The sequence below is a fragment of the Dendrobates tinctorius genome, unplaced genomic scaffold (assembly GCF_039654945.1).
Source record: "Dendrobates tinctorius isolate UK_male_01 unplaced genomic scaffold, ASM3965494v1 ptg000199l, whole genome shotgun sequence".
NCBI classification, from domain to species: domain Eukaryota; kingdom Metazoa; phylum Chordata; class Amphibia; order Anura; family Dendrobatidae; genus Dendrobates; species Dendrobates tinctorius.
The window spans coordinates 14,061,177-14,349,534 of NW_027361866.1; the positions used below are offsets into that span (position 1 = coordinate 14,061,177).

The 288,358-nt window shown below is 43.0% G+C and overlaps 1 protein-coding gene across 1 annotated transcript; it reads left to right on the forward strand.

The window, feature by feature from the left end:
- Nucleotides 1-23,658: 23,658 nt before the first annotated feature.
- On the forward strand, nucleotides 23,659-194,066 carry COL6A3 (collagen type VI alpha 3 chain). Its single transcript, XM_073553278.1, has 46 exons — nucleotides 23,659-23,855; nucleotides 74,239-74,364; nucleotides 79,722-80,321; nucleotides 82,503-83,105; nucleotides 90,695-91,288; nucleotides 96,888-97,487; nucleotides 100,082-100,663; nucleotides 102,207-102,821; nucleotides 103,098-103,697; nucleotides 118,395-119,000; nucleotides 122,184-122,789; nucleotides 124,392-124,738; nucleotides 129,948-130,026; nucleotides 131,938-132,083; nucleotides 132,195-132,287; nucleotides 134,944-134,997; nucleotides 135,141-135,212; nucleotides 135,310-135,336; nucleotides 136,150-136,194; nucleotides 136,605-136,658; nucleotides 137,680-137,742; nucleotides 140,040-140,105; nucleotides 141,733-141,786; nucleotides 142,903-142,938; nucleotides 148,809-148,871; nucleotides 148,953-149,015; nucleotides 149,431-149,493; nucleotides 149,926-149,988; nucleotides 150,163-150,213; nucleotides 150,638-150,673; nucleotides 151,484-151,546; nucleotides 155,146-155,208; nucleotides 155,312-155,344; nucleotides 155,538-155,574; nucleotides 155,826-155,837; nucleotides 157,629-158,122; nucleotides 163,302-163,398; nucleotides 164,053-164,751; nucleotides 165,185-165,287; nucleotides 166,366-166,454; nucleotides 167,775-168,065; nucleotides 168,897-168,977; nucleotides 173,718-173,888; nucleotides 179,713-179,763; nucleotides 192,826-192,999; nucleotides 193,101-194,066. Exons 2-46 carry the CDS (start codon nucleotides 74,277-74,279, stop codon nucleotides 193,139-193,141), a joined length of 9,468 nt encoding a protein of 3,155 aa, XP_073409379.1. The 5' UTR covers nucleotides 23,659-23,855; nucleotides 74,239-74,276; the 3' UTR covers nucleotides 193,142-194,066.
- Nucleotides 194,067-288,358: the final 94,292 nt, after the last annotated feature.

Here is a 288,358-nt window from a genome sequence, read left to right on the forward strand (position 1 = left end):
TGCATGTAGTATATATGTGTTATGTATGTAGCATGTAGCATGCATGTAGCATGCATGTAGTATGTATGTAGTATGTATGTAGTATGTATGTGGTATGTATGTAGCATGCATGTAGTATGTATGTAGTATATATGTGGTATGTATGTAGCATGTAGTATGTATGTAGCATGCATGTAGTATGTATGTAGTATATATGTAGTATGTATGTTGCATGTAGTATTTATGTAGTATGAATGTAGCATGTATGTAGTATGTAGTATGAATGTAGCATGTATGTAGTATGCATGTTGTATGTATGTAGCATGTATGTAGCATGTAATTATTTTTTTTTTTTTTTTTACATTCAACACATTAGCCGGATGATGGGACTACTACTGTCCCATCATTGGCTAATGTGTCAATCACTGTCATGGTAGCAGGCATCGCCCGATGGGACTTGTAGTCCCATCGGACGATGCCTGCACAGACCCCCGAAGCCTGCACAGCCCCCCGGCAGGCCGGCACAGCCCCCCGGAGCCTGCACAGACCACCGGCAGGCCGGCACAGCCCCCCGGCAGGCCGGCACAGCCCCCCGGAGCCTGCACAGCCCCCCGGCAGGCCGGCACAGCCCCCCGGAGCCTGCACAGACCACCGGCAGGCCGGCACAGCCCCCCGGCAGGCCGGCACAGACCACCGGAGCCTGCACAGACCCCCTGGCAGGCCGGCACAGCCCCCCGAAAGGCCCGTAAAGACCCCAGAGAGGCTGTACAAGGCAAAAACAGGGTTTTTCTTATTCCGATACCGGAAGTCCCATAGACTTGAATGGGACTTCCGGTATCGGAATCGGCGATACCGATACTTTTTTTAAAGATCGGCCGATCCATTCCGATCCGATACTTTGAAGTATCGGACGGTATCGCTCAACTCTATATGGGACCAATGATTCTGTATGGAGAAATAGATGGGCCTCTTCATGAGATGTAAAAAGTGAGGTATTTTTCATTGTACTATACCGCTATTTCTCTGCCGTATCGGAGCATGATGAGTTGTGGTATGTGTTCAAGGGGCGCTCTTTCGCCCAGGGCACATGAAAACCTGCAGCCAGCCCTCCCCCCCACAACTTTAGCCAAATAACCCCCATTTTTCAGTGCGTAACTTGTATTATGAAGTTAATTAAGGTTGACAAGCTTAAGTAAGAAGAATTGATGCTTTTGGCATTCAAATGGGCACTGTAGGTGTGTTTCCTGTCCTCCTCTCACTGCCGACTTTTATTCCCCATTGACTTACATTGGGTTTCGTGTTTCGGGACGACCCCGACTTTTCCCTATAATCGGACGATCTTGCTCGACCCGACTTTTGGAAAAGTCGGGTTTCACGAAACGAAACGCGACCCTAAAAAACCAAAAGTCGCTCAACTCTACTCCCATACACATTAGATAACTTTCAGCCAGCAGATAGCTCTCCCAAGTCCCCAACATATGAACAATCAGCTTGGCCAAGCATTGTTGTGTTCTGTATAAGGAAGCCATTGCCAAACTCCTTTGAAGGTTTTACCTCCTCTCTGAACAAAAGGATTGGTCGATGAAATTCAATTGGCCAGATGCAGGCCAGATCCTTCTCACCCTGGAGATCATCTGTTGAGGAAGAATCAGGATGCACCATACACATTAGATAACAGTCGACCATACATTCAGAAAGGATTTGTTAACCATTTAATGTTTTTGGATGCTTTAAGTTCAAGCATGCATACCTTAAAGGAAGTCTGTCACCAGACTTTACTACCTAATCTGAGAGCAGCGTAATGCAGGGACAGATGCCTTGATTCCAGTGATGTGTCACTTACTGGGCTACTTTCTATAGTTTTTGTGAAATCAGTGTTTTATCAGCAGGAGATTACCAATAGATGACTATGTAAGGGTTATACCGAGATCGGGTGATGCTCCACTCCTTTGATATGTAAATGTATTATATTATGTGGTACTTGTATAAATGTATATATACCTGTTCTGCTATGCATTATAATATTGTCATAGGGAAAGTGCAATACCCAAATTTAGCCACAAGATGGGGTACATTGTAGTTTGAGGTATAGCAGTGGATATAGTAGGGTAGGAGCCAATATAGTAAATAGTTAATTTAGGAGGGGTCACTGCAGTTAAGATAGGGAGGACTTTCTGTTGAAAGCCAGACGAGCCACGGTGCCCAAACCGCCTACACGGGCTTCAGTGCCTTGGACTATAGCATGGACTTAAGTGTCCAGAATCGTAGCAGTGATCGTGCAATGTTATGATAAGTGAGGAGCCCAGCCATCTGCAGTAACAGGCCAAGAAAGCAGCAAGACAGAACTAGAGTTGAACGAAATGGGTCGGTCAAATTCAAAAGTCGCCGACTTTCGCTAAAGTCGGGTTTCGCTGATCGAAACCAAACCACAGTGTGAGGTCGGCCATGCGTTCGCCGACTCGAGCGCCAAAGTCGCATTTCCCATAATGCTTCCAGCGCCTTTTCTCAGTCAATGATCAAGGACGCACACTGTGGGCAACGTAATGACATGGGCAGCGGCCACCACCATCTTAGAGAAGGGCATTGCAGTGATTGGCTGGCTTTGTGTGGCATCACAGTGGCAATAAAGGCCCTGAACGCCAACCGCCATCTTACTTCTGCCGATCTTAGCATAGGGAGAGGTTGCTGCTGCTCGCTCTCAATAGGGAGACTGTTTAGGCAGGAAAGAAAAAAATCTGTGCTTCTGCTGATAGCGATTTTCACTGTACACTACAGTTAGTGTGCAGTGACAGGGGAGGATTTTTTTGTGTGCAGCTGCGATGGTGGTTATTAGGCTGCCTTATAAGGCTACCTGATAGCTGCATTGCTGTGTGCACACTGCTGTGCAGACTGCTTTTTTCAAAGCAAAAATACTTTTATTCCTTTTTTCTGCACAGTTACTGAGCGTTCATTTTTTCACACACCGTATAGAGGTGTACGCTCCTCACACACTACCATGTACCGGCTGGTATCACGGACAAATACATGCTATATGTGTGTGACTCTGCAAAAATATACACAGAGATTTACATTTTTCCATACATACACTGTATAGAGGTGTCCGCTTCTCAAACAGTATTGTATATCTGCTGTTTGGAATACAGTCACATCTATAGAGAGACAGCGTGTGTGTGTGACTCCGGAAAAAAATAGACGGAGATTTAACATTTTCCATACATACACCATATAGAGCTGTCCGCTTCTCAAACAGTATCATATATCTGCTGTTTGGATTTCGGTCAGATCTATACAGAGACAACGTGTGTGTGTGACTCCGGAAAAAAATAGACGGAGATTTAAAATTTTCCATACATACACCGTATAGAGCTGTCCGCTTCTCAAACAGTATCGTATATTTGCTGTTTGGATTACGGTCAAATCTATACAGAGACAGCGTATGTGTGTGACTCCGGAAAAAAATAGACGGAGATTTAAAATTTTCCATACATACACCGTATAGAGCTGTCCGCTTCTCAAACAGTATCGTATATCTGCTGTTTGGATTACGGTCACATCTATACAGACACAGCATGTGTGTGAGACTCCGGAAAGACATATACGGACATCTCCATTTCTCCATACACCGTATAGAGCTGTCCGCTTCTCAAACAGTATCATATATCTGCTGTTCACATTACGGTCACATCTATATAGAGACAGCGTGTGTGTGTGAGACTCCGGAAATACATATATGGACATTTCCATTTTTCCATACACCATATAGAGCTGTCCGCTTCTCATACAGTACCGTATATCTGCTGGTTGTATTACGGTCAAATACATACTGGCAGGACGTCTGTGTGTGACTCCGGAAACAAATATACGGAGATTGACATTTTCGCCAAAAACGTATACAGCTGTATACTTCTGATACAGTACCATATATCTGCTGGTTGGATTACGGTCAAATACATACTGTGGAGAGCGTCTGTGACTAAGGAAATATATACAGAGATTTAAATTTTTCCATACACCTTATACAGCTGTACGCTCCTCATACAGTACCATATCTCTGCTGGTATTTTTGGTACATTTTCCCAAACATGAGGAAGTATGGTGGAAGAGGCTACGTACATGGGCAGGGGGGCGCAGCTGGTACTGATGGTGGTTGTAGTGCATCTGCTGGTTATGGCAAAAGCACAATAGCAGCTAAGGCAGGAGGTGTTGAGCCTGCGTCATCGTCTGGCACAAGAAGGCCTTTAAGGTTCCCTTTTCCGGGAGTAGGTAAACCGCTTTTAAAGCCAGAGCATCAGGAACAGGTTTTGGCTTACATTGCCGAAACAGCCTCCAGCTCTATTACCTCCTGTTCTGAAGTTTCAAAAACTGCAAGCACTGAGTCGTCAGTGCAGGCTTCTGGTCAGGAACAACACCTTTCCTTGTGTCCTTCACTCACACCAAAAGTGAAGGATGCGGCAGGCCACACTTCAGATTACTCCATGGAGCTCTTTTCACATACCATGCCTGGGTTATCAAGTCAAATCCTGAATCCCCCAGTCCAAGATGAATCTGACATGGAGTGCACTGATGCACAGCCACTGCTAGATGATTCTGCTGGTACATTGACCCAGAGCAATACATTTCCCTTGCAATCTACTGAGCCAGAATCAGACCCTGATGAAACTCAGGTGCCCCTTCCCGCATGCTATATCACCTTACACGGTGACACAGAGGAAGGTGCAGATGAAATTGAAGAGGAGGTGATGGATGACCCAGTTGTTGACCCAGATTGGCATCCATTGGGGAAGAGGGTGCCGCTGGCAATAGCTCAGAAGAGGAGAAGGATCCACAGCAGGCATCGACATCGCAGCAGCGGTTATCTGGCAGGCCCATAGCTGTACCCAACCTTGTTAAAAAAAAAAGAGTTGCAGGACAGCTTGGCCAGATGGTCAAATTAGCACAGCGTGCAAGCCCTGAAAATTTATACCATAGTAGGAAGAGTGCAGTGTGGCACTTTTTTGACCAAAATCCTATTGATGAGGCAAAGGTTATCTGTTAGAAGTGCGGAAGGACCTTTAGCAGAGGTAAAAATCTCCGTAATTTGAACACCAGTTGCATGCTTAGACATTTAACCACCATGCACTTGCAAGCGTGGACGGACTACAAAACCTCAGGTAGCACATGTTCACCTGCTCCAACTGAAGGTAGCCAGCAATGCTCCATCGCTTCCCCCACTGAAAGCCCACCGGTAAGCACACCACCAGCAAGAAATGTTGAGGTGTCGCCGCAAGACCAAAGCAGTCAGGGAATCACAATGTTTTTGCAACGAAAGACTGAATCTAGGCCATCACCACCACTACCATCACCAACCCCCTCTCAGTCCATCAGGTCCACCGCTAGTTCCCCCATATGCAGCTCTCAAGTCTAGCTCACCCTACCAGACACTCTGAGTAGGACAAGAAAGTACTCATCCTCTCATCCACGTACACTGGCTTTGAATGCCTACATTGCCAGACTGATCTCATTAGAGACGATGTCCTTCTGTTTGGTTGAAAGCGAAGCGTTCCAAGAGCCTACGCTGTCCCACGCTATGACCTACCCAGTAGTCACTTCTTTTCTCGAAAAGCCATCCCTGCCCTCCACCTGCATGTGAAAGACCACATTGTCCATGCACTCAAACAATCAGTGAGTGGAAAGGTGCACCTCACAACAGATGCATGGGCCAGTAGGCATGGCCAGGGCCATTACGTGTCCATCACTGCGCACTGGGTTAATGTGGTTGATGCAGGCTCCACAGGGGACAGAGGTGGTGGAACAGTGCTGCCTAGCCCACGGAATAGGAAACAGTTGGCTGTAGGTGTTCGACCCTCCTCCTCCAGAAGTGAAAGCTCATCGACAGAGCGCAGTCGCACGAGCACTCCATCCGCAGCTGCCAGTGTTGCTCACGAGGTGTCCTACTATCGAACAGCTAGTGGTAAGCGTCAGCAGGCTGTTTTAAAGATGATGTCTTTGGGCGACAACAGACGCACCACAGAGGTACTGGCCGACTACTTGCAGTAACAAACTGAGTTATGGCTGGGCAGTCAACATCTTGAGCCAGGCAAGGTAGTCAGTGATAACGGATGCAATTTTGTGGCAGCCATAGCTGTTATGAATGAGTCACCGAGGAGGAAAAACAAAAACAAGCTAAGCCCCAGAAAACCAGAGAGGTTGGTAACTAAGCAGATTGCAGACCCCTGATCCTATCCACACAACTAGCAGTAGCCGTGGAGCGTACCTATGATGATCCTAAACGCCTCGTCACAGCCGGAGAACTAAATAAGCCTAAAGCAAGAAAAGGGGAAATCTAAACTGCCCCAGAGCAGACCCCAAAGCAATAGACAGCCCCCAAACATGTGTTGTCGGTGAGACAAGATGAAAACACAAACACAGATAGAAAAATAAGCTGAGCAAACGATGGGGCTGACACGAACTAGAAAGGACAGGAAAGGAAAGATGCAGTCTGCAATCACGCACAAAACCCTGCCAAAAAATATCCAACACTTTCTGATAACAAAAACCCTGAAGTCGCTAGACTTCAATTCCCTATATCAGCACTCTGGTATATTCTGAAGACAGAGCAAAAAGAGACCAATCTGATCAGGGACAAAAAGCAAACTGGCATAAACAGAGACATAGGAATGGAAATTCAGCACAGCCCCAGCAGGGGCTGGCTGACCACAAAAACTGAGTAAACCAGATCAAATCTCATGTGAAAAAATAGCAGAGCATACTTAGCTTGAGAAGGCAGGAACAGAACTGGAAACCAGAACCTCAGGGCAGGAAAAAATCACCAGCACAAAATTAGGGAGTCGGACGTCTTAAATCCAGTCAGAGACTCCTGATGTCCAATCACAGTCCTCCTCCTCAGGTGGCAGGTCTCTGCCATTTAGATCAGCTTCATTACCTGCTGTCACCACCAGAGGGAGCCCGGATGGGGAACTCAGGACTCCTCTGTCAACACAGCCAGCTTCACCACCCTCACCAGAAGCCAGAGGTAAATCAGAAAATGAGTTCACACCACATAGCCCTTGCAAAACTCAGACACATACCTTGCCTGGCACACACCTTGAACCTGGTGGTGCAGTGCTTCCTAAATAATTATCTGGAGTTAACAGCCCTGCTCCATAAGGTGCGAAGACTGTGCTCGCACATCCGTCACTCGCCCGTACACTCCTGTCGTATGCAGAAGCAGCAGCGATCACTCCACCTCCCCATGCACCGCCTAATCATAGACGTTGCAACAAGGTAGAACTCCACCATGCACATGGTTGAGAGGCTGTGCGAACAGAGGCAGGCTGTAATGCATTTGTGGGAGGATACACGGGCAGGCAGTTTGAGAGCAGACATGGAGTTGTCGGGTGTGCAGTGGTCAAAGCTGAAAGACCTCTGTTATGATTGGGTCACCGAGGAAGAAAGCAAGACCAAGACAAGCCACAGAAAACCAGAGAGGTTGTAACTAAGTCGATTGCAGACCCCTGATCCCATCCACACAGCTAAGCAGTAGCCGTGGAGCGTACCTACGATGATTCTAGACGCCTCGACACAGCCGGAGAACTAAATAAGCCTAAAGCAAGAAAGGGGAAATCTAAACTTCCCCAGAGCAGACCCCAAAGGAATAGATAGCCCCCAAACATATATTGTCGGTGAGACAAGATGAAAACACAAACGCAGGTAGGAAAATAGGCTGAGCAAACGATGCGGCCTACACTAACTAGACAGGACAGGAAAGGAAAGACACTGTCTGAAATCACGCAAAAAACCCTGCAAAAAATGTCCAACACATCTGATAGAAAAATACTGAAGTCACTAGACTTCGCCCACTATATCAGCACTCTGGCATATTCTGAATGCAGAGCAAAAAGAGGCCAATCTAATAAGGGACAAAAACAAACTGGCATAAGCAGTAACATAAGGATGGAAATTCAGCACTGCCCCAGCCAGGGCTGGATGACCACACAAAACTGAATAGTCAAAACCAAATCAAATGTGAACAATAGCAAAAGAACACTTAGCTTGAGCATGCAGGGACTGAGCTGGAAACTAAGACCTCAGGAGGCAGGAAAAAATCACCAGCAAGGATAGAGGGATTCGGCTGTCTTAAATCCAGTCAGAAACGCCAAATGTCCAATCGTCCTCCTCATTATCAGGTGGCAGGCCTCTGTTAATTAGATCAGCTCCATTACCTCCTGTAACCACCAGAGGGAGCCCGGAAAGAGAACTCGCGACCCCTCTGTCAATATAACCAGCTTCACTACCTTCACTAGTAACCAGAGGCAGGCCAGAAAGTGAATTCACAACAGACCACTGTAAAGTTTTTCAGTGTTTTGAGGAATGCACGGCTGGTAAGCATAGACGACGCCATCATAAGCATGAGCATCCCACTTATGCGTCTGCTCATGCAAACTTTGACAGCACATTAAGGATCAGGCATCTGCAGCAGAGGAGGAGGAAGAGGAGGAGGGAAGCCTTGATGACAGTCAGACATTGTCAGCGAGAGAAACTGACCTGGATGAGGTGGAGAAAGAAGAAGAGGAGGGGGGATGAGGGGGATGATTATTTTGGGGAGGAGGATGCTTCTCAGGGGGCAAGAGAAAATGTTCACGTGCCAAGGTCAGGTACAGGGTTTGTGCATGACTGGAGGGATGTGGATTTGCCAGAAAGTGCTCCTCCACCCACCACTGGCAGTGCATCATTGACACCTGGAACATTGGCCCACATGTGTGATTATGCCTTGCGGATCCTAAAAAGGGATCCCCGCATTGCCAAAATAATGAAGAATGACGACTACTGGTTGGCCAGCATCCTCGATCCACGCTATAAAGGCAAATTACAGAACATCATGCCACAGGAGAACCTAGAGATAATATTGGCTAACAAACAAGCAACTCTGGTAAACCGTTTGTTGGAGGCATTCCCAGCACACAGAAGCGGTGCTGGTTCTCCCATGAGCCATAGAGGGCAAAATGGAAGAGGTGTTCGTGGTGCACACAGCCAATGTGGCATTGGAGACAGGGGTTTCATGACCATGTTGTGGACTGATTTCTCAAGTACCACTCACACGACTGGTAACACTGAATCGATTGCAAGTGACAGGAGACAGCAGTTGTCAACTATGGTTACAAACTACTTCTCCTCCCATATCGATGTTCTCCCTTACAGGTCATTCCCCTTTGACTATTGGGCCTGTAAACTGGACACCTGGCCTGAATTGGCACAATATGCCTTACAGGAGCTCGCTTGCCCTGCTGGTAGTGTGCTATCTGAAAGAGTGTTCAGTGCTGCTGGATCAATCCTGACAGAAAAAAGGACCCGTCTGTCGACCCAAAATGTTGATGATCTAACCTTCATTAAAATGAACCATGCATGGGTTTCAAAGGATTTTGTCCCTCCTTCCCCTGATGGCTCGCTTTTGTCCTCCTCTTCCTCGGACTTCTCCACTTCCTCCATTTGCAGCTGCTGAAAGTCCAGCCTACACATCAACATATGCCATTTTTTCAACCTCCCTAACTGGGCTGCCCCCCCCAGGGCCGGGGTCACCACCTGGCGCACCCGGGCAAGTGCCGTTGCCCTGAACAGGTGGGTGGGCCCACTCTTGGGCGACGGCACTGGCACAGGACCCCTCATAGTACAATAAAGTGTCTCTGACGGTGGGGGGGCCCACTCTCCGTCAGACACACCGGCATACTATGAGAGGCCCTGTGCCAGTTACGCCAACCACGAGTGGGCCCCCCTGCTGCTCAGGGCCCCAGCACTTGCAATACTTACCTCTCCCTGCTCCATTGCTGTGTAGTCTGGCCAGTTAAATCCTTCACAGGGACGGGCGCTACAACTTTGCTGAACTGATCGATGATGGTTAAGATGTAGCTATGGCCTGTCCGGCTGGGCTCTACCTTCAGATGATCAATGGCTACCATTTGTAAAGGACGTCGACTCACAATTGGATGCAGTGGTGCTTTATGATCAGCTTTCACAGTTTTCCTAGTCACAGACGTGTGACATTCCTGCCACCATTTTTCAATGTCTCCTCTCATGCCAATCCATTAGAATCACCTACAGCCTGTGGCTTCTGTCTTTTGCACTCCAAAATGACCAGACATATCATGATAGGCAGTGAGGACCATGTCTACACCTCCCTGTGATCACAATTTGATGGAGACGAGTGACGGTGATGGGATCCACGCTACTGTGATACAGCAACCCTTTCTTCACAAAGAACCGTTTTCGCAGTCTCCACAGACAAAGTAATTGAGGGTCAGCATCGCCTCTGCGAATTCTCCCGGGAGGTTTTCCCGTGATTAGTAATTTCAAAAATTTCTGCAATCACTCCACTTTCCATCTGTACTTGTATACATCTAGTTTCTTGTAGCGGAGAGTCTGGACTGGCTTACTGACACTGAAATATATACGAAGATTTAAAAGCACCCCAACACTGTATACTGGTGTATGCTTCGAATACATTTCCCTTTTTCTACTTTTTATATTCTGGTGTAATCCATACTGAGCCTGTGAGAGTTTGTGTCTGACTCTGGTAAACTATAAGGAGATTTAAAATGACACCAACACTGTATGCAGCTGTACGCTTGTATTATATTACCCTTTTTGGACTTTTTATATTCTTGTCTAATCCATACTGAGCCTGTGAGTGTCTTTGTCTGACTTCGGAAATTTAGACAGAGATTTACAATTGCCCCTGGACTGGATACACCTGGTATCTGCTGATACAGTACCTTTTTTCAACATTTTTGAGTACGGTTAAATCCATACTGACTGAGTGAGCGTGTGAGGGTGACTCCTAAAATCCGGTGGTTGTAAAAATTAATGGAAACACCTGGAAACATCAACAAAAGTTAGGTTAATATAGTGTAGGTCCACCTTTTGCGGAGATTACAGCCTCGATTATCCAAGGTATGAATTCATGCAAAGTGTGAATTGTTTCCAAAGAAATTGTAGCACATTCTTCAGTTAAAACACCCTCCAGTTCTTTGAGCGACGATGGCGGCGGAAATCGACGTCTAACTTGAATCTCTAAAATCGGCCATAAATGCTCAATAATGTTGAGGTCTGGGGATTGTGGGGGCCAGATGAGATGCTCAACTTCATTACAATGTTCCTCGTGCCATGCTTTAACGACTCTAGCTGTCTGAATTGGTGCGTTATCATCCTGAAAGATGGCGTTCCTCTCCGGGAACAGTGCTTGAACCATAGGATGCACTTGGTTGCCCAAAATGCCTAAATAATCGCGGCTGTTAATTCTTCCATGAAGGGATATCAATGGCCCGGCCCATCTCCACAAAATAACACCCCAGATCATCACAGAACATCCGCCATGTTTTACGGTTGGGAGAAGGCAGTCTGGATGAAATGCTTCTTTCGGCTGTCTCCAAACGTACACTCGGCCGGAGGTCGGAAATAGGGTAAACGATGAATCATCTGAGAATATCACATGTTTCCACTGCTCGAGGGACCTATTCTGGAGGTTTCTACACCACTCTAAACGCTTGGAAACATTTGTCATTGAGAGCAGCGTTTTTAAAATTGCAGCTCTTCCGTGGAATCCAGATTTGTGCAGCTCCCGACCAACATTTTTCGTGGAAACTGTGTTCTGTAGGTGTTCATTGAGCTCTGCATTGATTTTCCAAGCAGTGGCCTTGCGATCCTCTCTCACAATTTGCTTTACAGTCTGACAGTCTCTCGCAGTCAACTTCGACTTTCGGCCAGACCTGTGCTTTGCTGCAGATGTTTTTCCTTCTCTTTCAAACGCAGTCATTACTTTGGAGACAGTACCTCTTGACACCCCAAGCATACGGGCACTTTCTGTTACCATACGAGCGTCAACAATTTGGCCTCTTTGAAAATCAGAGAGGTCTGCCATTGGTATCAGGTTTTCCTCAATGTTTTTACAATTATGCAAAACAAACAGTTAATTTACATACACATATCACATGACACAAATAATCAACTCCAAAACATTACCATATGTCACTGTTTGCATGTTTATAACATCTTTGAAGATTATGATGCCAAAACGTTAGGTGTTTGCATTATTTTGTCCAAACCCTGTATATACGGAGTGTGTATAAAAGCCCTCACCGACGACCGCCATTTTTCTTCTGCCCATCTTTACTGTACAGTAGGGAGAGGTTGCTGACGCTGTTTATCATTTGGGAGACACATAGGCCTGTAAACAGAAGTTCTTATGTGCTTGTGCTGAACGCAATTGTTGTGTTCTGTTAGTGTGCAGTGACAGGGGAGGATTTTCTTGTATGCAGCAGCGCTAGTTATTAGGCTGCCTGCCAGTGACAGGGACGATATTCTTGTGTGCAGCAGCGCTGATTATTAGCCTGCATTATTGCAGTATTGCTGTGTGGACACTGCTGTGCAGACTGCTTTTTACACAGCACTCCTACTTTTATTCTGTTTTTCTGCACAGTGAATGAATGTTCATTATTTCACTCACCGTATAGAGCTATACGCTCCTCACACACTACCGTGTACCGGCTGGTATCGCGGAGAAATACATGCTGACTATCTGTATGAGACTCTGGAAATATATAGGCAGATTTACATTTTCACTTATACTATATACATCTGGTATCTGCTGATACAGTACCTTAGTTCTAAATTTTTTAGTATGGTATAATCCATACTGAGTGATCGTGTGTGGTTTACTCATTCAATATATACGGAGATAAAAATTTTACCCTATACTCTATACACCTCCTATCTTGTGATACAGTACCTTTGTTAGATATTTTGTATTACTGTCAAATTCATACTGGGTGAGCGTCTGAGGGTGACTACGGAAATATATACAGAGATTTAAATTGTACCCTACAATATACATACTTGCTATCTTGTTATCCAGTACCTTTTTTAAGCATTTTGTATTATGGTCAAATCCAGACTGAGTGAGCGTCTGAGGATGACTCCGGAAATATATACTGAGATCTAAATTTAGCCCAACACTGCATACAGCTGTACACTTCTGATACAGTACCCTTTTTTGCGATTTAGATTCTAGTGTAATCCATACTCAGCCAACACTGTATACAGCTGTATGCTTGTGATACATTACCCATTTACTGCTTTTTATATTCTGGTCTAATGCATACAGAGCCAGTGTGAGTCTGTTTCTGACTATGGAAATATATACGGAGATTTACAATGACCCCTTCACTGTATACAGCTGTACGCTTCTAATCCTTTACCCTTTTACTGCTTTTTATATTGTGGTGTAATCCATACTGAGCCTGAGAGCATCTGTGTCTGCTGACTGAAATATATACGGAGATTTAGAATGTTTAAACTATACTATATATACCTGGTATCTGGTCTTACTGTACCCTTTCTCAACTTTCTATATTCTTGTCGAATCCATACTGGGCCTGAAAGCGTCTGTGTCTGCCTCCTGAAATACATGCGGATATTTTTTATATTTTCACTAGACTACTGTATATATACCTGGTATCTGTTGATACAGTACCCTTTGTGCCAGAAAGTCCTCCTCCACCCACCACTGTAAGTGCATCATTGACACCTTGAACATTGGCCCACATGTGAGATTATTTCTTGCGGATCTTCTTTTTATATTATGGTGTGATCCATACTGAGCCTGTGAGAGTCTGTGTGTTACTCCTGAAATATATGTAGATTTAAAAATTACCCGAACACTGTATACAGCTGTATGCTTGTGATACATTACCCATTTACTGCTTTTTATATTCCGGTCTAATGCATACAGAGCCAGTGAGAGTCTGTTTCTGACTACGGAAATATATACGTAGATTTACAATGACCCCTACACTGTATACAGCTGTACGCTTCCAATCCATTACCCTTTTACTGCTTTTTATATTGTGGTGTAATCCATACTAAGCCTAAGAGCGTTTGTGTCTGCTTACTGAAATATATATGGAGATTTAGAATGTTTAAACTATACTATATATACCTGGTATCTGGTGATACTGTACCCTTTTTCAACTTTTTATATTATTGTTTAATCCATACTGAGCCTGTGAGCGTCTGTGTCTGACTCATGAAATATATATACGGAGATTTACAATTATCCCTAAACTGTATACAGCTGTACGCTTCTGATACAGTACCATATATCTGCTGGCATTTTGTTTTTTTTCACAAAAATTAGGAACTATGGTGGAAGTGGCTGCGGATGTGGGCGTGGGGGGCCAGCTGGTACTGATGATGGTGGTGGTGCATCTGCTGGTAGTGCCAAAAGCACAATAACAGCTAAGGCAGGAGGTGTTGAGACTGCGGCATGGTCTGGCTCAGGAAGGCCTGGAAGGCTACCTTTTCTGGGAGTAGGTAAACCACTTTTATTTCCAATAATTTTTATTAAATTTTAAAATTTAAGAGGAAAGGAAAGGAAGGGAAGGGTTAGGAATGAAAACCCCCTGTGAAGACAGGGAGACCCCCAGATGGGGGATAGACAGGTAGACATACAAAGGAATGACATAATTGCATAAACGATAATGTTACACTTTTTAACTTCAGTATATAAAGTTCCCTAAGCATGTAATTTTCCACTGCTTATTACCATCTTCTATAAATAAACAAACTGTCTCATGAGCTTATCTGACATCAGAATACAAAGATACCTAAGCATAACATTTCCGCTGCTTAATACCATCAGCTATAAATAAACAAACTGTCCCATAAGCTTTATATTGTATATAGGACCTTAGAAAGCTTTGTAATAGAAAAAATTCTTACATAGCGCATGTACTTATTATCTATCCCTAAACTAAAAAACAAAATAGTCGCTATAAATGTATGATTACCCATCCCGTCCGTGACCACCGTAGGTGGTTCTAGGACAGATTTGGAGGCAAAAGAAAAAATGTTTCATTCAAACACTATAAAAGCGAAATATTCTTCTTTAACTCTACATAAATATAATACTAATCAAGTGAATTATATAGTTTAGATACAAATAGTTTACTCCTGAAGAAAGAAAAAGAAATAAAGCCGCCATTAATGTCCGAATCCTTACAATCTTCAAGTGCTTTCAATTAGGGTGAAGATCCAATTTAGATAGTCTAGAGAGTCCAGGAGAAGCCATAGAAGATAATATTCCAGTGTTTTCCAAGAACTCAGCACCCTCCTCTGGTGAAGATATAACAGTCATTTTTTATGCAAATTTGACCAGAAGAATAGAGTGTTGAATGAGTACAATTGTACGGAATGCCAGCACGACGGAGTTCTCTTGTTGTAGTGTGAAATGATTTCCTGATTTGGCTTGTATCCTAAGTCATACTACAAGACTCGTTAAAGGGTTGATTGTGACTTGTAGGATCGCTACTACCAATAGGTGGCGCTGTAGAGTAAAAGTCCTCTTTCTTTCTGAAGAGGCAATTTGCATATTATTTTCCCAGAGGAGCATTGCACGGCGAATAAGTCTCCTTACCTTGACAAGCCACAGCTGGCATGTCACTCTCCGCAAGGAGAAACTTTACTTCTTAGACCCTAGTCCAGAGCCTCTCACCTTGCCAAATCAGATCTCATACTTTGCACTGACGAGAGCCAACAGCTCGAAACACCGTGTCTGCAAATTGAGATTCTGATTTGGCTTGTATCCTAAGTCATACTACAAGACTCGTTAAAGGGTTGATTGTGACTTGTAGGATCGCTACTACCAATAGGTGGCGCTGTAGAGTAAAAGTCCTCTTTCTTTCTGAAGAGGCAATTTGCATATTCCTTTTTATCCAAGTGTCTTTAGAAAGGTATTTGTAAAAGGATAAGTGGCTATATGGAGATGAAAGAAATGTTGGCTCCTTGGAGATATTTAGAAGCGCGTTCCTGACCAAGTTGGGGTAGAATGAGACGATAACATCCCTGGCTACGTCAGATGGAAGAGAAGGGGGTCTACGAATTCTAAAAGCTTTCTCGATTAAATTTCTCTCTTCAATGTTTGGAATAATGTGGTGAATCTTTGAAGAAATGTAGCTTTTCAATTGGAAGGACGGGAAGGACGGGATCCACCTAATCTTGATATTGTTTCTCCTTTTAAAATTTTCATATGCGGCCAAACTGTTTATAAAGGAATCTATGTCCTTTTGAATTTTCCCCATGGATTCTGTAACTGTAGCTAAACTCTTAATTCCCCCAGCACATAGAGACGCATATTCAGAATAAGGAGATTTAACCCTTTTGGAGTCATGAGAAGGACTGGCTGAAATTTCAATAGAATTAAAATGAGAATCTTCTACAAATAGTAATAGTGTCTTTTGGAATAGCTTTTTTATGAAATCTTTGAAGGCCTTAGCTTGCTTAGCCTGTTGTTTTGGCTTTTAAATCAATCAGTATTTCTGAAACATTATCTGTAATGGAATTTTTCCTCAATAAATCCATGGATTTTAACAAAGCTTTGAGCATTCTAGCCATAAACCACTCTGTAGGGCAGGGGTCCCCAACCACCGGTCCGCGGCCCAGCACCGGGCCGCTGCAGTGCCCTTGCCAGTCCGCGGACACAAGGGGAGCCAGGGGCGGCGCGCAGCACTTCCTAGATTGCCCTCGTGTAGCGGCGGCCAGGGAGCGATCCAAGCAGCTCCGCTGCCTGCAAGAGGAAATAGCAGGAGCGGAGCTGCAAGGACCCATCCAGCTTCCTGCCCATCGCCCGCGCTTCCTGTCTCTGACTGACACAGAGAGGAGCGCGCCGCTGCTGTGTCAGAGCGAGGAAGCGCGGGCGATGCTGCGGACAGGTGAGAGGTGGTGTCTGTGTCTGTGTGTGTGTTTGTGTGTGTGTATATATATATATATATATATCTGTGTGTGTGTATGTATGTGCGTGTGTGTGTGTGTATGTATGTCTGTGTATGTATGTGTGTTTGTCTGTGTATGTGTAGGTTAGCCTGGGCCTGGAGGAGATGGGGACATGAGGAGAAGACCGTGATGGGGAGAGAAGGCCATAATGCCTGGGGTGATGGGAGAAGGCCATGAGGGGGTAATGGGATAAGGCCATGATGGTGTGATGGAGAGAAGGCAGTGATGGGGTGATGGAGAGAAGGCATTGATGGGATCATAGGAGTGATGGGGAGAAGGCAATGATGGGAGTGATGGAGAGATGGCAGTGATGGGGTGATGGAGAAGGCAATGATGGGGAGAAGGGAGTGATGGGGTGAAGGCAATGATGGGGTGATGGAGCAGGCAAGGATGGGGGTGATGGAGCACTCATTTAAAACCTATGGTGAGTTGAGTCACATTTTAAATGTTATAATTAAATGATAAGTATGCACTGCTAAACTACAACCGTGTCCATAGCCCCGCCCCCTTATGACCAAAGCCCCACCCCTGCCACACCTCCATCCCCGCCCTGCTGGGCCATGGAAGAATGGTCTTGCTTGAAGCCGGTCCCTGGTGCAATAAAGGTTGGGGACCACTGCTGTAGGGTATTCATCTGAAGCAGGTATTTAATCAATTAATGATGTACTAGAAGTATTATGCCTTCCATTGTTGTATGGCTTCTCATGATCCCAATTATCTATATGTATTTGGGTGGTATAATTTTCTCCAGACTCAGAATCAGAGTTAGAGTTGTCATCTTTGACAATATCATCTGAGTTTGAGCCTGAGGAATTAGACTCCTCATAATCCGTGTCAGCAGATGTCACTTCCCCCAGATTCTGGTGACCCCCATACCCTCCATAAATTCCTCCGAATGTACACTATGCAAATCTTCAAATGAATTGTAGGAGTTATATGAGTGGTCTGATAAATTATCTGTGCTATTTCGGGCTTTTAGAAGTTCAAGTTTACAGCCTTCTTCTTTCTCCCCTTCCCATATCCTATTATCATTCTCCCCATTCCTCCCCGGGACAAACACCGGCGCATTGTACCTGAGCCTGCCATCAGCAATCAATTTGGGTGAAAGGGATCTGCCAGGGTTTTGCCATACAGAAATTGCGTTACGATCATACTGATTTTCCTCTTTAAGCACTGCTAAGTCCAATATGTGAGAATTCTCCCCTAAGCCACCAAATCTTGCCCAGTATGGAGGATGCAGCTTCTCCCTCCTCTGATCCACAGAGTCTCACCCACCTTGTCTCCTCTGCTGTGAAGCACTGCCTTCACTCCCCATCTCCACCGCAAACCTCCAGCCTCTCCCTGCAGCTGTCACCGATGATGCATGCACCCCTGATGAATTTACCGCCGCTTCTCCTGGATTCCCAGCCGCTCCTTTAGCCACTGATGAAACCACCGCCGCTTCTCTCTGGCTCCCGGCCGCTCCTGCAGCCACTGATGAGTAAACTGCCACTTCTCCTGATCTCCTGGCTGCTCCTGCAGCCGCTGATGAAACCACCACCACTTCTCTCTGGCTCCCGGCCGCTCCTGCAGCCGCTGATGAGTTTACAGCCACTTCTGACCTCCTGGCTGCTCCTGCAGCCGCTGAAGTAACCACCGCCACTTCTCTTGGGTTCCTGGCTGCTCCTGCAGCCATGGATAGTTTTACCGCTGCTTCTCCCAGACACCTAGTCGCCTCTGCAGCCGCTGATGAGTCCACCGCCGCCTCTCCTGGGCTCCTGGCTGCTCCTGCAGCCTCTGAAGAGTTCACCGCTGCGTCTCCCAGGTTCCCGCCTGCACTCACTGTCACTGGCTTGGGCTTTGAAGTGGATACCGCCGCCTTCCCCGGGCCCCCGCCTGCTTCCTTCCCCGCCGCTGCAGATACCACCGCTCCTCCCGACCTCCGGCTCCCTGTGTCCTGCCCAGCAGCAGGCTTACCGCCGCTCCAGACCAGCACCGACACCGAGGACGTCACTGCTTTAACCGGCGGTCTTCCTGAGTCGCACCTTCCCACGGTCTCCCGACACTGCTGCCAGCATGTCTCCTCTGGCACAGGGGCTGTGGCCTGCAGACTCCTCTTCGCACCTGCAGCCCGGGGATTTCCCAGAGCCTCCTGAGCCGTCGACTTCCCTCTCGCTCTGCAGCTCTAGATGGCTGGTTAAGTTGTTTTGCTGTGGGGGAGAGGAGGCCTACATCAGATCTTCTCAGGGAGCTTCTTTGCACATAAATAAAGTTTTTCTTCATCGGATCCGGAATCTCTTCCTTCTTTCTTACTCCAGGCATGTTCCAACAAGATTTTAAGTACAAAATTCTGCTTTTAGTATGCTTTTGCAGGCTTAAATAGGGGAATAGCAGGAGCTCCTGATAAACAGGTCTGCTCCCTTCCCCTGCAAACCATGCCCCGTAAACTGTTTTTAAAGCCGGAGCATCAGGAACTGGTTTTGGCTTACATTGCCGAAACAGCCTTCAGCTCTATCGCCTCCTCTTCTGAAGTTTAAAAAAATGCAAGCACTGAGTCGTCAGTGCAGGCTTCTTTTCAGGAACAACCCCTTTCCTTGTGTCCTTCACCCCCACCAAAAGTGAAGGATGCGGCAGCCCACACTTCAGATGACTCCATGGAGCTCTTTTCACATACCATGCCTGGGTTATCTAGTCAAATCCTGAATTCCCCAGTCCAACATGAATCAGAGATGGAGTGCACTGATGCACAGCCACTGCTAGATGATTCTGCTGGTACATTCACCCACAGCACTACATTCCCCTTACACTCTACAGAGCCATAATCTGACCCTGATGAAACTCAGGTGTCCCTTCCTGCATACTATACCACCTTACACAGTGACACATAGGAAGGTGCTGATGTAAGTGCCGGTTCCCTGAGCTGGTGGGGGGGTATACTCATGGGCGACGGCACTGGCACAGGGCCCCACATGGTACGCAAAAGTGTCTCTGCCGGTGGGAGGGCCCACTCTCCGTCACACACCGGCGTACTATGAGGGGCCCTGTGCCAGTGCCATCGCCCACAAGTGGGCCCCCCTGCTTGCTCACGGCCACAGAACTTGCAATACTTACCTCTCCCTGCTCCACCACCGTGACGTCTTCCGCGTTTCCTGACAGCGACATTCAGGTCAGAGAGCGTGATGACATCACGTCTGTATGACCTCTGCCTAAACAGTCCAAGAGCAGAGAGCTGGAAGATGGCGACGCTGAAGAGTCCAGAATAGAGCAGTGCACAGCGAGGAGAGGTATTTAATTTTTTTAAAGGTTGGTAGAAATTTGTGGTGAGCACTATACACTGGAGAATGATATATATGGGGCCCATGATACACTGAAGCATCATCCATGAGGCCCATCATATACTGGAGCATTCCAAATGGGCGATAACAGACACTGGAGAAGCATTTACGGGGCCCATTATACACTTGAGCATTAGAAATAGGGCCTATGGAGCATTATTTGGGCCCATAATACACTGGAGCATCATCCCTGAGGCCCATCATATACTGGAACATTCCAAATGGGGGGCATCAGACACTTGAGCAGCATTTACGGGGCCCATTATACACTGGAGAATTAGAAATGGGGCCCATTATATATGGAGCATTATTTGGGCCCATAAGACCTTGGAGCATCATCCATGGGGCCCACCCATCATATACTGGAGCAGTCTAAATGGCGCAGATTATATATGGAGCATTATTTGGGCCCATCATACACTGGAGAATCATCCATGAGGCCCATCATATACTGGAGCATTCCAAATGGGGGACATCAGACAATGGAGAAGCATTTACGGGGCCCATTATACAATGGAGCATTAGAAATGGGGCCTATTATATATGGAGCCTCATTTGGGCTCATAAGACACTGGATCATCATCCATGGGGACCGACATATACTGTAGCATTATGTAGCGCTCATCATATACTGTATGGAACATTATATGGGACCAATTATTCTATATGGAGAAATATATGGGGCTCATTATTCTGTATGGCGCACTATGTGGTGGCCATAATACTGTATAGAGTAATATACTGTCTGCTTTGTGAGCTATTGTAAAATTTAAAATAGATATCAGTCATGTCATGTAAGAAGTGAAGTATTTTTCATTGCACTATACCAATATTTTTCTGCCGTATCGGAGCATCATGAATTGTGGTATGTGTTAAAGGGGCCCACTGACACTCTTTGGCCCGGGGCACCTGAAACCTGGAGCCAGCCCTACCTCCCCCACAACTTTAGCCAAATAACCCCCAGTTTTCAATGCGTAACTATTATTGTTAAGTAAATTAAGGTTGACAAGCTTAAGTAATAAGAATTGATGTTGTTGGCGTTGAAATGGGCACTGTAGGTATGTTTACTGTCCTCCACTCCCTGTCAACTTTGCTTCCCCATTGACTTGCATTGGGTTTGGTGTTTCAGTCGGACCCCTGACTTTTCCCGATAGTCGGCCAATTTCGTTCGACTCGACTTTTGAGAAAGTCGGGTTTCATGAAACCCGACTTGACCCTAAAAAAGGCAAAGTTGCTCATCTCTAGACAGAACTACAGTGGGCTACAGCAGTGTGGTGCAGAAGCAGAAGGAAAGGCCAGGAGAGTACAGGGACGCAGGAGACTCCATGATGTGGCAACTTATCACATGGGCTGTGTTACGAATCTGCAACTCAGGACTAGGCTAGAAGGGGGAGAAGTTGACACTGCACTAGGACTAGGCTGAAGCACTACGATGGAGTGGGCGACCTATTCCTTGTGAATAGACCTACCGACCTTTCCTAGGCTAAACTCAAACGAAGAACTAAAGGTAGGAGGAAGGGTATCCCTGAAATGATCTAGGGACTGGAAACATAAAACAGGTAACCTCCTAGTAGAAAAATAGAGGAAGCTGCAGAAACGAAAGGAAAACCAAAAAAACAAAGCAGGCCGAACTAGAGATCCCAGAATTGCACGACATCAAACACAGAATGCCATCAAAGCTCCTAGCCAGAACTCTAGTGGATTAACACTGTTGTCCAGCAAGGACTGGGAGGCAGGTGCTGGGTAATAAAGGGTGATACAATCACCTGACCTCAAACAAACCCAGCACCAGGGGAAAAAGACCAGCAGCAAGAAAACCACAACAAGATGGCGGATGGTCAAAACGAAATAGATTCTAACAGGCTGATGCCTTCAGATCCGGGGTGAAACGGCTGAGGGAATCCCCAACCACAGTGAGTGTAAGCAGAGAGGTTGCTGCATTACCATTAAAGGCAGTAGGTCCCCGTAATGTACAGGAGGCCATAGGAAGTACCACAGGAGAAGCTATGACAGTACAGAAGGGCAGGTAACTCGCCATGTGACAACTGACTTCGGGAACAGATGATCTGATGTCTGGGGTGAAACAGACAGAGGGGTGTCTAACCGTGGCAGAGCCAATCAGGGAGGACTCTGAGGAACTGTATGGTACAGTCCGACCCGGGAACGTGCTGTGTGACAGTGAGAGAAGTACAAGAGAAGAGGAAGAAATGCGTAACGTTGAACATGTGATTAATGCTGTGAAATACTTGGATGTGCTGAGAAATGAAAACAGTAAAGTTGTTCAGTTTCAAGTAGAAATGGACTGTGTCTCAATTCATGTGAAATCGTTTGCAGACATTCTTCAGTGGCGCAAAAGAGATCCTGATGATGTTGGACCTGAAGTCACAGGAATGCTGACTAATGGACATTATTTTCATGTGATTGGTGGCCAGGGCCTAGAAGCCCCGGTGTCCTTGGCCATGACTACAGCCCTGGCCCTCTCTCACAACTAGTATATCTGCTGACATGCAGTCCTCCATTTTCAAGAGCACTGTACAACCCCACTCCCAACACTGATCGGCAGGTTTCTGCCTATGCACAGTGTACACAGAAAACTGCCAATCAGTGGTGGGGACGAGGTTACACATTCATCAGCATTCAGTGAATTGGTAAACAGTTTTTAATCAACAATGCAGCAAGCAGCCAAGTAAGTGGCACATCGCAGGAATCGAGGTCTCAACGTCTACATTATGCTGCTCTCAGGTGTGGTAGCAAAAACCTGCTGACAGTTTCCCTTTTATGCACCTTAAGGAATGTAGCAGTAAAACAATGAAAACCAGAAATTAAGGATATGCCATAATTGTTTATTGTAGGAGTACCCCTTTAACTAAAGATGTGTCTCTTTTCTGAACATGTGCTTTTTGAAGTTCCTAAAAGTTTATATATTACTCTTTTGCGAATTCATACAACTTTTTTCTTTTTTTTACTAGCCTGTAGCCACGATGTGCAAAGAAACATTGCGGTTGCCAAGTTCTATGTGCTTCCGGAATTCTGGACAATATCGTCTCATTCACACTGAAAGAAGACGGTGACAGTAAAGTGAGAGAATAGGGGGCTCGAGATGCACTTTAGGCTCAGATAGCTGCTTATCTCGCTCCGACATTGGAGTGTCCATTGTTGAGCAGTAAAAATACTTTAATGCGACATGGCCTGGAATTTTTTTTTCCTGTAGGACCTCGGTTCTTATTTGTCATAGACATTTGACATAGTGTCTCTTTGTTTCATTCGCAGACCCTGTTTGCAGTATGATGCTACATATTCTCCAGTCTGTGCTGTTTATTTCCACTCTGCCCATGAATAATTTTATCCAGAACAGACCACCTGGGTTTTGCTTCAGTTCAGGGGATTTGGAGGTGGTTATGATACATAAGTTCCAGAGCGGTTTTTAGGGTTAAGCGTAAAGCAATGACATCAGTCCGTGATAGGAGCCAGATGGGATCAGTTTGAAGAAGGGGATAGGTTTGGAGGGAAGGGGGGAGAGGGAGGGTATTCTGAACTGCTTCTCATTTGGGCAGGGATTGTGGGGGACTGGATTTCCCTCTTTCAGTCCTTTGCTGCTTCCTTCATTCTCTGCAGCTGGACGCCTCACTACTATCCTTTCCATTACCCCATAGGAGAAAAGGAACTACTCTGCCCCACAGATCATCAGAGGGGTCCTGCCTGAAGAACATGACTGGCACACGCGTGTGAAGCTGACAAGTTATCTTCTATCGCTTCAGCTCAGGGGTATGGAAGAAAGGACGCGTCTAACTTAAATAATACAGCCTATACCTATGTGAGATCATATGCATATTCCCAGCATTGGATGCAGGCAGGCTTAGCATAGATAAAGAAAATGCATGTAGCAGAGCTGGGTTTGGCAAGTCACAGTATATGTGTAATTAGATGGGACTTGCACTAATGCATTGGTGCAGCTGTCCGTGAGTCACTACTGGATGCTGCTACTGTACTTACCCTGTGGGAGAGATAATCAGTGCAGCGCAAGGAACAGCAGGCGGTTGGGTGCAGAATTGCAGACTAATAATAGGGAACAACAACACAAAATTCTGTAAAGAAGAGAAATAGTATTATAAATGGAAGGATAGATCTGATATGGAATACAGTGAGAAACAACATAGTGGAACTTTCCATCTCATCCATTGTTACATTGGGACAAAAGAAACTAGTTTTTTGTTCTCCCAGATGCAATGAGTTAACAGTGAGAAGATGCAGAGCCCTGGAGAAGGGAGAAAGTCTGGAGACAGATGTGCGCTGCTCCTCATCACCATGTGGGTGTGACCGGTCTTCTAGGAATCACTTTTGTAGGATTTCAAATCCAACATAAATTAGTATTTTCTCATTATTCTTTGTGTTTATGGTTTTCTAATGTGGCTAAGCGAATGGCTGAATACTTGATTATCTTATTTGTTGGCAGTTAAATGTTTCTCGTTCTATTCCTCAATTATTTGGAGATGTTTTATGTCTTTCGTGTTGGTGTTTTACTTGATGTGTTTTGTGTTCTACTTTTTGTCTCTGACCGTTGTGTTATTGTAGTGTTTTTATTGTTTTTCAGTCTTTACATTTTGCACCTTTTTTTCTTGTGGTCGTGTTTGTGTTACATATTTATATGGTTACTTACAGTCACTTTTACCTCTATTTTGATATATCACATAACAAACCACTTTTGGGCAGTTTATGGTTCACCATATTACTGGACTGCAATTTTCACCAGTGCCTAAGTGACAGATATATGTAGCATTTGCTGAAACTTATAGTTTGGCAGTAGTTGGTAAGCCACAAACTGCCTACCTCAAGCCCACATAATTATATCCATCAGCAAACTGTTAGGTATGAGACCCATGACTAAACCTTTATAGATGTACATTCTGTTTTTCTACATTGGGGGTCCCCAAACTTTTGTTGAATATATAGATATGTATTCTGATTTTATACATCAGGGGGGGTCCCCAACCTTTTGTTGAATATATAGATGTATATTCTGATTTTCTACATCAGGGGGGTCCCCAAACTTTTGTTGTTGACTATATAGATGTTTATTCTGATTTTCTACATCGGGGGGTCCCCAAACTTTTGTTGTTGACTATATAGATGTTTATTCTGATTTTCTACATCGGGGGGTCCCCAAACTTTTGTTGTTGAATATATAGATGTATATTCTGTTTTTTTTACATCTGGGAGTCCCAACCTTCTGTTGTTGACTATATAGATGTATATTCTGTTTTTCTACATCAGAGGGTCCCCAACCTTTTGTGGTTGAATATATAGATGTATATTCTGTTTTTCTACATGGGGGGGGTCCACTCCCAACCTTTTGTGGTTAAATATATAGATGTATATTTTGTTTTTCTACATTGAGGGTCCCAACCTTTTATTGCTCTTGAACCAATTTCCCTTAACAGGTGTTGAATCACCCTGAATATTAAGTAGTAGAAGCATATTTAACGTATAAGCAAGTCATATGTATGCTATCTGGGTATAATTGCTTTAACTTTGTGCCAACTCATAGAAATGCCACAACATGCCTGGTGCCACTAGTGCCCAATATTATCTGCAGCACCCACCATTTCGGGAGCCACGTGCAGGGATCTGAGAGCTACATGTGGCTCATACTCAAATAATTGGGGAACATTGGTCCGGACGGATATCTATACGATATCTATAAAGGTTCTTTACTATGACTTGGTTTATCACTTTACAGCTGCTGCAATTTCTCCGTTTCTTTGAGTTCTGGTATGGCACACTATGACAGTACTATTTCTTATGATCTAGTTTTATTTATGTAAGTTCACGTTAACTGACTTTAGCATCAATGGAAGTAACCCACCTCCTCATAGCCATATTATATGGTGATCACTAGTAATAAAAGATTTTATAGCCCCATGATACACACCCTTACATTACCATTCATACATTCTGGACCGGGGTGTGTCTAACTAACTAGTCTGCTACCTCATATGGCAACCAACTTTAGCTCCCTGTCTGGCTGAGAACCTATCAGGGTAGTTCCCATTGTAAGATCCATGTATCAGCATTGTATGCATTTTATTGTGCTAATTTCCATTAGAAGAACTAGGAGATGTCTTCTACCTCATAGAGTTACCCTCATCTGCCCAATGCCTGATGCCACTGTGTTAGTGATCCCAATTGTCTACAAGAGTTGATTTGTATTGGTGGGATCAGATTTTGGTATCACTGGATGTGGATTGCACTTGGCATATAATATCCAAAAGATTCATGATTTTATAAACTATCGGTGGAATTGGTCATATAAGAAAGTTTGTTCATGTTTGCGAATTATGTCTTCTGCAGTGTAGCAGTAGAAACTTTTGCAATGTATCTGAAATTTTGTTTATATGCACATAGTGTTTTTTTCAGGCAGATTTTGCCTGGAATCTGCTCGAAAAAATGCTAAAAAATGCCAAAAAGAATGAACATATGCACAGCAATGTCAAAGCGACTTGCTGTGCATATCCTTTTAACCACTTCAAGCTTCAAAAGCTGTGAAGCTGCTAAAAGAAATGACGGATCCATTCTTGTGGGGGCTTTGTCTTCTTGGAAGTTCTCTCTATTATATATGTAACATAAGAAAAGAAATGCTGGAGGCGAAGCTGCCGTAGAAGACATAAAAGAAAACAACAGAAAAGACGCTTCCGGTAACACCACAAGTGTTACCTTGAAGCATCTTCCTATAACAAAAATGATGCAGGTGCGCCGCCTGGGTCTATAAGACGCCATGTGCTAATTCTATGATATTCATGGATTATTTTCTAGGGCCTTAGAATTTACTATGAACATCAGATCTGATCAGCTCTTTAAAAAGCAGCCTGGTTAATGCTGCAATACCAAGAAGGATCAATGTAACTATTAAAGGGAATCTGTCACCCCATTTTAGCCCTACCAGCTGCCGGCACCGCCATCAGGGGCTTATCTACAGCATTCTGTAATGCTGTAGATAATCCCCAGATGTAACCTGAAAGATAAGAAAAAAGAGTTAGATTATACTCAGCCCGGCGTTCGGTGCGGTCAGATGGGTGTCGCCGTCCTGTCCGGCGCCTCCCATCTTCATACGATGATGTCCTCCTCCTTGCTTCTCCCTCGGCTCCTGTGCAGGCGTACTTTATCTGCCCTGTTGAGGGCAGGAGGAAAGTACTGCAGTGTGCAGGTGCCAGACCTCTCTGACCTTTCCCCGCACCTGCACACTGCAGTACTTTACTCTGCCCTTAACAGGGCAGATAAAGTACACTTGCGCAGGAGCCAAGGGAGAAGTAAGAAGGAGGACATCATCGTATGAAGATGGGAGGCGTCAGACCGGACTGCGACACCCACCGCACCCGATTCCGCCCCCCGGTGAGTATAATCTAACGTGTTTTTATTATCTTTCAGGTAACATCGGGGGCTTATCTACAGCATTACATCGTGTCTTCTTTTATATACCTGGTACAGGTTGTTATTTACTAATATACTTACTGTATATTGTGAGTTTGCAGATTGGACAAGTTGACTTACGAGTTGACTTACGAGTTGACTACTGACCCTTAAATTCAATTTATACTGATTATATTTTAAAATTTCCCGCCTTGCAAATTGGCTTTTTCGCTCAGCCATGTAAACCAGGTGTCTCTGCCAACAGGACCGCACCCATGCTAGCGTAACGTTCCTCTGCTTATGTCATCACATGGATCTGGCAAGGCACAGGCTTAGCAATGTGAACAGCTAAAGTACAAATTAAGTAAATAACCGGAGCCACTGAAGGAGGCGGTGATAGGTGATAGAAATATTACTCATGTGTGAAATGTGCTAAGTAACTACTGGGGTGGATATGTACACTAGCAAGACATTACTGAATTTTGTGAAATTATGCGTAAATTATACACAATATAATAATTTATTTTTACCTACTATGTAGTTGTCTGAGCTGCAGTAGAATTTGCTTTTTTCATTTTCTCCATGATGAAAACTACAATCTCTAAATATATAGTGGATAAATCTGATAATTTCTGGATGAACACAACTGAGCCAAATCCTCAAAATCTCAAGTAGACCGTGGCCATTGTTAAACATTATGAGCAAACAGAAGGTGATTATTAAAGAGGTTGTCCAGTAATGACATATTGTTCCCCTATCCTTAGGTTAAGGCATCGATATCAGATTGCTGGTCAGGCTTACCAATCAGTTCTTGGCAGGTCCAGTGGCAGAACTGGAACATCATGGCTTCATACACTGTGCCTTTCCCAGATACTGAAGCTGAGCTCCTGTTCCCTTCAATAGGAGCTGAGCTGCGGCACTTCAGAATTGTGCACTGGCTTGCCTACCCCAAAGTGGAAGCCCACTTCTCTGTTATACTTCTATATAGTTTGACAGTCAGGAGAGCTAGAGTAGAGGAACAGTGACTTACACAATCTGTGAGCCATCTCTGGTTATCCTTATTTATTATGCGTTACTTTATATAGCGCCAATAATTCCACAGCACTTTACAGATATTATTGGCACTGTCCCCATTGGGGCTCACAATCTAGATTCCCTATCAGTATGTCTTTAGAGTGTGGGTGGAGACCGGAGAACCCAGAGGAAACCCACGCAAACACGGGGAGAGCATACAAACTCCCTGCAGATGTTGTCCTTGGTGGGATTTGAACTCAGTGCTGCAAAGTAACAGTGCTAACCACTGAGCCACTGGGCCGCCCAATATATATATATAAGGGAGGAAAAGTATGGCTGATTAGGGCACTCAGACCAAGACAGACACTTGTTTTAGATGGAAAAGAAACTTCTTTACTTGGTCATTATGTCCTCACAAAGCTTTTCAGCGGTGAATCTGCCTTCATCAGGTGATATATATATATATATATGTATATATATATATATATATATATATATATATATTATGAATGGATAAATACAGAATAGGTGATTGTTTACATACACAGGGTTAGGTATATACAGAATAGAGTATTGGGCATTTACAGAATGCAGGATTGGATTTACACAGAACATAACATTAGGTATGTGCAAGTACACAACTCCACGCTAGGTATACACAGAACTCCATACGGAGTATACACAGAACTCCACACGGAGTATATACAGAACTCCACACGGAGTATACACAGAACTCCACATCGAGTATATAAAGAACTCCACATGGAGTATATACAGAACTCCACACGGAGTATATACAGAACTCCACACGGAGTATATACAGAACTCCACATCGAGTATATAAAGAACTCCACATGGAGTATATACAGAACTCCACATGGAGTATATACAGAACTCCACACGGAGTATACACAGAACTCCACACGGGGTATGCACAGAACTCCACACAGAGTATATGCAGAACTCCACACGGAGTATATACAGAACTCCACACGGAGTATATACAGAACTCCACACTGGGTACATGCAGAACTCCACACGGAGTATGTACAGAACTCCACACTGGGTATACACAGAACTCCACACGGAGCATATACAGAAATCCACACTGGGTACATACAGATCTCCACACAGAGTATATACAGAACTCCACACTGGGTACATGCAGAACTCCACACAGAGTATATACAGAAATCCACACTGGGTACATACAGATCTCCACACAGAGTATACACAGAAGTCCACACTGGGTACATGCAGAACTCCACACGGAGTATATACAGAACTCCACACGGAGTATACACAGAACTCCACATCGAGTATACACAGAACTCCACATCGAGTATACACAGAACTCCACATCGAGTATACACAGAACTCCACATCGAGTATACACAGAACTCCATACGGAGTATACACAGAACTCCACACGGAGTATATACAGAACTCCACACGGAGTATACACAGAACTCCACATCGAGTATATAAAGAACTCCACATGGAGTATATACAGAACTCCACATGGAGTATATACAGAACTCCACACGGGGTATGCACAGAACTCCACACAGAGTATATACAGAACTCCACACAGAGTATATACAGAACTCCACACGGAGTATATACAGAACTCCACACGGAGTATATACAGAACTCCACACTGGGTACATGCAGAACTCCACACGGAGTATATACAGAAATCCACACTGGGTACATACAGATCTCCACACAGAGTATATACAGAACTCCACACTGGGTACATGCAGAACTCCACACGGAGTATATACAGAAATCCACACTGGGTACATACAGATCTCCACACAGAGTATACACAGAAGTCCACACTGGGTACATGCAGAACTCCACACGGAGTATATACAGAACTCCACACGGAGTATACACAGAACTCCACATCGAGTATACACAGAACTCCACATCGAGTATACACAGAACTCCACATCGAGTATACACAGAACTCCACACGGGGTATGCACAGAACTCCACACGGAGTATATATAGAACTCCACACGGAGTATATACAGAACTCCACACGGAGTATATACAGAACTCCACACTGGGTACATGCAGAACTCCACACGGAGTATGTACAGAACTCCACACTGGGTATACACAGAACTCCACACGGAGCATATACAGAACTCCACACTGGGTACATACAGATCTCCACACAGAGTATATACAGAACTCCACACTGGGTACATGCAGAACTCCACACGGAGTATATACAGAACTCCACACTGGGTACATGCAGAACTCCACACGGAGTATATACAGAAATCCACACTGGGTACATACAGATCTCCACACAGAGTATACACAGAAGTCCACACTGGGTACATGCAGAACTCCACACGTAGTATATACAGAACTCCACACGGAGTATACACAGAACTCCACACGGAGTATACACAGAACTCCACACTGGGTACATACAGATCACAGGATTATCAGTTTCCACCATATGAATGCATATGACAAATACAGGAATGAATTTTCTGTTTGGATTTGTAATATAAATATAAACCTTACGTCACAGCTGTCACATTTTCCCTGGCCTGACTGATGTCTGTGTCTCTCTAAGGCCTGGCCACCACACCCTGATCCACAAACCAGCGTCATCCTACCTGACTCCCACTCTGATGACTGCACCATTTATTTCACACAAAAACCACCGTTAGGAAGGTTTTGGAATCTCAAACTCCAGTATGATTCATCCAATAAAAATAGATCCTTATTTCTAGCATATTCTCCCTTACAGGACAGAAGAGTCATCACCACGGGATGACCACTATCCAAGCGTTAATTATGCAAAGAATGGAAAGTCTAATCTGTTACAGTAATAGTTTAGTTTTATGGATTTTAATTCAGGTTTGTCTTGTTGGTTATGGGGCATTGAAATCATCCAGTTGGCCAGTGACAGACATTCGTCTATCGTAGAAACATATCACGGACTATCATCGTCATTCATTCCAACCACTTCCTAAAAGAGGTTCACAGCCGTGTTATTGGCATTAGTGAAAAGAATAGCTGCTGCCCAGGATTTACTACATTAAAGCGTGAAATCCTTAAACACTTGGGCATATTGGCCTTTCTATCATCACATTAGTTCCCACTAGGACCAGACTGGGATAGAAATTCAGCCCTGGCATTTGAAAGCACACAGATCCATGCTGTCCCTACCCCATTCCCACATGGTCTGTATTACTAATATTATCCTGTCTGGAGGAAATCAAGACTAATGCAAGGAATACGCCGGAGTCTCGCATGTTAATACCTGGCACTGCCGCCAGCACTCAGGAGCGGAGCGTGCGGCCGCATAACAATACATGGAGCTGAACACTCCGCTCCTGGGTGCCGACGGCAGTGCCGGTTATTAACATGCGAGACTCGGCCGTGTTCCTCGCATGTGTGATCCCGGCCTAATATTTAAAATTATGCCACCTTATAAGATTTATTAATAATATCGCAATAATAATATTGCAGTTTAACAGTCAAACACCACCTGACTTAAAAGACATTTCAAAAGCATATACATTAAATTTAAAGCCGCCACACTGATCATTAACCAAAACCACTGTACTAGGACTGATATTATCCCCTAACAGTGACCATATAATAATAGTATCAGTTTTATCAGTTTTACATCAGTGCTATGCAGAACATATATGTGTATAATATACAGATACTCTCCAGTGGTGTGTTCACTGATTGTGGTAATTCATTTTAACATTTCTTTTCCATTCGGCCCAGACCACCATGACCACTTCTTCCATCCATAACACCTCCCCGCAAAATGTGTCAGAGTCACCCTTCTTACATTCCCCCACTTCTATACAAATCATATAGCGCTATAATTTTTATGATATCGGTAAAGCACTGTGGAATTATTGGCGTTACAATAACAGTGCCCCCTTTGTTCTCCAACACAGTAATATTATTCCCTCTGTAAGTTCCTCGTAGTTATAAGGCACCTCTATGTCTCCTTATAGTTATACAGCACCATATAGAAATAAAAAAAAACTGTGCCTCCTTTAATAATATTCCTCCTTGACCCCCTATCGTGGAGAGGGATACACATTGTGGCACTTGCATAGTTATTTTGCCCCTATTGAAGCTGCAAAGTGTTCTCACTCTCTACGATATCCCTTCCATGACCCCCATAGAGTATTATGCTCCAAAAAATGCACCATAAAGTATGATGTTCCCAAATTCTTCCACCTACAAAATATGATGGCCCTACAACACCCCACACAGTAAAATGGTCACCACAGCCCCCCACACAGTATGGTGACCCCACAGCCTCCACACACACAGTATGATGGCCCCCATAGATCCCACATAAAAAGATACGCACTACAGCCCATCATACAATATGATGTCCACTGCAGCCTCCCATACAATTTGTCCACCACAGCTCACCATACAGTATAATGTCTACCTCAGTTCCCCATACAGAAAGGTCACCGCCGCCCTCACATAGTCTGATGTCCATCACAGCCCCCATATAGTATAATGGTCACCACAACCCTCGCTCAGTATGATGTTTACCTCAAACCCCATTCAGTATGATGCCCAACAAATCCCCTCATACAGTATTATAATCACAACAGCCCCCCACAGAGTATGATGGTCACCAAAGTTCCTCATACTGTATGATGGTCAACACGACTCCCCAGACATTATGATGTCCCCCACAACTCCCCTACAGCATGATGTCCCTAACAGCTGTCACCACAGATCTCCAAATAGTATGATGGACACAATAGCCCCCACACAATAGGATGTCCACCACAGCTCTCAAAATGGTGTGATATCCACCACCGCTCCCAAAACGGTATGATGCGCTCACCATCTGACTCCCATGCCCAATAATTTAAGAAAGAAAACCTTTTACTCACTTAATGCTATCGCAGAATCCATCTCTTCTTCTATCTCATCTTGCAATGGTCCGGCTCGCACGGCACGATGCAGTGATTTCCTTGTGTTGCCCAATGTCCCTTGTGTGGTGCCGGTCAGAAGTAGTTGGATTCAGCTGGAGTGAGTGGCGGGGTAGAGAGCCAATGGTTCTGTGCTTTGTTACAGCTAATAACAGTACCAGCATCCTGAGGTCACCGATACTGTTGACACTGTCGCAATCAATGCATTTGCCAGATTTTGCCAATAGCCAATCTGGCCCTGGTTCCCACGCATTTTTCTCAAATCCCATTTTTTTATCCCTATAAAACCATGTTTCATGACTTCCACCATATTTATCATATGTTTTAGATACTTTATGCATCCTGTCAAGGTTGTGACCTTGTTGATATGGGGCGCATGTTGCTGGAAACGGGGCATGGTTTATTATGCAACAACTTGCACCAAAATTTAGCTACAAATTTCTGGCACAAAGTAAGCTAACTAATATGTAGTATAAACGTAGGCCTTGATTAATGATTCTTTCTGCACTTTTTTTGTCCTTTAGGCAATTCAATGATTTTGGCACTGCTGTTCCTATAGAATAACATGACATTATTGTGTCCTATGCCGGTTGCAGCCAATGATCAGCTGTTCTTTGGCTGCAGCTCATCAATATCACATCGGGACAGGCATCCACTCTGATGAAATTGTAAAGGTTACAGCTGACGATTAGAAGCTCATTTGCTGTGGCCTCCATGTAACACAGGAATGTCATGTCACTCTCCAGGAACAGCGGCGACAGCATTGCTGTAACATCACTACTGCAGGAGCCCAGTGTACACTGTTTTTTTTTTTATTCCAGTCCTGAAATGATTGAAGGGGTATTCTCAAGTTCTTAAATTGCTTTCATTAGTTAAACAGCATGAAAATAAGCAAGTTTGCAATTGACTTACTTTTTCTATCTGCTGTCGTTCTCTTGCAATGACAGCTTTTATCTTTTATAGTGTAGAGCTAGTTTCCATGGTGCTCAGCAATCAGACCCTGGACAAGAGTGCACAATAGTGACATTCCAGGAGAGGGGTTAACTCTTAACATTCCAGTCAGCTCTTTCCAGCCCATTGATGTCTACACAGCAGTTAACTGCTCACCTCCCTCTCATCTTCTGAAGCAATTCAGTTATAACTCACCAGCCCGGCAGCTTTAACAGCCGGTCTACTAATCTAGGCTCGCTGCTCTCGCTGTCTGCACCGGTTTGGTCGTCCAATGCCCTGTTATCTCTCAGTGTAAATAGATAGTAGTGTAGACTCAGAACAAACCAGTGATAGTGTGGGGAAGGTGACCTGACGGACGGACTTGTCAGCAAGAAGAAAGGATGGTTTGTGCACTGTAGGCGTATATTTGTAATTACACTAGGGAAACAGCTAGGAAAAGTGTAAATTGAGTGCATTATCTTGGGTTGACCACAAGATGGCAGGGGAGAGTGTGAGTTCAGGACTTGACAGCAGCTTATGGCTAGAGAAACCGTTGGTCATGGGGGGCGGAGTTATAGGGAATCGGGAAAGTTATAAATAGGACAGGAGGGTTCCAGAAAGTTCCAGTCCCGGGAGGAGCTCAAGAGGAGAGGAGTCTGTGACGGAGTGTGTGCTGTGTGGAGAGCTTAACTAGGGGGACCGAGGAGAAGGGAAGTCAGGGGGGAGGCCCCAGCACGAAGAATCGCAGAACAGAACAGACGAGGCCCCGGGGGTACCAAATTGACGACGATCTCTGACCGGTGAAGTGCTGGCGGTGGAAAGGCCTAGGGCAGCCCCAGTAGTTAAGCCGTAAAGAAATGTCACTACGACTGAAGAAAAGTGCAGGTACCCGGGCCTGAATACGGAGAGCTGTGGAAGTGTTGCGGTGGATTGCTGAGGTTGTCAGGGAGACAGCCAATAAACTTGAACCTGTTGCACCTAAAATCTGCCTCCGTCTCGTGTCTATCGTCTGTTCGCGGTGAGCAGGGGACCACCCCCCAGTCCGGCCCACCCTACTACAATAGCTGAATGTGTTATAGCAGAACTTGTGCTGAGCTTTTTAGTTCTGTTAATACTATAGCTTTGCTGCTAAACAGAACTGTCACTCAAGGAGAAGAGCCCGCCCTGCCAGAAACCAGAACTGCTCAGTACACAACTTGAAATTACCCCTTTAAGTTTGGGTTGTCCTTTAATGGACAACCCTTCAATGAAGAGTAATTGCGCTGCCATGGTCAGCTATCATTCAAACCCAAAACTACCTCATTCTTAAGATTAGTGGGGATCATCCCAACAGTTAGATAAGAGAAGTAGTAAAGCTCAATTTTCTGGGAAATTCACTTTTTTCCTGATTAGCTCTGATAGATGTGGTATATTATACATTGATAGTAGTTATTTTTGATTTCCATGGATTTATGTACAATGCTGATCAATTTTTCATAAAATGGAGATGAAAACATCATTATACAATGACAAATATCTATGTGAACAAGATGCCAATTTGGAAAGCTCTTCCCAACTCATTAAGGGACTTTAGAAAAGCTAATATAAAGGAAAACATGCAGGATGGACAAGAGTCAAAGAGCAGTTATGGCATTATTCACACTTTGAAGATCTGGTCAATATTTTGCATTAGTATTTAAAAGTTTAAATCAGGAATGGGTTGTAAAAGCGAATATGTATTAAGAATTTTTCAAGTAAACACTGAAGGTTCCTTTTGAATGATAGAATGCAGAGATAGAAAAACTGCAAGGATTTGATACAGAAAGTGTCTAATAAAAAGTTGTTGCAGAAATTCTAATATCCCTTTAAAGATGATTCTCTATGACATGTACTTTATGTTTTATTAATATTATTGTATTGCTCTGACAAAGTAAAAGAGGGAAATGATCCTATATATCTGTAGGGGGTTAATCATTTTCCCTTTGGAGTCTTTTGTGTGGGTAAGTCAGTAGCTTTCCATAAATGGAGACTTTTCAGAGACAGAGAAGTGTTGGCATCAGAGGCAGACACAGCGATCCTGCATCCCAGACTTCATGATAACTCTTTATTTGCCAGAAATGTATAAATGTGAAGACGCCACTACTAATAAGAGTTGAGTAAACCCTCACTGTTAGGCCGGGATCACACTTGCGAGTGCAATGCGAGAAACTCGTGCAAGTCTCTCGCATCAATACCGGCACTCGGGACCGGAGCGTTCAGCTGCATACAAATACATGCAGCTGCACATTCTGGTCCCGAGTGCCGGCGGCAGTGTCGGGTATTGAGGCGAGAGACTCGCGCAAGTTTCTCGCATTGCAATCGCAAGTGTGACCCTGGCCTACCACTTCAATACCCTCGAATTTACGCTATGCCTGTATTGGGACTTTTTCGAGGCGATGAAAATATAGCTGTCCATAAATTACCGAAAGAACCTTGTTGCCTTCAGATTCCCGTTTTTGCAATTACTTGTGGCTGTAAATGGATTATGTTCAGGTTTCTTGTATGATGATGTAATGGATGTAATTGTGAAGCTTGAGGGACCTATGTGCCGCTTGCTGCAAACCACCTGGTTCCTCTCAGGAACCGTCCATCCGCCGTGTGTGTAGTTACAATATCGGTTCAGTAGAGGGCAGACTTTCATTTCACGGTCTCCCTGCCAAATGTACTACTGATGAGTGAATGGAGAAGTCTCTGCTTTTTATTATTACACATCTGTTTTACTAACGTCACGAATAGAGGTGGTGGAATCCACTGATGCGAAACTTACAGGCAGGATCTCACAGGGACGGTTCGTGCACAACTATATACTTTGCTCATTTCAGTAATAAGTGAGATTCCTACTTAAGATCTGAAGGTTTCTCAAATTCTCTAATATATTATCAATTTTGGCGACTTCATCAAGACACTCCGACATGCTCCATAGCTGCTCCATAGTCAGTGCAAAATATGTCATGTGTATGAAAATATACAGAGTTTGGAGGGACAAACCTTTCCCATTCTCGGTTTCATGATCTGCATTTTTTTTCGTGCAAAATTCTGCATTTTTTTAATGTTTTTGCCATGTTTTATTTTTCTGTGGCAAAAAATGCTGTGGCCAGACGATGGCTATAATTAAAATAGACAAATTGTTTTTAAGGCTTTTTTATACACTTTTTGGCTAATTTTTTGAACCACTGACTTTTTTTTCTAGGTGTAACATTTATTTTTCTATTCCAGTTATTTCCAGTTATTTCTATAGAGAAATTCATGAAACGCATGTAAAAATGAAAGCCACGTCCAGTGTGCTGTTTAAAGAAAGATGCATGTGTATGAAACGAGCCACAAATAGACCGTGAAGGAATGCAAAAAAAAAGACGGAACTAAATTCAGAAAAAACTTTGAATAAATAAGTCTTGACCTATTGAGTAGAGACAATTATAGACATCCGACATTCATCAAGTATGGACCACAGTATCCATACTGGTCGTGGGTGTCCTGACTCAAAATTAGCAGCCTCATAAACTCTAATGAGACTGATGCGTTTGGGCCAGGAGACCTGAGACCAGCCTGGACTTTTTGGTCTGTACTCGAACCATGAATATTGGACACGTGAACCCCGACTGTTGACTATTACTCTGCTGTTTGTTTTGCATGTTGTACAATACAGGAGAATAGGCCGATTAAAACTAAAATTAGAGATGCACAAAAGCTTTTTGGTTTTACGAAGACAACCATTATATTAACCATGGACTGGGGTAATCTGACTATTCATTTATTCAGCCTGTCCAGAATCACTGAGTCGGACAAAGTGTAAGTGTCTTATACTGAGCAATTCTCTATTAAGGCTTTATGGAGGGCTGTCCAAAGCTGATGGTCCCTCCTCTATCACAGCCATATATCCAGGTTATGTGCACAAAACATTTTTTTTTTGGAAAATTCAAAAACAACAAGTTTTTCTATGAGGAAACCTCTTCAGGAAGCTCCAGTAATGTAGGTTACAGTAGCTTCACCTGTAAAAATGCGCAACCGATCCATAACTCAGCTCTGCAATGGCTCCGTCACACTGCAGACTGCATGAGACTGAAGCACAGTAGAGATGGACTGCCAAGTCAATTATCACGGTATAAACCGTCACTACAGATAAGAGCAGCATTCCGTTCCTTTGCTTTCCAGTACGATATGTCACTTTCTGTCGTATCACAATTAGCTATAGATGTGCAGGCTGACTGCTGATGTATTGGAAGATGGGACTTAGCACAAGAATTCTGCAATGCTCTGCACTTTAGTTGATGCCAGATGTCTCAAAGAAAAATTTGCCAATAAGTCGAATGATATTCATGAAATGCTCATCCTGTTCTTCATCAGTTGGCTGACTGATTTCTTCCTGTGCCCAGTAATTGAAAGAAATCGGTGACTTTAAAGTGTGTGTGGGGGGGGGGGAGTGACTATTAGGAGTCATAGGAGTCTTCTGAAGTGAAAGATTTAAGATCTGCAAAAGCCTTCAAACTGAATACTCATAGATTGCAGGTGTGCGCTATATGGGGTAGTTTGGGGCCCTGATTCATCATTTTGGGGCGGGGTCACTTTTCCTTTTTTTGTCTTGTTGTATCCATTGGTGTTTTTTGAGCCAAATTCTTCATATTGACACATGCGGTTCATGAATATCGTGCAAAATCAAAAACTTTCTTTATTCTTCTCTTTAAGATTTTTTGGAGCCTTTTACAGCAAAAGTTGAATGAGCCATCAAAATGTCGCAAAAAGTTGCGCCAAGAAAAAAATCAGGTGTACAAAAAAAATTACAGAGGGAAGGGCTGGAGCACATTTGTGCAGAAATTTAGAATGGTGAATTAGCAGCAAACATCTTTAAACTAAAAATTACGCCCACAATGGTGAACACAAAAATAAGAAACATAAAACAGACTAAAGAAAAGCACAAAGTAATAAAAATTTGGTGCAAATTAAAAACCAGGCTTACAACAGCAAAAATACTAAAAAGGCGTACATGCAATAAAGAATTGGGCCCTTAGACTAGACATTCTCAAAATACAGGAGACATCATAGTGGTTCATGATGAATGATACCTTTTGATGCATCTGTAGACAATTTTATCTAACTTTACAACACATTTGTCTCACTTTGTCTCACAGAAATGAGGTAACTACAAGCTTAGGAAGCTGACTGTCCATCGAGGCACATGACCGGAGGATCAAAACTGGATTCTCAGAACACTTCTATGAGGCCTGGTGACCGAAGTGTCCCAACCTGGCTTCTTTGAATGTATCCATGGGGCCTTTTGACCCGTGGGTCTCCAATCTTGGCTTCTACAAACATATTTATGGGGTCAGGTGACCTGAGCGTCCGAATCCTGGCTTCCCCAAACATATCCATGGTTCAGTGATGGTTAATGGAGCAGATCTGTATTCCTACAGCTAGGACCAAGGTCCTTAAGCTGGCATCCTGTAGAAAGTAAAATCAGTGTTCCCCTTGATGGTGCCATGGTGCTGTGGCTGTTATTCTGTTGAGAATCTTTTTCTTTCTGCAGAAGGCTAGAAATCCCTTTTAATACACACATTGTTAGAGTATTTAATCCAGCTGCAGAGTTCATCCTTCACTGTTTTGCAGGTCAACAAACTACAGTGTGGGCCATTTATATGGATACACCTAAATAAAATGGGAATGGTTGGTGATATCAACTTTCTCTTTGTGGCACATTAGTATATGAGAGGGGGGAAACTTTTCAAAATGGGTGGTGACCATGGCAGCCATTTTGAAGTTGGCAATTTTGGATCCAACTTTATTTTTTTCAATGTGAAGAGGGTCATGTGACACATCAAACTTATTGAGAATTTCACAAGAAAAACAATGGTGTGCTTGGTTTTAATGTAACTTTATTATTTCATGAGTTATTTACAAGTTTATATTCCTTATAAAATGTGTTCAAAGTGCTGCCCATTGTGTTGGATTGTCAATGCAACCCTCTTCTTCCATTCTTGACACACTGATAGCAACACCACAGAAGAAATGCTAGCACAGGCTTCCAGTATCCATCGTTTCAGATGCTGCACATCTCATATCTCCACAGCATAGACAATTGCCTTCAGATGACCCCAAAGATAAAAATCTAAGGGAGTCAGATTGGGAGACCTTGGTGGCCATTCTACTGGCCCATGACGACCAATCCACTTTCCAGGAAACTGTTCATGTAGGAATGCCCGGACCTGACACCCATAATTGATGGTATGGTGTGGTATATGGGGTACAAAGATAGTGGGGCCATTCTTCATCAATGGAAACCTCAATGCCACTGGATATCTGAAATTGCTACATGATGATGTGTTGCCCTATTTATGGACTGAAGATGGCACGTTCCCAGAGATTTTCTAGCAAGATGGTGCACCACCACATTATGGATGTCAGGTCCAAGCATTCCTACAAGGAATCTGAACCCCTTAGACTAGCATTTCTCCCGCGGTGTTGCTATCAGTGTGTCAAGAGTGGGAGAAGAGGGTTGCAATGACAATCCAACACAATGGGCAGCACTGTGAATACATTTTATAAGGGGTCGTAAACTTGTAAATAACTCCTGAAAGAATAAAGTTACGTTAAAACCAAGCACACCATTTTATTTGTGAAATTCTCAATAAGCTTGATGTTTCACATGACCCTCTTCCCATTGGAAAAAATAAAGTTGGATCCAAAATGGCTGACTTCAAAATGGCCACCATGGTCACCACCCAGCTTGAAAAGTTTTCCCCCCTCCCATATACTAATGTGCCACAAACAGGAAGTTGATATCACCAACCATTCCCATTTTATTTAGGTGTATCCCTATAAATGGCCCACCCTGTACATGGCCTCGTGCAATGAGTAGTTAACATATTAGTAAAACAAAGATTGATCAATGATCATGTGTCCCTGTCCTCCAAAGATAGCAATACAATAAACTGTTGGAGCTGATATGAGAGGTAAACAGCAGCCATTCATCTATTTCAATAGTCAACTTTAAGACTCAAATGACAAGGCTATTGTTTTTGACCCACCAAAGAAAAGCACATAAATTCAATATTCAACATTCAGACAATAGCCTATGTCTCTTGGCCTACTGAAAATAGATGTCTGGCATAATCAAGATTAAATGCTGTGTCTTCACAGGGATCCATGAGCTTCCAATTATGCGTAGGCTCCTAGGACTCTCCAAGAGGCTTTCATAAATCACTGTGGAGCATAATCCAACACCATTACCACTGTCATTTATCAGTTACTTGTATGTGAACTGGGGACCAGCATACTGTACATTGACTTCTACATAAATGTTCTGGAAGTGAAGGAGTTACCTATTCAGCTGGAGAGGCCCCATTAAGTTTGTGAATTTCCTCTGACAGATGTCTTTAATGTTCAACTAATCCCACCAGTCCTCAAAATTAAATGTTTATTACAAATATTTTAACAAGTAAAATCCATTGAGTTCTGTAGCTCTACCCCTACTTGTGGGAATAATAAACCCACTCGCATAGCAATAGTAATCGAGAAAGTAATAACATATGTATTACATTCATCGTTCCCACGCGGTAACAAGCATTCATTTTATAACTGCACCTCTGCTGTGCAAACAAAAAAAAAGGTGAAGCAAAATTCTTGTGAATGCGATTATTACAAAAGTTGTGCATGATTTTATTGAAACAGTTCTAAGTGAACTTTTTCATGCAGTTTTCACAATTACAGTACATAATTTCCCCATTAAGTACATAAAGAAACTCTTCTCTCAGACCACTCTTGTCCTAAGACTGTGAAGCTTCAGCTGCTGCAGGGGCAGAAACCACAGCTGGTTGAGATGGCCGGTGCCTGCAACATTTTAAAGATACTACCTTCATTTACTCATAAAATCATGCAGCCGCAGAGTTAAAACCCAGCCTAATCCTGTCTAATAACTGCAGCAATAAACTCTAGAGATAAGTGAACTGTGTCAATGCAAATTCAATTTGGGTTGAATTTTTAGGAATTCACTGAATCTGGCAAATTCAAACAATTTGTGACTTGCTTCATGCAATGGTGAAGATTGCTTCAGCCTGACAAGTGTAATGATATGGACATACTGGACATACTGCCCATATACCCCCTTAAAGAGCAAGTGTATTTTTGTATTGTATAATGTGAATTTTGACATTTTGGGAGAGTTAGAAATAATGATTGGGACTAACCCAGTGTGGGAGAGGCTAAGGTGAAGGGACAGAGACAGTCTCCTGTCAGAACATCAGATAGGGCCCAGTGTGCATCTAAAGCAGAACTAAGGTCTAGACACTAAGCCGTGCTACATGACATGGGTGTACTGAAGTGAGAGGAGACCAACATGGTGGCTAGCATGAACCAAATCAAAGAGGAGAGGAAAACCAATGGAAGGAGAAGGGTTAATCAGACACGGGTTCAAGAAGAGGATGCCTAGCAGTACGGCCTAGAATTTATAATTCAGTGAGGTTACAGGTGAAGACTTGACAGAGTGAGACAAAGAGTGCCCCGGGCGGAAGTTCCAAAGCATCAGTGACAGAGAAGTTAACTACCAGCCATATTGGCAACATAGTTCCCTTGAGGAGAAAGAAGATGTGAAACTGCGGGTTGAGAATGGGATTTTTTCTAGCTGGACTGGACTGTAGTACTGAGCTAGGTTATAGATGGGTCGCCCACTCAGGGCTGTGGGGTACTCGGTACCGGGCCTGATGAGCTTCAATAGGAGATGTCACGGCAGCTGTGACCCAGCCCGTGGCCCTGGGCGCCCATTGTAAAAGGGGTTATTTCAGTGTGCTTGTGGTGATGAAAGTTTATAAGTGATTCGTGACGCCACCTGTGGTGTTCGGCAATGAAGATATAAGCCGACGCTGCAGACAGATCCTCTGGGACAGATGGTGTGGTGCAGCAGTGATGGTATAGCCCTCCACAGGCAGGGCTGTAGTCCCAGGGCAGAGTAAATGGAGTGACACTTAGATGGTGCAGTGTCAGATGCAAGGGATGTAGCTGTGCTGGGCAGGTTGGCGCAGGAATAAGTGCAGTACACCAGGGCATGTAGTTCCAAAGCTTTACTCACAGTCTGTTGTACAAACAGGTGCCTGCCTCCGTGCCGTGTCCTCCGGGTCAGGGACTCAGTCAACCTCCAGGCCAGATGGAATACTCCTTTCCAACACTCCGACAACATGTACCTTTCTGAACGTCTCCTCTTATAGCGCCTTTAGGTGAAGTACTCCTAGTACTGAGTTACACTGGAATTCCTCCTGTCCAATGTTCTTATGAACTCTACTTGTACGGCAGACAGCTGTAGCCTGCTTCAGGGACTCCTTGCTACTAAGTCCCGGCTCACTATTATATTGCTGTTGTGGCCCCAAGTCTTGTGTGGGAATAAAGTGGTCACTACTTCTATTCCTCTGGTGTCTGCGGCAGAACCATTAGTATCCATACAACCTCGGGGACCGGGCCCCGACCTTACGCTTAGAACTTCTAGGAAGGGTTCTCTTCTAACCCACGTCCTATGTTCTCTTTTACTCCTCACGTTCTGCACTGATCTTCCTCTCTATGGAGAGTCAGGCTTCCAGTCTACGTTGCTCTCTCTTCCTTTCCCGTGCCAGCAGACCCAGGTCACTGGGATCTGCTGCAGCACTTCCATCCATCTATCCCTCTCTCCGGGGATCTTCTTCTCTCCAACTCTCTAACCAACTGACTGACTCACTAATCCTAAACTCTTCCCGCTCTTTGTAATGTCATCTAACTCCACCCACCTCCCAGCACGTTTCGTGTTCCAAGCAGGGAGCCACCAATGGGTGCGTTGCTATACTCCAAGCAGGGAGCCACCGAAGGTGCTTTGCTACACTACTTTGTGGTGTGGGGTGCAGGTGTTGGAGCGTGGTCAGGAGTCTCCACCTTACCTGGATGGTGGGATACCACACCTCAGGAGGAGGTGCAGTACCTCTGTGGCGACTGAGCCTCAGGGGCGCCACATAATTGTGAAGGAAAGTGAAACAGTAGAGAACGAATGAGTAGTGAGAAAGGAAATGGAAATGTGTGTAGAATTCGCTATGTATTGTGAAAGAAATGTTCATAAAGTTGTGTACACGCTATCTACTGTATATAATCCTCACCAAGTTATCATTCTGTAAAAAGTTTATTTTTGACTGGTGGGCTCCCTCATTGAACAGTTCAACATCTGGTTCTGGCCAACCCAAGTCATCAGCAACATGTGACCTGCAAGGGCGTAGTGCCCCATAGCACAGGTCCACACACCTAGCCAGGACCCCCACTTTCTTGTATCATGCCAGGTTGTAAGAAAGGAGCACCTCACCCACGGCTACCGCCCCATGCCACCTAACACAAGGATCACATGGCAGGCTTTCCTATAATTCCTTGCAGCTGTCATATCACATATTATAGCACAAACAATCAGGAGGGACTGTCATAGCCTGTATAAAAGCAAAGGCCAAGAATGCAGCAGAATTTTGTGATGAATCTGGATAATGAGACAACGTCACATCTTTGCAAAAAATATAGCCAGAGAACACCAAATACTGTTCAGATACCGTGTGTGACAGCACAGCAGTGAAGAAGACTAGCGCTTGAGGAGTAAATAGAGAATAGTGTCAAATACATTTTAAGGGTAATTGAAAGCTTTACAGTAATTTCGATTGGTTGAAAAAAAAATTTTTAATTCAGTAAATCCAGCTAATCCGAATTGTAAAAGTCTCATTCGTCTCTAGGATCAAGTATTTAAAAATATCTATTCCACTAACTTTTATATGGAAAATAAATATCACTTCCAATTGTGAAATATGTGATGAATATATTTTTTTTCAAAACGATGAACAGCAATTTCATATTGATCTCCCCTGTTGCCTCCATGAAAGTTCAGGCTCCGTACACACTTGCGTCTTACAGTATTTACCATATGCCGTATCGGAACCAATATCATTTGACTTTGGGTCAGTTGAGTTCCATGGTAGTTCCTGTTGTATTATTGGGAAGAACACACAGCGCCATTCTTCCCACAAAATCTCTACAGAATTTTTAAATGCGACTTTGAATGGAGCCTCCGATGCAAATATGATCACACCCTGTTCAAACTGTTCAGAGAACAATTTTTCTTAGATTTTGGACCATGATGGAAGGATTAATTTTTATTCATAGCTGGATCCATTTATTCACAAGAGTATTAGTTAAGTTGGACGCTGATATGAAGTCCTGAGGCCAGTCTTCCAGCTGTGCTCCACTCTGTTAGTATTTTTGATGGATCCTTATTACAGTCACAGCATTTAAGGAAAGATCCTTCTCTAAATTGTTTCAGGAAAATCACAAGTCTCTAGAATATCACTGTAGTGTAACTGTTACAACAAAAGTTACACAAAAAACCTATGAAAAACTGTCCCAAACCATTTTATCCTACATCATTCAGCTTAATTATCCCGCTCTTGGATTAACAGTCACTAACTGCTTTTATTCTAAATCTCCAAGTGCTTTTTACATCTATCTGGTTCCTAGCTGCATGTGAGTTCTTGTACCAGCAACTTTTTTTGCATTTAAATTGGCTGTCCGGTCTTAAGCTTCGAGTCTGCAGTGACTCTATGCAACTGCAGACTTGTGCACACTGCGCGCTATGAGGATTCTTCGGTGCCGGTGCGCATTGTGCACACTGCGCGCTGTGAGGATTCTTCGGTGCCGGTGCGGGGAACAGGGGTTCAAGTGACCGCAATTATACAATATGCATAATCCCGGTCACATGCCGACTAGACTGTATCCGACCTCACTCAATACACTTGCAGTGAGTGAGACTGCACCCTTCTAGCAGGCATGTGACCGCATGTATGCAAATCACATACTTGCCAGCATCAGAGAATCCTCACAGAGCGCAGTGCGCACAATGTGAGGGTTTACAAGTCTGTGGTCAAATAGAGTGACTGCAGACTTGTAGCTTAAGACCAGACAACCCCATTAAAAAGCTTGCCCACCACTAGGACAACCCCTTCTCACTCTGAATGTTGGCCCTCATTAAAATAAAAACACTTATACTCACCTACTGTGCCAACACCATTCCAGAGTTATCGGCATTCTTGTTCCCGTGGCTCCTGTGTGGTAGTTATGACATGTGAGCCCTGCGCCCAAACAGTGCAGATATCATTATCCGCTCCTTCGGACATATACTGTACATAGTCAAGAGGAAGAGGGAACTGTTGTTGCTTTCTCACTGATTGGGTGCAGGGCTTATGTATCATAACAACAGAACATGAGCTCCGGGAACGTGAGAGCCGATACCTCTGAAATGGCACCAGTGTAATAACGTGCAGGAGGAATATATGTCACCACGGAGCAGGCAGATCAACAGTAAAAGGGGAGGTTTATTTACAGGGAGTAATACTGGCAAACATACAATATAACAGAGAAAATGCTGTAAAAGGTTATATCAGAAACTGGAGAAATAACAGAGGTGCAAAACAACAGAAAGTTATTCTCTTATGGGGAAGAAACTTATCAGTTCCTGGAGGTCTTGATTGCAGAGATCACTCTTCTCCCATGTAGGCACCGAGGCACAAATGGTGCTTGATGGCCTCTGTCTCTGGGTCCTAGGTATAGTCCAACTGGCGTATGGGAGGTTAACGTGGGAGCCCAAGGGGTATGTGGATGGTGGTATCCCCCTGTACTCAAGGTCCTTCCCTCTGCTGCGGCAGCGGCATTCTCTCACCAGGATCAGGGACTTTGCCTGGGTCAGTCTCTCTTGGCAGGTCAGTGTAACGTTACGGTACGTCCCTTGGGCACAGGGAAGCATCTCAGGGTAAGGCAGAGTCTCACTGCAGGGGAGCGTCTTGTCAAGGCACGCGGTCTGTCGGTGTGACAAAGTCTCTACCAGGAGGGGAGTGTCCAGCCCTCCAAGCGGTGCAGTGACAGGCTTCTCGTACTCAGTTTTATGCTCAGTGCTCACCGCCTGTGTCTGCGGTCCCTCAGTGTTCAGTCGTTGCACCCGTCTCCTCTCCTGTGTCAGCATCCTCTCTGCTCCCATCCCTGCGCTCCTCTGCTGAAAGCGTGCGCAATTCTCCCGCTCTCAGTCCTGCCCTCTTCCTGTTCCTGGTTCTAGTACAGTTCCCTAAAGCATCCCCCGGGTACCTAATGTCCTGCTCGATAGTTCCGGGCACGGAGCTAGGAAGGCAACTCCCCCTCGGCTCCTTCGGGGCTTCACCCCCTTACATTCCCCCTCTCTGTGAGCTCACCATTCCACGGGCGAGAGTTTCTGGAGTTTTTGCTGACAATCGTCCAGACCTCGTACAATTTGCTGCCAGATGAATTCGTCCTGATTGTAGCGTATGGGGGGCAAACCTGCCGTTGATCATTCAGAATGTCTCAGACAGTGGAGGTTGTTTAATCAGCCACAGGAAAAGTGGAAATTGGAGCCTCCTCAGTTACTTCCATCATTTCAGACACCAGCCCAGTTTCTGGGTCTCCCTGAAGGAGTAGAGAGTCTCCATCTCCTTCGTCCTCAGGAACGAACATGGGTTCAGCAACCAGGGGCACCGGGACAGATGGCACCACTGGAGGATCTTGAGACAAACAGGGATGCAGCATATTACGATGTAATGTACGAGTGGGGAGTTCTTCACCTGTTTCAGGCTGAACTTCGTAGACGGGTCCCCGCCGTCGCTTCACCCTATACGGGCTCTTCTCCCACCGACACTCCAATTTTCTGTTAGGGCCCTTCTCTCTGACTAAGACTCGATCCCCTGGTCATAGGGCTGTCCCCTTCTGGGGAGGGTCCTGCAGGTGTTTCAACCCTCGGAGCCGGTTCTGCACCAACCATTGAATGGTCCGTAGCCGGCGATGATGTTCTTGAACCCAGGAGTACACCCCCATCCGTGGATAGTCCTCCTCGGGCTCTGATGCCACTTCAGTCAGTCCCTTCCCGGGTCAGCCGAAGAACAGTGAATAGGGTGTGAACCCTGTGGTACTGTGTTGACGGTTATAGTATGCCCACACCAATTCGGGGACGGACTCAGTCCAGCATGCTTTCTGATCTTCCTCCAGTGTCCTCAGCATCTGGATCAGGGTGCGGTTGAATCTCTCACAAGCTCCGTTCCCCTGTGGATGGTAAGGGGTGGTCTGAGACTTATCGATTTTGTACAAGTGATGCAACTCCTCCATCACCTTTCCCAGGAAGCAGGCTCCTTGACCCAAATGGATTCGCTTGGGACACCCGTACACTTGACTGAAATGTTTACAGATAGCATAGGCCACAGATTCGGCTGTCTGGTCCTGAGTAGGTGTGACCACAGCAAATTTGGAATAGTGGTCGATCATCACCAGGCAATGTTCATAGCCCTGGTGTGCTGGGCCAATTGTCAATTAGTCTATGGCCAGTAGCTCCATGGGTGCAGAGGACCTCACCGTTTCTGTAGGGGCTCGCTGTTCCGGCGGCTTAGCTAGTTCACAATTTCGGCACTGCTGACATACTTTCTCCACGATGGTCCTCATGTGGGGATGATAGAATAACCGTTGCAGCCACTGAAATGTTTGTTCCGTCCCGAAGTGTGCTCCTATCTCGTCTGCTTCCTTAGCCACCTGTTCTACCAGGGACGAGGGGATAATCGTTTGCCAAACGAAGCTCAGTTCAGATTGTAGGTACACTTTCCTGTACAAGATTACATCCCGTAACTCTAGCCGCTCCCACTGGCGCAACATTTTCAACATCTCAGGGGGCTGGGCACCTGTTCGGTTACGAGCCACCGCCTCAGCTGGGCTGTCTCTTGATCTTCTTGCTGTATCCGGACCCACTCATCACGGCGTTGTTCCAACAAATTCTCGGATGAACTTCCTTGAGTTGTCTCCCGCATCGCTGCCACCGTCCTGGCAGTCCCTCCAAATTCTGGAACCTTTATCGCCTCCAACTCTTCATCCCGGCTGGGCGCTGGTGGTAATCTACTCGAGAAAGGGCATCCGCATGAGTATTCTCCACTCCTCTCCTGTAGGAGATCCTGTACCGGAATTTTGCCATTCGTGGTACCCAACGTTGCTCTAAGGCCCCTAGCTTTGCTGTTTCGATGTGGGCCAACGGATTGTTATCTGTACGCACATGGACTTCCGAGCCAGCCAAATACTCTGCAAACTTTTCAGTCATCGCCCACACCAGCGCGAACAACTCCAGCTTGAATGAGCTGTATTTTCCAGATTTCTTTCTGAATCATGTAAGGAGTGACTAGCGTATGCGATGACACTCTCCTTCCCGTTCTACATCTGTGAGAGTACTGCCCCGAGTCCTTGTAGACTTCCGTCAGTGTGCAAGACGAACGGCTGCGCAAAATCAGCGTAGGCCAACACCGGGGCCTCAGTCAGGGCCTTCTTCAGGGCCTGGAATGCCTTCTCCTGTTGCTCTCCCCAGTCTACGTTCCTGTTCTTCGCACATGAGGGTACTCCTTTCAACAATTCCAGGAGGGGGTTTGCGTTGCGGGTAAAATCCTTCACAAAGCGCCGGAAGTAGCCTGTGAGTCCCAGGAACGCTCGTACATCCTTCACGGTTTTTGGGGTCGGCCACTCCTGCACCGCAGCGATCTTCTCCTGCGAGGGCTTCACTTCCTCGGCGGAGAGCACATGCCCCAGATAGTCAATTTGTGTTCGGAAGAGGTGGCACTTCTGGGGTTTCACCTTCAAACCAAATTTTTGTAGCCGACTCAGAACTTGCTCCAGTCTCCGGAGATGTTCTTCAACGGTGGGAGCAAAGATGATCATATCGTCCAGGTAAATCAGGGTGGCTTCGAAGTTCAGGGTTCAGGTCCCCCAGACACCACTCCATGAGATGCTGAAATGTTCCCGGGGCGTTGGCCAGCCCGAAGGGCATGCGATCAAACTCAAATAGTCCCATCGGGAGAATGAAGGCCGTCTTGGCTCGGTCTTGTTCAGACATGGGTACTTACCAGTACCCGCTGGCCAGGTCCAGTGTGGAAAAATATCGGGCATTTCCCAGTGCTGACAGGGACTCCTCTATCCATGGTAGTGGATATGAATCTCGCACTGTGCAAGCATTGAGCCGGCGGTAATCCACACAGAAACGTAGAGTTCCATCTTTTTTCCCCACCAAGACGATGGGGGCAGCCCACGGGCTCTGGCTTTCACGGATCACTCCCTTCTTCAGCATCTGTGACAGCATTCCCTTAACCTCCTGATACATTTATGGGGGTGTCTGGCAATATCTCTCCCATATCGGTGCCGCGTCCCCAGTGGGTATCTCATGGGTAATGGCCGTTGTGTGCCCAAAATCATCGTCATCCTTTGCGAACACCTCCTGGTACTTCCCCAGCAAGGCCTCCACCTGGGGAACCTGAAGAGAGGGCATTTCTGAGAGTTCTGCCCGCATTTTCTCTAGTATCCATTGGCCTTCTTGTAACACCCGGGGATCTGGGGCGACCTCCGCTTTCACCATCACCAACCATGGGTCTTCCGCTTTGACAGTCAACTGCACTGTTTCGGAGGGCACCAGCTCGTCTGGTACACCTAGAATGTGGGCCAATTCTGCTCTGGGAGCCAGGGTCACATCAGTCTCTCCCAAGTTCACACAGCGCACGAGGACGGTGCCGTTTCGCACAGTGGCGAGGGTTCGTTCGACTAGGATCCCTGATGGCAATTGGTCGGCTGGGCTAGGCTCCACCTGCACCTCCGCTCCTTCTAGTGGGACTCCTGCTTGCACCAGCAAGGGAAGCATGGTCTGTCCAGGTGGTAGCACTCGGTTCACAGAAGCAGGGATGATGACTTTGCCTACTTCTTTTCCGCCGCTGCAGATTTCCCGGACCCGTGCTACCCGGATCAGTTGTTGAAAGACCTTCTGTGGGGTCTGGTCACTCCACTGTCATAAGAATTGATCTGGGGTCTCGTTGAGTAGTAGACTTCAGAGGTCTTTAAGCACGTTCATGCCCAGGGTTACAGTATGATCCTGAGCGGCTTCGCCATCTACCACCATCTACCAATACTACTCCTTTTCTCCCCACATCTTTTCCACAGACTTCTATGTTCAGCCACACCACCCCTGCGACCAGGATGGGTAGGTGATTGGCCGCCGTAAGTTTAATGACTGGGCCCCACTCAGGCCGCAGCGCCTCTGTGAAGTGTCTACGAAAAAAATTTTCGGGCATGGTGGTCACTTGTGAACCGGTGTCTACCAGGCATCGCACAGCTCTCCCGTTGATTTTGGCCCAGACCAAGGGGCACATGGAAACAAGGCTGGTGGGACTATTTTCACTCCTCCTCTGTTCTTCTCGCTCCGGGCGGTGTCCCTCGCGCTCGGAGCCCCCCAGTTTAACGGGAGCCGTGGGGATGGTCGGCTCCGCTGGGGACACCACCGGGCAATATGACCGGGCTCTCCACAAGTATAGCATCTGCAAGGGCATCTTCTCGGGGTAGCTGTAGCTTCTTTTCGGGGAACAGCTCCTCTTCCCCGCATCCGTGGTTCGGGACCCTCTGCCTGGGTACTCCTGGAAGTCGCCATTTCTTCTCGGAACTGACTGATCTCCATCCTCAGGTCTTCCACCCATTGGGGGACTTTGTCTTCAGTGCTAGTTGCCTCCCCGCACCGCACCTTTCCCACTGAGCCTGTCACATCCTGCTCTTGCTTGCACATGCGCGCCTCACTTCCTACTTCAGAAAAGGTCATGCCTGGCTTCACCCGCAGGCGCTCTCGCATAGCCTGCTTCATCATTCCGTCACGTAACCTTCCCGTACTCAGTCTCGTGCTCAGTGCTCACCGCCTGTGTCTGTGGTCCCTCAGTGTTCAGTCGCTGCACCGTCTCCTCTCCTCTCCTGTGTCAGCGTCCTCTCTGCTCCAGTCCCTGCGCTGCTCTGCTGAAAGCGCGTGCAATTCTCCCTCTCTCAGTCCTGCCCTCTTCCTGTTCCTGGTTCTAGTACAGTTCCCTAAAGCATCCCCCGGGGAACCTAATGCCCTGCTCGATGGTTCCGGGTACGGAGCTAGGAAGGCAACTCCCCCTCGGCTCCTTCAGTGCTTCACCCCCTTACACCAGCATTGGAGGTGATTGTAAGCTTTTTTATTTTAAAGAGGACAGACATTCAGATTGAGAAACTGTTGTCCTAGTAGTGGACTAAAGGGGTTGTCTGGTCTTAAGCTAGTAGGGTAAGGGCAGTATCTAAAGATCAGATCACATTAAAAGTCTTTAGTTGAACATAACAGCTTTTGATCAGAACAGTATTTTATACGAATGAATAACTCATGAGAAAAAAGTGTTGTTCATAGTGGGACATAATCATCCATAGCTCTAAAACTGCTCCAACATTTAAAAAAAGTCAAGAACAAGAAAAGAGGGAAATATATTGAGAGGAAATGTTTTAGTTGCAGTAGTGGCTGTTGAACTTGATGTCTTCTGTTTTATATACAGTTATTACTGGGGGCCAAGTTAACAAGTGTGAAAAAACACCAATTTATGTAACTGCCCAAAAAAGGAGCGAGGAATCTCCCAGACCACCACGAGTGTGTTTACGGGGTAATCTTCACAGCTCTTAGGAAAGATTATCAGGAATCAAAAATTATACAAATAAAGGTTTATCAAAGTCAACATGTATATAATGTGAGGGATTAGATATATACATTCTCACAATGGAAACATAATCAACAGTGACAAACAGTTATTAAATGTGTAAAGAGCACCCCATGGCGGATGAACTTTCAGTGTTTGGGCTATAGAGTAATAGATTGTAGTTATATAATTTCATATTTGTCTGCCAATTACATTTTACTCAAAAACTAGCTTGGCCCGTGTGAAATTTTCACACATTGGTTGTCGGGGGTGCAGGCAATTTCAGAAAAAGCAGGCTGCTCATGAGCTGATGAACACAGACAGGTATTTATATGTAGATTGGTAATACAAAAATTGTTTTGAAGTAGAGGCCAAAAAATGTCTTCCGGTTGTGGTGCCACCTGCAGGTCAGTGTGTCTTTCTGCAGGTTTATGAAAATGAATATTTAAACTGTATTTAGTGATAAAATTGTGAATGTGTGCTTTGTTTGGTTCTTTTCTTGCTGAAGGGAGCAAGTTTACCATTCAAATGGTGTATCATGTGTGTGGGGCGAAGTAATCAGCGAAAAGCAGTGCATGTTTACAAATGTGCTTGCATATGTATCTCACCTGCAGCAAAGTGTGCAATACTCCAATGTGCCTGAAATAGGCTGGGCAAGCACTTGAACAAGCTGGAAAGACCCCAAGGCAAATGTTTGGATTTGTTTGTGATGTCTGTAAGCAGCTTTGTGGTAGTGTGCTTTGGGGTAGTGTGCTGCCACTTGCATGTAATTTGACCTTTCTTTCAATGTTCTTTTTATTGACAAAAGTTAAATGTAACAAACAGTGTTTGAAAAAGAAGCTGTTTCATTAATAGGAGTATTAGAAAATATTTCCGGCAAAGTTTACAGAGGCAATTTTCGTGTACAAAATTCAATCACTGTAATCAAGAGAGTTATAGGAACTTTCAATATTTGTTGGAAAGCATGAGATAAGTAAATCAAAGAGAATCAGGGAGAAGAAAGGGAAGGGAGGAAACAGAAAGGAGAGGAGAAATTGAGAGGAGTGGGGGGGAATAGGAGTAGCACCCTGGGATATGTGTTTAGTTAGAGTTAGGGTGTGTGCACACGGTGTGGATTTTACTGCGGATCCGCAGCGGATTTGCAGGCATTGTAAGGGAACAATGCATTTCAATGGGTTTTCAAAACCGCAGTGCACATGCTGCGGATTTTTCCGTGTGGATTTGCTGCGGTTTTAAATCCGCAGCATGTCAGTTCTTTCTGTGGATTTCGCAGCAGTTTGACACCTGTTCCATTGTCCAGGTGTCAAACCGCAGGGGAAAACCGCTGGCAAATCCGCAGAAAAACAGCAGGTCACTTTACCTGCAGTTTTACCTGAATATCCGTGTGGAAAAATCCGCAAGTGAATCCGCACTGTGTGCACTCACCCTTACGATGCCATTGCAGAGTAGCAGGATGGATGAGTCCTAAAGAGGATCCAGTGTTTCCAAATGTTATTAAAGTTAACAGAGCCATGATTTACTCTTCTGCTAATTCTTCTATGTGAAAAATGTGTTCTATTTTAGAGCAAAGTTGCTGTGTAGTAGGTGGGGCTGAGGAGTTCCAGTTAATAGGGATCAAAGACTTCCCAGCTACTAGAATATATTGTACAAGTTTTGTAGCATCCTTATTGTTTTGCCATAGTGGAAGGTTTAATAAAATATTTTCTGGTTTCAAGGTGACAACTTTGCCCAGCACCTTGTTTATAAGTGTGGATACCTCCTCCCAAAAAGGCCAAAGGATCCAACAGGACCACCGCATGTGGATATAGCTGCCATCAATCTCCCCACACATCCAACAATTCGTCGCAGTAGCATGGTGCCATCCATGAATTTGTTTGGGAGTAGAATGAGAATTTGTTTCGGTCCCGAGAATGAGAAAGAAGAGGAGGAAGTTTTGTTTGTTTTGTTTATATATATAGTGTGTCCGTAAAGTCATGGTGCACTTTTGACCAGTCACAGGAAAGTATACAAGTATACCATGATCCCAGGACTTGACACCCTTAGACTTTTACTTTTATGTTTATGTGAAGCAACATGTGTACATTGAGCTTATCAACGACATTAATCACTTAAAACAGAGAATCACAGACGTTATTCACTCTGTTACACCAGACGTCCTTACCCGTGTGTGGCAAGAACTTCACTATCGTTTGGATGTGTGTAGGGCAACCAATGGAGCCCACGTTGAACTGCACTGAATAGGTGTGAAACTGGGAGAGTTTTTCTTTTATTTGGAGCAGATTAGACATCTCTATTGTTTTTTGTTGCTTTCCAGTGACTGGTGAAAAGTGCACCATGACGTTATGGACACTCTGTATATATGTACAGTATATATATGTTTTGTGTACTTTCACATAAGACTTTAGAGTTGGGTGGTCTTGAGATAATATTCTCTTAGTTTAGAGCCCTGACTTGCGTTTTTGTAGCCATCTTGCTCTCATCAGTTAATAGACTATAGATAGTTTATACAAGCAGCCATTTCAATAAACACAGTGGAGATCAGAAAAGTAATGGGACTTGGTATTTAAAGAGAATCACAAAGTAAAAAGCATTAAAAGGGATGTCTCAAGTTCTTAAACTGGTAAAATTACAAAGTGTTCGTAAAAACAACTTTGCAATTGACATCCTTTTAAAAAAGCTCTCTGTAATGTCACGTGTGACTGGATACACCGCCTCCAGCAGGGCGAATTTCTATAACACCCGTGAACCTGGATACACCGCCTCCAGCAGGGCGAATTTAAACAGAGTTAAGGGAAACACCGGGGAAACCGTTACAATGGATGGCCCTGCAATAGGCCCCGCAGGCCGGTGACTAAAACAACAAGACACGGGGGAAGGGGAAACAGTTACAATGGTGGACCCTGCAATAGGGAACGGGGACGTGGAGACCTCCTGCACTCCCCTGAGTCAGTGTCACTACACTCCTGACGATCCCTAGGCAGATTCCGCACCTGGCAACGAGCTGGATGCCTCAAATCTCTAGCTCACCCTGCACCTATTCCTTTCTAGTGAACTGGACGGTGCAGAAACTAATCCCACCACTGCACTAATACACACAAAAGGAAAGTAACAAACAGGGAAAAACACCACTTAGCTTAGCTCTGTTACTATTGCTCCCAGCAACAGAGTATGACACCAAAGTTCAGCTTCACCAATGAAGCTCGACACCTGAATTCAGCTTCCACCTGAAGCTATTACACCAGAGCTCTCCTGAGCTCCCAGGAACTCCTCTCTGTAGTTCCTTCGTTCACCAGACTTGGTTGGAAATGAGCAATATCACCAACAGTGAGTGAGACCACCTGCTATTCCTTTATAGGTAGCAGCCAGGGAATCACACCTGCTTCATTATCACGTGCAATAACACTAGCGGCCACCGGGGGCAGCTAAACTAAAGTAACCAAAGTGCTATGACCCTAATGGCCACCGGGGGCAAAACTAGAACTAAAACAACCACAGTGTAATGACCCTAATGGCCACCGGGGGCAAAACTAACTTTAAGCAAACAGCTTAAAGAAAAAAAAAAGGTTACTTGTGCAAAATCTGTCATAATCCAACCTGGATCATGACACTCTCTGTCCTAAAGAATGGAGGGATTTTTAAATGTTATAGCGTAGAGCTCATTGATCAGGTTACCGGTCCCTCTGCAGTCCAGGAGTGGTCAGTTACCTAAGAAAAGAATGTGCGCTGCTTCAGGGTCTGTGCTTCAGAACTTGTTCGTGCCACACTTCCACTGGCCAGATCGCTGCATCCCACCAGACTCAGTGCTAGGCAGCAGAGGCATAGCTATCACTCCTAGCACCATGGGAGAGAGCTGAGTTAAGACAACCACTGCGACCATGTCACTGGTCTGAGCTGTCAATCTTCAGGGGAGCACTGCCCCCTGGAAGATAGGAAGCCAGCTGGCAGAGGAGCAGTGCACTCCGAAACGGGAACATTAGAACAACAATTTACCTAAATTGTTTTATAGATTTCAGAATCATTGCTAATAAAAATTTGATCAAAGAGCTTTTCCCACAATAAACATTTATAGAGGATATGCCGTTATCCTTTCCAATAGGAAAAGTCTTCAGAATGGGGACAGCAACTTAAAGCCAAGGTGGGCAGCCAAACAATGAAAACATTTTAATACAGTGTGTATAATAACAAAATTATGAGCAGTCAATAGAGCAAAAATAACTTGTTTGTAATCATTATTTTTACTATATAACATCACAGGGTTATTCCCATCTCTTAACGTTGTATTATATCGCTAGGATATACCATCACCTATGAGACCTCTACTGATCTGAAGAATGAAGAGTTCACAGCATTGATTTAGAGCTGTAGCCCCTTCATAGTCTTTCCCTGCACTGCATCTCACCGGACAATCTACTGTGCAGGAAAACCGCAGTATGGTTGTATTTAAAGGGAACCTGTCATGTAAAACAAACGCTATTAACTTGCATTAATCAACTGGTTAATAGCATCCTGAAGATGCCTTGTACCCACATTGTGAGCCCCCTGCTGGGAGGAATTAATTTTAATCCTCCCAGCAGCCTTGGGCTTTCAGTCATAGAAGTGCAGCTTCAGTCACCTCACTGTGATGCTGAGCTGGCTATCAGTCAGTGCTGGGGGCGTGGTTACAGCTGCTGCGCACTATGTATTGAACAGTGACTGAAGACATGATGGCCCACCCCTATGACTGAAAGCCAGAGGCTGTCAGGAGGAATAAACTTAGTTTCCTCTCAGCATTAGTGCTCTCGGTAAGGGCGTAAGGAAGCTCCAGAGCGCTATTAACTTGCAGATTGACCCCATATATACAAGTTAATAGCATTTTTTTACATGATGGGTTCCCTTTAAGTTAATATATCAGGCTGCATTTCCATGTGGAGTCAAAGGACCAGAAATGCCATTGTGTAGGGGTCATATCACCTCATCCCTGTAATATGCCATCATTTTATGAGTTGGTAGTACCACTTTAAATATATTTACTAGAAAAAATATAGTAATACTACGCCATTCAAAATTTGCTAAAATAATTTGGATTTTATCTTTGAGAAGCTTAGGATCACAATGTGTCCTAATGGAGAGGAGACAGCTTGAAGCACTGAGATCTGAAGCTGGCAGAAGGGCAATCATCAAAAACATCTGTGATACAATAGCAGACCTTCTCCCAGCCCCTGGAGGAGAGAAGGTCCTGTAGCCCAGACCCACAAAGACACATGTGCGATGAATCAGCTGTCCTGGGGCACAGCTGTCTCTGGTTAGTTTGTCCCCTAGCCCTTTGAATCCGACATGCTTCTGATCTTCTCATCTGCCGAGCACATTGCAGCCTAATCCTTAGCTTGGTGGTGGACTATAATAAAAACTCCATAAGGCAGACAAAACGTGAACTTTGCTCATAAAGTCAAATCATAGGATTACGATGTTGGGATCAAAGAAAACTGTATTGCCAAGACAATGGTGGGACCCATTTGTTATTGTGTGAATGCCAAAGCTTTGTTGTGCTTGTCTTTTCCTGTGCATCAGACAACTAAAAATACCTATTGTTAATTCAGCTGTAATTTGTCTGTGTCTAGTAAGAGGCTTTTTTTCTACCAAATAAGTTTGGGAGAAATTCAGCATGGTAGCAAGTGTTGGATTTTCTAATGGAGAACATCAAAAACATCAAGGAAGCACCACAATATTCATGTGTGTGGCCCCCTCACACCAATTGTATGTTCACATGTGATCAGGCTTGGACTGGCCAACAGGAGAATCCTCTGATGGGCCACCACCCTCTTATATGAGCAGTACTTGGCACTATATGCTTGAATCACTATGTACAGACAATGGCGGCAACTTATTCATTAATCAATCTACCCAGATCATTGCTATATAAAATTGTGATTGAGGAGAAGGTCACATTTGCATGTAGCTGAAAAATGGGGCCCTGGAGTTGGTTACTGGTGGGCCCTTGGCACCCCTATCCGACACTGCACGTGATGGATATACCTATGGCAAATCTATCACATATTTACCAGCGAATCACTACAGATTGATTTTCTGCTATACTGTGTGGTTTGATGTACCAATCCATGTGGGAATAATCCGCTGTTTTTTGTGCAGAAATTGTGATTAGATCTTTTTTCCATGTCATGGGCTAAAACCAAAACAGAATTTTTTTCCCAGTGCACAAGAACAAAGTTCCAAAAAACCAATTTGCAGATAGTGAGTTAAGATAACAAATGTATAGATAATTTGATCATAATTTATTTTGTGCATTTGTTTTAAGTGTCATCCTAGGTAAAGATTCTGTCAGGTCGGATTCAAGTATTAACAGAGTAAGACTCATGACAAAAACCAGTGTACTAAACTAGAACATAACTGGTACCAATAATGATGGACATGTGAATTCTGCAGTCTCTTTTACATGAAATTGTGATTTTAGTTAATAAAGATGAAATTCTGATGTGAGACACAGGTTTAGTTCAGTTTTATTAAAGTGAATCTATCAGTAAGGTTTTACTGTGTAATCTGAGAACAGCACAATGTAGGGGATGAGATCCTGATTCCAGCCACATGTGTGTTAAGCCCCCGTTACACACTGCGATATCGCTAGCAATATCGCTGCAAAGTCACCGATTTTGTGACGTTGCAGCGATATCGCTGCATGTGATACTTACCTCCGACCGGCTCCCCCGCTGATTATCGCTGATCGCGCAAGAAGCTGCTGGACCATTCCTCGTCGTCAGCTTCCTGCGGCGCTTCCTGCTGTGACGACGAGTGGACGTGGGCGGGAGGACGCAGGATCGCCGCGTCTGACAGGTAAGTAGCAATCCCCGTCCCCTGCGATGTCGCTGGTGAGATCTGCCTGAGTGGCAGCTCACTAGCGACCACTTAGCGATGTACCAGCGTCATATCGCTGGTCGGGATCGCTGGTGAGTCGCTAGGTGTAACGGTACCCTTAGGCATGGGTTTCTCCCTCTGCACAGGAGGAATCCCGAGCCTTACATTCTGCAGTCTCCCATTCAGTCCCAGCCACAGAGGAGCCAGCTCAGCAAAGACATCGTTCCCAGCGTCTTGCTCAGGCTAGTGCTGTCAGGTTGGTTGCTGTTGCCATCCCTGGTTCAGCTATAGCAGACTGCACTAGCCAGCAGTGAACAGCTCCTGGGATTAAGTCCGTTTTTCGCTCCACTGAGCATGCCGGTGGCTCAACCTCCCATTGGAGTTCAGGGGTCACATACTCAGGTCCCGTGTCTGTTCCGATTGGACCATCAGAAAGGTCCCGGAAGGACGCTGCTATAAAAGGTTTGCATGGCCGCTCGGCCATGCGCTAGTATAGACAGTATTTTGTAGTTGTGTGTGTGAAGATGGATGTATGTGTTCTGGTGACTGACTCATTATATACTCCCTCCCTCTGGTTGTGCATATGTATAGGGTATTGGAGATAAGTCAGCGCCTATAGGTGGCATTGCCTATGTCAGTGATGGCGAACCTTGGCACTCCAGCTGTTGGAGAACTACAACTCCCAGCATGCCTCAACTGCTGCAGGTTGCAAGGGCATGCTGGGAGCTGTAGTTTTACAACAGCTGGAGTGCCAAGGTTAGCCATCACTGGCCTATGTGCCACGGTGCATCCAGTCCTCTGCACCACACTTAGCTTCTAACTGTGCCATCCAGCACAAGGCACTACTATATGCATCATGCAACAACCGCCAGTGCGGCGCCGTGCGCAATACGTGCTCTTTCCTAGCCCTAAGTTTGGGTGCTTAGTGGAGTCCGCCAGAGCGGTGCTGTGTGCACTAGGTGCGCTATATCTTCCTTTCAGTTTCTTCCTGGCACCGCAGGTGCGGCGCCGAGTGCTAATGGTCTAGAAGGACTGTAACCCAGCGCATTTGGGGCTGAGTCCTGAGACTGTACACTAGCGCTCACTCCGCCGAGTCCTGTGGAGTTAACAGGCTCCGGCATCTGTTACTGCGGCTCTGTGAAGCAACAGAGTTTGCTCCCGTACACACCGGGTCAGCGGTTACCCGCCGGTGTTTAATTAGTACTCCACCATTACCTAGCAGCAGTATACTATCTCTGCATGGTGGACCCCGGGTTGCAATCGCACTTTCTCATATTTTATATTTAGTGTGATCCGCCACCCTAACAATGTGTCACTTACTGGGCTGCTTGGTGCAGCTTTGATAGAATTCCTGGTTCTCTGCTGTAGAATGCTGAGCTCTGTATAACTCCGCCCACACCACTGATTGGCTGCTTCCTGTCTACGCTGTACATTGTCAGCAAGTTGCCGATCAATGGTGGGGGCGGGGTTACAAAGATTAGCTGGACTGGCTTGCATGTGACTTTTAGTCCAGCAGTAATAATCTACCAATCATAAAACACTCGTTGTATTGAAACTACAGCCGAGCAAGTGAGACATCCCTGGAATCAGGCTCTCTTTGCCTATATTATGCTGTAGATTAAATAGTAAAAACCTGCTGACAGATTCCCTTTAAAGAATTTTCTTAATTAAAAAAAAATGCCTTGATTGAGACAAGAGCTCAGTGACCTATTTTTATGTTTCTCCAGAATCCCAATTATTTTAGGCTAGTGAATACAATGAGAAAATTAATTTATGTCGTATTTTATAAAAATATCACCAAAAATGAATCATTAGTCATACATATGGTTTTGTCATTACAGCATAAAGGCCAAAATGCTGCAAAAATATTCCTATGTCTTGTTAGTGACAGATATTAGGACATAGTTATCAAAACTGCCTGTTCCTTAGATAATGGAAACTTAGACTAAACGCTCTTAAAATATGCCGATTCATCAAAGTGATTAATGCTGTTTGATAAATCTGTATGAACTGCCTATTATAGGTTTACACCAACTATTAGTTGGATTACTTTATGCCAAAAATATGCCCCACCAACTTGGCACTTTTTTTGGTGCATAGTGTCTTATGTTGAATTATGCCCATTTTCAGGAAAGCCAAGCCCTCAAGTTGGGTAAATCGTAAAGAGTGTCTAAAAACATCATAAATGAGACTTCAAGTAGCATAATCCTTTTTTTAACATTATTTTCTCCAGAATTCTGGTGCGTTTAACTGGATAAAAATTCCTTATTTTGTTCTGACTTGTCTTTTATCACAAGACATGGAAGGACATTTTACGGTAAGTAGTAACACAACCTTTATACCTATCACTTTCATACTTTACATAACAGAATGCAACATAAAAAGCCATATTGCTTCAGTCCAAAATATCAGTACGAATCCAATATATAGGCCAGTGGTCCCTAACATTTCTTAACCTAGGGGCCACATTCAGCTTTGAGAGATGATCATGGGCCACATCCAGTGTTTCTCACCTATCATAGTGATACCCAGAGCCCCCATTACTGATATAACAATAGCCAAAGATTCCCCCACAAACAGTGACATTGAGACCTTATAGACAACACCTTACTTCTATTTTAGCATCAAACACGCAAACCCAACAAATGAATCCAGCTTCAAGCTCCCCTTTATATTTGGCAGTATCATCCTATATCCGGCTCTTATTTATCTCTCCAAACCAATGGCCATTATATAAACATCCTGATCTACTCTTCTGTGTTGGGCTACTCACAAAAGTCACCATCTGGAGACCTGCTCTTCATAGCTACTTGCTAGATCTGGTGCTAATGCAAAAAGCTGACAAACAGCCATGAACCACCCATCGTGGGCTCATGAGACACATGTAGCTAATGAACCAAGGTTGGAGATCCCTGATATTGGCCATTAGGTCACTGTCACTAAGAAACACTAGGAGTACTTGTAGGCAAACGATTGAAAGAAAAAAATTATTCTCGTCCTTAATGTTTGCATAGTTTCATAGAATCATAGAATCGTAGAGTTGGAAGGGACCTCCTGGACCTTCAGGTCCAACCCCCTGCTCAAAGCAGGATTCGCTAAATCATCCCAGACAGATGTCCGTCCAGCCTCTGTTTGAAGACTTCTATTGAAGGAGAACTCACCACCTCTCATGGCAGCCTGTTCCACTCATTGATCACTCTAACTGTCAAAAAGTTTTTTCTAATATCAAATCTGTGTCTCCTCCCATTTAGTTTCATCCCATTGCTTCTAGTCTTTCCTTGTGCAAATGAGAATAAACATGATCCTTCTACAATGTGACAGCCCTTTAGATATTTGTAGACAGCTATTAAGTCTCCTCTCAGTCTTCTCTTTTGCAAGCTAAACATTCCCAAATCCTGCAACCTTTCCTCATAAGACAGGGTTTGCAGACCGGTCACCATTCTGGTCGCTCTTTTCTGAACTTGCTCCAGTTTGTTGATGTCTTTTTTAAAATGTGGCGCCCAAAACTGGACACAGTATTCCAGATGAGGTCTGACCAAAGAGGAGTAGAGGACAATAATGACTTCACGTGATCTAGACTGTATGCTTCTGTTAATATATCCTAGAATTGCATTTGCCTTTTTTGCTGCTGCATCACACTGTTGACTCATATTCAGTCTGTGATTTATTAGTATACCTAAGTCTTTTTCACATAAGCTGTTGCTTAGCCCTATTCCTCCCATTCTGTATATGCTTTTGTCATTTTTATTGCCCAGATGTAGTACTTTGCATTTTTCCCTGTTAAAAACCATTCTGCTAGTTGCTGCTCACTTCTCCAGTTTATTTATATCTTTTTGAATCCTCTCTCTCTCTTCTCTAGTATTAGCTATCCCTCCTAGCTTTGTGTCATCAGCAAATTTAATCAGTTTACCCTCAATTCCTTCATCTAAATTGTTGATAAAGATGTTGAACAATACAGGGCCCAGGACAGAGCCCTGTGGTACCCCACTTGAGACATTCTTCCAACTGGATGTGCAGCCATTTACGACCACTCTTTTGGTCCGATCACTAAACCAGTTTCATTCCATACAGTATGGGAAGCTGGTTGAAGAAGTTTGTATTGGGGCTATGAGATTTCAATGTTACTAGAGACCTCTATTTTGGCCAATGCAGTAGACTAAAGACGATCAGAAAGCACAGACCGGGTCACGGAGATATTGTGTTAGTAAACAGTTGTCATTTCCTCTTTGTAAATTTTTCTAATCCAGTCTAAATACAATAACAAAGTAGTAAAAATAAGTCTTTGTTTATCCGTTCAGAGATCCTGCAGTGTTGTGAGGCCAGGGCAAGAAATAAAGATTTATTTCTTCCTTTTTTATCTACAGATGGAAAGTTCTTAAAAAAAATGCAAGCAAATAGTGTAATAGTATAAAATGTAAATATCCTTATCATTTGGGTGAGTTCATCATCTGCTCCGATTGCCAAAAACCAAGTGCTATGAAACTTAACATTTTTGCTTAAAAAAAAAAAGATTGGCAGCAAATTAAACTTTTCCAAACTAGATTATCTCTTCATCTAGACCAAAGAGAGTTGATTTATGTTGGCTGTCATTAGTCTGACTCCTAGCCATGGTCTCCAGCCTATGGTGAGCCAGCTGTTGCAAATCTTCCACCTCTACCATGACATGACTGTTGAAGGCTATCAGGGCACAATCGGGAGTTCAGCGTTTTCAAGAGCTGGGTTTATGAAAACTATTCTTTAGTCTCCAGAATTAATTTCCCTGTCTACAGAGATCTCGCTAATGGACGTTCCTACAGTGGGGAAAAAAAGTATTTAGTCAGTCAGCAATAGTGCAAGTTCCACCACTTAAAAAGATGAGAGGCGTCTGTAATTTACATCATAGGTAGACCTCAACTATGGGAGACAAACTGAGAAAAAAAAAATCCAGAAAATCACATTGTCTGTTTTTTTTTTCATTTTATTTGCATATTATGGTGGAAAATAAGTATTTGGTCAGAAACAAGCAATCAAGATTTCAGGCTCTCACAGACCTGTAACTTCTTCTTTAAGAGTCTCCTCTTTCCTCCACTCATTACCTGTAGTAATGGCACCTGTTTAAACTTGTTATCAGTATAAAAAAAACACCTGTGCACACCCTCAAACAGTCTGACTCCAAACTCCACTATGGTGAAGACCAAAGAGCTGTCAAAGGACACCAGAAACAAAATTGTAGCCCTGCACCAGGCTGGGAAGACTGAATCTGCAATAGCCAACCAGCTTGGAGTGAAGAAATCAACTGTGGGAGCAATAATTAGAAAATGGAAGACATACAAGACCACTGATAATCTCCCTCGATCTGGTGCTCCACGCAAAATCCCACCCCGTGGGGTCAGAATGATCACAAGAACGGTGAGCAAAAATCCCAGAACCACGCGGGGGGACCTAGTGAATGAACTGCAGAGAGCTGGGACCAATGTAACAAGGTCTACCATAAGTAACACACTACGCCACCATGGACTCAGATCCTGCAGTGCCAGACGTGTCCCACTGCTTAAGCCTGTACATGTCCGGGCCCGTCTGAAGTTTGCTAGAGAGCATTTGGATGATCCAGAGGAGTTTTGGGAGAATGTCCTATGGTCTGATGAAACCAAACTGGAACTGTTTGGTAGAAACACAACTTGTCGTGTTTGGAGGAAAAAGAATACTGAGTTGCATCCATCAAACACCATACCTACTGTAAAGCATGGTGGTGGAAACATCATGCTTTGGGGCTGTTTCTCTGCAAAGGGGCCAGGACGACTGATCCGGGTACATGAAAGAATGAATGGGGCCATGTATCGTGAGATTTTGAGTGCAAACCTCCTTCCATCAGCAAGGGCATTGAAGATGAAACGTGGCTGGGTCTTTCAACATGACAATGATCCAAAGCACACTGCCAGGGCAACGAAGGAGTGGCTTCGTAAGAAGCATTTCAAGGTCCTGGAGTGGCCTAGCCAGTCTCCAGATCTCAACCCTATAGAAAACCTTTGGAGGGAGTTGAAAGTCCGTGTTGCCAAGCGAAAAGCAAAAAACATCACTGCTCTAGAGGAGATCTGCATGGAGGAATGGGCCAACATACCAACAACAGTGTGTGGCAACCTTGTGAAGACTTACAGAAAACGTTTGACCTCTGTCATTGCCAACAAAGGATATATCACAAAGTATTGAGATGAAATTTTGTTTCTGACCAAATACTTATTTTCCACCATAATATGCAAATAAAATGAAAAAAACAGACAATGTGATTTTCTGGATTTTTTTTTCTCAGTTTGTCTCCCATAGTTGAGGTCTACCTATGATGTAAATTACAGACGCCTCTCATCTTTTTAAGTGGTGGAACTTGCACTATTGCTGACTGACTAAATACTTTTTTCCCCACTGTATATTTTAGATGGTAAACTTGAAGAGATATTCTATGCAGGAAAAAAAGGGAATTAAAAGGAAACATTTCAAAATGAATTTTTTATTGAGGTCCTAGGTCAAAAAAATATAAATCTCTTGACTTTCTGTTCAAGGAGGTCTATGTAAGGTGGAGTGTTTTGGAGATGCATTTTGTGGCAAATACCATGCAATGATTCCATCTCTCTACAGGTAAATTCTACAAAATAATATATTTTACCCAATACTCAATATATAATACCCCCAAAACAATCGGGGAATTTTATATAAAGTTTTTACCAGTATTGGTAAAATGAAAACCTGCAATTTTAAATAACAAAGCCTGCAAAAATTGCAATTGTACTCTGCATGCAAAAAGTAAAAAAAATGCGAAGATGTCTTTGGAATGAATCTAACAAATTAACAATGCGGAAATAGAGAAAATACCATACATTTCTGGTGAAAATCTATGCTTGCTACTTTAAATACAGCCAAAGATGTATTAACTTGATTAAAAAGTACTCAGCACTTAACAAATTTGGTGTTTTTTAATCCAGTGAGGTATGGCTTAAGACTAGGAGGTGAAACTCTAGGCTTAGTAAAATTGGGCCAATGATTCAGTGAGGATCAAGTTCAAGTCGAATTTCCTGAAATTTGAGGTTTCAAAAAAAATGTAAACATTTTGAGTTGTGATTCTTAGTTTGCAAAAAGACCCAAACTTGCCCAGACCATATCCCACACTGCCGAAGCATTAGAGAGTGGTTTATTATAATTTTGCGTTGTCTCGTGGGCCTCTTCATAATATCCTGAAGTTATGACATCTTACAGATAACAGTTGTGGTCAGTACCTGGGCCATCACAGATCAGCAGTAATCAGTGGAGCACATTTTTATGGCAGTCATTTTCCATCTCCAAATTCACTGGGTAAATCTCTCCTATAGAGTGTAAACTCCTATGATCAGCAAGGTCCTCTCTCTTTCTCTTGTAGAGTGTAAGCTCCTATGGTCATTGGGGCTGTCTCTCTCTCATTTATAGTGTAAGCTCTATAGTCAGCAAGGTCCTTTCTTTTTTTCTCTTTCCCGTAGCGTGTACGTTCTTATGGTCAGCGGGGTCCTCTCTTCTGTTGAGCGTAAGCTCTTATAATTGGCAAGGTCCTCTCTCTCACCGGTAGAGTATATGTTCTTATGATCAGCTGGGTCCTCTCTTCTGTAGAGAATAAGCTATTATGGTCAGTGGTGTCCTTTCTTTCTCTTTCCTGTAGAATTTAAGCTCTTATGGTCAGCGGGGTTCTCGCTCTCTTTCTCCTGTAGGGTGTAATATCTTTTGGTGAGCGGGGTCTTCTCCCCTGTAGAGTGTAATACTTATTTTCAGCAGTGTCTTCTCTTTAGGCCCCGTCACACACAGCGAGATCGCTAGCGAGATCGCTAGCGAGATCGCTGATTTTGTGATGCAACAGTGATCTCGCCAGCGATATCGCTGTGTGTGACATGCATCAGCGACCGGCCCCCCCGCCGGGTATCGCTAATCGTGCAGGAGTGTCCTGGGCCATTTTTTGATCGTTCGTCTCCTGCTGGCCAGCGAGCATCGCGGCGTGTGGCAGCAGGAGACCAACGACCAGCGAGCTCCCAGCGCTGTAAGCAGATGCTGGGAACTGATATCCAAGGTAGACAGCAGGTAAGTAAGCGCGCATGTCACTTAGTTACCCGCTGTGTACCCTGGATGCCAGCGTGCTCACACTGGGAGCTAGTATCCAAGGTACACAGCAGGTAACTAAGTGATGCTCGCGCTTAGTTACCCGATATTTACCTTGGATACCAGCGTCCTTGCTGGTCCTGATCGCTGGTGAGTCTGCCTGTTTGACAGCTCACCAGCGATCCTGACAAGGTCGTATCATTGTCGGGATCACTGGTGCATCGTTCAGTGTGGCGGCACCCTTTCTCTCTCCTGTAGAGTGTAAGCTTTCAAGGTCAGCAGGGTCGTTTCTCCTGTAGAGTGTAATTCTTATGGTCAGAGGAGTCTTCTTTTTCTCTCTCCTGTAGAGTGTAAGCTCTTATGGTCAGCGGGGTCTTCTCTCCTGTAGAATGTAAGCTCTTAGGGTCAGCGGGGCTTTTTCTCCTGTAGAATTTAAGCTTTTATGGTCAATGGGTCCTCTGTTGATCTCTCTCTCTCGTCTTTGGAATGTAAGCTCTTATGATCAAACAGGGATCTATCTCTTCTTCATGTGTGTTTTTTGATCAATTACATGCTTTACAATTCTGAGATTCATGAAAATTTATCAGCTGCAAATTAAATTTTGGGGGTAAAATTGTTGAAATCGAATTTCTATACATCCGCTTATCTCTAGTTACGGAGCTCTCCTATTTAATGCCATGGACTACACCTGACTATGAAAATCTAGATTTTTCACTCATGGACCACACCCTAATTTACTAGGCAGTAGCCTGAACACATAAAAGCTTCTCAGCCAACAGGTTGTCTGAATAATTATTTATTGTGCAGACTGAAAAACGCCCAAATTAATAATTACAAAAAAAACCTGAGTTTCCCTTTAAAAGTTTAAAACTATGTATGAACATCTAAGATATTTATTTAATGCAACTCTCAAAAAATATTTTATATCGGCAATTAAACCTCTATTCATACAATGGGTCCTTTGCCATTCAATAAAAGGCAGGATGTAAGTCTGGAGTCAAAAATTCCATATGTAATGTATTACTGCATAATTTAGTTCATACTTGGCTCTTTGCAGTCACTTTACAGGGACATTCCTGGGCAGACAGTTAACGTATGCTTTTAATGACACATACCAGCCATTAATTGTATTTTCCAAAGGTTGTAAATTAGACTTCTATATGGAAAACAGTTCTACTGTCCCAACAATATGAAGATTTTTTTCTAATTTGAGACGTGTGAAAGGTTTGCGTTGGCAGATGAGTAGGCGGAGGTAATGTCACTTCCTGGCATGGAGGCAAGGAACAAAGCAAAGTGACCTGCCAGAGCCATGGCAGTCATGATAAAATAGATTTTCTATTGCATTTTTGTCACTGTGGCGCTGTCAAGTTCATGTCAGGATCACCTTCACTAATCAGCTGAACTGGACTTGCATGGAAATGAGAAGATGAGATCTTCATGTCACGTCTTCCATTTCTACTGGGTTTATATTATAGGATTCCAGTTTTCAAGTAATGGCAAAAAATACACTGTGAGTGGGTAAAGTGTAAGATTTGCAAGTAGTAAAGATGGCAACATGAAAGATGGGGGCTACAATGAAATGAGACAATATATTTCTTTATTTGGCAGCTTTTCCTTATCTTCTATAGATATCACAACTGTAACCAATTTGTCTACAAGGCTAGGCAGTGTGATCAATGATGAACGCCCTTTTAGTCCGGTCCTCCTATACTGGACAATAGGGTATATCGGCCTCTTAACCTGTGGCCTAAATTTAAATGGCTCCCTGGCCAGGACCTCACCATACAGCATGTCCACATTCCGATCCTCCCCGTGTCCTCCTTACACACAACCACCTCCTCCTATGTTACACTTGATGGGTCATAAACCGAACATGCAAACACAACTCTGATTGGTGGATGGCACAAGGCAGACACAACAAGGCAGAAGTACATAGGCATATACACTGAACACTATAGATGGGCTACTTTCTCGACAGGAAGAACACTTTCACACACAAGAAAGGTTTTCTGTAGTTAACCTGGAAAATAATTGGAATAACCATTGTTGTCTTGGTTGCGTTTCGTAAATGTTAGGTTCATAATTTTGTCTTAAGGAATAATGTTTCTCCTTGTGGAGAGTGACATGCCTGGCATACCAGTGTAAGGAGGCTTGTAAGACATGCAATGCTCCTCTGTGAAATTAAATATGCAAATTGCCTATTCAGCGAGGTGGTCTTAATTCAGATTGTTCTGTAGTGAATGTACAACATCCATGCCTGACCTTACTGGAACCTAATTATTTAGTGCAGATTTATGCAGATTTTCACTATAGAAGTCAAAACGGAAAATTTATGGGAATAGCAGGAGAGTATATATATATATATTTTTAATTTGAGTCCCTTCATCTCTTTGAACGGATTCCAATGACTGTAATTTGTAATTGCAAATTTTCAGGTTTCTAAGAAAAATGTAAAACTTTACAATAAACTAAACAAGAACAACTTGTATAGCTAAACACAGTCAATATAACACGTGAGTTCTCCAAATTCCCTTTAATGACTTCTGTAGTCTCATAATCATTCACCTCCTTCATAACAGACTTTAGATCTTCGTAAAGAATCTTTGGCTGTTTTGACCAGCTACAAAAGTGGTGCACAGCCAGACCCTTGCTCCTGGTAGCATTCTTGAGGAATCTTACCAATTCCTAATGGGCAGTGGGCTCCAGTTCACTAAAATTCTAGGGCTGTCAAGTGAGCATTGCAAAAGGTTTAAGAGAAGAGGTCACTGTCCTGCGCAAGCAAAGAAAAGGATGCAAAATGATAGGGAGGCATTAAATGGTCCTAGAAATTCAGCAGGAAGTAAATTTCTCAAATTCAGAGATAAAGAGACACTGACTACCAGTATGTGGCAAAAAGACAAAGTTAGCAGATTCCTGAAGAGGCCGGTGTTCAAAACACCCTTGAGGGACTACAAAAGACCTTGGATGACAACAGGTGCTGAGGATTCAGTCTGCACACTAAGGCGCATACTAAGGCTGTGTGCACACGCTGCGGATTTTGCTGCGGTTCCGCAGCGGTTTTGGCCGCTGCGGACCCGCAGCAGTTTTTGCTGCGGTGTACAGTACTATGATTCCCTATGGGAATCAAAAACCGCAGTGCAGACGGTGCGGAATTTTCCGCGCGGATTATCTGCGGTTTTCAATCCGCAGAAAGAATTGACATGTCAATTCTTTCTGCGGATTCTCCTGCGGTTTGCCATCTCCTCCATTGAGGAGATGAAAAAGCGCAGGGCAAAACCGCAGAGCAATCCGCAGGTAAAACCGCAGGTCTTTTGACCTGCGGTTTCACCTGCGGATTTTACAAAATCTGCGCGGATGAATCCGCACATAATCCGCAGCGTGTGCACACAGCCTAAGCGTTGAAAGTCTCCTTGCCCAAACTCCAAGACATACACCTCTACTGACCCAAAAATCTAAGAATAATCGTAGTGGTCGTTACATAAACCGCCCCCAAAAATGGTGAAGTGATGGCCATGGTCCATGAGGAATTGTCTAAGCTTAGAAACGAGGGACAGAAACTGGTTTGTGACAATTCATCACAATTTCTGCAGGTCATATCATCCAAAGTGGCTGTACTAAGCACTAAAGATGCTCGTCTTGAAGAGAGTGAATAATTCTGAGACTTCAGTATCATTAAAAGTGTCATTTTGTGATAAATTTGGATAAACCACCCGTTACATTAATTGTGTTGAGAGATTGGCATTGTTCTTGCTTGATTGGTTCATTGCAAACAGCAGAAAGTTTGTAAGTTTTGGTAATAAACCTAAATTGCAGGTTTAGTAATCCTCAGACCGCTATGAAATGCTTGTAATGAAAACCAGCAGTTTATGACTTTTTTATACATAGGAATACATTTTAGCATGTGTTAGGCATCAACAAAATTTTCAAAAATCTTCATCCTCTGTGTTTTCTGGAACCCTCCTGTGGTCACCCGCTGAGTGAGCATGTGGCAGAAACACAGCCGAAAGAAATGAGCAGCCTAAATAACTCATGTCAGCAATCAGACCTTTACCGGATGCTCTTACCTTTCAAAGTAGGATGGATAGAACAGTGTATGGATGAGTAATGTTTGTGTTACTGTTAGGTACAATAAATGCAAAGTTTTTTATGAGGTTAAGGAGGTTTAATACTGACATTAATGGCCTATCCGTAGGCTGATTAGCTGTAATCTGCTCCAGCAGCGACCAGAACTAAGAGATGTATGGGGTAGAACACAGCATCCCGATACATTTTTTAGTGGCCCCCCCTGCTGAGATCTGCTGCTGTTTATCTACCATTCAAGTCAAGTGATTGCACTGCATTACTCGGCAGGGGTTGCCGTGCTCCTTCCCGTACGTTGCTTCGTTTCGGACACTCCAAAGCAGTTCTCAGCTGATAATGGGCTACCACATGTTGTATTACCCCGATTACATATCGATGGCCAATCCTATTAATAAGCCATCATATCCGAATTTTATGGAGCAGTACAAGCCAACGAAGACTGTTCCGATAATGTTTTTGCACAATGTTTTACTGTATTCTGTATCGAAGTTTATTGTAAAAACATGTAAATCTATTCTTACATTTCATAAAGGGTTTGTCCAGTCTTATACCTGCCATATTCCCAAATAAGGCTCTAAATGTCTAACAGATGTAGTTCTTCTTGCTCAGACCTGCTTATTCCTTTAAAATCGGGTCTCATTGAACTCTTAACGGATGAATGGATGCAAAATATTAATAATAAATGAGTCCACCTGAAGCATCTGGAATGCTAAGTAATACAATTCTCATTTTAATATTAGGCAAAGAGACTTTAAAAAAATAATTCTAAAATGGATTTTTAAAATAAGTACACCAGCCTCATCAGGTCTAAGAGCGCAAATTAATAATGTATGTAGTGTGGATTGTCTAATCTGGCAATTACGTAGAGATAACCGGATTAGTTGGCTAAACTCTGTTCCACAGTCCAGGTTAGTGCCCTCAGTCCATGGACAGGAGCTGTGCAAATTTCCTGAGCTTCTGGTGGCTCCTTGGGGCTGCACCTAATGCTCCAGCAACAAATTCATAGTGGCGTGCTGTGCAAAGGTGGTTTTTCACCACGCTGGCTATTCAAAAGCCGAGACTTGGAGCCCAGGGTTTGGGGGCCAAGGAAATTTGCGCAGCTCCTGTCCACGTACAGAGAGCACTGACCTGGACGGTGGACTGGGGTGGCGCAAAGTGATCTGCTCATCTCTACAGTTAAGGCAATTAATGCAAGAGACCTAACCAGTAATGGCAAATTTAGGGTCTTGCGTAAATTACTGAATAAGTTTATATATTTCACCAGCCCAATTGGGATTTTATTGTTTCTTTCTATTGATTGCCACGTGTAACATAAAAAATAATATCATATCCCATTCGGAATCCATTTCCATTTATTACAGAAATTTCTGTGGTTTTCTTAACCATTGGAGTAAATACGGTAATTTCCTAAACATTCAATTTTCTTTCAGCTCCCGGCTTCTACTTTTTTTTTATATATTTTAGACACAAACCTCAATGTTGTTCTAACTTCAAACTATCATCTTAAAACAATTTTTAAAGGGAACCTGTCACCTGTTTTGGCCACTATAAGATGCGGCCACTGCCTTTCAGGGCTTATCTACAACATTCTATAATGCTGTAGATAAGCCCCCAGTCCAACCTGCAGGATAAGAAAAATACATTTTATTATTCTCACCTGGGGGGAGGGCGGTCCGATGCGGTTCAGTTCGTTAGGTGTCGCAGGTCCGGGTCCGGCACCTCCCATCTTCTTGCAACACTGCCCTCCTGCTTGCTTCTTTTGTCCCCGGCATCACACTCCTGCACAGGCGTACTTATCTGCCCTGCTGAGGGCTGAGCAAAGTACTGCAGTGCATAGGTGCTAGGAAAGGTCAGAGAGGCCCAGCGCCTGCGAAGTGTAGTACTTTGCTCAGCAGGGCAGATAAGTACACCTGTGCAGGAGCGCAATGCTGGGGAGGAATGAAGCAAGCAGGAGGGCAGCATTGCAAGAAGATGGGAGCCATCGAACCCAGACTGCGACACCCATTAGACCGGACCGCTCTCTCCCCGGGTGAGTATAATAAAACTTATTTTTCAGGTATGATCGGAGGCTTATCTACAGCATTTTAGAATGCTGTAGATAAGCCCTGAAAGGCAGCGGCCGTATCTTATAGCGACCAAAACAGGTGACAGGTGCACCTTAAAGTAAAGAGATTAGTACTAATAGCTATATGCAGTTCTTGTCGAAATGGGTTTTCAATTCATAGGGAAAATATATAGTTAATAAAACAAAATGATTGCAATTCTTTTCATGTATTTGTATTATTCTTCTTGTTTTTCATACAGTTTGATAATCTGGTGCTTACAGACCTTACATTGGCAAGATGAACGAGCATCGGGTTATGCCGTTGTTGGCTGCTTTGTGTCTCGTGCTCTCAGGGATCCACAAGCTGGATGCACAACAGCCAGAAGGTAGGTGGAAATCCGATTGGTCAAGTGGAAGAAAAGGCTGAGTTTACACTTAAGAAAACTGTGCACTGTATTAAATATATTATAGAAACACATATTAGAAAAGTATACAGATTATAATAAAAGAATCATGATATCATTGCCATCCAAGAAACGTTTCAACTATACCCTTTTACTCTATTTTGTAAAATAGTATAGTCTACAGGTAAGTGACAGATTTGGTTTTTTTTTACCTAAATGGTTCTAAAATTTTAGTTTATAGGGAAAACTTTGATTTGTGATCACCCATTAAATTTGCAGAGTTTACAATTCTAGAAGCCAATCAATCAAAGGTTTTTAATGGAACCCTATTACAAAAATGTATTTTAGGCCAAAATTCATGACTTTTCTTTAAAAAAAAGAACAAAAAGGCGTTCATATCTTTTAAATCTAAAATCTCCTCTCCACAATTAATGTTAATCATAGCATATTTTCTTGTGACAGATATTTCCCTTTAGAGTTAGTTCTATTAATCTTTCCAGGGGTTAAAACATTTTTTTAAATGACATCATCTCAGCTGCAGGGGGTAACACGGATTCATTAAGTGACATCTTCTAGGCTACATGGTTTCACAGATATTTCTCAGCCAGTTACCACCCACTTTAAATAATGTTCTTGGAACATACAATCTTGAAGGCCCCAAGATTAGATGACAAGTCTCAAGGTCGTGATTGATGCAGCTTGTACTCATTTGACCTCTTAATGAGTTTATATTTCCATGATGCTACACTTCTTTGTAAACTTTACACTCAATTGCCATGGAAATTATACAATTCATGAGGACACCTATTGAAGTATCACATAGTCAACATTGTGTTTCACTCACATAAGACGTGCTATCTGATCACATCAGAAGCATGCTCACCATGTAGAGCGCACTGACGTCTAATGATCATCGAAAGGCTGGACTTCCTACCATACCATATAGATTATACTCTGCTTTGTTATATATTATATATATTGAATATTTTGTACTATTTGGTTATTTTTCCTAATTTAAAAGAAAATAGAAGCGTTGAAAGTTCCATACTAAAAACTTCTTTATTTAGTCATCAAATAGCTGTAAAATCCATTGGAAATTTTGGTAAAAACACAACATCAATGCGTATCTTCTGCATAACATGTTCTTAATAATGACCTTAAATAAGCATGCATTGTGCATCGGAAATACATTGGAGTTTTGTTTAATCACTGTTTTCTGATAAATTTGACAGCTATTTAATAACTAAATAAAGCAGATTTTAATATTGGGCATTCTACAGTTCTCTTTTCACTTGGAGGCTTATCAGAGTATGGCTGGCGCACTTTTTCCTTGCACCCAGATAAATATTAAGGTCTCTGATAAAATCCCTTTTATATTTGCTAGTTTTCACAATGCATTAGAATAAGACCAAAGTGAAAGCCAGCCACTCGAAAGTGTTTACATGTTGCTGTCGATGTATTTTATACAGTGATGACTCTACATATCTTCTCCGAAGACCAACCCGAGGCACCTAACCTTCACCTAATCCTACAAAATTACTTACTACACACATTAATTACATTTTTATCTACCAAAACACAGTCAGGGATGAAAGCAGAAGTAGAGCCAAGATAAAGCTACAAGAGACTTCTGAAAGTCCCAAAAATTGCATTAAAACGTGAACCAAGGGTTAACAACGTCTTATCGGTAAGACTGTAAAGTCTGAGGTCAAGTAAAGAAAACATACACTGCTATCCTAGTACCAATCCCTACAGAACAAACATTTCCATTATTAACAGTACTAGTTATGTGTACATTGGCTACTTGAAAAAATGACCACAAAAAATGGCTGCATTAAGAAAAATATTTAGTGTTTGGTGTGTCACAGGGGAGGAGGGGCTTGGATCATGTCCAGTCATCACTGGTATTGTCATAAATGCCTTAACATGATTCTGCATTACTTGTTTGAATAATTGCTTTCCAGATCTACCTCTGACATTAATTGACTAATTTAAAGAGACCATAAAATATTGAAAATCCAATAGCAAGTTAAATTAAGCAGTAGGATATTACAATACCAATACTTCTAATTTGCAGAAACACTCAGGCTGTGATGTATGCAGCAAAAGATAGACTCTCTTTTGCTGCATGCATCTCTAATTTTCTAATCTTTACCCATAATGGGTAAATTGGGTGTGTTTCAGCAAAAGTCACCCACCTTTCATTTATTCAATATTGCAGTAATTAGTAATTACAATTAGATATATTTACAGTATATGTTGTTATGAAGTGTGAGACTTTGCAAAAATATCATAGGGATCTTATAAAAAGACAAGCATACCAGCTTTGCGATACTATAGTCTAACAGTCGGGTAGTTGCCATCAGATCCTTCATGATGTGTAATGTTGGAGAATAATGCCATCACTACTTAATAGCTTTAGGTCTCAGCTGGCATTGATCACCATCACTTTTCTAAAAAGAGCACTGAAGGACAACATTTAATTAGTCGGCTGACTAGAAGGTTGAGTCCATTTTTCACTAATGCAAATTCTATAATTTATGCCACTAAAAGGTGTGAGGGACCTTTCCTACAGATGGTGTGCATGCCATCTTTCCAGTGCAATTGAACCAAATAAGTAGAGTAAGAGTAACTACCTTGCTGCATGGGTATATTTTTTTCTAAATGGAGAAAAAAAAACTTCAATGATTATATTACGTAAAACCAAATTCTGTAGAAAGTACATAAATTACGGTAAATTGACAAGGTCTCTGTTATTTTAGATAACCAACGCTTTGTCAAACTCCAATATTATGGTTTGGCAGCTCCTATCCAAACGGAATGCAGAACGCTGATTTTAAATGTTGCGGTTGTGTAAAGAAATGTTATTTTGTGCAGTGGTTGTGAGGGATATGTTACAATTCATCTGGATGCATTTTACTTTTTGGTATTTCCTCATTTTCAATGCATGAGTTGTACCGGTTGTGTCTCCAGCACCATTTACCATTTTCATATACTATACATACCATCCACATATATTTATTGACATTTATTTATTTTTTTGTATTGATATATTTATATTTGTTCACATACATTTATATGTGACACGTCAATAGGTAATTTACTAATCCCAAAATATATAGAGTCACTGTCTCAAAGAATCTCAACTTTTACTGTTCTTGTGCAGTTGGGTTTTTACGATAATTCTTTATGCCAGTTCCTGATAGATAAAGCCCACTAAAACTAGATATTTTTACAATTCTGGCCACTGTAAGGTTTTTGCACTAGTCCTGAATGGTCCTGACTACATGAGCAAATTTTCGGTCCAAGTGCGATCCGACAAAGCATCAGATTGCACTTAGACCAATGTTAATCTATGGGGCCGTGCACATGTCCATTAATTGGATCACACTCGGCCATACAAGTCAATGAGTCCGTGGAAAACATCAGACTGCACTAGGATGACATATGAGTGCAGTCTGATTTCCACAGACTGAGAGAATGGAGAAGATGGAGAAATACTTTTTTCCATCTTCTCCTCATCCGAGAAAATTGGATCACGTTTTGCTCCTACTCTGATCAGAGTGTGATTGGCATTATCGGCAAGATTCTCTAGGATAAGAGAAAATACAGTTGTGTGACCCTAGCCTTAAACCGAGCTGTAAGACGGCACTGCTTTCATCTACATTCATCTGAATGTTTCTAAATTTGTGCCCAAAAGTTAAAAAAGCACCATCTTGTAAAAACACCATCTGAGTTTCTGCAGTAGCCAATATAATACAGAGAAACTCGCAGGACTTTTTAATAGAAGAGACTGCTGCAGTTTATCTCATAATCTATACGGATTTCCCAATTCAGAGTCTACCCATTATTATAAGATTTAGGCGGGATGACTCAGATAAACCTCTGCCTCCAAGCTTAAATTAAGAAAACATCTGCAGACTTTACCATTGTTTTATATCTTTGCGAGTAAATTCAGTCATCATAACCCACAATTTGGCATAAAAGACTTTGGAGTATATAAGTGAGCATGGAAGAAGTTGTATTGTGCCACTAAGGATGAGTGCTAAACCCTTTAGTCTGCATTTACAGTTTACTCTTTGAGCTCAACTACATATTCCAAAAATTCTCTACAAACCTACATATGATTATTATAGCATATCCCTGTGTATATATATATATATATATATATATATATATATATATATACACAATATATACAGTATATACTGTATTTATAGTATTATGAGACACACCTTTTTCCCCCAAATTTGGGGGGGAATGGGGGTGCATCTTATAATGCACATATACCTTACCAGCCGCTGTGGAGCAGGGTTGCAACTGTAGGAGGAAAGAGTGGAGCATTGCTGCAGACCGCAGGCTGGAATGAGGGGGTGTTGAGTGCTGCTGCGAGGGCTCTGCTGACATTTTGTGAAATGCCAGAGCTCCCGCAGTTCCATAGTTTCCTATGCGTGGACTCCAGGAAAATGGCTGCCGGGGCGGCGCATGCACAGATGAAGATCTTGGCACCATGATCTCGGGAGATGAGATCTCAGTGAGATCTTGGTGCCGAGATCTCCATCTGCACATGCACTGCCCCGGCAGCCATTTTCCTGGAGTCTACCGCATAGGAAACCATGGAACTGTGGGGGGGGTGCTCTGGCCTTTCACAAAATGTTGGCAAAGCCCCCGCAGCAGCACCAGACACCTGCAGCAGCACCGGACACCCACAGCGGCGCTCCGCACATCCGAACACCCCCCTCATCCCAGCCTGCGGCAACGTTCCACTCTTGCCTCCTCCAGCAGCGACCCTGGGACCCCACTTCACAGCCACCACCCCCGGTAAGCAATAAGACGCATGGATTATAAGAAGCACCACCATTTTATTAAAATAAAGTTTTTCCCTATTTTGGGTGCGTTTTATAATCCGGAGCGTCTTATAATCCGCAAAATACGGTATACACCATATATATTTATTTATATGCCCAATCTCGGTAAGTTTCCATTTTGGCAAATCACCCATATATGATCATATAAAAAATTAGAAATTCAGCAATTTATGTAAATGGTACAATGGTGTTGTTAAGATACCCATGAGAGGGGTCCAAAAGTTATGATACATCAGGTGAATATCCCTTGCTTCCATTGCATCATGTTTCTTAGTGCTGTTTCAAAGAAACATGTGTGTACACGATACTTCTGCATGTTACCACTTCACTTAAATTAACACTGTCACATTTTGCATTTCTTTTTCTTCTATCATCTTTCTATTTTTTTGTTTTTTTGTTTTTCTTTTGCATTTTCCACCTTTTGTCATCTAACAACTCATACAATTACCACTGTGCCATCAATAATACCAGACTCGGCTGATTTGGTTTTCCTCATTGATGGCTCAAACAATGTTGGACACTCGGGATTCAACAGCATTCGTGACTTCTTGGTGAATTATGTGGAAAGGCGGTTGGAGGTTGGAAGGAGCCGGATCCAAGTGGGAGTGGTACAATTTAGTGATGATGTCAAAATAGAATTCACTCTGGATGAGCATACTAGCAAACGTGAACTCATTAGTGCCATGAAGAGCCTACAGTTTGCTGGTGGAGAAGAGTCAAATCTGGGGGCTGCTGTCGAATATGTGGTGGAGCAGTTGTTTAGCTCTGCTGGTGGCAGCCGAAGGGAAGAAGGAGTTCCACAGTCACTGGTGGTGATCACTGGTGGTCCAGCAAGTGATGAGTTGAGAGATGCCGCCAATGCTTTGAAACTTAACAGTATCATCACCTTTTGCATTGGCGTGGCAAGGGCAGACACCAACGAATTGCAACAGATTGCAACTGATGACAGCTTTGTATTTACTACATCCCAGTTCCAGGCTATAGGTCAAATGGAGGCTCAAATTGTACCTTACATTGCTGGGGTGGCTCAAAGGACCATAGTCTTACAGCCCCCAACTATTATAACCGAAGGTATGTAGGACGTATGGTTGAATTTTGGTAGATTCTAATTGAGTCTTAGAATAAAGAAAAAACAATATCATAAGATGTGAGACTATTAGATAAAATATATCTATGAAAAAACAGTGTAAAGTTTTTACAAGTAAACAATATTAAAATTTTCTATAAATTTGTAGCACAGAGGAGAAAAGATCGTAAAGAGGAACAAATTTATATTAGAGCCAAAATCCTTGCTTTATTAGTCTGAACTATTCAAATATAAAATGGTATGTCCAAAGCTGATGTTTTTGGCAGACCTATTGGAAATCCTATAAATTTCTAATTGGCTGAACCAAAAAAGTGCAATTATTCAGTAAATGAACGTGTCCTATGGCCTATTCCAAGGGGGGCAGGGTCATGGATGCACATTCACTCTCCATTAAAATATCGGAGAAATACCCTCCCATCCAACTTCCTTCAGATCTTCTGTTGGACTGTTATGGAAAGTGATTACTTTTTTTGCTTCCCCTGAGAATGGGAAATTTCACCTGCCCATTCTTGAGATCCGAAAATGACCCTTCGTCTACAATGTTTACGATGTGGATAAACATGTGCTAAGTGTATGATGTGCAATAGGTTGATTGAAAAATAGGTTGTACAAATTGAACAAACCTCTAAAATTTTTCCATCCAAATCAGCCATGATGCTGGACCATAGAAGAAACAGCACCATATACTGTATAGGGGAAATATCTTACCCTGATATAATGATAGGAGTTATAAAGTTGCTCCTATTTATGACACTGTACAACGAATTATGGTCCCTTGTACTTTTGTGCTAATTAGAGATAAGCAAATTTTTTTGAGTGGAAATCGATTCTCTTCAAATTGTATAAAAATCTGTTTTCCGAATTCGATTCTCTTCAAATTGTATAAAAATCTGTTTTCCACCTAACATGGATTTTTTGCAATTCACTTTCCACAAAATCTACAAAATAGAGGCCAGCTGCGACTTTCATTTTGCTGAACAATAAAGGGCTAGTCAAACGGTTGAAAAAAAAAAGAATACTCACTTTATCACTCACCTGTTCCACCGACTCTGTGGCCCTCTGTCTGGTTCTCAGTGCTATGACGTGCAAGCGCAGTTACTTCAAAAGCTTAGTGGACCGGTAGCCATGCCCCAGGGTAACGGTTGCCAAAGAGAATACATGTGATAGGGGAAGGGAAAAAGAAGAGGCACCGAGGACCATACGGTGGGCTAACTTTGGCACAAATCGAATTTCCCTGTAAAATACAGACAATTTGGCAAATTTGAAAGGAGATACATTTTTGCCTACATACATATTTTTACTTGCAAACTTTTTACATCTAGGCTTGTTCTTATAAAACAATGTAGATCATACAGTAGATAATCCACAGGATAGATGTTAATGACTGTTGGCTTAGCATGGAAACTAGAGATGAGCGATTCTGACGAGATTCGAACCTGCTGTTTTGTGCCAATTTTACCGGAAAATTCGATTTACAGCAAATTTCTACTCTGCAAACTGAATGTCCCTTATGTTTTGAGGTATGGAGAGACCCTAGGGCATAATAGCCATAAAATGTTGAAAAAAACCCACAACTGATACCTCATCGCTGTCCCCCGTACGGTCCTCTATTTACCGCGGTGCGTTGCATCTTTATGTTAGGCCAGGACTCACGTCAAAAGGTCACTGCGTGCACCGTCACATGACAGCATTGCAGTAACTTTAGAACGAGCATGTACAGAGACATCCCAGGTGTGTTCACAGCCGGGAGTTCCAGTCTACAGAGTGTGACTAGGTAGGTCACCATTTTGCTGAATTTGCACAGAACGAATTGCAAAAAAAAGTGGATTCTGGAGAACTCAGATTTTTGTAAAACTTGATTCAAATTCAATTCCCCTTGAAAAATTCATCCAACGCTAATGGAAACCATATGGGATTCTTCTTATCTCCCATAGTATAACCTAAATATTTCTGCTTGTAAAAGGAGTTATTCCAAAAATAGTAACTCGCTAAATAAATGGTAGTCACTGATATATTAGTGAACATTGAATCTATATTTTTTTTGTATTTCTTTACAATTGTAATGGCATATATTTTATATTTATAAAGAACAACTCTACAATTTATATTAAGAGTAATGTCCTTTGGTTGTTGTAATTTTCACCCGCTTCTTTTTTTCTTTCCAGTTACGGAAGTCAACAAGAGGGATATAGTGTTCCTGATTGATAGTTCCAGTGATTTGGGAGGGCCAAGCTATTCTGCAATCCGTGAATTCATTGTAAAACTAGTTAACAGGTTGGAAATTGGTCTTGATCTTATTAGAGTGGGATTGGCCCAGTATGGCAGAGATGTGAAGCCTGAATTCTACCTGAACACTTTTGGTGCTAAGAAAGATGTCATTGCTCATTTGAAAAAAATGAGGATTTTGAACACCACCCCTCTAAATACCGGTGCTGCTTTGAGCAATGTCCAGAGAAATTTCTTTACTGCATCTGCAGGAAGTCGAGTGGATGAAGGAATCCCCCAGCTCCTAGTTGTCATCACTGGTGGGAGATCAAGAGATGACATTAGTCAGGCATCACAGAACCTTAAAAGAGCAGGAATACTGACGTTCTCAATAGGGGCCAAGAACGCGGAGGACAGTGAGCTCCAAGATATCGCCTTTGACTCCACTTTGGTTTTCAAACCAGCAGAATTCAAGCAGGTTCCTCTACAATCTTTACTGCCCCAGGTGCTTGCCCCTTTGAGAACCCTTACAGGAGTTGTGGTTACTGAAGGACCAACTGAAGGTAAGAATTCACAGAAATAATGTCATGGATTTGTTTTAGTACTTTTTATTGGATGTTCAATACTTAATTATTGTGCTCGCTAATTTTCTCATGTTTTTGCTTTAAGACTAGTAAACATCGGTAGTGCTAACTATGTGCAACCAATTTTACATTAAACTACCTTTAATTGTAATATTCAGTATCAACTGAAAGGGGAAGTCCAGTCAAAATAAGATATCAGAGGGGCATTTTTACTTATTGTTCCCTTTTAAAGTGAATGTTCATCTTTTAACACTACATTATGGGGGAGAATAATTACAGAAAAAGCATAAGACAAAAAAAATAGCTTTGTTTCCTATGGCAAGTAGTGCAGCGTTCATTTTTCCAGAGTATATGGAAGCTGAATTCTGCTTGATGTCTATTGGTAAAAAGCTATTTTTGCTGTTACTCTGTTTTTGATAAATGAGACTCCATATTGTTTTAGGTGTAACATTCTGTGCTTCTAATTTTCAGAATATATTAATAGAGGGTTTGAAAATCTGTATGTGACGGACTCAGCTCCTGCTGAGCCCATTTTTTGAGTGGACCCTCTGGGTCATGGCACCCACCCACCGAGGGCGAGCTTACCTTGTGAGAATCCACCCCCTATACAGGGAGTGTCAGGGGCAAGACCAAGGGGGTGAGCCACCACGACTGCTGGGACCAGACGGCCGGCTCAGGGGACACTAGACGAGTGTCTGACGACAAGGACGAGCAGGAAGCAAGACGAGACAAGACGTAGGTGCAAGGTAACTTCATTAGGATAACTCAGGATCACATACAGTGTAAACAAGCAAAACATGCAAGGTGCGCGCGTGGGCACGCCAAGGTCCATAGCATGGTACGTCCCAGGTGGCACGCCTAGGTACGGGTAATGGCACGATGGCATCAGACTTCGAACTGCTGGCAACGATCGACATCATCAAGGCATCAGGCTGCGGACATCAGCTCCGGACGTCAGGCCGCAGTCATCCAGCTCATGATCTCTGGCAGCGATCGGCAGGTTCCGGGCATCCGGCAGGCAAACCAGGTTCCAGGCAAGGAGGCACGACAGATATCCGGGCATGGTGCGTGATAGCGAACACGCCGAGGTCCAAGGCTAGGTGCAAGGCAAGGTGCGTGTGTAGGGGACACGCCAGGGTTCAAGGCTAGGTGCGTGTGTAGGGGACACGCCAGGGTTCAAGGCTAGGTGCGCGTGTGTGGAGACACGCCAAGGTACGAGACAGAGTGCGTGTGTAGAGACACGCCAAGGCACAAGGTACGAGACAGAGTGCGTGTGTAGAGACACGCCAAGGCACAAGGTATGAGACAGAGTGCGTGTGTAGAGACACGCCAAGGCACAAGGTACGAGGTACGAGACAGAGTGCGTGTGTAGAGACACGCCAAGGCACAAGGTACGAGACAGAGTCCTGGGTGTGCAAAGGGCACGCCAGGGTCAGGCGAGGCAGAGTCCTGCGCGTGCAGAGAGGCACGCCAGGAACAGGGTTCAAGGACCAGGCAAGACAGGAATCAGAGCAGAGCAAAGTTAACAAAGAGTTGTGCAAGAGTAGCACGAAAAGGCACAGTGCGAGAACCAGCGTGAGTGCAAGGGAGCATGAAGACCACGGCTGGGAGTGCCGGCAGGTGGTACTGACGATGGCAGTTGCAGGCGGGCACGACTAGAGGCGGCACCGCCGCGGGGCCACGCAGCCAGACCACTATAGCACTGGATGGGGCACGGCTGAGGCACACAGGCGAGCACGGCTAGAGGCGGCACGGCTGAGGCACACCAGGCAGGCACAGACGACCAGGCACGTGCAAGGAGGCACGGAGCCACAAGGCAGGGCTAGGCAAAGACACAGGACAGAGACACGTACAGACAGTACGGCAAAGCCTAGTGCGAAAAGTGCAAGGGTGCACGAAACATCAGGGACAATACAAAGAACAAGGCAGAGACCTGCGCATGCAAAGAGCATGCCAGGGACAGGGACAGTCTAGCAGCGGAGCGTAGGCCGAAGCCCAGAGACCTTGGGACTAGACAGAGCGAGGCCTGCACGTGTAGAGACACTCCAGGGACAGGGTACACAGGCGAGGCAGAGTCCTGCGTGTGCAGAGAGGCACGCCAGAGACAGGCGAGGCAGAGTCCTGCGCGTGCAGAGAGGCACGCCAGAGACAGGCGAGGCAGAGTCCTGCGCGTGCAGAGAGGCACGCCAGGGACAGAGACACGGAACAGAAGCAGACAAGGACTACAAGGCAAAGCAGAGCAGGGACAGAACATGGCACAAAGGACAACACAAGACATGGCACAAGACAAGAGACGGAATACGAGCACGGAGCGTGTGCAGAGATGCACGACAGAGCAGAGTGCAAGGGCACAGAATAGAGGGAGCGCCCCACAGACCAAGCAGCCATGCAGGGACACCACACAATACTCAGGCCCTGAGCAAAGGAAGGGGCAGCCTGATATAGGGCATAGCACCTCCTCTTCCAGGTCAGGACCAGGGGAGCACTTCCAGGTTCAGATCCACAGGATAACAGAGCACAGTCACATGATCAGAGTTCCAGACATGACGAGACGACTGCAGATCCAGTGCTGAAACCTAGACAGGTCACATGATCAGAGTTCCAGACATGACGAGATGATTACCGAACCAGACAGTGCAGGATCTTTAGGAAACGTCACATGATCAGCGTTCCAGACATGACGAGATGATTGCAGAACCAGACAGTGCAGGATCCAGGCAGGGACACATGATCAGGGACTCTAGACAAGACGAGAAGATCACAGAAGGCAGAGCAGAAACGCAGGCATCCTGCAGCTCAGACATGAGGTGAGTGTGCACACTGCTCTAGCGAACATGCAGGACAGCAGACAAGATATGCACATGCACATCGCTCCAGGAGTTCTTGAGACAAAACAGACATGGCAGACATGACAAACATGGCGGACATGACGGTGTATCTCTAATACAGGTAAATTATAAGGGCTCATTCAGACATCCTTGCAAATTGGGCTCTCCTGACCTGAGCATGTCATCTTCATAGAAATATATGAAGCTGCCATGCTTCGATCCCAAGACCTGTGGCTTGTCCAAGCTTTGTGGTCCAAGATTGGACCGATTTGCATTGATGTCCAGCAGTTGCCACTCGGAGGACCTTAAAAAGCTTGCTGCTTCTCGTTTTATTGTTGGGTTTAATGAGTTTGTCCATCCAGAAAAAAATGTGTTTAAATGCTAATTTATACAATTTAGTCATATACTTTTATTATTATATCAACCGTGGCGTTACAATTTTACAGTTCATTCAGCACAAAAAAAAACTTTCCCCCCATTAGTACATAACAATGGATGCAGTTGAACCAACTCCCTTCTCTGTCACAGTTGATGCAGAGCCAGAGCAATGGATGTGGCTTAGCTACTGAACCAAGCTTGACAGCCCGAGAAGTATATTACTAAGCATGTAAATGTAGAATGCCAAAGGAAGAAGGAAAAACAAATTGACTGCTGTACTGCTGGTAAATAAATATTCCAAAAGTGTGGTATGGCAAATCTTGCAGTTTAATAATCTACGTGTTTCGAGGTTGCAATGACTTTCTCAGGAGATCCACAATGCTACTGGCATTGTGGATCTCCTGGGGAAGAGGTCCATACAACTTCAAAATGTGTAAAGAATTAAACTGCAAGATTTACCATATCACACTTTTGGAATATTTATTTGGTATACTTTTGGTATACTGTGTTGGAATTCTTTTGACTTGCAGCAGCTGGACATTCTTATGAGCCATTTTCTCACAACCAAACAGGTTGAGTGAATATCGCAACACTAACACCATGTGTATTGGGTTAACGCCCTATAGTGCACTCTTTGTTATCCCACAGCCTATTTTAAGTATTTAAATAAGCATTTTAAACACATTAAACAAGTTTTTGTCTTAATCTGGAAGGACTCTCTTTAGTTTGTATGAAGTAAGCTTCTGGGTCTCCCCACAGTGGGCTGTAGGCTTCCAAAATGTTATCATTTAACTATTTGACTTTCCATGAAATTTGGAGATTAATTGCAGAATAATTGAGCTAAAATTCGACAAAGATGCATTATAAAATAAATCATCACACAATTTGCACAATTTGTTGGCGTTAATTAGTTGGACTGATTTGACGACCTGATGTTTCTGAACACCCAGCTGTTTTGGCTACTTATACTGTGTACTCTATTCCCACTTTTAACAAAGGGATCTGTTTTCCCAAGGAAAATTATATTTGCTTTTGTGTTTCTTTTTAGCAAAATATATGCCGATATTCAGAGAATATGTGAGATGACTGAAATGGATAGACTGGAATAGTCAGTACACACTGTTTGTCCATCTATTTCGTTAGGAGCGATAAGGTTTTTTTCACAGAGCCGTATCCAGCTTCCATGTGAACTGACCATATACAGTGGGACAAAAAAGTATTTAGTCAGTCAGCAATAGTGCAAGTTCCACCACTTAAAAAGATGAGAGGCGTCTGTAATTTACATCATAGGTAGACCTCAACTATGGGATACAAACTGAGAAAAAAAAATCCAGAAAATCACATTGTCTGTTTTTTTTTCATTTTATTTGCATATTATGGTGGAAAATAAGTATTTGGTCAGAAACAAAATTTCATCTCAATACTTTGTGATATATCCTTTGTTGGCAATGACAGTGGTCAAACGTTTTCTGTAAGTCTTCACAAGGTTGCCACACACTGTTGTTGGTATGTTGGCCCATTCCTCCATGCAGATCTCCTCTAGAGCAGTGATGTTTTTGGCTTTTCGCTTGGTAACGCGGACTTTCAACTCCCTCCAAAGGTTTTCTATAGGGTTGAGATCTGGAGACTGGCTAGGCCACTCCAGGACCTTGAAATGCTTCTTACGAAGCCACTCCTTCATTGCCCTGGCGGTGTGCTTTGGATCATTGTCATGTTGAAAGACCCAGCCACGTTTCATCTTCAATGCCCTTGCTGATGGAAGGAGGTTTGCACTCAAAATCTCACGATACATGGCCCCATTCATTCTTTCATGTACCCGGATCAGTCGTCCTGGCCCCTTTGCAGAGAAACAGCCCCAAAGCATGATGTTTCCACCACCATGCTTTACAGTAGGTATGGTGTTTGATGGATGCAACTCAGTATTCTTTTTCCTCCAAACACGACAAGTTGTGTTTCTACCAAACAGTTCCAGTTTGGTTTCATCAGACCATAGGACATTCTCCCAAAACTCCTCTGGATCATCCAAATGCTCTCTAGCAAACTTCAGACGGGCCCGGACATGTACAGGCTTAAGCAGTGGGACACGTCTGGCACTGCAGGATCTGAGTCCATGGTGGCGTAGTGTGTTACTTATGGTAGGCCTTGTTACATTGGTCCCAGCTCTCTGCAGTTCATTCACTAGGTCCCCCCGCGTGGTTCTGGGATTTTTGCTCACCGTTCTTGTGATCATTCTGACCCCACAGGGTGGGATTTTGCGTGGAGCACCAGATCGAGGGAGATTATCAGTGGTCTTGTATGTCTTCCATTTTCTAATTATTGCTTCCACAGTTGATTTCTTCACTCCAAGCTGGTTGGCTATTGCAGATTCAGTCTTCCCAGCCTGGTGCAGGGCTACAATTTTGTTTCTGGTGTCCTTTGACAGCTCTTTGGTCTTCACCATAGTGCCATAGTGGAGTTTGGAGTCAGACTGTTTGAGGGTGTGTACAGGTGTCTTTTTATACTGATAACAAGTTTAAACAGGGGCCATTACTACAGGTAATGAGTGGAGGAAAGAGGAGACTCTTAAAGAAGAAGTTACAGGTCTGTGAGAGCCAGAAATCTTGATTGCTTGTTTCTGACCAAATACTTATTTTCCACCATAATATGCAAATAAAATGAAAAAAAAACAGACAATGTGATTTTCTGGATTTTTTTTTCTCAGTTTGTCTCCCATAGTTGAGGTCTATCTATGACGTAAATTATAGACGCCTCTCATCTTTTTAAGTGGTGGAACTTGCACTATTGCTTACTGACTAAATACTTTTTTGCCCCACTGTATTGACAAAAATTGAGTCAGACCCTATCATGGGAAATCAGAAAATCCATAAATAAAAACTTTCGGAGAGGTTTTCCTGATTTCCTCTTGCAGCTGTATTAAAACTGTTATATCCATGCACTACTACCAATATCATGTAGCAGGGGACAAAATTACCATCATCAGGGTTGATTAAGAGACCCTTGGTAAGTATTTTTATAAACCAACCATCTACATAGCCGTGTTACGGATCTGTGCTGTATGGCTCTGTAACATGGTGCCCTATATTGTGCCTCAATGTGACAGAAAATGACAAAAAAAGTCTTACATAGATAACTCCCTTAATTTAAAGACATTTTTATCTTTTGGGAAAACTGCTCTTTAAAGAATAATCGTGGTTTTCATTTTTATATCGTAAATCAATAGTACACATGAAGATAGAAAATGTTGTAATATATCTTATCAGAGAAATCTACTTCTGTCTCTTCTTGGACTGACATTTATTCTCAATTCACAGGTAAAATCTGTATTCAATCAAGACTGTTACATCACTGAGATAGGAGATGACAGTTGGTGCTCAACACATTCTATGGAGAGAAGGGAGGAGCTAGAGGCAAAGACCCTCCCTGCCCTTCCCATTCCCATCTACATAGAATCTTATTAGCACCAACTGCCATCTCCTATCTCAATAATGTAACAATCTGTCTTCACTGAATACTGATTTTACCTGTGAATTGAGAATGAATGATCAGTCCAAGAAGATCTCAATAATGTAACAATCTGTCTTCACTGAATACTGATTTTACCTGTGAATTGAGAATGAATGATCAGTCCAAGAAGAGACAGAAGCAGATTTCTCTGATAAGATATATTACAAAGTTTCTTATTTTTATGAAATAAAAAATAAAACAACAGTTATTCTTTAAGTATTGAGAAACATGTCCACTGCTGGGTTGTCACATAATGGAATTATACCCTGTGAGAAGACAAGAAAACAAACTTGAAACATGCAGCATTAAACCTTCCTACCTGACACTACTCCTCCACTCTTTCCTTCCACTTTCATTTTTTTCACTAGCCTTTTTTTTGTTCTGTTCTTATTTCTCTTGACTTCTTCCATCTACTGAAACGTTTAAATGTAATTTAATTTGATTTTTAGTATATACGGTACACGGTTATGATGATATTTATTTCCATTATTCCCTCCATCTAATGTGTGGCATCAAGTTGTTGCCACATTGTGATGCTCTGCATATTACGAGAAGACAACATAGTAAATAAAGAAGTATATATAAGCTCTATGTAATGACCAGTATCACACAACATATTGCTAATAGTTATGCTAAGTATATGATATACTATACAGTTGTAGATGGAAGCATAATTAGAAACTAACTACGCTCAGTTGTTCTCTCTCTGTCTCCTCTTCCTTTTGCTTGGCCTGTAAGCATTATTAAGAGTTATGTGTCTACATCATGTAAACACATGCGTTTCATATTCAATCTTGCCTTGCTGATTTTGCTGTGATGTCATGTTTATTGTTTTCTGTATCCTCTAACCAACCACAGTGCTTAACCAAAGAGATATCGTCTTCCTTTTGGATGGTTCGGTCAACGTTGGAAGTTCCAACTTTCCATTAGTAAGAGACTTTCTCGTGAATGTGATTAACAACCTTGGTGTCAGCAGTGAAGGCACTAGAGTTGGCCTGGCCCAGTTTAGTGACACCCCAAGAACTGAATTCTATTTAAGCACGCTGACCTCAAAGCCTGACCTTATTGAGCGTTTGGGTCAGCTAAGAATCAAGGGGGGTAATCTTCTGAACATTGGTTCTGCAATTCAATTTGTTCTCCGCAACCATTTCACCAGAAGTGCGGGCAGCAGAATAGAGGACAAAATACCGCAGCTTCTCGTGGTCCTGGCGGCTGGAAAATCCACAGACAATATTCAGTCTGCTGCTGTTGACCTCACGAGATCAGGGGTTTTGACTTTTTGTATCGGGGTTGGAAATGCTGATAAGGAAGAGTTGGAAACAATTGCTTTTAATCCAAGCTTGGTTTATGAGATGGACGATTTCGAGGCCTTGCCTGGCTTCAGCCAGCAGCTAATAACCCCTATTACCACCTACGTTAGGGGAGAAGTTACAGAAGTGACAGTGACCACAGGTAATTTCCCATATTTTGACCTTTTATTCACTCAGTTGATTGAACATGAGACTCATTCTGTTACATTCTTTGGTTCTGTTCACATCTGCCCTTGTCAAGTTCTGTTCTGTTTAAGTAATAGAAAATCAAAACTGATGGAAATCTGGATCCATCGTGTGATGGACTCCAAGGTCTTCTGAATGACTCCCTATGACTTATAGAGGGGTTCTTTGGGTTCTGTCATGGAGTCTGGTACATTGTCAAAAAGTACAAAAAAAAAATGGTGAATTTTTAAATGATGTTGCCAACGCAGATGTCAACATAGCCTTATACATGTAATATTTATTTGTTTTCATTTCCAATGTCGACAATATTAAACTTAATATTTATAATTTAATTACTTTATTGCTTTTGATGTTTAACAATTCCCATTTAAATGTGAAAATGAAGATTTAACATTTATAGAAATTATATGCATACATTACGCCATAGAACAGTCAACACACAACCCTTCATAATTAATATATACTTTTTTATTGCATAGACAACTTCATTCATTACTGCCAATTACTTCAAATCATTTTGCTTTACTTATGTAAATTGGTCAAAATTAATTTTGCTTTTTTCTTATACAAAGATCAAAATCTTCATTATAATTCTAGAGTGGTAAATGAACCAACTCTGTCTGTCTAGAGCTGCCATTAAAGGGAGCTGAGGCTCCATCTCAGATCTGTGTTGGGGTGGACAAAGCAAAAAAAAAGGGTCAATTCACCACTTGACAGACATCCATGACACCTAAAGCGCCTCTTTAACGTATAATGTGGTCAGTCTTCCATTTTACAAGTTGGGATGAATAGTGCAGTATACAGCTCTATTCCTCACATCAAGCTGGTGGACACCACAAGGAGACCCATTATAAGCCAATGGAGTCCTTGATGTGCCATTGATGTCCATCATGTGATGGATTTGTCACTCATTTTTGGTCATTTGTTCCTAGAAAGGAAAAGACAATATACATGTCAACTAAGACTTGCACATTGAATTATCTTCTGATATTGAGCAAATTTCTAAACTTCACCTAATGGCAGCTACAAGCAGCTTCGGTTGTGCATACCAATCCAAGGCCATTCAGAAGATTTAGGGTTAGATTAGAAAAACAGACTTCCATCTTTTATACAAATATGGTATATTGTGGAATGTATGTTTTGCTTTAGTGTTTAGTGTTTGCTTAGTGCATTTCAATGGATTCTTCAACAACATACAAAACAATTATCATCATCATACTTCATTTCACATAAAGAAAAATACTTAAAGGGAACCTGTTGGCAGGTTTTTGCTATGCTATCTGGAAGCACCATAATGTGTGAACAGTGTCCCTGATTACAGGGATGTGTCACTTACCGGGCTGTGTTTTGCTGTTTCAATAAAATCAGTGTTTTATCTGTGGGAGATTGTCACTAAAGGACAACAGGCCTCGTGCCTCCTTTTCCAACCACGCCCCCAGCACTGATTGGCTGATTTCTGTCAATATACAGTGGGGAAAAAAAGTATTTAGTCAGTCAGCAATAGTGCAAGTTCCACCACTTAAAAAGATGAGAGGCGTCTGTAATTTACATCATAGGTAGACCTCAACTATGGGAGACAAACTGAGAAAAAAAATCCAGAAAATCACATTGTCTGTTTTTTTTTCATTTTATTTGCATATTATGGTGGAAAATAAGTATTTGGTCAGAAACAAAATTTCATCTCAATACTTTGTGATATATCCTTTGTTGGCAATGACAGAGGTCAAACGTTTTCTTTAAGTCTTCACAAGGTTGCCACACACTGTTGTTGGTATGTTGGCCCATTCCTCCATGCAGATCTCCTCTAGAGCAGTGATGTTTTTGGCTTTTCGCTTGGCAACACGGACTTTCAACTCCCTCCAAAGGTTTTCTATAGGGTTGAGATCTGGAGACTGGCTAGGCCACTCCAGGACCTTGAAATGCTTCTTACGAAGCCACTCCTTCGTTGCCCTGGTGGTGTGCTTTGGATCATTGTCATGTTGAAAGACCCAGCCACGTTTCATCTTCAATGCCCTTGCTGATGGAAGGAGGTTTGCACTCAAAATCTCACGATACATGGCCCCATTCATTCTTTCATGTACCCGGATCAGTCGTCCTGGCCCCTTTGCAGAGAAACAGCCCCAAAGCATGATGTTTCCACCACCATGCTTTACAGTAGGTATGGTGTTTGATGGATGCAACTCAGTATTCTTTTTCCTCCAAACACGACAAGTTGTGTTTCTACCAAACAGTTCCAGTTTGGTTTCATCAGACCATAGGACATTCTCCCAAAACTCCTCTGGATCATCCAAATGCTCTCTAGCAAACTTCAGACGGGCCCGGACATGTACAGGCTTAAGCAGTGGGACACGTCTGGCACTGCAGGATCTGAGTCCATGGTGGCGTAGTGTGTTACTTATGGTAGGCCTTGTTACATTGGTCCCAGCTCTCTGCAGTTCATTCACTAGGTCCCCCCGCGTGGTTCTGGGATTTTTGCTCACCGTTCTTGTGATCATTCTGACCCCACGGGGTGGGATTTTGCGTGGAGCACCAGATCGAGGGAGATTATCAGTGGTCTTGTATGTCTTCCATTTTCTAATTATTGCTCCCACAGTTGATTTCTTCACTCCAAGCTGGTTGGCTATTGCAGATTCAGTCTTCCCAGCCTGGTGCAGGGCTACAATTTTGTTTCTGGTGTCCTTTGACAGCTCTTTGGTCTTCACCATAGTGGAGTTTGGAGTCAGACTGTTTGAGGGTGTGCACAGGTGTCTTTTTATACTGATAACAAGTTTAAACAGGTGCCATTACTACAGGTAATGAGTGGAGGAAAGAGGAGACTCTTAAAGAAGAAGTTACAGGTCTGTGAGAGCCAGAAATCTTGATTGCTTGTTTCTGACCAAATACTTATTTTCCACCATAATATTCAAATAAAATGAAAAAAAAAACAGACAATGTGATTTTCTGGATTTTTTTTTCTCAGTTTGTCTCCCATAGTTGAGGTCTACCTATGATGTAAATTACAGACGCCTCTCATCTTTTTAAGTGGTGGAACTTGCACTATTGCTGACTGACTAAATACTTTTTTTCCCCACTGTAAATTGTCCACATAAATCAGCCAATCAGTGATGTGGGCGGAATTATACACAGCTTAACATCTGTGTTCTACTAGATCTGCAGCAGAGAAAACTGTGATTTAATCACAAATCCTGCAACCAGTAAACTAAGTGATACATCACTGGAATCAGTCAAATTACATAACAAAACCTGCTGACAGATTCCCTTTAATGATGGACATCTGATTAGTTCTCAAAAACATTTCCTAATGTCTTCTTTTTAATCAGCTTAAAGAGGTTGTCCACGTGCGTACTTCCAGCCGGCGGATGATCGGTGGTGGTGTCGGGTATCGGACCCTGGGCAATCAGACATTGATGATCTATCCCAAGGATAGGTCATCAATAAAAAAGTAGCGGACAACCTCTTTATCAAACTATATCACGATATGATACAACTTGCAATAAAGTGGTCTCATAGCCAAATATTATGTGATCCATTTCTTTCATCATTTTCCGAGAATATTCAGAGTTTCCTTTCATAATTTATTTACTGTGTATTTCTAATAATTTAATTACATATTTCATTATATAATGTGTGCATATTGTGTATATTTCGCAATGTGTTAAGGTGCTGAGATGAAATTCGGTAGGATTTTGGTGTAAGTTGTTGAATGTGAAGAATATAAACTAGATGAGATAAAGTCTCTATTATTAATATGCTAATATTAGCAGTCACCAAACAGTTCTGTGACGATGTAAAGTGACAATATTGATAATAATGTTCTGTATAATAGTATATTTTATTACTTATGATAAACATTTCAATTCCGCAAAACCTCTTTAGTAAAATAAAGGGGGCATCCTGTCCTCCATGAATTGATTTAATTCTTATCCATTCTATAGAGGAGGTTCGCACCAGCTGTTTTATAATGTTTGGAATAAAGAAAGAGAGCACACCATATTTTATTGGTTTAAACTTACAGCAAAACAGCATTTTAGCAATAAATAATGCATAAATTATACTATTGAGATACGCTGTGCACAGCAACTAGCAATTTAACATAAGGCCTTAAGTTACTGAGTCACAAAAGTAGAAAGTGTCAGATGGAACCAATTAATGTATAGTAATCCATAAGAAACTATAAGTATGCAAATAGTGTATTAACATCAAGGAAAGGTAAACTATAAAGATATGTAAAACTTATCTTTTAATAATATCATTAAAATAAATTATCTAGAGTTGAGGGACAATTGATATCGACCAAACTAGACATACTTTACTTATAAAGTGCAAGTGCTCAAATTAGCCAGTGCTCAAAATAAAGGTCTCACCCATATGTCTTGATGAGATGCATCTCTCCAAGGTAACATGTGGACAGGAGTCACAATGAACCGGAGCCTGGCACTAGATCACCCTGTCGTGCCCTATGTATAACTCCTGCCTTGATAAAGGCAGTACCCAAGTGTGGCATTGTCGGAAAAAGTACCCCAAGAAAGGTGAGACTCCCTAGGTGTTTACTCCTCAGTATTGAGGATTTTTCATGCAGGGTTCTGCAATACTGTGAATACCTGATTTTTGTCTCCTGCCACTGCAGGAACCCTTCCTTTCTTTTGTCTCCCCACCCCCTGATTTTGTTGCGTACTCCTCTGAAGAATGCTCAATAATGAAGAGGAAATACGCAGGGAGGGTCATCTTTCTTAGGGTACTTTTTCAGGTAGTGTCACACTTGGGTACTGCCCTTGTCAGGGCAGGAGCTATAAATGGGGAACGACAGGGTTATCTAGTGCCAGGTTTAAGTTCAGTGTTGCTCCTGTCCACATGTTACCTTGGAAAGGTACATCTCATTAAGACATATGTGTTAATTTGAAGATGTTGATTTCTTGGGGGGGAGGGTTACCGTATCAGCTTTCGCTATTCCTTGCCCCCTCCACATCCATTCTGCGTCTTGGTCTCCAATTCTTGAATGTGCATTTGGATGTTGGGGTTGGCTTAATGGTAGAGTATCCAGGCATCATGCACAAGAAACATCCTGGAAGTGCAGCTTTGAGGGAGGTTTTGGCATTTGGGAGATTTGCCAACTCTTCCAGGAATCTTGGAGCCTCCTGGACATTCCCTCAGAGTTGGCAAGTATACATAATGAAATTCATTTCAGACAGTCATTCTTCACAGGTGGTGGTATATTGCAATTTTAATGTGTAGACAATAGATAAAATATATGTAGCCATCTAATGTAGCCGCAATGACCTGTTGTCTTCCATGGTACATCTCTTCTTCTGTTCTTCCCTTTCTTTGCTTTGTCCTAATATTCAGTGAATATGGAGGATGAAAGGTGTCCAACCCTGAAGCAAACCTCTCTTCTGTTTTTATCTTGACAGCACTAAGGCACATTTCAGGTTAAGGAGGCTCCATGTCCACAAGTACTCTATAGTGTCAACCTATACATGTATTGCCTTACCTGAAAATAACATGTCAGTTAAAACATTCTCTTCTTCCTCCCTTTTCTTTACCATTTCTTTTAATAGATGAAGATATCAAGAAGGATGTAGTGTTCTTGATTGATGGTTCAGATGCTGCCATTTCTGGTTTCTCATCTCTCAGGAGCTTTATTCAGAGGGTGGTAGAATACCTTAACGTAGGAAGAGACAAAGTACGCATCGCCGTTGTCCAATACAGTAATACTGTTAGGCCTATGTTCCTTCTCAACACCCACTCAGACCAACAAGATGTGATAAGAGCTATACAAAGTATGACTCCAATAAGGGGCTCCCCACTGAACATAGGGGCAGCCATAAGCTATGCAGCAAGCAATGTTTTTACACAGTCGGCCGGGAGTCGAGCAGAAGAAGGAGTGCCACAATTTCTGGTCCTGTTGGCAACTGGAAAGTCTAGAGATGATGTACGAAGGCCTGCCATGTCTCTCAAGCGCACTGGTATTGTGCCATATGCCATTGGTACTGGCTCTGCAGATCGGACAGAACTTCTATCTATCGCTTTTACTCCTGACTTTGTTCTGTATTTTCCTGATGTATCTGAGCTGGAGAATGCCTACCAAACATTCTCCCAACGGGTCAGCACCATTACCACCAGTGAGATAAGCACTATAGCACAGACAGTGGCAACTGGTAAGAATGAAAAGAATTTAATTTAAGTTATTCTTAGCAATGAACAAGAAGTATTAAAAGATTCTGCATGATGATACAGGCAAGTCCCCACCGAAATAATCCACTGCAGTATTTTAGCGGCCAATCAATTGCTGCAAATTTATGCAGGTTTCATTAAGAAAATACACTGGATTTGCATTACCCTTTGCATAAAAAAAGATTAACTGTACTGTTGAAATCCATAGCATAAATTGACAGCAGATTTCAAATACTCACGCAGGTCAATTCCCAGTGCAGATTCTCGCCACAAGCTTGTGCTTGGTACCGTAGCACAAAGCAAATTTTTCATTCTGAAAATATGAGTTCAAAATTGGCCACGTAACATCTTTATGAGCATAAACCTGTTACCAGTCAGTTTGTAGACGGACATTGAAGTTATGTTCAGATGTTGATGTTTTCTTGGTTACGTATAGATGTGCACTACTCTGAATCTCGCACCGCAGTGCTTTACACTTATTGCGTAGTGCGGCCGCTCTCATACATACTACAGCAGATCTAATGTCTTAGAAAGGATCTGTCGACTCTACAAAAATTATTTTTGTTTAGTACATCATTGTATTACCCATAGAAAAATGGTTTTGCCGAATGCTTTCTGAGAACTTTTCTCTTGTTTGAGTAAATTGACCACTTAGTGTTGCCATTAACCTTGCGAATAAGGCAGTATTCATATCACTCTGACTCTGCTGCATGCGGGTGAGAGAGCAGACTGAGCAGGGAGGGACGCAACCTAGTTGTCAACTTATTCATACATTTCTAGGAGGAATGTCAGACGAGCAGCAAAATGCAGTTTTATGCAAAGATGCTCCAGAAATGTTACTGTATTTTAAGAGGAATTTATGTAGCAAAACTACTACCCAATGCATCACCTTAAATTCCAAATACATGGATTACGCGGCTTTCTACATTGATAGTGCTCAGTTTTCAAAAGAAATCTAACTATTTATTCCACGAAGAATAAATATGTGGCACTCACTACATAGTAGTCAAATCCATGAAGATGATCATAGGGGTTGTCCGAAGGCCAAAGTAATTTTCATTCTAAATCCCTATCTAATTAATTCCATAATCTAAGCTATTTTGTAATATACTTGAATTAAAAATTCCCTACCGTTCCCTAACTACACTAACTACTTTTCTATACATTTTTTTCATTTTCTTTTTATGATGCTTCATTTGAGAATCCCAATGAGTATGAAAATGAAGCATCATAAAAAAAATACTCAAACATTGTGTCATCAGGGGGCAAGGGCTGCGGTCACAGTTACAGACCCTGACCCCTGCCTAAAAAGGAAAAGTCATACGTGACACTTGTATCAAGGGCTGGGCACAATCACACTGCACGCTCAGCTCAGTGGTAACAAGCCGGCAACAGAGCGTGATATCAGAATGCCTGGTGAACAGAGAACAGTGAAGTCCCATGCGGGGGTGGCGCTGGTCTTTGTAAACAGGGTATTCTGATACCGCTGCATTGCCGTCTCGATATTGCTGATCTGAGCCAACAACAGAGAGCGCGTTGTGATTGTGCACATCACACAGTGTGTAGGGACAGAGCAGGGACAGAGCAGGGACGAGCCCAGACCCTGAAACAAGCATCACTGATGATGCTTCCTTCACAAAGCTGGCAGAGGCTGCCTCTGCCCCAAGCCCTCAGACCGCAGCCTTTGCCCCCTGATGACGCTTCGCTTGAGTATTCCAACATGCACTATCATTCTCAAACCGAGTCATCAAAAAGGAAGAAGGGAACAAAATACAATAGCTATTAGATAGTGTAGTTAGGGAAGGATAGGGAATTTTTAATGTCAGTATATTAGAAAATAGTTTAGATGTAGGCACTAAATAGATAGGGATTTAGCAGGAAAATTACTTTGCCTTTGAACCAGCCCTTTAATCATTCCATAGGAAAAATTGTTGGGGGATTTACAGCAATAATGGTCAGCAGGTTGGCTACATATGTTTCGCACACAATGTGCTTTCTCAAGTCATCAAAGCCTTAAGAAAGCACATAATGTGCAAAGCAGCCATACGCAGTCTGCTGATCATTATTGCTGTATATCCCCCAACTATTTTTTTTAATGGAATAAATACATATATTCATGGATTTTACTGCTACGTGATGAATGTCACATATTTATTTTTTGTAGAATACATTTTATGGGGAATACTTAATACAGCAGGCATGGCAGGAATTCCGACATGTCATCTTTAAGCTAACTTCAAGAAACACTGCGTGATACCCATAGTGGGACCGTCACTAAGACAAACCTCACCTGTAAAGCTCTAAGTGACCGGCCCACAATAGGTCCCATGTGGTATCTTCCATTATAGTTGGAGACTCGTAGTGGTCATGAGTTGAACTATATTCTAAAATGTGTTTTGTTCGTTGGGTAGTAATTACTTTTCTTATCTTTTATTATTACTTATGGGTATTTCAATTATTAAAGTATTTTCTGCATCTGGTTTATAAAGTAGATGATTGTGGTGAGTTAGGTCACAATTTGCCAATTTATTAAGAGGGTTTTTTAACTTTTAAACCATTTTGGTGCCTTTTTGTACAGAAACAGAAAGCAAAAGAGACATCTTATTCCTGATTGATGGTTCCAACAATATTGCTGGGAGTTTTCCACTTGTTCGAAACTTTGTGGCAAACGTCATTGATGGTCTCAACGTTAGCCCAGATGAAACTCGTATCTCTTTGGGTTTAGTCGGTGAAAATGTGAAAGTGGAATTTAAGTTTGACTCATTTCAAACAAAACCCGAGGTAGTCAGTACAGTACGAAGGATGAGATTCAAACCAAGCAAGGAGTTCAATATTGGAGGTGCTCTGGATTATGCCCATGACAATCTTTTCACACCAGAGTCTGGAAGTAGAATTCAAGAGGGGGTACAACAATACCTAGTCTTGCTGGCTGCAGGCAAATCTGGAGACAGCGTAGATCAGGCAGCAAATAAATTGAAGAGAGCTGGTGTGGTGACATTTGCAATCAAGGCACAAAGGGCTGAATCTCAGGAACTTGAGAAGATTGTTTTGGCACCACAATTTATTGTGTCCTCAGAGTCTCTGGGAGAGCTCTCCTCTTTACAGTCACAATTTATTAATCTCATACAAACCATCTCAGTGGAGGTGCCAACAGAAACTTGTAAGTACTTTTATTTTTGTTTTTCCCAGATTTCCACATTTGCTGTTGTTCAGGCTTTTCTTGGGGCACAATGCCTTACTTTTCTGGTGGAGGTGTATCACAATGCCCCTACCTTAACTGACAATAGCTCTCACACAGCAATCAAAAGACATCTGCATCTTTCTGACCTTCAAAAGAAAGTTTTGTTCTTTCTTTTATTTATTTCTTTCCAGCAATGATCTTAGAGATCCATGCTGGAACAGTAGGTCACACATGAGCCCTGAGCTCCTTATATGTGACCTTCTGCATTTCAGAGACTGGACATGACTTGGATTCAGGTGAGTATGCTGAGGCATGGCTTTCACAGCGACACTGGAGTTAGCATTCTTTGGTTGTTCTCAATGGGGACAATATGGTTTGGAAACATTTAACTGGACAAATGCTCAATAGGTTGCATTATGGCTTGCATTAATGTGGCACTGTGGCTGGATTTCATGTGAAGGTCATTGCTGCAGTGGCACAATGGCTGGCTTCTCCTTAGATGTGCTGCGGCAGCTGTGCTTTCTAGAGGGCACTGTGATGGCTACTTTTACGAGGCACTTTGTCTGTCACTGCTATAGCAAAGCTGAAGCTCTCACTAGAATGAGAGCGCTGTGGCTGTCACTGGCATAGGAGTACTGTGGCTGTCACTGGTATAGGAGCACTGTGGCTGTCACTGGTATAGAAGCGCTGTGGCTGCCACTGGTATGGGATTACTGTATCTGTCTTTGGTATAGGAACGCTGTGGCTGCCAGTGGTATAAGTTATTAATGATACTCACAAATACACTTCTATTCCTTCATCATTTAGTTTTGCCATGTTTTAACAGCTACAGATTTTGCACCTCACTTTTGACATAACTATCATTCCTAACTGTAGGAAAGTTGTCAAAGCACATGTAGAATTTTGTTTTGTATGACCCACCAGAATGTAAAAATATATTTTTGCACTCTAAACACACTTGTACAGTCTAACAGTCTATATGAAGGATTATTGTCCTCTTTAGGTTCTACATCTACATTATTACACATTTCCACTGGATGCATTACCCAAAGGCCAATCCACCAGGCTGGATGAGTGGCTAAGGGAACCTGCTTCTTCATATTGATGCAGATTGCAGAGGTTTGACCCACACCTGTCACACACAAGGTCTTCTAATGCAAAGAGGTCCAAAACTAATTAGACCTATTCATTAAGAGTTAAAACTTCAACATAAAGACACAGTATTTTCTAACTCATGACATTGAAGGCCATTGTAAGTCTACATGTATGAAGTGCTTTCAGTTGTCAGCAGATTAGTACCTGACCTGATAAAGCAAAGTATTATTTTAGACTTGTAAAAGCTTATATTATTTTGATTATCTTCTTCTACAACTTTGCCATGTGTATGTGCAGCTTCTATAATCCGAATGAAACTTCTGAAGATTATCGAAAGCTCGTTTATTCTCCATGTTTATGAAAAAATGTTGGCTTTTAGATATGCTACAGGTATGGCTGTGTAACTTTTGTTTTCTTGTAATTTTAGATGATATCAGCAAAAGGAAAGATATTGTGTTCTTGATTGATGGATCTAACGATGGCAGATCCAGCTTTCCATCTCTTCGTTCCTTTATTCAAAGGGTGGTGGAAAACCTTGATGTGGGTCAAGATCGTATTCGTATTGGAGTTGTTCAGTACAGTGATTCCACACGACCCAGCTTTCTACTGAATGCTCATCCAGATGGTCAAGGAGTTCTAAGAGCTATCCAGCAATTATCACCGATTGGTGGATCAACACTAAACACAGGGGCAGCGTTGGACTATGTCACCTCCAATGTCTTTACTAGTGCAGCAGGCAGTCGGTCAGCTGAGGGTGTGCCCCAGTTCTTGGTTCTACTAACCACTGCCAGGTCAAGAGATGATGTCAGGAGGCCTGCCACAGATCTAAAGAATTCTGGTGTTATTCCATTTTCTATCGGAGTCCGAAATGCTGACGCCGGAGAGATGAGAACAATCTCCTTTATTCCTGACTTTGCCATTACTGTTCCTGATGTTAGCCAACTAGGTACTGTTTATCAGACCTTCACAAGAAGAGTGTCTGAACTTCAAGCCGGTGATATTGAAATTTTAATGCAGTCACGTCCTACTGTAACAGTACAAGGTTGGTAAATTTGCAATGATATAATTTTAACAGTAACTCCTACCTACTAAGATAACATCGAACAGTATTGCTCTAATATACATAATTGTATAACAAGCCTTTAGTCTTATAACTTTGTTTCCGTCCAACTGTGGGTGGTCTAGATGTTATATCAAATGGTTAAACATGGGTACAAAATGCCCATCTGAATGAAGCGTTAGACAGAAAATGATGTAATTGCACATTATTGTTAGTAATGTAATAAGACTTCACTTTGTGCAATGTAATCTTTAATAGGTGCAAAGAGAGACGTGGTGTTCCTTGTTGATGGGTCAAGGGGTGCAGCCTCAGAGTTCAACAATGTGAAATCGCTGATAGAGCGGGTTGTAGCTACAATGGATGTCAGTCCAGACACCACACGTGTAGCTGTCGTCCAGTACAGTGAAGATCCAAAAGTGGAATTCCTGTTAAATGCACACTCCACCAAAGAAGAGGTTCAAAGTGCTGTGAGGAGAATTCGACCAAAAGGTGGATCATCAGTAAACACCGGTAATGCCCTGGAGTATGTGTCCAAGAATATATTTACCAGACCATCTGGAAGTCGTATAGAAGAACAAGTTCCACAGTTTCTTATTGTAGCTTCTTCTGGACCTTCATCTGATGATGTCAGCGAAGGCGCAAGAGCAATTAAAGAGTCTTCCGTGTTTCCTTTTGTGATTGGAAAGAACATTGACAATGACGAGGCCAGGAAAATTACTTTTGGGCAAGATTATACATATTCTGTTTCTAGTTTCCAAGAATTGCCATCATTGGAACAAAGATTGCTTTCAAGTGTCACTCGCCTGGATCAAAATCAAATAACTGAGATCATTTTAAGACAATCAGGAACGACTGCAGGTAATAATTTTATAAAATTGTGAGTTCCCAAAATGAGTATTTTCCTCTTTACTTATTAGTAGTTCTCCTATAAATTGAAGAACTTTTACAAACAATGAAAATAAAACTTTACTTTTAGCACATACTGTAGCTTCCAATAAAACCATTTTTTCTTCATGAAAAACATGCTCAAAGGCTACGGCCACACTATCAGTATTTGTTCAGTATTTTTTCTCGGCATTTGAAAGCCAAAATCAAGTGAGGAACAATCAGAGGACAAGGTATAATACTCAATACTGAAAGTGTGGCTGTAGCCAAACAAGGTTTGCATGCATAAGCAGAAAAATAATTTGTTGTTCTTTTATAACAAGGGCTCTTGCGTTCTCTATGAGCAAGATGCTGTCAGACATTTCTGGAGGCTTATCGCTTAGAGAACAAAAAGATTGCCAGTTCGAAATCATCTTGCTGGATTCTTATCTCCCCTAACTTTATCTCTTGTGGGCTAATCGGAGCCCCAATACACATTAAAATGATGCTGGGGTTTGGCTGATGTTAGTCATATGTATACCTTAGATCAAAGATTTCAAACATTACATTCCAATGCATAGACACAGCCCAATTTTGCATGTACGTACATAAAACATAATGGGATAGATTAATATTGACCTAAATATTGGCAGCTTAGAAATAGACCAGTCAGGCAGGAGATGAACCAAACGTATCACAGTGGCTCATGCTGTTTCTTGCTAAATGTTAGACATTTTCCTTCTCGTCTCTTGGTTGACTCACTTTAGGATTCTATTTTTTACCTAAATTTTGGTGCATCATAACACATGTTAATTACGTAAGTAACACATTTTTTCTAGACAATGTCTACTAAGGCATAAAGTGTCTCAAACACAGTGCAAATCTAATGGAAGTTTTAAATGCCAGTTTATTGCAAATTAAACCAGAATTTTGATTCTTATTTTTTATTACATTTCCTTTAATGATAGTGATTAACCAAAGTGAGGGTTGAAGGGACAAAAATAGGTTTAGCAATGGCTTAACTAAAAGATGTAAAGATGGTAAATGAATAAAAATAATTACCGTAGTATTATCGCATATTAGTACTTAGTACTAGAGTTGAGCGACTTTTGGTTTTTTAGGGTCGCGTTTCGTTTCGTGAAACCCGACTTTTCCAAAAGCCGGGTCGAGCAAGATCGTCCGATTATAGGGAAAAGTCGGGGTCGTCCCGAAACACAAAACCCAATGTAAGTCAATGGGGAATAAAAGTCGGCAGTGAGAGGAGGACAGGAAACACACCTACAGTGCCCATTTGAATGCCAAAAGCATCAATTCTTCTTACTTAAGCTTGTCAACCTTAATTAACTTCATAATACAAGTTACGCACTTAAAAATGGGGGTTATTTGGCTAAAGTTGTGGGGGGGGGGGGGCTGGCTGCAGGTTTTCATGTGCCCTGGGCGAAAGAGCGCCCCTTTAACACATACCACAACTCATCATGCTCCGATACGGCAGAGAAATAGCGGTATAGTACAATGAAAAATACCTCACTTTTTACATCTCATGACAAGGCCCATCTATTTCTCCATACAGAATCATTGGTCCCATATAATGTTTGAAACAGTATATGATGAGCTCCACATAATGCTACAGTATATGTTGGTCCCCATGGATGAAGCTCCACTGTCTTATGGGCCCAAATAATGCTCCAAACATAATGGGCCCCATTTCTAATGCTCTAGTGTATAATGGGCCCTGTAAATGCTGCTCCAGTGTCTGATGTCCACCTTTGGAATGTTCCAGTGTATGGTGGGCCCCATCTATCATTCTCCAGAGTATAGTGCTCCCCAAAAATTGCTGTCCCAACATTGAAAACAATCAAATAAGTCTCCTCGCTAGGGAATCCCTGTACTAGTCTAGACTCCTCGTCGTCCCCATCTTCCATCTCACTGCACAGTATTTCAACTTTGCAAGTGCTGTGATACTGGGCAAGCAGGGGGGGCCCACTCATTGGCGACGGCACTGGCACAGGGCCCCTGATAGTACGGTGGTGTGTCTGATGGCGGGTGGGCCGAACCTGCACTTTCATCTGCAGCTTCCTCTTTGTCACCGTGTAAGATGGAACTGTATATGGGAAGGGTAACCTGAGTTTCATCAGGGTCAGATTCAGGCCGGGTAGCGTGCGAGGGGAATGTAGTGGTCTGGGTCAATGTACCAGCAGATTCATCGAGCAGTGGCTGGGCATCAGTGCACTTGTGTCGCCCCCAGGAGTACGGTCGCCACAGTGGCATTACCTTCTTCCTAGGGAGTGTGATGTCATGCTTGGGAGCAACGAAGGATCTCTCTAGCAGGTTAACTGATTGGGCGGCGTTATTCCCACGAGTCATGACCCTCCAAACAGCGTTCATGAAGGCAAAGTGTTTGTTTTACGTGGGCAGTATGGTGGCAAAGCTGAACCTTAAAGGAATGTCCAGAAGGGCACCACCAGGAGTGGAGCCTACAGTTAAATTCGACTCCACCTGGGAAACCTCAACCATGCCAGCTACAGAACAGATGTACACATTGCAAGCTTAATTCCGTTAACGAACGAGACTCCGTCATGCCCCGCGGTCCGAGTTCGGCTTACTAGAGGGACATGTGAGGCTCTGGCACATGAGATTTGCCAATAACTGGTGTGTCATGCTCTTACATGTCCGTGGCTGCATGTGCGCTACACTGAAAAGGCCAGCATTTGTCGCTTACAGGTGCAGATAACCCGCTGAACAACGTTAGTGATGGGGATCACTGATTACAATTATTACCCGCGAACAATGATTGCCCAGTAAGTGCAGGTCAATCGCAGTTCCGGAATTAGGCCTAACCGTCATTCCTGAAAAAATGAAAAACTTACGTGTGCAAACCACAGGTGCTGTAGCTTGCTTAACAGCTCGCCAGCCGTTCTCATGCCCAGTATGGATTACACGTGATTGCACAAAGGTGAGAAAGGGTACCGTATCCCCGGATAACATGTATGGATAGCGTACACATTCAAAATATATGTCTCAGGAGGCAGGCTCAGACGGTGTTAGGCCCAGTATGGATTGCACGTGATTGCACAAAGGTTAGAAAGGGTACCGTATCCCCGGATAACATGTATGGATAGCGTACACATTCAAAATATATGTCTATACATCAGGAGGCAGGCTCAGACGGTGTTAGGCCCAGTATGGATTGCACGTGATTGCACAAAGGTTAGAAAGGGTACCGTATCCCCGGATAACATGTATGGATAGCGTACACATTCAAAATATATGTCTCAGGAGGCAGGCTCAGACGGTGTTAGGCCCAGTATGGATTGCACGTGATTGCACAAAGGTTAGAAAGGGTACCGTATCCCCAGATAACATGTATGGATAGCGTACACATTCAAAATATATGTCTATACATCAGGAGGCAGGCTCAGATGGTGTCAGGCACAGTATGGATTTGACGGCCCAGATTACACAGCGGAGGAGCAGGGAGAGGTAAAGATTGCAAATGCTGGGGCCCTGCCCAAGCAAGGGGGGCCCACTCGTGGGCGTCGGTACTGGCACTGGGCCCCTCATAGTACAGCGGTGTGTCTGACGGCGGGTGTGCACCACCACCGTCAGAGACACTTGATTGCACTATGAGGGACCCTGTGCCAGTGCCCGCGCCCAAGAGTCGGCCTACCCACCTGTCCAGGGCAACGGCACTCGCACGGTGTCGTGCGCTAGGTGGTGACCCCGGCCATGGGGGGGAGGCAGCACAGTTAGGGAGTTTTAGAAAGTGGCATATGTTGATGTTGGACATTCAGCTGATGCAAAAGGCGAAATAGGTGAAGTCCCAGGAAGAGGTGGACCAAAGCAAGCCATTTTTCTGTCACCCTATGTGTCATCAGGGGAAGGTGGGACAAAATCCTTGGAAACCCATGCATGGTTCATTTTAATGAAGGTTAGATCATCCACATTTTGGGTTGACAGACGGGTCCTTTTTTCTGTCAGGATTGATCCAGCTGCACTGAAGACTCTTTCCGATAGCACACTTGCAGCTGGGCAAGCGAGATCCTGTAAGGCATATTGGGCCAATTCAGGCCAGGTGTCCAGTTTAGCGGCCCAATAGTCAAAGGGGAATGACCTGTGTGGGAGAACATCGATATGGGAGGAAAAGTAGTTTGTAACCATAGTTGACAACTGCTGTCTCCTGTCACTTTCCATCGATGCAGTATTACCAGTTGTGTGAGCGGTATTTGAAAAATCAGTCCACAACATTGTCATGAAACCCCTGTCTCCAACGCCACTTCTGCTGTGTGCACCACGAACACCTCTGTCAAGCTGCCCCGGCCCGTACAGCTCGTGTGAGAACCATCACCGCTGCTGTGTGCTGGGAATGCCTCAAGCAACCGATTTACCAGAGTTGCTTGTTTATTAGCCAATATTAGGTCAAGGTTCTCCTGTGGCATGATGTTTTGTAATTTGCCTTTATAGCGTGGATCCAGGATGCTGGCTAACCAGTAGTCGTCATCGTTCATCATTTTGGCAATGCGGGGGTCCCTTTTTAGGATCTGCAAGGCATAATCTGACATGTGGGACAATGTTCCCGGTGTCAATGATGCACTGCGAGTGCTGGTTGGAGGAGCACTTTCTGGCAAATCCACATCCCTCCAGTCACGCACAAACCCTGTACCAGACCTTGCCACGCCAACATTTTCACTTGCCCCACGAGATGCATCCTCCTCCCCTAAGTAATCATCCCCATCATCATCCTCCTCCTCCTCTTCTTCCTCCACCTCGTCCAGGAGAGGTCCCTGAGCAGACAATGGCTGAATGTCATCAAGGATTCCCTCCTCCTCTTCCTCCTCATCAATATTGGCTGCAGACGCCTGCTCCTTAAGGTGCGTCAAAGTTTGCATGAGCAGACGCATAAGTGGGATGCTCATGCTTAGGATGGCGTCGTCTGCGCTTACCAGCTGTGTGCATTCCTCAAAACACTGAAGGACTTTACAGAGGTCTTTCAGCTTCGACCACTGCACACCTGTCAACTCCATGTCTGCTCTCAAAGTGCCTGGCCGTGTATCCTCCCACAAATGCATTATGGCCTGCCTCTGCTCGCACAGCTGCTCCACCATGTGCAGGGTGGAGTTCCACCTTGTTGCAATGTCGATAATGAGGCGGTGGTTGGGAAGGTGGAGCAATCGCTGCAGCTTCTGCATACGAACGGAGTGTACAGGCGACCGGCGGATGTGCGCGCACAGTCTTCGCACCTTCTGGAGCAGGGCTGTTAACTCCAGATAATTTTTGAGGAAGCACTGCACCACCAGGTTCAAGGTGTGAGCCAAGCAAGGTATGTGGCTGAGTTTTGAAAGGGCTATGGCTGCCACAAAATTACGGCCGTTATCACTAACTACCTTGCCTGCCTCAAGATGTACACTGCCCAGCCATGACTCAGTTTGTCGCTTCAAGTACTCGGCCAGCACCTCGGCGGTGTGTCTGTTGCCCAAACACATCATCTGCAACACAGCCTGCTGACGCTTTCCACTAGCTGCTCGATAGGGGGACACATCGTGTGTAACAGTGGCAGCTGCAGATGGAGTGCTCGTACGACTGCGCTCTGTGGACGAGCTTTCGCTTCTGGAGGAGGAGGAGGAGGAGGAGGAGGAGGGTCGAACGCCTACAGCCAACTGTTTCCTATACCGTGGGCTAGGCAGCACTGTCCCACCACCGCTGTCCCCTGTGGACCCTGCATCCACCACATTAACCCAGTGCGCAGTGATGGACACGTAACGGCCCTGGCCATGCCGACTGGACCATGCATCAGTTGTGAGGTGCACCTTTCCGCTCACTGACTGCTTAAGTGCATGGACAATGCGGTCTTTCACATGATGGTGGAGGGCTGGGATGGCTTTGCGAGAGAAGAAGTGGCGACTGGGTAGGTCATAGCGTGGTACTGCATAGGCCATGAGTTCGCGGAAAGCTGTGCTTTCCACCAACCGAAAGGGCATCATCTCAAACAAGATTAGTTTGGCAATGTGGGCGTTCAAACCCAGTGTACGCGGATGAGAGACTGAGTACTTTCTTGACCTACTCATAGTGTCTGGGAGGGTGAGCTGGACTTGAGAGCTGCATATGGTGGAAGTAGCGGTGGACAGGGCGGACTGAGAGAGGGTTGATGATGGTGATGGAGTTGGTGTTCTTTCTGATGGCCTAGAATCAGTCTTTCGTTGATATAACAGTGGGATTCCCTGACTGCTGTGGCCTTGCAACGACACCTCAACATTTGCTGCTGTGCTAACCGGTGGGCTTACAGTGGGGGAAACAATGTAGCGTTGCTGACTACCTTCGTTGTGATCAGTTGCACATGTGGCACTTGAGGTTTGGTGTTGTGTCCACGCTTGCAAGTGCATGCTGGTTAAATGTCTAAGCATGCAACTGGTATTCAAATTTTTCAGATTTTTCCCTCGGCTAAAGGTCTTTGCGCACTTCTTACAGATAACCTTGGCCTGATCATGAGGATTTTGTTCAAAAAAGTGCCACACTGCACTCTTCCTACTTTGGCAGACATTTTGCGGCCTAGCACGCTGTGATCTTTTGACCCTCTGGACAAGCTGTCCAGCAACTCTTTTGATGTTTGGAACCTGTCTTTGGAGTGCTACGGGCCTGCCAGATAACAGCTGTTGCGATGTCGATGTCTGCTGTGGATGCTCCTCATCTGAGCTATTGGAAGCAGCACCCTCTTCCCCCAATGGATGCCAATCTGGGTCAACAACTGGGTCATCCATCACCTCCTCTTCTATGTCATGTGCACCTTCCTCTGTGTCACCGTGTATGGTGGTATAGTGTGCGGGAAGGGGCACCTGAGTCTCATCAGGGTCAGAATCTGGCTCTGTACACTGCGAGGACAATATAGTGCTCTGAGTGAATGTACCAGCAGAATCATCCATCAGCGGCTGTGCATCAGTGCACTCCATGTCAGATTCATCTTGGCCTGGGTAATTCACCATTTGACTTGATAATCCAGGCATGGTATGTGAAAACAGCTCCATGGAGTAATCAGTAGTATGGCCTGCGTCATCCTTCAATCTTGGTTGGGGTGAAGGACACAAGGAAAGGTGTGGTTCATGAACATGAGCCTCCAATGACGACTCAGTGCTTTTACTTTTTACAACTGAAGAAGAGGAGGCGATAGAGCTGGAGGCTGAGTCAGCAATGTAAGACAAAACTTTTTCCTGATGCTCTGGCTTTAAAAGCGGTTTGCCAACTCCTAGAAAACTAAGCGTTCGAGGCCTTATGTAGCCAGACGATGACGCAGGCTCAACACCTGCATTCGGTCCTATTTTGCTCTTGCCACTACCATCAGATCCACCACCAACACCATCATTACCAGCTGCCAACCCCCGCCCAATTCCACGGCCTCTTCCACCAGCCTTCCTCATTTTTGGTAGAAATGTAGACAAAATCCAACAAACTATATAGTAATGTAAAACAAGGTACAAGGTGTCTATAGGACAGGGGAGATTTTGAATTTCTGCAGACACTTGTGGACACTGGACACTTTTGGATTGTGTGAGGCCCAATGAATATCTGAGCGCTATGTGACAGGCTCGATGGCACAGCTGTGACCAAAGTGACTAGAGGATAAGGGAGATTTTGAATCTCTGCACACACTTTTGGACACTGGACACTTTTGGATTGTGTGAGGCCCAATGAATATCTGAGCGCTATGTGACAGGCTCGATGGCACAGCTGTGACCAAAGTGACTAGAGGATAAGGGAGATTTTGAATCTCTGCACACACTTTTGGACACTGGACACTTTTGGATTGTGTGAGGCCCAATGAATATCTGAGCGCTATGTGACAGGCTCGATGGCACAGCTGTGACCAAAGTGACTAGAGGATAAGGGAGATTTTGAATCTCTGCACACACTTTTGGACACTGGACACTTTTGGATTGTGTGAGGCCCAATGAATATCTGAGCGCTATGTGACAGGCTCGATGGCACAGCTGTGACCAAAGTGACTAGAGGATAAGGGAGATTTTGAATCTCTGCACACACTTTTGGACACTGAACACTTTTGGATTGTGTGAGGCCCACTGATATCTGAGCGCTATGTCACAGGCTCGATGGCACAGCTGTGACCAAAGTGACTAGAGGATAAGGGAGATTTTGAATCTCTGCACACACTTTTGGACACTGGACACTTTTGGATTGTGTGAGGCCCACTGATATCTGAGCGCTATGTCACAGGCTCGATGGCACAGCTGTGACCAAAGTGACTAGAGGATAAGGGAGATTTTGAATCTTTGCACACACTTTTGGACACTGGACACTTTAGGATTGTGTGAGGCCCAATGAATATCTGAGCGCTATGTGACAGGCTCGATGGCACAGCTGTGACCAAAGTGACTAGAGGATAAGGGAGATTTTGAATCTCTGCACACACTTTTGGACACTGGACACTTTTGGATTGTGTGAGGCCCAATGAATATCTGAGCGCTATGTGACAGGCTCGATGGCACAGCTGTGACCAAAGTGACTAGAGGATAAGGGAGATTTTGAATCTCTGCACACACTTTTGGACACTGGACACTTTTGGATTGTGTGAGGCCCAATGAATATCTGAGCGCTATGTGACAGGCTCGATGGCACAGCTGTGACCAAAGTGACTAGAGGATAAGGGAGATTTTGAATCTCTGCACACACTTTTGGACACTGGACACTTTTGGATTGTGTGAGGCCCACTGATATCTGAGCGCTATGTCACAGGCTCGATGGCACAGCTGTGACCAAAGTGACTAGAGGATAAGGGAGATTTTGAATCTCTGCACACACTTTTGGACACTGGACACTTTTGGATTGTGTGAGGCCTACTGAATATCTGAGCGCTATGTCACAGGCTCGATGGCACAGCTGTGACCAAAGTGACTAGAGGATAAGGGAGATTTTGAATCTCTGCACACACTTTTGGACACTGGACACTTTTGGATTGTGTGAGGCCCAATGAATATCTGAGCGCTATGTGACAGGCTCGATGGCACAGCTGTGACCAAAGTGACTAGAGGATAAGGGAGATTTTGAATCTCTGCACACACTTTTGGACACTGGACACTTTTGGATTGTGTGAGGCCCAATGAATATCTGAGCGCTATGTGACAGGCTCGATGGCACAGCTGTGACCAAAGTGACTAGAGGATAAGGGAGATTTTGAATCTCTGCACACACTTTTGGACACTGGACACTTTTGGATTGTGTGAGGCCCAATGAATATCTGAGCGCTATGTGACAGGCTCGATGGCACAGCTGTGACCAAAGTGACTAGAGGATAAGGGAGATTTTGAATCTCTGCACACACTTTTGGACACTGGACACTTTTGGATTGTGTGAGGCCCAATGAATATCTGAGCGCTATGTGACAGGCTCGATGGCACAGCTGTGACCAAAATGACTAGAGGATAAGGGAGATTTTGAATCTCTGCACACACTTTTGGACACTGGACACTTTTGCATTGTGTGAGGCCCAATGAATATCTGAGCGCTATGTGACAGGCTCGATGGCACAGCTGTGACCAAAGTGACTAGAGGATAAGGGAGATTTTTTATCTCTGCACACACTTTTGGACACTGGACACTTTTGGATTGTGTGAGGCCCACTGATATCTGAGCGCTATGTCACAGGCTCGATGGCACAGCTGTGACCAAAGTGACTAGAGGATAAGGGAGATTTTGAATCTCTGCACACACTTTTGGACACTGGACACTTTTGGATTGTGTGAGGCCCAATGAATATCTGAGCGCTATGTGACAGGCTCGATGGCACAGCTGTGACCAAAGTGACTGGAGGATAAGGGAGATTTTGAATCTCTGCACACACTTTTGGACACTGGACACTTTTGGATTGTGTGAGGCCCAATGAATATCTGAGCGCTATGTGACAGGCTCGATGGCACAGCTGTGACCAAAGTGACTAGAGGATAAGGGAGATTTTGAATCTCTGCACACACTTTTGGACACTGGACACTTTTGGATTGTGTGAGGCCCAATGAATATCTGAGCGCTATGTGACAGGCTCGATGGCACAGCTGTGACCAAAGTGACTAGAGGATAAGGGAGATTTTGAATCTCTGCACACACTTTTGGACACTGGACACTTTTGGATTGTGTGAGGCCCAATGAATATCTGAGCGCTATGTGACAGGCTCGATGGCACAGCTGTGACCAAAGTGACTAGAGGATAAGGGAGATTTTGAATCTCTGCACACACTTTTGGACACTGGACACTTTTGGATTGTGTGAGGCCCAATGAATATCTGAGCGCTATGTGACAGGCTCGATGGCACAGCTGTGACCAAAATGACTAGAGGATAAGGGAGATTTTGAATCTCTGCACACACTTTTGGACACTGGACACTTTTGGATTGTGTGAGGCCCAATGAATATCTGAGCGCTATGTGACAGGCTCGATGGCACAGCTGTGACCAAAGTGACTAGAGGATAAGGGAGATTTTTTATCTCTGCACACACTTTTGGACACTGGACACTTTTGGATTGTGTGAGGCCCACTGATATCTGAGCGCTATGTCACAGGCTCGATGGCACAGCTGTGACCAAAGTGACTAGAGGATAAGGGAGATTTTGAATCTCTGCACACACTTTTGGACACTGGCCACTTTTGGATTGTGTGAGGCCCAATGAATATCTGAGCGCTATGTGACTGGCTCGATGGCACAGCTGTGACCAAAGTGACTGGAGGATAAGGGAGATTTTGAATCTCTGCACACACTTTTGGACACTGGACACTTTTGGATTGTGTGAGGCCCAATGAATATCTGAGCGCTATGTGACAGGCTCGATGGCACAGCTGTGACCAAAGTGACTAGAGGATAAGGGAGATTTTGAATCTCTGCACACACTTTTGGACACTGGACACTTTTGGATTGTGTGAGGCCCAATGAATATCTGAGCGCTATGTGACAGGCTCGATGGCACAGCTGTGACCAAAGTGACTAGAGGATAAGGGAGATTTTGAATCTCTGCACACACTTTTGGACACTGGACACTTTTGGATTGTGTGAGGCCCAATGAATATCTGAGCGCTATGTGACAGGCTCGATGGCACAGTTGTGACCAAAGTGACTAGAGGATAAGGGAGATTTTGAATCTCTGCACACACTTTTGGACACTGGACACTTTTGGATTGTGTGAGGCCCACTGATATCTGAGCGCTATGTCACAGGCTCGATGGCACAGCTGTGACCAAAGTGACTAGAGGATAAGGGAGATTTTTAATCTCTGCACACACTTTTGGACACTGGACACTTTTGGATTGTGTGAGGCCCAATGAATATCTGAGCGCTATGTGACAGGCTCAATGGCACAGCTGTGACCAAAGTGACTAGAGGATAAGGGAGATTTTGAATCTCTGCACACACTTTTGGACACTGGACACTTTTGGATTGTGTGAGGCCCACTGATATCTGAGCGCTATGTCACAGGCTCGATGGCACAGCTGTGACCAAAGTGACTAGAGGATAAGGGAGATTTTGAATCTCTGCACACACTTTTGGACACTGGACACTTTTGGATTGTGTGAGGCCCACTGATATCTGAGCGCTTTGTCACAGGCTCGATGGCACAGCTGTGACCAAAGTGACTAGAGGATAAGGGAGATTTTGAATCTCTGCACACACTTTTGGACACTGGACACTTTTGGATTGTGTGAGGCCCAATGAATATCTGAGCGCTATGTGACAGGATCGATGGCACAGCTGTGACCAAAGTGACTAGAGGATAAGGGAGATTTTGAATCTCTGCACACACTTTTGGACACTGGACACTTTTGGATTGTGTGAGGCCCAATGAATATCTGAGCGCTATGTGACAGGCTCGATGGCACAGCTGTGACCAAAGTGACTAGAGGATAAGGGAGATTTTGAATCTCTGCACACACTTTTGGACACTGGACACTTTTGGATTGTGTGAGGCCCAATGAATATCTGAGCGCTATGTGACAGGCTCGATGGCACAGCTGTGACCAAAGTGACTAGAGGATAAGGGAGATTTTGAATCTCTGCACACACTTTTGGACACTGGACACTTTTGGATTGTGTGAGGCCCAATGAATATCTGAGCACTATGTGACAGGCTCGATGGCACAGCTGTGACCAAAGTGACTAGAGGATAAGGGAGATTTTTAATCTCTGCACACACTTTTGGACACTGGACACTTTTGGATTGTGTGAGGCCCACTGATATCTGAGCGCTATGTCACAGGCTCGATTGCACAGCTGTGACCAAAGTGACTAGAGGATAAGGGAGATTTTGAATCTCTGCACACACTTTTGGACACTGGACACTTTTGGATTGTGTGAGGCCCACTGATATCTGAGCGCTATGTCACAGGCTCGATGGCACAGCTGTGACCAAAGTGACTAGAGGATAAGGGAGATTTTGAATCTCTGCACACACTTTTGGACACTGGACACTTTTGGATTGTGTAAGGCCCAATGAATATCTGAGCGCTATGTGACAGGCTCGATGGCACAGCTGTGACCACAGTGACTAGAGGATAAGGGAGATTTTGAATCTCTGCACACACTTTTGGACACTGGACACTTTTGGATTGTGTGAGGCCCAATGAATATCTGAGCGCTATGTGACAGGCTCGATGGCACAGCTGTGACCAAAGTGACTAGAGGATAAGGGAGATTTTGAATCTCTGCACACACTTTTGGACACTGGACACTTTTGGATTGTGTGAGGCCCAGTGAATATCTGAGCGCTATGAGACAGGCTCGATGGCACAGCTGTGACCAAAGTGACTAGAGGATAAGGGAGATTTTGAATCTCTGCACACACTTTTGGACACTGGACACTTTTGGATTGTGTGAGGCCCAATGAATATCTGAGCGCTATGTGACAGGCTCGATGGCACAGCTGTGACCAAAGTGACTAGAGGATAAGGGAGATTTTGAATCTCTGCACACACTTTTGGACACTGGACACTTTTGGATTGTGTGAGGCCCACTGATATCTGAGCGCTATGTCACAGGCTCGATGGCACAGCTGTGACAAAAGTGACTAGAGGATAAGGGAGATTGGATTGCTTTTAAAAAAGCAGTTTGCGGAGCAGTGGGTAAACAGCAATGCAGGAATGTCAGGAAGCCTTAGAAGGCAGCCCAACAACCAACACCACTGATACACCACTATATAGCCTCCCCTTGCACTGCACACACAGTGACTGGTGTGTTGTGCAGGCCAAATCGCTAGCAGCAGAAGCAGTTTTTTTGTCTTCTTCCCTGCCTAACGCTCTCCCTACAGAATCAGCAACCTCTCCCTATACTGAGATCGGCAGAAGTAAGATGGCGGTCGGCGTGCACGTCCTTTTATACCTCCTGTGACGCCCACCAAAGCAAGCCAATCACTTGCATGCCCTTCTGAAAGATGGTGGTGACCCCTGCCTATGTCATCACGTTGCCCACAGTGTCCGTGGATCCTGATTGGCTGAAAAAGAGCGCAAAACAAACTATTGAAACGCGACTTTGGCGCGTAAGTCGCCGACCTCGTGGCCGACCTCATCCTAGGGTCGGGTTTCGTTTCATGAAACCCGACTTTGCCAAAAGTCGGCGACTTTTGAAATTGTTCGACCCGTTTCGCTCAACTCTACTTAGTACTATAGTTTGTAAGTTAAAGAGGCTTTACCACCAAAAACAGCCACAAGAAAAGTGACAAAAAGACTTATACTGGAGAAAACCCCATGATCACTAGAAAGAGGGTTTCAGTCTTCAGCTCTTCCTCCCTTCTTGAATGAATTCTGCTTCATTCATTGGTATTAACGATTGGTTACTGTAACTATTCCGGTACCATAAACAATGAGTAGAGCTGCATTGGTATATATTTGCTCATGCCTCATGAGACCCCTGCTTTAATAACTGGTAGGGGCACCAGCAGGGTGATCTTCGGTAATCCAAAATTTAGCAAAACTTATCCCATGGATGGCGATAAATAGTTATGAGTAAATTTGCAAAAATTCACATTCGTCAGTTTGCTTGGATTTGACCAGAAAATGTGATTTGCGTTGTTTATTCATTGCAAATCAAATGTGCCTTATACTCTGAGGGCACACTAGAAAATAATAAAGTCATTCCGTCTCCTCATCTGTCTCACAGCTGCAGCTTCCCAACTGGTCCTCTTTTCGCTCTGGCTCTATTGTCCACAGCAAGTGATGTCCTCTTCCACATCTTTTACTTTGTGCCAGTGCTTCCTGTGCTGTGTAGAGCTCTTGAGATGCATGTTGTGATGTCATGACATGCATTGCTCGAGGCACTGACTAGTCCTTGGGTGCTGTGAGTCATCTGAGGCCTACTCAATGCAGAAAACGTCTGAACAGAGTGAAGGAAAAGAGAATATCATCTGCCCTTGACACAGGAGGACACAGTGGAGGACCAAGAGGGGAGTTGTGGTACCTGGACAGGTAAACAGTTTTTTTTTAACCCTTTTCCAGGCCCTCTATTATCAAGTAAAATGGCAGTCATCAAATGTCATATTTGGGGTAATCCTACATTTTTATAAAACTCCAAATGAATTAGATTTGTCTTTCACGGATTTACTCATCTCTAGTGATAAATATCTATGATGGTAAAACCCCTTTAAAGCCTTCGAGAATATAATACATGAAATGGTTTCTCTATTTTCAAATACCATATTTCTCTTTTTCTATAGATTCTGATCCTGATAGACGGGATGTTGTCTTCCTGATTGACAGTTCAACAAAAACTGGTGCCGACGGCACTGCTAACATTCGGGATTTTATCTTGAAAGTTGTACAGAACTTTGAGATCGCACCTAATAAAGTGAGGGTAGGCTTGGTTCAGTTCAGTAACAATCCTACCACAGAGTTTCTTCTGAAGACCTACATGAACAAACCTGCCTTGACTCAAAACATTCGTCGTCTGCGAAACAAAGGAGGGGAGCCGCTGAATATCGGAAGAGCGCTAGATTTTGTAACAAAAAATCATTTTGTAAAATCAGCTGGGAGCAGAATAGAAGAAGGTGTGCCACAATATCTGGTACTTCTTACCGGGGGCAAGTCTGAAGATGATGTTACTGGAGCTGCTAGAATACTTGGAACGAGTAGGATCAGATCTCTGGCTGTAGCCAGTGGCAGTTCTGACAGAGATGAAGTGCAACGCATTGTGTCAGACCCACGCTATCTCTTCACTGTCAGGGAATTTAAGGACCTATCGAACATCGAAAATGTCTTATTCAGGTCATTTACAAGTCCTGTTGATCCAACTTTACCACCATCACAACCAGAACTGCCAATCAGTAAGTATATAACTTTAGCATATGCAGTAACAAGTGTTATCCAGGACTTTTATTATTGATGTGTATGGGACTAAGTACCTGCCTGTTCTGCACTGGGACGATCTAGCTGAACTGGCTGTTTCACCCATCGTCAACAGAGCAGATCTTTCTCTTATGCTCAGCAGGGCGTCACTGCACACATTATGCTGATTGACAGCTGGCTCCACAGCAAGGAGCTGGCTGTCAATCAGCATGACATCGCCAGAGACGTGCTGTCAACAGAGCAGAGTGGAACAGAAGACACTGCTTTGTTGACGTGATAGCGTGTTGGGTAATATCTGGCAGGAGCGGTCCATGACTGCTCTGAGTCAGCAAAAATTGTCTCCAGAAAGAACGGGAAGGTAATTATCAACTACCTGTCTCCTAGTTCTTAGGCCTATATGCCAAAAAATAATGAAAGTCCTAAATTACCCCTTTAAGTATGCAACTAACAATGTATAGACAAAATACAATAACCAAGGTGTATATGAGCATATTAAGTATAAAATCATAACACACTGGTGCCCAGATATAGAACCGTCATGGATCAGTCGCTAATATACATTAAACATGGATGTGGAAACCACAAAAACACGACCAAAAGATCCTTTATCTTAATATAAATGTTTCTTTATTAGAAAGGACATAAAGGACAAGAAGGCAGACATGTGCAAAATGCAATCAAAGTGCAAGTAATGCCTGAAGACCGCCTGGACCAACACCAGACACAGAGGAAAGGTAGAGAGATATACAAATCTAATATACAAGAGGCATATAGTGTGTTGAGGGCAGATAGAGGCCAAAATTTAAAGTATATCACAGAATTGCCCAGGAAACCTATATCACCTCAAAAGAGGCGCCAAATATAAGTAAGTATCCATGATTATGTGTATATATAGGGGGAATCACTACCTATATCCTGTGAAGTACACAACTAACCTCCTATCCACTATTACCGTGGGCCCCCATGTAGACTGAGCCGAGAAGGAAATCCTTCTCATACAAGGCTAAACTGTTACACATCCATAGGGGAGGAAACCACCCCCAACATACCTCAATGCAGTCCTCAAATGCCCAGGTGGTCCAGGGGTCACCCCAACGCGCGTTTCGGAGCCGATTGCTCTTCAGGCATTACTTGCACTTTGATTGCATTTTGCACATGTCTGCCTTCTTGTCCTTTATGTCCTTTCTAATAAAGAAACATTTATATTAAGATAAAGGATCTTTTGGTCGTGTTTTTGTGGTTTCCACATCCATGTTTAACTAACAATGTATAGTAGAACTCTGCCTCACAAGGGATCTTTAAAGGGAATCTATTAGCAGGTTTATGCTATCTCATTTTGAGCAGCATAATGTATGAAAAGAGACCCTGATTCCAACGATGTATCACTTAGATTACTGGGTACAGCAGTTGTGATGCAATTAGAGCTCTTGGATACAGCTTGAAAGAGAACTGAGACAGCTGCCTTCGCCCCCACCAGGCTTCCTATGTACATAGTCTATGGACAGTAAGCTGCTTTTCACAGGTAAGAGCTTGGTTGGACCAGCAGTTATGTGAGCTGTAGTCCAGCAATGATAATCTCTTGGTGATAACACCTTCTTTGCAAGTAAATAACAGCACACAGCCTAATAAGTTACACATCACTGAATTCTGTGTTTCAGTCTCTATATCCTGCTGTCTGAAGATTACCTAGCAAAAACCTGCTGACAGATCTCCTTTAAGGAATCAAAGAGGCATTGTGATTGTATAGGTGCAATTGCCTACGTTGGAAAAGCATCCATTGTAAATCATCTAATGTTCCAAATGTTTATTGATCATTAGTAGGGTTGATAGAATAGTTTTGGATAAGAGCTTATTCAAATGGCTATAGCACTTCCCGAATAGCTGCATCGGGAACCTGGATACCTGGAGCGCTCCCGATGATCAGCTGTTCGGCGCCGCAGCAGCAGCATGTGTCGCTGCTTTTTGATCATCCCTAATTATTAGTAGTAATTCCAAAGCTAAAGCTAAAATGATATAATATTTTCAATTTAAAATGGTAAAATATTCAGAAATCATAGCATTTTCCCCATTTATACCAAACTATGTTTTAACTCCATTTTTAAGCTTCAATTTGGTCTCTAGTGCAAAGGTACGACTGCTACAGATTTGTCACACCCACCCTTACCTGGCTACCCATCCACTCCAGAATTCAGTATAAACTTATTACCCTCACCCACAAAGCCCTCCATGGTTCAGCACCACCCAACATCTCCTCCCTTGTTTCAGTATACCACCCTACCCGCGCCCTCCGTTCTGCTGATGACCTGAGGTTAGTATCCTCAATAGTCAGAACCTCCCACTCCCGTCTCCAAGACTTTACACGTGCTGCGCCAATTCTTTGGAATGCACTTCCCAGGTCAATACGATTAGTCCCCAATCCCCACAATTTTAAGCGTGTCCTGAAAACGCATTTATTCAGACTGGCCTATCGCCTCAACACATTAACCTAACCTATCCCTGTGTGGCAGAGCCAAAAGTTTTACCATAACCAGGTTCCCAGCATCATGTTCCCACATGCTTTATGCATCCATTAGCCCTCTGTGTCTGTACTGTTACACACTTAACATTATGGCTGGTCCATACAATCAGAGCAACTGTTACCACCCACCTTTCGTGTCTACCTCTTTCCTCATAGACTGTAAGCTTGCGAGCAGGGCCCTCACTCCTCTTGTTATTTGTTATAATCTACTGTATGTGATTATTGTTATGCTGTAATGTCTATTGTCTGTACAAATCCCCTCTGAAATGTAAAGTGCTGCGGAATATGTCGGCGCTATAAAAATAAAATTTATTATTATTATTATTATTACCTTTCCACAAATTTAGTTACGGACTCAGATTTCAAACCTTACAAATTTGATACAGTCTCACAAAAATACATAGAATAAAAAATGACACAGTGACAAAAAGTACACCCCAAAGCCAACTTTAGAAATATTTCCATTTGTATATATTTTTCATACAAAATTTTGAGTTTGGCAATGCAACGATATGTTGTGTAACTCTATGATAGCAAAAACTATTCCTGCTGCCAACGGGGAGTGCCTTCTTCAATAATTTCTATTTTCAGATGTAAAATACAAATGGATCATAACAGTCATAATCTCACTGTAATGTTTCAGATGGCAAGAAAGAAGCCGACATTGTTTTCCTTGTGGATGGCTCCATGAACTTGGGACGGGACAATTTTAAAGAGGTTCTCGAGTTCGTATCAGGAATAGCTGATGCCCTTGTGGAGGAAGAGGGAGCGATTCAGATTGCACTGGCTCAGTTCAACTCAGATGTGACCGATGAGTTTTTTCTCAGAGAATACAAGACCAGAGAAGAAATCATGGAGGCCGTATCAAAGGCCGAGTATAAAGGAGGCCGAGTGGCCAATCTGGGCGCAGCTATTCGCCATTTGCAGGATAAACACTTTGTAAAACCGGCAGGCAGTAGAATTGACACCAACGTTCCACAAATTGCTTTCATTGTCACTGGGGCAAAGTCCGTCAGTGATGGCCAGGCTGCGGCACAAGCGCTGTCCGGTAGGGGAGTCAAAGTGTTTGCAATCGGTGTGGGAAGCATAGATGTTGATGAAGTTTCCAAGATAACAAGTGATCCACCGAGTGCTTTCCGAGTGCCTGTTGTCCAGCAGCTTTCAGAGCTGAACGAACAGATTTTGATAACTCTTGAAACTGCTCTGCAAAAAAGGAGTGTTTGTCCAGGTGTCGTAGATGGTGTCAGGGGTAGGTACCCTCTTATTTTCACTGTTTTCATTCATATTCATCTATTATTGCAGTTGATAGCTATGATATGATGTATAGCTGGTAGACACAGAAACTAAACCATTTGCAAGGAGAGTATATGTGCCTGTTCAGTGAAAGATATGGCTGCTTTGGAGGTAGAAATGGGTTTCCATACTTTTTGGGCTCCTGTGCAGCTGCAGAGGTTGCACCAATTGCACCAATTGTGTATGCACCCCTATTTTAAGTATAAAGTATTAGCTGATGTCATTAATCCAGCATTGTAAAGCAAAACTAACAGGTAAAGCACATACTGCTCAGCAGGACCACCATGGCCCCTAGCACCCAATATGCCATTACATTCTGTGATGGGAATAATTATAATCCCATTACGGATGAACTGTTTCTCATTATCTTGTGTATAAAAGTGCAATATGCTCTTAAAAACAAACAACTTTTCTATTTACTAGGTACTAAAAATACCCTCAGTTCTCATGATTAGAGGAATTTTAAGTTTATGGTTTACTGCTTATAGCCTGGGGAACCAGAAACCACTGCAGTGTACCAGTAGTGGCCAAACATGCGCAGCACTAGCAAGCTCTTTCCAATAGAGTTTGTAAGCACTGCTCTGAAGCTGCCCAGATCACTGGACCGCTCTGTTACCTCCAAATCTTGCCAGCTTCAGTGCAGCTGTGATTCCCCAGTGTTGCAAAGCTGCCACTGATTGCAGCATCATAGAACTCACAATTTGGTCCAGAGGACAACAATGCGCTGGTCTGAACTATTAAGCAAGCTGGAGCTGACCATCCCCTAGGGAGCAGTAAACTGGAAGGCAGGGGGCGGTGGACTCCTACAGAAAATGATGAGAACATCACTTGAAGTTTTTAGAGAAGAATATTGAAGTGTATAATGTTTTAGCTAGAAGCCTAGAAAAGTTTTTGTTATTTCATCACCGAAGTGTCGGTACTAATCTAAGTTTTCTGCCCCTAGTAATATTATTACCAGCCGCCGTCTTCTTCTTTTCTCAGCACCACTTCAGTGGTCTTCTGCTGTTTGTGACCTGCCGAATTGCTCCAGTATTCGCTGGGCGAGCAGGAGGCCACTTCTCAATGTAAATCTATGAGAGGCAGGATTAGGCCAGAACGAGGCTTTCATAGATTTACATTGAGAGCTTGGGACAGTCAGAAGCTGCGATCACAAGATGGTGGCACTGGGAAGAGCAGAAGATGACAGTCTGTGAGTCTTTTACTAGGAACAGGGAGCTTACATTGATCATACCACTCTGACACCGAAATAAAAAAAAAATTCTGGAGTGGTGCTTTAAGCTATATTCCTTTTTTATATCAGTGAACATAACATTAATGTTAGTAGGATTTCATTCTTCAGATCCTATTCTCATTAGATACAATTTACAGAAATTTTAAAGGGTAGAGATTCGGGGGGCCCACTTCTACCTCAAAAACAGGTGGAATTGTGCCTTATTATGAGCTATTGAACTGCATAGGTCCCATATCTTTAAAGCTCTCACACAGGGGCCATATTCTGTCTGAATTACTCACTTGGTTTTATTTCTAATAGTGGTATAACATTTTGATTTATTTGCAGATTGTAACCTGGAAGTGATTATTGGTTTTGATTCGGAAGTCAGCTCTGGGCAAAATCTCTTTAACACTTACAGAGGACTAGAATCCAAATTAAGGCATATACTGGAGCGTATTTCCAACATGCAGAAAATTAGCTGCAGTGGCGACAAGAAGCCTACGGTGAAAGTTGCCATTTTATCTCAAGGAAGAACAGGTCCAGTCGAGGCATTTGATTTTTCAGAATATCGTCAAGAGCTGACTGAAAAAATCCTTGCAATGGGCACACGGGGACCTTATGTGCTGAGTAGTCAAACTCTGCAAACATATTTAAACAAATTCAAGACCTCTGGAGAAGACAACAGTCTTAAGGTAGAAAAATTGATATGGGCTTATCAATGCTATATCATCTTGTTTGCCATAACAACCATGTCAGATAATGCTTTAATGTTCAACCATCTCAACCCTTCTGCATCTTAGACCAATGCCCTTTGTCTTCATTCTTCTTTCCTACCATCTCTGAAAAAAAGACTGCTTATTTTCTCTCCAAGTCATACCTTACGACTCATGCGCTTGGCCCTTTTCCATCGTAATTCCTCCCCAACCTCACTATTCTGTTTTTCCCGTCTCTTCATCTTATCCTTAATTTTTACAGTATTCCTTTCTCCTTTCACACGCAACAATCGCCTCTATCTTGAATAAGCCATCCCTTGACCCAACCTCTATGTTCCGCTATCAACCCATATTACTACTCCCGTTCGTCTCCAAAGTGCTCAAACAGCAGGATCACATTGAACTTTAATCCCACCCCTCCTTCAACACACTCTTTGACAACCTACAATCCAGATTCTGTCACTACTACTTCACTGAAACTGTTCTAAGCAAAATAACTAATGACTTACTAACCACCAAGGCTAATGGACAATATTGAAAACTCCTCCTTCTAGACATGTCCCCTCCATTGGACACAGTTGACCACTCTTTCCTATTACAGATCCTTTCTTCATTTGGCAGCAAAGACTTTGTACTCGCCTGGATCTCCTTAGACTTTAATAAAGTGACAGAGCATAAGGTCCCATGGCTACCAGTACCAGCTATATGCTAGTGACACATAAATTTATCTCTCTGGACCAAATGTCACCTCTCTACTGTCCAGAATCCCAGGGTGACTATCCACCATTACCTCCTTATCATCATGCTTTCTAAAACTCAATGTGGACAGAACCGAATATATAATCTTTCATCTATCTATCTATCTATCTATTTATCTATCTATCTGCTATGAGTAGCAAGAGTGGACCCTCTGGGTCATGGTACCGGGATCCCTGGGGCGAGCTGGCCAGGTGGTGCCGACCCCTAAACAGGGACCGTTAGGAGCAAGCCCGAAGGAGTCAAATACTGTGACAGCTGATACTAAGAGGGGCTGCTCAGGTGCGGGTGAGACAGACAAGGCAGAGGTTTAGGAGTGACCGGAGTCAGGAGCAACAGGGGTCAGGAGCGACAGGAGTCCAGAGTCAGGAGTGACAGGAGTCAGGAGCGACTGGAGATAGGAGTGACCAGACGGGGCCAGAGTACCGTACGGAAGGCACACGATAATCAGGCGCCTCCATGAGGGAGGAGCCGCCTGATATACCCTGTGCTGGAGCTTGATTGGCAAGTTTTCCACAGGGAAGGTGCAGAAGGGGTTAAGAGAGGGGAAAAGCGCATACACATGGCCTAAGGCGCATGCCCAGGACAGGAGCAGAGGAAGACGAGGAAGCCCTGTGCAGAGCTGCAGGAAGGAAGACCGGGGGTGCCACGCGCCGGCTGGAGAGGTGAGCGGGGAGCCGGGGGGAGACCCAGTTAGCAGGAGCAGGCAGAGCGGGACCCGGCAAGACAGGTGACGCCGGCCCCGACCTGACAGGCGGCGCCGGCCCCGACCTGACAGGCGGCGCCGGCGTGACACTATCTATCTGTCTGTCTGTCTGTGTCTGTCTATCCATCTATCATAATAAATCACATCATGCTTTCTTCTGTATCTCAAGTCCACTGCCTCAGTGTAATCCTAGACTCTGCCCTGTATTTCAAATCACACATCCAAACCCTTTCCACTTCTAGCTGCCTCTAACTCAAAATATTTCCATAATTTGTCCTTTCCTCATCTGCAAATCAACAAAAATGCTAGTACATGCTCTAGTTGTCCCTTCTCAACTATTGCAATATCCTTCTCTGTAACCTTCCAACAAAGACTTTCTACTTTCCAGTCTGTCCTTAACTTCCCTGCCCGCTTCATGCACCTCTCATCCCACAACTCCTCTCCCCTCTGCCAATCCCTTCACTGGCTTTCAATTCCCTAGCAAAACCTGTTTAAACTACTAACAGTTGCTTATAAGGCTGCTCATAACCTGTCTCCTCCATACACCTCCGAACTAATCTCCAATACCTCCATGTAATTTCCGGTCCTCATAAGACTTCTTTCTCCCCCACTCTCCTGGTTCCTCACCCAATTACTTCCAAGTTTTTTCCCGGGAATCCCCCATCCTCTAAAATTCAATGCCTCACCTTATACGATTGTCTCCCATATTTAGAACATTAATGCTATGTTCCCACGATCAGCATTTGGTTAGTTTCAGACGTAGCAGAATTTTCGCACCATTTCTGCACCTATAATATAAATTAGATTACTTGCATTTTTTCATTGCGTTTTTGTGCTTTCTTTTAACATGTGTTTTTATCGCATTTATGATGCTGCAATTTTTTGTCTTGGTAAGGTGTATAATGCTTTAAATAAAGCTGCTTTGTTTTTGAAACCTTCTCTTATTTGGCATTCAAAGGTACGGATTACATTAGTTTTTTATGCGTTTCTGCCATGAAAGGCACTAAAAATCCATGTGCATGTTTAACCTGCTGATTTTCCGCATCTAATGCAAGTCTATCTTAGTCCTTCTGTGAAGCTAACTGCAATTACACGATATATTGCAGAAAACTTTAGTACTGCAGATTATAGTAAAAGCGATCAAATCGGGATATTAAACAATAGAGTAAAAAAGTAAAAAAAGTTTAGCAAAATATAGAAAAATAAAATATAAAAAGGTTTAACCCCCTTAATGACCACCTATACTCTTTTTAACAGCGGCAGTTAAGGGTACTTAAACCACAGCGCCGTTAATTAGCAGTGCTGAGGAATAAGAGTATAGCGCCCTCCAGAGTCGGAATTTCTTTGGGGTCTCAGCTACCCAGAGAACATGATTTGGTCGGTTATTACCGACCCCAGTGTTGCAATCGCCATTATTAATGGTATAACAGCGATCGCAAAAAAAAGTCAGATTTTCCATTTATTTGCTTTCTCCTCTGATGTGATCGCACATCAGAGGAGAGAGAAATAGCGTCCCCCTATCCCCCTCCAGTACCACCGTTGTTCCTGCAATCCCCCGTGAAGTCCCCCTGGCTGCCACCATGTTCTTCCGGGAGAAAATGGCGGGTGCATGCGCAGTGCGTCCAGCGAGATCTGCCGGCCAGCACCCGGCAACGATAGGAATTTCTATTGGTTCATTTTGAACACTGTGATAGACCCTATCACAGTGACCAATATAAAAAAAATAGTAAATCAAGCCACCTCTTTATCACCCCCTTAGTTAGGGAAAATAGTAAAATGTAAAAAAAATGTATTTCCATTTTCCCATTAGGGTTAGAGTTGGCTAAAGTGAGTTTGGGCTAAAGTTAGGGTTATGGTTGGGGCTAAAGGTAGGGTTAGGGTTGGGGCTAGGGTTAGGGCTAGGGTTGGGATTAGGGTTAGGGGCATGTTAGGGTTAGGTTTGTGGTTAGGGTTATGGTTAGGATTGGGATTAGGGTTAGGAGTGTGTTGGGGTTAGGGTTGGAGTTAGAATGGGGAGGGTTTCCACTGTTTAGGTACATAAGGGGGTCTCCATATGCGACATGGCGCCACCAATGATTCCAGCCAATTTTGTTTCCAAAAAGTCAAACGGTGCTCCCTCCCTTCTGAGCCCTGACATGCACCCAAACAGTGGCTTTTCCCCACATATAGGGTATCGGCGTACTCAGGAGAAATTGCACAACAAATTTTGCTGTCCATTTTCTCCTGATACCCTTGTGAAAATGAAAAAATTGGTTCTAAATTACATTTTTTATGAAAATAGTAAAATATTCATTTTTTCTTTCCACGTTGCTTTAGTTCTCATGAAGCACCTGAAGGGTTAATAAACTTCTTGAATGTGGTTTTGCGCACCTTGAGGGTTGCAGTTTTTAGAATGATGTCACTTATGGGTATTTTCTGTTATATTGATCCCCTAAACTCACTTCATATGTGAGATGGTCCTTAAAAAATGGTTTTGTAAATTTTGTTGGAAAAATAAGAAATCGCTGGTCAACTTTTAAGCTTTATAACGTCCTAACAAAAAAAAATTATGCTTCCAAAATTGTGCTGATGTAAAGTAGTCATGGGAGAAATGTTATTTATTAACTATTTTGTGTGACACCACTCTCTGATTTAAATGTACAAAAATTAAAAGTTTGAAAATTGCAAAATTTTCAAAAATTTTGCCAAATTTCTGTTCTTTTCATAAATAAACGCAAGTTACATTGAAGAAATTTTACCACTAACATGAAGTACAATATGTCATGAAAAAAACATTCTCAGAATCAGTGGGATACGTTGAAGAGTTCCAAAGCTATAACCTCATAAAGTGACAGTGGTCAGAAATGTAAAAATTGGCCTGATCATTAAGTACCAAATTGGCTCTGTCACTAAGGGGATAAAATCACTCCCATTGTCCCATTTAATAATAAATAACATAAAGCAAATAAAAATGAGCGTAAATGTTTGATCAATCAAAACTTAAAATTATATAAAGTGTATATTAAATGCTGAAAAAAATAAAAATGGAAAATATTGCTGTCTTTTGATTGATACACTTCCCTAAAAAGTACAATAAAAGTGATCAAAACATTATATATGCCCCAAAATGGTATAAATGAAAAAGTCAGCATACACACAAAAAAATACCTTGTTCCAGCCAAATTGACGGAAAAATTTAAAAAATATTACTAATCTCTGAAATTGGCGACACAAGCAAATTTTTTTTTACAAGGTTTGGAATTTTTTGTAATCACTAAAATACAAATATACCTTCTAAGTTTTGTTCTTAGAATCATATTTTCTGGCTAGTTTTACCACACGATGAACGCTGAAAAAGCAAAATACAAAACAAGTCGTGGCAGAATTGTATTCTTTATTTTCACACATTTGGAATATGCTTGCTTAATTTTTCAAAACATTATATAGTAAAATGAAAAGTGTATCTTAAAACTACAACTCAACCCACAAAAACAAGCCCTCATTTTCTATGTCAACGGGGAAAAAAAAAGTTATGGCTCTTGGAACAGAGGAAGGAAAAATGAAAGAACAAAAATGAAAGCTATCTGGTTATTGAAAAAGGGGTTGAAAAAGGAGTTTAAAAATATAGATCTCTTGCAATGTGCATGGCTTTCATACCCATATATTCATTTCACGGTACCTCATCGTATAAATCAGAGTCTGTAGAAATTTTATGGAGAGTTGACAGTAGTGTTGTTTTATATGCAGGTTATTATCCACATAACAGATGGTGCTGATGCAAGCATGGCGGAACTTCAGAAAGCATCTTTATCACTGCAAACGGCAGGTAAGTAGCAGTTTATGAGAGCAGTGGTAGCAACATGATTGTGGTTGAGCTTATGTTCCCCTAACATTCATCCTAATAATCTAAGATATGCAGTATAGAACATAGATTACATTTTACATCAACTTTCCACTTGTTCAAATAAAGTCCTATTACTAAACTATATGGCAGATTGGATATGTACTGGCCATTATTAATTGCTAAATGGCACCCTGTGCATGCCTAAAGTGAATCCAAGTCTAGAGGAATATAATTAAATACATTTAAATGTATTAACTAAATAGAAATATCAAGTCATTTATGTGTCAGTAGAGGCAACTTTGCAATGAGGTCCTGAGATCACAGCAGCATCAGCACTAATGTAAGAAGACAATTCCTCTGTTTCCCATTGTTTCTTCTCTCCATGGAGAGGAAACGCAAAGCAGTGTGTACAGTATTGTGGACAAGAAAGCATGTAGTTAAAAGACAAAAAAGGGGTCTGGTGCCGTATAGAAACACTGAATGGTGACAGGGCTGAAATTTCTTTATATCTGTAAAATGACAGATAATGAACAACTTCCTTTTAGTAAATTAGGAGCGAGTAAACAATTTGGTGAGTAATGTGTCACATAGGTACTGTACAGAAGAACTTGAATATCGTACCCAACAAAAATGTCAGTTTGTTTGTGAATCTAAATACGCAACTTTGCAATAAAGTCCTGAGATCACAGCAGCATCAGCACCAATTTAAGAAGAAAAAATGTACTGTAAGCTAGAAAGAATGTAGAAACAATGACTGGATACAGGGCTGCAACTCCTTTATATGTGTAACATGGCAGACAATGAAAACAACAAACAACTTCCTTTTAGTGAAGTAGTAGCGAGTAAAGTATTTGGTGGGTAATGTGCTGCATAGCTATTGTACAGGAGAACTTGAATATCGTACCCAACAAAAATGTCAGTTTTGTTTGTGAATCTAAATAGGCAACTTTGCAATAAAGTCATGTGATTACAGCAGCATCAGCACCAATTTAAGAAAAAAAATGTTCTCTTACTCATTGTTATCTCTCTTTTCTCCAATAAGAAGGAAAACAAGACAGGGTATAGAGTAAGCTAGAAAGCATGTAGAAACAATGACTGGATACAGGACTGCAACTCCTTTATATGTGTAACATGGCAGACAATGAAAACAACAAACAACTTCCTTTTAGTGAAATAGGAGCGAGTAAAGTATTTGGTGGGTAATGTGTCACATAGATATCGTACTGGAGAACTTGGATATCGTACCCAACAAAAATATCAGTTTGTTGGTGAATCTAAATAGGAAACTTTGCAATAAAGTCATGTGATCACAACAGCATCAGCACCAATTTAAGAACATGAAATGTTCTCATACTCATTGTAATCTCTCTTCTCTCCCATAAGAAGGGATACAAAATAGTGTACAGAGTACTGTAAGCTAGAAAGCATGTAGAAACAATGACTGGATACAGGGCTGCAACTCCTTTATATGTGTGACATGGCAGACAATGAAAATTTAGGAGCAGAGTAAAGTATTTTCAGGAAAATGCTTTACATGGTTACTGCAAATAAGGATTAGAATATGTTACCAAAACAGAAATATCAGGTTGTTTGTGCGTTAGTAGATGCAACTATGCAATAAAGTCCTGGGATCACAGCAGCATCAGCACTAATTTAATTAGAACATTTCTCTTTTTATCATTGTACTTCATTTTCTCTCCAAAAGAGGGGACAGGAAACAGTGTCTAGAGTATTTGTACAAAACCTAGCATTGAGAATTTAGTAACTGAAATAAAACATCGCTAAACATCACAGTTATAGTCATGCGCTATAATACCTCTGCTGCTTGAAGAAGGCATATAAAGAAAGTATATTACACAATGGGCTGATCTTGACTTTAAAATGTATCTATAGGAGTAAGAGCTTTGCTTTTTGTGGGAATGGAAAGCACCCCCAAATTTGACCAAATAATGCAGCTAGAATTTGGCAGAGGATTCACATACAATAACCCACTGAGATTAAACCGTGTGGATCTGGATTACGAGATCATTGAAGAACTGGTGAGTTCTACTTTTGTCTTGCAGCGGTCAGTACAGTAGCACTGTCATAATGTATATACTGTACTTTTATAGCACTGACTAGTAGTAACTCAATTCATGTCTTATTCACAGGATAACATTGCAGAGAAAGGTTGCTGTGGAGTTCCTTGCAAATGTTCAGGAGAGAGAGGTGATATTGGATCTCCAGGCGTCACTGGACCAAAAGTAAGATAAATTTTGACACATATATATAACACTGCGCAACAAATTTCAGGGAAGTTCTTGTCCCCTGAGAAAATTTCATTGTATCTTATAGATTCTGATATGCTGAACACAAATATGTGCTCCAAAAGTCTGTATCATGTAAGGTTTTTAAGAGACAACAGTTTATAGTCTACATTATGGCGTCCGAGACCCTACATACTGTACAGTACATGTGCATCGATGTCAGTAGCAAAAGCAATTGTTCAAAAGTGTTTTGCAGATAACTTTCATTTATAATCCGTGTCAGGTGCTTCTCGAATAAGATTTCAGCAATAGTCAGCCAGCATTGATGTACTCCACTTTCCCTGGTACCTTTTCTCCATCAGCGCAATGTCTTGGTGAAATCTTTCACCATGTTCATCGCTAACGGCACCAAGATTGGCTGGAAAAAAGTCCAAGTGAGATTGTAGAAAATGCATTTTTAGTGACATATTGCATTTCATCAAATGATATCATGTGAGCATGTTGTCCACAAGTTGTTCAAAGTTTGGTACCCTGCTGTTGCAAAGGAAGTTGAAGTCACATCTTTAAAGGCTCTCCATGCCACTTGTTCAGCACCTTGCAAAAGACCATCAAAGCTACTGTCATTTATTATACCTCTGATCTGTGGGCCAAAAAAAATACCTTCTTTCATCTTTGCATCACTTATTCTTGGAAATTTCTGTCGCAAGTAAGAAAAGGCTTCCGATTCTTTGTTCATTGTTTTGATAAAATTCTTCATATGCCCAAGTTTAATATGGAAAGGAGGGAGAAATATCTTTGCTGGATCAATGAGAAGATTATGTTTAACCTTCATCTGTCCAGCAACCAGGTTTTCGCAGAGTGGGCAGTCCTTTCTGAAATAGTGCATTTCTCGTGCACGACTGTCCCACTCACAAATAAAACAACAATACTTGGTGTATCCAAGCTACAGTCCAAGAAGAAGTGCAACAGCTTTTAGATCACCACATATGTTCCAGTTATAATTTCTATAACTAATGTGGGTCAACAGTAACTCCATATTCTCATATGTTTCTTTCATGTGTACGGCATTGTCTAATAGGTATAGAAGGATAGATATTTCCATTGTGTAGTAAAACAGCCTTCAGACTTAAAACTGATGAGTCAATGAACAGTCGCCATTCTTTCGGGTCATGTTCGCATCCAAGAGCACCAAACATTTCCAAAACGTTGTTGCAAAAGGTTAAACTGTCGACATCGTTGAAAAATTGATTAAGGACTTCTTGACAACTGTGAAAAACAAAAACACTTGTTCCTGGTAATAAGAGATTCCGTTATTGAAGCCTTGATCCCAATAATTCTGCCTGCCTCTTTGACAATTTCAAATCTCTGACCAAGTCACTCAGATCAGCTTGTCTGAACAGATGTGGATTAGATGTTGAAGGCTCAAAGTCTGGGACTGCAGCAGTTTCATTTTCCACTGACATTGTTAGTTCATCTTCATCGTCCTCCAATTGCCCATACTTTGGGCGGCTTTGGAACACGAAGACTTTCATCGTGTGGCACTGGTCTTATGGCTGAAGGAAGATTAGGATATTCTATTGATTCCTTGTTCTTTGCTGAATATCCTGTTACATTTTTAAGGCAGAAGTAGCAGACTGATACATGATCTCTCTGATCGCTCAATATCATTGGGACAGCGAACGGCATTGAAGGTCGTGATCCATTCAGCCATGCTCTAAGTATGTCAGTATTATCTTTTGATTCCTCCCCTGCCCAGGAGATGTGGTATGCTCCGTACACGGTCACCCGAATAATTCACTGTGCCTAATACACACATAATAAGTGCTTGCATATGTGTAGATCAGCGACTTATGTTATTTCAGTGGAAAATTCAGAATACACTGTTTCAGAAAAAGTTCATATATGAGTTTTTAGAATTATAACAGAATCTTATAATGTTTCATATAATTTCTCAAAAACCTTACGTGATAGGAAAAATCTGAAGTCTTTTTTGAAATCAGCATGAAAAATTCTTTCAGGAACAGTCAAAACTGTCCGAGGGACAAAACTGTGATAACACAGTGTAATCGGGAAAAGTGAAAATATATCTATAAAAAATCCTTGTAAATATTAATAAAATTTCCATTCTCAGTATATTCCATTTCAGATGAAACTAAGTAAAATGTAGTAAAAAACAATCAGTATTAGATCATTCTATGGTCGCAGAGTGCCATCGTCCTCGGTGGCACATGTACTTTTTAAACACCATGATGTGCTGCCGAGAATAACATTTGTAAGAATTTTGCTTATTGAGCAGCTGAGTGGCAGCCTGTTTACACTGCTTGATTACCGAAAAGTTACAGGGAAGACTTTTTCATGACAATCCCGTAGCGTGAATCCAACCTTTCCTATGTCACATGTGGTTTTTAACCATGCTCAGAGCTCTTTGGTAGCACTTCTTTCCATTTATCCTTTAAAAATCCATTCACATTTAGAATGGAGGTATTGCTGTGAGATGAACAGCTACCTAAGGTGTATGGATAGTAAAATGGCAGACTAGCAAAAGAAATAAATAATTTGCTTATTCACATTCTTTGTGTCAGTGGATAAATGAGTGATTTAAAGCATGGTAAAGTTTAGATGTTAATGTGAAATTCACGTTTTTGTTTTTAAGGGTGCGCCAGGTCTCAAGGGTCACCAAGGTTTCCCAGGAGAAGAAGGCGGACCTGTAAGTAATGCCATTTACGGTATCTGTTTCTTATATATTTCAATCCATTTATAATGGTTATTAAATTAAAAATGAGATATGAAGATATAAATATAAGCACAAATTTAGTATAACCTATATATACATTGTGTTTTACGCCTTAGGGAGAGCGTGGTCCACCTGGCACAAATGGAACACAAGGTTTTCGAGGATGCCCAGGTCAAAGAGGGTTCAAGGTACGAGATCATTTTCTTTTTGGAGTTGCACATTTGCTTTTCTAACTTGCATTTTTTGGAAACTTATACAAATTGTATTTTTTTGTCTTTGTTCTAGGGTTCTCGTGGATTCTCTGGAGACAAGGTAACAGAATCTCCACAATAGCATCTTAGTTGTATCTCCAAGTTGTGTAGGTTTCACAACACATGTTCCTTCTTGGAAGAAAACATATTTACAGAATAACCAACACACAAGTCATTTTGGCTCACAATTAATGAACATACACTAGCTTGTACATAAGAATTTGTTTTTGATATAAGGCCAGGGCTACAGAGTGTTTGTAGCTGTGAGACATAGACATCCTCAACTCAACAGTTGGCAAAAAAACCAACCCTATTGGATCTCTGCTCATCCACATTAACTATAATTAGATGTGACAGGTAGCACAACATCTGCAATCTTAATCTCATAATAGAAAGTTAACTCATCCAAAGAATGGGTAATATCTTGCAGATAGGAGGAGGGCTGACCACTGGCCAACCTTCAAACCCGAAAAACGGGGCTCCGACATATCATGCTGGAATTGCATATACGAACCTTGTCTCCTTTCATTCTCTATGGGGCTGTTGTAGATGGTGAAGTACAGCTCTCAGCTATCTCCAGCAGTTCAACAGACAATCATTGGAGATATGGCATTCATGCACTGTCACCTCTCCATTTTGATGGCACATTTCAGGACCCGTATCTTTTGAATAGGTCATAGCTTTTAATGTTGACAGTAGCCCCTAGTTTTTTCACATCCACAAGTCCCTGCGTAGCATGCTACAGAATTACTTAGACTTCTAGGTTAAGTTAAAAGAGTAAAAGAGTAGTAGCATTTTACCATTTCTCTATCTTATATCATACATGTGCATAAATCAATCCTACCTAATGTATTAATGTATCATTTATCTGCAGGGTGAAGTAGGAGAAATTGGCCTGGATGGCATTGATGGTGAAGATGTAAGTTTGATACATGGTTGCACTTAGTGTATTTGTTACCTTTTATTAAAAGAAGTTAGTTAGTTAAGTCTATGTTGGTAGAATATTTACATAATGATCTTTGAAAGTCTACAGAGTAAAAATATGAATTATTCATATTAGATATAAGATTAATTGATATATGACTGGTTTTAGGGAAGAGGACTATAACAGATCTGGCCACCAATTTGTTCTAGTAGATGGGAAGAAGGGATAAATGGTTGAGATACTGTAGGAATGACCCCTTAATTTCATGTAGCCATTAGAATTGTGTAGAAGAAAGCAATTCATCCATTTATAGCCTGTGTAATGTACAGTCATTATTACACATTAATGTACCTATATATATGCTAAACGAAGAGCGAGATAAAGTGTCCAATCTTCTACCTTAGGGTAAGAGAGGTACCCCTGGATCTGCAGGAGATAGAGGCAGCCAAGGACCACGGGTGAGTTATTTTGCTCTCTCCTTCTGTAAAACACAGTAGTTTCCACTTATCTATTCACATTACAGTTTCTAGCACATCTTTCTGACTTTAAGGCTTTGTTCACACCAGTGTTAGTGGTGTATATCATGCTTTTAACTGGAAAAATAATGCAGTGCATGGTAAATTTATTGCAGTCTAAAATCCCCAAATTCTGATGGAGACCTGATGCGGTGTGTGAATATTCTCCCTAACCAATCACAAATGCATCCGGCTCTTTTGGCTACATTATATACACAGATGCCATGACACTAGTCTGCACAACATAACAGCACCATAACCTTCTAAAATTAAAAGTATACATTAGAAGGTTTTCTCAAAGTATGCCTCTGACAGAAGATTGCATCATTTGCCACTGTATAAGCTTAGAGTGCAAATTTGCATATTAGTCCAAAGTTTCTGCATAAACAAAATTAAGTTAACTATGTTTTCTGTAGAGAAAATGGCAGGCTAATGTATTCAAGCCGGTCAGAGGCCTAACGAATAATTTGTTAACCTCAATAGGGTAACTGGAGCTCTATGAAAACAACTGTTGTATATACCAAGAGTAGGGATGAGTGGACCCGTGGAAGTTTGGGTTCTGTTACCTGACCTGAACTTTATTCCAAAGTTTGGTTTGGGTATCAGAACTATATCCGAACTTGAACCAGAACCTGTCCCTGATTGAAAAGAATGGAGACCCAAATTGTTGACCTGGAAAATTCTCTCTCTCTCTACCCCTGGAACTCCTAACATTGCAACAGACTTGCTGTGTTCTGTGTTTAGCACCAGACAGTTACTGTCCAGTACAAACCCCCGAACATTTAAGTTTGAGTTCTCATCTCTAACCGTGAGCTTTTTCTAGTATATAGGCCAAATATAAGGCTCAAGTGTGATGTTTACAGGTCTAGTATGTACGTTTGAATACTTTTACTCTGTTTCAATAAGTACATGCAATGTTTCACTCTCTGCATCTGACATCATTTTTATTATTATTAACAAATAGGGAGAAAAAGGTCAGAAAGGCCAGAGAGGAGAAAGAGGAGACCAAGGACTGCGCGGTGATCCAGTAAGTATGTTGTATACAGTAAGACTTAATGATACATGGACCTGTAATGTGACCTTCTATTCATTTTTGCCGAACATTCAGTGTAATTAGTTGGGGACAATGATCATGATATTTGTAAAGCGCTGTGGAATTAATGGCGCTATTTAAGAGAGCTTAAATAAACCCCCTTAAGGCCCCGTCACACATAGCGATCTCACTAGCGAGATCGCTGCTGAGTCACAATTTTTGTGACACAACAGCGATCTCACCAGCGAGATCGCTGTGTGTGACAGCGATCAGCGACCGGCCCCCCTGCCGGTATCGCTGATCGCTGCAGGAAAGGCCAGGACTTTTTTTTGGTCGCTGGTCTCCCGCTGGCCACCACGCATCGCTGCGTGTGACAGGCGGGAGACCAGCCATCTGCTGGTAACTAACGTACACATTGGGTATCCAAGGGACGTGCATCCCTTAGATACCCGATGTGTACGTTAGTTACCAGCTTCCTGCATCAGCGCACTAGTTACTAACGTGCACAGCGACGCCGGGCACTGGGCGTCGCTGTGCTGTTCGCTGGTGAAGCTGTCTGTGTGCCAGCTCACCAGCGATCACATAGCAATTCACCAGCGATCCTGACACATTGATATCGTTGTCAGGATCGCTGGTGAGTCGCTATGTGTGACTCCAGCCTTAAGTGCAAGTCAGCCAAACCAAAAGACTTTGAAGGTCTCGCTAAGGTTAACTTAGATTAAAGTTTGTCTAAAGGTGCTTCTCTAATTGAAAAAGAATTTCTGTGTAATGTTTTACATCCAACAGCATTAGAGGGTTGAACACACAAGCACATGACCCGATGGTCATGAGCAGGGGGTTGGACCAGATGGCCCAGGAGGTCCCTTCCAACTCTACGATTCTATGATTCTATGAAACTGAATGGGAGGAGACACAGATTAGATATTAGAAAAAACTTTTTGACAGTTAGAGTGATCAATGAGTGGAACAGGCTGCCACGAGAAGTGGTGAGTTCTCCTTCAATGGAAGTCTTCAAACAGAGGCTGGACAGACATCTGACTGGGATGATTTAGCGAATCCTGCTTTGAGCAGGGGGTTGGACCAGATGGCCCAGGAGGTCCCTTCCAACTCTACGATTCTATGATTCTATGATTCAGCAAGATATTTCTGCCAGGTTTCTGCCATGAATATTTGTCAATTAGTTACTTTTGGATTCGTGACAAATTCATCAAACGATTTTCGTCTTTATTCAAGTTGTTTTTTTGCGGTTTGGTTCGTTTCCTGATTTGTACATTAATGTGGCTCTTTCAGATGCTTTCCACAAATTCATAAAATGCGACTTTTACAAAAAAAAAGTTGCAAAAATTTGGTGCTATTCTACTCTAGTTCCTTACCTCAAGTGATTTTATGTATGTCAGTATGTTTGTTTGCAACACTTTTCCCTCTAAAAAGTTGCAATACCTGTCAACGGCAGAAATCTGGCACAAAAAACATCAGTGAAAACTACAAAAAAGAAAAGTGACTTAAAAAAACACAAATGATGAATCAGGACCACATTGTTTGGGTAGAATTTAGCCAAATTGATCCAAAAAGCATATGTGACATATCCAATCAAGCTTTCCTTGGTGGAACATTTCTCTTCCTCAGATCACCTTTTGCATAAAACTGTTTGACATGTCACAAAATGTAGTAGTGGTGCAAAAATTTAGCAAGTTTTGTCATTTTAATATATATATGGTAAGCTATTAGCCAAAGGAGGCAACGCCAAGCGTGGATGACAAGTTCATCATAATTTACAGTATAAAAATGTCATAAATTACTTCCGAAATCTTGCCTCTTAAAGAGATTGACCACCACAGGACAACCCCTGCTTATCAATTCAGGAACTCATCTATAATAAAAACCTGCAGTGGCGCTGTTCCAGCAATGTTGGCACCGTTGTTCCCAGTGGTGATGTGACATTGTTGACTCACGTGCCGGCTGCAGCCAATGAGCGGCCAATCATCAGCTGCAGCCCATCGATATTCTGTCAGGGTGGATGTCCAGCAAGCTGCAGCTAACGAGAGGCCACTCATTGGCTGCAGCTGGCACAAGACACAAGTCACATCACTCTCTGGGAACAATGGCGCCGATATCTTTGGAATGGCGCCTCTCCGGGAGGAGTATACACTATATTTTTTAATATGGGGTTGTGAATTGACTAAGCAGGGGTTGTCCAGAATTGATTTAATGAATTTCGTGCATCCTTGTTCATAAAGTCTCCATGTCTAGTAACCTCTCATAAATCTTAATCTTTATTTTTTGTGTTTTAGGGTGAGCCAGGAACAGACTCTACTCAGAGAGGATCAAGAGGTCCAAAGGGAGAGGCAGGAAGTGTGGTAAAGTATCTCTGACTTTAGATAATGATTCATGTAATTATGGTTATAGATTAAAGGGGTTTTCGGAGAGTACGATATTGATGACCTACACTTTGGATACAAGGACCAACAAACCGTTTCTCCAACCTATGCAGCTGCACGGGAGCCCAAAAGTTAAGGGAGCCCACTATTACCTACAAAGCAGCCAGAAACTTCAGTCATAGATACATAATGGGGTACATCATGAAGCGCTTATGTTCTGCAATGTGCCCATTTACTGTTCTTGCACATGGACCCTCTTCTGTCTGTGTCTGCACCTGTTTGGATACGTCATCAGTATGGAGTCAGTGAGGTCCAACACTCGACATCCCCACTGATCTGCAGTTAGCAGGTCCCATGGTGGCCGGAAGTACACAGTGTTCGTAGCTGGAGCACCACAACGCTGTACATCATGTAGTAGCTCTTCTCAGGTACTGCAACTCTGCTCCCATTTATACAAATGAGAGGTTACATGCAATACACGAAAATATCCACTACACAGAGCTGTGGTGCTCCATCGCCGTGCACTATGTACTTCCCCCCGCTGTGGGACTTGCAAACAGCTGATTGGTTGGGGTGCCAGGTTTCAGGCCCACACCAATCTAATATTGATGATCAATCTAAAAGATGGGTCATCAGTACAGTAGTCCTGGACAATGGTAAATCTCCTCGTATAATGGTCATTGGGACTAGAGTATGCTTGTTGTTTTGTTTCTGCTGCTTTAAATGAAATCTGTCAGCAGGTTTTTACTATGGAATCTGAAAGCAGCATGATGTAGGGGCAGAGACCCTGATTCCAGCAATGTATCACTTACTGTTCTGCTTGGTGCAGCTTTGATAGACTTCCTGTTTTCTCTGCTATATAATCCCACCCACAGCCCTGATTGACAGCTTCCTTTGTATACTGTACATTGTCAGCAATCTGCCAATCAGTGATGGGGCAGGTTAACACAGATAAACTGGACTGGCCTGCACATGACACCTAGTCCTGCATTGATAATCTCTTGCTGATAAAACACTCATTGTTTGGAAACTACTGTACGCAGCCTAATAAGTGACACGTCACTGGAATCAGGTTCTCTGCTCCTGTATTTTACTGCTCTTAAATTAAATAGCAAAAAAATATACTTTGCTCAATATGCTGGGAAATCTCTCAACATATGTAATATGTACACGAAACACAAAAGCCCAATATTATAAATAATGTGTTGCATGCAATGTGATTTTTTTTTTTTTGCGGTGACCCACTGTAGAAGAAAGCACAAAAGTCTATACTTTTTATGCATTGACAAGCATATGCATAACATCATGCAAACAGAGCGTTACTTGAATAATTTATAAGTATACTGAAAACCAGAGAGTAAAGCACTTCAAATGCAATTGTCCTTTGTAGTATAACATATTACAACTTTTTGAATCTTCAAAAGGGCATTATGCATTCACTTGAAAGAAACAATTTGACATATGGTTTTCATTGTTTTTCAGTTTCCTACAACAAAAGTCCTTTGATGATAAAATTATAAAGAATACTGAAAGAAACCAGTATGAAGTTCAATCAAAATCTTTCTTCATGGAATATGATGTAACACAACTTATTTTTTATTAACAGGGAGAGCCTGGAAGGGATGGTCCTGCAGGACAACCTGGCGGTCCAGGAAAAGCTGTGAGTAATGCATCACTACTATGACGTTTGTGAGAAATTATATGGCATTGTGTGATGGTATCACACTGGCAAAAAAATACAAGCAGACAAGAGAATAAAGCTGAAAATAAATTATTAAAGAATGCAACCTATATTATATTATAGGAGGGTAAGCTACTAGAGGTTGAAAGATTGGGTTTATGATCTTCAGAGAAGGTAGAGTTGGATGTAACATATGTCAACATGATAGAAAAGTCTTGAACTTTATGGATCTTGTGTAACCATTGTCGGACTGGGTTACCAAGGGCCTAACAGTAACAAACTACAGGGCCCCACTTTTCAGCTTCAAGCAAATATGGCTTTATCCTCATTCCCAAATTTATATAGTAATAAACTGGGTTAATTGTTAAGTAAATAAGATGTCACCTTTGTCTGTACATCGTGAATCAAGTGTATTGTGCTAAGCAGGCACGGACTGGGACTAAAATTCAGCCGTGGCATTTTAAATCACACAGGCCCATGTTGTCCTTGTCCCCTAGCACCAGATGGGATTTATTACTAATATTACCCTGGATGGGGGAAAGGAAGATTTACTACCAGAACAATATTTCTAATGATACCCGTGACCTTGTGGTGTGACGGAGTCAGCGACTTTGTGCTCACTCAAAACTCTTAATAGTATGGGTGTTATGAGAACACCAATTCTGTTAACAACATAGCAGATAAGACAGCCCACAACCAGACAGGCCCTACTGGCATTTGCCAGAATTGCCAGATGGCCAGTCCAGCCCTGGTGCTAAGTACTGCTCATATTTGAGAGTGATGGCCCACTTCTCCACAGAGGCCCACCAGAGGATTCTCCTGTTCTCCTGAGCGCCAGTCCGGGCCTGTGTATAACAACCTGGGTCCTTATGGTTCAGTAGTATGAAACCATTGCATTTTACATTAATTAAAAAACATTCAGAAACCATTCAGTATCAAAGTTTTTTTTCTGGATATTTATAGCAGCATCTAATGAACTATAATATCTCTGACACCAACATAAGTTCTATATCATAAAAACTTGGCATGGGTATTTTCTACAACAGTATTAGCATTTTATTCACTATTATTTTCTTTTCATTGTTTTTGTCATAGGGTGGTCCAGGTCGTAGAGGACCTCCTGGCCTTAAGGTAAGTTGGATATTTTCCTTTTGTTATTTAGTACCCTTTTTTGCCCATTTATCATACTATGTTGCTATTTATGCGTGAACATTAGAGATGATCAAATCTTTTGAAATTCAAATTCACCAGATTCAATTCATTTTTTCCAAAAATCTGTTTACAAAACTGCTCTCGCTTCCAGTTGCCCTGAAAAGATGTGTGTAACACTCTGAAGTCTATTGGGGCTGTATCAAACCCAAGTTATTTAACACAAACACATCCTAACCATAGAAATAGATGGTAAATCGGTAGTAAGCAACAACCCATTTAAAAATAAAATTAATTAAATTTAAAAAATGGTCCACAAATTATCTTTTCATCATTTGTGATCAGAAGAATTGTTCTGTGCAGAATGCTGAATCAAACTGACAGTGTCACTGTCAGAGGTAACATCATCCTGCTGAGACATAAGGCCTACAGTTTCTCCTCATTAAATCACGTGCTGGAGGCAAATAAGCTCAATTGTGGCCTGTATTTGTTAGTACTATTGCCCAGATGGTTCTTGCCAGTGGTGGTGCATCTGTTGCTGCTAGCATCTTCCACATTTTTTTCTGTTACACTACCCTGTCAATTGCCATTACAAATTTTCCTTTTACCATACACTACCGTTCAAAAGTTTGTGGTCACCCAGACAATTTTGTTTTCCATGAAAACCCATACTTTTATTAATCAAATGAGTTACCAAATGAATTTAAAATCTAGTCCAGACATTGCTCCAGATTTTGGTTCATGCGCTCAGTTTGACCATTTGACTGCGGATGAAACGCCGACGAATGAGACAACTTGATCCCCAATCGTGAGCAAAAAGCTTTCCAAAACTTCGCCACAAACTGGGTACCCCTATCAGACACTATGTCCGACGGAACTCCGTGCAGTCTGACCACCTCCTGCACAAAGACCTGAGCCAACGTCTTCGCATTGGGCAAGGAAGGCAACGACACAAAATGCGCCATCTTCGAAAATCGATCAACCACCACCAGGATGACCGTGTTCCCCGCCGAGGCAGGCAAGTCTGTGATAAAGTCCATGGAGATTTCTGTCCATGGCCTACTAGGTATCCCCAGAGGCTGTAGAGTGCCAGCAGGACGGGTTCTGGGCGACTTGGCCCTGGCGCACGTGATGCAAGCTGTCATGTAGGAAACCACATCCTGCCGGATTTTTGGCCACCAGAAGCGGCGCAATACCAGTTCCAAGGTGCCCCTAACCCCTGGATGACCGGCCAGGACAGAGTTGTGGTGTTCCCCCAACACTTTAAGACGAAGATGAAGGGGTACGAACGACTTATTAGCGGGAAGTCCTGGTGGTACCTCCTCCTGGGTCTCGGCAATCTCCGCCTCTACCTCAGTCGTGAGAGCCGAAACCACTACACCTTCCTGGAGGATGGGTACCGGCTCTTCCCGAGGTTCTCTCCCCGGAAAACACCTGGACAAGGCATCCGCCTTGGTGTTTTTCGCCCCAGGACGGTAAGTCACCAGAAAGTTAAAACGTGTAAAAAACAATGCCCAGCGAGCCTGCCTGGGAGACAGACGCTTGGCCGACTCCAGATAGAGCAGGTTTTTATGGTCGGTGATGACTGTGACCTGGTGGGCCGCCCCCTCCAAGAAGTGTCGCCATTCCTCAAAAGCCAATTTGATGGCCAACAACTCCCTGTTGCCGATGTCGTAATTCCGTTCGGCCGGCGACAGCTTCTTGGAGAAGTAGGCACATGGACGCAAATTGCTCAAGGACGAGCCCTGTGACAGTACTGCCCCCACTCCCACCTCAGACGCATCGACCTCCACCGTAAAAGGTTTAGCTACGTCCGGTTGCACCAGAATGGGGGCTGAAGCAAAACGGTTCTTCAGAAGCTCAAATGCACGCACCGCATCCTCAGACCAGATAGCGAGATTGGTACCTTTTTTCGTCATGTCCGTGAGCGGTTTGGCTATAGTAGAGAAATTCTTAATAAACTTCCTATAATAGTTGGCAAACCCAAGGAACCGCTGGAGCGCTTTTAGATTACCAGGCCGTTCCCATCGCAGCACCGCTTGCACCTTCGCGGCATCCATTTTAAACCCTGCGGCGGACACAATATATCCCAAAAAAGGCAACTCTTGAACAAAAAACACGCATTTTTCAAGCTTAGCATAGAGCTTATTCTCACGGAGCAGCTGTAACACCTGCCTGACATGCTCTAAATGAGTGTCCTGGTCGCTCGAATAAATAAGGATATCATCCAGGTACACAATCACAAATTTCCCCAGCACATGAGCAAATACATCATTTATGAAATGTTGGAACACAGCAGGCGCGGTTGTCAACCCAAATGGCATAACTAGGCTTTCAAAATGACCCTCAGGGGTATTAAATGCCGTCTTCCACTCATCCCCCCGACGGACCCTTATGAGGTTATATGCCCCCCTGAGGTCAAGTTTGGAAAACCACTTCGCACCAGCCACCTGGTTGAACAAATCAGGGATCAGAGGCATCGGGTAGGGATCACGGACCGTAATCTGGTTTAACTCCCGGAAATCCAGACACGGGCGTAACCCCCCATCTTTTTTCTTAATGAAGAAAAACCCCGCTGCTACAGGTGAGGATGAAGGCCGGATGTGCCCTTTACTTAAACTCTCCGCAATGTAGTCCTTAAGAGCTTGTCTCTCCGGACCAGAAATACTAAACATCCTCGCCTTTGGCAATTTAGCCCCGGGTTTTAACCTAATTTGACAGTCATAGGCTCGATGTGGAGGTAGTTCTGAGCAACCCCTCTCAGAGAATACGTCCGCAAAATCCAGCAATGCCTCCGGAAGGCTGGACTTCACGGCGGACACACATGTGGCCAAGCAATTTTCCTGGCAGAAACTGCTCCACTGGACTATGTCCTGGGTTCTCCAGTCAATCACCGGGTTGTGCTTAGACAACCATGGGAAACCCAGGACTATTTGTGCTGGAAGATTATTGAGTACCTTACATGTAACCCACTCAGAATGTAGGACCCCAATGTGGAGTTTAACCTCAGCTACAAACTCAGTAATCTCCCCCTGTGGGAGGGGAGCAGCATTAATGGTAACCACGCGAATAGGATGAGGGAGTTTTTCGATCTTGAAACCTGCCATGCGTGCAAACTCCTCATCCATGAGATTGGTGGCTGAACCGCTATCCACAAACACTGATATTGGTAGCTCTCTGCCCGCAATAATAACCCTGGCAGGGAGCATACATTGAGATACCATCATGGAGGATATGCATACGCTCAGTTGGGCCTCCTCCATACCCTCTGAGCTTACCAGTTTTCCGCCGGTGCGACTTTCTTTGGTAGCACAGGACAAGCATTTACATAATGATCTCTTTTACCACAGTAAAAACATGCTCCATGCTTCCTGAACCCAGGAACGCGACGCTGCACATGTGATACCCCAGCGATTGCATAGGTTCCGTGGGCTCCTCTGCAGCAACCACACTGGCACCCCTGCTTTCCCCCATTCCCCCAGAGGCAGCGTCTCCTGCGCCCCTTGACGCAAACGGCGATCAATACGGATAACCAAACTCATGGCAGATTCTAACGATGCAGGAGTCTCATACATCAGGATGGCCTGTTTAACTCTTTCTGAGACCCCATGAATAAACTGACTCCGCAGCGCTGGGTCGTTCCACTGTGTGTCTACTGCCCAACGGCGAAATTCTGAACAATAGTCTTCCGCCATACGTTCCCCCTGACGGAGGGCGCGGATTTTAGATTCTGCTAAAGCCAATCTGTCGGGGTCATCATAAATGAGCCCGAGTGCTGAAAAAACATTCTCAACCGAATGAATCGTAGCAGAGTCGGCTGGCAAGGAAAACGCCCATGCTTGGGGGTCCCCACTCAGTAATGATAACACCAGACCCACCCGCTGAGCCTCATTACCTGAGGAGACCGGGCGCATGCGAAAGTATAACTTGCAGGCCTCCCGAAAGATGACAAATTTGCTGCGTTCCCCAGAAAATCGTTCAGGCAGTGGAATCTTAGGCTCGGCACCTGCACCAGCAGAAGCCGCTTGTACATTAGCTACAACCAGGCCCTGCTGCTGAACTGCCCCCTTCAACTCGGTGACCTGTACGGACAGCGCCGCCAACTGGCGGTTTATGGAAGTCATGGAATCCATGGAAAAATGTTGGGCCGATTATAATGTTATGCGAGGCTTAGGTCGAAGGAGGCTGACAAAACCCGGGCCCCTGCGGAGTCCCTCAAACTAGGGAAAACCCTGTCTGACCCTCAACCCAGGGTTTTTGCTAAAGGTGCAAATGCCTGAGCCTCCAGCCTCTCCTTATCTCCTGCTCAGCCCTAAGCTGAACCCTCCACCCTCCACCCAGTGAGATGTCAAACCACCAAAACCCACACAGTAATGACAGACAGGGAGAACTCAAACCACACCGCGCCGCAACCACACAGGACAATACTATAATGTGAACAGGGCAAAACAAAGCACAAATATAGGAAGGCGAAAAGGTAACAACGGATCATACGACACCAGATATGAATTTCTCTCTCCAACACCTCCACTCCAGACCGGAACCACTTGGCACAAAACACAAGCTATAATCGGCGACGCCCACAGGCCAGCACGACTATTTAAAGACCGTGGGCGTGACCAAACATCCCACCTGATTTCCAGCTAGATTAACCCCAGATAACCTGAGTAAAATCAAGCCGGCGCCACTGAGGCTATAGTGGACGGAGATGGAACTACCGCTGCCTGCCGGACGCTGTGGTGTGAACAGCATCCGACATGACAGTTGCCTCTTCACTGTAGTTGTTGACACTGGCATTTTGTGTGTACTATTTAATGAAGCTGCCAGTTGAGGACCTGTGATGCGTCGATTTCTCAAACTACAGACTCTAATGTACTTGTCTTGTTGCTCCGTTGTGCAGCGGGGCCTCCCACTTCTCTTTCTACTCTGGTTAGAGCCTGTTTGTGCTCTCCTCTTAAGGGAGTAGTACACATGGTTGAAGGAAATCTTCAGTTTCTTGGCAATTTCTCACATGGAATAGCCTTCATTTCTAAGAACAAGAATAGACTGTCGAGTTTCACATGAAAGTTCTTTTTTTCTGGCCATTTTGAGAGGTCAATGGAACCAACAAATGTAATGCTCCAGATTCTCAACTAGCTCAAAGGAAGGTTAGGTTTATAGGTTCTCTAATCAGCCAAACTGTTTTCAGCTGTGCTAACATACTTGCACGAGGGGTTTCAAGGGTATTCTATCCATCCATTAATCTTCTTACACAGTTAGCAAACAAAGTACCATAAGAAGAACACTGGAGTGATGCTTGTTGGAAATGGGCCTCTATACACTTATGAAGATATTGCATTACAAACCAGACGTTTGCAGCTAGAATAGTCATTTACCACATTAACAATGTATAGAGTGTATTTCTGAAACATTTAATGCTAGCGTCATTGGAAAAAACTGTGCTTTTCTTTCAAAAATAAGGAAATTTCTAAATGACCCTAAACTTTTGAACGGTAGTGTACATTTTGTACAGCACTCTAACCTTTGAAAATTTTTTCAAGCCTAATTATTTAACTGTTACCACAAATAATGTAAAAAGAAACACTAGATATGTAGTTGCACGTACAAAATATTATATCTGTCAGGTGTTCTGAGGGAAGACCACGCAAATACGCCAGAGGTCTTGTAAGTCTTTTCTGATACAATTTTTCACAATGTGGTAAACGAAGAGGGCATTTTTGGAGGTGTTTCACGCCCTTTTCTTCAAATTTACCCAGACCTGCAAGTTTCATAAAATTCCATACAAATTCGATTTGCATCAAATCGATTCGCTCATCTATATTGAACATATATCGTCCTACGTCTTCTTGTAGGGTAACAGAGGAGGTGCTGGTGCTGCAGGCGGAGTTGGAGAACAAGGTCTGAGGGGTCCTCAGGTAAGCAATTAAAATCATGGTATTTTAGCAGTGTTATTGCTATTCAGCATTTTACCTTATGCCTGTTTGTCTGATTCTTAGGGTCCCCTGGGACAGATTGGTACGCCAGGCACAAGAGGCGAGCAAGGTCTTCCAGGACCAAGAGTAAGATTACATCTGCTATTTTTGCAGTGTGAAGTATCCTAACACATATTTAAGGGATAATCACCTATTCAATCGATATAAACTAATTATTCTTTTTATAGTAACAACTGTAGTGAGATTCTGCCAAAAACAGTATTCTCTTCAAATGGCACTAGGGTGGGAAGAATGCTGCAAAAATAAAATATGCAATAAGCGTAGACGACTCTGGTTAACAGAGTCTCCAGAACTCACTTTGAAATTGTAATGAATCCTCTTATCAGAATTAGATGTGGAGTGATGTTAGATTACTTACATATGTTCACAAGTGCTATTTAAAGTGCCTTAAATAGAGATTACACATGGGGAGAAAATGCTGGAATTAGTCTGATAAGAGCTTTCTTCTGACTCATGTATTTGCATTCTGGTATTCTTTTAGGGAGCAGGAGGCACTCCTGGAGCTGCTGGTGATCGTGGCAGACCTGGACCACTCGGGCGCAAGGTTTGTACAACCAGCTGTTGTGTTTCCAATGTAAACCATAGTCTCGTCTCTCTATTTATAACCCCCTCTAGGTTCGGTATAAAGAAAATTGATATCATCTGTAGTTTTTCACATTGTACTTTTAAACCTATTGCACTTAGATTTCTGGGACTAAAATTGAATTGAATGAACAAGGATAAAATAATTAACTTGTGAATTTAGAATTTAAGACATACATTTTCTTTCTTGTATGTTGCTGTGATAAGAGGTCAGGTAGAATCTGGGTCTCGGAAGTAAAATGAGGGTCCCACCGAACCCTCAGTCCAGTCCTGCTCATCATCAGCATGCAGTGACTAACTATTTTTATTAGTTTCGGTAATGACTTTCACAGTCCACATGAAAAAGTAGGCAATGACATATTATTAAAGGAATTTTCATAATTTGTTTCTAAAGGGTGAACCAGGAGATATTGGAGCCAAAGGATCTGATGGACCAGTTGGACCTCGTGGAGAGACAGTGAGTTAACTCCATACCCTACACATTGGACGGTGGCATTATTTTATCATATAAATTCCCAAATAGATTACTGGGAATATTTGGGCTGTACTAATTTACAAGAGTCTAATGTAATTTCCTGTTGAGCAAACCCAGCTATACACAATATTAAGTCACCAACCTTCTTTACTATAGGGAGATGATGGACGAGATGGAGTTGGAAAACCGGGACCCAAGGGCAGAAAAGTAAGCGTCAGTTAATCCTTCGGAATGTGTTTCCATGTGTTTTACAATTATAGTTGTGAAACAAACTACTTCACTGCAGGACTGTTGCTAGCATTCACACATTTCTGTGTATCCAGAAGGATGTGTAACTCCTTTCAGTTGCCAGCTTCTCAGTGAGCATTGCCAGGACACAAGTGGTTGTTACAATGAATGCAAGTGACTACATTTTAGTGTTCCAGAACGTTGCAAGACAAATTAAAAAAACAAACAAAACTTTAACTAAGTTTCATGTTATTAGTTTATTATATCGTTATTATGAATTGAACACCCCTTGTCTATTTGTTTTATGTAGTTACAAATTTATTTTTGCTATTTTAGCTTTTTCCTCGTTTGCTGGAAAATGCAATAAAGTATACTAAGAGTGTTCTTTTTCTTTTTCTTTTAGGGAGAAACTGGATTTCCTGGATACCCAGGAGTAAAGGTAAAATAAATACCCCAATCACTTTCTGGGAGGCTTTTGTATCACTCAAGTGTAAAGATCTTCATTATTGTTAAAATATGCCCTGATAACAAATTGATGGCCTATCCCAAGAGTCGGTAAGCAATATCGGCACCCCACTGATCAGCTTTTCGAAGTTCTATATGCAGCCGGGTTTAAATAATGGAATGGAAATTTTGATTAGGATTTGTTCCTAATGGATGGAGTTGCGCATTGCAGCCTCGTGTGATGCGTTTTCATCTGGCTGCTACTGGAGCAAATGACATGTTGCGTTTCAAACCCACACTGATCCGATATTGACCTATTTTTAGGATATTAATTTGTCGTGAATGGAAAAACCCTTTGGGCATATGGTTTATGATCTTTTTAGCATTTTAAGAAAACGTTTTAAGCAAAAATGGTGAATTTGACTTTGCTTCTAGCACATAGGAACTTATTTTCAATAAGCCATAACTATTGGTTGGTTGAATGCATGTTTGGCCAACACTTTTTCATGACAAATCCCTATACACCACCCTCTTGGTTAGGCCAAAAATGTATGTGTTATCAATGAGCGGATGGAATAAACCTTTGCCAGACACCTCTGGCTGTGGCTTATATCCCTTGATAACAAAGACCAAGCATGTTGAAATTCACCATGCCCTATCAGTTTTTTTACTTACATATGCCAAATGAATATTTATGTCTCAGACAGGCTGATGGAGACATGAACCCCCTCGGCTTGTAGGCTTGACTACCATTTACTGTATATATGCAGTCATAAAAACTAAGATGCTCTCATGTATTATTCAGGGTGATCCTGGGGATAAAGGAACAAATGGAGATCCTGGACCTAAGGGAAGCAGGGGCCGCAGAGTAAGTGTAACTTAAAGGTTTAAGATGAAATGACCTACAGTACCTACCAGCGTCGGACTGGAACACCTTGGGCCCACCAGAGAAAATCATTCTTGGGGCCCACTATGTAGCTGCATAGAGTTAAATACCAGACCACCAATTGTGCGGTAAAACACGCTAATATCAGGGTATAATATAAGGTTGTACATGTCTTAATTATGTAGCAGGAGTTGGGGTAGCCCCCTCATAGAATATAAAGCAGCCCCCTCATAGAATATAATGTAGACCCCTCATAGAATATAATGCTGCCCTCCTCATAGGGTATAATGCTGCCCCCCTCATAGGGTATAATGCTGCCCCCCTCATAGGGTATAATGCTGCCCCCCTCATAGGGTATAATGCTGCCCCCCATAGGGGTATAATGCACTCCCTCATAGGGTATAATACTGCCCCCCTCATAGGGTATAATGCTGCCTCCTCATAGGGTATAATGCTGCCTCCTCATAGGGTATAATGCTGCCCCCTCATAGGGAATAATGCACCCCCTCATAGGGTATAATGCTATATAGATATATAGATATAGAGTTAGATAGATATAGATAGAAAGATAGATGTAGAAATAGATAGATATAGAGATAGATAGTAGATAATGGATAGAAAGTAGATAATGGATAGATATAGATAGAAAGATTCATAGAGATAGATAGAGATAGATAGAGATAGATATAAAGATAGATATAGAAAGAAATATAGATAGATAGATCGATAGGTAGATAGATATAGAGATAGATAGAAAATAGATAATGGATAGATAGATATAGAGATGCATAGCTATAGATAGAGAGATAGATATATAGATAGAGATAGATAATAGATAGAGATAGATAATAGATAGAGATAGATAATAGATAGAGATATACAGATATAATAATAATAATAATAATAATAATAATAATAATAATATAGACATATATAGATAGCTATAGAGATAAATATATATAGATAGATGGCTATAAATAAAAATAGATATAGAGATATATATAGAGATAGATAGATATAGAGATAATAGATAGAGATAGATAGATATAGAGATAGATATAGAGACAGATAGATATAGAAAGATAGATATAGAGATAGATATAGAGATAATAGCTAGATATAGAGATATGTATAGAGATAGACAGATATAGAGTTAGAAAGATAGATAGATATAGAGATAGATAGAGATAGATGGATAGATAGATATAGATAATAGAGATAATAGATAGATGTAATAGATAGATATAGAGATAGATATAGAGATAGATGGATAGATCAATAGATAGATAAAGAGAGAGATGGAGATAGATAGATAATGAGATATAGAGATAGATAGAGATATAGTGTTAGATAGAAAGATAGATATAGAGATAGATAGATATAGAGATAGATAGATAGATATAGAGATAGATATAGAGATAGATAGATATAGATAGATAGATATAGAGATAATATATAGATAGCTATAGAGAGAGAGATATAGAGATAGATATAGAGAGAAACAGATATAGATATAGAGATAGATAGATATAGAGATAATAGATAGATATAGAGATAGATAGATATAGATATAAAGATAGATAGAGATAGAGAGAGCGGTAGATAGAGAGAGAGATAGATATAGAGAGAGATAGATACAGAGATCGATAAATAGATAGAGAGATAGATATAGATAGAGATAGATAGATAAAGATAGATAATAAATATAGAGATAACAGATAGATATAAAGATAGAGTAAGATAGAAAGATATAGAGATAGGTAGATATAGATAATAGAGATAGCTAGATAGATAGACATAATAGATAGATATAGATATAGATAGATATAGAGATAGATAGAAAGATAGATATAGAGATAGATGTAGAGATAGAAAGATAGATATAGAGATAGAGCGATAGATAGATAGAGATAGATATAGATAATAGATAGAGATAAATAGATAGATAGATAGAGAAAGATAGATAGATATAGAGATAGAAAGATAGATAGATATACAAAGAGATAGATATAGAGATAGAGATAAATAGATAGATAGATATAGAGAGATATAGAGAGATATAGATATAGAGATAATAGATATATATAGAGATAGATATAGATATAGAGAGAGATAGATACAGAGAAAAGATATAGAGATAAATAGATAGAGAAATATAGATAGATATATAGATATAGAGATAGAAAGATAGATATAGAGATAGAGCGATAGATAGATATACAGAGAGATAGATATAGAGATAGATAGAGATATATAGATAGATAGCTATAGAGAGAGATATAGAGATAGATATAGAGAGAAATAGATATAGATATAGAGATAGATAGAGATAGATATATAGATATAGATATAAAGATGGATATAGAGATAGATATAGAGAGAAATAGATATAGATATAGAGATAGATAGAGATAGATATATAGATATAGATATAAAGATGGATATAGAGATAGATATAGAGATAGAGCGATAGATAGCGAGAGATATAGAGATAGATAGATACAGAGAAAAGATATAGAGACAGATAACGGATAGATAGATAAATAGATAGATAGGTATAGAGATAGATAGATATAGATATTAGATAGATATATATATATAGATAAAGATAGATAGATATAGATGGTAGCTAGATAGATAATAAATATAGAGATAATAGATATAGAGATAGATAGAGTAAGATAGATAGATATAGAGATAGATAGACATAATAGATAGATATAGAGATATATATATAGAAAGATATAGAGATAGATAGATAGAAAGATAGAGCGATAGATAGAGATAGATATAGAAATAGATAGATATAGATATAGAGATAGATAGATATAGATAATAGATAGAGATAAAAAGATAGATAGATATAAGAGAGATAGAGAGAGAGATATATAGAGATAGATAGATAGAGAGAGAGAGAGACAGATAGAGAGAGCGAGAGAGATATATAAAAAAAAACAAAAACCAAAACACAATACTCACCTCTCCTCCTCGCTCCCACGCTGATCCCGGCTTCAGTGTCAGGAGCTGCCCCCTCTGCCAGACACACAGCGGGTGCGCGATGTCGTGACGTCATCGCGCACTGGCTGTGAGCCAGGAGCAGAGAGGACTGAGGGCGGCGCCGGCCCTGATTTACAGCTGTAGTCTGCAGAGCAGCTTACTGGGCTGGGGGCGGGGCCTCTGGGGGTGGAGACCTGAAATGATATTCACTGCTTCGCAGTGAATATTCATTTCTCTTTAGCAGCGGGGACAGGGGCTCCTGCCTCCTGACACCCGCTGCTACTCCGCTGGCAGGGGCCCCCATAGCAGCTGCATGGTGTGCGACACACCACTGGCTGGGGGCCCCTGGAGCAGCGGGGCCCTAGGCAACTGCTGGCCCTGTATGCCTGCAGGTGCCAGGGCCCACCAGATGCCAGGGCCCACCGGAGAATCCACCGGTTCTCCGGTGGGCCAGTCCGACGCTGGTACCTACATTGTTGTAACAAATATATGTAGCTGCAGTAAATAGCATAGTAAATGAAAGATTGATTGTATGATACATCTAGAACTTATTATTAAATTGCTCATTCTATCTTTACCTCTAGGGCAACGCTGGGGATCCTGGTACATTGGGTACTCCAGGAGATCCAGGATATCCAGGACCATCTGTAAGTCATACATAACATTATACATGAAATTATTATGGATTACCAAGATACATTTTATTTATCTACAAAATCTAACATGCACCAACAATGACTTATCTTTCAGGGCCTCAAGGGAGAGCGAGGAGGTGCAAGAGATGTAAGTATTGAACCAAAGGAAACTAGTGCACACATATTCGGATGGGGAATATTACTTATATCTGTAAAGTGACGTTCGCCGGCATCATCAAACAAAAGATCTTTATTACACTCCCAACATGTGCAATTCACCACTTATTGGCTCCACAGAGGCCTTTCTACTTTACTCACATTTGTTTTTTTCTCTTTAACAGCATTGTGGTCTTGTTAAGCACATCAAAAACACTTGCCGTAAGTATTTTTGGAAATTTACCAGGTTATAAGTAAAAAGAACTTTAAGGGATATCTGAAATTAGTGGCCTTCAAGCCACACAAAATTATAGCTGAAAATATTGTTGGATATTACAGTTTTAAAAAATGTTTTATCCATCCTATTTAGGGGTTTTAATACTTTTCTATGTTGTGAACTGTAGATATTTAAGTTCTGATGGATTCTTTTTATGTTTTCCATGATTTCCTGATCCTCCTTATCCCATTCACAGCATGTTGCTATGGTAAGTATCATCACATTGTTCTTCATTTTGACTACTACAGCACCTGAGTTGTTTTTGTCCGAAATTAAGAACCTAATAAGATGATTAAAACACTATTTATCAAAGCTTATTAATGGTATGAGTGGCTGGAAAATAAACAAGTAGTAAGGAAGGAGATCCAGCTCTGCGTACAGATTCTTACAAGTTCATACAAAGGACACAAGATAATATAGAGGCAAATAGATTAGCGCTGGCATCTACACGTTTTAGGTGGGAGCATACCCTTAATCATGATCATGATGCTAACACCAGAAATGCGTAGATGAAAAAAGAAGAATCTGTTTTTAGAGCTGGATCTCCTGCATTGCTACTTGTATATCCAGGCCGTGGCAAAGCCAGTGTCTGATCCCCGAATGGATTGGGTTAATATCATCGGTCAGCTGGAACCAATGTATTTATGAGATTCTCACCGATTGGTCACTCCATTAAGAAAAATGCTGAAATATATGCTGACTGCTTGGCATCTGGACCCTACCACCCCTTCCCCTCCTCTCAAGCAAAAGTAATATCTTTTACTCTTAACGAGTAACCATTGTCTTCATTTTTATTTCATAAATCAATAAAGTCTAAGGGGTAGCATTTCATCTTATGGAGTGTGACATGTTTGACATGCCAGGGTAAGGAGACTTATTGGTCTTGCAATGTTCCTCTGTGAAATTAAATATGAAAATTGTCTTTTCAGAGAGGCTGGACTTTTCGGATTGCTACTTCCAATAGGTAGCACCAGAATCCAAGTCCTCTTTTTCTCTGAAAAGGCAATTGGCATATTTAATTTTCTAGAGGAATATTGCATGGCTTATAAGTCTCCTTACCCCAGGATGACACGCATGTAACTCTCCAAAAGGAGAAAAGTTTTCCCTTAGTCCCCAGTCAGAGGCCTCTAATATAGCTAAATCAGATCGAATGCTTTTTAATGCGGATGTGTGATACACCAAAAAACTTGTCTGCAAATTGAGATTCTGGTTTGGCTTTTATCCTGTCATGTGGTAGGGCAGAGTTGATATTGACTTTTAGGATTGCTGCTTGCAATAGTTGGCGCTAGAGTTGAAGTCCTATTTCTCTTTCAGGAGACAATTTACATATCTAAATCAATGATGCACATGAACATAAATAACTTTATACGGTATACCTTGTCAGACCAATCTGTTTTTTTCTCCTTCCGGACTGATCTTCCACTCTCAATTCATGAGTGTAATGTGAAACCATTGAATACAGGTTCCCCCATTACTAAGATAGGCAATGACAGTAGATGTTTTTAAAATTCTTTTAAAATTTCATTGAACGAGGGAAGAAAAGGGAGGCGCTAGAATCAGAGCATAGTAACAGTTCTCCTTAAAACTTTACGAGCACCAACTGTCGCCTCCTATCTCAGTAATGGGAAGAGCTGAATTCACAGAAGATATGGTAGATTCTACCTGCGTGCTTGGAATATTGAGAATGAATAATCAGTCCAGGCTGAGATAGGAAGCTGATTTGAAAAGATATATTGCAAAATTTCTTATTTTCACATGTACTATTGACTTTTGAAATAAAAATTAAAAATAACCATTACTGTTTTGAGCTGCATTACTCAAAGATGAATATAGATATTTGTAACTTTCCATTTTTAGTAAAGGAATGCGAAAAATGATTGTCAATAAAGCCATCGTGAGAAAGATCCATTAAATAAATTACTTTGAGCGAGTGCATGCAATGTCCTACAACATTGTGACTACAATGTAACTTGTTTCCTAATTGCTCTATACTCTTCAGGTGCAAAGGAATGCCCCGTGTACCCCACTGACTTGGTGTTTGCTATTGATTCCTCTACTGATGTGAACCGCAACCAATTCAACAACATGAAGGATGCTGTCTTAAGAATGGTTAACCAGCTCACAATTACTGACAGCAATTGTCCTAGAGGGGCCCGGGTGGCACTGCTAACCTACAATAGCGAGGTCACCACGGAGGTCCGCTTTTCTGAAGGTCTGAGGAAGCCAGCTATGCTCAAAGTGATTGAAGACCTGCAGCTGAAGACAAACACCAAACAGAGAAGCCTGGACACAGTTATGTCCTTTGTGGCCCGAAACACATTCAAGAGGGCGCGTGGAGGGTTCCTAGCAAGAAAAGTGGCCGTTTTCTTTAGTAACGCCCCAACCAGAGCTTCAGGACAGCTTAATGAGGCTGTACTTAAATTATACGATGCTGGCGTGGCCTCTGTCTTCCTTACAAATCGAGAGGACAGGGCACTGGGAAATGCACTGAAGGTGAATATTCAAGATTTCAGCAAGTAAATGTTTTGTACTAGACACATTCAGGCCCAATTAAGCACCTTATTTTTTACACATTTTCTAACATTTTTTAAGTTGTCTTTCTTCTTCAAGTCTTTTTATGATTATTCCTCATCAATATTGCTTATCTAGATCTTTTAAACAAATTCATGAAATGCGACTTTCACCACGTGACACATTTTTTTTGGGTGCATCTCACTCCGATCTCTGCCTGGAGTAAAATTTCTTGGGAAGTTTTCAGTTTGTCACATTTTCTTATTTTACAACCTTGCTACTATCTAAAAGACTTGAGCCTTTGGCTTTGAAGAGTTGCACAAACTGGTTAAAGTCAAATTTAAGAGTATTTTTTGGGTCTGAGCCAAATTCATGAACCACATGTGTTGAAGAATTTTGCAAAAAAATATAGCGTCAGTCAATACCACAAGACATTAAAAAAGAAAAGTGACTTCAATTAACCGCAAATGATGAATCGGGACCTTAGTGTTTTCTAAATGCGGAGGCAAGTCCGTAATTTTAGGTTTCCACAAAACATCCGCTTTCTCATTGAAGCATTTTTTAGTAATGACAAGCCATAGCTGAACAAAGTGAAACCTCTTTTAGATCACAACGCAAAATAGCAATAATAATATTCTTCTAGTGGGGTGCTCCAGCTAAAGAACATAAACAAAACATATAGGATATGATAAAATTGAAAAAAAAATTTGGAAAAATTTTGGCCATGTGTTCTTTTGGAAATGTTTCATGGTATTTGCCTGATAGAAAAAGAATGTAATCTATAATGAACCATATTCACTATGGTTTCTATATGCAGTATTGCATTACAATAATGTTAACGTAATCGTACCCTTTTTCCGAGAAAATTTTCTAATTTGTCATTCACTACAATCACTAAAGATATTATTGACTTTTTTTTTGATGATTTATGAATTTAGATGTGCAATAATAGTCTTGGAATGACAATCCGGATCCAGAATGGCACCATCCAGTACTATTTTTTTTGTCATTTAATTATACCCATACATGCCCTTTAATGTTCAGTTTGGTTGTGTTAGAGTGTTAGAGTGTTAGCGACTCCTGGAGTGGACCCTCTGGGTCGCGGCACCAACCCTCCCAGGGCGAGCTAGCCTAGTGAGGACCACCCCCTATACAGGGAGTGTCAAGAGCAAGCCCCAGGGGATACGATACCACGACTGCTGGCACCAGGCGGCCGGCTCACAGGAGATACGAGACTGTGTGACTGGAGGGTGCAGGATACTAGGGAACACAGGAGAGTACACGGGAATGCGCTGAGTACAGGGTAGTGCTAGACGGGTACACGTGGGCACATAAGGCGTGTAGCAAGTAACAGAACACAGGAATAGAGTGAATGCCAGGAGGCACGGCGGAGCAAGAAACAAGGGACAGGATACGAGAGGATGTGCCAGGAGGCACAACTGAGCATGAAGCAACAAGGGTTCAGAGCAAGTGCTAGGAGCACCACAGAATAGCAGACAGAGCAGAGGACCTGAGAACAGCGCACAGCCAGGCTGGGACACAGCTGACCCAGCCAGGAAGCACAACAATAATCAGGCACCTCCCCTAGGGGGAGGTCGTCTGATGTAGCACATGACTACTACTGGTTCCGGGTCAGGACCTAGCCAGAAAGCACATGACCACTAGTGGTTCCGGGTCAGGTCCTCCAATACCATAGAGAGGACCGAGCCTTATACAGCACTGACAGGAGCGCGCAAGCGCAAACGTGGCATGGAGGAGGAGACCCGGGGACGAGAGTTGCGCGTGCGCACCCGACGGGGACCCCTGAGGGACCGCCGTACCGGAGGGAGTGACGTCGGGGCCGAAGCCCCGCCTCCTGGTGAGCGCGGCATAACAGTACCCCCTCCTTTAAGCCCCCTCTCTCTAGAACTGGAAAATAGCACCTTGACACTAGGAGCGGGATCCAGACACTTCCTAACTGCATGAGGACCAATGAGATCCAGAGTCTCAATACGAGAAAATTCGGTCTCCTGCCATACCCTGGAGAACTCCACGGACAGAGAGTCGGAGGCAGGTATCCCCGAGACAGGTCGAACCGGCAGAGGCACACAGACATGCTTGGAGGCCGAAGTGGTGGTGCAGTCATTGGAAGTCAATTCATCCTTAGGAGGCAAGCTGTCGGAGGGTGGTTGCTTGGGAAGTCTCTTCTTGGCACACGATGGGCAAGCAGCCACGAAGTCTTTGACGTCCTGAGCAATAGACGGCCACCAGTAATCGTGGGATAAACGGGAGAGTGTCCTCTTGGCACCAACATGACCGGCAGCCGGAGAAGAATGTCCCCAGGATAACACACCTTTACGGTTACCTTTAGACACAAAGGTCTCCCCTGGACGCTGGGGTGTCAACTCGACGGAAGCCACGGTAATTACCTTGGGACGGTCACTTGACGGAGGTGGAGACTGACTCTCAGCCTCCTTTTTGACAATGTCACAAGTCACAGACGGGTTGCTTGACGGATGTGGAGACTGACTCTCAGCCTCCTTCTCGACAATGTCACAAGTCACAGACGGGATGCTTGACGGATGTGGAGACTGACTCTCAGCCTCCTTCTCGACAAAGTCACAAGTCACAGACCGGTTGCTTGAAGGATGTGGAGACTGACTCTCAGCCTCCTTCTTGACAAAGTCACTAGTCACAGACGGGATGGCGGACGGCGGACCTGTAACCATCGAAGACGAGCAAGCAGGGTTCTTTGGATGAACGAACAGCAGGCAACTCTTTTGACAGGATGGACCCCAACGGAGTATATCACCAGATTGCCAGTCCAGGGTCGGACCATGAATACGTAACCAAGGAAGGCCAAGAAGAAGGGTATGAGGCGAAGTCGGCAATACGTAGAAGGAGATCCGCTCCCGATGACATGTGCCAATCTGCAACTCAACTTCCTCAGTGACCTGGTTAACGGTGTCCTGCAAGGGCTTATCGTCGACCGGAACTACTGACCTAGGAGACTCCAGGGATCTGACAGGGATGCGAAACTTCTTAACTGCCTCGAGACTAATAAAGTTACCCACTGCGCCAGAGTCCACAATAGCTTTCACAGCAAAAGTCTCGAAATCAAAATTCAGGGAGATAGGCACGGTCAGGGGCAGAGAGGAATCACATACACTTGAGGAGACCTCACTTAACAGTCCCAGGCGGAGAGACTTCCCCGGTCTCTTGGGACATGAGCGTAGAAAGTGGGTGGCATCCCCACAATAGAAACAGAGCCCTTGTGCCTGCCTTTTCACACGACGCCGTTGAGCTATCTGGAGGTGATCCACCTGCATAGGCTCAGGTACCGGATCTGCCGCAGACAACTCGGGCAACGGATGAGAAAAACCGCGAGTGGACGAAGAGAGGCGAGAGGACCCTCTCTCTCTGGCTGACTCGCGGGTGCGCTCCTGGAAGCGCAAATCAATGCGTGTCGCGAGAGAGATAAGATCCTCCAAATTGGTAGGGGTATCTCGGCCCGCCAGTTCGTCTTTGATCCGACCGGACAGACCACGCCAAAAGGCCCCTACGAGGGCATCATTATTCCAACCTAGCTCAGAGGACAAAGTGCGAAAACATATTGCGTATTGTCCAACCGATAGAGAACCTTGACGAAGATTAAAGAGGGACTCGGTGGTGGAAGCAAGGCGACCCGGCTCGTCGAACACCTTATGGAAAGTGTCCAAAAAGATGGAAAGCTGAGCGACGAGCGGGTCATCACGCTCCCAAAGGGGATTCACCCACGCAAGCGCCTTACCCTCTAAGTGAGAAACAATAAATGCTATTTTAGCACGATCGGTGGGGTAATGCTGCGGCAAAAACTCAAAATGCAAACGACACTGGTTCAGGAATCCGCGACACAACACAGGGTCACCACTATACCGGGATGGCTTACATAGGCGCGGAAGCGAGCGTGGAAGCATGGCCTGGGCAGATTGTATGGAAACGAGCCGATTATCTACCGACGCTATATAGTTGAGAATCTGAGCCTGGGAGTCGCGTTGCTGCGCAAGTTCCTGCTGGAGACTAGCCAACTGGGCAGCATTCCCAGGGTCAGAGGACTGAGAGGCAGATAAACTGGACTCCATGGCCTTGAGAAATGCCATAATCCTAATCTGGTTTTCCCGGAGGAACGTCAGCTCCTTTTGGACGGAAGCCGCAGTACCAGCGGGGTCCATGGCCTGATTATACTGTTAGAGTGTTAGAGTGTTAGCGACTCCTGGAGTGGACCCAACCCTCCCAGGGCGAGCTAGCCTAGTGAGGACCACCCCCTATACAGGGAGTGTCAGGAGCAAGCCCCAGGGGATACGATACCATGACTGCTGGCACCAGGTGGCCGGCTCACAGGAGATACGAGACTGTGTGACTGGAGGGTGCAGGATACTAAGGAACACAGGAGAGTACACGGGAGTGCGCTGAGTACAGGGTAGTGCTAGACGGGTACACGTGGGCACATAAGGCGTGTAGCAAGTAACAGAACACAGGAATAGAGTGAATGCCAGGAGGCACGGTGGAGCAAGAAACAAGGGACAAGATACGAGAGGATGTGCCAGGAGGCACAACTGAGCATGAAGCAACAAGGGTTCAGAGCAAGTGCTAGGAGCACCACAGAATAGCAGACAGAGCAGAGGACCTGAGAACAGCGCACAGCCAGGCTGGGACACAGCTGACCCAGCCAGGAAGCACAACAATAATCAGGCACCTCCCCTAGGGGGAGGTCGTCTGATATAGCACATGACTACTACTGGTTCCGGGTCAGGACCTAGCCAGAAAGCACATGACCACTATTGGTTCCGGGTCAGGTCCTCCAATACCATAGAGAGGACCGAGCCTTATACAGCACTGACAGGAGCGCGCAAGCGCAAACGTGGCATGGAGGAGGAGACCCGGGGACGAGAGTTGCGCGTGCGCACCCGACGGGGACCCCTGAGGGACCGCCGTACCGGAGGGAGTGACGTCGGGGCCGAAGCCCCGCCTCCTGGTGAGCGCGGCATAACAGGTTGACTTACATATTATAGCTGTTAGATCAATTTGGGCTGGAATTTGCATAGACCCAAAGACATTGGTGCAACCCCTAAAAAGGCATTATATTTGGAAGCTTAGTTGATTTTACCTTCCCCTAATAACAGTTTTTAAATGTGTCTTCTAGGTTAACAATACTGAGGTGGGCCAGGCTTTTGTACTTGGCAGCGGTGCTCAAATCAATGATACCATACGCCGGATATTCTCCTGCCATGTGTGTCTGGGTAAGCAATACTTTCTTACTAGATAAGCGATTGAGCACAACTTGTGGATTCAGCAAGCATTTTGTAATTAGAACATATTTTCGACTGATGGATGGATGTATGAGTTAGGGCATTTTCACTCGTAGCTTTTGTGATGCGTTTTTTTTCTGCGTGAAAAATGGAAGCTATGGCCAGAAAACTGCACAATGGAAACTGCGCATGTGTGTTGTGCATTTGAATGCATTTTTTAGCCATTTTTATGCATTTGTTTTCAAAAATTTGCTGTGTTTTTTAAAAAAAAAAAAGCATTACAAGTTAAGAACAAAAACACACGGTGTGAACGAGATTTTAGAAATCTCTTTCATTTTGCTGCTAATATAAAATGCTGCATTTTTCTGCACAAAAAAATGTACGGGAAGAAAAAGCATTAAAGCGCTACCTGTGAACAAGCCCATAGGCTGGAATCACACATGCAGTACTTCTGAGTCAAACAAAACCTGGAAAGAATCTAAAAGAGGTAAGACTGATACTACTCTCTTTTGTATCTACTGCTGTGTTTTTTTTAATAACGACACAAATACACAACTTAAATTATGTGAAGAATTAAAATGTTTCTTATGAACTTTGCTTTAAGAAAACACAATATTTTTGACTCAATACTCTTCTTATTTCTAGATATTTGTGATCCACCTAGCGAATGTGGAGTTAGTGTTCCTAGAGGAGACCTTCGGTTACGTCGCTCAGCGGCTACTGATGTAGACATTGACTTAGCCTTCCTACTGGACAGTTCAGACTCTACGAATCCAGCCCAGTTTGCAGAGGTTAAGAGATTTGTATCTTATGTTATCGGACAACTTGAGCTTAGCACAGAACCAAAATCTTCCTCCCACCATGCACGCATAGCTGTTCTCCAACATGCCCCCTACGAGCATCAAGCCAATGCCAGTTATTCCCCTGTGAAAGTAGATGTTGGACTGACTGATTACACAAACAAAGAGAAACTTCAGGCTTTTATCAAGACTAAGATGACACAGCTTTATGGAACAAGGGCTCTGAGCAATGCCATCAAGTATGTTGTGGAGCATGTATTTGAGGGTGCACCCAACCCCAGGACCATGAAAGTAATTTTCCTATTCTTGACTGGAGAAGTAAAGCCCCATGAGCTTCAGAAACTACATCAAACCGTAATTGAGGCCAAATGTAAGGGCTACTTCTTTGTTATCCTGAGCATAGGGAAGAAGGTGAATTCTGGCCAGCTACATTCATTGGCTAGTGAACCACATGATGTTTTCTCCAAGAAGGCAGATAAGGCATCAGAACTTCATGAAGAAACTCTAATGAGATTCGGGCTACATCTACCAGGATTTCTCAGCAGTAAGTATATACAAACTACATATTGCCTCATGGTCCCCATACACATTGGATGAAAATGGTCAAACGTACCTTTGTTCATTGGTTGAATGAGCGGTCGTTTGTTGATGGCTCTCAAAAATCACTGATAATATTGGTCATTATTGGACCATGATGCAGACATTGCTCATCCTCAGTCCAAAAAAATCCAACATGCCCGATCAATGTTTTGAAGTTCTTCGATCGGTCTTCGGTCAAAATGGGCAATCGTTGATTTCACGGAAGCAGCCGACAATCGATAGTTACCATAACTTGGAACTTGGCTATTTTGTTCAACTTTAACCTAATGTGTTTGGGCTGCCTTACCCAACCCTGACTGGTGTCTTCTAGGTGTAGATGGTAGCATTGATAGACTATAGGGTGTCTTTATTGAGATGTGTATTTTCTTTATTCACAGGTGAAAATGCTTTCCACCTGTCTCCTGAAATAAGAAAGCATTGTGACTGGTTCCAGAATGATCGCCCTGCCAGCACTTCACAGGATGCGACTGATAATGATGAGTACGTGATCTAAACTGATAAACTGATACACTTTACTGGCAACAGATATCATCAATCAGATCAGGATACAATGCCAGACCTAACAACTGAAGATTAAAAGATTGCTTTGCACAAGAGTTATTTTTTTTCCAAAATTAGTGAAATAAACTACTTGCAAAATAGGATTTTGATATAAATAAGACCTGTCTTAAAAGGGAATATGTCAGCAGTTTTTTGCTCTGTAATATGAGGGTAGCATGAGTTAGTGGTTGAGACACTGATTTCAGGGCTTTGTCATTTATTAGGCTGTGTGCTGCTGTTTATATACTGTACAATGAAGGTTTTATCATCAGAGATTATCACTGCCCAGACTAGGTCCTTCATGCCAAGTGGTCTGACCACGCCTTCTCCTCTGATAAGCAGCTCACTGTCAATAGACAAAGTACACAGAAAACTGTGGTGTGGGTAGCTTTTAGCTACTTGTTACATATACAAAATCTAAACTTAGTAACCTAAGTGATACATCATTGGAATCAGGGTCTCTCTCCCTACATTATGCTGCTCTCAGATAAGGTGACAAAAACTTGGTATCAGATTCCCTTTAATGAAGTAATTTAATAGATGCCATCATAGATTATTAGTGACAAATGCCACCAAATGTGTATGCCCGGGGTTTTCATTTGGAAGCCCTCCTACAGGCAACCTCACAAGCACACTGAAAAAACTTGATATGTTTTATAACTTGCACTGTAAAAATGTTCATTATTTGGGACATGATAGGACTAAGTAGATCTGGAGTTGCAGATAGAAGTCTACTCTGGTGTAAAGGCAGAGAGCTTGAGATTCACGCCCATGGCCTTCACTTGGTCACTCGGTAAGACATGACATATGCACTGAGTTTGCCCACAGGCTTGTTTAGAAGCAAAGAAAAGCAACTAGATGAAATATTACATGGATGAGGTCTAATTCTCTTTAAGTAGCACAATCATAGATACAAATACATATTGGTAACCCTCCAATGTTCCATCACACGTGATTTTCTATTTCATTCTTGATTCTATTTTTGCTGAGACCATATCATCTATTCCTCTTGTGTCAGGACACAGAATGCAGTAATACCCGATGAACTGTTAACCAGCAAAACGCCAGAGGTCATCACAGTACGTGGAAGCACGGAGACACCCACAGGTAACTGTGTAACTTACCTTGGATCTCACGTGACAGAACAGCTTGTTCAACTATGTTTTACATCAATAAAACTGGCGCCTTTCCCAAATCTTGCTACCCACATGCTACACCCTCTTCCCCCCTACTTCTTCAATAAAAAAATCTTCTAACTATATTTTTTATATACAGAGTGACATTAAAAATGAACTGTACATCAATCAAACTGTGCATAAATCAATAGTAGAGGCAAATAGAAAAAACTTTGTAAAATATCTTACCAGGGAAATTTGCTTTGTTCCCCACTTACCCGCTTTTTCTTCTCCCCTCCCCTTCACCTGCCTCCAAAATTTATCCACTCTTGAAAAAACTCAGCACAAACCCATATTGCTCAGACAAGACGAACTTCCATATCCCTATGGTGTCATGTGACACCGAACATTATACTCTATGAAGGAAAAAGGGGGAAGAGGAGGGAGAAACAAAATGAAAAAAAAAAAGACAAAAGAGGACAAAATAAATTTGTGCTGAACTTACGACGTATTTTTCCACACCCTGGAGCTTGATTCTCATGTAAACAGCTCACTACTGCTGTATAATTTCTTCCATGTTGCTGTTTCTTCTCTCTGCATGCTAACTAAGAAATGAAGAGCAAGAATCCCTCTCTGTGTGCTGTGCTGTGTATGAGAGAGATCACAGTAGCTTGTCTCCTTCCACCAGCTCAGAGTGGATTGCAAATTAAAAGATGGATTCGGCAGAGGGTAAAACTGTAGTAGACAAGTCATATAGTGGCCAGAAGTAGTGATATTCTTCATGTATACACACAGGATTGCTCATTATGAAACGTTACCTGAAAGTACGGATACCCCATAAAGGGGTTTTCCAAACTTTTTTGAAGCATGCTACTTGGTCGAATAAAATAGAAGAAAGTATACTCACCTAGAAATCTTCTCTCACTCCTCTCCTACTGAAGCACATTTTCCCAGACAATCTTCTTGTATTGACCATATGACAGCTGCAGTCAATCACTGGCCACAGTAGCGACTGATGTATTACATCTGGCTGCGGCAGCCCTATTTTTGGACCACTATGTACTACTAGCTCTGAACATTCTGCTTCTGTTGTAGAGACAAGTGATTGCTGCAAAAACTAAGAGTTCACTGCATTCATAGTAGGAGGCAATCCTAAATACAATACGCCCCGGTGTAAGTTGCATTAGAATAAAGAGAGCCATAGTCTATGCAGACCTTATACAGATTTTTTTATTCTTTATAGCAGGCAGACTATTACGGTATATTGTAGAGATTACTACTGCGTTGACAAAAATTCTTCTACTTCTTCAAGATCGTACAGTGACGACGCACATGACAAGCCTCCCAATGCCTGAAGTGTTGGCATCTGATGTAACAGACAGCAGCGTGTACCTGAGCTGGGCCAGAGCTGACCTCCAGAAACCGGACGCCTACGAGCTGAGTATCACCTCTCTAGAGGACAACACTCTAGTCCTTAAACAGAACGTCACCGGCACCGAGAGACTTATTGGAGGCCTTATAAGTGGACAAGTGTATCAAGTCACTGTAACGGGACAGCACAAGAACCTTGGTCTAATCACCTACCAGACAACATTTACAACTCGTAAGTATGAACTTCTGTTCCTAAATCTCTGCTTTTATGGAACAGTTTAACAGACCAAGTGGCTCAAGTGCAGAAGCGACTGTAAAATCCATACTAAAACAGAACTTGGAAGATGGGAATAGGGCGGATGACTCACCCGGACAAAACTTGTAGTTTCCATTCACACAATAGAAAAATTACAGGAAATCTTTCTAGGAAAATTGTCAGAACTTCCTTGGGTTTTTCAGAAGCATCATATGTGAAGCAGTACGTAATGTAGTAGCTAGACTATTGGTCAGATACTTTGTAACCTCACCCACTGAGCAGTAATTTCAGAATCAGTTTGACTCTAAAGCTGTTTTATACCAATGCACTAAGCAGATTACTGCTCCAGTTCATTGCGTTTTGCATGCCAATCTTAATGAGAGGCAAGCAGGAATAAGATATGCCGAATTCATGAACAAGGTGCATGCCATCTTATCAGTGTCGAGCACTTCTGTGCTCTTCATCAGAAATGTTACTCCAGTCAGGAACTGGAGTAATATTTCTGGCATAATGTACACCGCCACTTTTGATGAATTTGTCGGGCAGGTGTTGCCGATTTCTCATAAGCTCCATTTACTTTGGCGGAGCTGGCTGAAAGTAATAAATAAATTAAAAAGTTTGGAACAACTTTGCAAATTATTTTAGCCTACATCTTTTGCATGTTAAATCTGTAGAGGCTCCAGCAATGTGCATAATATCCACATATTGCAAATATAAGGATCCTGCTTAGCTACATCAAGCTACGAGAAAAAAAGCAGGTGACCGAGTTCTTATGGACACCTGAATTTACACAATTCTGCATTTCAGGTAAATCTGAGCCCCAGACAGAAGTTGTGGCAAATTCTGATATGTTGGTGAGCACAGAGCCCATGGATACTCCTGAAATAGGTGAGTGAGGAAGAAGCAGAAGAGATAGAAAATAGCTATTCCCTGAAATGTATTGAATTCAATAAAGGACCCTGATAGATTGTTACACACAGACCTATACACACCGGCTAATACACACATGCAAGAAGGTTTCTACAACACAATTGTCACTAAAGAATAAATTCACCTTTTATATAGCAGAATAAATTCCATTACAACAGATTGAAAAAATACACTCATCCAATATAAATGGAGTCTGATGGCCCAAACTGGGAGTATAAACTAAGCAATTGTCCTTGTAGAGGGAAATTTACCCCTATAAAAGTCACACGTTTAGTGTTCTACTCATGGCCTCCGTTCTGCAGAAACTGAAGTTTAATCAAATACGCCAACTAGGTTAACTGGCAAAAATGCTTAGTGTACCACCTTGACCACTGGTTTTCCACTGGTCGCCTCCTTCTTCCACGGTTTTTGAAAGCACTGAGTTGCCTGGAGAGAACTCTGCAAACAAAGCTCATGCAAGACAAAGTTGTCAATCATCGATGGTGTCAGGAGCATGCAAAACCAGTGGAAGAAACGGTGCACTGGGCCTTTTGGCAATGACAAGGGTGCTTTGAGCACCCTGATTAGTATATTTGACTAAATTTTAGTTTCTGAAGACTGGAGGCAGCGATTGGAGCACAAAGGATTTGTTCAGACCAACGTATATGCCTACATCCCCATGATGCGCTCTTGGTGAGTTTTGACTTTGCAAATTTTCTGCACCATTTCTGCATCCATGCAAGTAAAATCGGCTACTTGCATTTTTTTCCGAAAATGAGCAGCGTAAAAATCTCACCAAATACTCATCGTCTACACACCTGGATCCGTTATAGCCAGTGTGCCAGTGCACATGGCTGATTTCCCACGTGGACCAATGGTTTGCGTGGAAAAAAAAAATCAGAATGCACTACTTTAATCAGTTTTACAGACCAGAATATTGCATGCAATAAAAAGCTGCTCCAGCAGCCATCTGCAGATATGTGCACAGAGAAAATCATGTCTCCAATTTGCGGATATGACTATCCCAATTCTCAACACAGCTGTCTGTACCCAGCCTAAAAGTGTGATTTTTTTTTTTTTTATAAGGGTTATATTACCTACATGGCTATGTGCTTAGTTTATGCTGTCAGTATGAGTTGACAAACTTCCTTTAAGCAAATTCATTGCGTACACCCTAAACATTTCTTTGCCTTTGCAGCTGCTGCTTGACCCTAGCGACCCCTAATCAGGTCAGCAATCGCCTAAAGAATGAGCATAATGCTCATTCTGCAGGTGCAGTTATTTTAAAAAGAAGTTTAAAAATCATCAGGCTCGGCAGCACATCATCCTGTGTAAACAGGACATGTGCTTCCGAGAACACAATATTCTATACGCACAACTCAAATGAATTACTGATCGATTTGTGCACATGGAAATGCATTCAGCCCGTCTACACATGACATTCAACGATAACTTCGCTTCTTACATGCAGCCAGTCCGCCGTTGTTGAGCCCGTCAGAGCGCAGATCTGCTGCTTCTGCTTAGTTTACTGGCGATCAGTGCGCCCTAGTGTGTCTCCGCAGTTGTATTCTTTTACTTTGGCCTATGTGCATTACTTCACATGTAGCAAACTATACTGGAAGCTACAATTACAGTTCTGCTGGTTGTTTTTGGAACCGGTCAAGAAACGTTGGCAGACACGACTAGGCAGAGCCCGCTACAACGCAATAAAACAATTAGATTTTCTTGTATGAGGCTACCGCACAAGGTCTAGTGTGAAGACATTGTGTCCCGGTGTACAAATCACCAAAGCCAGTTTTTTCTGTCAGCGCTGAGTCAACAATGGGTACTGAAAAAAATAGGTCTAAAAATGGCAAAACTGAGAAAGAAGCCGAGTATTAACATGCAGGCCATATCTCAGGATCAGTATACGATTACTAATGCAACGTACACCGTAATGCGTTACATTACATAACTTGTAGATTTATGGAAACAGTAGAAGGATGGTCGAATGTGAACATGTACTTGTAGGACAATTTCACGCATTACCTGAATTAGACATAAAAAAACATTTCCCAGTAAATCGCTACTCTCTGATAAGACGTCTTGAAATGTATTACTATATAATGTAATCATTTTATAAATTTCCCCTTGATCCAAATATTTCCATGTCACCATGTAGACTTGTGGTCTCATAGCTCCTTCTTAAATGAGTATCACAGAGGAGAAATGCTCTCCAAAGTCAAAGACCCAAATGTCCCACCATGTGCAATAAAAGGAACCACCTCACATTTATCTCTTATATCTGTTGCTACAGTTTTATGCTGGAGTGGAACAACGGAGGTAGAAGAGCGCTTGTGATTTTAAGTATCACTTACCTCATCCATGTCACGTCCACCACACCGGGATTGGTTGATCTTAGAGGAAATCTATCCTCAAAAAATGACTTATTGTTTAAATCAGAAACAAAATAGGAGAGAGGAGGTGGCGCTCCTGGTGTGATACCCGATGGTCAAATAGAGTAGGTTAGTAACAAAGTGCACTAACTTACCGTGGCTATGTTGCCGGCATAACCACGTTTGCAGAGCCTGCAGTGCTTATCGTGCACCATTCGTCATCCTGGCTTCCAGGTTCCAAGGTTAGCTGGTCACAAGGGGCGTCATGTGATGCTGATGTCACCACAGGTCCTCTGTCTTTCAGGTCTTGCAGAATGGTTGGAGGCCTGCTGGGTCCGTGCTGCACCAAGCCGCTCACCCAGAAGGGTGTAAAATACAAGGAAAGAGAAGTACGGCTGATTAGGGCGCTCAGACCAAGACAGACACTTGTTTTGGATGGAAAAGAAACTTCTTTACTTGGTCATTATGTCCTCACAAAGCTTTTCGGCGGTGAATCTGCCTTCATCACTTGTTGCGCCCTAATCAGCCGTACTTCTCTTTCCTTATTGTTTAAATCAGGTTTTTACACTACATGTATGTGGAGACACAAAGGGGGTCAGCAGGTGCTCCGATCCGCTAGCCAGAACCACATGGACCAGCGGTCGTCCCACCAAATGCACGCCCTGCTTTTAACATGGGCATAACGCTACTCAGACAACACAGGGCGATGGTAAAACAGTGTGGCAATGCTTTATTGAACCACAAAACTGAAACTATGAGAATTATTACTCTAAAAAGAGCTCCAATGGCCAGTGTGATATTTGCAAGATTTGTCATTTTTATTTTTGATACAGAATATTATACAACAAAAAAATGTTGCCAAAAAAAAAACTTAACACAGGAACCGGATTTAAACTATAGATTATCTTCTGATAATGGCTTCTCTTTAAAGTGAACCTGACAGCTGATTAATGCTGCACAATCTGGGGGGTAGTATGTATCAGACGCTGGCTATATGATCTAAGGCAGGTATGTTTGAGGCCAAAACGCTGCGGCGTTTCAGCAAAAAAAAAAAAACCTTAAAAGCCACCAGGGACCAAGCCTCGCTGGAGATTAGTCGGACAGATGGGTCCCCTGCGGCTTATCCCCACCTGCTGCTCTGGAGTGATAGATGTCTCCCTGGACTTGCATGTAGGCAGAGACCTATCACTCCAGGACAGCAGGCGGGGAGAAGCCATCAGGAACCCTCCTGTCTGACTAATCCTGGCAGCTTCTCCCCGCCTGCTGCCCTGGACTGACTGATTTCTCCCTGTACCCGCATGTAGGCAGAGACATCTATCACTCTAGTGCAGCAGGCAGGGAGAAGCCATCAGGAACCCTCCTGTCTGACTAATCCCTGGCGACTTCTCCCCACCTGCTGCTCTGGAGTGATAGATGTCTCCCTATACCTCCATGTAGGCAGAGACCTATCACTCCAGCTCGGTCCCCAGTGACCTTTAATGGATTGGGAAGCATGTATCATCTGTCAGGTTCACTTTAAGCTTTATATTGTCGGATATTTTATGTCTACTAGACAATTGGTCTTCTTAAGCAAGAAGCCCAGTATGCATTACATATGAAAGAAGTGAAAATCTGTCACAGGAACTGTTGTCACTCTAGATCAGTGATTCCCAAACTCCAGTCCTCACGGACCCCAAGAGGTCATGTTTTCAGGATTTCCTTAGTATTTCACAGGTGATGGAAGTATCATCAAGGCATCAGGAATTCTCTCACATGTGTAACACTATGGAAATCCTGAAAACATGACCTGTTGGGGTCCGCGAGGACTGGAGTTTGGGAACCACTGCTCTAGATAAAAGGTGGTCTTCTCCAAGGCATAGCTTTTTGGTCAGATTTTACTGTACTTAAATTCTCAATTTTATTTTTATTTTATTTTCTTTGTTTTGCACCTCTGCCTGTGTAACGAGTTACATATGCTGATTATTTGGCCCTTATAGGCAAAAATAGGCAAGTTGCAGGCATGATGACTGTTAATCCCTGATGTACAACCCTTCACTCATAGACTACTGTTGTCTCCATAATAACTGTTCTACTTCATCCATCCGAGACTCCTCTATTGCTTTTATTCTGACAGCTAGCGGAAACTCGATGCTTTGGGTTTGCAGCACTCATCAAACACACTCTAAAGCCTGATTAACACTGTGCTTTCCCTACTATTTTCTATCCATTATAAAGTACGTTTTTTTGATACACGTGTATGCAGATTACCCCATTACACATCCCTTGGTTATCCCACAGGTATACCCAGTTTCTACCTGTTCACCTTGTAACTTTCTGCACACTTTTTGAAATTCCACTTTAACAGATCCATGTGAGCTAGATCTGGACATGGGCACCCAGTGCAAGGAGAATGTGGTTAAGTGGTTCTTTGACAAGACAAACAAGATTTGTACCCAGATTTGGTATGGTGGGTGCGGTGGCAATGCCAATAGATTTGACACTGAAGCTGAATGCATCAATAGGTGTCAAAAGACAAGTAAGTATCGGACATGGGGTATACGGTACTCGCTCTTCTCTATTATTAACCATCAACGTTTAAGGCCCCTTCTACCTCGCAGGCTTTCTATTCCACAGTGGTCACAGGCAACTGGAGGGAAGCGGTAAATGTGTTGTTCTGAAGTACCATGTCATATTATGTAGAGTTCTGTGCAAAGTTTTAGATAAGTATGAAAAAAAATGCTGAAACATAAGAATGCTTTTAAAATTAGTATTTAAAGGGTTACTCCGGGGAGATAAAAATACTTTTTGACATCATGTCACAAGCATTGCTGCTGGTCCTGCTGCCTTCTGGTACATTACGTCAGAGATCAGGTGGCATGGTGAGCATCCTGCTGTCCGTAAGGTCACACCTCTCAGAAAGTCTGTGTGGGGTGTGATATCCCTCCTTCACCACTCTCTAATTCTGCATTGCCTGCTTGCACCTTCACAGCTTATATGTGACCAGTCAAGGAGCATGGAGTAAGTGCTGAAGAAGAAGGCAGAGGGAAATGACATGTCAAGTACAAGCTGTGAAGGTGCAGGGAGGCAGAGCAGAACAAGAGTAAGAGGGTGGTGGGACGTCACAGATGCACAGACTGTTCAGGGGGCATGACTTATGTCCCCTGATCTCTGACGTAATATCACAGAAGGGAGAGAAAAAGGAGAACTGTGAGGTGAGGACACAATGAGAACTAGTAAAATTACAAGAAGTTACATCTTAGAACAGGCAAAGGGGTATATGCCCTCATAGCTTTAGACTAAAGGTACAGTCATGGCCAAAAGTTTAGAGAATGACACAAATATTAATTTTTACAAAGTCTACTGCTTCATTTTTTCTAATGGCAATTTGCATATACTCCAGAATGTTATAAAGAGTGATCAGCTTAACAGCAATTACTTGCAAAGTCAATATTTGCCTAGAAAATGAACTTTATCCCCCAAAACACATTTCAACATCATTGCAGCCCTGCCTTAAAAGGACCAGCTAACATCGTTTCAGTGATTGCTCCATTAACACAGGTGTGGGTGTTGATGAGGACAGGGCTGGAGATCAATCTGTCATGATTAAGTAAGAATGACACCACTGGACGCTTTAAAAGGAGGCTGGTGCTTGGCATCATTGTTTCTCTTCTGTTAACCATGGTTATCTCTAAAGAAACACGTGCAGTCGTCATTGCATTGCACAAAAATGGCCTAACAGGGAAGAGTATCGCAGCTAGAAAGATTGCACCTCAGTCAACAATCTATCGCATCATCAAGAACTTCAAGGAGAGAGGTTCCCTTGTTGCCAAAAAGGCTCCAGGGCGCCCAAGAAAGACCAGCAAGTGCCAGGACTGTCTCTTAAAAGTGTTTCAGCTGCGGGATCGGGCTACCAGCAGTGCAGAGCTTGCTCAGGAATGGCAGCAGGCAGGTGTGAGTGCATCTGCACGCACTGTGAGGTGGAGACTCTTGGAGCAAGGCCTGGTCTCAAGGAGGGCAGCAAAGAAGCCACTTCTCTCCAGAAAAAACATCATGGACAGACTAATATTCTGCAAGAGGTACAGGGCGTGGACTGCTGAGGACTGGGGTAAAGTCATTTTCTCTGATGAATCCCCTTTTCGATTGTTTGGGACATCTGGAAAACGGCTTATTCGGAGAAGACCAGGTGAGCGCTACCACCAGTCTTGTCTCATGCCAACTGTCAAGCATCCTGAAACCATTCATGTGTGTGGTTGCTTCTCAGCCAAGGGAATGGGCTCGCTCTCAGTCTTGCCTAAAAACACAGCCATGAATAAAGAATGGTACCAGAATGTCCTCCAAGAGCAACTTCTCCCAACCGTCCAAGAGCAGTTTGGCGATCAAGAATGCCTTTTTCAACATGATGGAGCACTTTGCCATAAAGCAAAGGTGATAACTAAATGGCTCAGGGAACAAAACATAGAGATTTTGGGACCATGGCCTGGAAACTCCCCAGATCTTAATCCCATTGAGAACTTGTGGTCAATCATCAAGAGACGGGTGGACAAACAAAAACCTTCAAATTTAGACAAAATAAAAGCATTGATTTTGCAAGAATGGACTGCTATCAGTCAGGATTTGATCCAGAAGTTGATTGAGAGCATGCCAGGGAGAATTGCTGAGGTCCTGAAGAAGAATGGTCAACACTGCAAATATTGACTTGCTGCATTAACTCCATTCTAACTGTCAATATAACCTTTTGTTACTCATAATATGATTGCAATTATATTTCTGTATGTGATAAAAACATCTGACAAACACACATAAAAACCAGAGGCCAGCAGATCATGTGAAAATATAATATTTGTGTCATTCTCTAAACTTTTGGCCATGACTGTAGATTGAAATACCTTTTTCTTTCCCTAAAGTAACCCATTAATAGTTAATTTTTATCAATTAAGAAAATGCACAATGAATGAATAAAAGATAAATTTAAATCAAATCAATATTTCAAATTGATGTGACCACACGTTGCTTTAAAAACAGGTTAATTCTTCTATGTCCAGTTGCACAAAAATCAGGGATTTTGAAAGATTATAGTTTGGCACAATTTCATACTCTTGTACCTAAGAGGTGGTAATCATTTTCATATGTAATTGGAAACAGTTATTAACTGAGCCAGAAACAGCTGTGTAGAAGGAAAAGCCAAGCTCTGTTTTAAAGGTGAGGTTGTGGAAGAGAGCATCATGTCACAGATCATGAACCTTGGCAAGACTAAGCACAACAATTCATTCAAAAACTGTGTGCAAGTGTACCTAGAAGAAGGGATGCCATTTTGAAGGCAAAGAGCGGTCACACAAACTGTTTGATTTGATTTACTCAATTATTCCGCATTTTTATATAGCGCCACCATATTCCGCAGCCCTTTACAGACACCATCATCATCACTGTCCCTATTGGTGCTCATCATCTAAATTCCCCATCAATACGTCTTTAGATTTATTTTTTGTTCATTCATTTTGTAACTGATAACAATAAACTATTAACACTTTTGTTTTTGAAATCATATTTATTTCACAGTATTTTTTCCATGCCTCAATGAAACTTTATCACAGGACTGTATTAATCACCTACCATCATTATAACCTAACCATATCTCTGTATTCCGGATGGAAACGGAAGATATGAGCTAATAGGTCGGTGCCAAAGTCCTTTGTAAATCAAAAAAGAGTGAGGAAAATAAATACATGTCTAGTTTCAAGAAATATTCTTAAGGAGGACCTGTAATTTTCCATAAATGTGACTTTTTGTTTTTCTGGTGTAAGTGCCGCTGTTCTCCTGAATCTGTCTTGTTGTTCTTCTTCTACCTGTGCCTCTCCATTCCTGAGCTGTAGTCCCCTTTTCCTTGTATGTAAACCAGGTCTTGTTAGCCAAGTAGGCATGCATCTTCTTGAAGATTACATCCCCTTTGGCTAACAAGACTAGATTTTCATATAAGGAAGAGAGAACAATATTTTAGGGACAGATAGACAACATAAAAAAAACTGTAAAAATGCCAGATTCACGAGAATAGCAACATTTCTGAAAGATAAAAGATTTACAGATCCTGGTAAAAGAAGAATCAGCCACCAAAATGTCAGAGAGATCACTCAGGGCACTCATATTTTTTTTCTATTTGTCTATGAATTTCAAGAGTTGGTCATGCTCCCATTTCTCTCACATTAAAAGACCAATTAGTATAATACCAAACTACAAAACACATTAGACAGAAATCCCTTTCCTGTTTTTTTTCTTTCAGATCTTTACACAAACAGTCAAACTGTAATTTAGTTGACCTGGTCAGGTACTTAAAGGGAATATGCCACCAGATTTTTGCTCCCTTAACAGAGAGCAGCATAATGTAGGAAAAGAGACGCTGATTCCAGCGATGTGTCACTTAGCTTGCTGGGTGCAGCGGTTGTGATACAATCAGAGTTTTTATATGTAGCATGTAGCAGACATGAGAAAGCTGCCCATCCCTGATTAGCAGCTTTCTGAGTACATTGTGGGGTAGAGTTGGACAGGGACGCACTTGAGCTATAGTCCTGTAGCAATAATCTCCTGCTGATTAAACACTCATTGTTTCGAAACAGTACACAGCTTAATGAGCGACACATCGCTGAAATCAGTGTCTCAGACCCTGCCTCAGATTAAATAGCAAAATCAGGCTGACAGATTTCTTATAAGTGGAATTCGGCATCAGTGCTAGCAAAATATCTGTCTTGGCCGGAATTCCAATGTTACAAACCACTTTTGTGCCTTTATGCCTTTATACTTGTCATGCTCTTAAAGTGCTCCTTAGGTTGTCTCTTACCTATAACATTAATTGTGCTTCTAACTTCTTTGTACATTTACCTGTTTGTGGCATTTTATTGTATGGGTTACAAAATTGGACCCTTGAGGTGTTAGAGTATTTCCATCCGTATACAAACCAGTAAACCTTTAACTGTGATCTTTTTCGATCACTTACAAAAATATTAAGTAGTTAGCAATGCTTTGCTTATGAGAAATAAATAAACCATCTATTAAAAGCAATTCTTTATTCTTCTTCTACTAAAATATCCCCCAATTATAAATTACCGACACAAAAGATGTGTCCGCCCTTCTCGATACGTAGGTTTCACCAGGGGGCCAAAGCAGAACACTTGGGATCATCCATTGTCCTTGTTGCATGAAGGATATCAACAACGGTAATATCCATGCAATTCTTCATCCGCCACATGTGCACAAAGCGAATGGAATCATGAATGATCCCAAGAGTTCTGTTTTGGTCCCCTGATGAACCCCGAGTATCAAGAAGGGGTGAAACGTGTCATTTGTACCTGTATTCTCTATTTGGGGGGAATATTTTAAGGTTATGTTCACACATTGCATGTTTGCAGTGTTTTTTTTTTTCTTATGCACAGTTTCACAGTATCAGCAAAGTCTATGAGATTTCAGAAATCTCATGCACACAGCTTGTCACGTCATTCAGCGTTTTTCACCCTATTGAAAGCCATGGCTGGTGCAAAAAAAAGGCTGCAAAAAGCTAAAAAAAAAAGCAGGTATCAGGTTTTGCTGCGATTTTGGCGCCAAAACCTGATGGAGTGGAATCGGATATTTTTTATACACTAAACTTTACCAGCATGTGCAAGAGACAAATGTACCCGGACTAGAACGCAGTAAAAAAATGCACCAAAAACTAAGCAAAACCTGCTTTTTGTAAGCAACTTAAAATTGGCATAAAAAAGTTGCAAAAATGCAACGTGTGAACATGGCCTAATATAGGAATAAAGTTTTGTCTTTAATAGACAATTTAATTATTTCAATTACGTTGATCTGATCTTTCCAAGATATCAAGTTACAGCCCTGACTTTGCAGTTAAAGAGAGAACATATACTAGACCAATGCACATTTATCAATTAACAACCATCTCGAAAGCCAGTGCTAGGGGACAATATATTCATGCCTAAGCTGACCGGCTCAATGTGTGGCCATAAAGGCTATGGGAACATGGCTCTGTAATGTGCATGAGCCCTAAATGGAATTTCTGTAAAGTCATCTTACTGTTAATCCATACTAGATTAAAAAGACATAGGTCTCACTTCATTTTGTTTTCTTCTAACAAACCACCGTTTCTTACCATTTCTTAGGTACTCCATGTAACATGATTTTTGTTTTCTTATGACTTGATTTTTTGCTGTAATGTAGCTGCAGGTTACTTTCCAAATCTACCAAATGTTTCCGAGAGTCCTTCTTCAGCAAAGCCATCATTTAGCCGGAAGTCTAATTATTATCTTTTTTTTTCTCTCCTGTGTTTGATTTAATAATCTGGAAATTTCAATCCTATTTTAATTTCTTTTTAGCTGTTGAGAAAACTATGCAACTTCCAACGCTGGAATCAAAAGCAATTGCAGGTAATTTCAGCCGCCGTCCAGCCAGGAGGCAAATGTTCAGACGCAGAAGGATTCACCCTGAAAGAGCTCAACTTTTTCAAAAGAGGACAATTATGAATTAAAGATGCAGTGTTTATGGATTTTACCTTCAAGAAAAGCACCAGTCAGTGACCACTTTACACCTCAATCTTGTGACGAGACATAATTATTATTTTTTTTTATAAATATACATAACGGCCACTACTAGATGATTTGACTTCAATGGTGTACCTCAGAAAAAACGTGCTCTGTGTAATAAATTTAAAATAATGAAGAAAGTTTGAAAGCAAAATGATTGTGAGATAGAATCATACTTGAAGCGAATCTGTAACCAGTTTTTGGCTTCCCCCATTTGAGAGCAGGGGGAGAGATAATTCCAGTGATGTGTCACTTACTTTGCTGATTGCTGCAATTTTTATTAAAAGTTTTATCTGCTGCAGATCTCCCAATTCTCTGAATGCTGAGCTCTGTATAACCCCTGCCCACACCACTGATTGGAAGCTTTCTATCTATACTGTGCATAGGCAGAAAGCTGACAATCACTGGTGGGGCGGGGCTATACAGAGCTCATACATATGGAGGACAACTTGGTAACAGCCCAACTAGTCCTGTAATGATGATCTCCTGCTGATACATCATGCTTCTCTCAGATTAGGGTGCAAGAGCCTGGTGACAGATTCCCTCTAAAGAAGACCTGTCACTTTCCATAAAAATGTAATTTTTTACCTGGTATAAATGTCTCTGTTCACTTGAATCTGGCATTGTTTATTTTTTGTTCCGGAACCTTTCTTTTTCCGAGACATGGTCCACTATTTCTTATATACACATCTAATCTTTTTAGCCTACTGAGTATGGTCTTCAAGAAGATGATCATACAGAAGAACTGATGACCACTCGCCTTGGGTTTAAAAAGACTAGATTCACATACAGGAAAATGGGGCCCATATCTATGGACTGGAGAAGCACAAGAACAAAAGAAAATAATCCCATATTTCAGAAAACATCACCAGTTAAAAAATATATATATTTATGGCAAGAGATGGGTCCTCTTTTAAGGTTTTTTTTTACTTTGTTTTGCTGGCAAATTATTCTTAGAATAGGTCATCTGACTGGCGGAGCCATGGCACAGATCTGTACAGTGTGGTATAACCATGAATGGTGCTGCTTTGCTTTCCTCTTCATGTGGATTGGAGAGAGTTGTGGTACCAATCATGGCTACTACACAATGAATGAAACAGTGTCAACTCTTGGCCACTTTGGGCCCTTTATTCAGCTGATCAAGGCAGATACTGAGACTCAAACCCCCATCAATGTGGAATTGATGATTTATAAAGGCATTGTTAAGGATTGCATATAAGATTCTGACATTTGCAGCTTACTTCTGTTTATTTAAAGGCTGGCTGTAATCTCTCTGTGTATGCAGAATGCTGCTGTCTTCACTTGCTTCCATGTATCAGCACAACTCCAGAACTGCACTCGTTTCCTCCCCATGTGCTTTCCTCTTTGTATATGGCCTTTTTTCTCTGCTCTCCATAAAACTGTAAATACTTTCCACTCTCTCCACTGAAGGTCTGGGTACAACCCCTCTCTTTCCTTCCTTCTATCTTTAACATAGATAGAAGGGAGGGGAGAGCAGAAGGAGCCAAAATATCAGAAACAGGAGAAAAAGATCAGATGGATTTGTTACAGTTTTGCAGATCATTCTAGATTAGCGAAAGGATTTACAAACACTCTGCAGAAAAATGGTAGATAATTTTAATGAAGATTGTTTAGAAAGTTGCATAACTTTAGGAAGCCAATGAACAATAAACAAAATGTGTCCCAAGGTCTACATACCCTTTAAATCAGTATGATCTGCAATATCAGAAGTGGCTCAACTAAATGAGTGACCTTATTTCTAGAAACAAACCTTTTTAGAAGTGTGAAATGGGCATTCCAAAGAAAAAGAAAACAATTGTGTGCTGTTACATGTTCGTAGCCGAGCGTAAGGTACCGCACATGGCTGACCACTAACTGCTGCCTTCTACCTGTACTGGCAACTTGAAATTTTTGGCAAGTACAGATCATCTAGTAGAGGTCAACTGTATGTACTCCCCACGGCTCAGCCGCACCCTCCTCACTCTTAATGTGTACAGACATAATTTCATTAATCCACTGGGCAATACTTACCGTATTTTTTGGACTATAAAATGCACTTTTTTCCCCAAAAAAATTTTTTGGAAAATTGGGATGAGTCTTATATTCAGAAAGTACTTACCAGGAGTGTGGCGGCAGCATTAGTCAGGCAATTTTGCCAGCCCTGGGCTGAGAAGAGGGGGTGTTCGGTGGTCTGACGCTGCATGGTGATGATTTGACTCCCATCCCAGACTGGTGTGGCAGTATTGGGCAACACTCAGTGGTGCAGGGACTCCGCCGATGTTTCGTGAAATAGAAAAGATCTGACAAAGGAAACAGTCAAAAAGTCCATCATAGTACAAAAAATTAGAACAATCTTTATTCATCTCAAAATCGGAAACAGGAAGACAAATGGGGTTTAAAATGTTGTGTAAAAACAACATTCATAAACTACCACAAGGCAGATTAGACCATGCTAATTAATAGAAGTATCAGTGCATAAATAGTATAATAGATGAGATCCATAGTCTCAGGGGGCAAAAATCCATATTTCATAAGTTGTATGCATACGTCCAAGGAAGTACAAGAAAATCTTCTTCAGGGAACTCCTCCGAAACGCGCGTCGGGGTGGGCGGGTGGACCATGGGAGATCCTGCTGTCATTCTGCATAAGGTATTTCTTTTGTATTTATATACATAGATATGCTACATGTATTTTCTTGCACTTACTTGGATGTATGCATACAACTTATTCATACTGTGGGTAATCTAATCAGTGATATATTTCCTTTGAGATCTTAGCAGTGGATATTACTTTCCTGCAGTATATTATGCTTGTCAATATTTTCGATGTTTTGTGAAAGCCCAGAGCCCCTGCACATCCATAGCTGCAATGCGGTGTCCTCCCTGATAATGAATGCCGGAGATGGCGCAAGATCTCCAACCGCACATGCGCCGCCTCCGGCGGCTATTTTACCAGAGGACAATCGCATTGGAGCAATGGATTGTGGGGACTCCAGGCTTTCACAAAATTTTGGTGGAGCCCCCATACCACCGAGCACTGCCACACCAGTCTAGGATGGAAGTCATATCATCGCCCTGCAGGGTCGGGCTACCGAACACCCCCTGTGACCCCACTCCACCAGCAGTGCAGATTCACCCCCTGGCAAGCTGAATTTGGACTGTAAGATGGACCCCCATTTGACGCCTTTCCTTTTTTATTCCCTATTTTCCATCTGAAAATTTGGGGTGCATCTTATGGTTTGGTACATCTTATACCCTGAAAAATACGGTAACACTTTTTAGCAGTGAAATGTTCTTTTTCCTCAAAGGTTACATCCTGAGGTTATAAAGCAGGACTTGTTAGTCTTTTTTTATTAATTGCATATACGAATATCGTATTTAAATAAATCAATGTCTTATTTTATAATGGTTTCGGCCATTTTGACTATTCATGGAAGGAGACCTGACAGAGTTAAACATACAATCCTTCATATTGTGAAATTTAGTAGAGAAGTGTTCTTTCAGATTCGCTCCACTCCCTAGGAATGTATTCCCAAGTCATGGAAAATGTTTTCACAAACATAATACAGTACACATATGTGAGTCTGCAGTGTGTTTTTTTTTTCTAAAATATTTTATTAAAATGATTCACAGATCTGTTTTCAGTTTTCGAATGTTACTTGGTCCCAAACAGATGCAAACTTAATAAAAAAAAATAAACTGAAGCATATGTGAGTGTTCGATACTTGGGATACAGTGAGCATATGTGAACGGAGGGGCAATCATGTAGCCAACACTGCAGAAAGTCCAAGAATGTTGGCTTGGCCATGTAAATTGTGAAATAGCCCAAAGATCCTGCCAGAACTGTTGCCCATTTTTCCATTTGAGATGTCACAGTTATACAGTTATATACCATCTTCTATTAACTTCGTTGTATTTGTACGTGTTTCCTAGTTATCGATGATCGCCGTTATTGTGCATTCTATCATTGGTGCGGAAAATAATGGAACTTTGCAAAAAATCAGTTCTCACTCATGTTTTGAGCATTGGTTCTCTTTCTATACTGGGGCTCATTCCAGTTTCGGAGAAAGTAATACCAAGGAGAACTTAATATTATTTTTAACCAAAACAGGAATGAGTTTCAACATGAAATGAGAACAACTACTTAAATGGTCACTGAAACAGCTAACACATACAATCAACATGCGATCAAAGATGCAAAGGATGTTATTTACCAAAAATAATGTTTTTGCATGGAATCCACTCAAGTTCTGACCACTTCCAGTAATCTGTCTTGGATTCTTGGCCATAGAGACAGATTTTACATGAGAACAGGCAGTGGGAGTTACTTCTAGTAAATAGACGATTTGCAGTTTTGATGGTCATCCCAACAACTATCATCTAAGCAAAAGTTGCTTCAAATAACTGCATTGATTCATTCAATCTTTGATATTTATGTGCTTCTACATGTTGGGATTTCTCCAGTTATGAAACTATATTTTACTAAAAACAAGGTTTTTACCAAATATTTGATAGAGAACACCCAACCAAGAGCACAAACCACCGTTGCAATTACAATTATTTAACTTATATTGCAAATTAAGTTTATTGGCAAAAATGTCAAACTTTCTGCTGTTTACAACAAACCGATGAAACAAGAATAATTGAAATAACCCAACACAACTAATATAACAATTGGTTTCTCCAAACTCAACACAAAATGTCCCTTTAGTGACCACTGCAAAATTAATCAACCTCTTCATGATAAGCAGCTTTGGCTTTTACGACCTGTTGGAAACATGATGCAGAGCAAGAAACCAGCTGTCCTGAGGAATCTTAGCTTCCAGTTCACTAATATTCTTAAGTGGTCAAGAGTGTCCCAAAAAAGTTAGTGGAACAGGTTGTTACCGTGCATAAACTAGGGAATGGATGCATAAAGATAAAAATGGTATTGAATGTTCCTAGAGATATACTGCAGTTGGAAGCATAGTTTGCAAGTTCAACGTTAAAGAAAGATTGACTACACTACCTAAATGTGGCAGAAAGAGAAAGATATTACCACGAGATTCCTGGGGTGGCAGGTGGTCACATACCTTCGAGTGACTGCATAATAAGTGTAGCAATATAGAGTTGCAGCAGGCACTGATGTTTCAGATCGCACAGTAAGGTGCTTTTTATACACTGATGTTCTCTATATCTTCATACCAAGATGTAGACCTTTACTGTCCCAAAAGCACAAGAGAAAATCGATTCTAATAAGCATACAGAATTTTTGGGATTCTATTGTATGGAGCAATGAAAGAAAACTGCAATTCTTTAGCGGTATGTCAAGAGGAGGAATAATGAAGCATACACTAAAGAGAACACCCTGCCTACAGTGAAGCATGACGGTTGTTCAGTGATGCTCTGGGACTGCTTTGCTTCCTCTGATGCTAGAATACTACAGGGTGTGCAAGGCAAGGTGGATTCAAGCAAATATCAAGAAGTCCTAGGAGAAAACATGATGTCTTCTGTGAGGAGGCTGAAGTTTAGGTTCTTGTATCAATTCCGTTTTTTGAGTGGCAAAGAAAAATACATTTACAATATCTCAGAGAGTAAAGATATTGTACAACTGGTTTAAACAAACTTCATGAGGAAAAATATTTTAGAAAGATATTAGCTGAAACGTTTTGAGTTAGCGGTGATCTTCAAAATAGCGGAAATCTTACTTAGCTCTAATAATGCATTATGTACAATACTGTCTACAAGTTTGGGTGTTATAAGACATGCCAAGAGGATAATGATCCCAATCATACCACAATGTTCTCCAAAGCTTGATTTCAGACGAAATCTAGAAAGATTCTGGATTGGCCGTCACAGTCACCTGACTTAAACCCCATAGAACATCTTTGAAGAAGCAAGCGCAGAACACAAACCCCAAAACTATTAGTGAGCTGGAGGCCAATGCCCATGAAGAATGGGATAAGATTGATAAGAAATGATCCCAGAAGCTGGTGTCTGGTGATGCATCATGCTTGCAGCAGGTCATAATACCCAAAGTGGCTCTACTAAGTACTTACCATGCGTCTCGTGAAGGGCTTAAATAATTCTGAGAATGCAAATGTCATTGAAAGTGAAATTTTGTGATGAATTTGGAGAAACCATTTGTTACCATGGTTGTCTTGAGCCATTTTAATTTATTTGTATTGATTTATTGCATAATTTGGTGGCTGAATAATTTTGATTGCCAAGTTGAGTAACTGGTAATTACTAATTAACAGTGTCAGGTGATTTGTCAAAATGTAGCAAAAGGGTGGCCAGTGGATTTTTCAAGCGGATCTGTAGTTTGATGTGAGGCTTTTTCGCTTGCAGCTAGTTGACATTATCACATTTCCTCGCAGAATTGAAAAAGCATTTAAAAGACAAATTTTGTGAGGTGTTTATCTGATTAATAAAGATTTAATTATTCATGTTGTCCAATTGTAGGTGTACATACTACTTTTTTTCCATGGTATGTTCTGTAGAGAGTTTTAGTGTTTGAATGCATTGCACCCTTAAGGGTATATGTCCATGATCAGTAAACGCTGCGGGTTGGACGCTGCGTATTTATGCAGCATCAAACCCGCCGCATCCAGATGTTACAGCAAAGTGGATAAGATTTCTAGAAATCCTATGTCCACTATGTGTCCACAGACGCCTGCGTACACGTACATGCGGCGCATATTTCCAGACTGCACCATGTCAAATTCTCTTGCGGAGACGTTAGTTGGTGCAAGAGAAATTTCACCCATAGCACATATTGGATGCAGTTAATCCGCTTGGTCAGTGAACCTAGGGTGACCGGCTCTCATATGGGGGGGAAAAAATGTCAGAATCTTGTTCGTCTGGACCCCACAAAACGATTCCCCTTTCCAGATATTGAGAGAGCCAAAATTTGAGCTCGATCAAACGACGTTAACCCGTGCCGCTCGTCGCTCAAAGTTTGAAAAAATCCAAATTGAGGTATTTTAAGATTTAGGTATTTTGCATAGTCTGTTAGACTATAAAGAATGTGACAACAACATTGCAGAAACAGCCCTGACCAAATTTTCGAACCATTTGTGGTATTTGAATGCAGAGTTGGTGGGATTATCGTTTTTTGATCCCACCATTACAGACAATGAAAAGTTGTTAATGGCTAATAAATTGCTCAGTAGCACAGATGAACCATCAGAGCACGCTAACCTACATGAGTTGATAATTTTACATAGTTATCTAATCTATTCTAGAGCTTTTGTTAAAGTAGTTTTTGAAACGTCAGAATATAATGCTCGGCATTTGCTTACAACTTGCAGGACATATTGCTTTTGTTCTTCATCTTTTGTCAGAAGGTCGTTAAAGTCGGTTTCTTCCTACCTCTTTTCATTTTTCTTTCCTAACTTTTGGATTTACAACCCTAGCGTGCTCTGATGGTTCATCTGTGCTACTGAGCAATTTATTAGCCATTAACAACTTTTCATTGTCTGTAATGGTGGGATCAAAAAATGATAATCCCACCAACTCTGCATTCAAATACCACAAATGGTTCGAAAATTTGGTCAGGGCTATTTCTGCAATGTTGTTGTCACATTCTTTATAGTCTAACAGACTATGCAAAATACCTAAATCTTAAAATACCTCAATTTGGATTTTTTCAAACTTTGAGCGACGAGCGGCACGGGTTAATGTCGTTTGATCGAGCTCAAATTTTGGCTATCTCAATATCTGGAAAGGGGAATCGTTTTGTGGGGTCCAGACGGACAAAATTCCGACATCGATTTTTTGCGGTCACCCTAGTGAACACATGCGGATTCACCTGCATTCAATAGACAGCAGCGCTTTGGATGCAGCGAACATGCGTTGCGGCCAAAGCGCTGCTACTTGCTGATCGTGGGAACGTAGCCCAACTTTATATTAGTAGTGTGCTGGGCCAATTCTTTTGATCTTTAAGGGGCACCAACAAGACACTTTGCCTTGTCAGCGGTACTTTGATACAAGGTTAAACTTTTGCCCCATGTGAAATAAAGCTACGGTCATTGACGGGCCAATGAGTACAGATGGGAACAGAATAGTAATTATTACAATTGTTTTGTCCCCATACATAGCAGCACATCCTTACAGACTGATAATCACTAGCGGGAGCTCTTTTGAACACTCATCCACAAATTCTCTTCTTGTCTAAATGCAAAATAACTTTTTAGGTGTGCGCAGGTTATAGGATATGCATTTTACATCACAAAAGGTGTGAGATGTCCACGGCAATTACGTCAAGCTGCAAAGTTCTAAATTATATTGTTTCACTGCATTGCATTCACCTACTGACAATTTGTAAACCGATATGTATAAAACCAATTAGATTAGTGGAAACTGGCGATAACACTGGGGCCACATCTGTCAACATTTTGGGAAAAAAACTATTAGGCAATTTCATATTCCCATGTACAGCTCAGAAAATAATTAAGTCCAGCCACATTTTTGGTAAAAATGAAAACAAAAGGAAAAAAAAAGATAATTTTGAGATGCGCTAAAATTATCAAATAGTTTGGTTACCATTTGTATGTTCTGCTTTAGGAACAAATACTCTGATGCATCAGTTATGCAAATGGAAGCATTATTGATAATTATGTGGATTCATAGTAAAAAATGAAAATCCTGCCAAACTTTTTTTTTTCTTTCTAAAAAATGAAACCCAGATGGACCTCATAATAGTCATGCTTCCATCAACATTACTAATACAACAAATCATTTATTCTATTTGTTTTGTTTTTTTACCAAAAGGACAAGTTCTTCAGAAGGACTTTCTATCTATCTCTGTCTCCTAATTGTGGATTGACAGTTCTGGCTTTACAGAATCCAGAGGAGGTCTGAAATAGATGGAAAAGAAATAGTTGAAAAAGGTGTACCGCCAAGTGTGCTTGGTTTGCACAGTCATTTTGTGATTGCAAGTTCCATGGCAGAAAAAAACTCCACTAAGGTAGAAGATAAAAGAAATGTCAAATATCATATAAACTGCTCTTTGTCGTTTATAAAACATTTACTAAAATGTAGTAGCGGATTCCAAAATATCGAATCTACGAAACAAACTTTAAGAAGCCCGTATTAACAAACACAGGTCCAATACAAACAAAGGTTTCCTTTTGCAAAGTGCATTCAAACATCGAAAATTGGAACATAATAAAGATTTCTCCAATGTAAGGATTATCCCTATAGAAACAATTGGGGAATCTAAAAATGAGGGAATCTTATAAGTTCCAACGTCTGGTATCCACAAGACTGGATGTAACCCTTGAAGCAATTAAATGACAAATCTAAATGGGATTATAAATAAATAAGGGATACATGAACACATAGACAAAATTATATCACATAGTTACTAATTTCCAGGTCAATCCATAAGTTATATTTAATTATTTATACTTATATATGTATTCATTTTATTATCATAGAAGGAAAATATTAATCAAGAGGAATGCTTTTAGAAAAAAAAGCAGAAACTGTATATATATATATATATATATATATATATATGTATATACACATATATATACATATATTAATTATTTTCTATTAACTGTTTTAATAAGGTTACCTTGTTATTCATTCATTCGCTGAAGTATGCAACAAACAAAACAACTAAATTGGAAAAACAACTAAAATTGGAAAAAACAATTAAATTGGAAAAAGCAACTAAACTATGTTTGGCTTTCTCTGCTTTCTATAAGGACTTTTTTAACCTAAGATTCAGCTGTTTTTAAGAAAAGAGCCTAACAGTAGATTAGGTGCCAAATTCAAAGTATTTTAAGTAGTGTAGGAATTCATTGTATGTATTACACATTTTAAACACGTCTGCCATTTAGATCAATAAGCAGTCCAAAAATCTGAACATTCACGATATCTCAATCATTCGTTCTGGTCGGTGCCCTCTTTACTCAGAGGACTTTTTCTTTGGATCCAAAGACTCCCTTTAAAAACTTCTTAAGATTAATCGTTCATAGCCCAATTATAACAATTTTGTAAAAAAGAAATCCGATGATGATGGAGAGCAAGTTTGACTTTTGGGTCAATGGAACCATTCAGAGGGACACGTATCGTGGCATGAACAGATACAATATTTTCATCATTCTTCCATCATCAATGTATGAAATAAAGAACTATAGTGGGACCATCCCGTGAATAATTGAGCTCCTTTTATGAACACTCCTTAATTAGACTACATAAAAATGAATGAGTCATAAACCATTTGCCCCATGAGAAGAGGCCTATCCTTTCTTCTGTTTTTAAGCCTAGAAGCTGTTATTAGGCATACATAAGCCTACAGCTATAAATTTGTCACATTAAGCCTCGAGGCCATATGTGGATTTTCCCAGAATTCCTTGTTGTGGACGCAGATTTACCCTTATGATCTTGATTGAAGTCCTATCGAATATCCGGCAAGTTGGACATCTGGGTCGCATTAGACGCCTGCACATTAAGGAGATAGTTGCTTAGCAGTTCCTTCATGATTACCCAGAATTCCCTGTGCGTAGGGGGGCTGTGTACTAGTTTTCCCCCTTTTTGGCCATTGGACAGCATCTTTTTTTTCATAGAGAGCTGAACGTTGTGAAAAAAAAATCTAAAAATAACACCCAATCATTGTAGGAAAGGCCGAAAAAAAAAATATAATGACGTAATCTCGGTCCCATCTACAAACATGTGCTCGTGATATAAATCTGATATATTGCCAGGCGGGTCTTGACATCTATTGGAACAAATCCAATGAGCATGAATTATGTTATCTAGACGTCTGAAGTACTGAGTGAGAAACTGTAGGGTTTTTTCTTTCTTCCCTTTAATGTCTTCAAACATTGGCAGTTTTTACGGCTTGTTGTTACTTTTAATTTGAAGCCAGCATATGTCGTCTTATACATAAGTCTAAAATAGCACAGAAACGTTATTAAAAAGTGATTGAAAGTGTAAATGTCAGAACCAGTTCCGGGGATGAAAAATAGAAAAAAAATGCGGCACTCACCCGTGAGCTATTATAAAATGCAGTCCTTTATTCAACCATACACGGTATTTGGACACAATCTCTCAATGCGAAACGATCATCGTCCACTTTCCTTCCCCGCGGTCTTCTTCCTTTACCTGTTTGTTCCATGAAGTGTGTCCATATACCGTGATATGGTTGAATAAAGGACTGCATTTTATAAAAGCTCATGGGAGAGTGCTGCAGTTTTTTTTCTATTTTTTCTGATTATGATTGTTTTTTCAATGCCGTGCACCATAACCTGAAGCTAAGTATACCGCTGTTCATTGGATGCCATCTCTCTCTTGTGGCAAATTAGAAGTGGGATCTTAGTGCCATTGACTTTTTTCTATATTTTTGTAAAGTTCCTGGGATGAAACTATAGAATTTATGTCAAGTTTTTCCTTTTACAATGGAAGGGCTGTCATTTTGTGAGCTGCTTAATTTTTCACATGAATATTTTAAAAAAAATTGTTGGATCGGGCTATGTTTTACAAAGTAGACTGTAAGTTATTAAAATACTTAAAGTGTAAATGTAGTTTCAGGAGAACTTGCAGCAAAATTTCTGTGTCTGCCTCTGGCTCCTCCCTCCTCTATAGACTATTATAAGCAGCAACTGTCATCTCCTAAATCAGAAATAGGAACATTTGTTCTGTTGAGAGTCTAAGATCAGTTCAGGAGGAGAAAGAAGCACATTTCTTTTATCAGATATATTACAAAGTTTCTAATCTTCATATATACTAATTGTACTAAATAATACTTTGTTTATGAAAAAGATCTATTCTTTAACTATTCTTATTTCTCAATGTGAGGTCATTAGTAAAAGCTTTGGCCTGGTGGACACTATTACCCTGATTCATCAAGATCGAAAATGTTCTTACCGGTCTTGATGAGGGACCATGGTGGAGTCAGACACTCCAGATTTTATTTTTATACTCTGCTTTTACACGATGAAAGCTTTGCTATAATTGGTTCTTAAGGGTAGTTAAGACAGTTTTCCTTTTAGGCAGTTTTGTAGACTATTTAAAGAGTAACCATCATTTTATTTTATTTTTTTCAGAAATGAATAATACAAGTGAAAACAAGAAAGTTTTCACTATATCTTGTTAGTGAATTCCACTTTTTTTCACCTGGACTAGTGATCAGTAAGTATACTCGTTACTCAAGATTTCCTGAGCATGCTCGGGTGATCTCCAAGTATTTTGGCGTGCTCGGAGATTTAGTTTCGGTCGCCATAGCTGCATGATTTGCGGCTGCTAGACAGCGTGAATACATGAGGGGATTTCCTAACAAACAGGCAAGCCACACATGTATTCAGGCTGTCTAGCAGCTGCAAATCATGCAGCTGCGGCTACACAAACTAAATCTCTGAGCACATCCAAATACTCGGAGATCACCCGAGCATGCTCGGAAATCTCGGGTAACGAGTATACTTACTCATCACTATCCTGGACTGATTATTCATTCTCAAAATTTTCAATCCAGGTATAAAATCTGTCTTGAGTAAAAATAGATGTTTTCATTTCTGAGATAGGAGATGACATATGGTGCTCATAAAGTTCCATGGAGTACTGTAACTGTTGTTTCAGGAGAACTTGCAGCAGAATGTCTGTGTCTTCGTCTCCACGTAATCTTATCAGCACCAACTGCCATCTCCTATCTCTGTAATGGGAAAGTCTGTCTTCGCTGAATATTGATGTTACCCATTGATCAGTCCAGGAGGAGAAATAAGCAAATTTCTCTGATAGGATATACTACAAAGTTGCTTATTTTCATGAGTACTATTGAAATACATATTTATGCACTTGCTCCCCAATTTTCCTTCATGTGCCGTAAAAACTTGCACCTACAATTTTCTCTTCCCCTGTGTTTTCTTTTACCTAGTTTTATATGGCTTTTCATATAACTAAAATGTGCTTTTCTTAGTGGGACCGGAAGCTTGTAAACTACCGAAGGAAGAGGGAACCTGCCGGGAGTTTGCTCTAAAGTGGTATTATGACTCCGAAACCAACAGCTGTGCCCGTTTCTGGTATGGCGGCTGTGGCGGAAACGAGAACCGGTTCAGCACACAGAAAGAATGTGAAAAGATTTGTATTTCAGGTAAGTTGTGATTCAACAAGAGCTATTTCATAACTGTAGAATGCCTTTTAATAGATAGTGATTTTACCAATGCATATTAATCCATTTTCATTCCCTTACAGCACCTCTGAATCCCAGCGTAGTATCTGCAATTGGAACATAAAAGTCCTGGATTTTGACCTTTCCGGAGGAGATAACCCAGGATGCACTGCCTCTCCGCTAACCCTATGCCCCACGTCATTTTGCCCTCACATAGGGTGGCAGAGGCTCACAAGTTTTATCAAAATGGTGCTAATTCATATGTGGATATGGAAAAGACCGTACTGGAAATATTAACTCTTTCAGTGCTGTAGAACGTTAGCGGCACAGACCTATCCGTTTAGGTCATATGGAGCAATTCTGCGCTGCTCTCTGCAGCACTGAAAAGGTTAGCCGGTACTTTCATCTTCCATCCACCAGCAGCTGTGTCAGGTTTTTAATTTTAATGTCAAAGCCCCAACTAAAGAGTCTAACACTAAGATATCCTGCCCCTCTATATAACACCTGCTTCTTCAATAAAGCTCCCTTCTTATTTCTCCAGTATCCAGAATTGCAGCCCGTTTTCTGCCACACTTTTAAACCACATGCCTTCCTTTAATGAACTGTGAGACCCCGATGCCAACACAAGACGGTATATTGTTGCTAACAGAGGCTATCAACTTCTCATTTTCTCTTCTTTACGGCAGGGCACCGTCAACTTTTTGCAAGGACAGCACATCCCATGGAAAGTGACGGGTGTTAACCCTTTCTTCGTCATAGTGGCCATATTGCAGTGCAGTACTCCTTTGGTCACTTCCGGCATCATAGGGACTGAAAGCTTTAGGTTTTACCACTTGGGGTAGAAATAAGGTAGCTGCAGTCATTGCAGGCTATGCAAAGATATACATTTATTTTGGTTGGATCTATTCTTTTTATTTGTAATTTTACACTTTGGGGGTAGGGAAATGAATTGCTATAAATTTTGAAATTTGGACTTTCTTTGTCTGTTTTTATTTTTTTAATGAAGGGAGATGATGCAAAGACTGAATAAAGAATGAAGAGGTGTTTAATTCTGTGTGTGGTTATTTCTAACAATCTACCAAAGCTAAAAGGGAATCTGTCAGGAGGTTTTTGCTGCCTCATCTGAGAGCAGCATAATGTAGGAAAAGAGACCCTGATTCCAATGATGGATCACTGAGTTTACTAAGTGCAGCAGTTGTGACACAGAGTTGTTAGATGTAGCAGAGCTCAGAAATCTGCTCCCCGCTCATACCACAGCTTCCTGTGTACATTGTCTATTGATAGTAAGCTGCTAATCAGAGGCAGGGGCATGGTCAGACTAGAGCTCACATGCACTCTGGTCCAGGTAGTGATAATGTTCTGGTGATAAAACAGATAAAACATCCATTGCATAGAAACAACAGCTCACAGCCTAATAAGTGATACATCACTGAATTCTGTGTCACAGGTCCTACATCATGCTGCCCTCAGATCACGTACCAAAAACCTCCTACAGATTCCGTTTAATACAAACATTCTCTTTCTCTTAGACCCAATTCACATGTCAATTTTTCATTACATTCTACCTATATTTTTATGATAGTCTAAGGACATATTCATATGTAGGTTTTAGTTGTGTACCGAGTGTCCACAATAAACAGACATGTCCATAATTTTATCTGATTTGCGGATCAAACTCGCTCATTCCAGTTTTCAGGTTAGTCAAAAAAAATGGCTAGTGCACAGATGCCATGTTTGTCTCATTCATTTAATGGGAAGAAGGAACTCTGACCAGACCAGACCAGAAATCACTGAAAATTGGATCCAGCGCACTGATGAGAAATTATCTCTTTTTTTTCCTCATATGCACACATATAAGTAAGGACGTCTGAATGAGGCTTTAGGTTATGTGCACACAATGTCCTTTAGTACCCGCTAAGTTTTTCAACCAGAAGTTTCTTCAAGAAAATGATTGGGGTGTTTTCACTAAAGCATTATTTTTGGCGTCTCTTTCTTTTTCCGCTTAGAAATTGCCTAAAAAATGGAAAACTATAAATAAATGAAAAATGTGCAATTATAAGAATTGAAACGATAAGGGGATTTCCAAATAATTATCATAATTATAAGAGGAAAAGTTCTTCAATTAGGGTAACCAAACAACCAGTCATCTTACTTGTTCACTTCTCCTATATAATTTGACCAGACAAAGAGTTTCAGACATCTGAAATCTCGCTACCTTGTCAATAAATAAAATAATTGTTACTTCTAGATCTACAGTACCAACTCAGTGACCATTGAAGAATAAAACCCTCGATTCATCATTTTCTTTGTCACTTTTCTTTTTTTCTTGTAATATTTGTTGCTGTTTTTGTGCCAAATTCTTCAAAATGGCGCACGTGGCTCACGGATTTTCCACAATGTCAAAAATCATCATTATCTTTTCCTTACCCTTTTTTTGCTATCTTTTCATGCAAAAAGAGCCACATTTCCCAAAAAGTGATCAAAAAAATTCTGATGTCCATAAAATTATTCAAAGGTTGAAACTGGACTACCTTTGCAACTAAATTTTTGACTTTTCAAAAAGTTGCAAATGATGAATTATGGTGAAAACATTTAGAAAACCTAAATTTGGCTCAAAATGTAAAACATTAAAAAAGAGAGACAAATACAATACATATAAAATAAACTTTTTAAATGTGCCTTTTTTGGAGAATATGAATGAGAACACCAAAATTTTTTCTCCACTCATGGTTAGTGGTTGACTGAAGCCATTTATTGTCAAACTACAGTGTTTTCTCTTTCTAAATCATAATGACAACCCAAAACATCCAAATGACCCTGGTCAAAAGTTTACATACCCAATTTCTTAATACCATGTAATGCCCCCTCTAACATTAATAAAAGCTTGAAGTCTTTTGTGGTAGTTGTGGATGAGGTTCTTTATTTTCTCAGATGGTAAAGCTGCCCACTTTTCTTGGCAAAAAGCCTCCAGTTCTTATAAATTCCTGGGCTGTCTAGCATGAACTGCTTGCTTGAGCTCTCCCCAGCGTCGCTCAATGATATTGAGGTCAGGAGACTGAGATGGCCACTCCAGAACCTTCATTTTGCTCTGCTGTAGCCAATGACAGGTTGACTTGGCCTTGTGTTTTTTATTGTTGTCATGTTGGATGTCAAAGTACGTCCCATGTGCAGATTCCAGGCTGATGATTCCAAATTTGCCTTCAGTTTTTGCTGATAATGTGCTGCATTCATCTTTCCATCAACTTTGAACAAGTTTCCTGTGCCTTTGTAGCTCACACATCCCCAAAACCTCAGCAATCCACCTCCATGCTTTACAGTAGGAATGGTGTTCCTTTCATCATAGGCCTTGTTGACCTGTCCCAAATGTAATGTTCATGGTTGTGGTCAAAAAGTTCAATTTTGGTCTCATCACTCCAAATTACCTTGTACCAAAAGTTTTGAGGCTTGTCTCTGTGTTGTTTTGCATATTGTATGTCTCAAGTGGGGTACCACAGGGCTCTGTCCTGGGCCCTGTATTGTTCAACATCTTTATCAACGATTTAGATGAAGGAATTGAGGGTAAACTGATTAAATTTGCTGATGACACAAAGCTAGGAGGGATAGCTAATACTAGAGAAGAGAGAGAGGATTCAAAAAGATATAAATAAACTGGAGCAGTGGGCAGCAACTAACAGAATGGTTTTTAACAGGGAAAAATGCAAAGTACTACATTTGGGCAATAAAAAAGAAAAAAGCATATACAGAATGGGAGGAATAGGGCTAAGCAACAGCTTCTGTGAAAAAGACTTGGGTATACTAATAGATCACAGACTGAATATGAGTCAACAGTGTGATGCAGCAGCAAAAAAGGCAAATTTAATTCTAGGATGTATTAACAGAAGAATACAGTCTAGATCACGTGAAGTCATTATTGCCCTCTACTCCTCTTTGGTCAGACCTCATCTGGAATATTGTGTCCAGTTTTGGGCACCACATTTTAAAAAAGACATCAACAAACTGGAGCAAGTTCAGAAAAGAGCGACCAGAATGGTGACCAGTCTGCAAACCCTGTCTTATGAGGAAAGGTAGCAGGATTTGGGAATGTTTAGTTTGCAAAAGAGAAGACTGAGAGGAGACTTAATAGCTGTCTACAAATATCTCAAGGGTTGTAACATTGTAGAAGGATCATCTTTATTCTCATTTGCACAAGGAAAGACTAGAAGCAATGGGATAAAACTGAATGGGAGGAGACACAGATTAGATATTAGAAAAAACTTTTTGACAGTTAGAGTGATCAATGAGTGGAAAAGGCTGCCAAGAGAAGTGGTGAGTTCTCCTTCAATGGAAGTCTTCAAACACAGGCTGGACAGACATCTGACTGGGATGATTTAGCGAATCCTGCTTTTAGCAGGGGGTTGGACTAGATGGCCCAGGAGGTCCCTTCCAACTCTATGATTCTATGATACTTTGTGGCATTTGCGCAGTAATCGCTTTCTACTGGCAACTCGACCATGCAGCCCATTGTTCTTCAAGTGCCTCCTTATTGTGCATCTTGAAACAGCCACACCACTAGTTTTCAGAGAGTCCAGTATTTCAGCTAATGTTATTTGTGGGTTTTTGTTTGTTTCCCAAACAATTTTCCTGGCAATTGTGGACAAAATTTTTGTTGGTCTACCAGACAATGGTTTTGATTTTCCATTTGTTAATCACAGTTTGAATGCTGCTGACTGGCATTATCAATTCCTTGGATATCTTGTATCCCTTTCCTGTTATATACAGTTCAACTACCTTTTCCCATAGATCAATTTACAATTCTTTTGCTTTCCCCATGACTCACAATCCAGAAACATCAATGGCTGGATGGAAGATGCAAGAGTCTGTCTGGATCCCAGAAACTCACTCAGCTTTTATGCACACACACTGATTACAAGCAAACAGGTCACAGGAGAGGATGTTACCTGTAGTTGCCATTCAAACCCATTTGTGTCAACTTCTGTGCATGTTATCAGGCCAAAATCACCAGGGTATGTGAACTTATGATCAGGGTCATTTGGATGTTTTGGGTTGTCTTTATGATTTAAAGAGAAAACACAGTAGTTTGACAATAAATGCCTTCACCCAACCACTAACCATGAGTGGAGAAAATGTTTTGGTGATATCATTCATATTCTCTGAAAAAATGCCAAAAAAGCAAAAATTGTGTTGGGGTATGTAAACTTTTGACCACAACTGTACATTTACATAAAGTAAAAAGAAAAAAAACTAAAAAAAATTACTAAACCTCATGTCACCAAAATGGCTCAAAGCTTAGTGGAGGTATTCCTTAGGGAAAAATGGACAGAACCAAACACAATTTCTGCTTTTTATTAAATCATGGTTACACCCACATACCTCTCCTTTATGAGTTCATGTGAGGGCTGTTTGTGGGATGTGCTCAGCCCTTCAGAATTGTATGATCTCCCCAACTTACAGGATATCTTTGCCTCTGGAGGTCCCAGGTGGTAAATATCATCATTATGTTTACTATCAAGATTTTACCTTTAGCTAGAGATGAAATATGGCATCCATAGCATGATCTATTGGATAGATATTAAATTGGAGGGGTTCTAATGGTCCTACGGTGATTTGAATGAATGTGTTCTGTTCATCCCTTTGCTATGACAACAAAAATATATCTCCCATAAATATCAGATCAATGAAAACCCCAATATTCCAATCTGGACACCGCAGACAGTGTCTAACTGCAATTGTCCAGTTTTTCTTTGAAGAGAACAAAAGTTAACTTTGAAGGTGCTAAATTTTCCACTTATATGCCTCTTCAATATACAGTGGGGGAAATAAGAATTTGATCCCTTGCTGATTATGTAAGGTTGCCTACTGACAAACACATGAACAGTTTATAATTTTAAGGGTAGGTTAATTTTAACATCGAGAGATAGAATATCAAAAATAAAATCACATTGTAAAAATTATATACATTTATTTGCATTTTGTATGAGAAATAAGTATTTGATCCCTCTGGCAAACAAGACTTAATACTTGGTGGCAAAACCCTTGTTGGCAAGCAAAGCAGTCAGATTTTTTTGCAGTTGATGATGAGGTTTGCACACATGTCAGGAGGAATTTTGGTCCACTCCTCTTTGCCAATAATCTGCAACTCTGAACTTCAACTCCCTCCATAAGTTTTCTATTGTCACGGACGTGGTTTGTGGAACCACTGTGGTACGGACCGCGGAGAGCCTGGAGGGGTGTGACTAAGAGAGCACCTCACTGTTCACTAGAGCCTCTGATGGCGTTGGGCTGTGAGCACAACCCCCATCTCTGGACGTCGGGCACTCAAACCATCCTCATGGAGTCAGTTTCTAACCGTTTGTGCAGACACGTTCACATTTGTGGCCTGCTGGAGGTCATTTTGCAGGGCTCTGGCAGTGCTCCTTCTGTTGCACAAAGGCTGTGGTAGTGGTCCTGCAGCTGGGTTGTTGCCCTCCTACGGCCCCCTCCACATCTCCTGGTGTACTGGCCTGACTCCTTGTAGCGCCTCCGTCCTCTGGACACTACGCTGACAGACACAGCAAACCTTCTTGCCACAGCTTGCATTGATGTGCTAACCTGGATTAGCTGCACTACCTGAACCACTTGTGTGGGTTGTAGAGTCCTTCTCATGCTACCACGAGTGTGAAAGCACACCCAACAATCAAAAGTGACCAAAACATCAGCCAGACAGCATTGGTACTGAGATGTGGTCTGTGGTCCCCACCTGCAGGACCACTCCTTTAGTGAGGGTGTCTTGATAATTGCCAATAATTTCCATCTGTTGTCTATTCCATTTGCACAACAGCATGAGAAATTGATTGTCAATCAGTGTTGCTTCCTAAGTGGACAGTTTGATTTCACAGAAGTTTGATTTACTTGGAGTTATATTCTGTTGTTTAAGTGTTCCCTTTATTTTTTTGAGCAGTGCAATATATATATTACATACATTGGAATTGGAGGTGTATGTACCATACGCTCACTGTAAGTTCCCCAATAACTGGCATAGTAGTGGAAGCAGCAGCAACAGCAGCCTCGTCCATCACTTGTTAGCAAACTGCGTAATTTTCCCAACAATTGGAGGCAGCGGAGTTGCGTTCCCTTGACAATTTGCATCTAAATTTGTGACTTTTCAAAAAGTTGCAAATTATGAATCATGGCGAAAACATTAGGAAACCCTAAACTCGGCTCAAAATGGCAAACAGTAAAAAAAGACTGTGACAAATACATATAAAATACATTTTTTAAATGCGCAAATTAAAAAAAGATTTAGATGCAAATAAAAAAAACAGGTTAAAAAAAAACAGAAACTAGACAAAGAAAAGTTACAATTATGAATTGTGCACTAAATGGTCAGTTCAAAAGAAAAGACACATTAACAACTCCTTCATGCAATCTATGTCTCATTCAGATGCCCATTTTATCATTCACATTTTATCTGCATTTTTCACAGATAGAACAAACCCATTTATTTGGAGTACAGAATGACCTTTCAAACCAAGCACAGTCAACTAGAGCATCTTCCCACCTACTTGTTTTGCATCTATATCTGCCTTCCTATAGTTCCTGTAAACCAGAGCTGTCAGTAAAAGGAGTAAGGAGTGAGATAAATGGAAAACAAGTAGTTGGGAACGTGAACTGATCTGTTTTGGTGCACAGATCACCTGTGCTTGGTTTGAACAGTCATTTTGTGGTGACAGACTCTGTATAATTACACAGTGTCAGTATAATACAAAGAATTCACATGGAGGAGTGCAGGGTCTGAGAGGAGATAGTAAAGTGGAATGTCAGCAGCAGCCAACAATGATTTCAGGCATATTCTGTACTGCAGACTTGTGATTGTGGCTTCATTGATACAAAAGAGGAACTTTTAATATTTATGTGGATCACTGTGCAGCACATTGTAAAAGACAGGGAAGAGGAAAATTAAATAATTATTTAAATTTTTTATACTATAAGTGACAGTTTTGTCACATTTTGTTAGAAGTTACACCAGCGGTGTGCGACCTCTTTTAGTCTGAGAGCCTCATTGTCAGATCTACCCAACCCCAAGGGCTGCACTATTACTCCAGTGTTACCTTCTGAGACATTTATTGCATATTGAAATTATGTGCCATAAATATGTAATAGGTATAATTTCCATTTTTTGGGCTCCAGCCTACGTTTCCTATAAGGAGATACAGTAAATGTTTTAGAAAGGGAATTACCTATTAATGTAATATACAAATAATTAATTTGAGAATGAGCAAAAAAACTAGTAAAGAGGAGGGGACTTCAAAAGAAAAGTTCTTAATTGAGACTCCTACTGGAACTTCACTTTGGAAACTAATGCCCCATCCGACCTTAAAGGGAATCTGTCACCTATTTTTTTGTATATAAGATGCGGCCACCGCCAACAGGCGCTTATCTACAGCATTCTGTAATGCTGTAGATAAGCCCCCGATGTAACTTGAAAGATAAGAAAAACGAGTTATACTTTACTCACCCAGGGACGGTCTGGGTCCGGTACGGGTCCGAAGGGTGTCGCGGTCCGGTCCATCTTCTAGCGATGATGTCCTCTTCTTTGCTTCCCATCGCGGCTCCAGCGCAGGCACACTGCTCTGCCCCGGCGCCTGCGCACTGCAGTACTCTGCTCTGCCCTGGCGCCTGCGCACTGCAGAACTCTGCTGTGCCCTCAACAGGGAAGAGCAGTGCGCCTGCGCCAGAGCAGCGATGGGAAGCAAAGAGGACATCATCACTAGAAGATGGGAGGTGCCGGACCGGACCGCGACACCCTCTGGACCCGAACCGGACCCAAACCGCCCCTGGGTGAGTATAATATAACTCGTTTTTCTTATCTTTCAGGTTACATCGGGGGCTTATCTACAGCATTCTGTAATACTGTAGATAAACCCCTGATGGCAGTGGCCGCATCTTATATACCAAAAAAAAGCAAAAAATAAGTGACAGATTCCCTTTAATGTTAGGCCGGACCTTACATTACAATATACTTAAGACTGGCTCATTTTCTATGCCTTATTTTTTTTCAATTCACATCTGTGTTTAATGTATATACATACTGATCGTGTCAGTTTCGTGTTAGTTGTTGCACATACTTGTGATGGAAGTCTGGTATATTCTGTCAGTGCATAGACATTAGCTTATAACCATGACTAAGGCTGTGCTCTGAAACACGCAGGTTTTGCTTCAACTCATGTGGTTTTGCCTCTAGTGATATGCCTGTTTTTTAACATTTAAAAAAAACTTGACGTTTTATACTTAGTGAAGGTTCCATGGCTGAAGAACTCCTTTTCTTGAAATGTATTTGCTGCAGCGCCTACCTGGGCGACTCTGTGCTCTGATCCTTCTCTTTGGCTCCAGGTGAGCTGACACCTCTTCCCTATCTTCACTCATTTTCATATACAACAGGAAGGCTGAGGTACCTTTCTCATGGGTTTGCAGTCCAGAAACAGGGAGACCATACATTTAGCTCTGTCTATTGTCGCAAAAATGACCACACAGCGCACCATTTATAAATGCTTGTCTCTATGGATCTACGCAACACTGGTCTTCTCTATATCTTGGAAAATACATATAACCAGACACTATCATGTCTCTGACTAGAAGGTTGCGAGCCCAAAAGAAGGGCATCGCAGGCTTTATGTTGCCCCCTGGCCTCATGTTGTGCAGCCCTCAGTTAGACACTTTACTCTTCCTTATGTCTACTCTTCGTTGGCTTACATTCATTTGGCACAATAAATTGTTGCACACCAATAATGTATTTGGAGCATATTAATACTACACTTTGCCAAGGCCACTTTCGAGCTAAAAAAAACGGTACGGAGCATGGCAAAAACGTCATTTTCTTGGTAACCTGTGCCTGAAAAAAAACCTATGAACCAGTATTTAACTGCAAAGTATGCCCGGATACATGTGCAGCCACCTTCTAACTTTATAAATGTGGTCCAATTTGCTCAACAGACCCAATATGCTTTAGTTAGGGCACAGTCAGAAGACCGTATGAATCGGAGAGTGATCAGAATGCAGTCCTTGGACTGGCTGGCGGCTCTCCTGACCCGAGCGAGATCAGAACGCAGTTCTTGGATTGGCTGGCTGCTCTCCCGACCCGAGCGAGATCAGAAAGCAGTTCTCGGACTGGCTGGTGGCTCTCTCGACCGAAGTGTAACAGCTTCATGTATTTCTATTCAGCTGTCCTGCTTGGGAGAGCCACCAGCCAGTCCTTGCTTTCCGTTCCAATCTCGCTCCGATTTACACAGCCATCTGATTACATCCTTAGGGAGGAAAATAAGACCAGTTTCATTTGTCAAACTAACTAAATAATAATATTAGCCACAGGTCTATCACCCAGTGTAGATAACAGTTGGCCATGCAGAATATTGCATACAAGTAGGTTCATTTCAGTGGGTGATTGCAATCAATCATCAAAGAAAAGTGCAGAAATTTTCCATTTTTTTCCTTCAAAAGATAGGTTAACTCTTGACAATATCCGCTGTTCCTATTTCAGAATCTCAAAATGTTTTCTGAAAGGAGAAATTTTAAATGGTTGCAGCTGATTTACAGTAAGACAAAAGTAGGTCACTTCTAAGATGTAAAGCAGATGTAAAACTCCGACTGCACAGAAGGCCAGGATTGGGGTGGGAGATCGAGGATATATTCGATATACAACAGAAGAATTCATGTATCCAGATAGTGAAGCTGAAACCCCCAAATTATTATTATTATTATTATTATTATTATTGGTGGGGAGCTGAAAAAAAGTGCAGAATTATATGCGGGGAAAAGCAGAAGAGTAATAAGCACCAGTGTTGAGAAAAAGGAAATAGAAAATATGAGCACAAAGGAAAATCATGTGAAGAAAAAACCTGTGATTGGAGCGTGTAAGAGTTAAAGAAAAAAAAATACAGGGAAACTTGTCTGTCTTCCAAAATCAGCTCATTAAAAACATAAGGCAGGGAACAAAGTTCTCGCTATACATTGTTTTGTTCTTGTTACTATGGAAACTACTCAATAAAGTGCAGGAATTTGACATTTCTTTCCTTTCTCAAACTGCTTGTAAAAAAGAAAAATAGGTTAACTCTTTGAACTATGTCCGCTGTTCTAATTATGGTATTTGGAAATGCTTTCCGAAAGGTAAAAGTTCATGAGCCAAGTCACTTTTTCCTTTTGTTCTGATATATAGTGCATATAACAAAGTGATTCTGTACCAGGCGGGAATCTGTTTTTACAGGTTATGCATTTCAGGATGCTGCCTAATCTGTTTTTGAAATCGGTCGTAAAAGATGGCATTTTGAAAGTCATTTTTGTGTTTTTTTATCCTCAAAAATTGTGCAAAATGTAGTGACTGTACCCCACATTCAGCTAGAATTTGATGTAACTTAACTCCTATAAAAATTATTAATTTTGGAACCCTATAGGTAGGTAGAAAACTTACTAGGTACAAAAAAAGTCTACCCTGTTCTTACATAATTATAGAATTCAGAATAGACAGAAAGCAAATATCACACGCCCAATTTTTGCTGTAAGGCAAGTTCAAACTGCCTCATTTTCGAATGTTTTCGGAGCTGATAATGCTGTAAAAGAACCCACTAAAACCACTCAAAAGAATGAATACGGTATATTAATTTCTATGTAGAAATCACTTGCTGTTCACATTATGCAACATTTTCACTCTTTTGAGCTTCTTTTAAACACTCAGGCTTGGTTGTTTTATTAGTTGCCATTTTTTACCAAACTCTTCAAAATGGTGCATGCATTTCATGAATTTTTCTCTACGTTACAAATGATCTTTTCTTCTTGAATTGTCTTAATAACCCATTATTTTTTTTTTTAACCCATCAGCCACCACTAAAGGCAATGGGAATAGAGAGGCTAAGTGCCAGAAAAGGGGCATCTTATAGATGCCCCTTTTCTGGGCTCGCTGGGAGCAGTTTTTTTTTAGCTGGGGGGGGGAAAAACAATGGTTCCTCTCTAGGCTATTAATATCTGCCCTCACTCACTGGCTTTCCCTCTCTGGCAGAAAAATTACCGCGGGAGCTCACGCAATTTTTTTCAACGAATTTACCCATTAATTTAACACCTACATGTCCAAAATTTTACACACCCTAATCTAATTATTAGTCAAAGACATATAAAAAACTAAATGAAATGAAATGGTTTATTGTATGTAAACCATGTGCCATTTCATGTCGGGTTTTGTAATGATTTTACAAAAGCCGGCAATTGAATTAGTGGCTGTTATGCTATGCAGAACTCTATGAAATATAAATATATATATATATATATTTATATATGTATCTCAATGACATGTATATGTATATATATATATATATATATATATATATATTTGTATTCTATGTGTCTATATCTATTCTTTCGCTTGTGTTTTAACTGGTCATTGGGATCCATTAAATGTCCATTTTGCAAGCCGACGACTAAATCTCGACATACGGATGCAATACTGATGCTTACATGCGCAAAAATCACATCCTAGCCTTGCCAACGGATGACATACGGATCACTGTTCAGGGAACATTTCTGCATATTTTGACCGTAAAATACGGACCGTATTTTTATACATTGTGTCTGACACCATCCTAATGGTATTTATGGAGTCAGTCCTCCTATCAGGGTGACTTTTGGTCCCCTGTGACCATTGTTAGTATTTACCTTGTTTTCCACCGCTATCTTTGATAATTATATATAATTGGTGTTTTATTTATTCCTTTGCTCTATATATCTATGTAAAAAATTGGCTTAATTTCTTGTTGGCTCACCCGCCATTTTTTCATGTGTCTGTGCATTTTGGCACTCTTCTTAATTTTTTTTTATGTTTTCTAATAGAACTGATGTGATTATTAATATCATGAACACCACTTTTTTTGGCTCTCTAAGTATTAGAATTGAGCTGTCACGGTCACGCGTGTCTGGACGCAGCGAGTACCGCAAGGCGAACCCATGTGACGAACGTGACTCTGGATACACCGCCTCCAGTGGGGCGAATTTAAATAATAAACACGTGCAGCTGGATACACCACCTCCAACTGGCGAATTTAGACATTACACGTATATACAAGTCTGGAAACCCCACCTCCAGTAAGGCGAATTTAAACAATAAGGGAAACCTGGGAAACATTAACAATGGTGGGCCCTGCGATAGGGAATAGGGAAGTGGAGACCTCCTGAGCTCCCCTGAGCCAGTGTCCCTGCACTCCTAACGTTCCCTATGCCGGTTCCGCACCGGGCGCGCAACAGGAACCTAAAAACCTTAGATCGTCCTGACCTAAACCCTCACTAGGGAATTGGACGGTGCGGAAACTAATCTCACCACTGCACTAAAACACACATGAGGAAAGATGACAAAACAGGGGAAACACCACTTAGCTTTACTCTGTTGCGTACACTCCTAGCAACAGAGCCCACCACTAGAGTTGAGCGAAACGGGTCGAAAAAATTCAAAAGTCGCCGACTTTTGGCAAAGTCGGGTTTCATGAAACGAAACCCGACCCTAGGATGAGGTCGGCCACGAGGTCGGCGACTTACGCGCCAAAGTCGCGTTTCAAAAGTTTGTTTTGCGCTCTTTTTCAGCCAATCATGATCCACGGACACTGTGGGCAACGTGATGACCTAGGCACGGGTCACCACCATCTTTCAGAAGGGCATGAAAGTGATTGGCTTGCTTTGGTGGGCGTCACAGGGGGTATAAAAGGGCGTGCACGCCGACCGCCATCTTACTTCTGCCGATCTTAGTATAGGGAGAGGTTGCTGCTGATTCTGTAGGGAGAGCGTTAGGCAGGGAAGAAGACAAAAAAACTGCTTCTGCTGCTAGCGATTTGGCCTGCACAACACACAAGTCACTGTGTGTGCAGTGGAAGGGGAGGCTATATTGTGGTGTATCAGTGGTGTTGGTTGTTGGGCTGCCTTTTAAGGCTTCCTGACACGCTGGCATTGCTGTTTACCCACTGCTCCGCAAACTGCTTTTTTAAAAGCAATCCAATCTCCCTTATCCTCTAGTCACTTTTGTCACAGCTGTGCCATCGAGCCTGACACATAGCGCTCAGATATCAGTGGGCCTCACACAATCCACAAGTGTCCAGTGTCCAAAAGTGTGCGCAGAGATTCAAAATCTCCATTATCCTCTCGTCACTTTGGTCACAGGCAGCTGTGCCATCGAGCGTGTCACATAGCGCTCAGATATCAGTGGGCCTCACACAATCCACAAGTGTCCAGTGTCCAAAAGTGTGCGCAGAGATTCAAAATCTCCATTATCCTCTCGTCACTTTGGTCACAGGCAGCTGTGCCATCGAGCGTGTCACATAGCGCTCAGATATCAGTGGGCCTCACACAATCCACAAGTGTCCAGTGTCCAAAAGTGTGCGCAGAGATTCAAAATCTCCATTATCCTCTCGTCACTTTGGTCACAGGCAGCTGTGCCATCGAGCGTGTCACATAGCGCTCAGATATCAGTGGGCCTCACACAATCCACAAGTGTCCAGTGTCCAAAAGTGTGCGCAGAGATTCAAAATCTCCATTATCCTCTCGTCACTTTGGTCACAGGCAGCTGTGCCATCGAGCGTGTCACATAGCGCTCAGATATCAGTGGGCCTCACACAATCCACAAGTGTCCAGTGTCCAAAAGTGTGCGCAGAGATTCAAAATCTCCATTATCCTCTCGTCACTTTGGTCACAGCTGTGCCATCGAGCCTGTCACATAGCGCTCAGATATCAGTGGGCCTCACACAATCCACAAGTGTCCAGTGTCCAAAAGTGTGCGCAGAGATTCAAAATCTCCATTATCCTCTCGTCACTTTGGTCACAGCTGTGCCATCGAGCCTGTCACATAGCGCTCAGATATCAGTGGGCCTCACACAATCCACAAGTGTCCAGTGTCCAAAAGTGTGCGCAGAGATTCAAAATCTCCATTATCCTCTCGTCACTTTTGTCACAGGCAGCTGTGCCATCGAGCCTGTCACATAGCGCTCAGATATCAGTGGGCCTCACACAATCCACAAGTGTCCAGTGTCCAAAAGTGTGCGCAGAGATTCAAAATCTCCATTATCCTCTCGTCACTTTGGTCACAGCTGTGGCATCGAGCCTGTCACATAGCGCTCAGATATCAGTGGGCCTCACACAATCCACAAGTGTCCAGTGTCCAAAAGTGTGCGCAGAGATTCAAAATCTCCATTATCCTCTCGTCACTTTGGTCACAGGCAGCTGTGCCATCGAGCGTGTCACATAGCGCTCAGATATCAGTGGGCCTCACACAATCCACAAGTGTCCAGTGTCCAAAAGTGTGCGCAGAGATTCAAAATCTCCATTATCCTCTCGTCACTTTGGTCACAGGCAGCTGTGCCATCGAGCGTGTCACATAGTGCTCAGATATCAGTGGGCCTCACACAATCCACAAGTGTCCAGTGTCCAAAAGTGTGCGCAGAGATTCAAAATCTCCATTATCCTCTCGTCACTTTGGTCACAGGCAGCTGTGCCATCGAGCGTGTCACATAGCGCTCAGATATCAGTGGGCCTCACACAATCCACAAGTGTCCAGTGTCCAAAAGTGTGCGCAGAGATTCAAAATCTCCATTATCCTCTCGTCACTTTGGTCACAGGCAGCTGTGCCATCGAGCGTGTCACATAGCGCTCAGATATCAGTGGGCCTCACACAATCCACAAGTGTCCAGTGTCCAAAAGTGTGCGCAGAGATTCAAAATCTCCATTATCCTCTCGTCACTTTGGTCACAGGCAGCTGTGCCATCGAGCGTGTCACATAGCGCTCAGATATCAGTGGGCCTCACACAATCCACAAGTGTCCAGTGTCCAAAAGTGTGCGCAGAGATTCAAAATCTCCATTATCCTCTCATCACTTTGGTCACAGGCAGCTGTGCCATCGAGCCTGTCACATAGCGCTCAGATATCAGTGGGCCTCACACAATCCAAAAGTGTCCAGCGTCCACAAGTGTGTGGAGAAATTCTAAATCTCCCCTGTCCTATAGACACCTTGTACCTTGTTTTACATTACTATATAGTTTGTTGGATTTTGTCTACATTTCTACCAAAAATGAGGAAGGCTGGTGGAAGAGGCCGTGGAATTGGGCAGGGGTTGGCAGGTGGTAATGATGGTGTTGGTGGTGGATCTGATGGTAGTGGCAAGAGCAAAATAGGACCGAATGCAGGAGGTGCTGACCCTGCGTCATCGTCTGGCTACATAAGGCCTCGAACGCTTAGTTTTCTAGGAGTTGGCAAACCGCTTTTAAAGGCAGAGCATCAGGAAAAAGTTTTGTCTTACATTGCTGACTCAGCCTCCAGCTCTATCGCCTCCTCTTCTTCAGTTGTAAAAAGTAAAAGCACTGAGTCGTCATTGGAGGCTCATGTTCATGAACCACACCTTTCCTTGTGTCCTTCACCCCAACCAAGATTGAAGGATGACGCAGGCCATACTACTGATTACTCCATGGAGCTGTTTTCACATACCATGCCTGGATTATCAAGTGAAATGGTGAATTACCCAGGCCAAGATGAATCTGACATGGAGTGCACTGATGCACAGCCGCTGATGGATGATTCTGCTGGTACATTCACTCAGAGCACTTGTAAGCATCGTTCCTATTCTGCTGTGTTCCGGACTTTGCCCTTACTGTTGCCCTTAAGCCTGGCTTCATTCGGCCATACTGGTTCCTGTGACATCACCGCCTGTTGGTCCCGCCCGCCGGGTTTAAATAGCTTTCCTGGACGTGACTACCTTGCTTGTATATCTCGTCCTGTACCTGATCTGCTAGCTGGGAGTTGCACGCTGTGCTACCTCCTTCCTTCCTGCTGAATCCACCTGGATTACCTGCTGCCTACTGCCGCCGCCTGGACCCTCTGACGGTGTCTGCCTGAAGGCTCCTTCCAGCTCTGCCTCCACCGCTCACCGCTACTACAGCACTCACGGTATGCGCTGAAGATCTTGACTGCTGTGTGCGTTTCACCTGAGAGACTTATCCCTGCTACCTTTACACATCCAGTATCAATTACCTAGTGACTTTCTCTGCCACTGCACTGTGCCCGAAGATTCCCCTCCCGCAAGGGAGAGGGCTAAGTGACTGTCCTTGCCTGCATTCTTAAGATTGTGTCTGCTTACATCTACATAGTGCTGGTGTACAATTTGCTATCTACTGGACTGAGTTCTGCTGCTGTTACCACTGCTGTCATTGTCTGGCTCCGCCAGCACCTGTGCTGTTCTGTGCTGCTTGTTTAATACAAACTACTTTCACGTATACCTGTGTCTGTGACTCTATCATCTAGCCACTGTCTTCATAGAAACCTACTATACATCATTACAGGATATACAAGCCCCCAATATGGAGACCGCAGGTGTAGAGTCCCTGGAGAAACATGTAAGCAAGCAGCTTGCTTTGATACGGCAGGATGTGGCAGGCATTAGGACCCAGCTGGACACGCTGGAGCAACGTATCGAACACAATGCCGGGGCAGCAGAGGCACAGTTGCAACGACTGGCAAATCGGATTACGGCGCTGGAACAAGCAGCTCCTCTTCAGGGTGATCGTGTTCTGGCGTTGGAACAAGCGATTCCTATGCAGCTCGATCGGATTGCTGCTCTGGAACAGGCCCCAGCCGCGCAGGTAGCAGGTGCTGCCCGGGATACTACACCGACCTTCCCGAAGCTTCCTCCCTTCCGGTTCGCTGGTGAGAGGGATAAATTCCGAGGATTTTTGAACCAGTGCCGGATCTTCTTTGCTGCTCATGCCCCACAGTTCACTACTGAACGCTCCAAAGTTCTGACTATAGTCATGCTGCTGTCTGGTAAGGCGCTCGCGTGGGCCAACCCTTTGATTGAGACCGACGACCCTCTGCTTAACTCTATGGACAATTTTATTGCCGCAATGACGCAGATGTTTGATGACCCGAACCGAGCTAATACTGCTGAGACGACGCTGCTGACCCTTCGGCAGGGGAAGCGTTCGGTGCTGGAGTATGCATTGGACTTCCGTAGATGGGCTTTAGACACCACCTGGAATGGGGCAGCCAAGCAGGCCATCTTCCGCAGGGGATTGTCTACGGCAGTTAAGGATGAACTGGCACGCGGGGACTCGCCCGTGCTTCTTGGGGACTTCATCAATCACTGCATCCGCATTGACAATCGACTCTCCGAGCGCAGACAGGAGCGCTGGTCTGATCTACGGTTTAATAACACTGTTCCGTTCTCTTCTCCCTCCAGAGATGTCACCAGCAGGAGGAATCCCGAGCCCGAGCCCGAACCGATGCAGGTGGATGCCGTACGTAGAAATCCTCCTGATGCCCGCAAGGAGCATCGCTTTAAGGAAAACCTGTGCTTCTACTGCGGGGGGACCGGCCACTTCATCTCCGAGTGTCCAGTCAGGAGACGTAAGACGGCTGCAGCTATCATTGATTGTAACTCCGAGGCGGGGGAGTCCTGTGTCCTAGATCTGAACAATTTGGGGGGCAGAGACAATCAGAGAGACCTGGACTTTGCCGATATGAATTCGCTGGCATCTCTTCCATTGAACGCAGTGGTGATCTCGATGACATCCGTCGTTTCCTCCTACTTCGCTACTAAGAAGAATTCCCACTATTACCTATCCTTGAGGGTCTGCTTCCAGGGTCGGTGTGTCGAGAGCGCCGCCATGTTGGACTCCGGGGCCAGTGGGAACTTCATGGATATCGCGTTTGCAAGGAAGCATGGAATCAGGGCAGTGAAGAGGGAGTCGTCAGTCTTGATGGAGACAGTAGACGGGTCGCCACTTACATCTGGACCGGTAACCATGGAGACTGAGTCGGTGAAGGTATGCATTGGAGAGGAACATGTGGAACATTTGTCCTTTTTACTAATATCTTCTCCTCACTTCCCTATTATCCTGGGGTTACCTTGGCTCCAGGTTCAGAATCCTCGCATCAACTGGGAGACCAGGGAAGTGCAGTTCCCTCCAAGTTCTAACAGCAACCCCGCTATTCCTAAGGTCGCGGCTATCCCCAAGGTAGTAGCTACGACTGAGGGACAATTACCACCGGAGTATCAGGATCTGGCAGAGGTATGTGACAAGAAGAGGGCAGATATGTTACCTCCCCACCGGCCTTATGATTGCCCAATAGAACTGGTATCTGGGGCGGAGATCCCATTCGGGCGTATTTACCCTTTGTCTGGTCCTGAATTAAAGGCCTTGAAGGACTTCATCGACGAGAATCTCGCCAAGGGCTTCATCCGACCGTCTACTTCTCCTGCGGGTGCACCAATCTTCTTCGTGAAGAAAAAGGACGGGGGTCTGCGTCCTTGCATGGACTACCGTGATTTAAACAAGGTAACGGTCATGAATCGGCACCCACTACCCTTAATCTCTGAACTACTGGAGAGGGTGAAGCAGGCTAAGATATTCACCAAACTGGACCTTCGGGGAGCCTACAATCTCGTGAGAATTCGGTCTGGAGATGAGTGGAAGACGGCCTTCCGCTGCCGTTATGGACACTTCGAGTCACGGGTCATGCCGTTCGGACTACGAAATGCTCCTGCAACCTTTCAGCATTTTGTTAATGACATTTTCCGAGATGTGCTTGATGTATTTATGGTTGTGTATCTCGATGACATTTTAATCTTTTCCAGTGATCTCGAGGAACATCGGCTCCACGTGAGGACAGTGCTGCAACGCCTGCTGCATAACCATCTTTACATCAAATTGGAGAAATGCGAGTTCCACAGGGCAACAGTGCAGTTCCTCGGTTATGTCATCTCTCCACAGGGTCTCCAGATGGACGATCAAAAGACTAGAGCGATCCAGGAGTGGCCAGCGTCAGGATCGGTGAAAGAAGTTCAGAGGTTTGTGGGATTCGCCAACTTCTATAGGCGCTTCATCCGTAACTTCTCTGAGATTGTGGCTCCCATCACCCAACTGACTAAGAAGGGGGTACCGTTCCGGTGGACTCCGCAAGCCCAGGAGGCGTTCACACGGCTGAAGGACAAATTTGTGTCGGCTCCCATCTTAAGACATCCAGACCCAGACCTGAGCTTTACTCTTGAGGTGGACGCATCGGATGTCGCCATCGGCGCAGTGTTGTCACAGAGAGGAGGTGAGAAGGCAGTTCTTCATCCTTGTGCCTTTCTTTCTCAGAAGCTATCCCCGGCGCAGAAGAACTATGACGTAGGGAACAAGGAGTTACTGGCGATTGTGACGGCGTTCAAGGAGTGGAGACACTTGCTGCTAGGGTCCTCAACTCCGATTACAGTTCTTACCGACCACCGAAACTTGGAATTCATGCAGTCCGTAAGATGTTTGAACCCACGTCAGGCACGTTGGAGCTTGTTTCTAAACCAATTCAACTTCATCATCTCCTACAGGTCGGGGGCACGGAATGGTAAGGCAGATGCGCTATCTAGGATTGCTGCTCCTGAGGAAGTGATTAAGTCGTCTCCTAGTACTGTTGTGTCTCCCGCTCATTTCATCTCTGCAATCCATCATCAGGATCTTCTGTCTGAGATCAAAGCAGCATACGCAGCAGATCCGTTGCTAAGGCAACCTACCCCCGAAGTAAGCCTAAATTTCAGTGGAGGAGTGTGGTTACAGGAGAATCGGCTGTATGTACCAGAGGTGACAAGACTTGAAGTCCTCCGACTGATCCATGATTCTAAGATTGGGGGACATCGTGGAATAACGAAGACCCAAGAGTTCCTGGCTCGGTACTTCTGGTGGCCTTCGTACCGGAAGGACGTGGAGGGATACGTGTCATCCTGCGAGGTATGTGCTCGGTTCAAGACGCCTCGTGCGTCGCCTTCCGGGTTGTTACAACCCTTGCCTATACCATCTCGTCCCTGGAGATCCATCTCAATGGACTTTATTGTTGAACTACCGGTCTCCAAGGGTAAGAACACCATTCTAGTGGCCGTGGACCGCCTCACTAAGGCAGCACACTTTATCCCTTGCGCTGGATTACCCACAGCAAAACAGACTGCAGACTTGTTGATTCAAGAGGTGGTCCGTCTGCACGGAGTCCCGGATGAGGTGATCTCTGATCGTGGGGTGCAGTTCACGTCTAGGTTCTGGAGGTGTTTCTGCGCGGCTCTGGATATTAGAGTAAGTCTGTCTTCGGCTTACCATCCACAGACCAATGGACAGACGGAACGTACGAATCAGACCCTGGAGCAGTACCTCCGTTGCTACTTAAGTCATCTGCAGGACGATTGGGTAGATCTGCTTCCCCTGGCAGAATTCACATATAACAACTCGCAGCACTCCTCGACTAAGCAGTCACCGTTCTTTGCTAATCAGGGTTACCACCCAAGCATCTTGCCGCAGTTCCCCAAGGAGGCTGCAGTGCCTGCTGTGTCTGACCATCTTTCTTTCTTACAGCAGAATTTGGAAGCTCTGAAGACCACCTTGACGACAGCGCAGGAGAGGTATAAGAGAGCAGCAGATCGTACCAGGAGGCCGGCTCCGGTGTATAGGGTGGGAGATACGGTCTGGTTGACTACCAAGAATCTGAGGGTGAGGGCACCGACTGTCAAGCTTGGGCAGAAGTTTGTAGGGCCATACAAGATCGTGGCTCTAGTGAATTCGGTAGCGGTGCGTCTGAAATTACCCCCTGCCTGGAAGGTTCACCCGGTGTTCCATGTTTCCCTACTAAAGCCAGTTGTACCAAATTCCTTCCCAGGGCGTACTTCCTCTCCTCCAGCTCCAGTGCTCGTTGATGGACATGAACAATATGTCGTGGAGAAGATTCTGGATTCACGGATCTTCAGAAGGAAGCTGCAATACCTGGTCAAGTGGCAAGGATACTCTGTCGAGGAGAATTCCTGGGAACCGGTGGAGAATATCTGTGCTCCGCGGCTGCTGGAGCAGTTTCATCTAAGGTACCCGGACAAGCCTGGTCGAAGATTGTCCGGAGGACATTCTTTAAGGGGGGAATAATGTAAGCATCGTTCCTATTCTGCTGTGTTCCGGACTTTGCCCTTACTGTTGCCCTTAAGCCTGGCTTCATTCGGCCATACTGGTTCCTGTGACATCACCGCCTGTTGGTCCCGCCCGCCGGGTTTAAATAGCTTTCCTGGACGTGACTACCTTGCTTGTATATCTCGTCCTGTACCTGATCTGCTAGCTGGGAGTTGCACGCTGTGCTACCTCCTTCCTTCCTGCTGAATCCACCTGGATTACCTGCTGCCTACTGCCGCCGCCTGGACCCTCTGACGGTGTCTGCCTGAAGGCTCCTTCCAGCTCTGCCTCCACCGCTCACCGCTACTACAGCACTCACGGTATGCGCTGAAGATCTTGACTGCTGTGTGCGTTTCACCTGAGAGACTTATCCCTGCTACCTTTACACATCCAGTATCAATTACCTAGTGACTTTCTCTGCCACTGCACTGTGCCCGAAGATTCCCCTCCCGCAAGGGAGAGGGCTAAGTGACTGTCCTTGCCTGCATTCTTAAGATTGTGTCTGCTTACATCTACATAGTGCTGGTGTACAATTTGCTATCTACTGGACTGAGTTCTGCTGCTGTTACCACTGCTGTCATTGTCTGGCTCCGCCAGCACCTGTGCTGTTCTGTGCTGCTTGTTTAATACAAACTACTTTCACGTATACCTGTGTCTGTGACTCTATCATCTAGCCACTGTCTTCATAGAAACCTACTATACATCATTACAGCACTACATTGTCCTCGCAGTGTACAGAGCCAGATTTTGACCCTGATGAGACTCAGGTGCCCCTTCCCGCACACTATCCCACCATACACGGTGACACAGAGAAAGATGCACATGACATAGAAGAGGAGGTGATGGATGACCCTGTTGTTGACCCAGATTGGCATCCATTGGGGGAAGAGGGTGCTGCTTCCAATAGCTCAGATGAGGAGCATCCACAGCAGACATCGACATCGCAACATCTGTTATCTGGCAGGCCCGGAGCACTCCAAAGACAGGTTCCAAACATCAAAAGAGTTGCTGGACAGCTTGTCCAGAGGGTCAAAAGATCACAGCGTGCTAGGCCGCAAAATGTCTGCCAAAGTAGGAAGAGTGCAGTGTGGCACTTTTTTGAACAAAATCCTCATGATCAGGCCAAGATTATCTGTAAGAAGTGCGCAAAGACCTTTAGCGGAGGGAAAAATCTGAAAAATTTGAATACCAGTTGCATGCTTAGACATTTAACCAGCATGCACTTGCAAGCGTGGACACAACACCAAACCTCAAGTGCCACATGTGCAACTGATCACAATGAAGGTAGTCAGCAACGCTACATTGTTTCCCCCACTGTAAGCCCACCGGTTAGCACAGCAGCAAATGTTGAGGTGTCATTGCAAGACCACAGCAGTCAGGGAATCCCACTGTTATATCAACGAAAGACTGATTCTAGGCCATCAGAAAGAACACCAACTCCATCACCATCATCAACCCTCTCTCAGTCCGCCCTGTCCACCGCTACTTCCACCATATGCAGCTCTCAAGTCCAGCTCACCCTCCCAGACACTATGAGTAGGTCAAGAAAGTACTCAGTCTCTCATCCGCGTACACTGGGTTTGAACGCCCACATTGCCAAACTAATCTCGTTTGAGATGATGCCCTTTCGGTTGGTGGAAAGCACAGCTTTCCGCGAACTCATGGCCTATGCAGTACCACGCTATGACCTACCCAGTCGCCACTTCTTCTCTCGCAAAGCCATCCCAGCCCTCCACCATCATGTGAAAGACCGCATTGTCCATGCACTCAAGCAGTCAGTGAGCGGAAAGGTGCACCTCACAACTGATGCATGGTCCAGTCGGCATGGCCAGGGCCGTTACGTGTCCATCACTGCGCACTGGGTTAATGTGGTGGATGCAGGGTCCACAGGGGACAGCGGTGGTGGGACAGTGCTGCCTAGCCCACGGTATAGGAAACAGTTGGCTGTAGGCGTTCGACCCTCCTCCTCCTCCAGAAGCGAAAGCTCGTCCACAGAGCGCAGTCGTACGAGCACTCCATCTGCAGCTGCCACTGTTGCACACGATGTGTCCCCCTATCGAGCAGCTAGTGGAAAGCGTCAGCAGGCTGTGTTGCAGATGATGTGTTTGGGCGACAGACACACCGCCGAGGTGCTGGCCGAGTACTTGAAGCGACAAACTGAGTCATGGCTGGGCAGTGTACATCTTGAGGCAGGCAAGGTAGTTAGTGATAACGGCCGTAATTTTGTGGCAGCCATAGCCCTTTCAAAACTCAGCCACATACCTTGCTTGGCTCACACCTTGAACCTGGTGGTGCAGTGCTTCCTCAAAAACTATCCGGAGTTAACAGCCCTGCTCCAGAAGGTGCGAAGACTGTGCGCGCACATCCGCCGGTCGCCTGTACACTCCGTTCGTATGCAGAAGCTGCAGCGATTGCTCCACCTTCCCAACCACCGCCTCATTATCGACATTGCAACAAGGTGGAACTCCACCCTGCACATGGTGGAGCGGCTGTGCGAGCAGAGGCAGGCCATAATGCATTTGTGGGAGGATACACGGCCAGGCACTTTGAGAGCAGACATGGAGTTGACAGGCGTGCAGTGGTCGAAGCTGAAAGACCTTTGTAAAGTCCTTCAGTGTTTTGAGGAATGCACACGGCTGGTAAGCGCAGACGACGCCATCCTAAGCATGAGCATCCCACTTATGCGTCTGCTCATGCAAACTTTGACGCATCTTAAGGAGCAGGCGTCTGCAGCCAATGTTGATGAGGAGGAAGAGGAGGAGGGAATCCTTGATGACATTCAGCCATTGTCTGCTCAGGGACCTCTCCTGGACGAGGTGGAGGAAGAAGAGGAGGAGGAGGAGGATGATGGGGATGATTACTTAGGGGAGGAGGATGCATCTCGTGGGGCAAGTGAAAATGTTGGCGTGGCAAGGTCTGGTACAGGGTTTGTGCGTGACTGGAGGGATGTGGATTTGCCAGAAAGTGCTCCTCCACCCAGCACTCGCAGTGCATCATTGACACCGGGAACATTGGCCCACATGTCAGATTATGCCTTGCGGATCCTAAAAAGGGACCCCCGCATTGCCAAAATGATGAACGATGACGACTACTGGTTGGCCAGCATCCTGGATCCACGCTATAAAGGCAAATTACAAAACATCATGCCACAGGAGAACCTTGACCTAATATTGGCTAATAAACAAGCAACTCTGGTAAATCGGTTGCTTGAGGCATTCCCAGCACACAGCAGCGGTGATGGTTCTCACACGAGCCGTATGGGCCGGGGGCAGCTTGGCAGAGGTGTTCGTGGTGCACACAGCAGAAGTGGCGTTGGAGACAGGGGTTTCATGACAATGTTGTGGACTGATTTTTCAAATACCGCTCACACAACTGGTAATACTGCATCGATGGAAAGTGACAGGAGACAGCAGTTGTCAACTATGGTTACAAACTACTTTTCCTCCCATATCGATGTTCTCCCACACAGGTCATTCCCCTTTGACTATTGGGCCGCTAAACTGGACACCTGGCCTGAATTGGCCCAATATGCCTTACAGGAGCTCGCTTGCCCATCTGCAAGTGTGCTATCGGAAAGAGTCTTCAGTGCAGCTGGATCAATCCTGACAGAAAAAAGGACCCGTCTGTCAACCCAAAATGTGGATGATCTAACCTTCATTAAAATGAACCACGCATGGGTTTCCAAGGATTTTGTCCCACCTTCCCCTGATGACACATAGGGTGACAGAAAAATGGCTTGCTTTGGTCCACCTCTTCCTGGTACTTCACCTATTTCGCCTTTTGCATCAGCTGAATGTCCAACATCAACATATGCCACTTTCTAAAACTCCCTAACTGTGCTGCCTCCCCCCCATGGCCGGGGTCACCACCTACTGCACGACACCGTGCGAGTGCCGTTGCCCTGGACAGGTGGGTAGGCCGACTCTTGGGCGCGGGCACTGGCACAGGGTCCCTCATAGTGCAATCAAGTGTCTCTGACGGTGGTGGTGCACACCCGCCGTCAGACACACCGCTGTACTATGAGGGGCCCAGTGCCAGTACCGACGCCCACGAGTGGGCCCCCCTTGCTTGGGCAGGGCCCCAGCATTTGCAATCTATACCTCTCCCTGCTCCTCCGCTGTGTAATCTGGGCCATCAAATCCATACTGTGCCTGACACCGTCTGAGCCTGCCTCCTGAGACATATATTTTGAATGTGTACGCTATCCATACATGTTATCCGGGGATACGGTACCCTTTCTAACCTTTGTGCAATCACGTGCAATCCATACTGTGCCTGACACCGTCTGAGCCTGCCTCCTGAGACATATATTTTGAATGTGTATGCTATCCATACATGTTATCCAGGGATACGGTACCCTTTCTAACCTTTGTGCAATCACGTGCAATCCATACTGGGCCTAACACCGTCTGAGCCTGCCTCCTGAGACATATATTTTGAATGTGTACGCTATCCATACATGTTATCCGGGGATACGGTACCCTTTCTAACCTTTGTGCAATCACGTGCAATCCATACTGGGCCTAACACCGTCTGAGCCTGCCTCCTGAGACATATATTTTGAATGTGTACGCTATCCATACATGTTATCCGGGGATACGGTACCCTTTCTAACCTTTGTGCAATCACGTGCAATCCATACTGTGCCTGACACCGTCTGAGCCTGCCTCCTGAGACATATATTTTGAATGTGTACGCTATCCATACATGTTATCCAGGGATACGGTACCCTTTCTAACCTTTGTGCAATCACGTGCAATCCATACTGGGCCTAACACCGTCTGAGCCTGCCTCCTGAGACATATATTTTGAATGTGTACGCTATCCATACATGTTATCCGGGGATACGGTACCCTTTCTAACCTTTGTGCAATCACGTGCAATCCATACTGTGCCTGACACCGTCTGAGCCTGCCTCCTGAGACATATATTTTGAATGTGTACGCTATCCATACATGTTATCCAGGGATACGGTACCCTTTCTAACCTTTGTGCAATCACGTGCAATCCATACTGGGCCTGACACCGTCTGAGCCTGCCTCCTGAGACATATATTTTGAATGTGTACGCTATCCATACATGTTATCCAGGGATACGGTACCCTTTCTAACCTTTGTGCAATCACGTGCAATCCATACTGGGCCTGACACCGTCTGAGCCTGCCTCCTGAGACATATATTTTGAATGTGTACGCTATCCATACATGTTATCCAGGGATACGGTACCCTTTCTAACCTTTGTGCAATCACGTGCAATCCATACTGGGCCTAACACCGTCTGAGCCTGCCTCCTGAGACATATATTTTGAATGTGTACGCTATCCATACATGTTATCCGGGGATACGGTACCCTTTCTAACCTTTGTGCAATCACGTGCAATCCATACTGGGCCTAACACCGTCTGAGCCTGCCTCCTGATACATATATTTTGAATGTGTACGCTATCCATACATGTTATCCGGGGATACGGTACCCTTTCTAACCTTTGTGCAATCACGTGCAATCCATACTGGGCCTAACACCGTCTGAGCCTGCCTCCTGAGACATATATTTTGAATGTGTACGCTATCCATACATGTTATCCGGGGATACGGTACCCTTCCTAACCTTTGTGCAATCACGTGCAATCCATACTGGGCCTAACACCGTCTGAGCCTGCCTCCTGAGACATATATTTTGAATGTGTACGCTATCCATACATGTTATACGGGGATACGGTACCCTTTCTAACCTTTGTGCAATCACGTGCAATCCATACTGTGCCTGACACCGTCTGAGCCTGCCTCCTGAGACATATATTTTGAATGTGTACGCTATCCATACATGTTATCCAGGGATACGGTACCCTTTCTAACCTTTGTGCAATCACGTGCAATCCATACTGGGCCTGACACCGTCTGAGCCTGCCTCCTGAGACATATATTTTGAATGTGTACGCTATCCATACATGTTATCCAGGGATACGGTACCCTTTCTAACCTTTGTGCAATCACGTGCAATCCATACTGGGCGTGAGAACGGCTGGCGAGCTGTTAAGCAAGCTACAGCACCTGTCCAGACAAGTACAGGGATTCCCTAGCGAGGAGACTTATTTGATTGTTTTCAATGTTGGGACAGCAATTTTTGGGGAGCACTATACTCTGGAGAATGATAGATGGGGCCCACCATACACTGGAACATTCCAAAGGTGGACATCAGACACTGGAGCAGCATTTACAGGGCCCATTATACACTAGAGCATTAGAAATGGGGCCCATTATTTTTGGAGCATTATTTGGGCCCATAAGACAGTGGAGCTTCATCCATGGGGACCAACATATACTGTAGCATTATGTGGAGCTCATCATATACTGTTTCAAACATTATATGGGACCAATGATTCTGTATGGAGAAATAGATGGGCCTCGTCATGAGATGTAAAAAGTGAGGTATTTTTCATTGTACTATACCGCTATTTATCTGCCGTATCGGAGCATGATGAGTTGTGGTATGTGTTAAAGGGGCGCTCTTTCGCCCAGGGCACATGAAAACCTGCAGCCAGCCCTCCCCCCCCACAACTTTAGCCAAATAACCCCCATTTTTCAGTGCCTAACTTGTATTATGAAGTTAATTAAGGTTGACAAGCTTAAGTAAGAAGAATTGATGCTTTTGGCATTCAAATGGGCACTGTAGGTGTGTTTCCTGTCCTCCTCTCACTGCCGACTTTTATTCCCCATTGACTTACATTGGGTTTCGTGTTTCGGGACGACCCCGACTTTTCCCTATAATCGGACGATCTTGCTCGACCCGACTTTTGGAAAAGTCGGGTTTCACGAAACGAAACGCGACCCTAAAAAACCAAAAGTCGCTCAACTCTACCCACCACCTGTGTGCATCTTCTCCTCCACCCGGATCCATCACCATAACTGGATCCTTCACCATAGTGCAGCCTTGGAGCAGAGTCCACCACCAGTTGCAGCTGTCCAGTAACAGAGTCCCAAAGATGAGTTCAGCTCCTGCCCAAAAGGTCAAGCATGCTTGAGTCCAGCTCTCAGCAATCAAGTCCCGCATGCTGAGTGCAACTCTCTCCATAGTCGTCACTCTACCAAGCCATGCAAGCACTTCCTGCCAACACCATAAACTGTGACTCCACCATGCCATGCCAGCCCTTCTTGCAGACCACCTAGCTGCCACTCGTCCCCTCTGGCTGGGCTGTGCATGACTCATGTTCAGCTCCTTCCTCCACCCAGGCTTCCTTGTGAATGATGAACACAATCAATATCACCAACAGTGATTGAACCCACCTGGCTCCCTTTTATAGAGCCTAACACCTGATTTGTAATTGCGTGCACATTAACCCTAAAACTAAGGTGCGATACCACTCACCACCACCGGGCAACTTAGAATGAACTACACCACGTGTAATAATTCTAATGACCACCAGGGGCAATCAACCCACTTTGGCACCAAGCCAAAGGAAAAAAAGTTCACTTATCCATTTAAACTGTCAGATCCACATTGGATCATGACAGTACCCCCTCCTTAATGAGAGGCCTCTGGACCCACAAGACCACTCCTCATTAGGGAAACATCTACAGCGGGGACGCCCAGATCCTGAGTTCACCAACCACTACCTGACACTTCAGGTTAATGACAAACGCGCCGCTGGTATTGGCAATACATGTTCTGGAGGCATCACTCATCTCCACAGCTCCGACCTGGGGAACGAGCTTATGTATGTGTATGTTTGCTATGAGCTGATCAGACTCCACAACACACTTCCACAAGATGTTTTTTGGTGGCCACCCATACATGCTCGTTCACACACAGGTCCAGACCTGAACGTTTATTGCCACACATTCGTTTGTCATATTTTGGTGAACTCATTCTGGACTTGACGACAGAGGCGTCCCCCTGTGTCACCACACTCACACCCCCGCTATTCACCAAGGGACACCATCCTCCAACCCTTTCACCATGAGGTCTGCGCCTCCCAGGGTTGGTTAATGGCGAGGGGTGAGATTTGTCCCAACTCCCCCGCAGCACACCTGCTGCTCACACCTGGAGGTGAAGGGACCGGGATATGGAGGAAATATACACTCGCTGGTCACCTTCCTCCAAACGACCAGGAGGGGGCGGCCTCTTCGGTGGTATAGAAGATTTGGCGTCAGCCCCGCGGACTATAACACCAGTCTGCTCACTACAGGGATGTACCCCTTCACCTCGGGAAACCCCAGACAGCACCATGGGTATCACCAACTCCACCCACCTGTCTGGGTACGTCCGCCTGTATGAACAAGTCCCGCTCCCCAGCAGCGACTCTAGGGGGCACTTTGTCAGAGCAGCAGGAATATGGAGGAAAAATACACTCTCTGGTTGCCTCCACATGACCAGGAGGGGGCGGCTTCTTTGGTAGTATTGAAGATTTGGCGTGAGCCCCGCAGACTATACACCAGTCTGCTCACTACAGGGACGTACCCCTTCACCTCGGGGAACCCCAGACAGCACCATGGGGATCACCAACTCCACCCACCTGTCTAGTTACGTCCGCCTGTATGAACCAGTTCCGCTCCCCAGCAGCGACTCTAGGGGGCACTTGCCAGACCCGCAATTTGCCAAAGCCGCCATTTTGATTTCCTGGTTACCTGAGCAGAGGCCCCAGACCCTGATAACTGCTGCTGCAGCAGCTCTAAACACCTTGCCGCTCCCCACTCACCTCAGTGAGGCCCGGCAGCAATTACTCAGCGGTCTCCACATGGCCAAAGCTCACGAGAGAAAAAAAAATGTAGGGTTGGTGATAATGTCATGGTCACGCGTGTCTGGATGCAGCGAGTACCGCAAGGCGAACCCATGTGACGCACGTGACCCTGGATACACCGCCTCCAGTGGGGCGAATTTAAACAATAAACACGTGCAGCTGGATACACCGCCTCCAACTGACGAATTTAGACATTACACGTATATACAAGTCTGGAAACCCCGCCTCCAGTAAGGCGAATTTAAACAATAAGGGAAACCTGGGAAACATTAACAATGGTGGGCCCTGCGATAGGGAATAGGGAAGTGGAGACCTCCTGAGCTCCCCTGAACCAGTGTCCCTGCACTCCTAACGTTCCCTATGCCGATTCCGCACCGGGCGCGCAACAGGAACCTAAAAACCCTAGCTCGTCCTGACCTAAACCCTCACTAGGGAATTGGACGGTGCGGAAACTAATCCCACCACTGCACTAAAACACACATGAGGAAAGATGACAAAACAGGGGAAACACCACTTAGCTTTGCTCTGCTGTGTACGCTCCTAGCAACAGAGCCCACCACCTGTGTGCATCTTCTCCTCCACCCGGATCCATCACCATAACTGGATCCTTCACCAAAGTGCAGCCTTGGAGCAGAGTCCACCACCAATTGCAGAAGTCCAGTAACAGAGTCCCAAAGATGAGTTCAGCTCCTGCCCAAAAAGTCAAGCATGCTTTAGTCCAGCTCTCAGCAACCAAGTCCCGCATGCTGAGTGCAACTCTCTTCATAGTTGTCACTCCACCAAGCCATGCAAGCACTTCCTGCCAACACCATAAACTGTGACTCCACCACGCCATGCCAGCCCTTCTTGCAGACCACCTAGCTGCCACTCGTCCCCTCTGGCTGGGCTGTGCAGGACTCATGTTCAGCTCCTTCCTCCACCCAGGCTTCCTTGTGAATGATGAACAAAATCAATATCACCAACAGTGATTGAACCCACCTGGCTCCCTTTTATAGAACCTAACACCTGATTTGTAATTGCGTGCACCTTAACCCTAAAACTAAGGTGCGATACCACTCACCACCACCGGGCAACTTAGAATGAACGACACCACCTGTAATAATTCTAATGGCCACCGGGGGCAATCAACCCACTTTGGCACCAAGCCAAAGGAAAAAGAGTTCACTTATCCATTTAAACTGTTAGATCCACATTGGATCATGACATGAGCAAAAAGATTTGTCCTGGCTTGGTCCATTGTCCAGTCTGGTCCTCTATGGCAACAGGACAAGGTCAGTCTTTACTTCTGCTGCCAGTAACGGAGATATCAGTGTCCATGTGTCCTTGTATGTAATACTTGTGGCACACGTGTGGCAACCGTGTGATGCCTGTGTACCGCATCAACCACAAGTACGGGCGCCTGGAAAGCAGTGGTACAGTTAGTGCTGTTCTGCGGCACTGGATGCTGAAGACTGCTCTCATCATTCTCACCTGCTCTGCTGGCGACCGCCTGTCCGACATTCTGTCTCATGCTGTAATGTATGTCTGGGGATAAATAGTTTTCAATCAGGACAGTGCCAAGATATGACCATCCAGACTGAGAACCACTGATGATTGAGCTGCTGAAAGCGCAGTGTCAGTGACTAGCGGTGACCTCATCGAGGTCACCATGGGTCACTAAGGCTGTGTTCCCAGATAGGCTGAACTGCAGTGACTCCAGCATTGTGAGAAAACATCACTGAGCTGAACTGCTACAAGGCAAGTGGGAAGAGCTGGGCAAAGTCCAGAATTGGTGCATCTAATGGATGCTATCTTTAGGCTGGGGGGTCAATGTCCCCTTACATTACTGAGACTACCAGCCCCCAGCTGTCTGCTTTAGCAAGTCTGGTTGTCAAAAATGGAAGGGACCCAATTCCATTTTTAAAATTATTAAAATAATTCAAAAATATGGTGTGGGTTCCCCTCTATTCTTGATAACCAACCTTGCCAACGCTGACAGCTGAGGGTTGCAGCCCGCAGTTTTGCCTGGCTGGTTATCAAAAATACAGGGGAACCCACTCCATTTATTTATTTATTTATTTATAGCGCTGGAGCCGCTATTTTGCACACGGTCCATGGAAACACACTGACATGTGCCCAGACCCATTGACTTGAATGTGTCTATGTGTGTAAGTGTCTCCGGTACGGGTGAAAACTGTCACCACACATACCAAAAACAATGACGTCTGAAAGAGCCCTTAGGCAGCGCAAATGTTTTTGCTAAACTTTAATATGGGTGAATAATTTGATAGCAGTAAAGCAAATAGTGTAAAAGAAATGGAAACTACAAATTGTCTTAGATGGTAAAGTAATATTCGTAATAAATCCGCAATAACAATAAGGTTTAATTCAGAACTCTGTGACTTTTCTCAAAGGCTAAAAACCACACAAGTTTCATCTGTGTTGCCATCAGAGTTTGATGAGTTTCGTCAGTTTTTCTCGGATGATAAAATTAAATGTTGGCGATTTCTCAGGCTTCTCCTATCAAACAGTCCATGAAAAACAAACAGCACATGGGTGGCCTCCAAGTGAATCAAAAGTGCACATGTCTCTGTGAATTTGTACAACTCATTGAGGCTGCAAAAATACATGGACATGTGAACCGCCCTATAGACTTTGAGGGGTACGAATTATTTACATGAAAACAGCGGATAAAACTAGTACGGGAAAAACCAGCCAATGAATGAGCCCTAATAATCTATATTATAAAAGTTACCAAATGTCTCTCTGAGGGTATGTGCACACGGTCAGTAATTGGCAGCGCTTTGGAGGCAGCACATGTCCACTGCATTCAAAGCACTGCGGTCTATTGAATGCAGGTGATTCGGCATGTGTTTGTGGCGCCCCTGAAGCTTCAGTCGCCACAGAGGTACTGCACCTTCTCCTAAGGTGTGGTACCCCACCATCCAGGTAGGGTGGGAACTCCCTTCCACATTCCAACACCTGCACCCCACACACAGGATAGTTCAGCAGGGACCCATCCATGCTTTATGCTGGAAAGGTCATAGGGTGCCTTTTGTGGTCCCTGGCTTCGTAACACGAGAGGTGCTGGGGAGGCGGGTGGAGTTAGATATAAAAGAGAGGGAAGGTGTAGGATTTGCGGTCAGTCCGCAGAAGAGGGCAGGCAGAGTAGGAGAGGACAGCCACTCGGTGAGGAGTGGGGATCCCTGGAAGAAGAGGACGCAGAGAGGAGTCCCCGAAGCAGACTACAGCTGTCTGTCATACAAGTAGAGACTAGGAACACCTAGAGAGAGGCATTCCGGGGTAACTAAGTACTGGAGTGCTTCGCACCTAAAGGCGCATTGGAGGAGTCGTTCAGTAAGGTACATATTGGTGGACTGTGGAGGGGAGAATCCTATCCTGCCTGGAGGTTGGCTGGGGCCCTGACCTGAAGAACACAGTGCGGAGGCAGGCAGTTGTGTAAACTGCAAACAGTGAGTAAAGCTTTGGAACCGCATACTCTGGTGTCCTCCAGTTATTCCAGCACCGCTACACCTGGGTACCTGCACCTACACCAACTGCGCCTCCCCGACATTACTTCATCTACACTGCCCTGGGACTACAGCTCCGCCTGTGGGGAGCTTTACCATCTAAGCTGCACATACCATCAGTCCCAGAGGGTCTGCCTGCAGCGTCGGCCTAACATCACACTTGCCGAGCACCACAGGTGGTGTCACGAACTATTCCAATAAACTTTAACACCATTAACATCACCGCCATTGATATTGGGCGCCCAGGGCCACGGACCGGGTCACTGCTGCTGTGACACATTCCCCCTGACACCGGCCCGGTACCGAGTATCCCGCTGCCCTGGGTGTGAGGGCGACCCATGTTGACTGAACCATGCAGATTCACTGCATGTAATGCATTGCTAATGGTGAAATTTATCTTGCGAAGGCTGTCGTTTCTGCAATTAAATAGACATGCTGCCGTCTGGAAAGACGTGCCGCATGTCCGTCTCCGCGGGCGTCTCTGGACACAGAGTGGACATGGTATTTCTTGAAATCACATACACTATGCTGTAACATCTGGCTGCTGCGGGATGGACGCTGCACAAGTACGTAGCGTCCAACCCGCAGCATTTACTGATCGTGGGCACATATGCTTAGGCCATGTGCATGCGTTGAGTATTTGGTGAGTTTTTTAACCCAGTATTTGTGAGCTAAAACCAGGAATGTGTAAAAAAGTAGTGCATGTGTTTTATTATACTTTTTCTCTCTCCCACTAATGGTTTTGGATTACAAATACTGAGATAAAAAACTCACCAAATACTCAATGTCTGCATGTGGCCTAAGACCTCATTCAGGCATCTGATTTTTTCATGTACGAGTGACATCTGAGTGTGGTCTGGTTTTTTTTCACGGCCCAATAGACTTGGATGTCCAATTTTAATCCAACCCTCAGATCAAAATCAGACACATGTCCATAATTTCTGTGGACTCCCCGGTATGTGAAAAATAACGGACATGTGAACAGCCCCATAGACTATCACAGGTAGGGGTGTTATCCATGAAAATCACAGATAGCAATCGTACACGAATATTGGACAGCTAAATGAGGCCTTTAGGGTGTGCGCACCCAACATCTTATAGATGTAAGTGGTCTTTTTCCTGAAGCGCATTCTTTGTCGACTTTCTAGTCTGAAGAATGGTCGCAGCACTTCTTTTAACTGCTTCTCAGCGTTGAACTCTGAAGAGGTTAAAGGAAACTCCAAAAGACTGAACATATGCAGAGCAAGTTGTTTTGACGTTTGCTGTGCATACGTTCATTCTTTATGTTTTTTTATTACTTTTTTAAGCGGATTTCTGGTGGATTATGTTTGAAAAAGATGCACATACCCTAAAAGGGATCATTCAGGCCTCAGTTATTCATGTGCAAGTTCTATCCATGTTTTTCACAGATAGAACTCAAACCCATTATAGTCTGGGGCTGTTCACACTGCTGTATATTTTGAGTGGTCCACACCACAACACAGAGAGATGTCAAATTTTGCTTCAAGTCACAGATGAAACATGCCTAATGAAGTCTATGGCTACAATGATAAAATTGAACAGCACTCAGATGCCATTTGTGTGCTGTCCGGTTTTTTTTTTTTTGTTTGCTATGGGTCTCTTGAGAAACGTCCATAATTTTGTTTGTTTTTTTGCATATGAGAATAAACTGATGAAACTGTGTAGGTAAATTCTGACACTGAAGACACTCTGATCAAAAACTGACAAAAATCAGTCACATTTTTGCATATGAGAAAAATCACTGATGTTTGAATGAGAAAAAAGCAGACAGAAACATAATGATTGAATACCCTGCAGTAAATAAATAAATAGCATAATGCATGAAAATAATATATGGTACATAGTTAAAAATGTGAAAGCCATCCCACCTCATCACGGTGACCGTAATTGGGACAGTCCTAATGCCAATATTAAAAACCTTATCGTTTGTCAAGTGACATGCATGTGAATAAGGCCGCTTTCACACTTCAGGCTTTCGGTACCCGGCATGGTGCGGCGAAAAACCGGACTACCGGATCCGGCCGCAAACGCAGACACCGGATCCTTCTTTCTGCTGGATATATTCCTGGCAGAGAAGGTTTCCGGGCATGCGCAGTGCGAAAAACCGGTCCGGCGTTGGGAAAAAACGTTGCATGCAACGTTTTTTCCCGACGCCGGACCGGCTATTTTCTCCGGATCTGGAAAAAAATGGATGCGCCGCATTGCCCTCCAGCGCAATGCGGCAGCAATGATACAGCACGGGGAAAAAGCCGGATCTGGTCGTAACAGGCGCCGGATCCAGCAGTCCTGTTTTTCGCCGCACCATGCCGGATACCGAAAGCCTGAAGTGTGAAAGTGGCCTAAGGGATGAGAAGGACTGGGCTCAACTAGTGGACAGACCTCAATATAATGCCCAGCTGAATGGAACAGCCGGCCAAACCCTTACATGCACAAGATGCAGACAGACAGACAGACAGACAGACAGACAGAGAAAAACCAAAGGTATGAACTGGGATATACACTGGTGTGCATGCAGCATGTAAGCGCACCATACTGATGTGGTGTCCCATGGCTGTGTGTCCACTAGTTGGGCCCACTCCTTCTCAGCCCTTATCCACATGCATGTCACTTGACAAACGGTCAGGTTTTTAATATTAGAGCTAGGACTGTCCAAACTACGGTCGCCGTGATGAGGTGGGATGGGTTTCACATTTTTTTATGTTAACTAAGTACCGTTTACTATTTTCATGCACTATGCTATTTATTTACGGCAGGGTATTTAACCATTATGTTTCTGTCTTTGTTTTTTCCTGTTCAGTGGCCAGTGTGAACGTGCGCTTACATGCTGCATGCCCACCAGTTTATATCCCAGTTCATACCTTTTGGGTTTATTGTTTGTTATGTTTGAATGAGGCCTGACAGTCACAGAAAAATGAAATTAAGTAACCCTCTTATCAATTCTAGTTAAATTATGTTGTTTTTGTCAATACCTGAGCTTGTTGGCATGACAAACCGAGCAATCATGGTAAATCCTTCCTGGAACCAAGCAGTACTAACAAATAAAGACAAACAAAGTTTTATTAGTTCTGCCAAGTAACAAAATCCCTCGACTGTTAACAATTAGGGCAAAACTCCAGATTTGCTTCTCCTCGCATTGGGAGTCCCAAATTGACGTTCTTAATTCTCATCACAGCATGACCATGGCACTGGAGGAAAGTGGCGAGTTTACAGGGTGGGGATTTTGCTTCATTATTTCCAGGTTTTGGGTAATCAGATTGATTGCATGGTCCTGCAGGAGAAAGGTCACTCTGCTTCTTGCACATTGTGTAATTGCTTTGCTCAGATCTGTCTCTGGAGAATATCATCCAGTAGAAGAAATGTATCTCCAGCAGCAGCTAGAACATCCACTTTATAAAAACGTTGTGACAGAACAGTCACACACTGTAGAACAGGATGATCTGTCTGTTGGCTGCTGCTTTACGAATGAAACTTCCTAACCAGCACATTGAAAATTAAAACCATTGAATAGCATAGAAGACTTAAGGCTGCGTTCACATGGACAATAATCTATTGGGCAAGTCGTCCGAAGCGTCTTATAATCCGAAAAATATGGTATATACTTGTGACGGAGTCAGCTTCTGCTGAGTTGATTTCTAGAGTGGACCCTCTGGGTCATGGCACCCACCCACCTAGGGCGAGCTAACCTTATGAGAAACCACCCCCTATACAGGGAGAGTCAGGGGCAAGACCAAGGGGGTGAGTCACTAGGACTGCTGGAACCAGACGGCCGGCTCAAGGAAGACACAAGTGCGAGTGTCTGGCAACAAGGAACGTGCAGGGTACAAGACAAGACAAAGCGTGGTCTCAGAGTTTCTTCAATAAGGGTTCAGACAGGCGGGCAAGACTGAGGCGAGCACGGCTGAGGCACAACAGGTGGACACAGCTAAGTCGCTGGCTGACAAGCACGGCTGAGGCACAAGCAGACAGGCACGTCTAAGGCGGGCACGGCTGAGGCACAAACAGGCGGACGAGGCAAGGCGCGTGCAAAGGACACGCGGAGAAACAAGGCAAAGTAAAGCACAGAACAAGGAGCGGAACGTAGGCTGAAGCACAAAGCCGGGTACAAGAAAGAGAAGCGGAGCGTATGCTAGAGCCAAGAGCCGGGTCAGAGACATAGAGCAAAGTACAGACAAGTAGCGGAACGTATGCTGAGGCACAGAGCCGGGTACAAGGGAAAAGCGGAGCATATGCCAGAGCACAGAGCCGGGTATATGGCAAAGCACAGAGTACAAGACAGGGCTCGTGCTAAAGGTGCATGGGAAGGCAGAATACAAAGATAAGGCTTAAAGCAGAGTACAGAGAAAGCAAACAAGGCAAGGCACAGGATACGAGGCAAGGTGCAAGACACCAGACAAAGACAGGACACCAGACGAAGTACAGGCTCAGGACAAACACAGGACACCAGACGAGGTACAAGCACAGAGTGTGTGCGAAGAAGCACAACAGGGCAGAGTGCAGGGGTACAGAATACAGGGAGCAACCGAGCAGACCAAACAGCCTAGCAGGGAAGCAACACGATACTCAGGCTCAGACCATAGGAACGGGCGGTCTGATATAGGGCATTAGCACCTGGACTTTCGGGTCAGAACCATAGGGGGAAATTCTGGGTCAGGTCCTCCAGAACCATAGAGCGGATCGCTGGGTCATCCTCCTGGACCATGGAGGGAATCACATGGTCGGGTCCTCCAGGACTATAGAGAGGATTGCAGGGTCGGGTCCTCCTGGACCATAGAGAGGATCACATGGTAGGGTCCTCCAGGACCATAGAGAGGATAGCTGGATCAGGTCCTCCTGGACCATAGAGAGGATCACATGGTCGGGTCCTCCAGGACCATAGAGAGGAAAGCTGGATCAGGTCCTCCTGGACCATAGAGAGGATCACATGGTCGGGTCCTCCAGGACCATAGAGAGGATTGCTGGATTCGGTCCTCCAGGACCAGAGAGAGAACTGCAGCAGGCAGAGCAGAGACAGGCGCGCACACAGAAATGGCATGCAGCCATGAGGTAAAGCACACATGCGCACAGCAACGGCATGCAGCCATAGTAAGATACGCGTGCACACTAGCGATGGCGCACAGCCATGAGATGAAGCACATGTGCGCACAAGCAATGGCGTATAGCCATGAGGTAGAGCACGAGTGCGCACCAGCAACGGCAGGCAGCCATGAGATGACGTGTGCGTGCACACTGCTCCAGGAGTCATGCAGCATAACAGACATGACGGGCATGACAATACTGCCCTGTACACTACACTAAGTTCTGACTTTTACAAAAAAAAAACATTTATTTGAGCATAGTATAAAGTTATTCAAACTTCCCTTCCTGTGAGGTCTAATGACAAATGTCTGAAATACATTTAAAGAAGTTTACTTTTTTGCACTAAGCTGATGATACCGTCAAATAGAAATACAGTGTTTTCCATACCATATCTATAATATCCAACATCAAAACCACGATGAATATACAGCTGGTGAAATACCAGTCACCAATTTTCTAAGTAAATATATTTCTAGAGGTGCTATTCACATGAAATTCTAGCCAGATGTCAGTAACAGACCATGAAATTAACAAAGGCAAAGAAATCAAACCATAGATATTCATAAATTAAGCTATGTGTAATAATGAAAAATAACACAGGGAAAAGTATTGAACACGCTTACTGAAATTTAATTAATACTAAGTGCAAAACTCTTTGTTGGTGATGACAGAGTAAAGATGCCTCCTGCATGGAGAAACTAATTGCATGCATTGCTCAGATTTGATTTTGGCCCACTCTTCCATGAAAACATTTTTCAAATCCTGAAGGTTCCGTGGGCTCAGTCTATGAACTCTGAGCTTCAGTTCCTTCCATACATTTTCTATTAGATTCAGGTCAGGTGATTGGCTGGGCCATTATAGCAACTTTATTTTCCTTCTCTGAAACCAAATGAGTAGAGTTGAGCGAAACGGGTCGAAAAATTTCAAAAGTCGCCGACTTTTGGCAAAGTCGGGTTTCATGAAATGAAACCCGACCCTAGGATGAGGTCGGCCACGAGGTCGGCGACTTACGCGCCAAAGTCGCGTTTCAAAAGTTTGTTTTGCGCTCTTTTTCAGCCAATCAGGATCCATGGACACTGTGGGCAACGTGATGACATAGGCAGGGGTCACCACCATCTTTCAGAAGGGCATGCAAGTGATTGGCTTGCTTTGGTGGGCGTCACAGGGGTTATAAAAGGGCGTGCACGCCGACCGCCATCTTACTTCTGCCGATCTTAGCATAGGGAGAGGTTGCTGATTCTGTAGGGAGAGCGTTAGGCAGGGAAGAAGAAAAAAAAACTGCTTCTGCTGCTAGCGATTTTGCCTGTACAACACACCAGTCACTGTGTGTGCAGTGCAAGGGGAGGCTATATTGTGGTGGATCAGCGGTGTTGGTTGTTAGGCTGTCTTCTAAGGCTTCCTGACAGCTGCATTACTGTTTACCCACTGCTCTGCAACTGCTTTTTTAAAAGCAATCCCAATTTTTTTTTTGTCCTGCTGAGGTACTGATCGTGCATTTTTTCACACCATACAGCGGTGTACGCTCCTCACACAGTACCGTGTAACGGCTGTTATCACAGCCACAGTGAAGCTATCTGTGTGTCACTGTGGAAGGGTAAGTGGAGGACTTGTTCCGTTCTTACAGACCTACACTCTAGGGAGATTCCTATTCTGCCCAATTCTACATACACCTTGTAGTTTGTGATACACTAGCCAATTTCTGCCTGTGACATAGTGCTCTCATATTCAGTGGGCCTCACACAATCCAAAAGTGTCCACCAGTGTCCACTAGTGTGTGCAGAAATTCAAAATCTCCCTTTTCCTGTAGTCACTTTTTTCACACCTGTGCCATTGAGCCTGTGACATAGCGCTCTGATATTCAGTGGGCCTCACACAATTCAAAAGTGTCCAGTGTCCACTAGTGTGTGCAGAAATTCAAAATCTCCGTTATCCTCTAGTGACATTTTTCACACCTGCGACATCGAGCCAGTGACATAGCGCTGTGATATTCAGTGGGCCTCACACAATCCAAAAGTGTCCAGTGTCCACAAATGTCTGCAGAAATTCAAAATCTCCCTTATCCTGTAGTCACTTTTTTCACACCTGTGCCATCGAGCCTGTGACATAGCACTCTGATATCCAGTGGGCCTCACACAATCCAAAAGTGTCCAGTGTCCACTAGTGTGTGCAGAAATTCAAAATCTCCCTTATCCTGTAGTCACTTTTTTCACACCTGTGCCATCAAGCCTGTGACATAGCGCTCTGATATTCAGTGGGCCTCACACAATCCAAAAGTGTCCAGTGTCCACTAGTGTGTGCAGAAATTCAAAATCTCCCTTATCCTGTAGTCACTTTTTTCACACCTGTGCCATCGAGCCTGTGACATAGCGCTCTGATATTCAGTGGGCCTCACACAATCCAAAAGTGTCCAGTGTCCACAAGTGTCTGCAGAAATTCAAAATCTCCCTTATCCTGTAGTCACTTTTTTCACACCTGTGCCATCGAGCCTGTGACATAGCGCTCTGATATTCAGTGGGCCTCACACAATCCAAAAGTGTCCAGTGTCCACTAGTGTGTGCAGAAATTCAAAATCTCCCTTATCCTGTAGTCACTTTTTTCACACCTGTGCCATCGAGCCTGTGACATAGCGCTCTGATATTCAGTGGGCCTCACACAATCCAAAAGTGTCCAGTGTCCACTAGTGTGTGCAGAAATTCAAAATCTCCCCTGTCCTATAGACACCTTGTACCTTGTTTTACATTACTATATAGTTTGTTGGATTTTGTCTACATTTCTACCAAAAATGAGGAAGGCTGGTGGAAGAGGCCGTGGAATTGGGCGGGAGTTGGCAGCTGGTAATGATGGTGTTGGTGGTGGATCTGATGGTAGTGGCAAAAGCAAAATATGACCGAATGCAGGAGGTGTTGAGCCTGCGTCATCGTCTGGCTCCACAAGGCCTCGAAGGCTTAGTTTTCTAGGAGTTGGCTAACCGCTTTTAAAGTCAGAGCTTCAGGAAAAAGTTTTGTCTTACATTGCTGACTCAGCCTCCAGCTCTATCGCCTCCTCTTCTGAAGTTGTAAAAAATAAAAGCACTGAGTCGTCATTGGAGGCTCATGTTCATGAACCACACCTTTCCTTGTGTCCTTCACCCCAACCAAGATTGAAGGATGACGCAGGCCATACTACTGATTACTCCATGGATTTAACAAAGCATGGCCACATGTACCATGACTAGAAGAAGAGGACCATATATATAAAAAACTAATTTTATTAATTTACTTTAAAAATTGTCAGTAAAAAACCACAACAATATTGACACTACAATAGTACCCCAAAATAGGGGACACATGCCACAAATAGATCAAAAGATAATAATTTGTAAGAAACACACAAATAAATCTAAAAGGCTTATATAGGAAATATATGTTTTGCATCCTTTTAAAATACAGTTCCATGACAGAAAAAAAGGGGCTATGCATGCTATAAACAGTGCCTAAAGCATCTCATGGCATAACATATATCCTTCCTAAATCACTTCATGCATAAATTACTTTGAGTGCAACATAACTAATATATGGCCCAATAGGAAAATGGTGCTTCTTCCCGGAAGAAGCTAGCGGGCGAAACGCACGTCGGGGCGCTGGGGAGCACCGCCACTGTTTACACCCTGACAGAGACTTATCTGTAAGTAATATATTGAGAAATATGTGGGTTACCTTATGAATGATGTTATATGAAGCACCATTTTCCTATTGGGCCATATATTAGTTATGTTGCACTCAAAGTAATTTATGCATGAAGTGATTTAGGAAGGATATATGTTATGCCATGAGATGCTTTAGGCACTGTTTATAGCATGCATAGCCCCTTTTTTTCTGTCATGGAACTGTATTTTAAAAGGATGCAAAACATATATTTCCTATATAAGCCTATAGATTTATTTGTGTGTTTCTTACAAATTATTATCTTTTGATCTATTTGTGGCGTGTGTCCCCTATTTTGGGGTACTATTGTAGTGTCAATATTGTTGTGGTTTTTTACTGACAATTTTTAAAGTAAATTAATAAAATTAGTTTTTTATATATATGGTTCTCTTCTTCTAGTCATGGTACATGTGGCCATGCTTTGTTAAATATATGTGCTTTGAAGTGCCATATGATGATTTTTGGACAAATTTGGATTTAATTGATTACTCCATGGAGCTGTTTTCACATACCATGCTTGGATTATCAAGTGAAATGGTGAATTACCCAGGCCAAGATGAATCTGACATGGAGTGCACTGATGCACAGCCGCTGATAGATGATTCTGCTGGTACATTCACTCAGAGCACTACATTGTCCTCGCAGTGTACAGAGCCAGATTCTGACCCTGATGAGACTCAGGTGCCCCTTCCCGCACACTATACCACCATACACGGTGACACAGAGGAAGGTGCACATGACATTGAAGAGGAGGTGATGGATGACCCAGTTGTTGACCCAGATTGGCATCCATTGGGGGAAGAGGGTGCTGCTTCCAATAGCTCAGATGAGGAGCATCCACAGCAGACATCGACATCGCAACAGCTGTTATCTGGCAGGCCCAGAGCACTCCAAAGACAGGTTCCAAAAATCAAAAGAGTTGCTGGACAGCTTGTCCAGAGGGTCAAAAGATCACAGCGTGCTAGGCCGCAAAATGTCTGCCAAAGTAGGAAGAGTGCAGTGTGGCACTTTTTTGAACAAAATCCTCATGATCAGGCCAAGGTTATCTGTACGAAGTGCGCAAAGACCTTTAGCCGAGGGAAAAATCTGAAAAATTTGAATACCAGTTGCATGCTTAGACATTTAACCACCATGCACTTGCAAGCGTGGACACAACACCAAACCTCAAGTGCCACATGTGCAACTGATCACAAAGAAGGTAGTCAGCAACGCTACATTGTTTCCCCCACTGTAAGCCCATCGGTTAGCACAGCAGCAAATGTTGAGGTGTCGTTGCAAGGCCACAGCAGTCAGGGAATCCCACTGTTATATCAACGAAATACTGAATCTAGGCCATCAGAAAGAACACCAACTCCATCACCATCATCAACCCTCGCTCAATCCGCCCTGTCCACCGCTACTTCCACCATATGCAGCTCTCAAGTCCAGCTCACCCTCCCAGACACTATGAGTAGGTCAAGAAAGTACTCAGTCTCTCATCCGCGTACACTGGGTTTGAACGCCCACATTGCCAAACTAATCTCATTTGAGATGATGCCCTATCGGTTGGTGGAAAGCGCAGCTTTCCGCGAACTCATGGCCTATGCAGTACCACGCTATGACCTACCCAGTCGCCACTTCTTCTCTCGCAAAGCCATCCCAGCCCTCCACCATCATGTAAAAGACCGCATTGTCCATACACTCAAGCAGTCAGTGAGTGGAAAGGTGCACCTCACAACTGATGCATGGTCCAGTCGGCATGGCCAGGGCCGTTACGTGTCCATCACTGCGCACTGGGTTAATGTGGTGGATGCAGGGTCCACAGGGGATTGCGGTGGTGGGACAGTGCTGCCTAGCCCACGGTATAGGAAACAGTTGGCTGTAGGCGTTCGACCCTCCTCCTCCTCCTCCTCCTCCAGAAGCGAAAGCTCGTCCACAGAGCGCAGTCATACGAGCACTCCATCTGCAGCTGCCACTGTTGCACACGAGGTGTCCCCCTATCGAGCAGCTAGTGGAAAGCGTCAGCAGGCTGTGTTGCAGATGATGTGTTTGGGCGACAGACACACCGCCGAGGTGCTGGCCGAGTACTTGAAGTGACAAACTGAGTCATGGCTGGGCAGTGTACATCTTGAGGCAGGCAAGGTAGTTAGTGATAACGGCCGTAATTTTGTGGCAGCAATAGCCCTTTCAAAACTCAGCCACATACCTTGCTTGGCTCACACCTTTAACCTGGTGGTGCAGTGCTTCCTCAAAAATTATCCGGAGTTAACAGCCCTGCTCCAGAAGGTGCGAAGACTGTGTGCGCACATCCGCCGGTCGCCTGTACACTCCGTTCGTATGCAGAAACTACAGCGATTGTTCCACCTTCCCAACCACCGCCTCATTATCGACATTGAAACAAGGTGGAACTCCACCCTGCACATGGTGGAGCGGCTGTGCGAGTAGAGGCAGGCCATCATGCATTTGTGGAAGGATACATGGCCAGGCACTTTGAGAGCAGACATGGAGTTGACAGGTGTGCAGTGGTCGAAGCTAAAAGACCTCTGTAAAGTCCTTCAGTGTTTTGAGGAATGCACACGGCTGGTAAGCACAGACGACGCCATCCTAAGCATGAGCATCCCACTTATGCGTCTGCTCATGCAAACTTTGACGCACCTTAAGGAGCAGGCGTCTGCAGCCAATGTTGACGAGGAGGGAATCCTTGATGACATTCAGCCATTGTCTGCTCAGGGACCTGTCCTGGACGAGGTGGAGGAAGAAGAGGAGGAGGAGGATGATGATGGGGATGATTACTTAGGGGAGGAGGATGCATCTCGTGGGGCAAGTGAAAATGTTGGCATGGCAAGGTCTGGTACAGGGTTTGTGCGTGACTGGAGGGATGTGGATTTGCCAGAAAGTGCTCCTCCAACCAGCACTCACAGTGCATCATTGACACCGGGAACATTGGCCCACATGTCAGATTATGCCTTGCGGATCCTAAAAAGGGACCCCCGCATTGCCAAAATGATGAACGATGACGACTACTGGTTGGCCAGCATCCTGGATCCACGCTATAAAGGCAAATTACAAAACATCATGCCACAGGAGAACCTTGACCTAATATTGGCTAATAAACAAGCAACTCTGGTAAATCGGTTGCTTGAGGCATTCCCAGCACACAGCAGCGGTGATGGTTCTCACACAAGCCGTACGGGCCGGGGGCAGCTTGGCAGAGGTGTTCATGGTGCACACAGCAGAAGTGGCGTTGGAGACAGGGGTTTCATGACAATGTTGTGGACTGATTTTTCAAGTACCGCTCACACAACTGGTAATACAGCATCGATGGAAAGTGACAGGAGACAGCAGTTGTCAACTATGGTTACAAACTACTTTTCCTCCCATATCGATGTTCTCCCACACAGGTCATTCCCCTTTGACTATTGGGCCGCTAAACTGGACACCTGGCCTGAATTGGCACAATATGCTCGCTTGTCCAGCTGCAAGTGTGCTATCGGAAAGAGTCTTCAGTGCAGCTGGATCAATCCTGACAGAAAAAAGGACCCGTCTGTCAACCCAAAATGTGGATGATCTAACCTTCATTAAAATGAACCATGCATGGGTTTCCAAGGACTTTGTCCCACCTTCCCCTGATGACACATAGGGTGACAGAAAAATGGCTTGCTTTGGTCCACCTCTTCCTGGGACTTGACCTATTTCGCCTTTTGCATCAGCTGAATGTCCAACATCAACATATGCCACTTTCTAAAACTCCCTAACTGTGCTGCCCCCCCCCCATGGCCGGGGTCACCACCTAGCGCACGACACCGTGCGAGTGCCATTGCCCTGGACAGGTGGGTAGGCCGACTCTTGGGCGCGGGCACTGGCACAGGGTCCCTCATAGTGCAATCAAGTGTCTGTGACGGTGGTGGTGCACACCCACCGTCAGACACACCGCCGTACTATGAGGGGCCCAGTGCCAGTACCGACGCCCACGAGTGGGCACCCCTTGCTTGGGCAGGGCCCCAGCATTTGCAATCTTTACCTCTCCCTGCTCCTCCGCTGTGTAGTCTGGGCCGTCAAATCCATACTGTGCCTGGCACCGTCTGAGCCTGCCTCCTGATGTATAGACATATATTTTGAATGTGTACGCTATCCATACATGTTACCCGGGGATACGGTACCCTTTCTCACCTTTGTGCAATCACGTGCAAGCCATACTGGGCCTAACACCGTCTGAGCCTGCCTCCTGATGTATAGACATATATTTTGAATGTGTACGCTATCCATACATGTTATCCTGGGATACGGTACCCTTTCTCACCTTTGTGCAATCACGTGCAATCCATACTGGGCCTGACACCGTCTGAGCCTGCCTCCTGATGTATAGACATATATTTTGAATGTGTACGCTATCCATACATGTTATCCGGGGATACGGTACCCTTTTTCACCTTTGTGCAATCACGTGTAATCCATACTGGGCATGAGAACGGCTGGCGAGCTGTTAAGCAAGCTACAGCACCTGTGGTTTGCAGACGTAAGTTTTTCATTTTTTCAGGAATGACGGTGAGGCCTAATTCCGGAACTGCGGTTGACCTGCACTTACTGGGAAATCATCGTTCGCGGGTAATAATTGTAATCAGTGATCCCCATCACTAACGTTGTTCAGCGGGTTATCTGCACCTGTAAGCGACAAACGCTGGCCTTTTCAGTGTAGCGCACATGCAGCCACGGACATGTAAGGGCATGACACACCAGTTATTGGCCAATCTCATGTGCCAGAGCCTCACGTGTCCCTCTAGTAAGCCGGACTCGGACCGCGGGGCATGTCGGAGTCTCGTTCGTTAACGGAATTAAGCTTGCAATGTGTGCATCTGTTCTGTAGCTGGCATGGTTGAGGTTTCCCAGGTGGAGTCGAATTTAACCGTAGGCTCCACTCCTGGTGGTGCCCTTCTGGACATTCCTTTAAGGTTCAGCTTTGCAACCATACTGCCCACGTAAAACAAACACTTTGCCTTCATGAACGCTGTTTGGAGGGTCATGACTCGTGGGAATAACGCCGCCCAATCAGTTAACCTGCTAGAGAGATCCTTCGTTGCTCCCAAGCATGACATCACACTCCCTAGGAGGAAGGTAATGCCACTGTGGCGACCGTACTCCTGGGGGCGACACAAGTGCACTGATGCCCAGCCACTGCTCGATGAATCTGCTGGTACATTGACCCAGACCACTACATTCCCCTCGCACGCTACACGGCCTGAATCTGACCCTGATGAAACTCAGGTTACCCTTCCCATATACAGTTCCATCTTACACGGTGACAAAGAGGAAGCTGCAGATGAAAGTGCAGGTTCGGCCCACCCGCCATCAGACACACCACCGTACTATCAGGGGCCCTGTGCCAGTGCCGTCGCCAACGAGTGGGCCCCCCCTGCTTGCTCAGGATCACAGCACTTGCAAGGTTGAAATACTGTGCAGTGAGATGGAAGATGGGGATGACGAGGAGTCCAGACTAGTACAGGGATTCCCTAGCGAGGAGACTTATTTGATTGTTTTCAATGTTGGGACAGCAATTTTTGGGGAGCACTATACTCTGGAGAATGATAGATGGGGCCCACCATACACTGGAACATTCCAAAGGTGGACATCAGACACTGGAGCAGCATCTACAGGGCCCATTATACACTAGAGCATTAGAAATGGGGCCCATTATGTTTGGAGCATTATTTGGGCCCATAAGACAGTGGAGCTTCATCCATGGAGACCAACATATACTGTAGCATTATGTGGAGCTCATCATATACTGTTTCAAACATTATATGGGACCAATGATTCTGTATGGAGAAATAGATGGGCCTCGTCATGAGATGTAAAAAGTGAAGTATTTTTCATTGTACTATACCGCTATTTCTCTGCCGTATCGGAGCATGATGAGTTGTGGTATGTGTTAAAGGGGTGCTCTTTCGCCCAGGGCACATGAAAACCTGGAGCCAGCCCTACCCCCCACAACTTTAGCCAAATAACCCCCATTTCTCAGTGTGTAACTTGTATTATGAAGTTAATTAAGGTTGACAAGCTTAAGTAAGAAGAATTGATGCTTTTAGCATTCAAATGAGCACTGTAGGTGTGTTTCCTGTCCTCCTCTCATTGCCGACTTTTGTTCCCCATTGACTTACATTGGGTTTCGTGTTTCGGGACGACCCCGACTTTTCCCTATAATCGGCCGATCTTGCTCACGAAATGAAACTCGACCCTAAAAAACCAAAAGTCACTCAACTCTACAAATGAGTTTCCTTGGCTGTGTGCTTGTGATCATTGTCTTAATGAAATGTCAACCCTAGTTTCAGCTTACTCATCCTTGTAGATGGAAGCAGATTTTTTTTTGGTACATTTGTACTTTCATCCTTTCTTCAATCATAAGAAGTTTGTCAGTACCATATGCTGAAAAACATCCCCACACCATGATGTTCCCAACTCCAAACTTCCCTTTTGATATGGTGCTTTTGCGTTGATATGCAGTGCATTTGGCCTCCAAACATGGTGTGTATAAAGGCATCCAAAGAGTTCAATTTTTGTCTCATCTGACCAGACTTTATTCTCCCAGTATTTCATAGACTTGTCAAAATGTTGTAGAGCAAACTTTAAACCATCTCGAATATGCTTTTTGTTCAGCAATGGAGTCTTGTGTGGAGAGCATGCATAAAGGCCATGGAGGTTAAGTGTATTATTGTTTTCTTTGAAACAATTGTACCTTCTAATTCCAGGGTTTTCTGTATCTCACCACAGGTGGTCCTTGGCTAAAGAACAACTCTTCTAATAATTATTTTCACTCCTCTGCTTGAAATCTTGTGGGGACCATGGGGGCGGTTTATGGTGAAATTATGTTCTTTCCACTTCCGAATTATAGCCCCAACAATGGTTACTGGAACCTTCAGTAGAATAGAATTTTTCTATCAATGCCAGCAATATGTTTTGCAACAATAAGGTTGAGAAGGTCTTGATATCATGGTTCAGTTTCAGGAATTAATTTGGTGACCTTTTGCTGTGTGGTCAGTTTTCCTCTCTGGGCAACAGTCACTTTCGCCTTTGTCCAAATGCTGACGGATTATTTTGCCATGGCTTTCCTTTCTTGGTTGGCTTCTCTCTGGCTGATTTCCATTATCCTTTTTTGCTTTGTCCTATCACATTTTTGGATGGTCTTTATATGTCCACCTTCCCCTTATCTTATTTGCTGGCTTTACTTCCATATAGATTGGTGTTTGGAGTGCCAGCTCCTCGGCTAGGGGTTTACCTTGACCGGTAAGCCCCAGTTGTTTTCCCTGCTGAAAATCTGTGAGTTTTCCTCCGCATCACCTTTCCCTTCTTCTCCACGTGTGGAGGTCTGGGAGGTTTCACTTATTCTGTTTGTTTTTTGGTGCTCCTTAATTTTCCCCGTTTACCCTATGAGAATGTGTTTTAGTTTCTCACCCATGGTTCTCATGTCTCCTTGCACACTTTCCTTTACCTTTTTTGACTTTGTGTTGCAGCCTCCCCTCTGGTTGCTCAGGAGGTACAATAAACCCCTCGATGGCCTTTTAGGGAGCCAGGTCTGAGGAGGTGTATTTAGTTGCGCCGCTAGGGCCTTTTCTAATCTGTACAGGAACCAGCTGGGCACAGGTGCGGCTTCTCTCTTTGGTAGTTCTTCCCTCCTCTGTTACCCATGTGAGTGTGTGAACATGATCAAAACATTTCAGACAGCTCACTGGTTTTACCCATCATGAGATGTCTCTTGTGTGCCACCTTGGTAATGAGACACCTTTTATAAACCTTCAGTTGAACCAGCTGATATTATTTTTCACTAAGTGGCAAGATTGCATTCTAATTACTGATAGATTTCAGCTGGTGTCATTACTTTCCTTGGCTTTTTGGACCTCTATTTCTTCATGTGTTCAGTACTTTTCTCTGTCGGAATTCTCATTATTACACATAGCTTAATTTCTGGACAATCTTTGGTTTCTTTGCATATGTGATTGGATGGGTTGTTACTGACATCTGCTGAGAATTTCATGTCAATAGTGCCTTTAGATATATATTTACTTAAAAAATTGGTGTTGTGTTCAATACTTATTTCACCTGATGTAGCTGTTATCATGGAACTTCATTGCTTCTGTTGTTACAAATGCAATGGTTTTTTTTTGGTCGCTAACCACACAGGTGCAATATCACCTCGAAATATGAATACATTATAGTCATGTTTGGTGTGGCTAGGATGGTACAAATATGCTTGGAAACACGGCAGTAATATTAATTCCACTAGGGTATTAAAGAAGAATTAGGCCTTAAACAGTGTCTGTCTTTGCATATGACTAACCATCCTTCTCTTATCCAAATTCCTCACCCCTAGCTCAGCTGAGGTAAGACGCTATATAATACCTCATCAGGAAAATCTCATGGTTAGACCCAAAGAGAACCACATGCATGGTAGTTCTGTCCAAATCTCTTCAGTGTCTCTGCTGCCCGAAGCACTCACAAATCCAATTTATAAGAAGTTTTTGCATTTTATCCCTTTTATTTTTTTACTGTTTTTGCTTTTATGCATCTTTTTGTTATTTCATCCTTCTGCAACCTTTTCTAAGCATTGTACTTTTTTGCACAATAAATCTAAACCCTGAAGGACTGAATAGTTGGATGATGTGTGCTAGTGTGTCCCACGGGCCTCATAAAACAGTAGGTAGTGGCAGCAAAATGTGTGGTCTGGATGTGTAGATAGGCTGAGGGGTGTCATTAGCTCATTGGCAGCTTATTGTGAGAGGACAGTGATTGAGAAGTGGAGTCCCCATTCACAGTCCTATGTGCAGCGAGTGGAAGGTATTTGTGAAAGTGGGTTGTATCAAAAATATGTTATCTCATATCGGTAGGAGAGGGAATAACTTATGGATTGCTGAGGGTCTCACGCTTGTTACGCCCAGAGTTCCTTGTCATTGGGTTTCAGCAGAGCTCCATCTGAATGGAGCAGAAATTGAGTATGTGCACCTATGCCTCCATTCATTACCTATCGGACTGCCAGGAATTGGCATGTGTAGTATCTGGCTCTCTTTGACAATCCCATAGAAAATTACTGTAGATCCAGAGCCTGTTTTTCAGAAGCTCATCATTGCAGTCGGGACTCCTTGCGATCAATAAAGCCTATCCTTTCAATTGTGGATAACTTACATATTTCTTATAATCACCTCAATTCCCACACTCCCAAAATTATAGTCTTTCAGCAGGAGGCAGCAATGTGAGGTAAGCCAAGTGTGAGAGTTTACGTTGTGGAACTACGGCCATGTATCTTTTTCTAAACTCCGTAGCCTTTTGCCAGACAAAGAGATTTATCTCTGCTGAAAATGGATATCTCATAAATCATTCATGTCATTTCTTATTAAATATCTTCCATATGTTTAATAATATAGCCAAGTATTTTAGAAATTTGTCTTGGAACTGATGGAAACTAAGGACAGCATTACAAGGCTCCCGACACATCCGGTAGAGTCTCCTAGTCCATTTAGTCATCACGGCACATGTAATATACTAGGGATGTGTTGCATTGGGGGTTTTTTTTCAACTTATTGTCAAAAAGTACAAATTTGTACTGAACTTTGATAGGTCAAACTATGGCTGCAACCTGTGCGACCATGATTCTCATAATTGGCTGCTCAGGAAAACCTTAAAATTCTCCTAAATTCCTGAAATAAAAAAGCAATAACATTTTTAAGACTAGACTTTGGCTTTTAAACCTTTCTGCCCCTAAAAGGGATGTTGTATTTATAGTAGTTTTATTCATAGGGTCACATTTTAAGTTCAAGTTCGCTCATCTCTACCAATGAATCTTCACAGGTCAATGAGAGGATGTGATATGTCATTGGCAAGCACTCCACTGGATATGAGTGGCTTACATTTGGGGGATTATCTCTGCCAAGTAGGTAGTCACCAGCACGCCATCTCTGATAGACAGTGCAGGGGCACTCGCAGTGGAGACTCTTCCAGTGAAGAAGCCACTTATGGGGCATCTGTAGCGGGAAAGCGATTTTAGGACTGACCACAAATTTTATTTATCATCACTGCAGAATACGGATCACATGTAACATTGCTGGGAAATCTGCTACTGAGACCAACCGTTTATCACTAGAATGGTGGTAAAAAAAAAAAACCCAGGTCCTCCGTTCCATTTAAACTACTCTGAAATTCACTTGTAGGGACCCTCTACCACTGATGCATAGAAGTCCCAGTTGTAAGGCCACCACTGATACCAAATTTATGTGCAATCTGAAGGCCATGCTCCCATGTAGAAAGTAGAAAACATACAAATTATATTAAGGGTTAAAAATGGGCAAAAAGTCAAACTTGTGCTGCTTGGGGTCTTGTACACATCTCAATAAGGGTACAGCATGGCCAGACGGTATTTTGGTCAAATCCAACCCACAGCAGGGGTGCACGATTGTAAAACAGAATTAGGCCACATTCACATGGTCAGTATTTGGTCAGTATTCGGTCAGTATTTTACATCAGTATCTGTAAGCCAAAACCAGGAGTGGAACAATCAGAGGAAAAGTATAATAGAAACACGTCACCACTTCTGTATTTATCACCCACTCCTGGTTTTGGCTTACAAATACTGATGGAAAATACTGACCAAATACTGAATGTGTGGATGTGGCCTTGTACAGTAAATTGCAAACCGCGGTGGACAGAGTCTCAGCAGCAGGTGGCCAGCCACATTGTTTGGGAATTGCCTAACAGACCACTTTATATTTAGCTGTACTTTTACTCTTGTGCAGTGAAGGATGAGAACTTTTCTGGTCACATGAGTATAAAATGTTTGGGGGAAAAAAGGGATTACCAATGCATTAGTGGCTTTGTTGGGCATCACGAACGTTCGCATACAGGGGGCGACGATGATGTTTTTCCATTTGTACAGATGTGCCAGGAAGTGATTATGAACAACAGGGATCATGCATCCTAGCGAGGATGTACAGATGCGTCATCATCGGTGCCGCTCACCTCCCGATGCCAGACAAATCCCTTTGCCATGCTCAACTTCTATTCTTGTTTTACAATACAGAGAATGACTAATACAAGTATAACTTATGTCTTTGTTGTAAAATTAGTTTGCTTGTGGTTTAAAAATGATGATTTAATAGAGTTAACATTGATGTTTACCGGCACATTGCTAATCAATGTAGAAAACTTACCACAATTGCCTATATTGTGTGTTCTGCATGACATGTAAATGCCACGACCTTCCTTCCCAAACATGTGTGTTCCCATCAACTATTTATTGTCTTTCCAAGGAACCAAGAAAATGCGATTGATGAAGACTTTATTTCAAACAGATTGCTGATGTTCTCGATTAATATGAGTACGCTGGGAAATATTTACCAGGCCACAGAGTAAGAACAGAATTGTTTTCAATTAACTCACGCTTGTCTTTGATATTGTTCTAGTCAGAATTTTATGTGTCAGTCTAGCTTCCATGGGATAGTCCAAAACACAATACAAACTACATACATTATTAAATAAGTGTTTTAGACCTGAATAGACCTGTGTACTTACTTTAAGGGCTCATACTCATCTGCAAGGAAAATGGACATGTACAATCCAATAAAAAATCGGATTGCACCCTGAGCAATGTTAATTTATGAGTCTCTGCTTATCTGCAATTTTTTTTCCCAGCATAGATCGGGATGAGAAAAAAATGGCATCATGCTGAGATTGCGCTTGTATCTCGGACGAGACTCACCATTCAGAGTCAGAGGGCGTGATTAAAAAAAAAAAATCACAAGGCACTCGGACCATGTGAGTGTCATCCAATTTTTACACACTGATGTCCTTTGAAAAGCCGGCAATTCGTATGCTGCATACAGTAAATTCACAGTGGAACACGACAAAATATAATAGATAGAATACATACAGCTTAAACACATAGAATATGTAGATATAAAAATGTCAGTCACATATATGATTAGTACAGTGCTTGTGTAGTTTACTGTACATGTATTTTTTTAGTTACTAAATTATTTTCTGAAAAGAAATTGTGTGAGATCCCTTAACATTTTTAATAACCAGCAGAGGGAAAGCAGACAGCTGGGACAGATGTTTATAGCAAAGGAAGGGGGTAATAACGATGGAGCTTCCCAGGCTATTAATATCAGCTCACAGCTGTATGCTTAGCCTTTCCTGGTTATTAAAATGGAGGACCTGCCATAAAATGACATAGGCACCCCTATATTTAATGACCAGCAAAGACTGGAAAGACAGGTGCGGGCTGATATTAATAGCCTAGGAAGGGGCCATGGATATTGACCCCCTTCCAGACTAAAAACATCAGCTCTCAGCTGCCCTTGAAATGATGCATCCATAAGATGCGCTAATTCTAGCACTTAGCCTCATTCTTCCCACTTGCCCTGGTGCGGTGGTAGTTGGGGTGATAGTTTGGTGGGGTTGATGTCACCTTTGTATTGTCAGGTGACGTAGTAAAAAATGTGATAATTTCAGCTCACCTTTATGAAGTACTTCACATGGTCCATATGTGGAGCACAGGATTTCGTCTCTGCCAGACATGGACACAATGTGCAGGAATGATGATAGAAAAAGCCAGCTCCAACAAGATACAATAAAAAGGTAAATCTTTAATTGCAGTCCAATAAAATAAAAGGCATTGTTGTAAAGAGCCAAAAATATTATTGAGAGAAGTGGGTGTCAACCATGATAATAACCGTCAGGTGACATCAAGCCCAGAGGTTAGTAATGGAGAGGCGTTTATAAGACGCCCCTATTACTAACTCCATAGTCATATTATAAAAAAAAATACACACCCAGAATAAAGTCCTTTATTTGAAACAATGACACACAGGCTGCTGAATACCTGTCAGTCTGGCATTATTATGTCGTAATCTGTCCATTGAAATAATATATTCTAGCACCGAAAACTATCAGAAAGTTCTCTTTAATTCGTGTAATGTTTTTACTTTTATGTTTAGTAGTAGAATGTACATCTATTTATGTGCATTTTGATTCCAATGTAAGCAAACTGACCTCTAAAAGTCACATTTTCTCTTCTCTCTTTCTAAATAAATGGACATTTGGTAACACTTGTGTTCATTGTACTCGTTCCTGGCATCAAACATTTTTCTAGAGCCTCATCATTTTAGATTCACAGCTGGGAGAAAACCAATTAACATTGTTCTCTGTTATAGTTTCACATCTATTTAACCCAAATGACTACGATTTACAGAACAGATTTCGGCCAATTTTAGCTGTCTGGGATGAGAACGATATGAACCGTGGAGGGTGGACTGTTGTCCTATGCACAAGAGGAAGAATCAGTTGTACATGAGATTACTAGTCTAGCTGCTTTCACATAATCCTCATTTACTGCTGCAATACTCAGGTTCTGTTAAACTGAACTATAGCTGTCTATACACATGAGATAACTGCCAGATTATTCTCTCCCTCAACTTCATCTGCCAGAGACGAATTGGGAGACCCCAATACACATCTGGTCAGCTAGTCCTGAAAAAGTCAGCCAGTTCAGACAAATTTCATCTAATCTGTATGTGTTGTGTATAGGGGTCTTTAGGTCACTGTAGAACTTTAGATCAATGGGTGGTCTGGGTTCTTCAGCCACATTGTAACTGTCTAAAGGCTCGGTCACACCACCATATTTAGTGGACGAGTGCTATCCGATTTTTTTTTTTGTTACTTGCTACAGGTAAGTTTGAACGAGCATCACATACAGTTGTGTGAAAAACTGTTTGCCCTCTTCCTGATTTCCTATTCTTTTGCATGTTTGTCACACTTAAAGGTGTTGTGTCACCATAAAGAATACATTTAACTAAGCAGAAAAGTTGGAAATAAATGGTTTTGTAATTTAGCAGTTATTAAAAATTATGCTCCATTCAAAAAATAGCAAGCTTTCATCTGCTGAAGTATACCCCCTGGCGTTATTCTGTCTGCAAGCTTTATCCGTCCTCTGAGGGGCCAATCAGCTGGTTGAGCATGCGCAGGTCCTGTCATCATAAGAGTTCCCTTCTACTTTCCACAGCAAGTTTGCACAACTTATGCTCCCTACACTCACCTCACACAAATCTGACATTGAGCATAATGCTATAGAAGCACGAAAGCATGTCAGTGATTCTCCTCACAGTGCAAAGTGAAGTAGACTAAAAGCTTCTCAAAAGCTAGACATCATGCCACGATCCAAAGAAATTCTTGGAACAAATGTTAAATAAAGTATTTCAGATCTATCAGTCTGGAAAAGGTTATAAAGAAATTTCTAAAGCATTGGGACTACAGCAAACCATAGTGAGAGCCATTATCCACAAATGACGAAAACATGGAACAGTGGTGAATCTTCCTAAGAGTGGCAGGCCAACCAAAATTACCTCAATAGCGCAGCAACAGCTCATCCAAGAGGTCACAAAAGACCCCACAACAATATCCAAAGAACTGCAGGTCTCACTTGCCTCAGTTAAGGTCAGTGGTCATAACTCAACCATAAGAAAGAGACTGGGCAAAAATGGCCTACATAGCAGAGTTCCAAGACAAAAACCACTGTTGAGCAATAAAAACATAAAGGCTCGTCTCAGTTTTGCCAGAAAACATTTTGATGATCCCCAAGACTTTTGGAAGAATACTCTGTGGACTGACAAGACAAAAGTTTAGATTTTTGGAAGGTGTATGTCCCATTACTTCTGGAGTAGAATCGTAGAATCATAGATTGGTAGAGTTGGAAGGGACCTCCTGGATCATCTGGTCAAACCCCCTGCTCAAAGCAGGATTCACTAAATCATCCCAGACAGATGTCTGTCCAACCTTTGTTTGAAGACTTCCATTGAAGGAGAAATCACCACTTCTCGTGGCACTCATTGATCACCCTCACTGTCAAAAAGTTTTTTTTTCTAATATCTAATCTGTGTATCCTCCCATTCAGTTTCATCTCATTGGTTCTAGTCTTTCCTTGTGCGAATAAAGATGATCCTTCTACAATGTGACAGCCCTTGAGATATTTGTAGACAGCTATTAAGTCTCCTCTCAGTCTTCTTTTTAACAAGCTAAACATTCCCAAATCCTGTAACTGTTCCTCATAGGACATGGTTTGCAGACCTGTCACCATTCTGGTCGCTCTTCTCTGAACTTGCTCCACTTTGTTGATGTCTTTTTTAAAATGTGGTGCCCAAAACTGGACACAGTGTTCCAGATGAGGTCTGACCAAAGAGGAATAGAGGAGGATAATGACTTCACATGATCTTGACTGTATGCTTCTGTTAATACTTCCCAGAATTGTATTTGCCTTTTTTGCTGATGGACCACACTGTTGACTCATGTTTAGTTTATGATCTATTAGTATACCCAAGTCTTTTTCACATGTGCTGTTGCTTAGCCCTATTTCTCCCATTCTGCATATGCTTTTAATTTTTATTGCCCAGATGTAGTACTTTGCATTTTTCTCTGTTAAAAACCATTCTGTTATTTGCTGCCCACTGCTCCAGTTTAGTTATATCTTTTTGAATCCTCTCTCTCTCTTCTCTAGTATTAGCTATCCCTCCTAACTTTGTGTCATAAGCAAATATAATCAGTGTACCCTCAATACCTTCATCAAAATCACTGATAAAGATGTTGAACAATACAGGTTCCAGAACAGAGCCCTGTGGTACCCCACTTGAGACATTCTTCCAACTGGATGTGCAGCCATTTACGACCACTCTTTGGGTCCAATCACTAAGCCAGTTATGAATCCACCTAACAGTTGCCTTGTCCATTCCATATTTAGTCATGTTTTCAATAAGGATGGTGTGAGATACTTTGTCAAATGCTTTGCTGAAGACAAGATATACTATATCTACAGCATTTCCCTGATCCACCCAGTCAGTGATTCTGTCATAGAAGGAAATTAAGTTAGTCTGACATGGCTTACTAGTTACAAACCCATGCTGACTCTGGTTAATCGCTTCATTCTTATCCAGGTACGTACATACATGTTAAAAAATTTCTTCTGCTATCTCCTTCAGTAGTCTGGGGTGTAATTCGTCTGGACTTGGACACTTGAATTTATTTATGTTAGCTAAGTATTACCTCACTATCTTTCTATTTATAGATAGCCTGGATTCTTATATTCCTTTAACATGATAGTAAAAATCAGTTGATGTTACATTTCCTTTCAGAGAGAAAACAGATGCAAAATAGGAATTTAAAAGTTCAGCCTTCTTAATATCCTTTCTTACAAATCATCATTTTCATCTTGTAAAAATCCTATCGCATTTTTGCCTTTTCTTTTACTTATTACATACCCCCAAAATCCTTTTTTATTGTTTTTGATGTCTCTTGTAAGCCTTAATTCATTGTCAGCTTTAGATAATCTGATCTGTGCCCTGCAGGTTCTGCACAAAGCATTATATTCTTCTTTAGATATGCCTCCCTCTTTCCATTTGATGAAGATTTCTGTCTTCCTTTTTAGCATGTGTTTAAATTCTGTGTTCATCCATCCTGGTTTCCTTAAATGCTTCCTATTCTTCCCTCTTTTCAGAATTGTTAACGATTTTGCTTTGAGAATCTCATTTTTCAAAATTTCCCATCCTTCCTGGACATTTTTGTCCTTAAGGATATCCAGCCATTGGATCCCTCCGATTCTCTTTCTGAGTCCCTTAAAATCTGCCTTTCTGAAATCTAACCTTGAAGTTTGAGTCTTCATCCTCTAGTTATCCAAAATTCTAAAATAGCATGGTCACTACCTCTAGGGTCCCAGCCACTCTTACCACCTCAACCATTTCCTCCCTGTTTATAAGGACTAGATCCAAGGTAGCACATACCCTTGTTTTCTCCCCTACCTTTTGGAAGATAAAGTGGTCAGCAAGAGAGGATAAGAAATTGCTTGACCTGTTAGTTTCGCCTGAGAGAGAATCCCAACAAATGTCTGGATAGTTGAAGTCTCACATAACTACTAAGTCATATTTTTTGGAGAACTTGGCCAATTGATGCATAAGAGTTCATCCATATCTTCAGCTTGCACATGCAGCCTGTAGTAAATGCCTACATTGGTGTCCTTTCTGTTGTTCTCTCCCTGTATTCTTACCCAGTTTCCCCATAACTTCCAGTCTCTGAAGCTTGGATCTCTGTGCAGATATGTACTTTTCTAACATACAAAAGTGACCCCTCCTCCTCGTTTATCAAGTCTGTTGCTCGCAAATAAGTTGTATCCTTCTAGCCTTGTATTCCAATCATGTGTATCGTCCCACCAAGTTTCAGTGATTCCAATGACATCAAATTTCTTTCCCTGCGTTAGTAGTTCCAGTTCTCCTTGTTTGTTGCCCATGCTTTGTGCATTTGCATAGAAACATTTTAGTTTGTGATTGGTTTCTCTTTCTCCAATATTTTTATTATTTAGATTTTTTTGTCTTCGTTCTTCCTTTCCACTTCTAATAGCAGAGTTCTCAATCGTATTTGTCAGATGTATGGCTTTTTCTGGCCTTTTCTTGCCTTCCCACATTGTTCTAGTTTAAAGCTCTCCTGATGAGTGTAGCAAGACGACTTCCAAATACAATCTCCAGTGTTTGTAAGGTGCACCCCATCTCTAGAAAGTAGTCCATCATATAGGCAATTCACTCCGTGATCCAGAAATCCTAATCCTTGCTGACGGCACCATTGACATAACCAGTTGTTCACCTGCAGAATCTTATTCCACCTCCACCACCTGTGCTCCCAGTTCTTTCACTTTCTTACCTAAGTTTTCAAAGTCACAGCAGATGGTTTCCAGGTCGTTTCTTGCGGTGTCATTTGTCCCCACATGTAGTAGCAGGAATGGGTAGTCATCTATAGGTCTGAAGAGTCCTGATATCCTGTCAGATACATCTTTAATTTTTGTACCTGGAAGACAGCACATTTCTCTTGAGGTTTTATCCAGTCTACAGATAGAGGCCTCTGTTCCTCTCAACAGGGAATCCCCCATGACCACAACTCTCCATTTCTTCTTCACAACATTTTTCTTTCTCCATCCAGGAGGACTCTGAGGACATACAAGGTTGTTCTTTGTGGGCAAAGTCTTTTTTGATGTATTTCTTCATCATTCTCCTGCGTGAGAACCTGGTACTGATTCCTGAGCAGTATGGGTGCTGACTGCCTCCCGATCCTCCTGCTTCTCTGGGTCACATGTTTCCATTCCTCTGTTTCTTCAGGTGCACTTTGAATTTCTTCTCTTTCTGTAGCATGAAGAGATAATTCTGTTTTGTCTAAGAACTCTTCACCTTCCTTAATGATCTTAAATGTAGCTAACCTCTATTCTAGATTGTGCAACTTTTCCACCAACAGGGACACAAGCTTACATTTCTGGCATGTGAAGTTTGGCTTTTCCACTGGTAAGTCTGTGAACATGTAACCAGAAATGCAGCTCACCAAATGACTCCTGGCCTCTTCCATGTTCTTATTGTTAATGATATATGTGAGCGGTGAAAAACGTGCCAAAATTCGCACGTATACCGGCGGGTGGTTTACCGATGTCCTCCTTTCACCTGCAACAGCCAAAATCCAGTGTTCTTTGAGCTTGCGGAGACTCTTCACTTATCCCAGAATGCACTGGGGATATGCAAATTATCTCCTCAGGACTCTTCCCCTGGTTAATTTTCTGGAACAATTTCAAGGATGCCAACACTTTTAGCCATGACTGTAAGTGAAGATGCTACCATTAGGCTCTCTCCATAAGTCCCAACCATGTAATTTCATTGACAAACTGGTGCACTCCTGAAAATATTTTTACAAAACTTTTTTATATATCTCCATTGATTTCTATGATAGCATGCATTGATTATACATTATAAAGCACACATGTATAATCACCGTAGTGCATTCCCATACAAATGATAATTTCAGCTCATATCCATTTTAAGCACAAGAGCTTGCCGAGATGCTGGAGTTGAGTATGAGTATCCACAGCTGTATTGATGTTTCTAGACACACTCCTTTCTCAAACATGAGACATGATCATCTGTATGGGAATGTACTATGGTGATTATTATATGTGTGTGCTGTATAATGTCTAATCAATGCCCGCTATCATGGATTTGATTTGAGAGGTATAAAGACACGTTATAAAAAATATTTTCATGCATGAGCCAGTTTGCTTAAGGAGGAATAAATACCTGGCCTTACACTCGATACAGTTGGAAGCTATCAGCTAATTCTTCTGACTTCTTCATACACATGAGTGCTCAGCTTGACCAAACGTTCTTGTTTTTCCCATGGTAAGAGAGGATAAAGAAAAAAATAAGCTGTTCCAAATGCCTGAACCTACAATCCCCAGAAATCATCTGACAGGGGAGAGTCCAGAGGCCCATACACATCAGATGGTTGGCCGGTTCGGTTGAATTCATTGTGTTTTGCTGACTTTCATCTCCTTCATCATGCAAATGTTTCATCTGTTTGGTATTGAATTATAGTTCTTCTAATTTCCAGCTTTCAAACTTATCTAGGTTCTTATAATGTGGAGGCAGTAAGTTTTTCCTCACAGCATTTTACTCCACAACGACCCTGATTCATCACAGCTATTATGCCATAAAATTGTTAAACTTTAAAAAGTCACAACTTTTTTTTTTGCACAATGCAAGGCTGCACAAAAGTTTTCAAGTTTCATGCCATTTTGCCCAGTTCTAAAAAAAAGTTCTAAATATAGTGCAGCCATCATATTAAATAGCACTGTGCACTTACAATTGCTCACGTTGCCCTTTTATCCAGCCAATTCTTCTCTTTTCCATTAGGTCTATAACATGATATGATTAATCACTGACTAGATGAATCCTCCTAAGCTCATGTAAATGCTAATGCTTTCTATTGTCTTTGTTTTCCCTTCTTGGTTTGTGAGTCGTGAAAATAAAAAAAATCTAGTTTTTCCCACAAAAATATTCTTTTAGCCCCAATTTTTTTATTTTCACAAGTGTAACAGGAGAAAATGGACCACAAAACTTGTTCTGAAATTTCTCCTGAGAATGGCAATGCCGCATATGTGTGGGAAAATTACTGTTTGTGCACACGGCAGGGCTCGGAAGGGATAGTGCACCATTTGACTTTTGGATGTCAAAATTTACTGGAATAATTAGCGGACACCAAGTTGCATTTTTAGACCCCCCTGATGTGTCTAAACAATGGAAGCCTCTCACAAATGACCCCATTTTGGAAACTAGACCCCTCAATGAATGCATCTAGATGTGTGGTGACTACCATGAACCCCCAAGTGCTTCACAGAAGTTTATAACATAGAGCCGTGAAAATAAGTAAAATCACATTTTCCCACAACAGTGCGTTTAGTCCCAAATGTTTTATTTTCACAAGGAGTAAGGAGAAAATCGGTGGTTTGAAATAGACGCTGCCAAGCAATAAATCTATTGATTACATTGGCCATCTTGGAAAGATTAAAAAAACCTTTAATGTTGCTATGCATTTCAGAGCTCAACTGACTCCTTTAGGCAAGTATACTTATACAATGAAATTAAACAATTAAATACATGAAATTAAACAATTAAATACCCTTGCACAGGAACATCATTTCATGGGTGGGGTGTTTAGCCTAATTCCTTAACCCACACCTGTATCCTACTCATTCAGCAGAAAAAAAGGATCTCTAAATAGACAAGAAAATACATAACACTCAACATTAATGAGGAACAAGAACATATATTAAAACATAAATATATATCATAATAATATTAAGGTGTGTGAGATAAACAATATTTGTGCATGTTTTTATTATGGTGCACAAATGAAAATTTTGATCTCCCCAGACCCATACATTTTTTTTAACTTTTTTTTAACTTTTTTACTTAATCCCTTGATGGGATCATCACTTTTTTAACTCTGATTGCTTCTGGACGCTTATAATAGCATAGCAAAGCACGAGATTTCCTATGCTTTATAAACTGTCAGTGCTGCACTCACACAAGCTTTATACATCATGCTCTGTGATTGGTGTAACAATTTTACTAGCTCTAGTGACCCGGATTTCATCATGACGACATAGGGTCACCATGGTAACGATTGGCCCCTCGCAAAGACATCGTGAGGGTGACAATCGGAGGGCAGAGGGGGCTCCCTTCCTCTGCCTGCCTTCTAAATGCTGAGATCGATATCGATAGCAGCATCACTTTTCTTTCATCCATAATGCCCGACCACAAGAGGTAGTAATGACAGACACTATAAAGAGGTTGGATGATTTCCTCAGTACACATAACATTGTGGGTTATAGATAATTTAATAACAATAAAATGTATAATTGGTGAAGAAATATTAAACTTAATGGACCTAGGTCTTTTTTCAACCTATGTAATATGTACCTACCTGCCTCTTGTTTCCGGTACCGGCTCAGATCGTTCACCCACGGCTCCTACCAGCAATTCAGCTGCCCACATCAACAGAGCAGCTCTTCCTCTTCCGAGCTGCTCTGTCGACAGGGCGTGACTGCTTATGTCACTCTGATTGACAGTGTGTTCCCTTCAGCTATGCAGTGGGGAGCTGGCTGTCAATCAGTATGATAATGGCAGCCACTCTCTGTCAGCAGAGCAAAGAGAAGCTGCTTTTCTGTTTACGTAGCATCAGCCACAGAATCACCAGCAGGAGTGGTCTGTGACCGCTCGGAGCCAGCAGAGCTCTGTGTTGGCTAGAACAGGCAGGTAGTTAGACACTACTTGCTGTTAGTTCTTAGGCCCATAGGAAAAAATGAATATAGTCCTGGATACCCGCTTTAATGGGGAATCCTATTTTAGCTGATCAAGCTAGGAGCAGCACAGAGCCAGCAAAACAGGCATCTACTCAGTGATTGCAACGCAATTCATCTACAATTTAAAAGTATTAGTCGCTACATAGTGGAAACATATTCCGCACATTCAGCAAATATATTTCCAGTAACTTTTTGTCAAAGTTTCAACTTTCCTCCCTGTTAATTGTCTTACTTTAGAGTGTTTTCCCGTTTCTTGTGAAGTTATAGATGGACGTGTGCTCAGACCATAGTAGTTGCAGGGTGTGGTGGCCATGTCTGCTTGGCTTGACATTCTGTTCAGTTGTCCATTCAATGAGAAGCACAGACATGAGTCCTGTTCGTACAGTGCCAGAATGAGCACCACAGCTAATGGCAGAGGCTTGTGCTTGCACAGACCCTCGTAATATCGATTGGATGGATAACGAGCCAGCAAACATTATAAATTGTATATATTTTTAAACTTTTATTACAGAGACTCTACTTTGCTTATATTTTGTTATTTTTGTATAGTCGTCAGCTAACCAAAATAGAAAATATAAAACTAATTTACTTCACCACTGGAAACAATAATGATTCTTATACCAATAAATAGTTCTTCGTTAGATACACCAATATCTATCACTGTATCATATTATATTAATGATAACCTTATATCAGTTCGAAGCCCTGTGACAGCAATGTTTATGGGTGACAACTTACATCAAATCCTAGTAATAATCCAACTTAAAGGGGTTGTCTACTACTTGGTCACCGACTTCTCAATCACCATGTTCCCCCGTATAAAATAATAAAATTTTCAGCACTGGCTTTCCCGGGGCTTGCGTGACATTGTTATGTCACGCGATACATGCAGCCAATCAGCCGCCACTTCACTCTTGCAGTTTCAGACATGACTGATATTTACTGGAAGTCAGAGCTGCGGCCGCCCGCTCACTTCCTTTGGATTTCTGATTTGTCTGAAGTAGGTGAGATTGAAGTGGCGACTGATTGGCTGCAGGGATCACATGACATAATGTCACATAAGTCCCCACTAGAACATCACTGGCTCCAGAGATGAGTATAGCGGTTATTATTTTATAAGGGGGGAACATAGTGATTGAGAAGGGGTTATCCGAGTAATTGACAACTCCTTTAAAAGCTCATTCACACATCAGCTTTTAGCATAAGAGTGCTATCCATATTTTTCACAGCTATAACTCTTACTAACTATAGTCTATGAGACTGTTCACAAGATTTTTTGCAAATCGAGTGCAATGTTGATCTGAGGGCCAGATCAAACCTGGCAATGAAAGTCTATGGGTCAATGGAAAAAATGGACAGCACGCTGTTGCCTTCCAAGTGCTGTCTGTTTTTCACAGACTGCTACATAAGGGATGGTGGAAAAACTATTTTTTATGTCTTAAAAAAAAACTGATGAAACTCTGATTATAGACTGATGAAACTGATGAAAATCTGATGAAATTTCGATGAAAACTACTGATGAAACTTGTGCGATAAAATCACTGACTTGTGAATGAGCCCCCAGGGGTATTCTAATCAATAACATACATCAACTATCTACTGAATATTTGAAACATGAAAGATAGTAGGGGTTTGACCACTTAGACCCCACATTCACTAGAACAGGAAGCCCCCATTTTTCATTTCTCCCCACCAGCAAATATATAATAAGTTATGGAGGGAGAAGTGGTCAGACGACTCATGTTGTAGTTTCGTATGGTAAGTGCTGACAGAATAAATCATGGGCAAGAAATAAAGTCAGTATTGTAACATCATAAATATTATAGAGCTTAGAAATAATGATGTAGGGTAGAGACACATCCCCACAACACAGCACGGCCTAGAAATAAATATAAAAGCTATTGAGATTCACCACAATACAGCAAATCCTAGGAATAAAATACAAGGTACTTAGACATCATCATGGTAGAACACAGCCTATAACTGAAGATATGGGTTAGGGCAGAGACACACCGGCAAATTTTTTGTCCGAGAATCGGATTGTAAAACTTGCCCTGACCGGCACCTCTCCTGACCTGAATATGACAGCTGCATAGTAATCCATCACGCTGTCAGGCTCAGGTCAGGAGAGATGCCGGCCAGGGCAAGTTTTACGATCCGATTCTCGGACGAAAAATTCGCCAGTGTGTCTCTGCCCTTATACTGAGACATTAAAGCAGTAGAATAAAGTCTAGAAATAACCACAAATACAGATGTAACCTCATCAGTTAATGAATCATACTACTGTAGAACGCTGCCAATTAGAGTTGAACGACTTTGGTCGGATCGGGTTTTATGAAACAAAATTTGTTTCAGATGAAACTCGTCCGACTAGGGCAAAAAAAGTCGGAGTTTCGTCCGAAACCCGACCCCAATGCAAGTCAATGGGAAATAAAAGTCGGCATTGAGTGGATGAATATCATTGCATTGGGGTCGGGTTTGGACGAAACTCCGACTTTTTTTGCCCTAGTCGGACGAGTTTCATCTGAAACAAATTTTGTTTCATGAAACCCGATCCGACCAAAGTCGCTCAACTCTACTGTCAATAAATAAAACTAACAAGCCTATGTAACATCACTGCAGTAAAGCAAACATTATTTAGACAGTAAAATTAAGCCACTGCCTAAGGCAAGTGCAATGGTGACATTAATAGAATAGAACACAGCCTAGAAATAAAGACAAACATTTCTGTGACAAAATTGCTGTAACAGGACCCCAGTAACTTGTCTATTCCCCATCTATGTCCTGTTCTGTTCTGTATTTGGTGGCAGAATCCTCCGTCTGTTTGTGCGTTCTGAGTTCTATCTGATATTTTTGGGTCCTTAATATCTTACTTTTTGCCTGGAACATCAGGCCTTTTGGTACCATTGCTCTGCTAATGTAATCTTTAGCTATGGCTGTCTAGTTTATCTGTAGCTATATCTGCATGGTCCATTAACACTGCTTATCCTGACCTTCTGCCTGGATACTTCTGCTCTGTCTTTGGCTTGCGAGTGGCTCTGTTACACTTTCAGTATTTTAGTATTGAGCTTCTACTTTTTATCCTGTCTACATATGGCAAGGATTAACTATACAGGACCTAATAACCTCCTGTTCTTGTTGCGATAATCTTTGTCTTTATTGTTAGGCTGTGGAATGTTTTATGATGTCATAACAGTAATTATGATTATTCTTTGACTAGGTTCAATTTCAATGTCACCATCAAACATTCTTCAGCATTATTTTCTAGTGATAATGACAATATAATGGTTGTCTTTAGCCCTAGACTGTTTTCTACAATTGTGCTGTCACAGTATCCTTTATCCTTATTTGTAGGTTAGTAAGCTATCTTCTAGTCACCATATTATTTGTGTTTTATAGTTATTATGCCACTGTAGAATTTGTCTTTATTGCTAGCCTGTGTTATTTTTTCAACAATCTCACAATAATGTTTGTGGTAATTCATTGGCTGTATTATATTGTGATGTCACACACCTATTTTGATTAATCTATAAACTATTAATCTATTGCGATGATTTCACAATAGAATGTGACAATTTCTAGGCTGTGTTTTTAAATGATGTCAGGCACAACAAGGTTCTAATTCCCATGGTGGGTTCTTTGGTGGTGATGAATACCAAGACCTCCAATTCATCAAAATTGGCATTGTTCTTGATGGTTTTGATGAGGGTTTGTGCTGGAGTCAGAAGCGCCCGATTCATTAGGAGGGACATGCCTCTTAGTGAATTGGGAGTGTCTAAAAAATGGTGTTGTGTCTGCCTCAGTGTGCATTAGGCACAAATCTTACTCCAAATCCTACACAAACCACGGAGATATAATCCACAAGAAGTATATATGTATATAATAAAAATATTTTATTATTACAAATACATAAAGGCTAGTACAAAATACAGACAAATGACAAAAGTGCTCATACAAGGCTCACATGTGGTAACCGCTAGCAACACCCTATATAGCAGATTGGGTAATGAATGTATGTGGAGCGATGAATCTCTATACTGCAGCCTGTCTTGTGCCGCGCTCACCTGCAGTAATCTTATGGGTATGATATTAACCTTTTGCATTGTGTTTTATTTAATTATTGTTTGGAGTGTGTTAGCGCTGTTTTCTCTATATGGTGTCCTGTGCACTATGCACATATAATATCGTTATGATATAAACATGTGGGCAGTATAGAGATTCATCGCTCCACATACATTCATTACCCAATCTGCTATATAGGGTGTTGCTAGCGGTTACCACATGTGAGCCTTGTATGAGCACTTTTGTCATTTGTCTGTATTTTGTACTAGCCTTTATGTATTTGTAATAATAAAATATTTTTATTATATACATATATACTTCTTGTGGATTATATCTCCGTGGTTTGTGTAGGATTTATAGTATAGTGGAGTTTCCAAAGTTATTTTAGTGTCCAAAATGAAGGTTTTTTACCTATATTAGAAATGGATATGTATCGGTGGTTTATATTAACAAATCTTACTCCAGTCTGAGACTGCAGTACGATTTCTGGCATAAGGTACACCGTACAGCTCGTCATGAATTAGAGTACTGTTACACAATGTGGACTCATTAGGTGAGGTAGTTCCTCTCAATCCAAGGTCCAGGTGAGCACACAGACCTCGGTCTTTGGTGCAGCAGACAGGTGCAGTAAGGGGGAAACAGCTAGCGGAGTTAATGAAAACCCTGAGCGGACATGTAGAGGCAAAATGAAAGTCTTAAATGGTTCCTGGAAGCCGCAAGCAGACAAGAGATGTCCTAGAAGCTGCAGGCGCACATGTAGAAGCACACTAACATAGTAACATAGTTAGCAAGACCAAAAACACACATTTGTCCATCCAGTTCAGCCTATATTCCGTCAGAATAAATCCCCAGATCTACATCCTTCTAAAGAACCTAACAATAACTGTAAGATACAATATTGTTACTCTCCAGGAAGACATCCAGGCCTCTCTTGAACCCCTCGACTGAGTTTGCCATCACCACCTCCTCAGGCAAGGAATTCCAGATTCTCACTGCCCTAACAATAAAGAATCCTCTTCTATGTTGGTGGAAAAACATTCTCTCCTCCAGATGCAGAGAATGCCCCCTTGTGACCATCACATTCCTTGGTATAAACAGATCCTCGGAGAGATATTTGTATTGTCCCCTTATACATGGTTACTAGATCGCCCCTCAGTCGTCTTTTTCCTAGACTAAATAATCCTAATTTTACTAATCTCTCTGGGTATTGTAGTTCCCACATTTCCATTATTAATTTTGTTGCCCTCCTTTGTACTCGCTCTAGTTCCATTAAATCCTTCCTAACCACCGGTGCCCAAAACTGTACACAGTACTCTATGTGCGGTCTAACCAGGGATTTGTACAGAGGCAGTATGATGCTCTCATCATGTGTATCCAGACCTCTTTTAATGCACCCCATGATCCTGTTTGCCTTGGCAGCCGCTGCCTGGCACTGGCTGCTCCAGGAAAGTTTATCATTAACTAGGATTCGCAAGTCCTTCTCCATGTCAGATTTACCCAGTGGTTTCCTGTTAATACTGAAAATCTTAAATGGGAAACACCTTGAAAGCAGCTGTTGAACACATATAGGCAAACTGAAAGTCTTGAAGGAGTCCTGGAAGTCACAGACAAGGAGGTGAAGTCCTCCACTGATAGGTAGCAAGGTTAATGGAAACCGCAGACAAGAAAGTGAAGTCCTGAAGACCACCGGCAGTTAGCAGGATTACTGGAAACCACAGACAAACTGGTGAAGTCCTCATCTGACAGGTAGCAAGGTTACAAAAACCTGAAGACAAGAAACTCATGTACAGGAAACCACAGACAGCTAGGAGATGTCCTGATGACAGTAGACTGGAACTGTGCACAGACAACTAAAAGAGTTACTAGCAAGTCTTAATACAACATCCAGACACAGGTGTTTGCTTTGGGTGACCTTATATAGGCCCAGGAAAACACCACATAAGAGCATGCCGTTCTACCTGTATAGACCAACATGGAGCACAACAAAATCTAACAGACTGGGGTAAGTGCGTAACAATGATTCATGGTGTCAAGCCCCCATTCCTTTCTCAGCTTCACCGTGGACCTTGACAAAACAGAAAATGCCAAAAGTCGCAAAATTTTTGAGCAGCTTCGTGTTGCATAAAAATATTGCTACTTTTTAAAGCAATTTATGACTGAAATTTTTGTGTAATTGCTTGGATCAATCGGGACTCTGTGGTGTATTCATTAATAAGCTATGTAGTACTGTGAAAACACAATGGCATTTGTCCTTATTCTCAGTCAATGAACTATTGTGAATATATGGTATCCAGTAAAAAAACCATGTTTTTCCTAAAAAATACACATCTTGGCATAAGTAACAACACAAACTATAAAAATTATTATGATATTTAATCCACAGAGTGAAGCCCATAAAAAACAATGCCAAAATGCTGCTTCTTGTTCATCCACCTCTCAAAAAACAGTTAAGCAAATGAAATGCCAATGAAAACTTCAACTTCAATCATGTACAAAAAAGAGCTCTCACACAGTTACACTGAGGGAAAATTAAAATCTTATGTCTCCTGAAATTCAGAAGAAGAAAAATAATTAGTTTTAAAAAGTAACGACTCACAGAATAAAGTTATCAAGACATTTATACCAGTAAGCTGAAAAAAAAGAATAAACCTATTAGAGATACAACAAATCTGTTAGAGAGATTCAGAAATAAAGGATGGTGATCAGCTCTTCTTACCCGGACATGTAGTTCCACAACATCCATTCCGCAATCTCAGTTCGCAGGACAAAAAAAGCCAGGCCGCGTTCCCACGGTAGATATAGTTTCAAAAGTTGGTACTAGACCAGCACTCGAGGACATCAGGGAAGCATATTTTTCTTTATTTATCCAAAATGACACATGGCAAAAAACATTTTATTTTGTTTGTCATGTGTCACTCTCGATAAATAAAGAAAAAAAAATGCTGTTCTGATGTTCTTGAGTGCTGGTCTACGACCAACTTTTGAACTATTAACTCCTTCATGACCTATGACTAGGGATGAGCAACTTTGCCTTTTTTAGGGTCAAGTCGGGTTTCATGAAACCTGACTTTCTCAAAAGTCGAGTTTAACGAAATCGGCCGATTATCGTGAAAAGTTGGTGGTCCGACTGAAACACGAAACCCAATGCAAGTCAATGGGGAAGCAAAGTCGTCAGGGCGTGGAGGACAGGAAACACACCTACAGTGCCCATTTCAATGCCAACATCAATTCTTATTACTTAAGCTTGTCAACCTTAATTTACTTTATAATAATAGTTACGCATTGAAAACTGGGGGTTATTTGGCTTAAGTTGTGGGGGGGTAGGGCTGGCTCCAGGTTTTCATGTGCCCCGGGCGAAAGAGTGTCAGCGGGCCCCTTTAACACATACCACAATTCATGATGCTCCAATACGGCACAGAAATATAGGTATAGTACAATGAAAAATACTTCACTTCTTACATGACATGACTGATATCTATTTTAAATTCTACAATAGCTCAAAAAACAGACAGTATATTACTCCATACAGTATTATGGCCACCACATAGTGCGCCATACAGAATAATGAGCCCGATATATTTCTCCATACAGAATAATTGGTCCCATATAATGTTCCATACAGTATATGATGAGCTCCACATAATGCTACAGTATATGATGGTCCCCATATAATGTACCATACAGTATAGGACGGTCCCCATAGAGTAGAATGAGCCCCACATATTGCTCCATACAGTATAATGAGTCGCATATAAAGCTCTATACTGTATATGATGGGCCCCATATATTGCTCCATACAGAATGGGCTCCATACAGAATAGGCCTCATATGTGCTCCATATAATGCTCCATACCCTATATGATGCTCCAGTATATGATGGGCCCCATGACTGATGCTCCATTGTATGATGGGCCTATATAATGCTCCATATATAATGGGCCCCATATGATGCTGCAGTATATGTTGGGCCCCATGGATGATGCTTCAGTGTATGATGGGCCTATACACTGTGTGCACAATTATAAGGCAAATGAGTATTTTGATCACATCATCCTTCTTGTGACGAACTCAGCTCCTGCTGAGCCCATTTTTGAGTGGACCCTCTGGGTCATGGCACCCACCCACCTAGGGCGAGCTGACCTAGTGAGAACCACCCCCTATACAGGGAGTGTCAGGGGCAAGACCAAGGGGGTGAGCCACCACTGCTGCAGGACCAGACGGCCAGCTCAGGGAAACAAGACAAGGCAAGACGAGTCATTAATTCAAAGGAACTTCATTAAGGAAGACTTCAGGTACAACAGGTGCAAAACGTGAACACACAGAACATAAAGTAGGGTGCGTGCAAGAGCACGCCGAGGTCCAAGACTTGTGGAACTCTTCAGGGTGCAACAGCAAACATGAACACAGAGTTCATGAAACAGGGTGCGTGCAATGGCACGCCGAGGTCCAGGCATGGAACGTGCAGATGGTACACGGGCATCGGACTCCGGACAACAGTCCACGATCAACTAGGGCATCAGGGTCTGTAGCTCAGAGGGTGATCGGCAGGATCCGGAAATCCAGTAGTTAGCCAGGGTTCCATGCAAGGAAACAAGAGAGTTAGTGACATGGTGAGTGTCAACGGACACGCCAGGATCAGGTTCACAGGACAGAGACCTGCGCATGCCGAGGGGCATGCCAGGAACGGGTCAGAGTATGGTGGCATCGGAATCCAAATGCTGGCATCGACCGACAGGGTCCCGGAATCAGGCTACGGACATCAGCTCCGGACATCAGGCCGCAATCATCTAGGTCCGGACCTCTGGCAGCGGTCAGCAGGTTACGGAATCCGGCAGGCAAACTAGGGTACAGAAAGGAGCAAAAGGAGACAAAGGCTTTGTGCAAGAGTAGCACGAAAAGGCACAGTGCGAGAACCAGTGTGAGTGCAAGGGAGCACAGAGACCACGGCTGGGAGCACCGGCAGGTGGTACCGACGATGGCAGTTGCAAGCGGGCACGACTAGAGGCGGCACCGCTGCGGGGCCACGCAGCCAGACCACTATAGCACTGGACAGGGCACGGCTGGGGCACACAGGCGAGCACAGCTAGAGGTGGCACGGCTGAGGCACACCAGGTAGGCACAGGCGACCAGGCACGTGCACGGAGCCACAAGGCAGGGCTAGGCAAAGACACAGGACAGAGACGCGTACAGCCAGTACGGCAAAGCCTAGTGCGAAATGTGCAAGAGCGCACGAAACATCAGGGACAATACAAAGAACTAGGCAGAGACCTGCGCATGCAAAGAGCATGCCAGGGACAGGGACAGTCTAGCAGTGGAGCGTAGGCCGAAGCCCAGAGCCGGGCCAAGGAAGAACCTTGGGACCAGACAGAGCACAGAGCGAGGCCTGCACGTGCAGAGAGGCACGCCAGGGACAGGCGAGGCAGAGTCCTGCGCGAGCAGAGAGGCACGCCAGGGACAGGCGAGGCAGAGTCCTGCGCGTGCAGAGAGGCACGCCAGGGACAGGCGAGGCAGAGTCCTGCGCGTGCAGAGAGGCACGCCAGGGACAGGCGAGGCAGAGTCCGGCGCGTGCAGAGAGGCACGGCAGGGACAGGTGAGGTAGAGTCCGGCGCGTGCAGAGAGGCACGCCAGGGACAGATTCAGAGCGGAGGCCTGCACGTGTAGAGACACACCAGGGACAGAGACAGAGGCAGGGTACCTGAAGCCACAAAGCAGAGCAAGACAAGACACAAGGACAGAAACACGGAACAGAAACAGAGCAAACAAGGACTACAAGGCAAAGCAGAGCAGGGACAGAACATGGCACGAAGGACAAACACTAGACAAGACACGAGACCAGAGATGGAATACGAGCACGGAGCATGTGCAGAGATGCACGACAGAGGAGAGTGCAAGGGCACAGAATAAAGGGAGCGCCCCACAGACCAAGCAGCCATGCAGGGACACCACACAATACTCAGGCCCAGAGCATAGGAAGGGGCGGCCTGATATAGGGCATAGCACCTCCTCTTCCTGGTCAGGACCAGGGGAGCACTTCCGGGTTCAGATCCACAGGATAACAGAGCGTAGTCACATGATCAGAGTTCCAGGCATGACGAGACGACTGCAGATCCAGTGCTGAAATCTAGACAGGTCACATGATCAGAGTTCTAGACATCACGAGATGATTGCTGAACCAGACAGTGCAGGATCTTTAGGAAGCGTCACATGATCAGCGTTTCAGACATGACGAGATGATTGCAGAACCAGACAGTGCAGAATCCAGGCAGGGACACATGACCAGGGATTCTAGACATGACGAGAAGATCACAGAAGGCAGAGCAGAAACGCAGGCATCCTGCAGCTCAGACATGAGGTGAGTGTGCACACTGCTCTAGGGAACATGCAAGATAGCAGACAAGATATACGCATGCACATCGCTCCAGGAGTTCTTGAGACAAAACAGACATGGCAGACATGGCGGACATGGCGGACATGACACTTCTTATACATGTTGTCCTACTCCAAGCTGTATAGGCTTGAAAGCCAACTGCCAATTATGTAAATCAGGTAAGTTGCATATCTGTAATGAGGAGGGGTGTGGTCTTATGACATAAACACCCTATATAAGGCATGCTTAATTATTAGGTAACTTCCTTTTCTTTGGCAAAATGGGTCAGAAGAGAGATTTGACGGACTCTGAAAAGTCAAAAATTATGCGATGTCTTGCAGAGGGAGGCAGCAGTCTTGAAATTGCCAACTTTTGAAGCGTGATCACTGAACAATGAAACGTTTCATGGCAAATAGCTAACAGGGTCGCAAGAAGCGTGTTGATAAAAAAAAGGCTCAAAATAACTGCCCATGAATTGAGGAAAATCAAGCGTGAAGCTGCCAAGATGCCATTTGACGCCAGTTTTGCCATATTTCAAAGCTGCAACGTTACTGGAGTATCAAAAAGCACAAGGTGTGCCATACTCAGGGACATGGTCAAGGTAAGGAAGGCTGGAAAACGACCACCTTTGAACAAGAAACATAAGATAAAACGTCAAGACTGGGCCAAGAAATATGTTAAGACAGATTTTTGTAAGGTTTTATGGACTGATGAAATGAGAGTGACTCTTGATGGGCCAGATGGATGGGCCGGAGGCTGGATCAGTAAAGGCCAGAGAGCTCCACTCTGACTCAGATGCCAGCAAGGTGGAGGTGGGGTACTGGTATTGGCTGGTATCATCAAAGATGAACTTGTGCGACCTTTTCGGGTTGAGGATGGAGTGAAGCTCAACTCCCAGACCTACTGGCAGTTTCTGGAAGACACCTTCTTCAAGCAGTGTTACAGGAAGAAGTCGGTATCGTTCAAGAAAAACATAATTTTCATGCAGGACAATGCTCCATCACATGCATCCAAATACTCCACAGCGTGGCTGGCCAGTAAAGGTCTAAAAGAAGAAAAGATAATGACATGGCCCCCTTGTTCACCTGATCTGAACCCCATAGGGAAGCTGTGGTCCCTCATAAAATGTGAGATCTACAGGGAGTGAAAACATTACACCTCGCGGAAGTGTCAGGGAGGCTGTGGTGGCTGCTGCACGCAATGTTGATCGTAAACAGATCAAGCAACTGACAGAATCTATGGATGGAAGACTTTTGAGTGTCATCGTAAAGAAACCTGGCTATGTTGGTCCCTTTTTTTTGGTTTTGAATGTCAGAAATGTTTATTTCTAAATTTTGTGTTGTTATATTGGTTTACCTGGTAAAAACAAACAAGTGAGAAGGGTATATATTTATTTTTTATTAAGTTGCCTAATAATTATGCACATTAATAGTTACAGTACCTGCACAAACAGATATCCTCCTAAGATAGCCAAATCTAAAAAAAAAACCACTACAACTTCCAAAAATATTAAGCTTTGAAATGCATGAGTCTTTTCAGTTGATTGACAACATAGTTGTTGTTCAATAATAAAAAGAATCCTCTCAAATACAACTTGCCTAATAATAATTATGAAAACAGTTTATAATGCTCCATATATAATGGGCCCCATTTGTAATGCTCAAGTGTATAATGGGCCCCGTATATGATGCTCCAGTGTATGATGGGCACCATGGATGATGCTCCAGTGTATGATGGGCCCCATTTATAATGCTCCAGTGTATAATGGGCCCATATAATGCTCCACATGTAATGGGCCCCATGCAATGCTCCAGGGCCCTATCTATGATGCTCAAGTGTATGATGGGCACCATATATAATTCTCCAGTGTATAATGCTCCCCATATAATGCTCCAAACATTAAAAAAATGAAATACCTCTCCTCGCTGGGCACTAATCTACTCTAGACTCCTCAGCGTCACCATCTTCCAGCTCTGTGCACTTGGACTGTTCAGGCAGAGGGTGTACAGACGTGACGTCATCGTGCTCTCTGACCTGAATGTCACTGTCAGGAAACGCAGAAGAGGTCACAGCGGTGGAGCAGGGAGAGGTAAGTATTGCAAGTGCTGGTGCCCTGAGCAAGCAGAGGGGCCCACTCGTGGGTGACAGCACTGGCACAGGGCCCCTCATAGTACAATGGTGTCTGTAATGGCGAGTGGGCCCCCCCACCTTCAGAGAAACCGGCCTGCAGTGAGGGGCCCTGTGCCAGTTCCGTCGCACACAAGTGGGCCCCCCACTTGCTCAGGGCCCTGGCACTTGCCCGGGTGCGCCAGGTGCTGACGAAAGCCCTGGGGGGACAGCTCAGTTAGGGATGTGGAAAAACTGGCATATGTTGAGGTGTAGGCTGGACGTTCAGCAGCTGCAAATGGAGGAATTGGAGAAGTCGGAGGAAGAGGAGGACAAAGTGAGACATTTTGCTGGCAACCTATGTGTCATCAGGGGAAGGTGGGACAAAATCCTTTGAAACCATGCATGGTTCATTTTAATGAAGGTGAAATCATCATCAGTTTGGGTCGACAGCCGGGTCCTTCTTTCTGTCAGGATTGATCCAGCAGCACTGAAGACTCTTTCTGATAGCACACTACCAGCAGGGCAAGCGAGCTCCTGTAAGGCATATTGTGCCAATTCAGGTCAGGTGTCCAGTATACAGGCCCAGTAGTCAAAGGGGAATGAAATGTGACGGAGAACATCGATGGGGAGGAGAGGTAATTTAGAACCATAGTTGACAACTGCTGTCTCCTGTCTGTCACAATCGATTCAGTATTATCAGTCGTGTGAGAGCGGTCCTCGAGAAATCAGTCCACAACATGGTCATGAAACCCCTGTCTCCAACACCAGTTCGGCTATGTGCACCACGAACACCTCTTCCATTTGGCCCAGTATGGCTCGTGGTATAACCTGCACCGCTGCTGTGTCCTGGGAATGCCTCTAACAAACGGTTTACCAGTTGCTTGTTTGTTCGCCAATATTAGCTCTAGGTTCTCCTGTGGCATGATGTTCTGTAATTTGCCTTTATATCATGGATCGAGGATGCTGGCCAACTAGTAGTCGTCATCCTTCATAATTCTGACAATGCGGGGGTCCCTTTTTAGGATCCGCAAGAGATAATCACACATGTGGGCCAATGTTCCAGGTGTCAATGATGCACTGACAGTGATGGGTGGAGGAGAACTTTCTGCCAAATCCACATCCCTCCAGTCACGCACAAACCCTGTACCTGACCTTGACAAGCCAACATTTTCTCTTGCCCCCTGAGAAGCATCCTCCTCCCCAAAATAATCATCCCCCTCATCCTCCTCTTCCTCCTCTTCCTCTTCTTAGTCCACCTCGTCCAGGACAGTTCCCTGACCAGACAATGGCTGACTGTCATCAAGGCTTCCCTCCTCCTCCTCTTCCTCCTCCGCTGCAGACGCCTGATCCTTAATGTGCGTCAAAGTTTGCATGAGCAGACGCATAAGTGGGATGCTCATGCTTATGATGGCGTCGTCTGCGCTTACCAGCCATGTGCATTCCTCAAAACACTGAAGGACTTTACAGAGGTCTTTCAGCTTTGACCACTGCACACTCGACAACTCCATGTCTGCCCTCAAACTGCCTGCCCGTGTATCCTCCCACAAATGCATTACAGCCTGCCTCTGCTCGCACAGCCTCTCAACCATGTGCATGATGGAGTTCCACCTTGTAGCAACGTCTATGATTAGGCTGTGCTTGGAGAGGATGAGCGATTGTTGAGGCCTCTGCATACGACTGGAGTCTACGGGCGAGCGACGGATGTGTGAGCACAGTCTTCGCACCTTATGGAGCAGGGCTGTTAACTCCGGATAATTATTTAGGAAGCACTGCACCACCAGGTTCAAGGTGTGAGCCAGGCAAGGTATGTGTCTGAGTTTTGCAAGGGCTATGGCCGCCACAAAATTACGGCCGTTATCACTGACTACCTTGCCTGGCTCAAGATGTAGACTGCCCAGCCATTACTCAGTTTCTCGCTGCAAATAGTCAGCCAGTACATCTGTGGTGTGTCTGTTGTCGCCCAAAGACATCATCTTTAAAACAGCCTGCTGACGCTTACCACTAGCTGTTCGATAGTGGGACACCTCGTGTGCAACACTGGCAGCTGCAGATGGAGTGCTCGTGCGACTGCGCTCTGTCGACGAGCTTTCGCTTCTGGAGGAGGAGGAGGGTCGAACGTCTACAGCCAACTGTTTTCTATACCGTGGGCTAGGCAGCACTGTTCCACCGCCGCTGTCCCCATGTGGAGCCTGCATCCACCACATTAACCCAGTGTGCAGTGATGGACACGTAACGGCCCTGGCCATGCCTACTGGCCCATGCATCTGTTGTGAGGTGCACCTTTCCACTCACTGATTGTTTGAGTGCATGGACAATGCGGTGTTTCACATGCAGGTGGAGGGCAGAGATGGGTTTTCTAGAAAAGAAGTCCCGACTGGGTAGGTCATAGCGTGGGACAGCGTAGGCCATGAGCTCTCGGAACGCTGTGCTTTCAACCAAACGGAAGGGCATCATCTCTAATGAGATCAGTTTGGCAATGTAGGCTTTCAAAGCCAATGTACGTGGATGAGAGGATGAGTACTTTCTTGTTCTACTCAGAGTGTCTGCTAGGGTGAGCTGGACTTGAGAGCTGCATATGCTCGAACTAGTGGTGGACCTGAAGGACTGAGAGGGGGTTGGTGATGGTGATGGTGGTAGTGCTGGTGGTGATGGCCTAGAATCAGTCTTTCGTTGCAAAAACATTGGGATTCCCTGACTGCTTTGACCTTGCAACGACACCTCAACATTTCTTGCTGGTGGTGTGCTTAAAGGTTGGCTTATAGTGAGGGAAGCGATGGAGCGTTGCTGGCTACCTTCAGTCGGAGCAGGTGCAGATGTGCAACCTGAGGTTTTGTAGTCCATCCACGCTTGCAAGTGCATGGTGATTAAATGTCTAAGCATGCAACTGGTATTCAAATTTCGGAGATTTTTCCCTCTGCTAAAGGTCCTTCCGCACTTCTTACAGATAACCTTTGCCTCATCAATAGGATTTTGGTCAAAAAAGTGCCACACTGCAATCTTCCTACTATGGTATAAATTTTCAGGGCTTGCACTCTGTGCTAATTTGACCGTCTGGGCAAGCTGTCCTGCAACTCTTTTTGTTTTTTTACCACGTTTTTGGACAGCTACGGGCCTGCCAGATAACCGCTGCTGCAATGTCGATGCCTACTGCGGATCCTTCTCCTCCTCTGAGCTATTGCCAGCGTTACCGTCTTCCCCCAATGGATGCCAATCCGGGTCCACAACTGGGTCATCCATCACCTCCTCTTCAATTTCAGCTGCACCTTCCTCTGTGTCACCGTGTAAGGTGGTATAGTATGCGGGAAGGGGCACCTGAGTTTCATCAGGGTCAGATTCTTGCTCAGTAGACTGCGAGGGCAATGTAGTGCTCTGGGTCAATGTACCAGCAGAATCATCTAGCAGTGGCTGTGCATCAGTGCACTCCATGTCAGATTCATCTTGGACTGGGGAATTCAGGATTTGACTTTGTAATCCAAACATGGTTTGTGAAAAGAGTTCCATGGAGTAATCAGAAGTGTGGCCTGCCACATTCTTCACTTTTGGTGGGGGTGAAGGACACAAGGAAAGGTGTTGTTCCTGACCAGAAGTCTGCACTGAAGACTCAGTGCTTGCATTTTTGAATCTGACCGACCTGTTTTGCTCAACTCTACCTATGACGTATAGGTAAGCCATAGGTCGCCTCCCTCCCTCCCATTGAGCCCGCATCTTTCCAGACACATGACAGCTGATTTGATCAGAAGATGGCAGCTTCTAGTCTCTAAAGGAGACTTATTGAAGTCAGTGAAAAGTGTAAAACAAAAAATTTAACTAATATTAAAAAAATAATAATTCAAATCACCCCCCTCTTGCCCCATTAAAAATAAAACCATAATAAAAAAATCAAAAGAATTACATCTGTTTGGTCGCCACAACACTGCAATAAAATGTAATAACAGGCTGTCAAAACAGCAAAATTGTTTCAATAAAAACATCAATGTAGGCGTGCAAAAAAAGTCTTCACCCTCTTAGCATTGGCGGATTGCACTAAATAAAGATGTATAATGAAGTGCAATCACAACCCGGGGTCCACCGCGCAGTGATATAAAACTGCTGTTATATGATAATGGCGGAACACACGGCCAGCATACACACAACACGACTGCGTTAACTCCACACAGTGTGAAGCATAACCCACAGCACATAGCTCTGTTAACTTCACAGAGCAAAGAAGCTAAGGGTTGAACTCGCTCTGTAATCGACCCGTGCCAATCGCACACGAGGCCAAACAGACGCAGAGTCAAAAAGCAAAATGCTACGCTGACGTTAGTTAACTAAAACAAAACCCTGTAGGCTCACAGGGGAGCAAAAAGGCTCTGTGGTTGGACTTGCTCTGTAACTCAGCTGTTCTAAGGGCACCCACGACCGGATACAGATGCTGGAAGCCAAGCGGCAAGCAAAACCCCTATCTGTCTCAAACCTGATAGAGAGCACCAACTCACATGAATGATAACTAGCATGCCCACGGGAGTCGCTGGGAGCCATTTATACCAAAGTTCCACCCCGAACACTCAGGCTGACATCGCCCATGGGCCAATCCGGACCTGTCACATCACCAGAGCAGATGATGTCCGAGCACCAATAGAAAGATGCCACCTCATGGCCATGCTCAGTACGGCGATCTCTGGACTTAGACTCTAGAGCAAGGCTGCACCTGAATATTACTGGTTACTAAGGACTTGGCTGGAGAGCCAACAGAAACCAACCGCATAGTATGCTATTCATCTCAGAAAATGGTGCCTTTTTTTTTTTTACAAACCTTGGATTTTTTTTCACCATTTAAATAAAAAAGAACCTAGATGGGTTGAGGCCTCTTTGCATAAACAGGGAAGGGTGCAGGCATTTTTCGAAACTTGAGAAAGCTTCATCTATCTGCTCTCACAACGCATCCAAAGTGATATGAAGACCTGTTTTCAGCCGACGGTCAGGTACCAGGAGCAACTACTACTGGGGGAGACACTTGTCCAGTGATGTTGCTGGGTGAACCGCTGTGGAGAGATACTTCAGGGTGTTTGGGGTGTACTTTGGTGTCAGTGGGTTAGACACATGTGCTGGATGTCTGATGGGTAAACATTATGCTTGTTTCTGACAACCCCCACCTTCTTCCCCCTCCCTTTTTTCCCTTCCGTTTTTTTGTGTTTATCTTGATCTATTGCTCCATGTGCCAATGCTATCTCTAATGAGGATGTTTTGCTATGCATTGATATACAGTATGTATGTATGAAACATTTTTTTGCATTTAATGAAAACAAAGTTTAAAAAAAAAAAAGAACATGTTTGGGATCTACGAACACATAATGACCTTGAGAATCATAATGGCATGTCTTTTTTAGCATTTAGTGAACATGTTTAAAAAATTAAATAAATACATTTTGCAATTGCACTTTTTCCTGTTTTCCAGTACATTATATAGTAAAATCAATGGTGCTGTTCAAAAGTACAACTCGTCCCAAAAAAAAAGCCCTCACATGGCTATATTGACAGAAAAATAAAAAAATTATGGCTCTGGGAAGAAGGGGAGCGAAAAATGAAAACACAAAAATGAAAAATCTCAAGGTCATGAAGTTATTAAAGAGATAGCAGAAACTTTGTCTAACTCTAAAAATTGGTACATTTTACAAAAGAAGGAATGCTCAACTGAGCTCAACAATCCTGAAAGAGTGCGAGAAATAACTACATTTTTTGGTAAAGAAATGCGTTCACACCAAGTAGCCCAGTTCAGTCAAGAACACGCGAGGAAAAATAAAGAGACAAGTTAATGAATGTAAATCTAGAGAGTATATGTCAAAATAGAAACCAATTTTGACACTCAAGAACAGAAAGGTCAGATCAGACTTTCCCTAGAAAAAAATCTAAAAAAAGCCACTTGGTTCTTTAACAAGATACTACAAAATCAAGAAAACAATAGTACATGAAACATGGAAAGAGAGATGTATGGAGAAAGAAAGAAATCCCCAGGGGAGCAAAGTTATTGAAATCTGGGGATACAGTTGCACCAGTGCCCTTGAGCCAAAAGGGCTCAAAAAGTTCCCTTTGGCCCATATGAGAAGACCAACACTATTAAATGCACCTGAAATTTAGCGCCCTTATAAGAGATTTTGCATTGGGCTCCACAAGCCTCAAGGTATGCTACTGGGAATGGCTCTTGAACTGATACATACCGCAACATCTATTCAATGTGGTGGAGGAAGTGTTATGGCATGGACAAATATGGCTTGCAGTAGGACTGGGTCACTCCTGGTTACTAATGATGGTACTGTGGACAGATGTAGCAGGATGAAATCTGAAGTGTAGAGAGCTCTGCATTGTACATCAAATGCTGCACAACTGATAAGGCAATACTTCAAAAATACAGACTGATACTCTCCAAAAACAAACTTCAAAAAGAAACGAATAGCTTTTTAAAGTAACATTATGGATTAATCAGTGACCTGATTTTAACCTGAAGTCAGAGCGACCCACAAACATGCAGAAGCAGCAATAACATGGCAATACATCAAAAGGTTGGAAACTCAGTATTTAGTAATGTCCATGTATTCCAGACCTCAGGCAATTATCTATAAAGTATTTGAATCCAAATATTTAAAATAATCCTTATAAGGCCTAATTCAGATGTACGTGAAACACGGTCTGAGTACGGCATGGCCTGTGGTTCTTGTCCCGAACTCAACATTTTCCTACCTATGAATGTTGTGCTAATGCCGGCATCCCCACATGACTCTCCTTCCTCCTCCATGCTGGGAGGCTAACATATTTTCCACCCTGTCTGCACAGCCTTGTCCTCGGCGTGCTTCCTGCTGTCTCTGCACGCCACACATCCTGGCGTCACACAGTGCGCGCGCTCACCTGTTGCTAAAGACTGGGAGGCATCCTGTATATAAGGCACCCTCCCCAATAGGGAGGTGCCTAACCAACATTGCCTCATTAGTGAGTTTGTACAACTAGTGAGTTGTTAGGTTTCCACAACCTGAACACTTGGTACTTGTGCGTCCAGATCCTAAACCTGAACCTCTGGTCCTTGTGTGCCCAGGTCCTGACCACAAAACCCTGGTTCTTGTGCAGCCAGGTTCTGAACTCTGAAGACGCTCTGGACGTCCCTGAACTCTAAACTGCTTCGGTGGAACCAGAACCAGCTCCTGAGACCCGTGTGTCTTAACATGTACCTATCCCTGAACTTTGTGTTGTCTGGATTGTCATCCCAGTCTTCAACTTCAGCCCTGTCTGCTACTCTGTGTCAGTGTCCGTTCTGCCTGAGGATCCAGAACCGATGTAGTCGTGTGTGCGAACCTCAGCAGCTGCAGTATCGGGGACTGTCTAGGAGTGGTACCTGCCAGCTACTTTCAACTCCAGCATGACTCCACCATCAGGAGCTCCAGTGAGAACCAGGTATCTTAGCTACTCTCCTCCTAGGCAAGCCCGGCCCCGCACCACAGTGGGTTCACAAACCATGTGCGCCACCTGTGTGAGTAACAATGAGGCTGTCAAGCTCAGGTCAGGATATCCGCAGCTGACTTGTACTTTTTGATCCTTTTTTGGACTTTTTTCACCAATATTTGAATGTGGTTTAATTATGTTTGTTTGTGTAATTACTTTTCAGCCTGTGAAAAGAAAAGAATAACGTAAAGATGACTCATTTTAAATGGGTAAAATATGTTTATAATCCAATAATGTTTCAATCCAAGCTGAAAGTCTACACTTCAATCACATCTTCATGGTGCAGTTTGAAAACCACAGAGACTAAATAATGAACATTTTGTTACTGTCCAAATACTTGTAGACCCAACAGTTTAGCATTTCTGTGTACTATTAATACATACAGTACTTGTGGTTTTATCATTATGAATACAAACATAATGATTTGCAAGAACGCTTTTTCACTGGGCCGATTCCATTTAGGCAACCCTAAAATACACTACATGTATGCAAAGAAAAACTCTTCTCTCTCCAAGAAGCAGTTTTTGTTCCAGTGTTCACCTGTCACCTAGTCCTTTTTCCAGCCATCATTTCACTTGCTTTAACTTTGATTTTAAGCACAGAGCTTAAAAATAACCATAATAATCTACTGAAGTTGAGGTTTTAGGGTTCCATAGTTTCTTTTATATAATTGAATATTTCAGAGCAATTTTACTTTGCAACCAACGTCAACAATCAAGAAGAGCTTCTCAAACTGTGAGGTGGTCCTCAACAGTGAGGCGGCCCCTAGTTGTGTCTTGGCTGGGGAGTTAGTATTCACAGAAGTTATTATCAGCTGTCCAGCGCTTCTTCTGGCTGCAGAAACCTCTTGCTTACGAACAACATTGACTTATTTTGAACTTATTTTATTGTTATGAAAAGTTTAAGAAACAAAATTGCGCAGCATTTTTCATTTTTACATAACCTAATGGTGAGGTCAAAGCACCATCTTGGACTGTTTGGTTAGGCCTTAGAACAAAACGTTTTAATATTAATAATATTCATAGACACTGCACTTTTCCAAAGGGTCTGTTTGTTTTGTCCTTAATAAGATAAAAAAAATAAAAACTAACAATCTCAGTATTTTGGGAAGGCAATTACTCTTTGACATATTGTTTGATGTACCCATTGCGGCTGATTTAATAAGCTTTAGTCTCCAAAAATCTGTCTTAGTTTGTGCCAAAATACAAACACTTTCATTTTCTGTGCCACATTTATTATATGTTTTGAACATATTCTAGACACAACTAAAGCATTAATCCAGCATTTTTTTTCCTCTGGAGTGGCGTTTTAAACCTAAGGTCTCTACCCCCTACTCTTAAACTTACCCGCCGCCATCGTCAACTTCTATCACTGCTGCATCTATCGGTCTCCATCAGATTGTGACCTGCCTGAGAGCTCCAGTGTTTGCTGGGCGAGCCAAATTTCACTTTTCAATGCAAGTCTATGAGAGTCTTGTTCTGGTTTTCATAGATTTGAGAGCTTGTGACCATTACTTCTGACCAGTTAGAAGTTAGGTCACAAGATGGTGCCATGGGACCAAAGCAGCAAGCATAAAAGGTGAAGAGGGCGGGGGTAAGTATAAGACTAGTGTCATGAAACTTAGATTAGTAGTACCACTCCAGCAGATCAATGTAAAGTTTGAGGGCTTTTAGACTGGTGGCTAGTCTAAAGTTCCTAATATCAACACGTTCAGCCAAAGATCTAATGCATATGGGGACCCTGACAGATGATGGCAGGGGAAGATACAGATACAGCATGTTCGATTTCGTACTATCATTCCTTCTGTTCTTGACGATAAAAGTCACCATCAGAGATGTCTCGCAGTGGCTCTCTGATAGAGAACACAGGAGCACTTTGCTCAGCTGACCACCGAACATTCAGCCAAATTATAATTCGACCAAAAACTATCTGAGGTGTGTGGGGGGGCTTAAGTTTGCATTGTCTAAAAGTTACGCAGTTTTGGTAAATCAATAACATTGAGTTACTACAGATCTGGTCTTGGTTTGACATTTACAAGGATCAGTTATGGTGGTCCTTGGAAAATAATTTCAACTATGTTTTGCTTTCCATCTAATCCCAATGTGCAAATTAGCAGTTTTACTAAAACATAAGCGGTAAATCTTTTATAAACACATTACATGCAGTAATGAGTACAAGATGCCAACGTTGCCATTGTGGTGAAAATGGACACATTTATTCACAAAGTAAATTGACTTTACCAACTTCACTCTTGCTGAAGATGGACAATACGAGTACTTTATGTAGTACTTTAGAATTTTTCATCTTCTAATCTTGTTATAGGAGTAATCTGTTGGTTATTGGGACACCAGGATATAATTTGTTAACCGACTGTTGGCTCAGCTGCTAACTTTCCATGGTCGATAGTCCTGTGGTTTGGATTAGACACTGCCCTGGCTTGAGATTCAGTTACACACAGAGGAAGAGAAGGCTGAGCGTGAGTAAGTATTTCTACATAGTCAGCCAAATACAGTGACAGGAGACAAGAAAAGAGATGAGAATCATATGAGAATTAAATATATTCCCCAGAACCCCAAATCCCATGATTTGACCATGACAACCACCATGACATCTGTGCGCTATATTTTGCATTCAGTTTTCCTTCAGCGGAATTTAAGCCCATATGTTTGGGATTGTATGAAATTTCTTTAGCTTTGCCATATTTTAGAGTTTATCAGTTCCTAATTCCTTTATTTTTTGGCAAATTTGTTACAGTTTACTAAATATTTCTCAATCGTATTATTATACAAGTTACTGATGTAACTGATTTATACACCAGTTAAAGACATTCTGTGACTATTGCACCATCTCATGTACTGGAGCCTTCCAAGGTTACCCCTCCCTCCCCGTAGCGCTGTAGATTCTGTTGTTTTGACAGAGGTGTGCCCTCTTTTGGTATATGGTGAAACCGGGTGTATGTATCCAAATCTGCGATTCTGATAAAAATGGATGGCAGATGATATTCTTCAAAGCTTTATTTCAAAACAGGTTAATAGTGAACGTGTTTCAAGGTCATACAGGGCCTCTTCCTCAGGACAAAACCTTACACGTTGATAGATTGACTACAGAGTTTCATCATAAATCTGGACAACCTCTTTTAAAGCAACAGTGATTACCTCATTCCAGTGGTGGACTCACAGATACACTGCTCAGTATTTTTGTGTAATGTCCTTCATGCTTCTGCTGCTTTTGTCTGTGCTGTGCAGAGGAGAAAAGACCAGGAATCTCTCCTGTTTGTATGCACTGTTTAATCAAGACATTACAGCAGTCTCTTCCCACTGGGTCAGAGAGATCTGAAAAGTAGAGATAAAGCATGCAGAGGGGATAACTAGTGAACAAGTACAAGTCAAATGTCTCAAATGGTGTTATTCTTAATTTAGATGCAAAACAGCTTATTTTGAAGTTATCTAAAAGGACAGGTATACCTAAAAACACTTCTTTATTTTAGTGTAAATGTAGATGCTTAGAACTGACCTTCCTTTTTAAGTATGGTGTAAGGTTCCCCCCCCCAAAAAAAAAAAACAAAAAACAAAACACAAAACAATAGTCGGGAGCTGTATTATACAGATCCTACATGTAACAGACTAAAGAACATATCTCCAATTTTATAGTAAGTCTGTTATTCAAGGATTTGTATAAAAATAAACACCAGATCGCTTAAGTCTTTACAATATTGAAAAATGGAATGTAAAGTCTAACACTACTAGCGCTGATACAGAATTGATACAGAAACTTCTTATATCAGAAATCAATAGTTCATAGGAAAATAATGTACTATATCTTATTAGAGAAATCTAATTCTTTCACCTTCTGGACTGATCAGTGCTCTCAATTCATGGGCAAAATCTGTAATCAGTGAAGACTGAATTCACCATTACTGAGATAGGAGATGACAGGTTGTTGAAAGTTCTATAAAGAGGGGATCACTAGAGGTAGACATAGACATTCTGCTTCAAGTTCTCCTGAAATCTAAGTTACCGCTCTCCGTAGAACTTTATGAGCATCAATTGTCATCTCTTATCTCAGTAATAGGAAAGTGTAACATTTGTGCTGGCTTCTGCTTGACGGCATCAATCCCTTTTTATTCCTGGAAATTGTGGCTTTGGCCAGTCTGGAAGCTATGGGGTTAATCCTGTTGGTTTGTTTTTTTATCTGCTGTAAAGCACTGAGTGGGGCTGTGCACCACATAAGCCCCTCAGAGCCAGTTCCCACTGCCAGTTAATGTATGTGCTACCTGGTTTTACCAGTGTTTTGTGCATCCGGTGTTTCATCCTGATTTCTCCTGTTTCCTGACCTTGGCTAGCTTATTTTGACATTTCTCCTGCCTGACGATTTTGTACCTCATGCCCCTCCTGAATCTGAGGCTGCCTGACTATCCTTGCTAGCTTGCGCCACCGAACAGCAGCTGACTCTGTGGCCCTAATCCTGTATAAGCCCAGATTTCTGTACAGGGTTTAAAGGGTGTAGGACAAGGCAACCCCTGGGCTCTGGGAAATTGAGTAGCTTGCGGCAAACCTTTTTGTGGTTGCCTTTTTGGAGCTGCCAGGTGACTACGAACAGTGCTCGCTTGACAGAAAATCTGTATTGACTGGAGATAGATTTTACTCGCGAATTGAGGATTTTGAGAATGAAGCTGTTCAAGAGAAAGAAGCAAATTTCTCTAATAAAATATATAAATTTTACAAGTACTATTAATTTATAGAAAAAAAAAAGACAATGGTTACCCTTTAATACTTGTTGATCCTGTTGATATCACATTAGAGCTCTATGTTTAGCATACGGGTCCAGGATAAACCTTCATCAGAAGACATCCATTCACCTGAAGGAGGCCAAGAGACATATACATTGGAATACTTTTTTTTTTTAAGCTTATAAATAGTTAACTACACTTTTGTATTGAGGAGCATTCCACAAAAAGTCAACCGTATGAGAGTAAGAAAGTAACGTATCTACAGTACATCTACACACTGGCATATGTCGGAGTCTTCCTCCGGAGGTATACTCTTGGACAGCTTGTGCTTCCATGTGTCTTTGTTGGTAGAAGAAACTGTTCCCATGCTATAAACAAATCTGGGCATAAACAGAAATGTTCTTCTAAACTACATCTACTTTTTGCTGTCTCTTAATAGAAAATCAAAGTCTTTGTAGTATATACATTCCCTCTGCATTACATGAGAGCTGGAGACCAGCTGTTCTCCACTCTGCGAAATAAGAGGAAGCCGCTGCCCTTGGCCGGGAGAAGAGACCCTTGGGAGTTGACCCAACAACCACAGTTCTTGGAATCTCATTCTGTTAGTCAATCTCACTGGTCCAGACCAAAACTAAATATCACCCTGGAGGCCATAACAATTTAATGTTATCATTGGTGAAAAACAGAAGGAACTGTTTAATCACTGGACAGCTCCTCTACGGAGCTGAGCTGTGGAAGTTACAGCGGGGTGGACTTCTATTTGACACATATTCATACTAGACCGCTTCCAATAGCCACAATGCATGGGTATCTATGAATAGTAGCTGCCATACATTTCTGATAATCTGGGGATCCATTTCTGGAATTTCCACTGTTCTGGGACAAAGGGGTCCCCCACTACCCTATATGATACAACAGACAAAAGAAGTAGAGGTGGCCACAGATAAGTGCTCCTTTTAGTCCAAGACTATGTTCACACATTGCGTTTTTGCAGCAATTTTTTTCTGCATGCCATACCTTCTCTCTTGACACTAAAAAATATGCTTACAAAAAACAGATTTTGCTACAATTTTGCTGCTTTTGTGCATTTTTTGTTGCTTGTTTTTTGCGGATTATTAGTGTCATTTTTCTACAGTACATGTTTAATAAAGTTAGTTTTATTCATCAAAAACGCAGCAAAAAAATTTGAGCATTATTTTCATTTCTCATTGTTTTCTATGATGAAAAAATGCTTAAAAAATGCTGAAAGAATTGTCATGCTGAGGATTTAAAATGCAAATTGCCTCTTGAGAGAGGAAAAGGACTTCAACTCTAGCACCACCCAGGGCCACCCTCGGGGAATTGCTGCCCTTAATAGTGTATGGGGCCTGGTGAACAGAAGCAAGGAGGTGGGGCCTTGGACTAAATTTACTACAAATGCAACATGTGAAACACAGCTTTATTTTTAACACTTAAAGCACCACTCCAGCACTGGAGTGGTGCTTCTAATCTAAGGCCCCTGCTCCTACTCTCATACATGCTTGACGTTGTCTTAACCTTCCATCTCAACCACTCCCATCGGTATTTGGCAATTTGTGATCTGCAAGATCCCTCCAGTGTTTGTGAGGTGAGCCAGAGGTCACATCTTAATGTAAGTCTATGAGTGTCTCATTCTGGCTCTCATAGACTAGCAATTGAGAGTGTGTGACTGTTACCTCTGACTTCCAACCAGTCAGAAGTCGTGGTCAAAAGATGGTGATGCGGTATCAGAGCAGCACCTATAAAAGGTGAAGACAGTGGCAGATAAGTATAAGACTATGGTCAGTGACCTTACATGGGAAGCACCACTCCAGCACTGAAAAAATATCCCAGTGGGAGGAAACCCACAAAAATATAGAACATATAAACTCCTTGCTGATGTTGTCCTTGCTGGGATTTGAACCCACAATGCCAGCGCTGCAAAGCAACAGTGCTTACCACTGAGCCACAGTGTTGCCTATATTTATTTTTATAGGGAGGTAACTAACTACTATAGAATATTAAAATAGCTGCTGTCTTGTTACACTCATAAGAATCAGTTCTATAATGTTAAAGAAGTTGTCCACTACTTTAAATTAACCCTCTAATGTATCCCTCCGGGGCCCCTAATGAATTTTGTAAATACCTTATGCTGCCTATACTGCCTGTGAGAGGCGCTATGGCTGGCCGCTGACAGGCAGCACGTGACCCAGCACTGACGTCACATCAAGTGAGGTGTGACTCAGCCCTGGGTCCCTGCGGTGGCTGCTGGGTTGTGGGCGGGGTTACCCAACCGCGTCACACCCAACATCCACCACACGCTTTCTCAATGAATGGGTGCACGGTGGATGCCGGGTGTGACGTGGGGGGATAATCTCACCCACAGCCTGGCAGCCAGCACGGAAGGAGGAAGAGGGACCCCTGGCTGCTGCCAGCACTTGACGGGACGTCAGCGGAAGCAACAATCGGCTGCAGCCGGGGGCACGTGATGAGGTATTTACAAAATTCATTAGGGGCCCCGGGGGATACATTGGGTGGCTAATTTAAAGTAGAGGACAACCCCTTTAATAGGAAAGTGTCTGTGAGCATGTGCAGTAGGAGAGAACCGACACCATGTACTACACAACTATCACCAGGTCACTGCAGTGGAGCTTCCTACTGCACATGCTCCCAAGTACATCACATACGCTATAAGTCTAGGACAAGTTTCATTCTGTGTAACAAGACATCAACAATTATATTGTTGTACAGTGATTATCTCCCTAGGCAAAAAGAATGATTTGCTAATTAAAGCTATTTAGAAATTCATACATGTATTTTCTTTCCACTTTTTTTCTCTTCTCTTTCCTCACTCTTTTTTCCTTCTTTCTTTCTTTGCTTCTTTAAGTCATGTTTGAAAGATCCATTCTAACACATGTCCTTCTAGATGACAATAAGGATTTGGACACAGATAAAGAAAAGCAATACATGAGAAAATGATTTTATTTATAAAAAAAAAAAAAACATACGGTAGGTAAGAATTGAATCTCCCAAACATGATCTACAGCATGGGCAGGAGATGCAGAACAGGCGGGTGGGCTCAAGCTTTTCAGTTTAGCAGAAGATTTAGCTCCTTGGACATTCATTTCGGTCAGCTGTAGTTTTTGGCAGCAGAATTATATTTTCCATAACACACTTAAGAGTCTTACTTATTCCAACACCGTTATGGTTATGATACAGCTGCATTTGTTAAAGACATATGTGCGAAAAAGAAGCAATTCCTGTTTTAACTTCTTTTAAACAAAATCTTAGAATCTGCAGAGTTATAAACAATTGGGATTTCCAGGATCGGCCATGTTAGAGAGAGGATAGCTCCTTTCCCATTGGTTCATATATTTGTACTGTATGTATGTAACACAAGAATGAAAGCAAATGTTATTTTTAACTCTCCAGGGGGAATAAAAACCAGAAATGAATTTAAAACCCAGTTTTTATATGATTTTATGCAGGCACCAGATTCACACTTATGTAATAAATCTACATGATCTATAGGGGTTCAAATCTGCATCCGGTTTTACTGTAATTTCTGAAGAACAGCAAGAAATCATCCATGTTTCCTGGTTAGTGGAAATGATTAACATCAATGTGGTCCTCAGGGGGCTCAATCCTGCAGATGTTTGCCAAGTTGAAACACAAAGCACCTGCCTGAGCCCACGATCCGGGAGGGGGGGGGGGGCAATTGCTTATGTATTGCATTAGGGAGTGGGTGGAGAATTATCGCAATTGTGTTGGACTTTACAGCCACCACGCAGAACAATGCAGAACATTACACTTTTACACTTAATACGTTCATTTCTGCTACAAATGACCCATGGTAAAAGAGAAAACAGAAAAATAAAGGAGAAAGGCCACACCAGTTAGCGGTGTCTGCAAAATTACTAATAATATGGTTTTAAGTAGTTTAAGTATGCCCTAAAGTAACAGCTCCAGCACCAATTAAAATCTGCTAGAATATGTTTTTATTTCTTTTTTTTTTTATTCTTTGGTACATTAAGGTTTTATTCACATATCGTATAAACAGTGTAAGAGTATGGGAAAGTTATGATTTGTGCCAAACGTGGAATCAGATTCTGTTTAGAAAAGAGCAAAAACAAAAAGGTTTTACTAAAGCTTTCAGTCTTTTTCTGTATCAGTTGTCAATATCAATAGTCATAAAACATTTTACAATGCCAAAAAAAAGCCAACAAAATACAGCCATTCACTGCCTAAATAATACTGATATATGCTGCATTACACTAAAATACCGTGCCCATGTAGTGCAAAACATAGAAATGTCAAGCACCGTCTCTTGAGTATTAAAATTCTCTCATTCGTAACCAGGATCACCAAGTGTAAGGCTTGAAACAAGCAAGCGGCTTGTGGCAGTCTTGGATGTTGGATGCATTTTTTGAAGAGTAAGACTGGATTCAAATAGAAAGAAAAAGTATAAATAAAGGCCGAGCTCACACTTCGCCTTGGTCCACAATTATGACTCAGTGGTGGGCTTAGATCTGAATAACTAAAAACACGGATTCAGACTCATCCAAGATAGCGCCATTAGTAAATGGGAGTCCAAAATATGAAACTGTACTCTTTTATTGGTTGGACACCATGGAATCATATAATTTGAACTTTGCTTGCCTCATTAAAGTCAAAGGTCCATCGAGGGCATGTCCAAATCCCATTTTTTGGGAATTAAGACCGAAGTCCAAGTCAGAGTCTTGTGGACAATGGCATGGTGTGAACCCTGCCAGTAATCAATGTATCTCCTTTTTCTACACTTTATTTTGCTTGAATGCATTAAAAACTGCCAAAACATGAGAGTATGATTCTAGAGTAATAAAATGTTTTCCATTTACCCAGGTTATAGTAGCGGTGTACTAGCATGTAAATCAGCAATAAAAGGGTTAATCCATGACTTTTTTTTTTACTTAGTTTCATCATGAGATTCAGCGGCTTCCACTAATGTCACCTAGACAGAGCAGCATCTTCTTTTCTGCTCTGCTGACAGGGCATAACTGCTGATGTCATGCCAATTAACAACCAGCTCCCCATTGCCTAACTGTGGGGAGCCGGCTGTCAATCAGCATGACGTCAGCAGTCACGCCCCATCAACAGAGCAGCTCAGAACAGGAAGAGCTGCTCGGTTCATGTTTAGCAGCTGAATGCAGGTGTCGAGCAGAACAGGCAAGTAGTTAGTAACTACACTGGAAGTCAATAGGATAATAGCTATGGGCAAATCAACAATGAAGTTACTGGACAAGGTCTTCAAATCGAGGAATATTCCACTGGAAAAGAAGACACGGCTCGTATCTAGTCTGGTCTTTTCTGTAGTAACATAAGGATGCAAAACCTGGATGATAAAGAAACAAGACAGAAGAATCAGAACATTCGAAATGTGGGGCTGGAGAAGGATGTTATCAATACCATGGATGCCAAGAAGAATAAATCAATTTTGGAACAAATAAAGGCAGACGTATCACTCAGAGCAAAGATCACTGTGGACACCTCATAGGACATCATGGTTAGAAGAATAGAAAGAACAACGTGATCACTTGATACAATCAAGCTACCGGCAGAGAAGACCCTGATGGACCTATCTAGGCTTGCACAAGATCGATCTTTCTACAGAGCGTTCATCCATCAAGTCGCCATGGCTCAATATCAATCTGAATGCCATTAAATAAAATACCAGGATGTGGGCCTCCAAAGAGAAATAACACTGGGTCCATGGGGAAAAAATGCAGTTGGAGCTTTGTGTTCAAAAATCTTTTTTACTTCAGTTTATAGTGACTGTAAAATGAAAGCTCAGGAAGAGCTGAAATGTCACTTGTCACAGATCACTGAATTATAACAAGGCGATTACGACAATATCTCCATTTCATTCTTCTGGATTTGCACTGATTTTGTAAGTAAATACTTCAGAATGGCAAGAATTGAAGATTGGAG

Bases quoted from the DNA above. Each gene is read 5' to 3' on its own strand.
- COL6A3 (XM_073553278.1), top strand. From the start codon at position 74,277: ATGAACGAGCATCGGGTTATGCCGTTGTTGGCTGCTTTGTGTCTCGTG. The intron at 130,027-131,937 runs GTAAGTAGCAGT...ATGTATCTATAG, and splicing joins TTTATCACTGCAAACGGCAG to GAGTAAGAGCTTTGCTTTTT. The intron at 151,547-155,145 runs GTAAGTGTAACT...CTTTACCTCTAG, and splicing joins AGGGAAGCAGGGGCCGCAGA to GGCAACGCTGGGGATCCTGG.